We start from the raw sequence: 252,926 nt of genomic DNA, 5'->3' as shown, positions 1-252,926 counted from the left end.
GTTGTTTGAAGCAGAATATTTTGAACACCACGTGGTAATACAACATTAGAATTAGAATAGTATACTACTTCCAATGTCAACACAATACGTAATAGAACATTTTAATTGATAGTGTAGGGTATAAGCAAAGATGGAACATATAGATAGGTAAGAGAGTAAGAAGAGTTAGAAAGTAAAGTGACTAATTTAAAGAGAGGTGCACATGAGGTCAGATCGATGGTTAAATATTATCTCAGCTAGGCTAGGAGTGGATGAACATGTCCTGATGCAGTATGTACAGCCTGTGTCATTCCTTGTGTGTGTGAGTGAGACTACAAGTTAGTTACTTCTTCCATTAAAGGCCTAGTTGAAGAGTCAAGCATCCACCTGTTTCCTGAAGTAAGGATAGTCTTGTGTTAAGCGGATCCTTTATCTTCACTGGTCGGTTTTTTACCATCATATTTGCGTATGTAGTTAAAGGAGTTTTCAAATTTTATACTTATCTGATTTCAGAATGAAAGTTGGCTAGGGGATCTTATTTCGACATGACACGTATTTCGCTATTGCTGTATCAAGGAAACCCCTTTATCAGCCAGACCCAGCCATCTCCACTCAATTCTGCAATCAAAGCAGCAGAGTTGAGTGGTGATGGCTTGGTCTAGCTGATATAGGGGTTTCCTTGATACAGCAATAGCGAAACATGTGCCATGTTGGAATAAGATCCCCTAGCCAACTTTCGTTCTGAAAGAGTATAAAATTTGAAAACTTCTTTAACTATATATGCAAATATGGTGGTAAAAAATGACCAGTGAAGATATAATGCGCAATGCTCAATGTTGAAAGATATGATCATTGAGTTGCATTGCTGAGGTAAAAAAAAAAACAAAAACGTTTTAAGAACTAATATAACGTTTGTTGTTTGAACATATATTTATTTGTGGGTGATTATATATATATATATATATATATATATATATATATATATATATATATATATATATATATACAGACTAGTAAAAAGGGCCCCTTTCTGACACAAATGAAATGGACGCTAGCAAGGTTTTCCTTGGCTCCCCTGCAGCCACCCATGTCCAGCGACCCTCCTCTCTCTCCTGCCCCCCCTGCAGCCACCCATGTCCAGCAACCCTCCTCTCTTCCCTGCCCCCCCTCCAGCCACCCATGTCCAGCGACCCTCCTCTGGACATGGATCCAGCTGTGAGGCATGTTTTTCTCCTCCCCCTCCCCCCCCCCCCCCCCGGGTTCTGAAGTTGACATCATAATGGCTACGGTGATGTCAGCCTGATCTACGGAGCCTAGCAGACCAACTCAGAATGAGCCACGGTCCCAGGCAAGTCAGAACGTTGGAGGTGAGAATTATCCTATATAATAAAAAGCAACCTCAACGTTCTGAAGCTGACTCCGTGGCTTCAGTGAAGGGTATGTAACATCCGAAGCTCAGGCTCCATCTCTATGCTCCACTCTCACGTCACAACGTGATGACGTTGAGGGCGGGAAAAACGGAAAAAATGAATCACAAAGCGCGCGTGCACACAAATGTACGACTTAAAAAAAAAACCCAACACTCCTGTGCACACACCAAGCGCACCTATGAGGCGCATACCCTGACTCACGCTGCCACTGTCATGCAAGCCAAAACACTCGCGTGCCCACATCAAGCGTGCCTCCGTAGCGCATACCCTGTCTTTCAAAGACACTGACTCTCGTGCAAAATGACTCGCGTGCAACAACAAGCGAGCCTGCGCATCACCTACGCTCACTGTGTCTCCCCGCTTGCGCACAGCACCAGCTGTGATTTCACACTGACAGGCGGTGTGGTGCTGAAAAATGGACCAAATCCTTTCAACAGACGAAAAAAATAACCAGGTGAGTGGCCAGACTCTGCCACACACATGCCGAAAAACTCTCCAGCACCCCCCCCCCAAATATCATACACAAACTCTGACAACCTCCACACCCCACCCCCCCTACCACCACCACCCACATCATAAAAAAACTCACAAAAGGAAAAACAGCATGTTTCTGACTGACACACAATCAGACAAAAAATTCCTTCAACACCCCCCTTCCCAAAACCATCAAACACACAGTGTTATCGAGAAACAGCATCTCTCTCTCACACTCACACACACACACTCTCCTACCACCACACTTAATACACAAACTCTAAAACGAAAAAAACAACTCCTCTCTCTCTCTCACTCAGACACACACACTACCCCCAACCACACCCATAACAACATACAAAAACTCTGCCACGGTGAAACAACATCTCTGTCTCTCACACCCACACACTCCCCCCCCCCCCCCCCCCCACACACACACAAAATACATACACAAGCTCTACCCTGGAAAATCAACATCTCTCACCAGGGGCGTATCTGGACTCTGGCAGTATGGGGGGCCAGAGGGAGGGGGCACATTTTAGCCCCCCCTGCCACCAACGACTCTATCCAGCTCCTCTCCCGCCGCCAACCCTCCCCCGCTGATGTTGTTTGCCTTTGCTGGCGGGGGACCCCAACCCCCACCAGCCGAGGTCTGCTTCTGCCTGCTTTTAAAAATAATTCTTCAGCTGGCGGGGGGACCCCAACCCCCGCCAGCCGCCGAGGTCTTCAATGTTCTTGTTCGTCGTCCTCCGTCCGTGGCCATGCTGTACGCTGTTGATTCAGAGTCTGACATCGCACCACGTACGCGCGTACAACGTGGTGTGACGTCAGACTCCGAATCAACAGCATACAGCATGGCCAAGGTCGGAGGAGGACGACGAACAAGAACTTTGAAGACCTCGGCGTGGGGTCCCCGCCAGCTGAAGAGTTATTTTTAAAAGCAGGCGGAAGCGGACCTCGGCTGGCGGGGGTTGGGGTCCCCTGCCAGCAAAGGTAAACAACGTCAGCGGGGGAGGGGTCCAGGGTGAAATCTGCAGGGGCCCAGGCCCCTGTGGCCCCATGCAGATACGCCCCTGTCTCACACATAAGCAAAATTCCTCTTCCCCCCCCCCACAACACAGAACAACAAAAACACACTCTGCCATGGAGAGACAGCAACTAGCTCTCACAATCACAACCCCCCCCCCTTAATACACAAACTCTAACAAGGACATTCATCTATCTGTCTAAAACACACACAGCCCCCCCCCCCCACCCCACAGATGCCACTACACTCTCCCCACCCACCCCACATCATACACAAACTCTGACAACCTCCACACACACACCCCCAAACAACACTACCCACTCACATCATACAAAAACTCACAAAAAGAAAAACAGCATGTTTCAGACTGACACATAGACATAAATTCCTTCAACCACCCCCCTTCCCCAAAGCATAAAAAAAAACACTGTGCTATGGAAAAATAACATCTCTCTCTCTCACCCACACACACACACACACACACACTCCCCTACCACCCCACTTAATACACAAACTCAAAAACGGAAAAACATCTCTCACTCACTCACTCAGACACACACACACTACCCCCAAACACCCCCACAACAACATACAAAAACTCTGCCATGGTGAATCTACATCTCTGTTTCTCACTCACACCCACACACTCCCCCCTCCCAAACACAAAATACATACACAAGCTCTACCCTGGAAAAACAACATATCTCACTCACATACACAAGAAAACCCCCACCCCACACAACAACAAAAACACACTCTGCCACTACAAAAAAAAAAAAAATTACAAAATGAAATTGCACATAAAACATAAATCACAATTATTCCTTACCAACAAAACACAATTATAATAAACATCAATTACAAAACATTCATGGCAGAAAACAAATACCATGCTAGCGCCCGTTTCATTTGTTTCAGAAACGGGCCTTTTTTACTAGTTATATAGGATATATATATATATATACAGTGGGGGAAATAAGTATTTGATCCCTTGCTGATTTTGTAAGTTTGCCCACTGACAAAGACATGAGCAGCCCATAATTGAAGGGTAGGTTATTGGTAACAGTGAGAGATAGCACATCACAAATTAAATCCGGAAAATCACATTGTGGAAAGTATATGAATTTATTTGCATTCTGCAGAGGGAAATAAGTATTTAATCCCTCTGGCAAACAAGACCTAATACTTGGTGGCAAAACCCTTGTTGGCAAGCACAGCGGTCAGACGTCTTCTGTAGTTGATGATGAGGTTTGCACACACGTCAGGAGGAATTTTGGTCCACTCCTCTTTGCAGATCATCTCTAAATCATTAAGAGTTCTGGGCTGTCGCTTGGCAACTCGCAGCTTCAGCTCCCTCCATAAGTTTTCAATGGGATTAAGGTCTGGTGACTGGCTAGGCCACTCCATGACCCTAATGTGCTTCTTCCTGAGCCACTCCTTTGTTGCCTTGGCTGTATGTTTTGGGTCATTGTCGTGCTGGAAGACCCAGCCACGACCCACTTTTAAGGCTCTGGCGGAGGGAAGGAGGTTGTCACTCAGAATTGTACGGTACATGGCCCCATCCATTCTCCCATTGATGCGGTGAAGTAGTCCTGTGCCCTTAGCAGAGAAACACCCCCAAAACATAACATTTCCACCTCCATGCTTGACAGTGGGGACGGTGTTCTTTGGGTCATAGGCAGCATTTCTCTTCCTCCAAACACGGCGAGTTGAGTTCATGCCAAAGAGCTCAATTTTTGTCTCATCTGACCACAGCACCTTCTCCCAATCACTCTCGGCATCATCCAGGTGTTCACTGGCAAACTTCAGACGGGCCGTCACATGTGCCTTCCGGAGCAGGGGGACCTTGCGGGCACTGCAGGATTGCAATCCGTTATGTCGTAATGTGTTACCAATGGTTTTCGTGGTGACAGTGGTCCCAGCTGCCTTGAGATCATTGACAAGTTCCCCCCTTGTAGTTGTAGGCTGATTTCTAACCTTCCTCATGATCAAGGATACCCCACGAGGTGAGATTTTGCGTGGAGCCCCAGATCTTTGTCGATTGACAGTCATTTTGTACTTCTTCCATTTTCTTACTATGGCACCAACAGTTGTCTCCTTCTCGCCCAGCGTCTTACTGATGGTTTTGTAGCCCATTCCAGCCTTGTGCAGGTGTATGATCTTGTCCCTGACATCCTTAGACAGCTCCTTGCTCTTGGCCATTTTGTAGAGGTTAGAGTCTGACTGATTCACTGAGTCTGTGGACAGGTGTCTTTCATACAGGTGACCATTGCCGACAGCTGTCTGTCATGCAGGTAACGAGTTGATTTGGAGCATCTACCTGGTCTGTAGGGGCCAGATCTCTTACTGGTTGGTGGGGGATCAAATACTTATTTCCCTCTGCAGAATGCAAATAAATTCATATACTTTCCACAATGTGATTTTCCAGATTTAATTTGTGATGTGCTATCTCTCACTGTTACCAATAACCTACCCTTCAATTATGGGCTGCTCATGTCTTTGTCAGTGGGCAAACTTACAAAATCAGCAAGGGATCAAATACTTATTTCCCCCACTGTATATATATAGGTTATCACCTGCCAACAGCTTTTGCTTCAGCATGGAAAATTCCTGGTCTTGCATTACATTCCAAAGCTCTGTCAAATTTAACAGGTATTTAGAGTCAGACCAAGTTTAGTAGACTTTAGTCCTTTGTACTGCTTCTATAGTAATAGCTGCAGCCGCCTCAAATGCAGGGTTTAACTATATGGAAAAACCTGCTGGCCATTACTGCTTCTGGGGTTGTTGGGGGGGGGGGGGTTAAAATATTTGCATAATTCAGTCAGCCTTTTGTATTAATTTTTTTCCTGCATTTAAATTTATGCCAATTTGTTCTGTTTTCCCTTTTATAATAAAACATTCATTTGAAAGATTTGTCTTGACAATTATTTGTGCTTAATAAGTTTTGAGACATTGAAATATATAAAATTCATTATATAGAGGTGAGTAAGCTATTTTACCGTTAAGCTGAATTGGATATGACCCCTGAGAAAACCAGCAGCACACAAGCCAAAGAAAATTAAAATACTTTTTAAACCTGTTTTTGTTTCTTTCACTGCTTTTTTTCATGCTTTGCTCTTCTCAAGCCTAGTTGTCTCTTTCCTGTTTTTGTATACTTTCTAATTGTAATCCTTTAGTACTTTCTGACCACTGTAAAACTTTTTCATTGGTGTACAGCATGTCCTCCAACTTGTAGGGGGTATCAGCAAGTAGTGCTAACCCTGTCAGCTTTTCTCTGCAGTTAAAACTGTATGGGACTTGCAAATCTTGTGAGACTATTTGGGGGGGGGGGGGGGCGCATGGTTCTGACTGACAAGGAGACAAATATGATTGTATATGCTATTTTCCACACCTGCTGGTTGGAGGAGATTGATTTGGGGGGGGGGGGGGCAGAGATTGTACCGGGGATTTAAGGTAAATGATGCCAGTAGAGTGAGGTAAAAAATTGGTTAATTTTTACTAAGTTCATAAGGGGATGATACCATGAAGAAGGAAAATAAGGTGATGCTCTTATTTGGTGGGGTGTAGGTGAGAGAGAATGAGGATACTTCAGTGCGCCCCCCCCCCCCCCCAACCAAGTTCTATGTTGAATTAGTCCATTTAGGTTAAAAAAAAAAAAGCAGCAGCAGCACTTGGGCTTTTACTGACCAGAATATTACAAAGAAGTAATAATGCACCAAGACCTCATGTGTGAGGTATGTCGGTATGGGTGGCAAAAAAACTGCTTGCGGCAGTAGAGATATCTGTGCACAGTGCTACTGGTTCTGATTGGAATTTGGAAAGGCAAGAGGGTGGACAGTAGTGGAGGAGTAACTTAGTGGTTAGAGCACCAGTCTTGACATCCAGAGGTGGCCAGTTCACAAGTAGCAGCAGTGGGATTTGATCTTGGACAAGTAACTTAACCGTCCATTGCCTCAGGTACAAAATTAGATTGAGAGCCCTCTAGGGACAGAGTAATACCCAGTGTACCTGAATGTAACTCACCTTGAGCTACTACTGACAAAGGTGTGAGCAAAATCCCAAATAAATAAAAATAGATGAGAAATTAAGGTGGAGGGGGAGATGTTAGAAAGGTTGAGCAGGGATTTTGCTATGTCTAAAATTGAGGTTTGTGACGGAGGGGGGGAGGAGGTATGGATCTTTGGTGCAGGTGTTGGGGAAGGATGACCTTTAGTATATGTAATATGAAAGTTGGTTATATAAGTGCTAGGTTGATTAGAACTGAAACTGATGATGATTTATGATATGTTGAATGTGAATGGTTATGGTATCTTGTGTGTGTAGCTGAATCGTGGCTGCATAAGTCAGATCAGGTGGTGGTTAGGCAGTGTTGCCCAGCTGTTTATAAATGATAGTGGGCGTGCCATTATAGGAAGAAGAGTGGTGGTTTTCTTTAGGGAGAATTTGCAGTTTGAAGTAGATCTGAATATTTGGTAATTCAGAATCAGTGTGTAGTATTGTGTTGTACATGTGTCTCTGGGTGTGTATGTGGTGGATTCTTTCCCTTATTTTGGAATGTTTGATGGCTTTACCAATTGAGTTATATCTTTTAGATGATTTTAATTTACCATTTCATACAGATTGTGATTTTTCTTGATAAGGAGCATTATTTGTATCTGTCTGTTTTTGTCTGTCTTTTCAAGTAGAGCATATAGTTTGGGTACCAACACATCAAGCTGGTCATGTGTGGGATTTGATCTTTTTGGCACATGTAGTGCTTAGTAGTTTTAGTGGTAGTGTTGAAGTGAAATCAATGACGTGGTTAGATCATTTTTTGTTATTTTGTGTGCGTTTTATGGAGGTGATTGATCAAAGACAGAGACAGGAATAAGGTTCGGATGTGGTTTGAGATTGGAGAGTTGTCAGGAGTGGGTACCAAATTTGGTTATAGATGATGATTGCTCGTTGGATGAAGCTATGGTAATTTTGAAATGATTCTTTAACTCTGCCTTTTGATACAGTTGCACCAATGAAAGAGATTAATTTGAGAAGTGGACGTAAGGCTTGCCTTTGGAGATCTGAGGGTGTGATGCAGGTGATACATGAGCGTAGACAAGCTGAGAGGGTTTGGAGGAAATCTGAGGATGTTGATTTAGAGAATTATAAGATTAGGCTATCTGAATATCTTAGTCTTTATAGCGTGGAGAGGAATAAATATTTTCAGCAGAGAACTGAAGGTACATTGAATAGACCAAATGTATCATACAGTTCGGTTTTGTTGAATGGTTATACGGATTTAAAAGTTGATTCTGATCCTCTTGCCAATTAGTAAGCTGAGTTTTTAGAGAAGTTGCAATCCATAGGGACAATGCTATCTAGGGGTTTTTCTGTTTAAGTGGCCAATGATATTGTTGGCAGTGTTACGTGGACATTGCTGTTGTGGAAGATGTTACGAGTATTATTGCTAGAGTGACTCCTGAGGTCACTTTTGGACCCTTTTTCTTTGGGTGTGATTTGGCAGTTGGCATGTGAAGTTGTGCCAGTTGTGGCAACTATAAAAAATCTTTGAGTGAAGGAGTATGTGCTGATATTTGTAAAGGAGTGACGGTTAAAACATCTGTCGAAGAAGCTGGGCCTTGATGCTCTGGTTTTGAGTAATTATCAACAGATTTCCCTAGTTCCGTTTTTGGGTAAGGTGATGGAGAAATTTGTGTTGAGATAATTGGAACGGTTTGTTGATGTCTTAATCCTTACCAATTCTGGTTTAGGCATGCGCTTGGGGTTGAATCACTCTTGTTGTCGACTGTGTTTTTAAAAAGGGTTTGGATCAGAATGTTATATGCCTCGTTTCATTAGATGTTTCCGGGCTTTTGATTCTGTAAACATTCAATTGTTAATGAAGGTGGCTCATTTGGGAATGGGTGGTTGAGTCCAGGAAGAAAGCCAGAAAACAAGAGGGGGGGGGGGGGGAAGAGAAGGAAAAGCTGCACTTGCCTCTCCCAAACTAAACATGCTGACTATGCTAAAGAGTCTGACCTCGACGCCTGCATCGGCTTCCATGTCTTTCTCCACAGCCGCTCTGCACGAGAGTCTCCTTGCCCGGGGTGAGGTCTCAGACATGTACCGACTGCGGCCGCCTCCCAGGAAGGCTCCCCGACGACGTTGGCGGCGGGAGCTTCGCCGGTGCTGGCGAGGGAGTTTACCTCTCGACGCTCCCACCGTGGCCATGTTTCCACGGAGTCGAGTCGGGCACGGCTTCAGACACAGGTTCATGAACTTGTGTCTGATACCGATGGTGAGGCCTCGTGGGAGAAGGAGGAGGACATCAGATATTTCTCTGAGGAGGAGTCTGATGGCCTTCCTTCTGATCCCACTCCCTCCCCTGAGAAGCAGCTTTCTCCTCCCGAGAGTCTGTATTTTGCGGCCTTTGTCCGGGAGATGTCTACGGCCATCCCCTTCCCGGTGGTCGTGGAGGATGAGCCCAGAGCTGAAATGTTTGAGCTCTTGGACTATCCTTCTCCACCTAAGGAAGCGTACTCAGTACCCATGCATCATGTCCTAAAAAAGACATTGCTGGCGAACTGGACCAAGCCTTTAACTAATCCCCACATTCCCAAGAAGATCGAGTCCCAGTACCGGATCCATGGGGACCCAGAGCTGATGCGCACTCAGTTGCCTCACGACTCTGGTGTGGTGGATCTGGCCCTAAAGAAGGCTAAGAGTTCTAGGGAGCATGCTTCGGCGCCCCCGGGCAAGGACTCTAGAACCTTAGACTCCTTTGGGAGGAAGGCCTACCATTCTTCTATGCTCGTGGCCAAGATTCAGTCTTACCAGCTCTACACGAGCATCCATATGCAGAACAATGTGCGGCAGTTGGCGGGCTTGGTGGACAAGCTCCCTCCTGAGCAAGCCAAGCCATTTCAGGAGGTGGTCAGGCAGCTGAAGGCGTGCAGAAAATTCCTGGCCAGAGGGGTATATGATACCTTTGATGTTGCGTCCAGGGCCGCTGCTCAAGGTGTGGTGATGCGCAGACACTCATGGCTGCGTGCCTCCGACCTGGAGAATAGGATCCAGCAGTGGATTGCGGACTCCCCTTGCCGAGCGGACAACATTTTTGGAGAGAAAGTCGAACAGGTGGTAGAGCAGCTCCACCAGCGGGATAACGCTTTTGACAAGTTCTCCCGCCGTCAGCCTTCAGCATCTACCTCCTCAGGTAGACGTTTTTATGGGGGAAGGAAGACTGTTCCCTACTCTTCTGGTAAGCGTAGGTACTATCCTCCTTCTCGACAGCCTGCGGCCCAGGCTAAGCCCCAGCGCGCTCGCTCTCATCAGCAGCGTGCGCCTCAGCAAGGCCCCATGGCTCCCCAGCAAAAGCAGGGGTCGAGCTTTTGACTGGCTCCAGCAGAGCATAGCCGACATCAACGTATCAGTGCCGGGCGATCTGCCAGTCGGGGGGAGGTTGAAAGTTTTTCACCAAAGGTGACCTCTTGTACCCTCCGACCGTTGGGTTCTTCAAATAGTCCGGCAAGGATACACCCTCAATTTGGCCTCGAAACCTCCAAATTGCCCACCAGGAGCTCAATCCTACAGCTTCCAGCACAAGCAGGTACTTGCAGAGGAACTCTCCGCCCTTCTCAGCAACAATGCGGTCGAGCCCGGGCAAGAAGGGCTGGGATTCTATTCCAGGTACTTCCTTGTGGAAAAGAAAACAGGGGGGATGCGTCCCATCCTAGACCTAAGGGCCCTGAACAAATATCTGGTCAAGGAAAAGTTCAGGATGCTTTCCCTGGGCACCCTTCTTCCCATGATTCAGGAAAACGATTGGCTATGCTCTCTGGACTTGAAGGACGCCTACACGCACATCCCGATACTGCCAGCTCACAGGCAGTATCTGCGATTTCAGCTGGGCACATGTCACTTCCAGTACTGTGTGCTACCCTTTGGGCTCGCCTCTGCGCTCAGAGTGTTCACAAAGTGCCTGGCTGTAGTAGCAGCGGCGCTTCGCAAGCTGGGAGTGCACGTGTTCCCCTATCTCGACGATTGGCTGGTGAAGAACACATCCAAGGCAGGAGCTCTACAGTCCATGCAGATGACTATTCGCCTCCTGGAGCTACTGGGGTTTGTGATAAATTATCCAAAGTCCCACCTTCTCCCAGTGCAAAGACTCGAATTCATAGGAGCTCTGCTGGATTCTCGGACGGCTCGTGCCTATCTCCCAGAGACGAGAGCCAACAACTTGTTGTCCCTCGTCTCTCGGGTGCGAGCGTCCCAGCAGATCACAGCTCGGCAGATGTTGAGATTGCTGGGCCACATGACCTCCACAGTTCATGTGACTCCCATGGCCCGCCTTCACATGCGATCTGCTCAATGGACCCTAGCTTCCCAGTGGTTTCAAGCTGCTGGGGATCTAGAAGACGTGATCCACCTGTCCACGAGTTTTCTCAAATCCCTGTATTGGTGGACGATTTGGTCCAATTTGACTCTGGGACGCCCTTTCCAAATTCCTCAGCCACAAAAGTGCTGACTACGGATGCGTCTCTCCTGGGGTGGGGAGCTCATATCGATGGGCTTCACACCCAGGGAAGCTGGTCCCTCCAGGAACGCGATCTGCAGATCAATCTCCTGGAGTTACGAGCGGTCTGGAATGCTCTGAAGGCTTTCAGAGATCAGCTGTCCCATCAAATTATCCAAATTCAGACAGACAACCAGGTTGCCATGTATTACATCAACAAGCAGGGGGGGCACCGGATCTCGCCCCCTGTGTCAGGAAGCCGTCAGCATGTGGCTCTGGGCTCGCCGTTATGGCATGTGGCTCCAAGCCACATATCTGGCAGGCGTAAACAACAGTCTGGCCGACAGGTTGAGCAGGATTATGCAACCTCACGAGTGGTCGCTCAACTCCAGAGTAGTGCGCCAGATCTTCCAGGTGTGGGGCACCCCCTTGGTAGATCTCTCTGCATCTCTAGCCAACCACAAGGTCCCTCAGTTCTGTTCCAGACTTCAGGCCCATGGCAGACTGGCATCAGATGCCTTCCTCCTGGATTGGGGGGAAGGCCTGCTGTATGCTTATCCTCCCATACCTCTGGTGGGGAAGACTTTGTTGAAACTCAAGCAAGACCGAGGCACCATGATTCTGATTGCTCCGTTTTGGCCGCGTCAGATCTGGTTCCCTCTTCTTCTGGAGTTGTCCTCTGAAGAACTGTGGAGATTGGAGTGTTTTCCGACCCTCATCACACAGGACGAAGGGGCGCTTCTGCATCCCAACCTCCAGTCTCTGGCTCTCACGGCCTGGATGTTGAGAGCGTAGACTTTGCCTCTTGCTTGCTTCCAGGAAAGATTCCACTAAGAGGAGTTACTTCTTTTTATGGAGAAGGTTTGCCGTCTGGTGTGACAGCAAGGCCCTAGATCCTCGCACTTGTCCTACACAGACCCTGCTTGACTACCTTCTGCACTTGTCTGAGTCTGGTCTCAAGACCAACTCTGTAAGGGTTCACCTTAGCACAATCAGTGCATACCATTACCGTGTGGAAGGTAAGCCGATCTCAGGACAGTCTTTAGTTGTTCACTTCATGAGAGGTTTGCTTTTGTCAAAGCCCCCCGTCAAACCTCCTACAGTGTCATGGGATCTCAATGTCGTTCTCACCCAGCTGATGAAACCTCCTTTTGAGCCACTGAATTCCTGCCATCTGAAGTACTTGACCTGGAAGGTCATTTTCTTGGTGGCAGTTACTTCAGCTCGTAGAGTCAGTGAGCTTCAAGCTCTAGTAGCTCATGCTCCTTATACCAAATTTCATCATAATAGAGTAGTCCTCCGCACTCACCCTAAGTTCTTGCCAAAGGTGGTGTCTGAGTTCCATCTGAACCAGTCAATTGTCTTGCCAACATTCTTTCCCCGTCCTCATTCCTGCCCTGCTGAACGTCAGCTGCACACATTAGACTGCAAAAGAGCATTGGCCTTCTATCTGGAGCAGACACAGCCCAACAGACAGTCTGCCCAAATGTTTGTTTCTTTTGATCCCAACAGGAGGGGAGTGGCTGTGGGGAAACGCACCATATCCAATTGGCTAGCAGATTGCATTTCCTTCACTTACGCCCAGACTGGGCTGGCTCTTGAGGGTCATGTCACGGCTCACAATGTCAGAGCCATGGCTGCGTCAGTGGCCCACTTGAAGTCAGCCACTATTGAAGAGATCTGCAAAGCTGCGACGTGGTCATCTGTCTACACATTCACATCTCATTACTGCCTGCAGCAGGATACCTGACGCGACAGTCGGTTCGGGCAGTCAGTGCTTCAGAATCTGTTCGGGGTTTAGAATCCAACTCCACCCTCCTAGGCCCGTGTTTTATTCTGTTCCAGGCTACACTCTCAGTTAGTTGGATAAATTGTTAGGTCAATCTCAGTTATGTCCTCGCCGTTGCGAGGCCCAATTGACCATGTTTGTTGTTTTGAGTGAGCCTGGGGGCTAGGGTTACCCCATCAGTGAGAACAAGCAGCCTGCTTGTCCTCGGAGAAAGCGAATGCTACATACCTGTAGAAGGTATTCTCCGAGGACAGCAGGCTGATTGTTCTCACAAACCCGCCCGCCTCCCCTTTGGAGTTGTGTCTTCCCTTGTCTTTGTCTTGCTATATACGGGACTGACGAACACGAGCCGGTTCGGGGGGGAAGACGGCCGCGCATGCGTGGTGCTCATGGGCGCGTGAGGACTAGCAAAGGCCTTTGCTAGTGAAGTTTCTGATTGGAGGGGCTGCCATGGACGTCACCCATCAGTGAGAACAATCAGCCAGCTGTCCTCGGAGAATACCTTCTACAGGTATGTAGCATTCGCTTTCATGCATATTCATCCTGAAAACCTGATTGGCAAGAAGGTACTCAAGGACTGTCTTGGGAAACACTGCACTAGGTCACAAGCCTGCAACAATGTCAATGGAAGATTATTACCACCTGTGTCCACGTGAAGAAATTACATAACAATGGACTGAGGTTGTCTAACTTACTTTACTTTTTTATTATTCAATTTTTTAAATTAACAATACACCTTAAAGAAAAATGTACAGGTACTATCCAAAACAAATTACAATCAGATCAAAACAGTCCAATCTACATGGAGAGAACCAGGTACCAGGAAAAAAAAATAAGAAATAGTCTAACTTAGAACATAAGAATAGCCATACTGGGTCAGACCAATGGTCCATCTGTTGCAGGAATTGATGCAGGAATTACCCCTATTGTTAGCAGAATCTGTGGTACTTCAGGAGTCAAACAGCACACACCAGAATGAGGGAGAAATCTTCTTTATTTGCCAGCAAACAAAGTAGGACATCAGCATTAAGTCTCTTCTTCAGCTCTCTCTGGATCCTGCATCTCTTGTCTGTCCTCTCTCTCCTTCTTCTGTCTGTACCTTCTGACGTAAGCTGCTTCTGCTCCCACTTATATACAGTTCTATCCCCCTCCTAGCCCCCCTTACTCTCCAGATGGTAAAGAATAGATTGATTACCCTGTCTGAACCAATCATCTCTATACATATGTTCAAAATATCAGTTACATAGCTCCTAGACATATCCTAAACTGACCTATGACCTGGGGCCTCTCACACCAGACAATTGGGCACCAGAACTCTTGCATTTTATTATTATTCACATAATCCCAGTCATAGCTTAAACTGGGTTCATTTAGGGGCTAAGAGGCCAGTCTGACATTTATTATTCTCATATTCCTAGTCAACTTCATACTAACTGCTAACTGAACTCTGGCACTCATTAAGGGGTCAAGGGCCAATCTTACTTAATGGCATACATATTAGTTATTACTTTCAGAAAACCAGTCCTATACTTAGCTAATCAATCAAGGAGAAAAGAGTTGGCTAGTCCTGACCTTTTTCACCTATTAGCTTCCTTCACAGAACTCGCTAGGACTGCAGGTAATTCAAGCCAGATGCTGACCTTTTCAACTGCAGTCTTGCTTGAAAGTCAGACAAAGATATAACACTGAATTGAACAGATATTCTACATATTAATTACACAGAATGAAACATATTCTACAATAAACAGAAATCAAAATTCCCTATAAGACATAATCTACATATCAAGAATATCTAGAATTATTTAAACAACATTCAGCCTACTTTTAAACTACAGTATGTCTGGCTCATGCCTTGTTTATAATGGTATACAGATGTGGTAACTAATACCTGTGAACTAGCCTTAACCCTCCATCATTCACAAGGGGTCAAAGAAAGTTTCTCTCTCTGACCTTTTTAACCTTTAGCTTAGCCAAAGCTAGACTTTCTAAGTAATCTAAACCATCTGGCATTCCTTCACTTTACTTGCAGGGTGAAAAGTTGAAATACCGAATTATTTCTCTGCCCATGCTGTCTCATTCCCCCCTTTGAGACTAAAATCAGCTTATGCAGAGATAAGTCTCACAACTCAAACTCTGGAGATTATAATGATCCTAACTAGGAATAGGCTTGTGAATCACCATTACCCTACTTGTTAAGGTCCGACGGCATACTGCCGAAGCACATGAGGCCAGGAAACAAAACAACAACCCTGCTAAAACTAAGACTATTAGGGAAATGAACAAGGGACGTATCCATGAGGTCAATGACCACCACCAGGAGGTAAGGTCTAATCCTCCTCATTAAGGCTAGCCAACTGTAGGACTTTATCCATGGCATTCCTAACTACATGCGTCCTATTTATGACAATGGTACAGCACTCTGAAGAATTTAGCACTGTGCAGAGGCCACCCTGGGCTGCAAAGAGGTAGTCAAGGCCCATACGGTTATACCGAGAAACTATACTTAATTCATTAATTTGATCCTGCAATGCATTGACTACCACGTTCAGCTCATGAACTAAAACATGGAGTAGGGACTGAAGTCGCCGGGTAGCCATGCCTAGTTCAGTAATACCCGCTACTGGGCCTCCAATTGGAATCCAGGCCGTGGCAGAAAGGGCTACAAGTCTCTTTTTAGTTAGAGGATAAGTAGAGTTGATGTACTGGAGGGCTAATTCAATCGCCTCATCCTCTGTGGCAACGGAGGAAGGTAAGGACAAAGCCTCTCGCTTAGAGCGGTGCGGGGATGGTGGCTTAAGGAGAGGAATAACTTTAGGAAAATAATTCAAGGTTACCAATACACAAAAATCATATGTGGGGGGAAGAATCATGTGGAGGACATTATCACAGAGCCAGTAATGGCCAAGGAGAGGGTGAGGAAAGTTCCCAATAAATGTTGGCTCAGGCTGGACAAGGTACTTAGGATGCCCATAGTGCGAGCCCCTATCCCAGGGGGAACGAAGACGAAATGGAGACTTTGCACACCATAGGTGCCAATCCCCAATTATGATAGGCTGCTCATTTGTTATAAATTCTTCATACCCCGGGGACTTATGAAAGTAGAAAATAAGCTTGGACACTATAGTCTTCTCAGTGGTACGCTTAGGAGCCAGATAATCACCTAGGTCATAATCTACAGGTACGGTAGTAGGGCACATAGGAGTACCTGGAGAGACTACCCATACAGATTCCCCCTTCTCTGGGAGAACATTAGTATAGTTACAGGGAATGGGAAGAACAGTTGAGATGTTTCTTGTTAAACAAAACACTCTAGAAGCTGGATAGGGAGACGTAAAGACTGGCCTAAGAGAAGATTCAGAGGGGGAGGTAGCATTATAAAAGGACCACCAAATATAATCCTGGCTCCAAGGGCCTGAACTCGAAAAGTAGGGAGGTATAAGAGCTGTAAGCGGCACAGGGACAGGAACAGCTGGGACATCTGTAGTATAAGGAGAAAATCGGGAACACACAATACAAGGGGAAGTAATCTTTGCCTGGCTAATTAGTTCCTGGACAGAATGCAACCAAAGGTTGGAGCGAGTTGGGGTATTAGGAACAAGGAGGCAAGGAGTAGAAAACAACAAAAGCACCCAAACTACTAACATTTTCTTTCTCCCTAATCTAAAACAAATACAGCAAACTAATTAAGCAATAATATTCCAACAGTCTGTGCTAGTCACAGATTACTTTAATATAATGTTCTCAGTCTTTGAGTTCTTATACCAGTTGGGATAGAACCTCAACTGACAAAGATCAAGCTCTCAAATTCCAAGAAAGCCAGAATCAGGCAAGAAAGAGTCTCAGTGTGAAGCCGAAGTTCAGCAGCTCCTGCAGTATGCAGTTGACCCTTCTTTTCAGCTAGTAGATTCTTTGGTTCGGGTCAAGCGCAACTTCAATGGCTCCGCTGGATCACTTTCTGCTCTCCAGTCTTTCACCCAAACTCTATCCCCTGGCAGGAAGGAATGTACCTGAGCCTGGAAGGGGACAGGGTTTATTTCTCTCACATAAGACTGAAGCTCAGAAATTATCCTGCCCAAGAGGGCTACCTGCTCCTGCACCTGGGCAGACCCTAAAGTCCCTATGTCTCCCTTAATTCCCTGCAAAATGGCTGGGGGCTTCCCATACACAATTTCAAAGGGAGAGAGGGCTGTCCCTTTAGTTGGGGTACATCGGAGGCGGAAGAGGGCTAGTGGCAGTGCCTGTGGCCATTTCAGGTGGGTTTCCTGACAAATCTTTGCTAGGCTATTTTTCAAGGTTCTGTTTGCCCGCTCAACCTGCCCTGAACTCTGGGGACGGTAGGCACAATGCAATTTCCAGGTAATGCGCAATGCGCGGGACAGGGCCTGAAGTGTGGCTTCAACAAAGGCGGGACCATTATCTGAGCCTATGGCAAGGGGCAGTCCATACCTGGGGATGACATCCCTAAGGAGGGCTCGAGCTACTTCTGTGGCTTTCTCAGTGACTGTAGGATATGCTTCCACCCACCCAGAAAAGGTACAGACCATGACCAAGAGGTATCGGAGCCTACCGCTCCTGGGCATTTCTGTGAAGTCTATGACTAGGGACTCAAAGGGTGTTAGTCCTCTAGACTGAACTCCTGGTGGAATACGGGGTCCCTGACGAGCATTATTCTGGGCACAGAGAGTACATCGGGCAGAGGCAGTGGCAACCAGACTATCCAATCCTTCCAGCACCACTACTCGACTGAGTAGGCGGGCTAGTGCTGTTTTCCCTAAGTGTGACAGGTCATGAGCTTGAGACACTACAGGCCAAGCTAGGTGGCGTGGCACCAGAACTCTGGTATCAGGGAAATGTAACCAGCCATCAGGTCTCCTTACTGCACCTTCTTCTTGAGCCCATTTCTCTTTCGTTTGGGTGTACATAGGCGTCCATTCTTGCAGTCGAATTTGGAACAGGGGGGTCACAGTACTTGCTGGGGGTCCTCGAGCAGCTTCCTTGGCCACCCGATCAGCATGGCGATTCCCTCGGGCCACTGGAGTATCTATCCTTTGGTGTCCCCTGCAGTGAATGACAGCTACCTTCTTAGGGGCCCAAACGGCCTCTAGCAACTGAAGTATTTCGGGTCCATACTTAACAGGTTGGCCTGCGGCATTTATGAGTCCCTTTTCCTTATACAAAGCTCCATGAGCATGTAGGGTTGTGAAGGCATACTTGGAATCAGTATAAATGTTGGTCACCAGTCCTGCTGCTAGCTCCAGAGCTCGTATGAGGGCCACAAGTTCTGCTTTCTGGGCTGAAGTTCCTTGGGGCAGGGCTCTTGCTTCTATCACCTTGTCCTCTGTCACCACAGCATAGCCTGCCAATCGCTTGGAGTTCTCCACGTAACTGCTTCCATCTGTGAAATAAATTACATCTGGATCCCTCCACGGAACATCTTTAAGATCTGGTCGACTGGAGTACACTTCATCCATGGTTTGGGTACAATCATGATCCGGTGGTCCCTCAGATGCTGGCAAAAGAGTGGCAGGATTGAATGTAGCCACTGTTTCCAGGTGTATCCGTGGATTCTCACACAAGCTGGCTTGGTACTTAACCATGCGGCTATTTGTAAACCAGTGGTTGCCCTTATACTCCATGAGGGTGAGAACTGCGTGGGGGACTTTAACAACCAGTTCTTGCCCCAAGGTCAACTTATCAGCTTCCTGGACCAGTAAGGCTGTTGCTGCAATAGCCCTCATGCAGGCTGGCCATCCTTTAGCCACTCCATCCAGCTGTTTAGACAGGTATGCAACAGGCCTCTGCCAGGATCCCATCATCTGGGTCAGCACACCCAGAGCAACCCCCTGTCGCTCGTGGACATACAGTGAGAAAGGTTTCTCCACATCAGGAAGGCCTAACGCAGGGGCTTGGAGTAGGGCTTTCTTTATGGCAATGAAGGATTGTTGAGCAGTAGGTCCCCATTCAAATGGTTCCTTTTCACCCCCCTTTGTGGCCTGGTAAAGGGGTTTCGCCATCAATGCAAAATTTGGAATCCAAATTCTGCAGAATCCGGCTGCTCCCAGAAATTCCCTAACTTCCCTTCTGGACTTGGGTTGGGGAATTGCAGCAACTGCTTGCTTCCTACTGACATCCAGTCTCCGACTTCCCTGGGAGATGCAGAAGCCCAGATACTTCACTTCTGACTGACAAAGTTGGGCCTTTGAGCGTGAGACCTTATAGCCTGCATCCAAGAGTAGCTCCAGCAATTCTCTGGTAGCCTCAAAACACTCTTCCTGGGTCACTGCTGCAATCAGGAGGTCATCTACATACTGGAGTAAAACTCGCTTGGAAGGCTCAGATTTAAAAGTCTTAAGGTCTTGTCCTAGGGCAGTCCCAAAAATGGTGGGGGAGTTCTTGAACCCCTGTGGCAGGCGGGTCCATGTATACTGAAGCTTCCGTCCTGTTACTGGGTTTTCCCATTGAAAGGCGAAAAGCAGTTGACTGGCGGGGGCCACCCGAATACAAAAGAAGGCATCTTTTAGGTCTAGTGTCGTGAAATGGGTAGCTCCAGAAGGTATCAATCCTAGCAGGACATATGGATTAGGCACTACAGGGTGTAATGAAATAGTGGATTTGTTGACCACTCGTAAGTCTTGGACTGGCCGGTAGTCCTCAGTCCCTGGCTTCTGAACTGGCAACAGTGGCGTATTCCATGGAGACTGGCAAGGACGAATAATTCCATGGGATAACAGACGATTCAAATGTGCTTGAATCCCTTCCAGAGCCTTTCGGGGAATTGGGTATTGGCGAAGATGGATTGGCCGGGCACTTGGAAGTAAATCTACATGGACAGGAGGAATATTTCGGGCCAACCCTGGGGGATTATCTTCTGCCCATACCCCATTGACCTGAAAGCTGTCTGCCAGGGGTAGGTCAACTTGGCCATGCGACTGATGCAGCCGCCATTCTTCTTCAAGGGGGTAGCAGAAACTCAATATACCCTTAGGGCTGGATGTCGGGGGCCGAAAGGAGACTGAAGTCTGGCCATCAGAGTCAAAAGAAATTTGGGCCCTAAGCTTGGACAGCAGGTCCCGGCCTAACAAAGGGATTGGACAGTCTGGCATATACAAGAATTCATGAGTGACTGTGTGTGAGCCTAACTGGCATCTACGGGTCGTCAGAAAGGGCCTCCGGTTCTGCACCCCCGTGGCTCCCACCACTCGGACAGTTTTTCCAGACACAGGCGCTAATCGCTCCGTCACAACAGAATGTTCAGCTCCTGTATCAATCATGAATGGAATTGAGCGGCTCCCTATAGTTAACTTGACCATAGGTTCCTGGGAGCCCAGTTTGTAGGAACCCGGTCTGTCCTATTCATCCCATTCTGCCATCTCGGCTATCCCAATAATGTCAGATTCAGGAGGCTCATACCTTCCCTCTCGAACTCGGCCTCGGCTTCCTCGATCTCCTGGTCCCCTTCTCAGTCCCTGGCGCCTCTGGGGGCATTCATCTTTCCAGTGCCCTCTTTCCTTGCAGTAGGCACACTGATCCCTCTCCAATCTTGGTCTGGGATTCTCCCCCCGTGGCCGGGATTGATTGAAGGAATCTCGGGGCCTGGCTGGTGGTCCGGGGTCCCACTTTGGCTTCCCATTAGCTAGAGGTCGACCTCGGTTAAGGGTGGAGTTAGTAATGGCTGCTGCCAAGAGGTCGGCCTTCTTCTGCATCTTCCGGTCAGCCTCTCGGCGCACCTCCTGATCCCTATTAACGAAAACCTTTGTTGCGATCTCAATTAACTGGGTGGTATTCATCCCTGCGAATCCCTCCTGACGCTGCAGCTTCTTCCGGATATCTGGCATACTCTGGGCCACCAATGCACTATTCACCATTCTCTGGTTTTCTAGAGCCTCAGGGTCAAATGGGGTGTATGTTCTGTAGGCTTCAATTAGTCGCTCTAAAAAGGCCCCAGGGGATTCAGTTGCCCCTTGGAGAATTTCAGAGACCTTTGCCAGATTAATGGGCCTCTTTATGCCTTTCCTCATACCTTCCAGCAAGTCCCGGCAATAGCCAGACAACAGTTCATAGTGCTGCTCATTATTTGGATCCCAAGCTGGAGCTGCACGAGGGAACCGAGTTCTAACCCATCCCTCTGGGTCCTGTGTCCCCCCGGGGACACGCTCTCGCGTGATGGCCTCAGCTTTTTGCAAAATCTTCCGCCTCTCCTCAGTTGTGAAGAGGGTCAGGAGAAGTTGTTGACAATCAGTCCAGGTTGGGTTATGGGTGGCCATAATGCTAGCCACTAGGTCCACCACTGCCTGAGGCTTTTCAGTATAAGAGGGGTAATGCGTCTTCCAATTCAGGAGATCGGTGGTTGTGAAGGGTACATACTGGTAGGCCTGTGCCTGTATAACCTGACCCTCATTATTAGGATCCGGTCGAGTGGTGGTTACCTGACGCAGGGGCAGAACTCTCGAGGAGGTGGGAATGGAACCTGAGGTAGAGCTAGGAGCTACCCTCCTATCATGCTCAAAAATGATTGCAGCAGGTCTAACCCATTCAGAGGAGGTGTGTTGAACCCCTGAGGGATGAGGAGGGGTACTCATAGACTGAGAGGTGATCACAGGTGATTCAGTCCATTGAAAGGGATGCTGGGCCCCTGATGAGTGGGGAGGGGTACTAAAGGGAGAGGCTGGGCTATCGGGAGTTGAGGAGTCAGGGAGTGGAGCCCAAAGCGGGTCTTTGGAGGTTAGCAGGGAAGGATGTGGCACAGAAGGGTAGAGGCTGGCTGAAAAGTCCAACCTAGGGTGTGGCGGGGTTTGTACAGAAGGGGAGGAACTATCCGGAGAAGCCTGTGCTGGAGAGGCTTGGGCTGGACGGCGTGGATCTCTGAGGGTAGCACGGAACCCCAACAATGGACCATAAGATGGTGGCTCAAGATCTGAGGGGTCATCAGAGAGTATGGGTTTCTCAGACAGGGTAGGGGCGGAAGCCACCGATTGGGTGGTAGGCTTCCTGGGGCTCTTTCCCTCTTCCAATTTAGATTTTCTAATCTTTCTTTGAACGTGGCCCAACATGAATTTTACTGGGGATCCCATATAAGTTTTCAACCAAGAGGGAGGGTCAGTCACAAGGCTGTCCCAGGAATCTATATAGGGGAGTTGTTCAGAATATTCTGGTTCTCCTACAATTATGCTGTAGACCTTCCGGATTACTTCAATATCTAAGCTGCCACTAGGGGGCCACCCCACTCCCATAGATGGCCACTCAACTTCACACAAGGTTCTTAAAGTACTTGAGCTTAAAGTCTGTCCATAATCATTGATTAAAAATCCTTTCTTAAAATTCTTAAGCATACAATCTAGGGGAGTAGTAATTTGTCTAGATGATGTCCCTCCCATAATGCTTACAGTTACAACACACAAAAGGGAGGAAATTTTTGAAAGTGTGGTAAGGGGTCCACACTCTCGAGACACAATGGTAGACAAACAACAATCGCTTCCTTCCGTCGCTGGCCAATTGAACTCGCGTTAACTGGAAACGCAGCTATAAGAAGTCCGCACTCATTTAACATTCATTCATGCATCACACATTCTGCACAAAAAATCCCACCCAACAATTTCAGATTTCTAAGATACAGATTAGCTCAGGCGGTTTTGCTACTAATCTCCACTAGACTAGAAGCTACTAAGGCCTTCGCTGAGAGTTGATCAGACTCCCCTTCCCTCAATTTTTGAGGGGCTGGTTTACAGTTTCCTAGCTAGGATTACAATACAGAATACAAAATACAGAATACATACCCGGCTAATGTTCCTCAGGCAGTTGGGTGCCAGAAATTGATGCAGGGTTCAGGATCCCACCGCTGCCACCAAGAATTGTTGCAGGAATTACCCCTATTGTTAGCAGAATCAAACAGCACACACCAGAATGAGGGAGAAATCTTCTTTATTTGCCAGCAAACAAAGTAGGACATCAGCATTAAGTCTCTTCTTCAGCTCTCTCTGGATCCTGCATCTCTTGTCTGTCCTCTCTCTCCTTCTTCTGTCTGTACCTTCTGACGTAAGCTGCTTCTGCTCCCACTTATATACAGTTCTATCCCCCTCCTAGCCCCCCTTACTCTCCAGATGGTAAAGAATAGATTGATTACCCTGTCTGAACCAATCATCTCTATACATATGTTCAAAATATCAGTTACATAGCTCCCAGACATATCCTAAACTGACCTATGACCTGGGGCCTCTCACACCAGACAATTGGGCACCAGAACTCTTGCATTTTATTATTATTCACATAATCCCAATCATAGCTTAAACTGGGTTCATTTAGGGGCTAAGAGGCCAGTCTGACATTTATTATTCTCATATTCCTAGTCAACTTCATACTAACTGCTAACTGAACTCTGGCACTCATTAAGGGGTCAAGGGCCAATCTTACTTAATGGCATACATATCAGTTATTACTTTCAGAAAACCAGTCCTATACTTAGCTAATCAATCAAGGAGAAAAGAGTTGGCTAGTCCTGACCTTTTTCACCTATTAGCTTCCTTCACAGAACTCGCTAGGACTATAGGTAATTCAAGCCAGATGCTGACCTTTTCAACTGCAGTCTTGCTTGAAAGTCAGACAAAGATATAACACTGAATTGAACAGATATTCTACATATTAATTACACAGAATGAAACATATTCTACAATAAACAGAAATCAAAATTCCCTATAAGACATAATCTACATATCAAGAATATCTAGAATTATTTAAACAACATTCAGCCTACTTTTAAACTACAGTATGTCTGGCTCATGCCTTGTTTATAATGGTATACAGATGTGGTAACTAATACCTGTGAACTAGCCTTAACCCTCCATCATTCACAAGGGGTCAAAGAAAGTTTCTCTCTCTGACCTTTTTAACCTTTAGCTTAGCCAAAGCTAGACTTTCTAAGTAATCTAAACCATCTGGCATTCCTTCACTTTACTTGCAGGGTGAAAAGTTGAAATACCAAATTATTTCTCTGCCCATGCTGTCTCACATCCAGCCCAGTATCCCATTTCCAACAGTGGCCAATCCAGGTTACAAGTACCTGACAGAAACAAAAATAGCAACATTCCATGCTACCAAAACCAGGACAAGCAGTGGCTTCCTCATATCTATCTCAATAGCAGACTATGGATTTTTCCTCCAAGAACTTATCCAAACTTTTTTTTTTAACCCAGATACATTGATTGCTGATACCACATCCTCTGGCAACGAGTTCCAGAGCTTAAGCATTCTTTGAGTGAAAAAATGTCTTCTTGTTTTAAAAGTATTTCTGTGTAACTTCACTGAGTGTCCCCTAGTCTTTGTACTTTTTGAAAAAGTAAATTCACTTTTAGCCATTCTACACCACTTAGGATTTTGCAGACCTCAATCATATCCCTTATCAGCCATCTCTTTTCCAAACTTACCCTAACCTCTTCAGCTTTCCTCATATGAGAGGAGTTCTATATCATTTTGATTTGCTCTTCTTTTAACTTTTCCACTATAACTTTTTTTTTTTTTAGATACTGCAGCCAGATTTGAACACAATACTCAAGGTGAGGTCACACCATAGAACAATACAGAGGTAGTGTGGTATTCTTTGTCTTATTTATCATCTCTTTCTTAATAATTCCTAGCATCCTGTTTGCTTTTTTGACTGCTGCTGCACACCAGGCAGAAGATTTCAGCGTATTGACAAATGTGCTCTTTTCATGGCTTTTGCCCTTAGGGCTGCTTTGTTTTGAACTTCCCTTGTACATAAATATTGTTCTGTTTGTGCAGTGTGGCCTATGTGACTTACCCGAGGGAATTCTGGGACCTTTTCTGTAGACATGCTTTTCATTAGACATAGTGCCATTGTTTACATATCTGTATTTTTCAGTTACTTTAAATATAGGTTCAGAATAGCTGAGAGCTGGTATACAACTGGGACTTGGATCTCAGGTCCAAAGTCATCTTTCTGGATTAGTGCTACAGTCATGGGTGTCCACTTATTCAGTAATAATAAGAAACAGCATAAGGAATGTCAAGTCAAATGCAAAGCGTTGATAAGGAAGGCTAAGAGGGACTGAAAAAAATATTGCATTGGAGGCAAAAACACATAGTAAAATTTTTTTTACATATATTAAAAGCAGGAAGCCAGCAAAAGAATCGGTTAGACTGCTAGATGACCGAGGGGTAAAAGGGGCGATGAGGGAAGGCAAAGCCATAGCGGAGAGGTTAAATTAATTCTTTGCTTTGGTCTTCTCCGAGGAAAATTTGGGAGAGAGATCTGTGCCAGTAGTAGTATTCGAAGCTGACAAGTCAGAAAAACTGAATGAATTCTCTATAAACCTGGAGGATGTAATGGGGCAGTTCTACAAACTGAAGAGTAGCAAATCTCCTGGACTGGATGGTGTTCATCCCAGAGTACAGATAGAACTGAAAAGTGAACTTGCGGAGCTATTGTTAGTAATATGGAATTTATTCTTAAAATTGAATGTGGTACCGGAAGATTGGAGGGTGGCCAATGTAATGCCGATTTTTTTTTTTTTAAGGTTCCAGAGGAGATCTGGTAAATTATAGACCGGTGACTCTGATGTCGGTGGCGGGCAAAATGGTAGAGACTATTATAAAGAACAAAATTACAGAGCATATTCAAAAGCATGGATTCATGATACAAAGCCAACATGGATTTAGTGAAGGGAAATCTTGCCTCACGAATCTATTACATTTCTTTGAAGGAGTGAACAAACGTGGATAAAGGTGAGCTGGTTGATATTGTGTATCTGGATTTTCAGAAGGCGTTTGACAAAGTACCTCATGAAAGACTCAAGAGGAAACTGGAGAGTCATGGGATAGGAGGTACTGTCCTATTGTGGATTAAAAACTGGTTAAAAGATAAAAATCAAAGAGTAGGGTTAAATGGTCAGTATTCTCGATAAAGGGTAGTTAGTGGGATTCCCCAGGGGTCTGTGCTAGGACCGCTGCTTTTTAACATATTTATAAATGATTTAGAGATGGGAGTAACTAGTGAGGTAATTAAATTTGCTGCCAGCACAAAGTTATTCAAAGTCATTAAATCGCAGGAGGAATGTGAAAAATTACAAGAGGACCTTACGAGACTGGGTGTCTAAATAGCAAATGATGTTTAATGTGAGCAAGTGCAAAGTGATGCATGTAGGAAAGAGGAACTCGTATTATAGCTACGTCATGCAAGGTTCCACATTAGGAGTCACTGACCAAGAAAGGGATCTTGGTGTTGTCGTCGATGATACGTTGAAACCTTCTGCTCAGTGTGCTGCTGCGGCTAAGAAAGCAAATAGAATGTTAGGCATTATTAGGAAAGGAATGGAAAACAAAAATGAGGATGTTGTAATGCCTTTGTATTGCTGCATGGTGCGACCGCACCTTGAATATTGTGTTCAATTCTGGTCACCGCATCTCTGGATTGATCTGTGGGACGCTATGGAAAGCAGAATTCCAGACTGCCCCAATTTGTCTGCCCCTATCGGTCTGACTGTTCACGTGTCCTTTAGATTGTAAGCTCTTTGAGCAGGGATTGTCCTTCTATGTTAAATTGTACAGCGCTGCGTAACCCTAGTAGCGCTTTAGAAATGCTAAGTAGTAGTAGTAGTAGAATTACAAAAGGTGCAGAGAAGGGCGATGAAAATTATAAAGGGGATGGGTTGACTTCCGTATGAGAAATGGCTAAAGTGGTTAGGGCTCTTCAGCTTGGAGAAAAAGCGGCTGAGGGGAGATATAATAGAAGTCTATAAAATAATAAGTGGAGTTGAACGAGTAGACTTTATGCATCTGTTGTCCTGTTTCTAGTGGTGAGCCCTTAGGTTCCCTAAGGCCCCGCAAGGCCTCAGAGGACAGCCGAGCACCCCGAATCTTCACCCGCGGCGGCCGCCGTTCACCAAGGGTTGAGCCCTCAGCTGCAGGCGGCCAGCAGGACTGCTGGAACCGCGGGGTGACGGCTGACCTGGCTGGTAGTCAGTAACGCAGTCTCTAAAGGGCAGCTAGCGAGGGCGGCTAGCACTCCGAAAGGGTAAGAAGCACTGTCTCTGGATGATGCTGGCAATGGCGGCCAGCAAATAGCACAGTCTCTGAATGATGGCTAGCTGGACGGCTAGCAAGTAGCACAATCTCTGAACGGTGGCTGGCAAGGGTGGCCAGCAAACAGCACAGTCTCTGCACGGTGGCTGGCAAGGGCGGCCAGCAAGTAGCACAATCTCTGCACGGTGGCTGGCAAGGGCGGCCAGCAAGTAGCACAGTCTCTGCACGGGGGCTGGCAAGGGCAGCCAGCAAGTAGCACAGTCTCTGAATAATGGCTGGCAAGGACGGCCAGCAAGTAGTACAGTCTCTGAATGATGGCTGGCAAGGACGGCCAGCAAGCAGCACCCGGAAAACCACTGTACCGGCTTCAGCATACAAAGAAACGGAAGCAGTGAGTTCCCCTTGTCCTCGGGTTTAAATATCGCGCCGTCCCGCCCCCTTCCTGGGAGAGGAACCAACCAACCCGGCCCCAGGAGGCGATGGAGCCTCGGGATTGGCCGGCCCGCCCTCCAGGCAGGGTTTTAGGCCCGGCGCGCCAATCCGGCGTGAGGTGGGTGGAGCCTCTGCGCTGGTCCGCCCCGGGAGTCGTCGATGCCGGCGCCGCCATCTTGGCCGGCGCAACGCCCCGCTCTCCGAGGCCGGCGCTCACTCCAGCGGGTCGCCGGTCTCTGCCCGACCCGCGGCAGCGTCGGCCTCCCCGGAGGTCCACCCTCGCAGCCCCGGGCGTCGCGAGGGCCGCCGATCATCGCCCCCTACCACCGGAGCGCAGGTAGGACCGGGGAACGGGACAGTATCCTCCCCGAATGCCCCCTCTCCCCCTGGGCCGGGTTTAGACGGAAACCGGGCGTGGAAGGCTCTGATCAGGTCCGTCGCATGTACGTTCGCCGCGGGCTCCCAGGAGTTGTCTTCGGGACCAAAATGCTTCCATGATAATAAATAATATAGCCTTCCCCGCCGCTTCTTTGAATCCAGCACATCCTCCACTTCATACGCCGGATCGGGAGTGACCTCGAGAGCTTCATCCTCGTGTTGTTGAGGGTGCCATCGGGACCCACGAAACTTCTTCAACAAAGAGATGTGTAAGGCGTTGTGCACCCGTAGGGTTCTCGGTAACCGCAACCGGTACGTCACTGTTCCAATTCGCGCTTGGATTGCAAATGGTCCAATGTACCGGGGTCCCAACCTCCGGGAGGGCACCCGGAGTCTTAGGTATCTTGTGCTTAACCATACCTTCTGCCCCGGCTGTAATACTGGAGCGGGTCGCCGGCGGCGATCTGCAAAGACCTTATATTTGGCAGCAGTTTTCTGCAATTGTTCCCGGGCCATCTCCCAGACCTTCTGCAGATCTGCCCAAGTTTGATCACCCACGGGGGTTGGAGCTGTAGAAGGGAACGGTGCTGGAAGCCGAGGATGTCGTTCATATACCAAGAAGAACGGAGAGTTTCCTGAGGATGAGTGGTCACTCTGGTTATATGCAAACTCGGCCCATGGAAGCAAAGAGGCCCAGTTATCTTGACGTTTGTTGACAAATGCCCGCAAGAATCCTTTCAAGGTTTGGTTAATCCTTTCGACCATGCCATTGGTTTGGGGGTGGTAGGCGGATGAAAAGTGGGTTTCTACCCCCAAAGCCGTGCACAAGGCTCTCCAGAAGTGTGAGGTGAATTGGGGTCCTCGGTCACTGATGATCCGAATGGGCAGTCCATGTAACCGAAAAATGTGTTGAATGAAGTACTGGGCTAAAGAGGCCGCTGATGGAAGGCTCGGTAATGGAACAAAATGAGCCATCTTGGAGAAACGGTCCTCCACCATCCAAATCACCGTGTGACCCCGGGAGCTGGGGAGGTCAGTGATGAAATCCATGGATAACTCCGTCCAGGGGGCTGTTGGTACGGACAGCGGTTGCAGGTCCCCTACGGGAGGCCCAACTACTGGCTTAGTCCGGGCGCACACAGGGCAAGTAGTGACGAATTGGAGAATGTCCCGCCTCATCTGAGGCCACTGATACTGTCTTGCAATGAACCGGAGGGTCTTTTGATACCCGAAATGCCCGGCCCATCTAGACGAATGTCCCCATTGCATTACTCTTTCTCGATCGGCGGCCGGCACTAACTCCTTTGTCGGAGCGACTCCCCCTGCGGCCGCACTGACACATGCCGGATTCAACATAGGGTGGACCTCCTTGGTCTCCTCTGGAACCTCAAATGCTCGGGAGAGAGAGTCCGCCGGGGTATTCTGAGTAGCCGCCCGAAACACTAACTGAAAGTGAAATCTGGCAAAAAACAATGACCATCGGGCCTGTCGGGGATTTAACCGTTGGGCCTCTTGAAGATACAGAAGATTCTTGTGATCAGTGATCACCGTAAATCGGTGTTCGGCTCCCTCCAGCAGATGCCTCCATTCCTGCAGGGCTAGTTTTAATGCCAAGAGTTCTCTATCCCCTACCGTATAGTTACGTTCTGCCGGGGAGAACTTACGAGAGAAGAAGGAGCAAGGTTGACGCCGGCCTTCGGGGTTGACTTGAGAGAGGACCGCCCCGGCCCCCAAAGCGGACGCGTCCACCTCCACAATAAAGGGTTTCTCTGGATCTGGAGCCAACAAGATAGACGCTGAATTGAACGCCTCTTTTACCTGACGAAAGGCCGCTTGTGCCTCTAGCGGCCAATCCCGGACTTTCGCGTTTTTCTTGGTGAGCGCCGTCAACGGTACTGTCAGTTGGGAATACTGAGGAATAAACTGGCGATAATAGTTCGCGAATCCCAGAAAACGTTGTAGCGCTTTCAATCCCAACGGTTGTGGCCATTCCCGAATCGCACGGAGTTTGTCCGGCTCCATCTGCAGCCCCCCAGGTAACAGAATGTGTCCCAAAAAAGGTAGCGACCACTGATGAAAAGCGCACTTACTGAGCTTAGCGAATAGGCGGGATTGCCGTAACCGTTGCAGCACTGCGTGAACGTGACTCACATGCTCAGCGGGGTCTTTGGAAAAAAACTAAATGTCGTCCAGGTATACAATCACCGTGGAGTTCAACAAATCCTCAAGCACAAAGTTGATAAGTCGCTGAAACACCGCAGGGGCATTACATAGGCCAAACGGCATCAACTGATACTCGAAATGTCCCTCATGAGTGTTAAAGGCCGTCTTCCATTCGTCCCCTTGCCGGATTCGAACTAAATTGTAGGCCCCCCGCAAGTCCAACTTAGTAAACATCTGGGCTCCTTGCAGCCTGTCAAAGAGTTCGGGAATGAGCGGTAGAGGAAAGCGATCCTTTACCGTGATGGCGTTTAACCCCCGATAATCAATACAGGGCCTCAAGGAGCCATCCTTCTTGGTAACAAAAAAGAATCCGGCCCCGGCAGGGGAAGTAGAGGGCCGGATGAACCCTTTCCGCAGATTCTCCCGGATGTATTCCTGCATTACCTTGGACTCTCCTCGGGACAGGGCATACAGTCGGCCCCGAGGTGGCATGGTATCTGCCATCAAATTAATGGCACAGTCGAAAGACCGATGAGGCGGTAGAACCTCCGCCTCCACTGGACTAAACACATCTGCGAAGTCTCTATAGTCCATAGGCAGGGAGCCCAGCTCTACCCGTGCCCCCCCAGGCACAATAGCTAATGCAGGGCAGCTGCCGGTCCGGCCCTTACAACAGTTCTCCCGACAGGCACTACCCCAAGCCTGGATACTTCCCCCGGTCCAGTCAATAACAGGACTATGACACCGTAGCCATGGCAACCCTAGGACCACCGGATGAATGGTCCGGGATAGTACCAGGAATTGAACTTCTTCCCGGTGATCCTCCCCCACCTGCAATCCCAAAAAGGGGGTGATCTCCGTGACCGGCTGCGGTAATGTAGTTCCCTGGATGGAGGTTATTTGCAGCGCCGGCCGCCGCGGGAGCGTAGGCCAGCCCATTTGTTGCAGCAATTCGTGCCCGATGAAGTTGCCCCCCAACCCAGAGTCCACCAGGGCCCGGGTCTGGATCGTGGTCTCGTGCCATCGTAGTATTACCGGCAGTGTTATCAGGGAATCCGGTAGGGGAGCGGAGTGCCCCAAGACCCCTCCCCTCAAGGTGCCTTGGGGGAGACGTTTCCCGCCCGGGCGGGACAGGCCCAGATGAAATGTCCAGCCTCACCACAATAGAGGCACAGTCCGTCCCACAAGCGTTTCTTCCTGTTGGAGGGAGCCAGCCGTTGGCGACCCATCACCATCGGCTCCTTCCAATTCTCCTTGGAGTCCCGGTTCCCACGGCGAGGGGACGGCCCCTTACCAGTCCGGGACGTTCCCCGCGCCCACTTTTGCCGTTCCGCCCAGGCTCTAGCTTGCTCCTGGAACCGGGTATCTACTCGTATACAGAGCGAAATCAGGGCATCCAATTGGCCTGGGACCTCTCGTCCTGCCAATTCGTCCTTGATCCGTTCTTGTAACCCTTCCATGAAAATTGCCATTAAGGACTCCGGGTTCCAACGCAACTCCGTGGCTAAGGTCCGAAAACGAATGGCATAATCGGCCACTGTCCCCTCACCCTGATGAATCCGCAGCAGTTCCGATGCCACGGAAGATGGTCTGCCAGGAAGGTCGAACACCATACGGAAACGGCGCTGAAATTCACTATAGTCATCCAAGATGGGGTCCTGTTGTTCGTTTAGTGGGGCCACCCAGGCCAGGGCTTTCCCTTCGCATAGGCCCATGATATATCCCACTTTACTTTGGTCTGAAGCGAATGCCTCCGGTTGCATCCGGAAGGCCAGGTTGCACTGATTGAGGAACCCCCGGCAACCTCCGGGGGCCCCATCATATCGTGCCGGTTCAGGGAACCGAGGTCCCGTGCGGAACCCTCCCGAACGGGGAGCTGCTGTGGCCCCCTGGACCGCAGCGGCCTGGTTCTGTACCTGAAGCGTTGAAAGTTGAGAGCATACGTTCTGGAGCGCCCCTGACAGGGCGTTCAGCTGCTCCTGCTGCTGCTGAAGTACCTTGGCCAGGTCCCATAGATCAGGCTGCGTAGGCGAGCTCATGGCTTCCGTTTCCTGTCCTGTTTCTAGTGGTGAGCCCTTAGGTTCCCTAAGGCCCCGCAAGGCCTCAGAGGACAGCCGAGCACCCCGAATCTTCACCCGCGGCGGCCGCCGTTCACCAAGGGTTGAGCCCTCAGCTGCAGGCGGCCAGCAGGACTGCTGGAACCGCGGGGTGACGGCTGACCTGGCTGGTAGTCAGTAACGCAGTCTCTAAAGGGCAGCTAGCGAGGGCGGCTAGCACTCCGAAAGGGTAAGAAGCACTGTCTCTGGATGATGCTGGCAATGGCGGCCAGCAAATAGCACAGTCTCTGAATGATGGCTAGCCGGACGGCTAGCAAGTAGCACAATCTCTGAACGGTGGCTGGCAAGGGCGGCCAGCAAACAGCACAGTCTCTGAATGATGGCTGGCAAGGGCGGCCAGCAAGCAGCACAGTCTCTGAATGATGGCTGGCAAGGACGGCCAGCAAATAGCACAATCTCTGCACGGTGGCTGGCAAGGGCGGCCAGCAAGTAGCACAATCTCTGCACGGTGGCTGGCAAGGGCGGCCAGCAAGTAGCACAATCTCTGCACGGTGGCTGGCAAGGGCGGCCAGCAAACAGCACAGTCTCTGAATGATGGCTGGCAAGGGCGGCCAGCAAGCAGCACAGTCTCTGAATGATGGCTGGCAAGGACGGCCAGCAAATAGCACAATCTCTGCACGGTGGCTGGCAAGGGCGGCCAGCAAGTAGCACAGTCTCTGAATGATGGCTGGCAAGGACGGCCAGCAAATAGCACAATCTCTGCACGGTGGCTGGCAAGGGCGGCCAGCAAGTAGCACAATCTCTGCACGGTGGCTGGCAAGGGCGGCCAGCAAGTAGCACAATCTCTGCACGGTGGCTGGCAAGGGCGGCCAGCAAGTAGCACAATCTCTGCACGGTGGCTGGCAAGGGTGGCCAGCAAGTAGCACAGTCTCTGCACGGTGGCTGGCAAGGGCGGCCAGCAAGTAGCACAGTCTCTGAATGATGGCTGGCAAGGACGGCCAGCAAGTAGTACAGTCTCTGAATGATGGCTGGCAAGGACGGCCAGCAAGCAGCACCCGGAAAACCACTGTACCGGCTTCAGCATACAAAGAAACAGAAGCAGTGAGTTCCCCTTGTCCTCGGGTTTAAATATCGCGCCGTCCCGCCCCCTTCCCGGGAGAGGAACCAACCAACCCGGCCCCAGGAGGTGATGGAGCCTCGGGATTGGCCGGCCCGCCCTCCAGGTGGGGTTTTAGGCCCGGTGCGCCAATCCGGCGTGAGGTGGGCGGAGCCTCTGCGCTGGTCCGCCCCGGAAGTCGTCAATGCCGGCGCAACGCCCCGCTCTCCGAGGCCGGCGCTCACTCCAGCAGGTCGCCGGTCTCTGCCCGACCCGCGGCAGCGTCGGCCTCCCCGGAGGTCCACCCTCGCAGCCCCGGGCGTCGCGAGGGCCGCCGATAATCGCCCCCTACCACCGGAGCGCAGGTAGGACCGGGGAACGGGACATCTGTTTACGCTTTCCAAAAATGCTAGGACTAGGGGGGCATGCGATGAGGCTACAAAGTAGTAAATTTAAAATGAATGGGAAAATAATTTTCTTCACTCAACATGTAATTAAACTCTGGAATTCTTTGCCAGAGAACGTGGTAAAGGTGGTTAGCTTTAGCAGAGTTTATAAAAGGTTTGGACGGCTTTCTAAAGGAAAAGTCCATAGACCATTAATAAATTGGACTTGGGGAAAATCCACTATTTCTGGGATAAGCAGTATAAAATGTTTTGTACTTTTTTGGGATCTTGCCAGGTATTTGTGGCCTGGATTGGCCACTGTTGGAAACAGGATGCTGGGCTTGATGGACCTTTGGTCTATCCCAGTATGGCAATACTAATGAAAGATTTTTGCTTTCTTCTGCTTTTCTGGTTGAGCCACCTTGTAGTTTACAGGCTACATTTTCTCAGCCACTTTATAGGGATCTTGCCATCGTACAGCATTTTGCTCTTGGATGAAGGGTGGAGTACCAGAACCCTGTCTCCAAGCTGACCATTCCTTTGGACTTGTGTATGATTATATGCTTCGGTTTGTTCCATTTGAACTTTCTCTAGGCAGAGTTTTGCAGCTTCTCCTACTTTCTTAACCGTTCCAGCATTTGCAGTATGTAGGTGCTTATTTTTAAAGCACATAGCCTTACAAAGTTGCATAGTAACTTTGTAAATCGATGTGCTTTGAAAATGAGCCTTTTAATCTACCAGATTTTGATCTGGGCCAGGTTCTTCTTCCCAAGTTTCTCTTCCATCCACAATCCATAGAGTGGAAAACCCTGCTGAACTGTGGGACACTTCCCACATGGCAATGTATTAGGGTATCCCAATTCTTCCCAGCCTCAGCTACAAACTTCAACATATGCTTAAGGTTTTTGTTGAAGTCCTCAAGCAGGCCATCAGTCTGCAGAGGTACAAAGAGCTCTGCAGCATTTATACTTTTAGCAAGGCACATACTTGTTTCATGATGTGACGATGGACATGGGTATTCCCATTGGTGCCAGCTCTATGGGTGCCTAAGCACCCATAATCTTTTTCCCTGTAAGTCTGTAGATCTGGCAGGAAAACACAGGAATTAAGTGCTTCCTCATCCCCCTGCAGCCTGTCCAATAGACTGCAGCAGAGGAGGAAGCTGCCAATGGGGAAGGCAAGTGCAGCCAAGAAGGTTTAATGATAGGAGACAGCATGAGTCTCTGGCCCATTCTGTAGAGCTTGTTGCCCTATCAATTACATTGTTTTGGGTGTACCAAGATGGCTGCAGCAACAGCATTGGGGAGAATTAAACCTCAGGTGGCGTGGGTGGAGACCGGCTTCAGCCTTAAGACATCACTTCATCTCCTGTCATTAAACCACCTTGAGTGTGACAGACTGACTTGGATAACTTTATTGGCATGACACTTGTACCTATGTTACTAAAGTAATGCCAATAGCAGTTAAAGTAAAAAAAAAAAAAAAAGACAACGAGGTATTGGGAGAGGAAAAAAGGGGGCTAAGAAGGAGGGGTGAAAGGAATGAAAATGGGTCACTGGTTAGGAGAGAGAATGCTGGAAGAGGCAAAAAGGAGCTGTAAAGGGAAGAGAGGCTGGATGATAGGGACTGATAGTGGAGCTATGAGAGATGAATAGACAAAGGCTGTGAAGGTGAGAGGAACTCAGGGAGAGCATAGGCTGTATGGGGGAAGATTACTGGCAGAAGGAAACATGATCTGGGAGAAAGAAGAAGAGCAGGCAGAGGGGACACAAGCTGCAGACAGAAGAGGAGCTGAATGAGATGGAGTGTAGCTGTGTGGGACTAGGAAAAGAGCAGCAGAGGGAAAGGGGATCATGGTGGAGAGAACAGACATGATGGTGTGAAAAGGGTGAGAAGCAGAGGAGGTAGTAAGACAAAGAAAGTGAGATAAGAAAAGCTGTAGAGAGAAACCATGGAGAGACAAATATACATGGAGGAAAGGGAAGTGATGATGACATGGGAGGAAGACTGGAAGAGAATCGTTAAAAGGAGGAATGAGAGGACAGAAAGAAAACCAAAATGATTTGTAGTAGTAAGAAAAAGTAGAGACAGTAGACTGAAGTTAAACTACAGCCACAACGCTTGGAAATGGTTTGTTTTCAGTAAAGATTTCTGTAGCAGCTGGGCTGGATCAAGGGTATGTAATAGCTATATTTTGCCGTTCTCCAGCCCTGTTGTCACCAGAATTAATGTTATTTTATTGAGAGACCTTTAACCACTTTTTCCCTTAAATACTGTTCACACTTGCTTCTGTCTCTCTCCAAGTCTTTTTCCAACAGTCTAACAGATATTTTCTGATGATATCATATGTTCAAAACCAGGCTCATGCATGTGGGTTCAAAACATTACAAAAGTAATTTCTTTCTTTCTTTGTTACATTTGTACCCCACATTTTCCACCTATTTGCAGGCTCAATGTGGCTTACATAATACCATAAAGGCGTACACCAGTTGGTTGATAACAAATACAAGGTTGTATTGTGGTCAGATGAGGTAGGTGTGTGTCAGGCACCGTGAAGGTAGAAGGGAATGAGGATTGTATATTAGAACAATCATTGGTTGTGCTGTGTTGCTGGATGTGGGGATTTACATTGGATCAGTGGGGTATGCCTTTTTGAAGAGGTTGGTTTTTAGTGATTTTCTGAAGTTTAGATGGTTATGGATTGCTCTTACAGCTTTTGGGAGTCCATTCTAAAGTTGTGCACTTACGTAGGAGAAGCTGGATGTGTAAGTTGTTTTGTATTTAAGTCCTTTGCAATTTGGGTAGTGTAAGTTTAGGTATGTTCGTGAAGATCCGATTCTGTTTCTGGTTGGTAGGTATATGAAGTCTGTCATGTATTATGGGACTACACCATAGATGATTTTGTGGACAAAGGTGCAGATTTTGAAGATGATCCATTCTTTGATTGGGAGCCAGTGCAACTTTTCTCGGAGGGGTTTAGCACTATCGAAGCATGATTTACCAAATATCAGCCTGGCAGCTGTGTTTTGGGCGGTCTGGAGTTTTTTTGCAAGTTGTTCTTTACATCCCGCATAGATTGCGTTGCAGTAATCTGCATGGTTTAGGACCATTGATTGTATTAGGTTTCGAAAGATTTCCCTCAGGAAGAAAGTTTCCACATTGAATAGAACATTTTCTTTATTACAGAGTTTACTTGGCTCTCAAGGATAAGGTTGCGGTCAATTGTGACTCAGGATTTTTAGGCTGTCTGAGGTAGGGAGGGAGTGTTCCTCCGGGGTGTTTATGGTTGTGGGTTTGTACTTGTTATGTGGAGATGAGAGGATGAGGCAGTGTGTTTTTTCAGTATTCAGTTGGAAAGAGTTTGCCCAGGAGTCCATGATGTTCAGGCCGTCATTAATTTTATTGGTTATTTCTGTCAAATCATGACTGAAGGGAATGTAGATTGTGATGTCATCTGCATAGATGAACGGGTTGAGGCATCGGTTGGATAAGGACTTTGCCAGTGGGATCATCATCATGTTGAAGAGTATTGGTGATAATGGTGATCCTTGAGGTACTCCGCAGGTACCTTTCCAAGGTGGTAATATGTTTGAGTTTGATTTTACTCGGTAAGTTCTGGTGGTTAGAAAACTCTTTATCCAGTTAAATACATTTCCATCAATCCCAAAGTGGCCGAGGAGTCTTAGAGGGGCATAATGGAAAGATCGTCCAAGTACGAATTAGGACGTTCTTACGAAAACGCCCCAAAATAGACCTGTATAATGGAAAAATAGTGTGGGCGTTTTTCGATAATCGATTATCCCTGTAAGAAAACAATCAAATGACGAGCGCATAAGCGTGACTAAATTGGGCGCCCTAAGATGGTCGATTATTGCAGGTGCAAACGACCAAATCACGTGGTGTGTAAAATAATGTACAAAGGTGTATCGCAAATACAGTACATGTTGTTCATGCCATCCGGGTACGGAAATATATGAGGAACGCATATATGTGTCAACTACAGACATATCATGCTGCTCCACCCATACTTTCATCATATGTGCCCATCTGAATGTTCCGATCTGCATGCACTGTACACCTACTGAACATGCAGTAAATGCATATTGTGTATATGTGAAAAGGGTCGGGTGGGGTGCGTCATACTCATCTATATAAGGCACGTTTCACACTCCTGCAGGCATGTGCACGTCAAAGACGTCTATGCTTACGAGGGCGTCCACGTGCTGATAGGGGCCATATATGGAATGGTCATCCATATATGGAGCTGTGCATGAAACGACGTCCCTCACGCAAGGTCGTCTATATAAGGCACTTCTTTTCCAACACGTGGAAAAATGGCACAACGGCGAGAGCCGAATTTTGGAGAGCAGGAGAGTTTGCTGCTCGTCAGGCTGTGCCTAAGGCACCGCCACACCCTCTTCATACAGCACCACCACCTGCCCCCCAGGCTGCAGGCCATGCGAGCCTGGTCCCGCATCCGGGAAAGGTTACAAAGGTAAGGTTATGGCCCAACCCCCCTCCCCTCCTGTACCTACACATATAACAGCTCCGTCATCAATGTTACCAGCAGTAACTGGAGTGTCCATGCAAGGATCATGAGTAATATAGGAACATGCACAATCTCTCTATATAAAACGCACCTCCAACGTTCTAATGAAGCCTCTGTTAGCCAACATTCTAAGTGAAGGGGGTGAGATCCCATTGTGTCTGCCCCGCCCACGCGTCAAACGTGATGACGTCGAGGGCGGAGCAATGACACTCAACCAATCGCATCGCTCGGCAGCGAAGCGTCAGGGAAGGAGGCGGCGCTCTCGACGTCTAGCCTTCCCTTCGCTGTGTTCCGCCTTCTTCTGACGTCAAGGATGACGTCAAAAGAAGGCGGAACACAGCGAAGGGACAGCTACACGTCAGGAGCGCCGCCTACTTCCCTGACGCTTTGCTGCCGGAACCGCCACGGAGGTACATTTTAAAAGAAGAAAAACAAAAAAAACGGATGCGAAAGGGGGGGGGCATGGATGCGAAGGGGGGGGGGAACATGGATGCGAAGGGGGGGGCCATGGATGCGAAGAGGGGGGGAACATGGATGCGAAGGGGGGGGGCCATGGATGCGAAGGGGGGGGCCATGGATGCGAGGGGGGGGCATGGAAGGGAGAGAGGGGACTTGCTGGAAAAGGATGAATGGAGGCGGCAGGGGACACAGGAGCATGGATGGCCATGGATTGGGAGGGCAGGGCTCAGGGAGAGAGGGAAATTGCTGGAAAAGGATGAATGGAGGGGGCAGGGGACAGAGGAGCATGGATGGCCATGGATTGGAAGGGCAGGGCTCAGGGAGAGAGGGGAATTGCTGCAAAGGGATGAATGGAGGGGGCAGGGGACAGAGGAGCATGGATGGCCATGGATTGGGAGGGCAGGACTCAGGGACACAGGGAAATTGCTGGATAGGGATGAATACAGGGCACAGATGGGCATGGATGGATATGGATTGCAGGACAGGCCTCAGGCAGAGAGGGGAAATGCTGGATAGGGAAAAAAGGAGGAGCCAGGTGACAGAGGACCATGGATGGGCATGGATTGGAAGGGCAGGACTCAGGGAGAGGGGAATTGCTGGATAGGGATGAATGGAGGGGACAGATGGGCATGGATGGATATGGATTGCAGGGCAGGCCTCAGGCAGAGAGGGGAAATGCTGGATAGGGAAAAATGGAGGGGCCAGGTGACAGAGGAGCATGGATGGGCATGGATTGGAAGGGCAGGACTCAGGGACAGGGGAATTGCTGGATAGGGATGAATGGAGGGGACAGATGGGCATGGATGGATATGGATTGCAGGACAGGCCTCAGGCACAGAGGGGAAAAGCTGGATAGGGAAAAATGGAGGGGCCAGGTGACAGAGGAGCATGGATGGGCATGGATTGAAGGGCAGGACTCAGGGACAGGGGAATTGCTGGATAGGGATGAATGGAGGGGACAGATGGGCATGGATGGATATGGATTGCAGGGCAGGCCTCAGGCACAGAGGGGAAATGCTGGATAGGGATGAATGGAGGGGGCAGGTTACAGAGTAACATGGATGGCCATGGATTGGGAGGGCACGGGTCACACTCTCTCTCTCATATACAATGTCTTTCTGACTCTCTCTCGCCCACACACACACACTCTCACTCACACTGTCTCTCACATACACACTTGCACACACTCTCATTCTCACACACACACTCTCTCACAAACACACTGACACCCAGACTCACTCTCTCACACAATCACACTTTCACTCTGACTCTCAAACAGTCACTCTCACATACACTCTCCCAAACATACACACTCCGAGGAAAACCTTGCTAGCGCCCGTTTCATTTGTGTCAGAAACGGGCCTTTTTAACTAGTCACTAATAATTTGTATGTTATTTAAACGACCACCATTCCCACATCCCTACAAGAATGTATTTCGTTAGGTTAGTATCGTGACTATGCTATTAGTGTTATGTGAAAATTTCGTTAGTTATGTGAAGGCCACATTTTCCAACCCCTCTTTGCAGCCAGTGGGTTACAACGCCTCCGAATAGTGGAAGCATGAGACCAATGAAACCTATACCATACTTTATAACATGGTCATGATAACACATATAAAGTAGTTTAACAAGCATACATTATAATGTATACAAACGGTACTGTCTGGCCTCATGCCCACCTCTCTGGCATCATCTGCATAGGAACCAACTCGGTGGCTGCTGAGGGTGCTTCACCACCCCACCCCCAATATCAAATATGTATGGAGGGAGGGGTCATCTCCACTGGGGGTTCCACCCCCCAAAATGGTAAAAAGGTGGCTCCTATGATTCACTACCAATGGAGGTGCCCCCCCCCCCCAACACTGTAGACCCTCTCTCTCTGGTATGTGAATACCAAATGAATGTGTGCAGAGGACAAAAAGGACCAACACCCCTGACCCCTGCTCTACAAACTTATATCTTACAGACGCTTTGGAGTCCACCGGGACCTCGAGTCCCTAAGGAGGCAGTTCCGCCGGGTGAGGCGGGAGAGGCCCGACCTCATCCGGGCGGTGCGAAGGCACCTCAGGGCTCGCCGTAAGTATTCAAAAACAGGACACCTGTACACATTACTACATACATTTCATGAATAAAGCAAATGTGTTGTACAATATCACTTCCCATGTGCCTAATAGCCACCTAGTAATACCATATCTGTCCCAGATCAAGGATGCAGGTTGCAGGGGTTCTCCCATGAGCGTGCTTGCAACGTCCGACCATCCCCCCGAGATGAATGAGATGATATGCCACACTTTACTATTCCCCTTATTGTGGTGGCTGATTACTGTGTCCTGGTACAGCTGCCTGAGGCCCTACTTTTACTGCATGTTATGGCCTAAATCACATAAAAGAATTGTGCTCAACACACTTCCCACTGCCCCCCCCCCCCAATAACTCCTACAACAACTGCCCATCAACCCCTCGTTGCATCTCACAATGCAAACATGCTGGTCAGCAATGAATTTGGTATGGCCACATGTCCTGTGTGGTGTGTGTCAGAGGAGGGTCCAGGGTTCTGTTTCATGTCATCTGATGCAGCTCATTCCCCATGGGCATAGGCTACGCCTTACCACACCCTGCCCCATCCCCTGCCTCACGCCACCCAGCTACTGCACTATGCAAGCCATGGTGTATGCACTGATCTCAATCACACTCCTTTTACATACACAGGGCTCCACCAGCAGGAAGCTGAGCGGCAGGATGAGGAGGGCCACCACCTCCAGGAGGAGGAGGAGGAGCAGGAGGAGGAGGAGGAGCAGGAGGAGGAGGAGCAGGAGAAGGGGCTCATGGAGGAGGAGGAGGAGCAGCAGCCAGGCCAGGAGGCGGGCCACCAGGAAGAAGAGGAGGAGGAGGACTCGGAGGAGGGAGTCCTCATCATAGATGAGGATCTGGACATTCATGAGGACCCCTCCCCACCTGCAGCTCCGTATCAGGCCTCTCCCTCCCCACATGCAGCGCCATCGCCTGGCCCACCTCCATCCCCTGGGCCAGCTTCTGTGTCCCCTGGCCCACCTCCATCCCCTGGGCCAGCTTCTGTGTCCCCTGGCCCATCTTCCGTGTCCCCTGGCCCACCTCCAACCTTTGGCCCAGCTACTGTAGTGCGCCTCCTGCAGTAGCTGGTAGATGGCCAGCACCAGCTTATAGTTGGCCAGCAACAGCTGCTGCAGGAGGTGACAGCCCTACGGCAGGGCAATGAGCAGCTCCAGGGCCCACTAAGGGTACTGCTGGGGCTGCTCATTGCCCTGCTACAGAGGGCCTTACTAAGAGGGCGTGGCCGCCCTTAATTTAAATAGGGGGGGCCTGTTGGGGGTGTGGGGAGTGGGTGGGGGAGGGAATTGTTGGGGTTGTGTGTGTGGGGGGAGGGAAATGTTGGGGGTTCTGTGGGGGGTGGGGGAGGGAATTGTTGGGGTTGTGTGGGGAGTTGTGGGGGGGAGGAGGGCATTGTTGGGGTTTATTTTGTAGGGGTGGGGGTGGGGGGAAATAAATGTTTTGTTACAATATAACTATCAGTGTGTGTGTGTGTGTTTGTCTCCCTTGTGCATTACATATCACCAAATGGTGCTGTTGAGTTGAGAGGAAGGAGGCAGCAATATGCATAGCATTAAATGTGCTGTGTGAATGAGAAGGTGATGTATGTCTGAGAATGTTGGCCATACAGAACGCCACCTGTTCATTCCAACCTGCATGGCCATATGTGCAGGGGGGTTGGGCCGGGGAGGCTGGATGGATATTTGTGTTCATGAATAAAAATGGCCAGCCAGCATCTCTCTCTCCCTTCCTCCCTCCCCTCCACCATACTGACCCACAATACAGAGTGCCATCAATAAGAGATTAATAGTGTACCACGTGTGATCTGCCAGGTACACACTTCCACATAACTCCAGGTACCACATACAAAGTGTTTGCTGTCTGATGGACACATATCCTTACCCACAAGCCACATTGGTGGGGGGGGGGGGGGGGCCAAGAAGGACCTACAAACAGCTGGCTCATATTTTCACATTGAATACATCAGCTATGGTATATAATGCTGAGGAGCAAAAGGGAAACAATGGGAAACCCAATAGATGGATGGTTACTTCATCACAGTTGCAATGTAATACTTGTGTTAGGGAAGGGCACAAATAAAAATGGTGCTCATTATTTGCAGCTGTGATGACACTTTCTCCAGTAGTCGATCAAGGTGTGTTACATTCAAGTATTCTGGGTTTGTGTCAAACTTTGTCTCTGAAGTGACTTGCCTTAGGTGGGATTTGAACCAGCAACCTTATGATTATAAGGCTGGTGCTCTAACCACTAGGCCACAACAGCCACCAGGTTTTAGCCACCACCAGTTACTTTGGGTTGGTACCTGTACACACACCCCTCTCCCTCACCACCACGTCATAGGCCTCAGTGGCACTACCTGTAGCCACCTCGATCATTTTGTCCAGGCTACCGATTAAAAACAATGTAATGTGCATGTTCCCTACCCTACTACCTATGGAGCAATTTAGGAAGGTGTTCCATAATGTGCTATACACATCCATTGCATTAATCATTCTCCCCTCCCCCGCCTATGGACCTTGAGAATGGGTGGCCACTTCATAAATGGGGACTGGGGTACACCACATAAACAAGGAAGATGGAAGCTACCGGGAACCAATACAGCACCTCCAACAGCTGGCCCACACCACTGAGGACCTGCCAACCCCACAGTACAGTGCACAGGAACCTGGTGAAAAGAGAGCTACCTAACATCTGACTCCAGACTACATACATACAGTGAATGCACACTCCTTGACTATGAGCACAAAGAGAAGAGGTGGCAGACAAACGAGAGCTTACCATGAACGTCTGTTTCATGACTGTGTAGTGCGCCTTTTATCTTCGGGAACATTAGCTGCACATCTCCCTGATTGAAATGACCCTTACCGAGGGGTGCTTGATTTGGGGTGAGTGTAGCAAATTCGTGGCCCCCACACACTGCCTGCTACAACCAGGCAGAGAGAATGGGAGAAAGGAAGGGAGCATCAGGGGATGTGGAAGAGAGGAAACGGAAGGCGTGGTGGCTGAGGGCCAACAATAATCCCCCCCCCCCTAAATACACAGGTGTACCCAAGCATACATTGCTAAACACATACCTTCATATAAGTGAGGGTAAAACCCTGTAAATGATTATAACGAACAACCGGCAAGGTCTAAGTGCAGGGAATGGCAGGTAAAATGGCAATGAAGAAAGGGAAGGCAGGTGGAGACGCCCATACTTATCTACTCATAATCGAAACCATGTGTTCCTAATCGCTATCTGAGCTGGGCACGCTTAGGAATTATGTGTATAATTGAAAAACAAACGCCCATATCAGAATCGCCTATTCCCCCGTCTCAATGGGCGTTCTTGGCGCCTATATAAACGCCCACTCCGTATTTTCGAAAACCCCATTGGTACAATGCCACCACGCATGCCGCCGACCCGGAAGGGTAATTTTGTCGATGCAGAGGTGGAGCTCCTGGTGCATGAAATTGTACAGCGGCACCGGAGTCTGTTTGCTCCCACAGGGCAGAGGCTGGCAGCAACAGTAAAGCAGCGCGAATGGGAGGCAGTACGGGACAGCCTGAATGCTGTCTTCCATGCTGGGAGAGACGTGGAGGACTGCAAGAGGAAGTGGCGGAAGCTGAGGAGGGATGTTCGGAGGAAGGCGGGGGCCAATCCCCCAGGCAATGACACTGCCAACCTTACACCCATGGAGCTGATGGTGTACTCCCTCCTACCCCAGGAGGGCATCCACGGGATTGGCTCCCTGGACACCTCGGGCCAGGCTGAGGACTCAGGTAGGTGTTTCATTATGCAGTTGGGGTATCTGTTGTGCTGCAGTACACTTGTGTTATAGAAGTTGGGGTCAGGGGGAGGGAGGTGAGGAGTGGGGGGCAGGAGGAGGGAGGTAGGTGGGGGGGGGGGAGTATCTCTGGCTGTCTTTATGTATATTAACAGGCCACCTTTATGATGCTGTTGTGACCTGGTAACCCCTACTCACTAGCTCTCTACCCTTACTCCCTATCCCTACCGTTGTCATTGGGTTTCCTCTTACTTGTCCTGTGTGCCCATATTTATAGAATTAATTGTAAGCTCTATTTGAGTAGTGGTAGTGGTCATGTGTGTTATAGGAGCAAGCAGACAGGGTGGGTGCTGTGTGTGTGTGTGAGCACCCCCAATATTGAGGAAAGATCATGTAGCTGTGCAGGGAGGAGTGTTGGTCACTGGGCTTAGCACCCCCAATACTACTTTCCAGTTGGCTCCTATGGGTGTGTGTAGGTTACTACTGTGGCAGAACTCTGGGGGCCGTCCTTCCCTACTACTCCCTCCTATTTTCCCATTACCAAACTGTGCCTAGTTCCTCCTGTGACCTCTGTGCTCTACTGAGTGTGGGCCACATGCATTCAACTGAAGGAGCCTGTAATGGGGGTCATAAAGCAGTTCTATGCAGTTTAGCAAGTCAGTAGTAACACAACACATGCTGCAATGTTGTTCATTTTAACAATTATACAACTAACAGCTTGAGCACAACGTTGTGAGTGGTGTCCTTCTCTTGGCTGCTCATCCACCACCTCTACCCAGCTGCCTGCGGGCCTCTCTCTTTCGTACCCGTGTCAATTCCATTCCTCCTCACCATCTCTTTGCTGGGTCATCAGGTTGGGGGACATACCAATGTATATGAATGCTGAAAGACAAAAGTGGGTTATTTGCACCAACACTATTCCTCACTCTTGTGCTATACAGGTGAAGACTCAGAGGAGGCTGGCCCTAGTGGCCTGCAAGGCCAACGCCCTACACCATCCGTCCAGCCTCAACCTCCACAGCCTGCAGCACCAGCAGTCCAGCCTCCACCACCTGCACCAGCTGTGCATCCTCCGCGTCCACCACCACCTGCACCAGCTGTCCAGCCTCTACCACCACCAGCTGTCCAGCCTCTGCCACCACCACCACCACCACCACCTGCTGTCCAGCCTCTACCACCACCACCACCACCACCTGCACCAGCTGTCCAGCCTCTGCCACCACCTGCAGCAGCTGTCCAGCCTCTGCCACCACCACCACCAGCTGCACAGCCTCTGCCACCACCACCACCACCACCACCACCTGCACCAGCAGAGGCTGCACCTCCAGCACCGGAGGACTTTGGTGAGGAGGAGGAGGGCCCAGCTCCCCGCCAGAGGCCATCCGGCCAAAGGAGGCAACTCCTGCGGCTGGCCACGGAACTACTCCGCCACAACGTGCGCTTGGAGGAGTACCGCCAGCAGAAACTGGAGCTGCAGCGCCAAGCACTGGAGGCACAGCAGCGAGCACACCAGGAACTCCTCCAGGCGCAACGTGAAGGCCACCAGGAGGTGCTCCAGCAACTGAGACGGCTGGAGCAGAGCATCCAACACCTGCGCCCTCAGGGCACCGTGCCTACTCCAGCCCCCGTGCTGCTGGAGCAGCCCCTGCCATCAACATCCTCCTCCTCCACTGACCACCAGCAACCACCAGCTAAGAGGTGGGCATTGCGATCCTCAGCCTCTGCACCCACTCCTGCAGCACCCGCCAAATCTGCTGCTCCCATTCTGGGTCCTGTGGCCAGACCACTAGAACCAAGAAGGTGGCCCGATTTCCACGGTGCAGCCGAAGCCGCAGGCTGCCGTGGGAATAGGGAAGAGGACACTGGGAGCAGCAGCTCAGAAGAGACTTCCCATGCAGCACCAGCTGCAAAGGAAGGGCGTGGGAGGGGTAGGAGGGGACGGGGGAAGGGAAGGGGAAAATGATGGGACATGCTGTAGGGTGAGGGTTGGTGGGAGGGGGGTGGTGGGGGTGGTGGTGGTGGGCTTGAACAAACACATATGCACTGTATGTAAAAAATAAATGTTCACTTACATTCACCTAAAACTTGTTTCAATGAGTCTTTGTCTTGCTCTTACGCCAAGCTGGTAGGCATTGAGCTCTGCTCTGTGGGCTGGGGGTGGAGGGGGCTCCTCTTCCAGCTCATCTGGGGCCTCTTCTGGTGGTGGCTGTGGCTCCTCTGGGAGAGGCTGTCCTCTGCGCTGGGCCAAATTGTGTAACATACAGCACGCCACAAAGATCTTGGCCACCTTTTCTGGACTGTAGAGCAGCTCTCCTCCAGACCGGTCCAGACAGCGGAAGCGGTTTTTCAATAAACCAAAGGTGCGCTCAATGATCCCCCGGGTGCTGCGATGTTTCATGTTGTAGGTTTCTTCTGGCCCTGGTTGTGGGTGGATCAGGGGGGTCATAAGCCATGTCCTCTGCGGGTAGCCTCGATCACCTTTGCAGAAAAGCAGAATGAGATAGATGAGTGTGTATCGCTTGGAGCAGGTACAGGGCGGGCGGGGGGATTTGGATAGTGGGTTGTGGTGGAGGAAGCCAGGGCGGAGGGTTGCCCAGTGGAGGAGGTCTAGTATGGGTGGTACATGCATGTTGCACTTACCTAGTAGCCATCCACCAATGAACTCCCCTCGCTGGAACCTGCGGAAGATGCCCGAGTGCTGTAGGATGTAGGCATCATGGCTGGAGCCGGGGTACCTGGCACACACGTCTAATATCTCCCCCTGGGCATCACATACAACTTGCATGTTCATAGAATGAAATGCCTTCCTATTTCTGTAGGTGGCTTCGTGTGCCCGGGGGGGTCTGAGGGCTACGTGTGTGCAGTCTATCACACCGATGACCGAGGGGAATCTAGCAACAGCATAGAAGGCGGCCATGTTGTTGTGCAGGGCCTGGGGGGTGGTGGGGAAAGTGATGTAGTGTGAGGTGTGAGTTATGAAGGCATCCAGGAACTGGGTGAGACAGTGTGAAATAGAAGCCTGGGTGAGGCCTGTGTTAGCAGCTAATACGGATTGAAAACTGCCAGTGGCCAGGACAGAGAGAGCGGAAGTGATTTTGAGGTGGGCAGGGATGGGGTTATTCCTACGTGTCTGGGGCTGAAGGAGGGGTGTCAGCTGCTCACACAGCTGACGAATAGTGGCCCTATCAAACCTGAACCTTGTTAGACACTGCTGGTCAGTGAGTTGTAGGAAGGTGGTGCGGGGCCTAAACACTCGGGGCCGTGAATACCTCCTGCGGTGGGTGCATAAGTACATAAGTACATAAGTAGTGCCATACTGGGAAAGACCAAAGGTCCATCTAGCCCAGCATCCTGTCACCGACAGTGGCCAATCCAGGTCAAGGGCACCTGGCACGCTCCCCAAACGTAAAAACATTCCAGACAAGTTATACCTAAAAATGCGGAATTTTTCCAAGTCCATTTAATAGCGGTCTATGGACTTGTCCTTTAGGAATCTATCTAACCCCTTTTTAAACTCCGTCAAGCTAACCGCCCGTACCACGTTCTCCGGCAACGAATTCCAGAGTCTAATTACACGTTGGGTGAAGAAAAATTTTCTCCGATTCGTTTTAAATTTACCACACTGTAGCTTCAACTCATGCCCTCTAGTCCTAGTATTTTTGGATAGCGTGAACAGTCGCTTCACATCCACCCGATCCATTCCACTCATTATTTTATACACTTCTATCATATCTCCCCTCAGCCGTCTCTTCTCCAAGCTGAAAAGCCCTAGCCTTCTCAGCCTCTCTTCATAGGAAAGTCGTCCCATCCCCACTATCATTTTCGTCGCCCTTCGCTGTACCTTTTCCAATTCTACTATATCTTTTTTGAGATACGGAGACCAGTACTGAACACAATACTCCAGGTGCGGTCGCACCATGGAGCGATACAACGGCATTATAACATCCGCACACCTGGACTCCATACCCTTCCTAATAACACCCAACATTCTATTCGCTTTCCTAGCCGCAGCAGCACACTGAGCAGAAGGTTTCAGCGTATCATCGACGACGACACCCAGATCCCTTTCTTGATCCGTAACTCCTAACGCGGAACCTTGCAAGACGTAGCTATAATTCGGGTTCCTCTTACCCACATGCATCACTTTGCACTTGTCAACATTGAACTTCATCTGCCACTTGCACGCCCATTCTCCCAGTCTCGCAAGGTCCTCCTGTAATCGTTCACATTCCTCCTGCGACTTGACGACCCTGAATAATTTTGTGTCATCGGCGAATTTAATTACCTCACTAGTTATTCCCATCTCTAGGTCATTTATAAATACATTAAAAAGCAACGGACCCAGCACAGACCCCTGCGGGACCCCACTAACTACCCTCCTCCACTGAGAATACTGGCCACGCAATCCTACTCTCTACTTCCTATCTTTCAACCAGTTCTTAATCCATAATAATACCCTACCTCCGATTCCATGACTCTGCAATTTCTTCAGGAGTCTTTCGTGCGGCACTTTGTCAAACGCCTTCTGAAAATCCAGATATACAATATCAACCGGCTCCCCATTGTCCACATGTTTGCTTACCCCCTCAAAAAAATGCATTAGATTGGTGAGGCAAGACTTCCCTTCACTAAATCCGTGCTGACTTTGTCTCATCAGTCCTCTTCGTGTAGCATGCATGCCACAAGTGCATTAAGTGCATCCATATCCCCACCACCAGTGCAAGTATTAGGACTAGTAGTCAAACAAACAGCAACACACAAAGATCTTTCACTTCCAGCCACCACGCCCTCTGGCCACTCACTCGCCAAACAGTACAGGCACACAGAGACAAACGGAGGTCAGGGAATAGAGTATACACGTGGGAAGAGTGAATGGGGAGGGATAGGGGGAGGGGAAGGGGGCGATGGAGCAAAGGAGTAGGAGTAAGGAACGGTGAAAGGGTATGACACAAAAAGAGGCAGGGCACACAGACGACCGTCACAGGTACTCAACACGCTCGGCTTTCTCTCTGCAACCACCACTTCAGCTCTTCCACCAACAATATCGCCACTCTCCAACTACACACAATCGCTAATGGGTCTAAAGACGCTTTCCCCCTTGCTCTGGTCGCTTTTATTTCGGGTCCATCATATTACGCCCATCTTCCCGCTCAACCAGAGCCATTTCGCTATTCGTTATACGTTGTACCCATCCACGTCGTATCACCGCCCCTAACACGCCCCCGACACGCCTCTTATTTGGGCGTTTTTACGTCCACATACGAGCGACACGGACGCACTGAAACATTGCTTTCGATTATATGGATTTACTCGTTTTTGTGAGATTAACGTCCATCTCCCGATTTAGGTCGGAACTTGGGCGTTTTTCTCGTTCGATTATAAGCAGGTTAGTAATATATTGTGGTTTACTATGTCGAATTGGAGGAGAAGTATACTTTTTTTTTTATTTGTATCCAAATATTAACAATTTGTCAAGAAACTCTTGATATGCAAAAATGGTAAGAAATAAGCAATACAATTATATTGCAGGAAAAAAAACCCCCAAAAAACAAATATACATTTATCTATATTATTTCCTTTCTCCATTTCCAGTCCACAAAAAAAGAGGAAAAGCAAAGTAAAATTCCATGAAATGTAGTTGCTATTAAATCATAGTAAGGAATTGAAGAGAAACATAAGACACCAAATCAGTAATTATCACGGAGTAGATGTAGATAGTGTTGCAGATTGTTGCTTAGGGGTGGTAGCAACCTTAGAATCTAAAAAGGAGGTTAAATGAATTGGATCGTAGAAAATATAGCTAACTGAGTTAACTTTCAATACACATTTACACGGGAAATTTAACCAAAATAAACCACCCAGTTGTAATTTATTTATTTATAGCATTTATACCCCGCTCTTTCCTGCTCGATAGCAGGTTCAGTGCGGCTTACAATGTAGAGGTACAAAGTATCACAGAGATGACACAATGTTTGGGTACAAAGTATCACAGGGATAACACAATGTATGGGTACAAAGTGTCATAGAGGTAATACAATGTGTGGGTAAAAAAGTCACAGAGATAATGCAATTGTATAGAGAAGGACAAGATGAAGAGCAGTTTTAAGAATAATTGACATCTCTTTTGGTTATTCTAGCAATGTCCGGAAACATTCTTATCTTATTATTCATAAAGAGTTCATCTCTATGATGAAAAAATTGCTTCAGAACCCAATCTCAGTCGGGTTCCAATACAAATGTCACTATTAATGTTGCTGGTATCACCTTCTCATCGTCTTGAATTATCTGAGTCAAGTTAAGTATATCACATGAATGTTCTGCGCCTCCATTTTGATCATCTTTTTTCCCCTTCTTGAATGGCGGTAAATAATATATTTTCAAAACAGGTGGAAAAGCTTGTTCTGGAATCTTTAAAATTTCAGATATTTATTTCTTAAATGTTATTAAAGGAGCAACTGATGAGACCTTTGGAAAGTTAATCAGCCTAAGAGTTTTAGCCCTTAGCTGATTTTCCATATTTTCAGTTTTAAGATGTAATTGTGTATTTTCCTTAGTTAAATTGGACTGTACTTGTTGAAGGGATTTCACATTGTCACTATTCAGCTGTATAGATTTTTCAATATTAAGTATTCTTGTTTCCAGGTTCGTTATCTTCTCTAGAGGAAATTTTGAAACTTGAGTCACCATTATCAGTTTCTGGGAAAATGATTTCTCCAGGCCCATAAGAGCCTCCCATATTGATTCTAGGGTTATTACTTCTGGTTTTGTAGGCAAAAAATACTTACTTGGTAAAGTTAAATCCTCAATAATTTCAGCTGGTTGCCTTCTACCTTCTGCTCTCGAGCCGGCCCAAACGTTGGCTCCCTCCACTATCTTCTCGCCGACTGATGTTTCCAGCGAATCCAAGCTAATAACCGACCCCGCAGCAGGAAACACTCCACGGTCTATGCCACTAGGGGTTTCCTGCCCCTGCTGCAGCTGCAACGCTGGCATTATCGGAGGTCTCCGCTTGTCGGGGCTGAATGTAATCTCAGCTTCAAGCTGGGGGAGCGGGACACCTCCCACCGCTCCCTCCAGCAGCGAGGTAACCAGACCCAAAGAAGTTCCTGGTGCCATGAAGCAGTCCATCGGACCTGATGGTCTGGCAGGTGTAGCGGGGCTCACACGCTGCCTACCCCTTTGTTTCAGCATATGCGCAGGGGCGTATCTGCATGGGGCCACAGGGGCCTGGGCCCCCGCAGATTTTGGCCTGAACCCCCCTACCGACGACCCTCTTCACCCCCCTCCCCTCCCGTTGCCAACCCGTAGCTGATCTTTGCTGGCGGGGGACACCAACCCCTGCCAGCTAAGCTCCTCTCTTCCGTTGCAGGCTGCAAGTTGCAAAGCTTCCTGTTCTTCTGAGTCTGACGTCCTGTGTGTTGTACATGCAGGATGTCAGACTCAGAAGAACAGGAAGCTTTGCAACTTGCAGCCTGCAATGGAAGAGAGGACCTCGGCTGGCGGGGGGTTGGGGTCCCCCACCAGCAAAGACCTGGCTCCAATGATACTTACTTGAAACGTGGAATTGCCAGTAGTTTGATTTATTTAGTTCAGTGCATTTTGTGAATAGGACATTCAGTCTCACTCTGACAATGATGAGAGAGGTAATCCACCCCCTTCGCTGTAGCTCACGGGAATTGCTTTCACTTTTACCATGCGGCTGAACTCTGGGAGTGGGAACATTCCATTCACTAGTGTAACCAACGGAAATATTCTTTCCGCAAAATACGGCCTGCCGCTTGAGCTCATCCTTGGAGGTACTTGGACTGGGGCTAAGCCACTTCATTACAGACCCTGCTGCATCCGACACGGGGCTCATCACGTTACTAGGGTTTTGGAGCTCGGCGATATTCATTTGCATTTATTTTAGAAAGAGCGCCGTTAAAAGATAAAAATAACAAGAAAATAAAACGTCTGAATGTAGTATTTGCTTCTAACTCTGGTTCAAGGGATGAGTCAGTGTGCGGCAGCTTTCGCTGCTTCCACGTGTGGGCTTTGTCATGTTAGCGATTCTGATTCTCAGCGCAGGTAAGATCTCTGCTTTTTGTCGGCCATTATAGTACTGCATGATAGCGATTATACTACTGGACACTTGGACAGGGATCCTAGAAGGTGCCTTCAGGATCCTTCGTACTGTGTAGTTTAGCTGTAATGCTTTAGGTTGTTCAGAATCTTTAATTAAAACTTTACAGCTTAATCTTTAAGAAGCATACAGGCACTTTTAGAGCGTCATATAAGAATAAAACTTTCAAGGGATTACTATTGGGGTCAATAATGTGATTTAAGGAAGCAGTAGAGGTTCCTGTCAGTCTAAGCCATGCTGAATGGTCTAGCTGCTGATATTTAGTGGCAGTGCACTGGATATTGGCTCTAATTGCCCATGTCAAAACTAGGCAGTGGAGTAGGGAGTAGCTGGTCTGTGGGTACAGGCCATAACATACTGTATGCGCAGGTAAAAGTTTAAAAGTTAAGGAAGTCAGGAGAGGAACTGCTTTCCGTGTTCTCTTCGAGAAGTATACTTTTACCTGTTGCTATTTCTTTCCTGAATTTGGCCAGGAGCGTGACTAGGACAATTTCAGTACAGTGGTGGGGGCGGAATCCTGACTGTGAGTCGTGTAGTATTGAGTGCTTATCCATGTATTCCATAAGCTGTTTGGTCACCAAACTCTCCATCAGTTTGACTACTAGTGGGATAGATGCAACTGGGCGGTAATTGGTAAGGTCGCTTGTGTTTTTCTTGGTGTCTTTTGGTATTGGGGTGAGTAGGATGTTGCCATATTCTTCGGGGAAGAGACCTTGTTGTAGCATGAATTTTAGATGGGATGTGAGGTCTGCTATGAAGCGGTCAGGGGCGGATTTGAGTAGATGACTGGGACATATGTCCAGTTTGCAGTGGGTGTTGGCAAACCTAAGAGTCGTTTTTGTTACTGATTCAGTGGTGAGTAGAGTAAATGTTGACCAGATACGGTCAGCTAGGCATCCACCCTGGATTAGGTCCAGGTCATTGAAGAAGTTTTCGATGTCATTGTTGTGCTGAGGAAGTGTGCTGCGTAATTTTATTATTTTTTCGTTAAAGTAGTTAGCAAGTTTGTCTGCGGGTGGGATGTCTGTGTTGGCTGTGGTGATAGGGGTGGTGTCTAATAACTTGTTTACGAGTTGAAATAGTTTCTTCATATCTTTGTAATCTGATCCTATTTTAGTTTTGTAATAGGTCCTTTTAGTTTGTCTTATTGCATATTTGTATTTTCTGTGTGTTTGTTTCCATGCATTGAGTGTGTGTTCATCTTTTGTTTTTTTTTCCATGCTCGTTCAAGTTTCCTGGATTGTGTTTTGAGTTTTTTTTTAGTTCTTCATTGAACCATGGTGTCAAGTTTTGTCTTTTTGATATTCTTGTCTTTAAGGGCGCTATTTCGTTTATTACGCTTCTGCATCTATCCTCCCAACGGTTGAGGTAGTGTCTGGAGTCCATAGGTGTTTTCCATTCGTTGTTATAAATCAGTTGCCAGAAAACTTGTGAGTCTATTTGCTCTCTTGTGGTGTAGGTTGTGTGTGTTGGTGTATGGTTTAATCCCTTCTTCCACCAGTCAAGGGATAGGTTCAGTTTGTAGTGGTCGGACCAAGGTGTTTCCATCCATTTGATGTCTACTATTAGTAGGTTTTGGTCTGTGGACAGTTTGTGTGATAGTAGGTCTAGTGTGTGTCCCTTGATGTGGGTAGCTTGCATGTGAGGCCGTTTGAGGTCCCAGGACTGTAGGAAGTCTTTGCATTCACGTGTGTTGGTGTAGGTGAAGGATTATGTCGCCTAGTATTAATGTATTGTAGCTGTTTACACAAGTGTTTGAAATGAAGTCTGTGAAAGTAGACTGGCTTTCATTCCAGTTGCTGGGTGGTCTATAAAACAGGACGCAGTTCAGGTGGTCGATCAGGGATTTGTTATGGATTCTGAATGATGCAATTTCTAGTTGGGGTGTTATGGATTCTGCAATGGTTTTGGTGGTGAATTGGGTTCTGTAGATTATTGCTATGCCTCCTCCTCTCTTTTCCGTTCTGGTCCAGTGAGTGATTTTGTAACCTGGAGGGCATAGTTCAAGGATTATAGGGTGCTTTTGGTCGTGGATCCATGTTTCGTTGATGAAGGTAAGATCGAGGTTTTCTGAGCTGATCCAGTCTGATACTGTTGTTATTTTGTTAACTACAGACCTAGCATTAATGTAGCCCACTTGGATATTTTGGTATGGGGCTGCTAGGTTTGATGATGTGTGGATTTTTATTAGTTCTCGTTCATTGGGTGGTGTGTGTTTGTTGTGATCTTTCCTTCCATTTTGTTGGTGTTGTCCATATTTAGATAGTTTTCCTTTGATTTGATGGGTGTCAGTTTGGTGGAGTGTGGAGTGTTTGATCAGCCTTTGGTGAGTTTGTAGGATGGGTATATTATTTTCTGTAAGTGGGATGGATAATGTTAGGTGGATCAGTGAGAGGGAGTTGGAGTATTTTGATTGTATTCATTTTGGTGTCAGTTTGGGATGGTAGGTTACTCACAGTTAGATGCTTGTGGGTGATGACCTAGGCGCAGAGATCTGTTGCTCCGGCCACCGTTCAGTGGTTGGAGGCAGCAGTGGCATTCCTAGGGGGGGCGGTGGGTGCGGTCTGACCTGGGTGCATGCCGCTGGGGGGGTGCCGCAAGCGCCTGTCCTTCGTTCATTCCATGCTCCCTCTGCCCCGGAACATCCTGTTCCGGGGCAGAGGGAGCATGGAACGAATGAAGAACAGGCACGTGCAGCACCCCCCCCCCACCGGCATGCACCCGGGGGGGGGGGGGGGGCGCCGCGCTGCATCCGGGGGGGGGGCACATCGGCGATTCGCCCCTGGTGTCAGCCCTCCTAGGAACGCCACTGGCAGGCAGAGAGGTTCTGTTAACAAGGGCATTGTGCTGTTGATTGATTAATCACACTCATACTACAACCACCCTTCAGAGCTCTGACTCAAACACTCAACTACTACTACTTATCATTAAATACACATACACACAATTCTTTCCGAACAACTAAACCTTTATAGTCCTCCCCAGCTCTGGCCATCATGCACACAGCAATCCTCAACATGCTTCCCAGCCAACTCTCACCTCTCAAACTCTGCCTTGCAGCATTTTCTGCCAGCCATTGACTGCTCAACTGCCCCTGAGCCTGGAAAAGCCCGAGAGACTTGAAAAATTCAGTCATGCTGAGCACAACTGTGTTAAATTGGCAACCCTCTTTCCTGCAACTGGGACTCCAGCTCTGTGCATGCACACACCATGCGGTACTCATTCCAGCCCTTCCTGTTGCTGCCGTTTCTCCTGGCACTTTTGTGCCACTGAAATCTGGGGCTCTTTCCTTGCTCCCATCTTTGTTGTTGGGCTCAGCTGGCTAATCAAGGCACTCCTTATCCCGCGCCACACACATCTGGGCCTTTGTGCCCGTTCCCTCCCCTCTAGGAGACCTCTCCCATTTCCATGCATGCATGCTGATTGTACATGCCCCGGAAACATGCCTTCTGCACTCAGGCGTAGCTAGGTGGGGGCCACGGGGGCATGGACCCCCCACAGATTAAGCCCTGGCCCCCTCTACTTTGGACCCTCCCCCTCCTGCTGTCCCTCCCCCATCGCCACCACGGCCAGGTACCTTTGCTGGCGGGGGTCCCCAACCCCCGCCCGCCAAAGTCTTCTTCAGCGTCAACTTCTGGCGCCTTCCCTGATTGTTTATGACTCCTGACGGCCTGCATGGGGCTACATACAGGCAGGGTCGGTTTTAGGGCGAGGCGGCCGCATAGTGCCTCGCACTCAGGGGTGCCCCGCGCGGCGCGCCTGAGGTCGCCCTGCCCTGACCGCCCGAGCTCCAGTCCCCCCTCCCTCCGGTGTGCGATGGCGGCGTGGTGGGGGCGGTCCGCCCTGGATGTCAGCGGGTGGGGGATGCTCCGCTCCCGCTGCTCCCACCCTGTCCTGCCTTAAAAAAAAATGTTTGCAAAGCGCCGGCGTGGCAGGCAGCGCCTTGCATTTGCCCTGCTGCTACTAAAAATCTCTTGGAGCTCAGAGTGAGCGGCCCAGGAGCTCGGAGGGAGGGGTGGCCAGCCCTGGAGCTAGGGTGGGGTGGAATTAGGATGGGGGCAGGGCTAGGGTGGGGCCCCATCAAATTGCTCTGCATAGGGCCCCGCATTTGCTAAGCCCTGCATACTGGACTTGCACGCAGGACGTCGGGAGTTAGAAACAGATCATCAGCGAAGGCGCCACAGTCGACCGGTGCTGAAGAAAAGGTGACCGGGGGAGGGTCCAAAGTGGCGGGCTTCACTGTAATCCGTCTGCAAACAATACGGAGGATGGTAGGAATAGGCTAAAATTTGGCAATCACTGGTTAAGGGTCCATAGGCCGTCTACCAGTCATGCCTCTCCGCCTTTACTCCAGGCCTTCAACTCTCGGTTTTGCGCGGCAGTATGCAAGTGATCGCTCATATGTAACTACTTCTCAGTTCCCACCACCACAACTTTAGCGGTACCAAAATCCAAATTCCAACCAGACCTAGTGTTACCGTCACCATAGCAACAACGTAGTCTCGTCACTCGGGCTCTCCTAGTGCCATTCTCACGAGATTCTGTTTCCTCCGGCCGTCCAATGAGAACAGAAGGGGCGGGCCGTAGTGTGCCGGCTCTTCGTGTAGCATGTCTGAAGCAGGACTGTGCTTGTTGTGCGGTTCCTAGTTCCGGAGCTATTACGGGTGGGCTCTCGTGGAGCTTCATGCCGGGTATCTTGGTTCTGCTCCGGAGCTATGTCATTGAACAGCCTAGCCATTGGTACTGTTATTGGTGGTTCGGAGGCTGAGACGCCGTCGCCGAAGGAGCCGGTGGCTGTGGTGGCTGGTGCAGGTACGTCGTACCCTTATTCCGAGACGGCTGCTCTTGCTCCCTCTTTCCCTTTTGGTCCAGTATTAACAGTGATTAAAGAGAGACTGGGTAAAATTATAGTTCTCCCCTCCCCGTTGGAAAGAATGTACCGGTATAGACAGCAACCCAAACGAGGTGTCCACTGGAGGGTAAAAGTTTACTGAGTTACTTTACTACTGATCTGAGGACGAGACCGGGGATGTTTCTTCGCAGGGTGGTCTGTAAATGGCAAGCATCATCATCTTTACGGTTACCATTTATCAGAGGATGGATTTTTACGTTCTAGAAATAAATCACTAGGAATTTTTTTTAATGAGATGTTTTGTTTCAAATCGATCTGGTTTGAGGACAAGATCTATAATTTATTTGAGTATTGTAAAGACGACATAGGTATATAGTGACTGCCTAAAGGGAATGGGACTTGATATACTGCCTTTCTGTGGTCACAATCGAAGTAGTTTACATATTATAGGCGGGTACTTATTTTGTACCTGGGGCAACAGAGGGTTAAGTGACTTGCCCAGAATCACAAGGAGATGCAGTGGGAATTGAACTTAGTTCACCAGGATCAAAGCCCTCTGCACTAACTACTAGGCTACTCCTCTTGTCAATCACCTTAATGTGTAATGCCCAAATAGCGATGCTTGGTTGTCTGTTTTTACTTATTACAAAAACAAGATGAAAAAATGAATATTTTCTGAATCTTATGTCTCAGAAATTGATTCTAGTTTAATTTGTACGTGCAGTACTGTGTTTAGTTGTAGAAACTTAGGGACCCTTTTACAAAGGCGCGTGAGGGCTATGTGCGTCCTACGCATGCCAAATCAACATTATCACTTCGCTACCACGTGCCCCGGGCGGTTATTCTGAATTTGGCACATCTGAAAACACATGGTGGAAAATATTTTCTACCCCATGGTGCTTACCTGGCGGTAAATGGCAGTGGATGCGCACTGCATACCTACTGCCCAGGTAGCGTCTGAGACCTTACCACTAAGTCAGTAGGTGGCGGTATTGTCTCAGGCCGAACATGGACGCGTGCTGGTTTTTATTTTGCCACACGTCCTTTTTCCAGCCCCTTAAAAAAAGGTCCTTTTTCCAGGGTGTGGTAAAAACTGGTCCGACGTGCATCCAAAAGACGTGCTTGCCTTCCACAGGCCACCTTTTGCTTGAGGCTTAGTAAAAGGGCCCCTTAGTATTAAATAGCATTGCTTATCATAGTTCTTGTGAATAGGGTTGGTTGCTTTTAGCAAGGAATCTCAAAACCTTGTTGTTGTCCCATTTTATGTTGTTTTCTTTTACCAAGGTAGTTTGAATTTTCTATAAATTTGGTTTAAATGGTTTTCCAGTATTCTTGAGCACATTCATCTGAATATTTCTTGTTCCATATCATCATGCTGATCAATCCATAGACTGGTGGGTTGTGTCCATCTACCAGCAGGTGGAGATAGAGAGCAAACTTTTGCCTCCCTATATGTGGTCATGTGCTGCCGGAAACTCCTCAGTATGTTCTCTATCTCAGCAGGTGGTGGTCACACACAGCAGCAGCTCTGGCTAGGCTTCCAAGCCTAATTTTTAGGTTTTGTTGAGTGCCTGGGGTTGAGGGCTCTTCTTGAGCAAGTGCAAACCTGGTGGCGCCAGGTCCCTCCTTTTCGCCCCCCTCCCGCTGGCTCCGTTAAAAAAAAAAAAAAAAATTTTTGAACGTCCTTAAAGGCGTTTATTTCGACGTTTATTTAAACGTTTATTGCAGCTACTCACTGGGACACCAGGTCGTTACAGCTCGGAGCGGAAAGCAGGTAATTTTTACCTTTTTATAGCGGGCAGGGGGTTCCCCGATTGATCTCCACGTGGCCTATGGCGTCGGAGGGCGAGGGCGCAAAGAGTCGCTCCCCGGATCGCTTGTGCGCTTCTAGAGGGGATGCGGGGGTCTTAAAGTCTGATTCGCCCTTGTTGGGTGACAGTTTCGTGACCGATGAGTGTCCCGGTCCTTCCTCCGGTGTGGCGGTTTTTCCCGCCATAAACGCCCATCCCCCGCTGCTCGCCTCCGCCATCTTGGCCGGCCACGCTGCTCGGACGGCTTCTTCTTGGGCCGCCCTTGAGGTGGGAGACATTAATGCCATGAACGCCCTTAATTTGGGCGACGGCACAAAAGCGGCTAAACTTAAGCGCCGTCCTTCGCGGAGTGTCGCGCCGGACGCCATTTTGGATGCGCAGCATGTCTCTCCCCCGCTCTTGCGAGCGCCGGTTGAGAGTGCGTCTAGGGCTGTAGCCCAGGCTGCGGAAGTGCACAGTCTGGGGGGTTTCTCCCCCGAGTTTGTTTTGCTGCTGCATCAGGCCTTCCTTATGCAAAACGCTGCCCCTGCTCCCTCGGCTGGTAAAGAGGTTGAGGCCCCCGGAGGTAAACGCCCTCGGGTTGATTCCCAGGCCTTGGAGGACTTTGTCTCCTCCGATGTAGATGAGGGCAGCGTTTCTGAGTTCTCCCAACGGTCCTTTGCGGATTCCTTGGAGGAGACGGATCCCCGCTCGGATGGAGCGGATGACCCCTCTGCAGCGCGGCTCTTTAGCTCAGAGGATTTGCCCAACCTGTTAGTGCAGGCCATGGGCATTTTGAAGATTGCCTCTCCGGAGGACGTCTCTCCCTCAGCCCCTGTTGGTTCTGCCATTATGCTGGGGACGAAGCGCCCGCCTAGAACCTTCCACGTGCATGATGCTATGCACACCTTAATTTCGGCTCAGTGGGATGTCCCGGAAGCGAGCCTTAAAGTGGCTAGGGCTATGTCCCGCCTCTATCCTTTGCCTGAAAGGGAACGTGAGGCCTATCTGTGGCCTACCGTGGAATCTTTAATCACTGCGGTGACTAAGAAAACGGCGTTGCCGGTGGAAGGTGGCACGGCCCTAAAGGACGCCCAAGACAGAAGATTGGAGGCGGCCTTAAGGTCGTCCTTTGAGGCGGCTGCTTTAAGTTTGCAGGCCTCAGTTTGCGGCTCCTATGTGGCCAGGGCATGCCTGACTATGGTGCAGCGGGCTTCCCCCTCGGATCATTCCTTGAGGGCTGATTGGCCGGCCCTGGAATCGGGCTTGGCCTATTTGGCAGACTTGCTGTATGATGTCTTGAGGGCCTCAGCTAAAGGCATGGCTCAGACAATCTCTGCGCGGCGGTGGCTTTGGCTGAAGCATTGGTCTGTTGATCACGCCTCTAAATCCCGCCTGGCTAAATTGCCTTTTAAAGGCAAGCTGCTCTTTGGGGTCGAGCTGGACAAAATCGTGACCGATCTCGGCACGTCTAAGGGCAAGAAGTTACCAGAGGTCAGGGCTCGGGCTAGTACTCGCCCTGGTACCTCCAGAGGACGGTTTCAGGAAGCCCGTCGGTACCGCCCGGGCAGGTCGGGCTCTTCTGCCTCTTCTTCCTTCAAGAGGAACTTCTCCCCCAAGCAGCATTCCTTTCGCAGAGACCGCCGTCCCGGAGGTGCTCCCTCCGGTCCTCCCCCAGGGTCTCGTACCCAATGACGGGGCCTTGGTCCACCCCCCAGTGCAGATTGGAGGACGGCTGTCCTCGTTTCTGGGCGAGTGAACCACAATAACTTCAGACGCTTGGGTGCTGGAAGTCATCAGAGACGGCTACAAGCTAGAGTTCTGCCGACCCTTAAGAGACGGGTTTGTACTCTCTCCCTGCAAGTCTCCGGTCAAAGCTGTGGCAGTGCAGCAGACCTTGGACAATCTGATCCGCCTGGGTGCGGTCGTTCCGGTGCCAGAAAATCAGCTTGGCAAGGGACGTTACTCCATTTACTTTGTGGTTCCAAAGAAAGGAGGTTCTGTACGGCCTATCCTCGACCTCAAAGGGGTCAATCGGGCCTTGAAAGTTCGGCACTTTCGCATGGAGACTCTCCGCTCTGTTATAGCGGCAGTGAAGGCAGGGGAGTACCTGGCATCCTTGGACATCAAGGAAGCGTACTTGCATATTCCCATCTGGCCTCCTCATCAACGCTTTCTGCGTTTTGCAGTACTGGGCCGACACTTCCAGTTCAGAGCCCTCCCGTTCGGGTTGGCTACTGCTCCGCGGACCTTCTCCAAAGTAATGGTGGTCATCGCAGCCTTCCTGAGGAAGGAAGGAGTACAAGTCCATCCTTATCTGGACGACTGGTTGATCCGAGCCCCCTCTTATGCAGAGTGCGGCAAGGCTGTGAACCGGGTGGTTGCTCTTTTGAGCTCCCTGGGGTGGATCATCAACTGGGAGAAAAGCCAGCTGCGCCCAACTCAGTCCCTGGAGTATCTGGTAGTTCGATTCGACACCCAAGTGGGCAGAGTGTTCCTGCCAGACAATCGGATTGTCAAGCTTCAGGCTCAGGTGGACCAGTTCCTAGTAGCCTCTCCTCTTCGGGCTTGGGACTATGTGCAGCTGTTGGGCTCTATGACGGCCACGATGGAAGTAGTGCCCTGGGCCAGGGCTCATATGAGACCACTACAACACTCTCTGCTGCAGCGCTGGACTCCGATGTCGGAGGATTATGCTGTGCGCCTTCCCTTGGACCCAGCAGTGCGCAAGGCGCTGAGCTGGTGGACGCAGACAGACAAGTTGTCTGCAGGAATGCCTCTGGTGACCCCGGAGTGGATTGTCGTCACGACGGACGCCTCTTTGTCGGGCTGGGGAGCCCACTGCTTGGGAAGGACAGCGCAGGGGCTCTGGTCTCCTGCAGAGGCAAAGTGGTCTATCAACCTCCTGGAACTCAGAGCCATTCGGTTGGCGCTTTTGGAGTTCATCCAGGTACTGGCGTTGAAGCCAGTACGGGTCCTGTCGGACAATGCCACGGCTGTGGCCTATGTCAACCGCCAGGGAGGTACCAAGAGCCCCCCTCTAGCCAAGGAGGCCATGAATCTATGCCAGTGGGCGGAAGCGAACCTGGAACAGCTGTCAGCGGCCCACATTGCCAGAGTCATGAATGTCAAGGCGGACTTTCTCAGTCGCCATACCTTGGAGCCTGGAGAGTGGCAGCTATCTGCTCAGGCGTTCTTGGGCATCACGAAGCGCTGGGGCCAGCCGAGCCTAGATCTGATGGCGTCATCGGCCAATTGCCAAGTGCCGCGCTTTTTCAGCAGAGGATGGGACCCTCGATCCCTGGGAGTAGATGCTCTTCTCCAACAGTGGCCGACACAAGAGCTCCTCTATGTGTTCCCGCCCTGGCCCATGTTGGGCAGGGTGCTAGACCGGGTGGCAAAGCATCCGGGCCGGGTGATCTTGGTGGGTCCGGATTGGCCCAGACGTCCCTGGTATGCGGACTTGATCAGGCTCTCAGTCGACGATCCTCTGCGGCTGCCAGTGGAGCAGGGTCTGTTACATCAGGGTCCCGTGGTGATGGAGGATCCCTCCCCCTTTGGTCTTACGGCCTGGCTATTTAGCGGCAGCGTCTGAGGAAGAAGGGCTTCTCAGACAAGGTCATCGCCACTATGCTGAGAGTGAGGAAGCGCTCTACTTCTACTGCTTACGCCAGGATTTGGCGTACCTTTGCAGCGTGGTGTGAAGCAGGCTCATGTTCTCCATTCACTGCTCCAGTTTCTTCAGTGTTGGCATTCCTGCAAGAAGGTCTGGAGAAAGGCCTGTCGCTCAGTTCCCTTAAAGTCCAGGTAGCGGCCCTGGCTTGCTTCAGGGGCCGCCTGAAGGGTGCTTCCCTGGCTTCGCAGCCAGATGTGGTGCGTTTTCTCAAGGGAGTTAATCACCTGCGCCCTCCTCTGCACTCGGTGGTGCCTGCGTGGAATCTCAACCTGGTGCTAAGAGCATTACAGAAGCCGCCTTTTGAACCCTTGTCGAGGGCATCTCTGAAAGACCTGACGTTGAAAGCAGTCTTTTTGGTGGCTATCACTTCAGCCAGAAGAGTTTCCGAGCTCCAGGCACTCTCATGTCGAGAGCCTTTTCTGCAGTTCACTGAGGCAGGAGTGACTATTCGCACAGTGCCTTCCTTCCTGCCCAAGATTGTTTCTCGCTTCCATGTGAATCAGCAGCTCTGTCTCCCTTCCTTTCGTAGGGAGGACTACCCAGAGGAATACTCTGCTCTTAAATATCTGGATGTGAGACGAGTCATCATCAGATATTTGGAAGTGACCAATGATTTCCGGAAGTCGGATCATCTGTTTGTCCTGTTTGCAGGTCCTCGTAAGGGTCTGCAGGCTGCTAAGCCTACAGTGGCAAGATGGGTCAAGGAAGCCATTGCAGCGGCTTATGTGGCCGCGGGGAAGGTGCCGCCTATCCAGCTGAAGGCTCACTCCACTAGAGCTCAGGCGGCCTCGATGGCAGAGGCCGGCTCCGTCTCCTTGGAAGAGATATGCAAGGCGGCAACTTGGGCATCGGCCCATATATTCTCCAAGCATTACCGCTTGACTGTGGGTGGAGGCCCGGTTTGGAGCTTCAGTGTTGAGGTCAGGGATTTCAATGTCCCGCCCTGGGTGAGTACTGCTTCGGTACATCCCACCAGTCTATGGATTGACCAGCATGATGATATGGAAGGTAAAATTATGTATCATACCTGATAATTTTCTTTCCATTAATCGTAGCTGATCAATCCATAGTCCCTCCCAGATATCTGTACTGTTTATATTCTGGTTGCATTTCAGGTTCAAGTTTAGTCTTCAGTTCCTGTTCAGGAGGACTTCGTGTTCAAGTTTTTCAATGGATTCTTCAAGAGTTGAGACGAATTTGTGTTACAGTGAGCTGCTGCATTCCTCTCCCCTCCGTTTTACGGGGCTGGATTGAGACTTAAATTCTGCCGGCACTCCCTCCCGCTTCGTGCGACCGTAGGGCAGCTTTGTACCCTTCCCGCTTCGGCGGTGTTAGGGTCAGTCAGCTCCTCCCGCGGTTGCGGTTGCAGGATAAGCCAGATCCCCCCGCATCGGCGGGTGTGGTGTCCCTCCCCCGCTCCGCGGGGATGAGCTGGACGGATTCCCCTCCCCCACTTGTGTGGGGATGAGCTGGGTTAATTCCCCTCCCCCATTTCGGCGGTGGTGAGCTGGGCAGAGTGTCCCTTTGTGGGTGTAATTCTCTAAGTGCTGAGTCCTGCGGATGGAGCTTTGATATCGACATACTGAGGAGTTTCCGGCAGCACATGACCACATATAGGGAGGCAAAAGTTTGCTCTCTATCTCCACCTGCTGGTAGATGGACACAACCCACCAGTCTATGGATTGATCAGCTATGATTAATGGAAAGAAAATTATCAGGTATGATACATAATTTTACCTTCTTAATATCATTGCCCTAATACTTTAATAACAAATAATGTTATTTTCATAGAAGTTAAGGGTTTTTAAACATGTAAAAAAATTGTATAAACCATTCATAAGATCATTTCCAAAAAATTGAGTCACTAGTATAAACCCCAGAGTGTTTTAGTGGAGCAAAAGGACCTCGATGTCAAACCAAGTAGGCTCTAATTGATCTAGGGGTCCCCCACCCCTAAACAAACTACATCACCGGTCCTAAAACCCCCCCACCATAAATCCACTGTGCAATAGTATTAAGTGACCATACAGTAGGAGTTTGGGATTTCATTTAATTTTCACACTGACAGCATCCTTTTCCATCACACCAGCCCTATCAGTTTGGACATTTAAGCCATTGTAGCTTTGCTTAGATGATGGTTGCTGAGCCAATGTGATATCTCATAGTTTAACAACAAGATGGTATAACAGTAGCCTGTTGGCTGTCTGGCCATTATAGTTGTTTAAATGCCGATCTGCAACTCTTTGGCACTATCATCTCTCCTGTTAAGAACTGCCTTTACCTTGGCATTGTTTTTGATTCCCAGCTCTCATTTACTTCCTAAGTCTCCTCAGTATATAAATCTGTTTTTTTTTTTGTTTTACGACAACTGTGACCAATCTGTTCTTTGATCATTATGCATTGTACTCATTTGTCTTGTCTCTCCTTAAGACAAGGCTTGATTACTGCAATATTAGTTACCCAGGTGCTCACAAATCAGCTTAAAAAAACTTAAAACATTACAAAATGCCTTTCACCTCGGTCTTAAAACACCATTGACTCTTGGTTGAATGCTGTGTAAAGTTTTAAAGTCCTGTTAACCTTTAGAGCATTTTGTTTTGGTACTCCCCTACCCATGTCCTTGGATCATTAAATGACCATTGTATGGTCCTACCCGGACTCCTATTAGCTCAGTTGGAAAGTACTAAACATAGCGCTTTCTATTATGTGGCTTCACGCTTACGGAATTCCCTGCTTCTAATGATTCTAGGGGAATTATCCTTAAAATGCTTTAAAATGGCAGTTAAACCTTGGCTTGGCTTTTTCAGTAGGCATTTGGCACCTGACACGACTGGCTCTTGCTGATTCGAGCATCGCTCCTGAACTGTTTGCCTACCTCTTGTTGGATTGGTCATGTGCTCTTACTATCTTTTATTGTAGTTCTTTTCCTCTTTGTTTTTAGACTGTGAATTGCTTCGCCCAGCAAAATCAGTTAGCGGTATAGCAAGTCCTCAATAAATAAATGTGTAATGCAGTCACCATGCTGCTGTTCTACAATTAGTAATTAAGGAGGGGAAGAAGGGCAGAGTTAAGAGTAAGCAAGTAGCAGGCCACATCTAAGCATATAAGTTATTGGAATAGTGACTGAATATAACTGCTATCAGTATTAACTCCTGCTCTCGCTCTGCCCTCCGTCTGACACTTAATTACATGGGCAGTATTGCCATTCACAGATTTTTCACCTGATACTATTTGTATAATGTTTGAAAATATACGAATAGGCTTGTTTTACTTTCACCAGTGGCTAGTGAACATACTTGCTTTGAATAGCAGCTCGTGTTTTCCTATCTGTGTTTGTACATTAGTCGATTGTTTGTTTTTCCTTATTCTCTGATGTCATTTTTTTAAAGCTTTCTCTATTTTGAAAATTCTGTTGCCGCTTTACCCATGTATGTTGGTAAAGTCTCCCTCAATGCTCTTATTCATTGGAACGCTTAGGTTAAGGATAGCGTCTGTGGCAATTTACTTTCAAACTTGAGCATCTTCTTTGAGTTAGGATCTATCGATGTTGCTAAATATTCCTGGAAGTGTTTGGTGGTAGATCTCAGTACATATAATTCCTTCTTTGCATGTACAGTCAGGCATATACTGATTTTTTTTTTATAGATAAGACTTCCATGCTTACAAGGTATTCTTGTTCATACATCCAGTTTTTCAAGATCTTTACGCTGCCAGTCTACAGTTACAAAGTTGCATGAGTATGGAAAATGCAAAATGATTGATGTCTTGTATTCATTTCATACTACTAAAGCACATTTGATATTAATTTCTGTCTCCTGAAGTAGTCTTTGCTGTTAGTACATCTAGGAAGTTGTTTTTGTCATGCTAAGTGATGATCACAGGAACATAAAGTTTTTAAATCTACAAACTAGGAGCAGTGATATCTATAGATCTTTACTATATCTAGTCTTTGTTTGCTCATTTAAACTGCTTTCCACTAGTAATGCAAAAGCGGTGTACGTAAAATACAGGAAAAGAATAAAATTAGGCTACAGATTAATCTGAAAATATATTTTTTAAGTGGTTCTTTTTTCTTCCTCCCTATTCTCAAAACATGTCAGGGACAGCAGATAGCAAAGCTCTTCAAAGACAAGAAACAGCAAGACACAAAATACAGAAACCAAGAAATAATTCAAACCAGTGTACTGATGTACACACAGGCCAGGAACACTGAGGGATAAGGAAAGTATCATAGGCCAGTGGTTCGCAAACCTGGTCCTGGAGGCACCCCAGCCAGTCAAGACTTCAGGAAATCTACAATGAATATTCACTAGAGTGATTTGCATGCAGTGGAAGCACTGCATGCAAATATCTCTCACAGATATTCATTGTGGATATCCTGAAAATCTAACTGTCTGGGCCTCCAGGACCAGGTTTGGGAATCACTGTCATAGGCCCTGAAACCCTGGATACCACCACACCACTGCTGCGTGTTGAGATTAGATTCATAGCCTAGTTAGTTAATAAGAGTATTCGAAAGATTTAGTGCCAGACAAAGCAAGAGTGACTAAAGGAATCTCCTTATCTCTGTGATATATTCCTCTCTGGATATTGGTGAATGGCAAATTGTCTATCTTCATAATTTAAGTAAGAGTATATAATTGCCACATTTTCATGGAAAACTTGATTGTAATTAAAAGTTGTATATATTTCAAGGCAATTTATTATCTGAGTGTGGGATGCTGTACTGCGATTTTGGTTTGTCTTGGCTAGCCTTGAAGGCTTTATTCAGCATTCCCTGCTCTTTGGTTCTGTATATACTTCCCCTGTATTGCATTTCTATTCTACTGTCATGATGTTGGGTAGAAGGCGGTATCGCTCTGTCCATGACTGCTGATTAGAAGCTTCTTTACAGCTCCAGCATGTTCCAGTCCGCCTGACTTACCTGCTCCCCAGCTTCTCCCTGCTCATTCCTGTCCATCTGCACCAGCTTGTTCCAGCCCGCCTGCTAGCTTGGCAGCCATTGCCTTACTTGCCCGCTTGCTAACTTGTCAGCCATTGACTTACCTGCTCTCCAGTCCATCAATTCCACCAATTCCAAGCCTCCAATCCAGCTTTTCCGCTCTATCTGCTTCTCACCTCAGTCACTACACATACACCTGTTACACCACAATCACTACTTATGGCCCCTGTCCACATTCTCTTCCTTGCCCTGTCCCTTCCTAATCTTTTTCCCCTCCCCCTACCGCTGGAACTCATTGCCCACCCATGTCCCCTCCCGTCCTACTCGCTACGGCAATACCCTATGCTCCCCCATCCCTCACCACCTCACCATCTCTCTTGTCCCCCTCCTTCTTCCTAGCTCTTAACCTTCAACACTTCCTTCCTGCCATTAACCCATCACCATTCCTCCTAAGTGCACCCCGTCTTCGTCGCCTTCGTCGCCCGACCTCCCCCACCCTCCTCCGCACTCTCTTGCTCCTCCTCCTGCTATCTGCGGGAGACATTAATCCTAATCCAGGCCCCCCTCACCTGTCCTCCTCCTATCCATGCAAACGATTCCGTGATGTCTCCAATCTCGTTTCTATTCCCCTCCTCCCCCCCTCTTCCCTCCCCTTCTCGTGTGCCTTGTGGAATGCCCACTCGGTCTGTAACAAACTGCCCTTCACCCACGATCTCTTCATCTCTCGTTCCCTTCAACTGCTCGCCCTAACTGAAACCTGGCTCTCCCCTGACGACTCTGCCTCAGTCGTGGCCCTTTGTCATGCAGGTTATCTCTTCTCCCACACTCCCTGCCCAGCTGGCCGTGGTGGAGGCGTCTGGCTACTACTCTCCCCCTCCTGTAGTTTCCAACCCCTTCTCCTACCGCAGTCTCACTGCTTCTCATCCTTTGAAGCACACTCCATCCGGCTATTCTACTCATTGCCACTCAGAGTGGCAGTCATTTACCGCCCCCCTAATAAATCCCTCTCTTCCTTCCTCACCGACTTTGATGCCTGGCTTTCCGTTTTTCTTGAACCCTCATCTTCGTCCCTCATTCTCAGAGACTTTAACATACACGTTGATGACCAATCCGACCCTCACGCTTCTCAGTTCCTCACTCTAACATCCTCCTTCAACCTCCAGCTATGCTCCACCACCCCTACTCACCGAGACGGCCATTGTCTTGACCTCGTCCTCTCCTCTCCTCTTCCGGCTCTCCCTCCAATTTCCATGCCTCAGCTCTTCCTCTCTCCGATCATCACCTAATCACCTTCACTCTTCTTCACCCCCCCCCCCCCCCAGCCCCGTCCAACTTTAACCACTACCTCCAGAATCTCTAGGCTATTGACCCTCCCACCCTATCCTCTAGTATTTCTAATCATGTCCTCCGAGTCTGTCGACAAGGCTGTCTCCGCTTACAATGCCACTCTCTCCTTTGCTCTGGACACCCTCGCACCATCCACCTCCCACAAAGCGTACTAATCCCCAGCCTTGGCTGACCCCTTGCATCCGTTATCTTCGCTCCTGCGCCTGATCTGCTGAACGCCTCTGGAGGAAATCTCGCACCCATTCAGACTTCCTTCACTACAAATTCATGCTATCCTCCTTCCACTCCTCTCTATTCCTTGCCAAACAGGACTATTACACCCAATTGACCAATTCTCTCAGCTCCAACCCCCATCATCTCTTCACCACCCTTAACTCCCTCCTCAAAGTGCCCTCCGCTCCCACCCCCCCTCGCTCTCTCCTCAATCACTGGCTGATTACTTCCGCGACAAGGTGCAAAAGATCAACCTTGAGTTCACAACCAAGCCATCTCCTCCTCTTCACCCGTCAACCCTCTCCCTCAACCAACCAACCCAGGCCTCTTTCTCCTCCTTTCCTAACATCACTGAGGAGGAAACCGCTCGCCTTCTTCCTCCTCGAAATGCACCACCTGCTCTTCTGATCCCATCCCCACCAACTTACTTAACATCATCTCTCATACTGTCACCCCCTCCATCTGTCATATCCTCAACCTCTCTCCACTGCAACTGTCCCTGACACCTTCAAGCACACCGTAGTTGCACCTCTCCTCAAAAAACCATCACTTGACCCTACCTGTCCCTCCAACTACCGCCCCATCTCCCTCCTACCCTTCCTCTCCAAAATACTTGAGCGTGCTGTTCACAGCCGCTGCCTTGATTTTCTCTCCTCTTATGCCATCCTCAATCCACTTCAATCCGGTTTTCGCCCTCTACACTCGACAGAAACAGCACTCTCTAAAGTCTGTAATGACCTGTTCCTTGCCAAATCCAGAGGCCACTACTCCATCCTCATCCTCCTCGATTTATCCGCTGCTTTTGACATGGTCAATCATGACTTACTCCTTGCCACACTGTCCTCATTTGGGTTCCAGGGCTCTGTCCTCTCCTGGTTCTCCTCCTATCTTTCCCACCGCACCTTCAGGGTTCACTCTCATGGATCGTTCTTCACCCCCATCCCGCTATCTGTTGGTGTTCCCCAGGGATCTGTCCTTGGACCCCTTCTCTTCTCAATCTACACCTCTTCCCTGGGCTCCCTGATCTCATCTCATGGTTTCCAGTATCATCTCTATGCTGATGACACCCAGTTGTATCTCTCCACACCAGACATCACCGCGGAGACCCAGGCAAAGTTATCAGCCTGCTTATCCGACATTGCTGCTTGGATGTCCAACCGCCACCTGAAACTGAACATGTCCAAGACCGAGCTCATTGTCTTTCCACCAAAACCCACTTCTCCTCTTCCTCCACTTTCTATCTCAGTTGATAACACCCTCATCCTCCCCGTCTCATCTGCCCGCAACCTCGGAGTCATCTTTGACTCCTCCCTCTCCTTCTCTGCGCATATCCAGCAGATAGCCAAGACCTGTCGCTTCTTCCTCTTTAACATCAGCAAAATTCACCCTTTCCTCTCTGAACACACCACCCGAACTCTCGTCCACGCTCTCATTACCTCTCACCTTGACTACTGCAACTTACTCCTCACCGGCCTCTCACTTAGCCATCTATCCCCCCTTCAATCTGTTCAGAACTCTGCTGCACGTCTTATATTCCGCCAGAACCGATATACTCATATCACCCCTCTCCTCAGGTCACTTCACTGGCTTCCTATCAGATACCGCATTCAATTCAAGCTTCTCCTTCTTACCTACAAATGCACTCAGTCTGCCGCCCCTCACTACCTTTCTACCCTCATCTCCCCTTACGTTCCCACCCGAAACCTCCGTTCACAGGACAAATCCCTCCTCTCAGTACCCTTCTCCACCACCGCCAACTCCAGGCTCCACTCATTCTGCCTCGCCTCACCCTATGCTTGGAACAACCTTCCTGAGCCCTTACGCCAAGCTCCCTCCCTGCCCATCTTCAAGTCTTTGCTTAATGCCCACCTCTTCAATGCTGCGTTCGGCACTTAACTCTTACCGTTCAGTAAATCCAGACTGCCCCAATTTGACTGCCCCTATCGGACTGACTGTTCACTTGTCTTTTAGATTGTAAGCTCCTTGAGCAGGGACTGTCCCTCTATGTTAAATTGTACAGTGCTGCGTAACCCTAGTAGCGCTTTAGAAATGTTAAGTAGTAGTAGTACTCCATTGTTATGGGACGTTGGGTCAGGAGGCATTGATGTAACAGGAGGCAATTTGGAGAAGCTATTTGTAGCCACATGAGGTCCGTGTATTCTGAGCCAATCTGGTGCTATGGTTACTATGAGTCCCAGGTGATGAGCTATGTATTGAAAGATTTTGCCTACCATCAGTCAAAGAATGAACACAAAGAAGGACATTGGTTGGTTACTTCTGGAGAAGAGCATCTAGGCCCTCTGAACCTTTCTCCTTGCAACAGCTGAAGATCTGTGAATTATTACATTTAGTCACCATAAGGTCCAGAATTGGAAATCCCCAATAAGAAGTTATAAGATGGAATGCTTCTGTTGATGGACTCCACTCTCCTAGATTTATAGAGTACCTGCTGAGGAAGTCACCCTAGATGTTCAACAGTCCTGCAGTATGGGCTGCTGAAATGAGGGGAACATTGGTCTCCACCCACTGGAAAAGCATGCTGGCTTCCCTGACTAGGGGAGTGGGCACTCTTCAATCACCCTTGCTGGTTGACATAGGCTACTGCTGTCATATTGTGAGAGACAATTCTCACTGGTTTCCCTTGTAGGATGTGTTGAAATGGTATCAGTGCCTTCTGAATCACTCTGAGCTTTAGAAGATTGATTAACCAAGAGGCCTCAAGCTGACCAATGACCCTGAGCCATGTGATGACAAAAATGAGCACCCCAGCCTGAAAGGCAGGCATCCGTGGTACTACCATCTAACCCTGTGGAGCCAGAGGATGGCCTTTATGAAGGTTGGTTGGAGAGAGTCACCATTGTAGGCTCAAGGGAAGATGAGTTCCCAGCACTGCAGGTAATAAAATTTTAAATATGTGTTTTTTTTTTAACATCATGTACTTTTTTTTGTACTGAAAATGCTGGCTGGTGGTGGTGGGATTATAGTAGACATATCTGATCATTTGATAATGGCATAATGTAACTATAGTTTAAAATATTTTTTTTCACATTAAGTATGTGGTTTATGTTGATACAGGACAGCTGTTGGGCAGAATACTTAGAAATCCATCATCAAGTGCATTCTAAGGCATTATTTTGTAGTATCCCAAGAAACACTACTCATACCTATATATACAGTGCAATCCACGTAAGTGCAAGGGTCTGGGACCAAAGAAATACATGCTGTTAACCGGAGCGTGCACTTAACCGTTGTGACCCAAAGAAGCTTGACATCTGATAAACTTATGTACAGTACTGTTTATTATACGTACAGTATACAGTCTCCGTTAACTGACGTTATACAGTCTCCGTTAACTGTCGTTAGGCTTACTTGAAGTAATCAGTCATAGTCCTCTATACATTCTCTTGTGTCTGTGAGTTCCATAGACTACGTATGGCAGATGGTAAAAACTGTCATAGCACTGACATCCAGTGGCCTCCAGATAGGCCCACATGGTGTTGAGACTCTCCAGCGCTCTTGCAAAAGTGACAGGAGGTTGTTGAATTTCGTCAGCATGTGCCTCGCCGCTCATTTCATCATCAGCCATTGCCTGCGTGTAGGTGCGTATCTCAACATCAGTGCTGTCTTCAGCTGTTTGTAGATCATAATCAACAGCTACGTAGTGATGAAACTCCTCTTCAGTAACACTGGCTGGGATGTCAATAGCCTGTTCATCTGACACGTTTGCAACAGCTGCATCTGTTTCGTCCCTCTCCACATCCCTAACAAAGCTTGCCTGCTTGTAGCAGTTCACAATGGTTGCCTGCGTAACATGATTCCAGGCTTCTTTCTGCCTATGTAGAGAATCCAACAGTGATAGATTACGAGCCAGTTCAACAGCACGTTTATCCTTGCCAGCCTGGTCATCCTTAACGCTCATCAGACGACGTAGCATAAGAGCCTGATAATGTTGTTTGAAATTGGCTATTATGCCGTGATCCATAGGTTGGATCAGAGAGGTAGTGTTTGGTGGCAGGAAGACCACCTTGACGTTAGACAGCCTGACAGCATCACTGTGTGCAGCACAATTATCGCCAACAAAATCTGACACTTTTGTGCCTGTGTTCTAGTGTCTAACTTCTTTAGCCACTGCTTCCAAATTTCCCCAGTCGTCCATGAATTTGCATTAGCCTTGTATGACACAGGAAGTCGCTTAACATTCGTGAAGCAACGGGGCTGTTTGCTCTTTCCAATGACAAGGGGTTCCAACTTCTCACTCCCATCCGTATTGCAGCAAAGGAGGATCGTCAGTTGGTCCTTCGATGTTTTACTTCCTGTAGTTTCGGCATGTTTGAATGCAAGTGTTCCATCAGGAATTGCTCGCCAGTAGAGACCGTTTTCATCAGCATTGAAAATGTCACGAGGTGCAAACTCGTTCAAGATGGTAGGAAGAACTGAAACAACCCAATTTTCAGCACCAAAGTCCAGCGTCTTGTTTTTCACCATGCTGTTTCTTGAATTTTATGTTGTTCCTCTCCTTCCATCTTTCCAACCATCCAACAGTGGTTTTGAATTCAGTTAGTCCAAGACTTTCAGCTAGCTGATTAGCTTTCTCCATAAGCAGTGGACCACTGACAGGAAACTGTCTGCTCCTGAGTTGAGAAAGCCACCGAAGAAGAGCATCTTCTACATCCTCAGCATTTCCCGCCTGTTTACGTTTCCTGTGTGGATTTGTATTGTTTTGCCAGTCTTCCAGAAGCTGAGCTTTCTACTTCAAGATACTTGAAATTTGACTGGGTTTGGCACCATATTCTTTAGCAATAGATGCTTGACTTTGTTTGTTTTCTAATTTTTTAAGAACTTCTATTCGTTCAGTCACTGTTAGCCTTACAGTTGCGCAGCAATGATGACGACTCCAGTGTACACTCTTAACAATATTCTTTTGCGTATTCTGCCTGTGGCAGTTAACCACCAAGATTTCAAATTTACCGCCCTTTTGTCAAGTGCCAATCGGCTTCCATATTCCATGCGTGCGCTTATGTGGAGTCTTTCCTGCAGAGGAGCGGTCTTAAACCATGCATAAAGCGAATCTTGCACTTATCAGTGGTGCACTAAACCGAAATTTGTCCCTATAGAAATTGATGGCACCAAAAACGGGACCGAAGTACGGCATGCAGTTAAACAGAGCATGCGCTTATCCGACGTGCACTTAAATAGAGTGCACTGCATATATATATATATATATATATATATATATATATATATATATATATATATATACACACACACACACACACACACAAAAAGTGGCACATATGAGTTATCTTGTTGGGCAGACTGGATGGACTGTGCAGGTCTTTTTCTGCCGTCATCTACTATGTTACTATATATATGTGTGTATATATATATATATATATATGTATGTGTGTGTGTATATATATATATATATATATGTATGTGTGTGTATATATATATATATATATATATATGTATGTGTGTGTATATATATAGTGCCCACCCAAAAATATCAGGTCTGGTTACACCACTGCTTCGATCCCTTGCATTTTCTGGATGTTCTCCATACTGTTCTACGTTGTTTGGAAGTTACCAATGATTTCTGGCATTCAGATCATCTCTTTATCCTCCTTTCAAGGGGTTAAGAAGGGTATGAAAGAATCTAAGGTCACCATTGCCCATTGGCTTAAAGAGGCTATTTCTTCTATCTGTATCGTGGCAGGGAAGAGGGTACCTGTAAGCATTAAGGCTTACTCTACCAGAACGTTTGACCTGTTTCACAGAAGTTCATTCTGTTTCTATTGAAGAAATTTGTAGGTTGGCTACGTGGTCGTCTCAGCATACCTTTTTGAATCATTATTGGGTGGAGTTTTGCCTTATATCTGTCTGCTAAAATCTAGAAAGACTGTGTGTTTCAATAGAAATTTGGCTTTAGAAGTGAAATGATTTTTGTATGATTCTGAATATAGAGATAAATAATTTAGACAGGAGTAACTGAGCAGAGTGGATAGTCATGTTTTACTGTCATCTACTCTGTATCATATAGGGCCTTGTTTACTAAGGTGCATTATAAGCACGTTAGCGTTTTTAACGTGCGTTAACCATATAGGCGCCTACACAATTATCACGCGCGCTAATTGTAGGTGCATTAAAAATGCTAATGCGCCTTAGTAAACAGGGCTCATAATTTTCAAGAAACAAAATTGACTTAGTTTTTGCTTTCATCAGTTTTATTTAAAACATCCAGTTTGGATGTTTTGAGGTTTTCAAATTTTTGAAAGACATTAAATTCATTCCATTTAGTTTCATTCTATTAGAAGTGATTTATATAGGGGTCCTTTTACAATGGCGTGCTGAAAAATGGGCTGCGGTAGTTTAGGCGCGTGTTATGGACACATGCAGATCCATTTTTCAGCGCATTTATAAAAAAGGCCTTTTTAATTTTTGCTGAAAATGGACGTATGGCAAAATAAAAATTGGTGTGTGTCCAATTTGGGTCTGAGACCTTACCGCCAGCCGTTAACTTGGCGGTAAGGTCTCTCACATTAACCATGCGGTAATCGCCTATGCGCGTCATCGGAATTACTGCCCGATTTTCGGCGTGCGTCAGAAAGTAAAATATATTTTCTGGCATGTGTAGCAGATGAGCATAAAAAATGAAATTACCGCTAGGGCCATGCGGTAACTCTGAATGACCTATCTTAGGTGTGTGTAGGTGCCTATGCGACTTAGTAAAAGGGCCCCATAGTTTGGCACTATGTTTACTAAGGTGCGCTATAGGCGCATTAGCGTTTTTAATCAGCGTTGATGGTGGACACACGTTAAACGCTAAGGCACGTATAGGAATGTATAGGCACATTTTGGGTTTAATGTGCCTTAACTTTAAAGGCGTATTAAAAAATGCTAACGCTTTAGTAAACATACCCCTTAGTCGAGATGGCAGTTTGTTTTGCTGTTTTGAGAGCTTTTTAATCTGTACAGATAACTGCTTCCAAAGTAAACAAAGCACCCAAATACATTTTTAAAGATTTCTTTACAGTTTTTTAAAATAAATTTCTTTTTGATGTACTAAGTTGTTTTTATATAAGGCCAAAATATGGCAAAATATAAAACAGCTATTTATCTGAGACTTAACTTTATCAACATTTACTTCACTGTGTTTTGTTGTTGTTGTATTTTGCTGTGTTGTGTTTAACTAGACCATTTCATGGTCAAATGTCCCCTTATAAAGTTTTTGCCCAGAAGTTTCCACATCCTACTCCTTCAGTTAGAACAAGCTTTTATTGATTACTAGTAAAAAAGGCCCGTTTCTGACACAAATGAAACGGGCGCTGGTAAGGTTTTCCTCGGAGTGTGTATGTTTGAGAGAGTGTGTATGAGTGTGTGTGTGTGACAGAGAGAGAGTGAGACTGGGTGCGAGTGTGTGTGTGAGCATGAGAGTGTGTGCCAGGGCCACCCCCTTCTTCCCAGTTCCAGGGTCGTCCCCCCCATCCCTTCCTCCCTCCAAGTTCCAGATTTTTTTGGTTCCCTCCCTCCCTGCCTCCCTCCGAGTTTCAGGGTCCCCTCTCTCCCCTGCATTCATCCATATGCAGGCAACATCCTCTGTGCCCAGCCCTCTCCATCCATCCATCCATGTGCAGCATCTCTCCCCTGTCTCTCCACCTCCCTCCGAGTTCCAGGCCCCCCCCTCCCCACTCCGAGTTCCAGTGTCCCTCTCCCTCCCTCCCATTTCCAGGGTCCCCCCTCCCAGTTCCAGGGTCCCATGGAACTTGGAGGGAGGGGGGACGGAGAACATTGGAGGAGTGATGTCAGCAGGTGGTTACAATCCCAGTGACACACATTGGAATGTTGGAGGAGCAAATTATTATATTAGATGGCACCATGAGCTTTCATTTGTAACTCCCACTTTATAACCTGAATTCTAGGCTAAAGATCACAGACCATGCTGCCTCCTGGAACCTGGTACCCTAATACCCAGAATGTGACTTCCAAGTGTTACCACTGTGTGATCTTGGAAACTCCCTCCCTCCAAATGCAGAGGCTGTGAATACTCTCACAGCATGCCTTGCCCCAGTCAATCCCAGGTTCAAAGGCCAGGCTCAGGAATTGAATTAGTCTCATACATGACAATATATAGCACTGCTACTGACTCACTGGGATGTCCAAACAAATACCAATGTTTGGTAGCTTTTTTGTAAGTTAATAAATTAATATAGAAGCTAAATTAACAAAATCTGAACAAACAGAAATGAAGCTATTAGAAAAGTGGGATTGAAAAAACCTCCTGATTTTTACATTTTTTGTGAATGACATCTTATAGGCTCTGCTCATGAAAATCATTTATAGTAAATATATTAGGTGAAATAAGTTTCTTTGGATTGTATGCCCTTGATTTTAGAAACTGAGTAAAGTAGGTCAGGGAGTGGTTCCCTACTGAAGGTTTATAAGGAAGTAAAACAGTTGATGCCAAAACAGAAGTTAGTTTGGCTATTGCTATAGTTATTCTAGTTAGACTTCTTAAAAAAAAATTATTAGACCGTTTATAAAGATCACTTTGTATCTTTGAAATAGTTTCAGATACAATTTAGAACTTATCATGTATGACTTTCCTTGTGGATCTGCTTACAAAATCCTGTAAATCTTGTATTACAAGGAAGTTAAAATCTTTTTGTCTTGCACAAGATTAGATGGTATGTTGGGTTATATGGGTGTAGCACAAAACCAAGCAGTTAAATTAATCATCATATCTTTTCAGAACTTGCATTCTGCTTTTGGAAGACTGAAGCTGCATTTCCGATAACTGTATAATGTACACTGTGGATATTATAATTGGAATAGAAATTAATTTTTATTATTTTTAAAAATTTTAAGCAGATCATATAGTACATACAAAACAAAAAACATTAAAATATAAACATCATGTAAACCATTGCATACTGGACTAAACATTACACACTCATTACTCAAGCTATCCATATTCCTGGGATAATTCAGGGGGTCTTTTACTAAAGCATGTTGCAAAACTGGGGAGGCCCCCGGACTGTGGCGGCTTTAAAGGATAACCACGGAAACAAACTACAGATAGGAAGGAAATAGGGAAGATGTTTACTGACTACAACATTATACTCTGTAAAGCAGGGGCCGATGGGCAAATAACTTCCCGCGTACCTGGAACGCGCAGGACTAGCACAGATACCTCAAGCAGGGTTAGACCTGCTAAACAGCCCACTCACTTTAACAGAGATACAAGCCGCAGTGAAATCTTTAAAATGACACTCGGCGGGATCACGTGACGCCATGCTGGAGAGTGGTAGCACCTGAACGCTGCTCCGGCGCCTGACCTCTCCCCCACGCGCATTGAAACACGATTCTGACTTGCTGTAAGCTATTCCTGGAAGGGGAAAAAGAGCTGATTTCGGATACGGAATTAATAGAACAAAAGCGAAGGGAGATGGCGGCTAAAACGGCCCAGAAAGATAAGCTGCGCCAAAAGGCAACGGATTCTAAGATGGCCGCCGTACCCAGCAGCGCGGACCCGACAGTAGCGTCGATCTGGGTCTCAGAAATAACGACAGAGATGACCGCGGTCCTAGAAGATCTACTTGAAAGACGCCTCACACCAATTGACACGAAATTGGAGAAATTACAAACGAGAATGGAGGATCTCACACGCGAATGTGTTGCCTTCCAGACTAGGACCGGAGAGGTAGAAGACCGGGTTACTGTAGTAGAAGAGACACAAAATACACTTTTACGAACAGTAGAGACATTGGAACAAAAGATAGAGGACTTGGAAAATAGGTCCCGCAGAAACAACCTCCGATTGGTGGGCCTACCGGAAAAGCTGGGAGGTAGAGATCTAACATCGGCTCTGGAGCGCTGGTTAATGGAGCAAGTGAGATTTCCCCCTGATCTAGGCCCACTAAGGATAGAAAGGGCACACCGCTTGGGGACACGCAGAGATACAGATTCCCGACCTCGGGTGGTCATATTGAAGGTGTTAAACTTTGCCCATAAGCAGTGGATTTTACAAGCCTCACGAGGAGAGAAGAATCTAACATTTGAAAACAAACGGATTATATGTTTTCAAGACTACTCAGTGGGAGTGGCGGGAAAGAGGAAAGCTTTTTCACCCATTTGTTCCAAATTATTTGCAATGAAGAAACGCTTTACCTTGATGTATCCAGCGGTCTTAAGGATAATGCACGAAGGAACGACTCGCACTTTTGAAAAGCCAGAAGAAGCCAGGGAGTTTGTGGATCAGATGGAACAGGAGGAGAGGAGTAATCGGAGCGGAGGCTTACCGGATTGAGTACTGGCAAAAAAGGACGCCAAGAGTCAATATGGAATATATGGAATATATGGACATTTATGTCTGGTAACTATTGATACAGAGGATAGTCTTGGACTACTAGAGGAAATAACCGGAGTTGATATAAAGTTAACAGGTTTGAGAGACTATGTTAGCAGGAGGTCAAGTATATGGCTTGGGAGGGGGAGGAAGGACGGAAAAAGGAGTGAGTAAAGTATGTTTGAGAATATGGGCGAGTTATAAGAATATATATGTATGTTCAAATGTTTAAAGGTTAATCTGTTGGATTTATTGTTTCCTCACTCCCAAGGTTATAAAGAGACAAAAACAGACATAATGGGAGGAAGGAGGGACCCGGGGGTTTTTCTTAAAAACGGCAAGCAGTGTATAGGGGGGAAAAATGAGGGAGAGAGGTTGGGGGGCGACTATACGTGATGAGTCCCTATCAGGGAACGGTCAAAGGAGGGGAGGAGGGGATGAGGGGATGGGAGGGAGTTAAGGGGAGGAGGGATAGGGATAGGAATGGGGGGAGGGAGGGAGGGAATGGGAAGAGTGACGGATACATTAAAAGAAGAAAGAGGAATCAAGTGAGGGGAGGAGGTTCAGGCAAAAGGGAGGGAAGGAGTAATGTTCGACGAGTCTATGGGTACAACACAAATTTTGTCCCGGGAGGGCAGTGGCTGGGATGCCCACCGGGTAGGGTTAGGAGCAAGAAAGCATGCAATATTAGTCGCAGACCAACCAAGATTCCATGGTTAAACTGATCACCTGGAACGTAGGCGGGATCAATTCACCCATTAAGAGATCCAAAATCCTACAGCAATTGCAAAGATATAAAATAGATGTGGCACTGTTACAAGAGACACACTTAAGTCAGGAAGAACACGCTAAGCTGCGCACCTGGTGGGTACAAGAGTGCATAGCGGCAAATGCTCTGGGAAAAAGAGGAGGAGTGGCGATTTTAGTCCGCAAAGGAGTGGCGGCCACAGTGAAAACCCTCATGATAGACCCCGGGGGGAGATATGTCATAGTAGAGCTAGACATAGCTGGGCATAAATGTGTGATCTGCAATGTATACGCACCAAATCAGTATGACAAAAAATTTTATAACTCGGTGATAGGACATCTGATGAAATATGCTGGGTCACCTATAATAGTGGGGGGAGATTTTAACACAGTATGGGAACAAACGATAGACAGCTCCCAAGGACAGAGGAGGGATGTGGTAGCATCTAACCAGGGATTAAAAAGACTGGGGAAAATGATAGACTTGATTGATATATGGAGGATGCTACACCCCCTGGAGAGGGATTTTACACATCATTCTCGAGCTCATGCATCACAAGCTAGAATAGACTATTTCCTGGTCACTAGAGATCTGTTTGGACAGGTAGCCACAACCAATATAGGACCCTACACGATTTCAGATCATGCCTGGGTATATATGGAGTGGGAGGTGCCTACTAGAAAGCCTAAACAAAAATTCTGGCAGTTCCCACTGGAATTATCTACAGATAGACAGTTGGGTGAAAGGCTTCAGAAGAGTTGGGAGGAATATAAGACCATTAACAAGGAACACGAGACTGACCCTTTACTGTTCTGGGATGCCGCCAAGGCGGTGCTTAGAGGAGAAATTATTAGTCACACACATCATGTCCGAAAGGCCCGAAATAGAGAAATACTAAGATTGAGTTCTATGATTTGTAGGGCAAGACAGTCATATGGGAAGACAAATCAGCCTGAGCAACGCACTAAGTTACTGGAGTTGCAGGTGGCCCTGAATGAACTACTGCATAAGAGAGCGGCTAAATCACAAACTTATTATAGATTCCAATTACATAGATATGGTAATAAATCAGGTCGCATGATGGCTCGCTTGGCTAAGCCTAAGTCACAAAACAGGAAGATACTACAAATGAGAAATAACCAGGGACAGATGGTACGGCAAGATGAGCAGATAGGAGAAATCTTTGCCAGATTCTATGAACAATTATATGAAACGCCAGTTGACCAAGGCCTCCAGGGCTCTCTTTATTTAGATACATTACAACTCCCAGAAATAACGCAAAGTGAGAGAGAAGTGTTGAATAGTCCAATTCAAGAAGAGGAAGTAGAGCTGGAAATAACGAGAGGGAAATTGTCGAAGGCTCCAGGACCGGACGGGATGCGTATGGAGTTTTATAAACTTATGAGAGAGAGCATTACTCCCACGCTTGCTAAGTACTTTAATAAGATAATAGATACAGAGCGTTTGCCATTCAATCTTTCTAGGGCACAAATTACAGTTATACCAAAACCTGGTAGGGACCCACTGGTTCCGGAATCATATAGACCAATATCATTGTTAAATGTTGAGGTGAAATTGTTAGCAAAAATAATGGCAAACCGGTTAGCGAAAGTGCTGCCAAAGTTAATTCATGAGACACAAGTAGGGTTTGTAAAAGGGAGGACGTCTGCAAAGAATCTAAGACGAATATTAGGGGCACTGGAGATGAGAAAAAGAAATAACACACCAGCACTACTTATCAGCTTTGACGCAGAAAAAGCGTTCGATAGAGTGCATTGGGAGTTTCTCTTTGCCACGTTAGAAAGATACGGAATTACGGGACGGTTCACTTCAGCCATTAAAGCGTTATATCATGAACCGAGGGCTACAATTCGAGTCAATGGATTGGAGACAGAGTCGTTCCCGATAAGAAGAGGTACCAGACAGGGGTGCCCATTATCTCCTTTACTCTTTGTACTGACGTTGGACCCCTTGATCCGTACCATCATAGAAAACCCTTTGATAAAAGGGATGCCCATTGGTAAACATCAATTTAAAGTAGCAGCTTTTGCTGACGACCTACTAGTGATGATTACGGAGCCCCAGGATTCCCTTCTTAATTTAATGGAAACGTTTGAAGAATATGGAGACTATGCGGGTTTTAGATTGAACCTCCTAAAATCGGAGGCATTAGCCTCCTCAGACGAAGTAAAGAAGGGATGGAGACGAGAATTTCCCCTGAGTTGGGCGAAAGACTCATTCAAATATCTAGGGATTAGATTGACTATGGACACCACACAGTTATACTCGCTTAATATAAATAGCCTATTAACGGACACGAAGAAACATCTAGGTAATTGGGCAGGATTACCCATATCTTTGAGAGGAAGAATAAATTTAATTCGCATGATGATTTTTCCTAAATGGCTCTACGCCATGCAAACACTACCCCTCCGTCTATTGCAGAAGGACTTGAAGAAGGTTAACAGGGCTTTTAGCCAATTCTGCTGGGCAAAGAAAAAGCCCAGATTGAAAATGCATTTCTTGATGGGGGGCTGGCAAAATGGAGGACTGGGTTTACCGGACCTTCGTAGTTACAACTGTGCCTGTTTACTGAGGCATATAGGAGACTGGGTGAATCAGACAAGTGAATACACCCCATTAGAGATTGAACAAGAATACTTCTCGCCCTACGACCCTTTAACACTTTTGCATCAAGAACGGCGAAACCTGCCGATAAACCTTAAACACTGTGTGATATTACAGCCATTGAGAGAGACTTGGAGAGGGTTCATGAAACTTATGGGGGGAAAGGCCACAATCACTGGATTATTATCTATAAGGGGTAATTTGAACTTCGATCCGGGACGGGAAAACGTGGCATTTCTAAGATGGGAAGCCCAGGGGATTTCAAGGATAGAACACATGTTGGACGGGGAAGGGAAGATGATAGAATTTGAAATGATACAAACCAGACTAGGTACACATTGGGGAGATAGGTTTGCATATGCTCAGATTAAGCACTACATTCTTAGCTTGGACCAACCAGCTTTGCAGTTGAAAACGGAGGAGAAAGTGAGAGATTTCTTCCAAAAATTGGAGATTACTGGGGTAACAGTGTCGGCTATACATAGGGCATTAACATTAATTTCCACACCCAAGGACTTTCAGTCCATTAAGCACATGTGGGAAAAGGATTCTGGAGGGAATTTAGGGAATTGGGATGTAAGAGCCACTCTGAGAAGTATTCCTGCCCTTACGGTAGATGAGAGGTTGAGAGAAAGTGGATACCGAGGAGTAATGAGAGCTTATTTCTCCAGACAGCAACTTGCACATATAAACCCCAGAAGTAGTGATGGATGTGTTAAGTGTAATGCTACAGTACATACATTGTATCATGCATTTTGGGGTTGTGTGAAGATCAGAGCTTTCTGGAGTCGGATCCAGACGTATATGTCTACTATAGCGGGAAGGGTAATAAAGGGATCCTGGGACCACTATATTTTAGATACACATTCAGGTTTTCGGATGCTGGATAAGGGGATAAGGACTTGGTGTCGAAAAGTATGTTTAGTGGCCAAGAAAACTATACTACAACACTGGGTTTCTCCTGATCCCCCGTCCTACTGGCAATGGAGGAATCAAATTCATTTGCTAGCCACCTGGGAGGCCAGAGAGACGCGGGGATCCCCCAAAAAGAAACAGGCCTTTATGCAAGTTTGGAATGGATATATAGATACGTTAAGCCCGCGAGGACGCAGTCTGCTTTTGAATTTTACCTGTTAAATATAAGATTATATATTTGTACCTATGGCTCTCATTGTTGAAGTAGAGGGGAGATTATGCTCCTTTGGAGGGAAGTAGGGGGGGGGAGGGGAGGGGGGGAGGGGAAGGGGAGAGAAGCCAATGGGGCCCAGAAGAGTACAGGGCTCATTTGGGAGATTCATGGGGACTGGGAGGAAGGAGGGGAGAAAATGTTTAAAAGATTGATGAATGATGTTATCACTGTTTGTAAGGTTGGAAGCATCTGGGGCGAATTGTTGTAGACCCCTGATTCTGGTTGTGATACGATGTGTACATCAATAAAAATTGTTGAAACATAAAATGACACTCGGCGGACTTCCGGTTATGCAGTGAGCGAAGCGGCAGCAGCTGTCTGAAGCTCCGGGAACCCCCGCTCCAAATCGGGTAAATAAAAAGTCACATCGCGTACAAAGTGCCCTCCATCAAGAACCTAAGTGACCGGCTGCATGGACAAGTTCGTCCATAAATCCCCCACTGAAATGGCGCAGAAAACCGGCATAAAAACTAGGGGAAAAGTTGGAGGTGGAGAAAACAAAATGGCGGACGGCTCTGCGCTAGCGGCGCTGGCATTCACAGAGATGCAGCTGGAACAGCTAACAGCAGCGGTGGTTCGTGCCATGGATCCGCGCTGGGACGCACTGTCTAAACGCCTGGAGGCCATTCAAACTGGGCTCGATGAACTGGAAACTAGAACGGGAGACCTTGAGGTGAGAGTGGCGGCGCTCGAAGATGACACCCGTGCACAAGGCCCCGATATTGCCCAATTACAACAGCAGCTGGTGGAACATGCCGCTAAGCTGGAGGATCTAGAAAACAGGTCCAGGCGAAACAACATAAGGATAGTGGGGATCCCAGAGCGGATACAGGATAGAAACTTATCAGACTGGCTAGAGAACTGGCTTTCAAAAGAGCTAGCCCTGACTGATTCCACAGGCCACTTGGTTATCGAGAGGGCCCACAGAGTAGGGCGCCGATTGGAAAATTCCCAGCGCCCCAGAGTGGTTGTGGCAAAACTCATGAACTTCCGACATAAAGTGGAAATACTACAAGGATTCCGCCAGAAAAGAGAGTCTTTACGCTTTGAAGGACAGAAGATAATGATTTTTCAAGACTTCTCTCAGAAAGTACAAGAGCAGAGACGGGCGTTCCACCCGCTTTGTGCGGAATTGGCACAAAAGAATGTAAAATTTGCGTTAATGTATCCCGCACAATTGAAGATATGACATCAGGACACGTAGAAGCACTTTCAAACTGTGGCAGAGGCGCAGGCCTTTACAACTGACCAAAAACTTGGTAAAAAGTCATAAGCGATATATCTGGAGGGCTGAAGAAACGGCAACATAAGATTGGACTAAAAGGTGACTGGAAATAATTTTGATTGTTTGGAGGCGAGTGGGGGCATCCCTCTGCAAAATCCGGAATACCAGATCCGTAAGTAGCTTACGGAACAGGAAGGGGTAGAAGAGAGAAGGGAGACCGAAGGAAGGGGTAGGTGATGGGGGAAGGGGGGGAGAACTCGTCCGTGTATTGGTATAGTAGAGAGGGAACCTGGTTACGGGTAAGGCGAAGTCGATGTAAAAGGGGGGAAATACAAAGCGAAAGACTGAGGTGGCATGGTTGGCTTAGGAAACCAGCAAACACTATGATAATATATAGAATAACCCAAGTGACAAAAACCCTGGGTAGGGATGAGAGCAAATTAAAAAGAAAACCCAGAGAGGGTGCCAACCCATTTTATATTAATCAAACAGCATCATGCCGGTCAGATTAGTGTCCTGGAACGTGGGAGGCATTAGTTCCCCCATAAAAAGATCTAAAATACTGACGGAATTAAAGCGACACAAAGCAGACATAGTGTGCCTACAAGAAACCCGACTCACGGAGATAGAACATGCTAAATTAAAGAGGTCCTGGGTTGGGGAGAGCTTCGCGGCGACTCCACAAGGTAGGAGAGGAGGGGTAGTGGTATTGTTCCGGAAGGGGCTAAATTATAAAGCTCAATTGTTGGCTAAAGGGGTACAAGGGAACTATATAATTTTGCAAGTGTGGTTACAAGGCCTTGAATTCATCTTGGTAGGAATATATGGACCAACGACACATGACCCACAGTTTTATAAAACAATTATAGGTCACTGTTTGGGGAATCACAATAAACAACTGGTTATAATGGGAGACCTTAACATGGTAGCAGATCCCGAGATTGACTGCACGAACCCCACATCCCAGCACTATGCGGGATATAGAGTACAGGAATTTCAAGCCCTCTCTCAGGCTCTTGACCTCATAGATGTTTGGAGAACATTACATCCCGGGGAAAAGGATTTTACACACAGGTCCAGAGCTCATGGCACATTAGCCCGATTAGACTACATTTTAGTAGAACGCACAATGTTCCCTCAAGTAAGAACTGCAACTATTGGTCCCGAGGTGATTTCCGACCATGCGTTAGTACGGATAGACTTGGAAGTGTCGGCCAACGGGAGGGGAGGGAGGGGATGGCGATTCCCAGCTCACCTGGCCAAGGATCCCCAATTTCAAAAGCAATTAAAAGAAAAATGGGAGGACTATGCAGAGAATAATAAAGTACATGCACATAACCAACCCATACTGTTTTGGTCCGCCTCAAAGGCAGTACTAAGGGGGGAAATTATCGCCTTTTGTAGCCTAAAACGGAAGATAAGAGCACAAGCTATACTAAATTTGGAGGAGCAAATGAAGAGAGCCAAACAAAAACACATACAACACCCAACCCGAGTTACACTAGAAAATCTGAAGGCTGCGCAAGTGGCACTTAATTCACTTTTACATGAGAGAGAGAACAAATCTGCACTGTATTACAAATATAAGTTGCAGAGATTCGGGAACCGACCAGGGAGACTCTTGGCAAGGCTTGTTAAAAACTGGGGGGGACCCAGGTCAGTAGCGGCACTAAAGGACATACGTGGGAATATAATTACAGATAGGAAAGAAATTGGGAAGATGTTCACTGAGTATTTTTCAGCGCTATACTCGGTAGAGCAGGGGCCGGCGAGTAAACACCTCTCTGAGTATCTTAAAAACGCAGGACTAGCTCAGATACCCCAAGAAGGTTTAGATGGGTTAAACAGCCCAATAACATTGTTGGAGATACAAAGGGCTGTAAAATCCCTAAAACGACATTCGGCCCCGGGTCCGGATGGGTATTCTGGGGAATACTACAAAATGTTACCCCCAGACGCGCTGGCATCACTTTTGGAATATCATGAAGAGATAGTGAATACCGGGGAATTTCCCCTACATACAAATACGGCGCTTATCACAATGATCCCCAAACCCGGCAAACCGGCTGATGAAGTAGGCTCTTACAGGCCAATTTCACTGCTAAACTTAGACGTGAAGTTGCTAGCTAAGGTACTGGCTGAGAGATTGGCCCAGTGGCTACCCATGCTTATAGGCCCAGAACAGGTGGGGTTTGTGCGGAGGCGACAGGCAACACATAATGTTAGGAAGTTGCTACTTGCAATAGCATCCTGCCACAACATGGGAGAATCTGCTATGGTGATTAGTTTGGACGCGGAAAAGGCATTTGACCTGGTGAGGTGGGACTTCCTATTCTCAACTTTAGAAAGTATGGGCATACAGGGCTGGTTTGTACAAGCTGTTAAGGCTTTATATTGTAACCCAGGGGCGAGGGTGATAGTGAATGGAATCAGTGAAGAGGAGTTTACAATCGAGAAAGGAACACGGCAAGGTTGCCCGTTGTCGCCCTTGCTCTTTATATTGGCGCTGGAACCGCTGATTAGAGTGGTGAAAGCTGTAAAGAAAATCGAGGGTGTAAGAGTAGCAAATCAAGAGGTGAAGATATTAGCCTATGCGGATGATCTGATGATAACTCTAATCCAGATCAATCATTGGAAGTGCTGTTGGAAAACATAGACCAGTATGGCCAGCTATCGGGGTTCAAATTAAACAAAGCTAAATCCTATGTTCTCTCGCTAGGTCCAGAAACACCAAAAGTTAAGGACAAGACCATGCCACTGCAAAGAGCAGCAGAAACAATTAAATACTTAGGAGTGCATATTCCCTCAGATCTTACAAAGCTATATGACCAAAACATGCGTCGACTGATCAAAGATACAGAGTTAAGTCTCACAACTTGGGCCTTATTGCCACTCTCTCTGAGGGGAAGAATCGCGTTATATAATATGATGATTATTCCTAGATGGCTGTATGTACTTCAGACAATACCAGTATATTTAAGAAGGTCAGATGAGAAAAAATTAAATACACTGATACAGCGATTCTTGTGGCAGGGAAAGAGGGCGTGCCTTTCAATAGAGACATTGCAGATCCCGGTGGAATATGGGGGGCTGGGACTGCTTAGTATTAGATATTTCAATATGGCATGCGGCATGTGAGACATAAATGATTGGTTCAGATCTACCCAAGAATATTCCAACACAGACTTAGAATTGCAATTAACTCCGGGGGTACACTTTAGCAGTTACTTACATGGGACGGGAGCCCTTATTCCAGACATACTGAGAGAAACTGGTATTATGCAGACGGCCCGGGCAGCATGGAGATGGGTCTGTCGTATGCACAAATTTGCCCCAAATGTAACCCCATTCCTCCCTATATGTGATAACACAGCATTTATCCCAGGGCAGCTGTACTCAGTCTTTCGCAGATGGGAGAGAAGGGGAATAAAGTATGTATTGCAAGTGGTTACAGAGGAGGGACGCATGAAACCTTTCTCGGTCCTGAAGGAGGAATTTGCATTGCCAGATACAGAGATTTTTTATTATACTCAGTTAAAGCATTATGTGACATCATTAAATTGGGAACATTTGGCAGAGGACGTTCAAGAAGAACTTTCGGCAGCCCTTTCACTTGAGTCACAACAGAAAGTGCCTCTATCCTTTTATCATAAGCACATCAGAGATACAATGCCAGAACCAAACTATAAAAAATTGGAGGCTGACTGGCAACAAGACTTGAAAGTTAACATAACGACAGAAACAATTAAGACATTTGTCTTGACCATTCCCAAACGCTCGGTCTGGGTGGGACACTGGGAACAACAGTATAAATTTGCTTTTCGTCTTTATATACCACCCCGGAGAGCTTTTTATATGGGACTCTCGCCATGGGGAGAGTGCCCCAAATGTGGATCAGATGGTGCAACACTGGGCCACATGTTTTGGTCCTGTAAAGGAATCCACAAATTTTGGAAAGATTTGGTACAGAAAATATCTACACTATGGCAGAATAAGTGGGACTGTGAACCAATGTTATTATTCGGTCACTTAAGAATTAGACACCCGATCCCAAAAGGATACAAAAACTTCATCAATAAAGCTATTGTGGTCGCCAGACAAGTTATTTTGAAAGAATGGCTGACGCACAAATATCCCACAGTGACACAATGGAGAACACAGATGATACACTTGATGCGTATGGAACGAATTGGAATCAAGGACATGAACTCGAGTGCAGGGGAAGAATTACAACAGATCTGGTCCCCTTTCTGGAACACTTTGTCAGCTCCGGCCAGGAGTTACCTATTGAACTTATAGAGACTTAAAATAGAGGACGAGAGGGAGGGAGGGTTAAGGAGGGGGGAAGGGGATGGGGAGGGATGATATTTGGGGGGGGGAGGGGTTACAGGGGTAGGTAAGAAGAAGGGAGGAGTGGGGGTTGGTGAAAGGGGGGAAGGGGTTTTGACAAAGTTGAATAGGTAAATACAAGTTATGTTGTGAAGTTACATTATATTTATTGGAATAACAAACACTGGTATGTGACATAGGGAGGGAGGAAGGGAGAAAATGAAAATGATAAGAATATCTACAACTGTGCTTTATCTGTTGGTATAGTCGTTCGACTGTCTTTGGGTTTTATGCAATATGTTGACTAATGTTAAATTTAAGTCGATGTACATCAATAAAAAAGATTTAAACATAAAATGACACTCGGCACCGGGACCGGATGGGTATACCGGGGAATATTATAAAATGCTACCCCCAGACGCGCTGGCATCCCTTTTAGAATTTTACGAGGCAGTAGTCGAGACCGGTATGTTCCCCTAGTATATGAACACTGCGCACATTACGCTAATTCCCAAACCAGGCAAACCAGTCGAGGAAGTGGGTTCTTATAGACCAATTTCTCTACTAAATGTAGATGTGAAACTACTGGCAAAAATATTGGCTGAAAGGCTGGCCCAGTGGCTTCCCTGCGCTAATAGGACCAGAACAAGTAGGTTTTGTCAGGCGCCGACAGGCAACGCATAATGTTAGGAATCTACTACTGGCAATGGCATCCTGTCAAAACAGGGGAGAGGCGACAATAGTGACCAGCTTAGATGCTGAAAAGGCATTTGACCGGGTCCGCTTGGATTTTCTATTTCACACTTTAGGTAATATGGGCATACAAGGATGGTTTGTGAGAGCAGTGGAAACCCTATACTGCAACCCAGGGGCAAGGGTGATCATAAATGGCATGAGTGAGGACGAGTTCACAATTGAGAGAGGTACAAGACAGGGCTGCCTGCTTTCCCCCCTTCTTTTTGTGATTGCACTGGAGCTGCTACTTAGAACATTGAGGAACGCACAGGAGATAGAAGGCGTTAAAGTGGTAGGTCAAGAAGTAAAAGTCCTGGCATATGCTGATGATTTGCTGTTGACCTTGACTACCCCAGACCGTTCACTAGCAACCTTAATAGAAGGCATAGACCAGTATGGCCAGCTATCAGGGTTCAAGTTAAATACAAGTAAATCCTACTTCCTTATGTTAGGTTCGGAAACCCAAGCAGTTAAAGAAAATAAAATGCCACTGCAAAGAGCAAAAGATGAAATTAAATACCTAAGAGTGAATATCCCTTCAGACCTTACAAAATTATACGAGCAAAATATACACCGGTTACTTAAGGGAACTGAGTGGAGGCTACAGGCCTGGACCCCCTTACCACTCTCATTAGGGGGCAGAATAGCATTATATAATATGATTATTCCCAGGTGGTTGTATATGCTTCAGACAATCCCAGTGCACCTAAGTAGGGTAGACGAGAGGAAATTGAACTCAATGTTACAACGTTTCCTATGGCAAGGAAAGAGGGCACGCCTCCCAATAGGTACATTACAGATCCCGGTAGAATACGGAGGACTGGGGCTTCTCAGTATCAGATACCTAAACGTGGCAAGTGGTATGCGGCATATCAATGACTGGTTTAGATCGACACAGGAATACACAAATACAGAACTAGAACTGCAATTGACTCCAGATGTACACTTTAGTAACTACTTATATGGAATGGGGGCCCTTGTACCTGAAATATTAAAAACAACTCACATCATGCAACACGCTAGGGTGTCTTGGAGGTGGATTTGTAGAATGCATAGATTCACTCCTAGGACAACTCCATTCCTGCCAATTTGTGGCAATGTAGCTTTTGTCCCGGGGCAGCTGTACTTAGTCTTTCGCAGATGGGAGAAAAAAGGAATAAAATACTTATTGCAAGTAGTTACAGAAGAGGAGCATATAAAAACTTTTGAGGACTTGCAGGAAGAATTCACCCTGTCGGAAACAGAAACTTTTTACTATGCTCAGTTACGACATTATATATCATCCTTGCCTTGGGAGTCCTTGGCTGAAGATGTTCAGGAAGAGTTGTCCTCAGCCTTTTCATTAGGGTCACAACAAAAAGTGCCCCTCTCCTTCTATCATAGACACATTAGAGACACAATGCCAGAATTAAACTATGCAAAATTGGAAGCAGCCTGGCAACAAGACTTGGACATAACCATGCCAAAGGAAACAATTAAGACATATATTCTGTCTATCAGGAAGAGAACTAGCTAGGCAGAACATCGAGAACAACAATATAAATTTGCACACCGCCTTTACATACCGCTGAGGAGAGCCTTCTATATGGGGCTCTCACCTTGGGGAGCTTGTTTGAAATGCGGGTCCAGTGGGGCAACACTGGGCCACATGTTTTGGTCCTGTGTAGGAATACACAAGTTCTGGACAGACTTAACATGATACATATCTAAACTGTGGAACAGCACGTGGAAATGTGATCTGACCCAGCTCTTTGGCCACCTACAGTTGGGGCACCTGATCCCGAAAGGATATAAATTCTTTATTAACAAAGCAATAATAGTGGCCCAGCGGGTCATTTTGAAGGAATGGTTGACATATAAATACCTTACAGTGGCACAGTGGAGAATACAAATGATAAGCTTGTTATGTTTGGAACGTGTAGGAATTGCAGACATGGACTCCAGCGCTGGAGAAGAATTACAAAAGGTGTGGTCGCCTTTTTGGAATACCCTGACACCAAGGGCCAGGAGTTGTTTGTTAAATATGTAGAGACACAGGAGTGAACATGCAAAAATGGGGGGGGAGGGGGAGGGAAAAGGAGAAAAGTTAAGAAATGATGTTATAGTTTCAAGGTACAGTTGTATAGAAACGTGCTGCTAAGTTTCCAATGGCAAATACGAAATGCATATGTCTTGTACCTATGGAGAATATTAATAAAAATTATTGAAAATAAAGCTTAGCGCGAGTTATCTTCAGCAGGGTCCATTTTATTCCTATGGATCCTGCTGCAGATAACTCGAGCTAAGCTTTAGTAAAAGACCCCCATAATGCATTAAAATGTAACATTGCAGCTGGTTTATAAATTTATCAAAAGGCAGAATCAATGCCTGATGAAAAAAATAGATTTTCAATTCTTTCTTAAATTGATTTATGGTTTGAATCACATGAAGTTCAACAGGCAGCACATTCCAAAGTTTTGGACCTATGGTTAAAAAAATTGAAGAACTATATTCCTCTAACCTGACTGAACGATAGGATGGTACTTCTATGAGCAGTTTTTGTGAGGATCTCGGTCGCCGCCTGAAAGAGTTTAAAGTGCACTCTATGAGGGCAATGTCCTCTTCGTGGGCTGAAACGGGTGTCTTTTCTCTTCAAGAGATCTGTTGTGCGGCTACCTGGGCTTCTCCGCTCTCTTTTGTGCGGCATTACAGGCTGGATGTAGCAGCGTGGCAGGATGCGTATTTTGGAGTGCAAGTGCTTGCTCGCGGAGTTGCCTGTTCCCACCCTACTTAGGGAGTGCTTTGGTACATCCCATCAGTTAATGGATTCATCTGCTGTTGATGACAAGGAAGGGAAAATTAAGTTCTTACCTTGATAATTTTCTTTCCTTTAGTCACAGCAGATGAATCCATGATCCCTCCCTGTCTGACTTTACTTTTTGTACAGATGTTGCATACAGACGTGCCTCATCAGGAGTACTTGAAGACAAGCTACATGCAACATTACTACATGCTGTTTTTATTGCAGGAGGTTGATAACGTCCCTCCTTTGTTTGGTTATTGCTCCGGTTCTGGGGCGTTTGTTCTCTGTGAGGAAAGTTTGTTATTTTGCCTTTCTTATTCACTCTGTTTTGGAAATTTCATATACTGAAGGCAGAGGGGGCTGGGCGTCCAGGAACACTATGTGCTTTCAGTGTTCTCTATCTCCACCTGCTGGTAGGCAGAATACAACCCATCAGTTAATGGATTCATCTGCTGTGACTAAAGGAAAGAAAATTATCAAGGTAAGAACCTATTCCTTGTCATCAAGCAGATGAAGCCATTACGTATGGGTGGTGCCCATCAACCAGCAGGGGGAGATAGAGAGCACTCAAATTTCACAGTGCCACATGGTCAGCTAGTTCCACTGCCTCTACAGTATTCTCTATCTCCTCAAGCAGGGTGGTTGCAGCTTGATCAAGCTCCTTAAAAAATCTGCCTGGGGGTGGCTCCTGGCTTGCCAGTTGTTAGCTGGGGTGTTAGAGGCGATAGCAGCTTCACTTTAAAGGCACATAGGTTAGCCCTTTCCCTGCCTTACCCATCCCCCCAGTGGATGTGAGCACATTAGTTTCACTTTTCCCTGCTCTTTCCCACTCTATACTTGGTGGATGCAGGCACATTGGTTCGCCTTTCCCTGCCTTTCCCACTGTTCTGTACCTCTGGAGTTGATTTGATTGCCTCTTTTGCTGTTTTCTCTACTTTCTTCACAGCGTAAAAAAAAAAAAAAAAAAGAGGTTTTCTTCAGTTTCTACAGCGTGACCGGAGCTTGTATACTCGTTCCAGTGAGGTAAGAGTGTTTTCTGACTCCTCCGGGGAGGGCCCGCGATCGGGACGTTTTTGGTGCGAAGCCGCCATTTTGAATTTTCCGCCGTTTTTCGGCGATGGCTGCAGAGAGTGTTAAGCGCTGTTCCAAGTGTGGCAAGCGCAGATCAGCAGCGGGGCTCTGTAAAACGTGCTGTTCAGGCGCAAGAGCCGGCCCAAGCATGGCGAGCGATGATTCTTCCCGCTCGGTGGAGCTGGCAGCGGGCGCCATTTTGAAAGCACCACATGGCGCGACCCCCGCTGAGGCGGAGGGTCTGGAGACCAGAGAGGGCCCTCGAATTGAGGCTGGCCAAAGAGCTACTAGCCCTGGACTGGAACCGGGTGCCCAGGGCGAGTTTTTCTCCCCTGACTTTGTATTATTGCTTCATAATGCATATATGCTTAAAAGAGCTCAGTCACAGGGGTTTTCTACGGCCCCCCGTACTGCCCCTCCGGTGGATGCAGGCCTGGGATTGCCCTCTGAGGTGTTTTTCCCTGATAGCTGGCCTTAAGAGAAGCGCAGAAGGGTAAATTCCCCTTCAGAGAGTGGCGCACCCCCCTTTCCCCCCCCCTTGGTCGGGATGTGGTGACTCTGAGGGGTCTGGCAGGCCCTCGTGGCCAGAGAAAACAGAGGGAGGTGCAGAAGGGCCACTGGATCCCGATGATCCGTCCGCGGTGAGGATTTTCCATCGCGAGGAGCTGCCAGCGCTTATTTCAGATTGTCTTACAGGTCCTCTCTATTGAAGATCCTGGGAGTGGCGTGGCCTCCTCTGGAAATCCAAGGATGGCGAGTACCAAAAAGCCTGCTCGAGCCTTTCATTTGCATGACTCCATCCAAGAGCTCAATGGGCTGACCCCGAAGGACCTTTGAAAGTTTCCAGGGCTATGGGGCAATTATTCCCTCTGAGTGAGGAGCATTTGGCTCGCTTTGCAATGCCTAAGGTGGATGCCCTAGTCACAGCTGTGACAAAGAGAACTACCCTCCCAGTTGAAGGAGGTATTGCCCTGAAGGATGCAAGACCGTAGACTGGAATCAGCACTTAAAAGGTCCTTTGAAATTGCTGGTCTTACTATTCGGGCGTCTGCATACAGTTGTTATGCTGCTGGAGCCTGCCTGGCATGGTTGCAACAGGCAGTGGAACAGCCCGGTGATGGAGCGGAGCCCTTGTCTGAAGTGGCTCCGCAAATGGAGTCAGCCTTGTTCTTTTTGGCTGACGCCCTTTATGATATTGTCAGAGCTTCGGCTAAACAGATGGCTGTAGCAGTGGCGGCTCGCCGTCTTCTGTTGCTACGGCATTGGACGGCAGACATGGCCTCTAAGCAAAGGTTGGTGAAGTTGCCCTTTCAAGGCCTTCTCCTGTTGGGTGAGGAGTTGGAGAAAATTGTGAAAGTCCTGGGAGATGCTAAACCCCAGCGCTTACCTGAGGATAGGCCACGGCCTCCCTCCAAGGGTCAGGCGGTTCACTCCTCTTATAGACCTCGCTTCCGTGAAGCTAGAAGGTACCGTCCGGGGCATTCTGCTGGGTCCACTTCTCGTGGCCGGTTTTCAGCAGAGGAACTCCTTTCGCTCGGACAAACGTTCCGCAGCAGCAGGCTCAAGACCTGGAGTTCAAGGGCGATCCTCTCAATGAGGGTGTGCCGGCCCCCTCCTCGATTCCTGTTATAGAAGGATGTCTTTCCCTCTTTCTCGAGGAGTGGGCCAAGATTACCTCAGATCAGTGGGTCTTGGACCTGATCAGAGAAGGATACCGAATAGAATTCGATGCCCCGATAAGAGACGTGTTTGTGGAGTCGCGATGCGGTTCTGCCGCCAAACGGGCGGCGGTAGAGGAGACCTTACAAGGCTTGATTCACATTGGGGCGGTTTCCCCCGGTGCCTCCCGCCGATTTCGGCTGCAGCCGCTACTCCATTTACTTTGTAGTGCCGCGAAAAGGTGGGTCTTTTCGCCCTATTCTGGACTTAAAAGAATTAAACAAGTCCCTAAGAGTGCGGCATTTTCACATGGAAACCCTGCGCTCCGTCAGTGCAGCGGTACAGCCAGGAGAGTTTCTCATGTCTCTGGACCTGAAAGAAGCTTACTTGCACATTCCAATTTGGCCCCCCGCACCAGAAGTTTCTGCGGTTTGCGGTGATGGGAAAACATTTCCAGTTTCGGGCCTTGCCTTTTGGCCTCGCCACAGCTCCACGAACCTTTTCCAAGGTAATGGTGGTAGTAGCTGCTTTTCTCAGGCGAGAAGGTATCCGGGTTCACCCGTACCTAGACGACTGGCTCATCAGAGCGGACTCTGCAACAGAGAGCCATCAAGCTACAGCCAGAGTGGTCTCAGTACTGCAATCTCTGGGCTGGGTCGTCAATGTAGCCAAAAGTCACCTGACTCCCTCACAATCTCTAGAATATTTGGGGGCACGGTTCGACACAGACTCGGGATATGTATTCCTACCCGAGCAAAGGCGGTGCAAGCTTCAGAATCAGGCCCGTCTGCTCCTGAGGATGCCCCGCCCGCGAGCTTGGGACATTGTCCAGCTGTTGGGATCGATGACGGCCACCTTGGATTTGGTGCCCTGTGCGAGAGCGCACCTGAGACCTCTGCAGTATTCCCTACTTCAACGATGGTCTCCAGTATCTCAGGATTATCAATGCAGACTATCCTGGCTCCCTGCGGCCCGACTCAACATGGAGTGGTGGCTCTCAGACAGCATGCTGCGGCGAGGAATGCCGCTGGCGCTCCCCGATTGGTGCCTAGTGGTGACAGATGCCAGCCTGAAGGGCTGAGGCGCACATTGCAAGGGAAAGCATGCCCAGGGTCTTTGGACACCCGACGAGTCGGAGCGGTCCATCAGTCGCCTAGAGTTGAAAGCGGTGTTTCAGGCGCTTCTGGCCTTTCAAGTGACCCTGGAAGGATGGGCTGTCAGAGTGATGTCTGACAACACGACAACAGTGGCCTACATAAACCGACAAGGCGGCACTCAGTGCAGAGTGCTGGCCGCGCAGGCCGAACAGATTTGCCACTGGGCCGAGCTGCATCTACAGTTTCTGTCGGCAGCTCACATTGCAGGTCAGAGCAACGTGCAAGCCGATTATCTAATCAGGCATCAAATCGATCCAGCGGAATGGGAACTGGCAGACGAAGTATTCCTGCAGATATGTGCCAAATGGGGCAAGCCCGTAATGGATCTTATGGCGACAAGCTCAACTGCCAAAGTCCCATGCTTCTTCAGCAGACGGAGAGATCCTCGCTCAGCCGGGTTGGATGCCTTGGCTCAACCCTGGCCTCTGGGCCTCTGGTATGTGTTCCTTCCGTGGCCCTTGATAGGGCGCCTGCTCCTGCGGATTCGGCTTCACCCAGGAGAAGTGGTTCTCATCGCCCCGGATTGGCCCAGGGGGCCTTGGTATGCGGACCTCCGACAGATGCTAGTGGAGGCTCCCCTTCCTTTACCTCTGGTACCGAACCTGTTGTCGCAGGGACCGGTGGCCATGGAGGACGCCTGCCATTTTGGTCTTACGGCATGGCTATTGAGAGGGCGCAATTGAGAGGCAAAGGCTAGTCCAATAATGTTATTTCCATTCTCCTGCAGGCCCGCAAGCAGTCCACTTCTGTGGCTTATGCCAGGATCTGGCCCCAGTGTGAGGCTTGGTGTGTTTAAAAAGCGATCACACCCATGCGGGCTCCTGTCTCGCCGATTCTGGACTTTTTGCAGGATGGTGTACAAAAAGGCTTGGCCTATAATTCCCTGCGGGTGCAAGTGGCAGCATTGGCCTCCCTTCATGGTAAGGTTGCAGGCGTGTCTTTAGCTGCTCATCCAGATGTGGCACGGTTTCTTAGAGGGGTGCTTCGGCTCCGTCCTCCCGTGCGGGCACCTTGTCCAGCTTGGAACCTGGGGCTTGTTTTGAAGGCTCTGCAGGGTTCTCCTTTTGAGCCGCTACGGCGAGCTTCAGAGAAAGATTTGACACTAAAGGCCGTTTTTCTTGTGGCCATTACTTCGGCGAGACGGGTGTCAGAACTCCAGGCGCTGTCCTGTCGAGACCCATTTCTGCAATTTTCAGAGTCCGGGGTCACGGTTCGGGCCGTGCCTTCCTTCATGCCTAAGGTGGTTTCAGCGTTTCACCTAAATCAGCCTATTTTTCTACCCTCTTTTGTTAAGGAGGAGTTTCCAGAATCCTTTGGGCAGTTGCACCTGCTGGATGTGCGCAGGACTCTTGCAGTATCTGCGAGTTACTAATTCTTTCAGGACCTCTGATCATTTGTTTGTTTTACTATCAGGTTCTCGCAGAGGGTCTCCAGCGTCTAAAGCCACTATTGCCCGCTGGCTCAAAGAAGCTATCTTTTCAGCTTATCTGCTTGCCGGCCGGCCTCCGCCTGTAGCCTTTAAGGCACATTCTACAAGAGCGATTTCTTCCTCTTGGGCTGAAACTGGAGCACTCTCTCTTCATGAGATTTGCAGTGCAGCAACATGGGCTTCGAAGCTCTCATTTGCCCGACATTATAGGCTGGATGTGGCTGCTAGGAGGGATGTGCGTTTTGGAGCACAAGTGCTAGCGCGTGGTGTGACTTGTTCCCACCCTATATAGGGATTGCTTTGATACATCCCATACGTAATGGCTTTATCTGCTTGATGACAAGGAAGGGAAAATTAGGTTCTTACCTTGGTAATTTTCTTTCCTTTAGTCATAGCAGATGAAGCCATGAGCCCTCCCTGTATGATTGTCTGTATGATGTGAATCTGTTTCAGGTTCTGTTCTTGTTTCCTGAAGTTCTAATCCTTCCTTGGGAGAAAATTGGAAAACAGTCTTCAGGATTCTGGTTTACTTATAGGAGGATGAGTTCATTCCCTCCAGTTCATGTGTAGGAGGTTGAGTTCATTCCCTCCCTAAATACAAAGAGGAGGACGAGTTCATTCCCTCCTTTTGAGTTCATGCCCTTGTTATGGGGCCATTGTTTGCTGTGAGGAAAGTTCATGTTATACTGCTTTGGAAGCTTCAAATACTGAAGAGGCAGTGGAGCTAGTTGACTATGTGGCACTGTGAAATTTGAGTGCTCTCTATCTCCCCCTGCTGGTTGATGGACACAACCCATACGTAATGGCTTCATCTGCTATGAGTAAAGGAAAGAAAATTACCAAGGTAAGAACCTAATTTTCCCATAGACCAGATGTGACTAAATCGAGAAATACCAGAGATGATGTGCTCTCGAAGGTTGCCCTTCTTCGTCAGATCGGAAATAAAAACGAAGAAGGGCAACCTTCGAAAGCTAATCAAGAAATGTATTAAGTTATGTCCAATAAAAAAGGTATCATCTTATTTTCTTTTCCATGTTTTATTTTGTTTTACTTCTGTTGATTACCTTTAAAATTGGACTAACACGGCTACCACACCCAGCAACTTCTTAAATTGTAATTGCACAAAATCTTAAGTAGCCTGGCAAGCAGTTCCACAAATTCCCTCTAGCTATTGAAAAAGCACACCGTTCCTTGTTTCTGCAAAGCGACATATTGGAACAGCTGACTGTTTCATCGACATGGACCGCAAATCACACCAATTCAAGAAATATTGTGAAATCTCACTGTGTACATGTTTAATTCTATGTACTACTCTTAATTTGAGAAAAATCTTCTGAATGATATTAAGAACTTGTTTTTCATAAGTTACATAAGTACACAAGTATTGCCATACTGGGAAAGACCAAAGGTCCATCAGGCCCAGCATCCTGTTTCCAACAGTGGCGAATCCAGGTCACAAATACCTGGCAAGATCCCTGCCATAAAGAATCACTGTTCTGTTTAAACAGCTACGGAAGGCCACTGCCGCGCTCTGGAGTTTGAATATTAGACAAGCATCACCGGAATGCAGAAATCAGGTACAAATAAGTACCTATCTAATTATATTTTAGGCTTAATACTATCCATTTTATGATTTAATACATTTCATGTACCATCTTTCACAGACGTGTCAAATTTTAGTTAAAAATACATTTTTCTGACATTTCATGGTCAGGTGACCAGTGGTCAACAACTAGCAATGAATTTGTGAGACTTGATTTGGTATGCCACAAAAGGATCAAGAAAATTTGCAACGATAAAGGGGTAAGGAACATTGGGCAAGGAGAAAGATCTGACCAGAATTTTTTAAAACAGAAAATAAAGCAATATGTTTCTGTGCACAGCTCAAATTGTATTTTGTTCTACATCATGGGTAAAAAAGCAGTTAAAAACGCAAAGTATGTTAGTTGCACTGATATGAGTGGAAGAGTGGCCTAGTGGTTAGGGTGGTGGACTTTGGTCCTGGGGAACTGAGGAACTGAGTTCGATTCCCACTTCAGGCACAGGCAGCTCCTTGTGACTCTGGGCAAGTCACTTAACCCTCCATTGCCCCAGGTACAAATAAGTACCTGTATACAATATGTAAGCCGCATTGAGCCTGCCATGAGTGGGAAAGCGTGGGGTACAAATGTAACAAAAATAAAAATAATAAATAAATATATAGGTAAGACTATCAGGTTAAAAACAGAATCATAGAACACAAGAGTAACATCAGGAGGTGCAAATAGGAAGCCTGTTGGTACAACACTGGAACACCTTAGGGCATAGTCTCAATGAAATTAAGTTCTTGTTAGATGATTTGAGAAGACATGGCATGGAGGTGACATTGAATGGTTGTTGCTACAGGAAGAGCAGTGCCTTATTTTTGAGTTGAACACAGTAGCAGCAGCAGGTTTAAATAAACACTTAGACTTACAAAGTTACATAGAGGGGCATTTTCGAAAGGGACGTCCATGTTTTGATATGGACGTCTTCGCAAAACGTCCCGATCTAGGGGCGCCGTATTTTCCAAACAAGATGGACGTCCATCTTTCGTTTTGAAAATACCATCAGGGACTTCCAAATCCTTAAATTTGGTTGTCCCTAGATTTGGTTGTCCTTAGACTTGGTCGTTTCTGATTTTCGGCGATAATCGAAACCAAGGACGTCCATCTCAGAAATGACCAAATGCAAGCCATTTGGTTGTGGGAGGAGCCAGTATTTGTAGTGCACTGGTCCCCCTGACATGCCAGGACACCAACCGGGCACCCTAGGGGGTACTGCAGTGGAATTCATAAATTGCTCCCAGGTACATAGCTCCCTTACCGTATGTGCTGAGCCCCCCAAAACTCACTACCCATAGCCCTTATGGATGAAGGGGGGCACCTAGATATGGGTACAGTGGGTTTGTGGTGGGTTTTGGAGGGCTCGCTGTTTCCTCCACAAATGTAACAGGTAGGGGGGGATGGGCCTGGGTCCGCCTGCCTGAAGTGCACTGCACGCACTAAAACTGTTCCAGGGACCTGCATACTGCTGTCAAGGACCTGAGTATGACATCTGAGGCTAGCACAAAATATTTTTAAAGATATATTTTGAGGGTGGAAGGGGGTTAGTGACCACTGGGGGAGTAAGGGAAGGTAATCCCCGATTCTCTCTGGTGGTCATCTGGTCATTTTGGGCACCTTTTTGTGCCTTGGGCGTAAGAAAAACACGACCAGGTAAAGTCGTCCAAGTGTTTGTCAGGGACGTCCTTTTTTCTTTCGATTATGGGTCAAGGATGTCCAAGTGTTAGGCACGCCCAGGTCCTGCCTTCGCTAGGCATTTGACACGCCCCCTTGAACTTTGGCCGTCCCTGCAACGGAAAGCAGTTGGAGACGCCCAAAATCGGCTTTTGATTATACCGATTTGGACGACCCTGTGAGAAGGATGCCCATCTTCCGATTTATGTCGAAAGATGGGCGTCCTCTTTCGAAAATGAGCCCAACAGTAACCTATGGAAAGTCTAAGTGCTTTGCAAATGAGCCCCCATGTCTATTATGTTGTGATTCCATTACCCTGTATGTTTTGCTCCTTTCCTGTATTGATATTTTGAACTATTTACATTTATGAGATATTGCTTATAGAAGTGAGCATTGTACCTTTGTGTATGTTCTGCCTTTTACATTATTGATATTTCTATATTTGTATATTTTTCATTTATAATTTCATTCCATTTTATCTTTTATCACACATATTTTTAATTATTCATTTATTTTGATTGTTTTATACTTATTTCTCCGAAGACAAGCAGGCTGATATTCTCACAAGTGGGGTGACGACACGTCGGCCCCGGAGGATTTTAAAGCAAAATCTAAAAATCTCTTTAACGGTGTTCCGTCGCGCGAGCGATCGCACTGCGCATGTTCGCACACATCTTCCCGCTCGCCGTGCGGACACGCCCCTCAGTTCTTCTTTTTTCCGCGTCTGAGGAGACACGGAGTTCGTTAGTGCTTCGTGTTTTCTTCAGGTCCTCGGAGTTAAATCTCTTTTTTATTTTAACCTTTTATAGAAATGCTAAGTAGTAGTAGTAGCAGTAGTACCCTTTTGGGTGTTCTTTATTTTTTCGTTTGTACTTTACTCATGGCAGGCTCATTGTGGCTTACATATACAGGTACTTTTTGTACCTGGGGCAAGGAAAGTTTAAGTAATTGCCAGAGTCACAAGGGGCTGTGCCTAAAATGAGAATCAAAACTTATAGGTATTTCTTTATAAGTTTCTTTCTTCTTTTTTCTTATTAAAAAACAGTGTGCTGGTAAATTGTTATCTGTGGGCTCTCTCTCGCCAGCAAAGTAAAAGAATCCATTTGTTAAAGTCCCCAAATTTTTTAAAACTTAACAAATGGCTCTCGAGAGCTGTGAGAGCCTGCTCCAGCACACCACTGACTTTAAGCCTTGTACCCGCTGCAACCGGACATCGGCGGAGGTGTCTTGGGCCGGATTATCTCCCTGAGAAATGCAAGTAGTGTCTCAAAATGACGAGACGTATGCTACTTGCCAGGGATGCCTAAAGGAGATCAATTTTTGAGTCCGATAGAGACCGATGCACGCTGGGTACAGTGATGCATCGAGTGGGTCTCCACCTGCCTCGGCGCCTCCTGCTTTGCAGGTCATTCGGGCGCATCGGCGGACGTCGGTACCATCGGTGCCCAGAGCTTTGCTCCCTCTGTTATGGAGGTATCCTAGCATCAGACGTTGGTCGGTGCTGAGAGCGTTGCTCTCTCTGTTATGGAGGTATCCTGGCATCGGACGTGGGTACCATCGGTACCAGGTATCATGGGTACCATCGGTACCAGATGTCATGGGTACCATCGGTACCAGATGTCACCATGGGTACCATCGGTACCAGGTATCATGGGTATCATCGGTACCAGGTATAATCGGTACCATGTGTACCATCGATACCAGATATCATGACTATCATCGGTACCAGGTACCATCGGTACCGGGTATCATGGGTACCATCGGTACCAGATGTCATGGGTACCATGGGTACCATTGGTACCAGGTATCATGGGTACCATCAGTACCGGGTATCATGGGTACCATCAGTACCATGTGTACCATCAGTACCGTCGGTGCCATGGGTACTATCGGTACCATCGGTCCCATCTCTGTTATGGACTCGGTACCATGGGTACCATCGAGTGCCATTGGTGCTAGCGCCTCCTGCGGCATCTAGCTTTTCACCTGGGATTAGATCTCCTTCACCGATGCTGCCTCCGGTATTGGTGTTCGCAGCCTACTGGGTCGATTCTCCTTCACTGGAGTCGTCTGGAGAGTCAACTTCTCGATCCCGTCGTAGAGATTACCGGGCCTCCATGTCGGACGGGTTTGGATCTGAGCTGCTCTGTCTGAGTTTTTAGCTCAATTCAATGATGGCTCATCTGATGAACATGAAAGTCATGGGGTTTTCTCTGCTGAGAATTCTCTAGATCTTCTATCTGTCTCGACACATTACAGTGGAGATTGTGAATCAGCCCAAGGCCCCAGATGCTCGAGGTCCTGGACTACCCATCTTCACCTAAGTCTTCTACCACATGATATAAGAAGACTGAATCCCAGTATCGGATCCACGGGGAACCCAGTTTCATTAGGCCTCGGTTACCTCATGATTCTGGGGTGGTGGATTCTGATCTCAGAACAGATAGGAGTTCTAAAAACTTGCTTCGGCGCCCCCGGGGCCAGAGCATACATCCTTAGCCTCTTTTGGGAGAACGGTTCCCACCGGAGCAGGCTAAACCTTTTCAACGGTGTGTTGCAGGTTCCTGTCCAGGGGCATTTTCGACACTTCTAATGTAACATCTAGATTTCTGCTCTGGGTATAGTGATGCGCAGACTCTCATGACTGCGTGCCTCTCACCTGGAGGAGGGGACTCAGCAGAAAATTATAGATATTCTGTGCATACACTTCCTCATCTCGGAAGTTCTTTAAAGAGAAGAGAAGATTTCCTTGTGCCTTAAGGGATCGCACGTATACTCCTGCTTCTCGACAGCCGGTTCAGGCTATGCCACGCTCGTTCTAGTCAACGGCGTGCACCTAATCAGGCCCCTGCAGCTACTCCGCAAAAACCAGGGACGGGTTTTTGACTGGCTCCAGTTCAGCATAGCCACCATAAAAAAAAAAAATGTCCGTACCGGCTAATCTGCCTGTCGGGGGGAGGTCTAGCTTTTCTCCACCAAAGGTGGCTTCTGGTAACCTCCAACCGGTGGGTTCTTCAAATAGTCCGGTTAGGATACTTTCTCAATCTGGAATCAAACCCCCCACATTGCTCATTGGGAGCTTAATCCTTTAGCTTCCATCACAAGTGGGTACTGGCAGAGGAACTCTCCGCCTTTCTCAGCGCCAATGCAGTCGAGCCCATTCCACCAGGGCAAGAAGGGTTGAGATTCTATTCCAGGTGCTTCCTTGTGGGTTGCGTCCCATCATAGACATAAGGGGCCTACACAGATATTTGGTTCAGGATGCTTTCCCTGGGCATCCTTCTTCCCATACTTCAGGAACACGATTGGCTATGCTCTCTGGACTTACAGGATACTTATACCCAGTTTGCGTCCAGCACAGTAAATATTAAGACTTCTAGGCATATGGCTTCCACAGTTCACGTAACTCCCATGGCACATTTACACATGACATCCGCTCAGTGCATCCTAGCTTCCCAGTGGTATCAAGTTCAGGGTATCTGGAGGATGTGACCCAACTGTTCACCAGTTTTCGGAATTCCCTTCAGAGGTGGTCAATTCTCTCCAATTTGATTCTGGGGCGTCCCTTCCAACTTCCTCAGCCACAAAAGCTGCTGACGAAGGTTGCATCCCCCCTGGGGTCGGCTATCCAACCAAATTATTATAATTCAACCAAACAATCGGGTTGCGATGTACTCGATAACAAAGGGGTTCTGGATCTTGCCCTCTGAGTCAGGATGCCATGCAGATGTAGCGGTGGGCCCGCCAACGCGGCATGTTTTCTCCAACCCACTTATCTAATTGGCGTAAACAGCAGTCTGGCCGACAGGCTGAGCAGGATAATGCTACAGTCACGGTTGTTGAGCATGGCTGTAGCTCGAAAGATCTTCCAGGAGTGAGACACCCCCTCAGTGGATCTTTTTGCCACTTAGTCCAATCACAAAGTCCCTCAGTTCTGTTCCAGGCTGCAGGTTCACGGTAGGCTAGCATCGGATGCCTTTCTCCTTCATTGGGGGACAGGCTTTCTGTATGCGTATCCTCCCATACCTCTGGTGGACAAGACTTTGCTGATTCTCAAGCAAGATTGTGGAGCCATGATTCTGTTCGCTCCCTTCTAGCCGCGTCAGATATGGTTCCCTCTTCTTCTGGAGTTGGAATGTTTTCCAGCTCTCATTACGCACAATGAGGGGGCATTTCTACATCCCATCCTCCAATCTCTGGCTCACACGGTCTGGATGTTGAGAGTATGGATTTCGTTGAGTCTTCCAGAGAGTGTCTCCCGAGTCTTGCTTGCTTCCAGAAAAGATTCCACGAAGAGGTGTTATTCTTTTTCATGGAAGGGGTTTGCCGTCTGGTGTGACAGCAAGGCCCTAGATCCTGCCTCTTGTCTTATACAGACCTTGCTTGAGTTCTTTCTACACCTGTCTGAGTCTGGTCTCAAGACCAACTCTGTCAGTGTTCATCTTCGTGCAATAAGTGCTTATCATCAACGTGTAAAAGGTCAGCCTTTAGCTGTCCACTTCATGAGAGGTTTACTTCTCCCCCAATATTGAGAGAATTCCTTGTATGTGTCTAGGAGGGGGGGTTATTTCTGGTGGGCTTAGCACCCCCAATAATTTTGAAAATTGGCTCTTATGCTTCGGTCAAAGCCCTTATCAGTCCTTCTCCAATATCTTGGGGTCTCAATGTCGTTTTCATCCAGCTGCTGAAAGCTCAATTCGAGCCACTGGATTCCTGCCATCTGAAGAATTGGACCTGGAAGGTCATTTTCCTTGATAGCTGTTCCTTCAACTCGTAAGGTCGGTGAGCTTCAGACTCTAGTAGCTCAAGCGTCTTACCTTACTTTCCATCTTAACAGAGTGGTTCTCCGCATGCAGCCAAAATTCTTACTGGCGGTGGTATCGGAGTACCATCTGATCCAGTCAATTGTCTTGCCAACATTCTTTCTCCCTCATCTTACAAGCCCTGGCAAAAGCAAGCTGCGCACTTTTTACGTGGAACGGACGAGCCCCCTCATACAGTCCGCCCAGTTGTTTATTTCTTTTAATGCCAATAGAGAGGAGTTGCTGTCGGAAACCGCACCATTTCTTCTTGGCTAGCAGATTTCCTTCGTTTTTGTCCAAGCTGGACTGACTCTAGAGGGCCATGTCATGGCTCACAAAATTAGAGCCATGGCTGAGTCGGTGGGTCATCTAAGATCAGTCACTATTGAAGAGATCTGCAAAGCTGCGGCGTGGTCATCAGTCCACACATTCACATCTCACTACTGCCTTCAGCAGAATAGCTGACGCGACAGTCGGTTTGGGCAGTCGGGGCTGCAGAACTTATTTGGGGTTTAGAATCCAACCCCAACCCTCCTAGGCCCATTTTTGTTCTGTTCCAGGCTACACTCATTTAGATGTTTCTTCTTTTCAGGTCAATTTTTATTCTGGCCTCGCTGTTGCGAGACTCAATTGACCACTGTTTGTTGTGTTGTGTAAGCCTGGAAGCTAGGGATACCCCACTTGTGAGAATATCAGCCTGCTTGTCTTCGGAGAAAGAGTAGTTACTTACCTGTAACAGGTATTCTCCGAAGACAGCAGGCCGCATATTCTCACAAACCCACCTCCCCTTTTGGAGTTGTCTCCTTCATCTTTTGGATTTAACTGAGGGGCGTGTCCCCGTCGCGCGAGCGGGAAGATGTGTGCGCACATGCGCAGTGCGATCGCTCGCGCGACGGAACGCCGTTAAAGAGATTTTTAGATTTTGCTTTAAAATCCTCCGGGGCCGACGTAACGTCACCCCACTTGTGAGAATATGCAGCCTGCTGTCTTCGGAGAACACCTGTTACAGGTAAGTAACTACTCTTTATTTATGTTTGTTTGTTTAGACCCCTGGCATGGACGTTTTGTAGCCGAAACATGGACGCCCCATATCTTGAAAGCTCCTTGTGCTCCTTTTGGTTGTTTGTACCCACAGATTGATAAGTCAAGTAATAGAATGTACACCATTCTAGCTAAAAGAAAGATGAAAAAGATGCTGCTTTGTTCGATTTTTTTTCTTCTATATGCTGTGCTTGCTAGTTAATAAAACAAAATCACATGTGCTGTTATTCCAGTTGCTAGTCACTGCAAGGCCCCTCGCCTTCAAAAGATAGCTTCCCCTCCCTCTTTTTTGTCATATGCACTTTTTACAGCTTGAGTAGATTAGCATACAGGATGCCTTATAGCTCCCTCAAGTGGTTCACAAAATAAACCCAACAAAAAAACAATCAAAGACCAGACAGAGGAGAAATGGGAACAAGGTAACCGAAAGGGAGAGGTAACGTCACCAGTTTAAATTTGCTCCAGGTTATCCTGGAACACTACAATAGTCCATTTACTACTACTACTATTTAGCATTTCTATAGCGCTACAAGGCGTACACAGCGCTGCACAAACATAGAAGAAAGACAGTCCCTGCTCAAAGAGCTTACAATCTAATAGACAAAAAAAAAATAAAGTAATCAAATCAATTAATGTGAACGGGAAGGAAGAGAGGAGGGTAGGTGGAGGCGAGTGGTTACAAGTGGTTACGAGTCAAAAGCAATGTTAAAGAGGTGGGCTTTCAGTCTAGATTTAAAGGTGGCCAAGGATGGGGCAAGACATAGGGGCTCAGGAAGTTTATTCCAGGCGTAGGGTGCAGCGAGACAGAAGGCGCGAAGTCTGGAGTTGGCAGTAGTGGAGAAGGGAACAGATAAGAAGGATTTATCCATGGAGCGGAGTGCACGGGAAGGGGTGTAGGGAAGGACGAGTGTGGCGAGATACTGGGGAGCAGCAGAGTGAGTACATTTATAGGTTAGTAGAAGAAGTTTGAATAGGATGTGAAAACAGATAGGGAGCCAGTGAAGGGTCTTGAGGAGAGGGGTAGTATGAGTAAAGCAACCCTGGCGGAAGACGCGACGGGCAGCAGAGTTTTGAACCGACTAGAGGGGGGAGAGGTGACTAGTATAATAGGTTTATCTTGCAATTCAGTTCACCTTGCAGTTTCAGAGGGAGAGAATTCTGTTAATGAAAATCCTAGATTAGAAAAATCCTACATTAGAAAATCAGGTCTATCTAGTGCACTCTTGTAACCTGCCAGTTAGCTTAATTGCTAGTATGATTCTATTTTCACATTCTGACTTAACTATTACTGTACTTCTGATGAACCTCCCAACTACCCTATATAGCCTGGCAGAACAGCCTAGCAATTTGAATGCCTGTATTTCATTCAGGATTTCTAATTATAGTACAGCTAGTCACCTTTTACTACCCACAAGACAATTTTGGACTTCATCTTTGAGCCCTTTTTCTGAGTTCACTTTATTGAAGGTTTTATAAAACACAAACTAATAAAGAACAAATAGGTTGAGAGACAAGACCCAAAATTCTTATTGCAGGAGCTGTATGACCCATCATAATAAAATTTAAAATAACTTTTATTGCTTACTATGTCATGCTGTCTCCAAATTGGCATTATAATCTTCAGTCAGGTATCATATCTCAATGAAACAACTTATTCTATTACTTTTTCCTGCAGTTGTTGCTTCATACATTAAATTAGTTCGCCACCAATAAGTGGATCCTAATACTGTTTTTGTATTGTACCAAAACTTGTAAAGCAATAGAGCAGTAGATCTAAAAGCTTACATTATCCTTTCATTAAGGATATCTTAAACATTGTGGGACCCTTTTACTAAGCCCATAAGCGCCTATGCATGCCCAATGTGTGCCATTTCTGAGTTACCACCCGGCTACCGTGTGGCCCAGGCGATACTTTCATTTTTGATGCACGACCACTATTTGCACCAGAAAATAATTTTTATTTTCTGGTGCACGGTGCTAACGGGCAGTAAAAGGCATTTGACATGCGTAGACCATTACCGCCTGGTTAACGTGTGAGACCTTACCACAAAGTCAATGGGTGACGGTAAGGTCTCAGACCCAAAATGGATGCACGCCAATTTTCATTTTGCCACACGTCCATTTTCGGTCAAAGTCTAAAAAAACAAAAAAAAAGGCATTTTTACAGGTGCTCTGAAAAACGGATCTTTGCATGTCCAAAACATGCGCTTACACTAGCGCAGGCCATTTTTCAGCGTACCTTAGTAAAAGGACCCCTGTGTTCTGTATTTTAACCCAAATATTATAACATTAGGACTGAAAACCCACATATGGGAAAAAGTGCTTTCTGTTTTGGTGACCTAAGCTTAGGTGGCCTGCATCTAGACTGCCTATCTGTAATTCTGGATAATTTATAAGCTTAATAGACAGACTTGGGACAAAGAGCTCTGGTGTGTTTGAGTGCATAGAGATTTAACATTTGTACCTCAAAGCCATTCACTTTTGAGTATTGCATGTATCCATCTCCCTTCTTTATCATTAAACCCAGAGAGAACTTGAATAGCAGCAGTTTTATTCAGAAGTTTGGCCACCCCATTTTTCTTAAGTGCTGGAGGAAACATGCTGTGTCCTCTCCATCCTCCGTTAAATTGTAGACACTCTGCGTGAGATGTGTTTCCTGTGATGTGGCTGCAATTGGGAACTTTTTATAAAAGGGGAATAGCACATTTTTCCTTTTATTTGAATGATTAAGGCAGTTTACATTGAGAGATATTATTTTAAGATCTGCCACATATGCAGTCTTAACTCAAAAGACACAGAATGATCTTAGAGTTGGAAGAGCATGACATCACAATTCAAAAATCTGCTAAGAAGATAAACCATACCAAAATACAGTGTAGCCATTTTAACATTTAAAAACTGGTGGCACCTCTGTTAGCACTTACAGTGTGCTACACAAACTAAAAATAACTGAGTAATAATAATTTAATACTCTGAGTAAGACTACCTTGCAACTTGATCTACAACAATAGGATTATTGTCCTCCTTAACCATCCCTCTCATTCAAATTTCAAGTTTGAGTACTTGCTATCCCGCCTACAAGCAATGCCAACTAGGTGGCTTACAGACTAAAAAAAGAAAAAGAGAGAGGTAAAAGACAACACATCAGGTAGGGGGAAGAAGGGAGAACTACAATGTCATGATAGAAAAGAGCGAGAAGGAAAATACACATGGAAAGATGGGGGGGGGGGGGGGTACTCTCAGAGCCTTGTGATGCCAGGGCCTATGCATGGGTTAATAATGAACAGTTGAAGGCCTCTTGGGTCTTTAGGTCGGTCTTCAGGGAGGATTGAGATCTGAGATATTCTGGAAGCTGGTTCCACAGCTCGGCCTTGTACAGAAAAAACAACATGTCTAATTCTAGCATGCGCAATATCTCAAATAATGACAAGCATGTGGTGTGGAGAGTACAACAGTAGTAAAATGTACTTCTTAGATTGTGACCCTACTAGGGACAGCCCCAGTACCTGTAAAATGAAACTGTAAACCTCTTAGGTCTAAGCAGTATTTACATACTTAAATGAATGAATAAATGAATCTAAACACCCTGCAGGCTTGTCCCTACTGTTCGAGATATTCTTAACTCCCACTCACATGCACACTTATGCATGCATGAAAACATTGGCGGTATAGAAAGATAAAATGACATAGTGTGGAGAATAGTCAACAAGTCTTTCCCCTGCTCCACCTCTGAGTTCAAATAATTTCCAGCATTTCTCAATCACACTTAATCCCTCCTCACATATCCATGCTGGTTACTGGAATTACAACTTCCTGTAGCACAGTTTGTTCACACAATGATGATTCTTCTATCTATTGTTTCTCTTCCTCTTCCAAAAGCTTTTGTAGTTCTGGTTCAACAAGCATGAATCCAGTTCTTGTTAACTTTTAGCTGCACTGGATACATGAAAACTGTATTATACCTCAAGACTTTAGTCATGATCTTTTTGCTAAGACATTTTCTATTTTGTGCTGTTTTGACTAAGTCTAGAATGAGGAAGATTATCACCTTGTTTAGTAGGAATGGTGCTTTGCTTTGCTCTTCATTTCTTTGAGTTCTAGAGCCTGAGGGTGGGGAGGTGGGTTATCATCATAAAAATTTTGCAGCGGTGGAGTAAAAGTACTACATATTGTGTGCCAGTTTGGAAGGCCAATAGAGTGCACTCTTCATCTCAAAGGGAACTTAAAGTTCTATCTGTGGCAAGATTCACTCCCAATAAGAAATCATATTGGAACTTTTAGCACCTTGAAGTATTCCTAGAATATGTGCATTCTTGCATCTGTTCCTGTTTGCCAAATCTTCTAGGTTTTCCTTTAATGCACCTAGGTCTTTACTGAGTTTCACATTTGCACCTCCAATTCCATATCGGTTAGCTGTACCTACATCATTTCTAGCTTATCTTGAAAGACATTTATTTTAGCAGTAGTGGCTTTTAACTTTTTTAATTTGCTGGCAGTCATAAGCTTACCAGTGTCAGTCTCAAAAGTGGGCTCTCATCTCTTGCTATTTTAATGTCCTTTTAACCAAATATTCAACAGTGAACCAGTGCCAATTTGATATCTTCAGCAGGCTCATCCATCCTTTGTCTCTCTCAGGAAAGCCCCCGTATCTTTCAGCCCTGATTGCTCCCTTCTCTTGCCACCCAGGCAAACTAGCATGCCACAGGGAATGCCAGATTCTACAGGTATTATGGAGGCTGTTAATCTATTACAGTGGAGGGGGGAGGTGCAACACTGTTGGTGGGTGCCAGTGTCCTGAGTGTCATGGAGTTGGAAAGGCAAATGTGACCACAAACTGGTGTCTGATTCTGCGCTGTTGAATTTATCATTTATAGAAGCAAATTCCCTAGAAGGGAAGGGTGTAAAGCTGAGTCTGTGATTTCAGAACAGGTTCAGAAGGTTTATTTGATGCTTTATGAAATGTTTGGGCTGCCCAGAGGGTACTTTAAGTAATTAAATGATATATCAAGAAGAATTAATAGTATTTTGGTTATAGGTGCAGGAGAAGAGGTTTATTGGAGAAGTGTTCGTTAGAATTGGCTGAAATTAAATCTATATCAGCCACTTGTATTATATTGAGATGGTAAACCGCTTTGACTTTTTTTTTCCTGAAAGGCGATATATCAAGTACAAAATAATAAACTATCCTGGGGTGATTAAGGGGATGCCTGAGAGTCGTCTTTTTGCTCCTTGTAGGATTGATTTTCTAAATGTTATCTAAACATCTGAACTTGAAATTCAAAAATTTTCCTAAAAGTCTGATTTCTCTTGTTCCTATGCTTAAGAAATATTTTCAGTATAGTTTTAAGATTCCTCCTCAGGCAATCCTCTTCTATGGCTTAAGCTTATCTTTTTCCAACTTCTGCCCCATATAGTGTAAAGGCTTAGATCCCAGTGGGAGGGGAGGTGAACGGGAGTAGCTAGAAAACATGTTTTGGCTGTTTCTCAGGTGGTGGAGAGATCTGAGGTTCCTTTCCTTTTCATCTGTGCCACACTGTCTGGATGTAAGGATTCAGCTCTTTCTTCCAGAAGGCAGAGACAGAATGAAATTAATTGGAATGATTTCCCTGTGTAGACTGGTAAAACTAGGAAGCCTGTCGGTTTTCTCAGTCTCCAGCAGAGGTGACACAAAGAGGAAATATTTTTTGCAAAGTCCAGTGGAGCCGGGATTGAGGCCCAGGAAAACTTCAAATGCATTTGTAAAAAGCAGATGATCCTCCCTTTCCCTTACCAGGAACTGGACTGTAGGTCTGCATGCTTCCTACTCAGCCCCTGTTACAGCCATAAAGAAGAATTGAAGGGCTTATTTCCTACTCAGCCCATGGTACAGCCATAAAAAAGAACTGAAGGGCTTATTTCCAAAACCCTCTAAGTCCAATGTGGACTTAGGTTTTGGAAATAAGCCCTTCAATTTAAGGGCTAAGGAATGTAACTTATTAGGGAAGTGAATCTGTATAGGGACAACCGAGTAATAGGTCATTCAGAACAGGAGAGTTGGCAGGCTATAGCCAGAAAATTCAGATTCTGGAGTCCCTAGGCTGGGTGGTCAACAAGGTCAAAAGCAAGTTGGTACCATCTCAAAAATTGGAGTACCGGGGACACTGACTCCTCATAAGGCAGGATGTCTTTGACCAAGGACACAGTACACAGACTGCAAGGTCAGATTCAAATATTGTAGGATTTGGGAACACCGGGAACTACCTAAAGGTTGTGGGCTCCATGGCAACATCATTAGACTTAGTTCTTTTGGCAAGGGCACATATGCGACTGTTCCAGTGGGCATTGCTCACAAAGATGGTCACTGGAATCCATAACTTTGAGATAAGGTTGTCCCTCAATGAAGAGGCAAGAAAGAACTGCTTATGGTGGCTCAGCATGGAGAATCTCATCACATAAGTACATAAGTAATGCCACACTGGGAAAAGACCATCGAGCCCAGCATCCTGTCCACAACAGTGGCCAATCCAGGCCAAGGGCACCTGGCGAGCTTCCCAAACATACAAACATTCTATACATGTTATTCCTGGAATTGTGGATTTTTCCCAAGTCCATTTAGTAGTGGTTTATGGACTTGTCCTTTAGGAAACTGTCTAACCCCTTTTTAAACTCTGCTAAGCTAACCGCCTTCACCACGTTCTCCGGCAACGAATTCCAGAGTTTAATTATGCGTTGGGTGAAGAAAACTTTTCTCTGATTTGTTTTAAATTTACTACACTGTAGTTTCATCGCATGCCCCCTAGTCCTAGTATTTTTGGAAAGCGTGAACAGATGCTTCACATCCACCTGTTCCACTCCATTCATTATTTTATATACCTCTATCATGTATCCCCTCAGCCATCTCTTCTCCAAGCTGAAAAGCCCAAGCCTCCTTAGTCTTTCTTCATAGGGAAGTCATCCCATCCCCGCTATCATTTTAGTCGCCCTTTGCTGCACCTTTTCCAATTCTACTATATCTTTCTTGAGATGCGGCAACCAGAATTGAACACAATACTCAGACAGCTGGGTTGACAGGACTGGATGATACTCACTACACCATGACTATGACCATGAAGGAATAGAGCATGTGTTACTAGGAGCAAGTGACTCAGGGGCAGTAGTGGTAGTTCGGTTCAGGCACCCCTGGTATGTGACTCTATTAAGACTCAGTATAAAGGAGTTGCTCATCTTCACCAGAGTATGGGCCTATCATGATGGAGTATCCCTTCAAATCCTTGCTTGTAGCATCTTGGAAGGGCTAATATAAGGAAGAAAGGAAAAAAACTTAGAGGAGCGACTTCGAGGGTCAAAAATTTACATCAGGCATGGATGCTATTCAAAAACACCATCCTGGAAGCCCAGGCCAAATATATTCTGTGTATTAAAAAAGGAGGACGGAAGACCAAACGACAGCCTGCATGGTTAAAAAGTGAGGTGAAGGAACCTATTAGAGCTAAAAGAAAATCCTTCAGAAAATGGAAGAAGGAACCATGCTTTTGAATGTGCTCTGTAATTTTGTTCTTGATAATAGTCTCTACCATTTTGCCTGGCACCGACGTCAGATTCACCGGTCTATAATTTCCCGGGTCTCCTCTGGAACCTTTTTAAAATATCGGCGTTACATTGGCCACCCTCCAATCTTCCGGTACCATGCTCGATTTTAAGGATAAATTACAAATCAATAACGGTAGCTCTGCCAGGATAAATATGCAACATTGCCAGATGTTTTTTAATAATCTTCACCATTCTATTTGTATGTGTATTGTATTTTGTTACAAAAGTCACCACCTCTTGTTGCTCCGCTGTATTTGTGTCAGGATTGAGCAGCCATTCTCTGTGATTAAAATAAGCCCGTTTTCTTGCTCGAGATACCAAGGACTTAGGATAACCTCTATCTTGTAATTTTTGTTGTAAATGAGATGTCTGTTGAAAATATCTCTCAGTGGTTGAACAGATTTTACGATATCGCAAAAATTGTGCAAAAGGAATATTTGTTTTGCAATGACTAGGGTGCATACTTTGAAAATGTAATGTGGTATTCCGATCAGTAGGTTTAACAAACACGGACGTTTCCAGTTTTCTCTGAACGATATTAACCTGTACATCCAAAAAAGAAATAGAAACATCACTATGGGCATATTCAAATTTAATCGTCTCATGGCACCCATTTAAGTATGTCACAAATTCATGTAGTTCAGTGGAAGTGCAATCCCATAGGACAAAAATGTCGTCTATGTACCTCCACCAACTTTTCAAAAACTGATTCTATCTTGATTTATACACCCATAGACGTTCAAAATGTTCCATAAATAAATTTGCGATAGTAGGCGAACAGGCTGCTCCCATGGATACTCCCGTTTTTTGCATATAATATTTTTTATTACAAGTGAAATAGTTTTCAGCTAATGTGATCCTAATCAAATTCAATACAAAATCTGTGGGAACCAAATGAGGCCGCTCTCTTCTGTCCAATACCTGCTCCAAAATCTCAATCGCTTCATTTTGAGGAATCGAGGTATAAAGCGAGCAGACATCCAACGTCACCAACAACGTGGTGCCATACATTTCAGCTCTCTTCGTCTCCAAAAGTCGTAAAAAATGAGAACTATCCTTCACATAAGAGTCTATCTCAGACAAAAAAAGGTTGCAAAATCTTGTCTATATATTGTGCTGGACGTTCTAATAACGACCCCTTAGCTGCCACTATAGGGCGCCCAGGTGGTTTGGATGTGCTTTTATGAATCTTTGGTAAAGTATAAAATATGGGGATTTTAAAGCCACGAAAATCCAAAAAAGCAAATTCTTTCTTAGTAACATGATTTTTGCGATTTGCAATGTGTAGTTCTGGAGCAAATTCAGGTTTCAGAACGTAGAGGAGATATAAGGAAGAAGTTAAGACAGAGAGAACAGAGATGGATATACATGCTGCAGACCGTAATCCCTAAGGGATTGAACATTTCAATTGAGTGGAAAGCTTTTTTGTGAGTTGTTCATTTGTCAATAAAGTTGCTGCTGTGGATTCATTGCGTCAGGGATGAAGGAAATGACGTATATATAGGAAGGAAGCGGGGTTCGCGTTTAGGACGCCGATGAGAGGCAGTTTAATGCGGTGAATTATGTAAGATGGAAGATAGCTGTCTGTACTAAAGTTCTGGCCCTTGAAACAGCCTAATTGTGGTGAAACAGGGTCTCCTGTTGGGCTTTGTGAACGCTGTATGCTGTTGGAGACCGTTTGGATTGACAGCTTTAAGAACATTTAAGCTAAGTAATATTTGATTCACCGAATGTATATAATTGGTACAAGCCTTTACCATTGAGTATTGTGGAAGGTGTATGTGCATGTATTGCATGAATAAGAAGAGTGGAGTTTTTTTTGTGAAGACTAGTGATTGAAGAACAGGAGTACTCGAAAATTGAAAGGTGGTTCCTACATAAGGAGTATTCTCCATGGTTTCTGAAGTCTTTTTTTCTCCACATTTCATGTACACTAGCGATTATACACCTCCAATACTCGGTTGTATCTTAGTAGAATTTCATTGTCATAAGTGTTGGTAATTAAAATCACCCATTATTATTGTGTTGCCTAATTTATTTGCCTCACTAATTTCCTTTAACATGACTTTGTCCGTCTGCTCATCCTGGTCGGGCGGACGGTAGTACACCCCTATCACCGTCCTTTTTCCCTTTACACATGGAATTTCGATCCACAATGATTCCAAGAGGTCTTTTGTTTCCTACAGAATTTTCAATTTATTTGATTCAAGCCTCTCGTTAATGTACAATGCTACTCCTCCCCCAATCCGGTCCACCCTATCACTACGATATAATTTGTACCCCGATATGACAGTGTCCCACTGGTTATTCTCCTTCCATCAGGTCTCAGAGGTGCCTATTATGTCTATTTCTTCATTCAGTGCAATATATTCCAATACTCCCATCTTATGTCTTAGGCTCCTAGCATTTGCATATAGACACTTCAAGCTAGACTTGTTTTTCCTTATCACATCATGTTGTTTACTTGACAGTACTATTTTACTATCTTTTGTCTGGTTTTTATCATTTTTATTTAAGGACATTGAATCTACTACAGTATCTTTTGCAACCTCATTATCAAGACACCCTGTCTTCCCTGTTTGGGCGATATCTTTGCCAACCCTGCCGCTCGGTCATATCTCCACCTCCATTTTCCGAACTGTAAGGGAGTCAAGTACAAGAAAATCTTCGCCTCGTCCTTCCGTTACTGGAGTCCCAAACACTGGAATACGTTACCTCATCACCTTAAAACTCAAGAGGATCACGCCCTTTTTAAGAAGTTGTTAAAGACATTCCTCTTTGCTAAGACTTACCCCTCATCTTACTATGTTGATTAATGTATCCCTTGTCCCCTACCCTACCTAGTTCATTCTGTTAGATGCTTGCCTAATCTTTAAGTTTGTACTCTTATTTAACTTACTGTAAGCCACATTGAGCCTGCACAAGTGGGAAAATGTGGGATATAAGCAACAAATAAATAAATAAATAAATAAATAAGATACCTTATTCCCAACCATACGCTTTTGTGCGACTGTCGGCCTCCCCCGTTCCTAGTTTAAAAGCTGCTCTATCTCTTTTTTTAAATGATGATGCCAGCAGCTCGGTCCAATCCCGGTTGAGCCCATCCTTTCGGAATAGGTTCCCCCTTCCCCAGAATGTTGCCCAGTTCCTGACAAAACTAAAACCCTCCTCCTTGCACCATTGTCTCAACCACGCATTAAGACTCCAGAGCTCTGCCTGTCTCTTGGGCCCTGCGCGCGGAATGGGTAGTATTTCAGAAAATGCCACCCTAGAGGATCTGGATTTGAGCTTTCTTCCTACAACAGCTGTCCTACCTTTCCCTTCTGGGCAGTAACTGGAGACATATCCTTGGTGCGACAGGATAGTAAATCCCCTGGTGTGCAGGTCTTGGCTACAGGAGTAATTCCTACTTCACCTTCTGGGAGACCTCCCTCCTCCAAGACAGCACAGAGGCTACCTAAGTGGAGGTGGGACTTCTCTACAACATCCCTGTAGGTCTCGTCTATGTATTTCTCTATCTCCCTAATTTCTACCAAGTCTGCTACTCTAGCCTCGAGAGAACGAACACACTCTCTGAGGTCTAGGAGCTCTTTGCATTGAGCACACACATATGACATCACACCAACTGGGAGATACTCATACATGTGGCACTCAGTTATGTCCAATAAAAAGGTATCATCTTATTTTCTTTTCCATGTTTTCTTTTGTTTTGTTTCTATTGATTACTTTTAAAAGTGGACTAACACAGCTACCACACCTCTGTACTTTTTTGGGGATCTTGCCGGGTATTTGTGACCTGGATTGGCCACTGTTGGAAACAGGATGCTGGGCTTGATGGACCTTTGGTCTGTCCCAATATGGCAGTACTTATGTACTAACTAGTAAAAAAGGCCCGTTTCTGACAAATGAAACGGGCGCTAGCAAGGTTTTCTTTGGCTCCCCTGCAGCCACCCATGTCCAGCAACCCTCCCCCCCCTGTGCCCACTGCAGCCACCCAAGTCCAGCGAACCTCCTCTCTCCCCTGCCCCCCCTCCTGCCACCCATGTCCAGCGACCCTCCTCTCTCCCCTGCCCCCCTGCAGCTACCCATGTCCTTCGACCCCCTGCCCCCCTGCAGCCACCCATGTCCAACGACCCTCCTCTCTCCCCTGCCCCCCCTCCAGCCACCCATGTCCAGCGACCCTCCTCTCTCCCCTGCTCCCCCTCCAGCCACCCATGTCCAGCGACCCTTCTCTCTCCCCTGCCCCCCCTCCAGCCACCCATTTCCAGCAACCCTCCTCTGGACATGGATCGGCTGTGAGGCATGTTTTTTTTTTCCCCGGGTTCTGAAGTTGACATCATAATGGCTACGGTGATGTCAGCCTGATCTACGGAGCCTAGCAGACCAACTCGGAAGGAGCCACGGTCCCAGGCAGCAAGACAGAACGTTGGAGGTGAGAATTATTATATAGAATGTGCCAGGGGTAATATCCACCTCATTGATGTTTAAAAAAATAAAATAAAATCTGTCGTCCTTGGCCTATATTAGGATCTTAAAGCATGGTGCCAAGAATGAGAGCTCCATTTAGGATCTTAATATTGAACATTCAAAAGAGATTAGGAAAAGACCTACCACTTAATTCCCTGAAGGTGACGATGACAGCAGTAACATGTTACAAAGGAAGAATCCAGGGCAAGCATGTGCTGGCACATACTGATGTGATTTAGATTCTTTAGAGATGAAAAGCACTTTTGACTTCCAGTGAGAGCCAGACTTCCACTACAGGAACTTAGCCTGGTATTGAAGGCACTGGTGAGAGACCCCTTTGAGCTTGACAGCAAGGAACTCTAAAAAGTATTAAACTGAGAACAGCCTTTTTTGTAGCTGTATATTCAGCCAGGCGAGTTCAGAAATGCAGACCTTAGAAACCTGACCTAAAGATTTCAGAAGGAATTTTTCTGAAGCCTGTTCCCTCATTTCTACTAAAGGTTGTGTCTCAGTTTCACATAAATAGTAAACTTTGTAACCCACTTTCTCTGATTCAGAAGGATCCAGGGAAGAAAGGGAGTTTCAGATTACAAAAGGTGCTTCCTGCAGCAAGTGCCAAGGAGAGTATGTACTGAGAACTTGGAAAATACATTTAGATTTTTCGTTTTTTGGATTTTCCTGAAACCCATTTGTCTGACATGGAACTTTTGAAAGTATTTATCAGAAGTTTTTTTTTTAATTGATTCTATTACCATTTCCTGTTTGTATTTGCCAAATTGTACTGAAGTGGGATTGTTCCGAGGACATGCATGCCGTCGTATTGTCAAATGGGTGACGATATCCAACGGAGCTTGGTGCGGATGCTGACTAGAGAGATTAATGGAGAACTTTTTAGCAGTGTACCGCCAAATGAGCAAGGGTCTCTCATTCTCATTTTTTCCATGGAGCAGGGAGGATGCGTTTTGTATTCTCATTCTCTTTCATAGTGCCTTCCCGTGCAAATGTTTTTCCTCTTATTGGCTATTTGTTTTTCTTTTTGTTTTCTAATTCCCTTTTATTTTAACTAGTTTTTTTTGCTCTTCAAGTTTCCTTTATTTTTCATGAGCTGCTAGGCTCGTTTAGGCCTGAACACCAACCTCAATGTGAAGGCTACATCTTTTTTGCTTCACAATTGAAGAGTTTAATTTGGCCGCAATTCTTTTGTTGGTGTCCCAAAGACTCCCAGTGGTTTCAAGAGGTGCACCTAATGTAATTGGGTGATTTCTGTGATGGACCCATGCTCTTGTAGGCAGATGATCAAAAGCGCCGCACTGTTACAAACAGCACTCTAAAAATAGCGCTGGAACAGCGCGGGGCTTTACCGGATAATCAGAGATAATTGCATGCAAATGTAAGCACGCAATTCTCTCTGATCATGGGGTAGAAGTGTTGGAGGATTGTGCCTGAGCATCTGATCAGGCACATTCTCCGAGGTCAAGCAGGCTGCTTGTTCTCATGACTCGGTCGGCGTCCACGGCGGCCCGAGGAACGGAAATCTTTCTAGCAGCAAAACTTTGCTAGAGCCTTCGAGCGCTCAGGACGTAAGACCATCTTCCTGCCTGTCGCGGGAGAGCCCCAATCAGTTCTTTTCGTTCCGCTGTAAGAGAGTGACTGCTTGCGGTCTCTCTCTGTTCGGCCCGAAAAGAGCCTTCGTTTTTTTGACGAGTTTTCGTCCTCCTTTGCCTTTTCCTTCTTTCATAGGTTGTTTCCCTTCAAAATCAACAAAAAAAACCAAACAAAAAAAACCTTTATTCCCTAGTTTTTTACCCTTAAGTTTCCTTTTGCTTCCGTCACGGCCCGCTTAGGGCGCGCATCCGCGTTTCTCATTTTTGTGCCCTTATTTTTGGCACCATCGAGAATTTTGATTTCGCCGTCGCTATTTTTCCGTCCATGACATCAAGGACTCCCAGCGGGTTCAAGAAGTTTACTCGGTGCAACCGGGCGATCTCAGGTACTGACCCCCACGCATGGTGTCTTCAGTGCCTTGGGCCTGACCATCGCCCAGGCGCATGTAAGTCATGTCTTAGCCTTAGAAAGTGGACACAGGCATTGAGAAAAACTCTTCGGGATCGTCTGTTTGGAGCTTCACCCGGTTCCTCGATGTCGATATCGGTACCGAAGATGGCATCGACTTCGGGAGCGCAGGTAATGGCTGTCCAGAGACCACCACATGCTGGGAGCAGTGAGCCATCGAGTGGGACTCCACGCCTTGAAGACCCCTGCTGTGCAGGCTCACTTTCGGACCCGACCCCGAGGATGCGTGTGGATTCCATGTCCTCCTCGTCGGTACCGAGGAGTATCGATGACGTGCATCGAGCGAAGGCTAAGAAGCATCGTCATCGGTCTCCTTCTAAGCATGGTACTGGGAGCTCCGGGGTGTCGAAGGATTCGGCACCCGTGAAGTGTCGACCCTGGGAGGACCGCTCACCCTCCATTCAAGAGGTGTTGGTGCGTCAGTCTCTTGACAGCCCAGGACCGCCTCCTCACCCTCCACGGGTTCTGACACCAACTCCTGTATCGACCCCGCAGCCTTTCCCGATAGCGTCTGTGGATGAGCGCATCTGAGCCATTCTTCCAGGTCTTCTGGAAGGGCTGCTGCGTTAGTCTGCTCCAGTACCGGGGGTGCTTGCGTCCTCTGTACCGTTGATGGAAGTGGCAGCTGGCTCTTCGCCTGTGGTGAGGTCTCCTATGCCGGTGCCGCTTGCGGCATCGGCCTCAGCTGCCACCCAGGTTGACTCCCCGTTGACATCGCTGGAGGGAGCTTTATCGCCACCGGCACGGGACTCGACTTCTCAACATTGCCATCGAGGACGTGGCTTCTCGGCGTTGAGACAGGCCCGGTTTCGGACTGCAGTCAGGGAACTCTTGTCCGACACCGATGAGGATGCCTTGTGGAATGAAGAGGAGGATCCCAGATATTTCTCTTCTGAGGAGTATTGTGGTCTTCCCTCTGATCCTATGCCTTCACCAGAAAGAAAGCTTTCTCCCTGGAGAGTCTTTCTTTCTCTTCATTTGTCCAGGAAATGTCTGTGGCTATTCCCTTCCCTGTGGTATCTGAGGATGAGCCCAGGACTGAGATGCTCAAGGTCCTTGACTATTCTTCGCCACCTAAGGAGTCATCCATGGTCCCTTTGCATAATGTCCTTAAGGAGACATTGCTGAGGAAATGGATGACACCGTTAAGTAATCCCACCATCCCCAAAAAAGCTGAGTCCCAATATTGGATTCACGGAGAACCTGAGTTGATGAAGTCGCAGTTACGTCACGACTTTATGGTTGTGGATTCTGCTCTCAAGAGAACCAAGAGTTCTAGAGATTATGCCTCGGCGCCCCCGGGGAGGGAATCTAGAACCCTGGACTCTTTTGGGAGAAAGGCCTATCAGTCCTCTATGCTCGTGGCCAAAATTCACTCCTACCAGCTCTACACGAGCATTCACTTGAGGAACACGGTGAAGCAACTGGCGGACTTGGTCGATAAGCTCCCTCCGGAGCAGGCCAGACCATTCAGGAGGTGGTGAGGCATGTTGTAAATTCCTGTCCAGGGGTGCTTACGATTCTTTTGATGTTGCATCCAGAACCGCTGCACAGGGTGTAGTGATGCGCAGACTCTCATGGCTGCGTGCCTCTGACCTGGACAATCAAGTCCAGCAGCGGATTGCGGATGTCTCTTGCCGGGGGGATAACATTTTTGGTGAGAAAGTCGAGCAGGTGGTCGATCAGATCACGCAGCGGGAAACCTCTATGGACAATCTCTCCCACCGGGCGCCTTCTGGTTCTACCTCAACTGGTAGACGTGTTTTCCGGGGAAGGAGGAATGCTTCCTAGGCATAAAATAGGTGTACATATAATCCTCCTTCTCGACAGCCTTCTCAGGCTCAGCCCCAGAGTGCTCGTTCACGTCAACAGTGTGCGCCAAAGCAGGACCCTGTGGCTTCCCAGCAAAAGCAAGGGACGGGCTTTTGACTGGCTCCAGTTGAGCATAGCCGCCATAAAAGTGTCCGTGCCGGACGATCTGCTGGTCAGAGGGAGGCTAAAATTTTTTCACTAAAGATGGGCTCTCATAACCTTCGATTGGTGGGTTCTTCAAATAGTCCGGTTAGGATACTCAATTTGATCTCCACACCTCTAAATTGCCCACCGGGAGCTCAGTCCTTCAGCTTTCAGCACAGGCAGGTACTTGCAGAGGAACTCTCCGCCCTTCTCAACGCCAATGCGGTCGAGCCTGTTCCACCAGGGCAAGAAGGGCTGGGATTCTATTCCAGGTACTTCCTTGTACAAAAGAAAACAGGGGGGATGCATCCCATCCTAGACCCAAGGGCTCGGAACAAATTTCTGGTCCGAGAGAAGTTCAGGATGCTTTCCCTGGGCACCCTTCTTCCCATGATTCAGGAGAACGATTGGCTATGCTCTCTGGACTTAAAGGATGCTTATACTCACATCCTGATACTTCCAGCTCACAGGAAGTATCTTTGATTCTGTCTGGGAACGCAGCACTTCCAGTATTGTGTGCTGTCCTTTGGTCTGGCATCTGTTCCCAGGGTCTTTACAAAATGCCTGGTGTTAGTTGTATTATCGCTATGCAGACTAGGAGTGCATGTTTTCCCTTATCTCTACGATTGGCTGGTGAAGAACACCGAGGCAGGGGCTCTACAGTCCATGCAGATGACTATACAACTGCTGGAGCTACTCGGGTTTGTTATAAATTACCCAAAGTCCCATCTTCTTCCAGTTCAAAAACTAGAATTTATAGGAGCTCTGCTGGACTCTCAGCTCATGCCTATCTTCCCGAGGCGACAGCAGACAATCTTCTGTCTCTGGTTTCTCTGGCCAGAGCGTCTCAGCAGATCACAGCTCGGCAGATGTTGAGACTTCTGGGCCATATGGCCTCCACAGTTCATGTGACACCCATGGCCCGTCTGCACATGAGATCTGCTCAATGGACCCTAGCTTCCCCGTGGTATCAAGCTGCAGGGGGTTTAGAGGATGTAATCCAGCTCTCCACCGATTTTCACAATTCCCTGCAATGGTGGACAATTCGATCCAGTTTGACCTTGGGACGTCCTTTTCAAATTCCTCAGCCAGAAAAAGTGCTGACAACGGATGGGTGGGGAGCCCATGTCGATGGGCTTCAAACTCAAGGACTTTGGTCCCTCCAGGAATTGGGTCTTCAGATCAATCTTCCAGAGTTGCGAGCGGTCTGGAGCACTCTAAAGGCTTTCAGAGATCGGTGTCCTATCAAATCATCCAAATTCAGACAGATAATCAGGTTGCGATGTATTACATCAACAAGCAGGGGGGCACCGGATCTCGCCCCCTGTGTCGGGAAGCCGTCCAGATGTGGCTTTGGGCTTGCCGTCACGGCATGCTACTTCAAGCCACGTATCTGGCAGGCGTAAACAACAGTCTGGCCGACAGATTGAGCAGGATAAAGCAACCTCACTAGTGGTTGCTCAACATGGGCATTGTGCGCAAGATCTTCCGAGCGTGGGGCACCCCCTCAGTGGATCTTTTTGCCACTCAAATCAATCACAAGGTCCCTCAGTTCTGTTCCAGGCTTCAGGCCCACGACAGAACAGCGTCAGATGCCTTTCTCCTACATTGGGGAACAGACCTTCTGTATTTGTATCCTCCCATACCTCTAGTAGGGAAGACTGCTGAAACTCAAGCAAGAGACTGCAGAACCTTGATTCTGATTGCTTCTTTCTGGCCGCGTCAGATTTGGTTCCCTCTTCTTCTGGAGTTGTCCTCCGAAGAACTGTGGAGATTGGAGTGTTTTCCAACCCTCATCACCCAGAACGAGGGGTCGCTTCTACATCCCAATCTCCAGTCTCTGGCTCTCATAGCCTGGATGTTGAGAGCTTAGAAGTTGCCTCCTTGGGTCTTTCTGGGGGTGTCTCCTGGGTCTTGCTTGCTTTCAGAAAAGATTCCACGAAAAATTGTTATTCTTTCAAATGGAGGAGGTTTGCCATCTGGTGTGACAGCAAGTCCCTAGATCCTTTTTCTTGTCCTACACAGACCCTGCTTGAATACCTTCTACACTTATCAGAGTCTGGTCTCACGACCAACTCCGTAAGAGTTCACCTTAGTGTAATTAGTGCTTATCTTCAACGTGTAGAGGGTAAGCCTATCTCTGGACAGCCTTTAGTTGTTTGCTTCATGAGAGGTTTGCTTTTGTCAAAGCCCCCCGTCGAACCTCCACTAGTGTCATGGGATCTCAACTTCGTTCTCACCCAGCTGATGAAGCATCCATTTGAGCCACTGAATTCCTGCCATCTAGAGTACTTGACCTGGCTGTTACTTCAGCTCGTAGGGTCAGTGAGCTTCAAGCCCTGGTAGTGCATGCTCCTTATCTCAAGTTTCATCATAACAGAGTAGTCCACACTCACCCTAAGTTCTTGCCGAAGGTGATGTCGGAGTTCCATCTGAACCAGTTAGTTGTCTTGCCAACATTCTTTCCCCATCTTCATACCCGCCCTGCTGAATGGCAGGTGCACACCTTGGACTGCAAGAGAGCATTGGCCTTTTACGTGGAGTGGACAAGCCCCTTCAGACAGTCCACCCAAATGTTTGTTTCTTTTGATCCCAACAGAAGGGGGGCTAGCAGATTGCATTTCCTTCACTTATGCCCAAGCCGGGCTGACTCTTGAGGGCCATGTCACAGTTCATAATGTTGTAGCCATGGCAGCGTCAGTGGCCTACTTGAAGTCAGCCACTATAGAAGAGATTTGCAAGGCTGCGACGTGGTCATCAGTCCACACATTCACATCTCACTACTGCCTTCAGCAGGATACCTGACAGTCGGTTTGGGCAGTCAGTGCTGCAGAATCTGTTTGGGATTTAGAATCCAACTCCACCCCCTAGGCCCATTTTTATTCTGTTCCAGGCTGCACTCTCAGTTAGATGTTCTAGTTTGTAGGTCAATCCTTGTTCTGTCCTCGCCGTTGCGAGGCCCAGTTGACCTTTCTTTGTTGTTTTGAGTGAGCCTGGGGGCTAGGGATATCCCAGTCGTGAGAACAAGTAGCTTGCTTGTCCTCGGAGAAAATGAAGATACATACCTGTAGCAGGTATTCTCCAAGGACAGCATGCTGATTGTTCTCACATACCCGCCCACCTCCCCTTTGGAGTTGTCTTTCTCCTCTTATTGCTTTGTTATCAAACTGATCGGGGCTCTCGCGTGACGGGTGGGGGAAGATGGCCGCACATGACCGCTCAGCCTCCATTCAAGAGGTGTTGGTGCGTCAGTCTCTTGACAGCCCGGGACCGCCTCCTCACCCTCCACGGGATCTGACACCAACTCCTGTATCGACCCCGCAGCCTTTCCCGATAGCGTCTGTGGATGAGCGCATCTGAGCCATTCTTCCAGGTCTTCTGGAAGGGCTGCTGCGTCAGTCTGCTCCAGTACCGGGGGTGCTTGCGTCCTCTGTACCGTCGATGGAAGTGGCAGCTGGCTCTTTGCCTGTGGTGAGGTCTCCTATGCCGGTGCCGCTTGCGGCATCGGCCTCAGCTGCCACCCAGGTTGACTCCCCATCGACATCGCTGGAGGGAGCTTTATCACCACCGGCACGGGAGTCGACTTCTCAACATTGCCATCGAGGACGTGGATTCTTGGCGTCGAGACAGGCCCGGTTTCGGACTGCAGTCGGGGAACTCTTGTCCGACACCGACCCAGTTGTGAGAACAATCAGCCTGCTATCCTCAGAGAATACCTGCTACAGGTATGTATCTTCATTATACTCCCACACTTGTTGGACAGGTCTGGGCTGTCAAAAGCCCAGACCTGTGAAACAGGGGCTGGAGGTCCATTGGACCACCAGGTCCCAACTACCCCTGCCTGAGCCAAGTGAAACGGAGGCTGGAGGTCTGGTGGACCTCTGTTCCCCCCCACCCCCCTGGCACAGGTTCAGGGGGGCGGAAGATCCGGTGGGTCTCCAGCACCCCCACCCCCCCAGCATCCATCTAATGTCCCTGGTGGCCCAGTGGGCCGCGGGTAAATAAGGAACCCCGACCCTTCCCCCAGCTACAGGGGGCTGGAGGTCCGGTGGACCTCCGGTCCCCCCGACATAGGTTCAGAGGGGCTGGAGATCCAGTGGGTCTGCAGCCCCCCCTAACCCCCCCCAGCATCCCATCGATGTCCCTGGTGGCCCAGTGGGCTGCGGGTAAATCCCCCCCCCCACCTGGTGGTCTAGCGGTCTTCCCCCCCCCCCCCCACCTGTAAAGAGAGGTGATGACCTTTTTCAGATATATTGGAGAAAGGGGATAAGATAGGAATGGAATTGCAACACTGAAAGATAATGAGAATGGCTATGTGGAGAGTGAGGAGGATAAAGTGAACATGCTAAACAGTTACTACTTCGGTGTTCACGGAGGAAAATTCTGGTGAAGGACCATGGTTGGCTACCGAATTACGATATACAGTATTGCTACAGGTGGCTGTGAATAGAGGTGGATCTTTGGGTGACATATTGATCCTTAAAGAGCAGCTCTTTATTTTCACCTGGGACACTATCCAGCCTCACGGCTTGAACAGAAACATTGAACGGTTGTGACAGCAAGTAAGAGGAGGGGATCTGACCAATAACAGCAAGAGATTTGATGCTCATCAGGGATTAAAAGGCGAGCGTTGATGGTGGTTCAACACTTATTGTGCTGTGTGGGCGGAGATATGTCAGTGCCCTTCAGGGTATGTGACCGTAAGGGGGATTGGAAGTTTGTTTTGTAAGTAGTTCGGATTAGTGTTGATATATGCGTTAAGGTGCTCTAAGTATACAATACATTTGTTTGGAGAGAGTGTTTGGTTTGAGTGTGTTGTATATAGGTATGTAGGTTCCCCTTCTGAAGAAGGAACTGCGAAACTCAGCCAGAGTTAAGGGGATCATCTGTTATGGAGTAGAATGAGGTGTGGAATTGCAAGTAGAGTTTTCACTAAATCATGGGAGACATCTTTAAGGTAAGTAAGATTTAATATCATATACAACTGTGGCTGTGTATACAGCTTTTGCTTACTTTAACATCTGATGTATATTTGTATATGTGAGCAAGGCACAACAGTTTATAAGAGTTTGTAATGAGCCGTCATTGGGTAACAGCTGTAGTAGCATTTAGGCATTGAACATTGTATTGTTTGAGATTGGGAGAACTTTGCACTACTATAACGTTTTGTATGTACATAGTGGTTTTGAAAATATCGAAAAAAAAGTAAAAATAAATATTACAATGTAATAGTGGGATATGAGTGTTAACGGAGACAGTGCATTATCCTGCCTTAGTAGGCAATAGTGTATGTACATACCTGGTTATGGGATTGGAACACCTAATGTGCAGTGATGGTTCCATCTATGACTCTGCCACATGTTTTAGGGCTGTAAAGGTAGGAGTGGGTTTGACCTGAGCACATTAATATCACTATTATTTAGGATTATTTTTTTATGTTGACATTAGATTTAAGTAGAGAAATCCCATGGATAATCTCAATAGTACAGGGCAGTGGGTAAGAAACCAGGAGTCCCAGAGTGAAGATGAACCAAATTTTATTAATCAATATATTGACTCGACACAACGTTGTGTTTCGGCCAAAAGGCCTACATCAGGAGTCTAAAAGTAAAGACCATATATAAAAATAATGTAAACAAAATATATAAAAGACAGATAATGTTTAAAAATAGTGATAAAACAAAATACATATATAATCTGGAATGTAAAATAAAGACCAAAACAGCAAAAACATACATATTGTAATGGTCATGTGTATGAAAAATAAAACACATACATTTTAACAATCACTAAACTTTAAAACATATATATGAGAAATTAATTAAAAAAATATATATATATTGTTGATAATAGCAATCACAACGGTTAATGAATTATGAAACATGTATATCAAAAATTACTGAGTCCAAAAAATGATGTTAGATATATAAAAAGGAACATTATTATGAATAAACGCTAACTGCTTTTTGGAATAATGCGCAGAAACAGAAAATAATAAATAACAAAGAAAAAAGAAAAAAACAAACCTAGATGCAGGAATGGAAATTGATCACAATGATCCTGATTCAGGCAATATTGGAAGTTGAAATCTGTTTTGCAGAGGTCTGCAAGAAAGGCATACTGTAGTCACTGAACAGAACAAAAAAATGTAGCTGAACAAAGTAAATTGACACTATAGTGTAAAGTGCTGCCTATAGTAACTGAACAGAACGAAATAATGTAACTTAAGCAAAATAAAACTATAGTGTGAAGTTCTGCCCTGAAACTAAATAGATTGAAATAAGAACTGGAAAACATATAAAGAAAAAACCTCTATATGTGTGAATTAAGTTGTAAAGCTAACTTACAGCACTGACAAAAAGGAACTATGTATCGATTAACAAGGGGGGAAGTGAAACGAAACGTCAACAGTGCTGTATCAGTGCACTGTGATCTAAAGAACATATAAGAAACTGAAAACATCGTCTGATACAATGTATTTAGCACATCCTGAGCTGTGATAAAACTAAATGAGCTAGATGCCATAAAAAAGGTTTACCTTGAAAAAGACCTTTGTTCTAAAAAGATAGCTGGATCATTGCGTGAGCGTCTTGGCATTGAAACTGAAGAATCAGCTGATATGGGAAACAGACCTTTTGTGCTGGAGCAAAAAGGGGGAAAAACGCGGGAAAGGCAGTTGAATTACCTAATTGGTGACGTGTGTGGCGATGATTGGAGGACTGACAGATGGTGAATGACAGTTCCACTCTAAAAAGTATACAGTACTACTACTACTACTACTTAACATTTCTAGAGCGCTACTAGGGTTACGCAGCGCTGTACAATTTAACAAAGAGAGACAGTCCCTGCTCAAAGAGCTTACAATCTAATAGACAAGTGAACGGTCGGTCCGATCGGACAGTACAGACGGAAGAAACCGCCTGATGGGTAACGTGTGCTGTAGAAGAAAGCGAAACTAAAAAATAGATTCAATCCAAAAAGATCAATGGGATAAAGAGATGAATGTTGAAAAACACATATTAAAATGGGCATGTATAATAAATGTAAAGCATATTTACAAATATGACATCACCGGATACTAAAAACAGCAGATGAAACAAAGCCCCCAGAGCTAGTTCTATATGTGACACGTAATAATTGTAATGAAAAGATAAATGAAATAAAAATTAAAATCCAAAAAAAGGAGATTAGAGAAGCGTATTTTCTTATGTGACGTCACTGAGTCCTAACAGCGGCAGACGTAACTTGTGCAGGATACAAAAAATGATGAAAACTCAAACTTCTAGCGAAAAATGCACACTGCAGGTGAAAATATAATTTAACAAGAGACAAAGCATACGTAGTGCAGTTAATCGCTACGTGTAGCTGAATAATTGACGACGTGCCAAAAAATGATGTATAAATGAAATGAATGATTGGGACTGAAATAAAATGAATGAATGGGACTGAAAAAAAATGATAATGTACCAAAAAACGATGTATAAATGGAATGAATGGATGGGACTAAAATAAAATATTTAGGATGCATAATGTGTCTCAGTAAAATGACAAAATGATGTAAAAAAAAGTAATAAGAACAGATATGAAAACACATATTCACATATACATAAATGTGTAAATATATAATGGTAAACAGAAAAGACATATATTTTTTAATGGACCCATTTTTCCATATGTTTATGAGAAAAATTAAATATTAAAAAAACAATTTGCAGCCCATGATTAACAAATAAACACATCATTCTAAATGATTAAAAACCATGGTGTGTAATGATAATGTTCCTATAGAACAGATTTAAAAGTATGTATTAATGCATTATATGCGGAATCTGTATAAAAGAAATGATATACCTTTAAAAAATGTTACTAAAAATATCAATGGAGTCATGGAATGATTCAACTATACGGCACATGACATGTAGTATGCAGATTCCAATCATTAAAAGTAAAAATTTTTATCAAATGTATTTGAAGGTATATAGTGATAATAATATGTTAAAACCTGTCACATAGAAAATAATATAACCAAACTTATTTAATGCAATGGGTGAACAAAAAAGGCAGAAATAAAAAAAGGGGGGACAGAAATAAAAAGGCAGAAATAAGTATAATGAACCCAAAATAATGACGACAAATTACATATATGATGTTTACATGAACTCAACAAAAACATTTTAAATATATAAATAAATCCATTATAACAGAAGACATATGAATATGCATGTGGCAAAAATGCTAAAACAAATTCGCTTCTAAAGAAAAGGACGGAAATCAAATTCATTATTAAGGCCATGGGGACTGAGTGTGTTTAATTGAAAAATCTGTCTTTGTTCTTCCTGGAGTAGGAGTTTGTCAAGATTGCCTCCTCGCCTCTTTTTAGTAAATATCTTGAGAACTATGAGTCGTAAGTCTGAAACAGTATGATTAGCTGAATTCCAGTGCTGGACAAGAGGTGCAGACTCAATTATTCTGTTGATGGGAAGAGAGGAGGTGGGGAGAGAGACACACATACTCACACTGCACCAAGAAGGGAGGGAGAGATAGAGACACACACACACTGGACCAAGGGGGGTGGGGGGAAGAAAAGATTCTGCACCATGGAGGATGAAGGGGAGTCAGGAGTTGGGGGGGGCAGGATGAAGAGGAGAGAAAGTGGACATGGGGAGGGGCAGGAGACAGAAGAGATACAGGGCATGGAGGGAGCATATAGAGACAGAGGGGCAATGCTGGATACAAGAGAGAAGTAACAACACAGAGGGGGATGCTGGATAGGGTAAGATGGGGACACAGAGAAGAGATACTGAAAATTAGGGGAGAATAGGGACAGGGACACAGAGGGAAGACACTGGACAGGATGGATGAAGAGGAAAAATGTCTAATAGACATAGAGAAAAAATGTCAAAAGGACAGGAGATCCTGGAGAAGGTTAAGAATAAGCAGAGAAAAGCAGGAGACACTGGAACCAAAACAGGAAAGGTAGAAAAAAAAGTATATTTTGTTTCTGAATTAATTGTAATAGCTCAGCTTTGGGAAATGTTTCTCTGATATCTGCGTAAGTACACAAGTATTGCCGTACAGGGACAGACTGAAGCTCTATCACTGTTTCCAACAGTGTCCAATCCAAGTCACAAGTACCTGGCAAGATCCCCAAACAGTACATTCCATTTCATCATGCTGATCAATCCATAGACTGGTGGGTTGTGTCCATCTACCAGCAGGTGGAGATAGAGAGCAAACTTTTGCCTCCCTATATGTGGTCATGTGCTGCCGGAAACTCCTCAGTATGTTCTCTATCTCAGCAGGTGGTGGTCACACACAGCAGCAGCTCTGGCTAGGCCTCCAAGCCTAATTTTTAGGTTTTGTTGAGTGCCTGGGGTTGAGGGCTCTTTTGAGCAAGTGCAAACCTGGTGGTGCCAGGTCCCTCCTTTTCTCCCCCCTCCCGCTGGCTCCGTTAAAAAAAAAAAAAAAAAATTTTGAACGTCCTTAAAGGCGTTTATTTCGACGTTTATTTAAACGTTCATTGCAGCTACTCACTGGGACACCAGGTCGTTACAGCTCGGAGCAGAAAGCAGGTAATTTTTTACCTTTTGTATAGCGGGCAGGGGATCCCCGATTTATCTCCACGTGGCATATGGCGTCGGAGGGCGAGGGTGTAAAGAGTCGCTCCCCGGATCGCTTGAGCGCTTCTAGAGGGGATGCGGGGGTCTTAAAGCCTGATTCGCCCTTGTTGGGTGACAGTTTTATGACCAAAGAATGTCCCGGTCCTTCGTCCGGCGTGGCGGTTTTTCCCGCCATAGACGCCCATCCCCTGCTCCTCGCCTCCGCCATCTTGGCCGGCCACGCGGCTCGGACGGCTTCTTCTTGGGCCGCCCTTGAGGTTGGAGACATTAATGCCATGAACGCCCTTAATTTGGGCGACGGCACCAAAGCGGCTAAAGTTAAGCGCCGCTCTTCCCGCGCGGCTCCTTTGCGGAGTGTCGCGCCGGACGCCATTTTGGATGCGCAGCATGTCTCTCCCCCGCTCTTGCGAGCGCCGGTTGAGGGTGCGTCTAGGGCTGTTGCCCAGGCTGCGGAAGTGCACAGTCTGGGGGGTTTCTCCCCCGAGTTTGTTTTGCTGCTGCATCAGGCCTTCATAAGTACATAAGTACATAAGTAGTGCCATACTGGGAAAGACCAAAGGTCCATCTAGCCCAGCATCCTGTCACCGACAGTGGCCAATCCAGGTCAAGGGCACCTGGCACGCTCCCCAAACGTAAAAACATTCCAGACAAGTTATACCTAAAAATGCGGAATTTTTCCAAGTCCATTTAATAGCGGTCTATGGACTTGTCCTTTAGGAATCTATCTAACCCCTTTTTAAACTCCGTCAAGCTAACCGCCCTTACCACGTTCTCCGGCAACGAATTCCAGAGTCTAATTACACGTTGGGTGAAGAAAAATTTTCTCCGATTCGTTTTAAATTTACCACACTGTAGCTTCAACTCATGCCCTCTAGTCCTAGTATTTTTGGATAGCGTGAACAGTCGCTTCACATCCACCCGATCCATTCCACTCATTATTTTATACACTTCTATCATATCTCCCCTCAGCCGTCTCTTCTCCAAGCTAAAAAGCCCTAGCCTTCTCAGCCTCTCTTCATAGGAAAGTCGTCCCATCCCCACTATCATTTTCGTCGCCCTTCGCTGTACCTTTTCCAATTCTACTATATCTTTTTTGAGATACGGAGACCAGTACTGAACACAATACTCCAGGTGCGGTCGCACCATGGAGCGATACAACGGCATTATAACATCCGCACACCTGGACTCCATACCCTTCCTAATAACACCCAACATTCTATTCGCTTTCCTAGCCGCAGCAGCACACTGAGCAGAAGGTTTCAGCGTATCATCGACGACGACACCCAGATCCCTTTCTTGATCCGTAACTCCTAACGCGGAACCTTGCAAGACGTAACTATAATTCCTTATGCAAAACGCTGCCCCTGCTCCCTCGTCTGGTAAAGAGGTTGAGGTTCCCAGAGGTAAACGCCCTCGGATTGATTCCCAGGCCTTGGAGGACTTTGTCTCCTCCGATGTAGATGAGGGCAGCGTATCTGAGTTCTCCCAACGGTCCTTTGCGGATTCCTTGGAGGAGACGGATCCCCGCTCGGATGGAGCGGATGAACCCTCTGCAGCGCGGCTCTTTAGCTCAGAGGAGTTGCCCAACCTGTTAGTGCAGGCCATGGGCATTTTGAAGATTTCCTCTCCGGAGGACGTCTCTCCCTCAGCCCCTGTTGGCTCTGCCATTATGCTGGGGACGAAACGCCCGCCTAGAACCTTCCACGTGCATGATGCCATGCACACCTTAATTTCGGCTCAATGGGATGTCCCGGAAGCGAGCCTTGAAGTGGCTAGGGCTATGTCCCGCCTCTATCCTTGGTCTGAAAGTGAACGTGAGGCCTTTCTGTGGCCTACCGTGGATTCTTTAATCACTGCGGTGACTAAGAAAACGGCGTGACCAGTGGAAGGTGGCACGGCCCTAGAGGACGCCCAAGACAGAAGATTGGAGGCGGCCTTAAGGTCGTCCTTTGAGGCGGCTGCTTTAAGTTGCAGGCCTCAGTTTGCGGCTCCTATGTGGCCAGGGCGTGCCTGACTATGGTGCAGCGGGCTTCCCCCTCGGATTTTTCCTTGAGGGCTGATTGGCCGGCCCTGGAATCGGGCTTGGCCTATTTGGCAGACTTGCTGTATGATGTCTTGAGGGCCTCAGCTAAAGGCATGGCTCAGACAATCTCTGCGCGGCGGTGGCTTTGGCTGAAGCATAGGTCTGCGGACCACGCCTCTAAATCCCGCCTGGCTAGATTGCTTTTTAAAGGCAAGCTGCTCTTTGGGGTCGAGCTGGACAAGATCGTGACCGATCTCGGCACGTCTAAGGGCAAGAAGTTACCAGAGGTCAGGGCTCGGGCTAGTACTCGCCCTGGTACCTCCAGAGGACAGTTGCAGGAAGCCCGTCGGTACCGCCCGGGCAGGTCGGGCTCCTCTGCCCCCTCTTCCTTCAAGAGGAACTTCTCCCCCAAGCAGCATTCCTTTCGCAGAGACCGCCGTCCCGGAGGTGCTCCCTCTGGTCCTCCCCCAGGGTCTCGTACCCAATGACGGGGCCTTGGTCCACGCCCCGGTGCAGATTGGAGGACGGCTGTCCTCGTTTATGGGCGAGGGGACCACAATAACTTCAGACGCTTGGGTGCTGGAAGTCATCAGAGACGGCTACAAGCTAGAGTTCTGCCGACCCTTAAAAGACGGGTTTCTACTCTCTCCCTGCAAGTCTCCGGTCAAAGCTGTGGCAGTGCAGCAGACCTTGGACAATCTGATCCGCCTGGGGGCGGTCGTTCCGGTGCCAGAAAATCAGCTTGGCAAGGGACGTTACTCCATTTTCTTTGTGATTCCAAAGAAAGGAGGTTCTGTACGGCCTGTCCTCGACCTCAAGGGGTCCATTGAGCCTTGAAAGTTCGGCACTTTCGCATGGAGACCCTCCGCTGTTATAGCGGCAGTGAAGGCAGGAGAGTTCCTGGCATCCTTGGACAGCAAGAACGCGTACTTGCATATTCCCATCTGGCCTCCTCATCAACGCTTTCTGCGTTTTGCAGTACTGGGCCGACACTTCCAGTTCAGAGCCCTCCCGTTCGGGTTGGCTACTGCTCCGCGGACCTTCTCCAAAGTAATGGTGGTCATCGCGGCCTTCCTGAGGAAGGAAGGAGTTCAAGTCCATCCTTATCTGGACGACTGGTTGATCCAAGCCCCCTCTTATGCAGAGTGCGGCAAAGCTGTGAACCGGGTGGTTGCTCTTTTGAGCTCCCTGAGGTGGATCATCAACTGGGAGAAAAGCCAGCTGCGCCCGACTCAGTCCCTGGAGTATCTGGGAGTTTGATTCGACACCCAAGTGGGCAGAGTGTTCCTGCCAGACAATCGGATTGTCAAGTTTCAGGCTCAGGTGGACTAGTCCTAGTAGCCTCTCCTATTCAGGCTTGGGACTATGTGCAGCTGTTGGGCTCTATGACGGCCACGATGGATGTAGTGCCCTGGGCCAGGGCTCATATGAGACCACTACAACAATCTCTGCTGCTGCGCTGGACTCCGATGTCGGAGGATTATGCTGTGCGCCTTCCCTTGGACCCAGCAGTGCGCAAGGCGCTGAGCTGGTGGACGCAGACAGACAAGTTGTCTGCAGGAATGCCTCTGGTGACCCCGGAGTGGATTGTCGTCACGACGGACGCCTCTTTGTCGGGCTGGGGAGCCCACTGTTTGGGAAGGACAGCGCCGGGGCTCTGGTCTCCTGCAGAGGCAAAGTGGTCTATCAACCTCCTGGAACTCAGAGCCATTCGGTTGGCGCTTTTGGAGTTCATCCCGGTACTGGCGTTGAAGCCGGTACGGGTCCTGTTGGACAATGCCATGGCTGTGGTCTATGTCAACCGCCAGGGAGGTACCAAGAGCGCCCCTCTAGCCAAGGAAGCCATGAATCTAAGCCAGTGGGCGGTAGCGAGCCTGGAGCAGCTGTCAGCAGCCCACATTGCCGGAGTCATGAATGTCAAGGCGGACTTTCTCATAAGTACATAAGTACATAAGTAGTGCCATACTGGGAAAGACCAAAGGTCCATCTAGCCCAGCATCCTGTCACCGACAGTGGCCAATCCAGGTCAAGGGCACCTGGCACGCTCCCTAAACGTAAAAACATTCCAGACAAGTTATACCTAAAAATGCGGAATTTTTCCAAGTCCATTTAATAGCGGTCTATGGACTTGTCCTTTAGGAATCTATCTAACCCCTTTTTAAACTCCGTCAAGCTAACCGCCCGTATCACGTTCTCCGGCAACGAATTCCAGAGTCTAATTACACGTTGGGTGAAGAAAAATTTTCTCCGATTCGTTTTAAATTTACCACACTGTAGCTTCAACTCATGCCCTCTAGTCCTAGTATTTTTGGATAGCGTGAACAGTCGCTTCACATCCACCCGATCCATTCCACTCATTATTTTATACACTTCTATCATATCTCCCCTCAGCCGTCTCTTCTCCAAGCTGAAAAGCCCTAGCCTTCTCAGCCTCTCTTCATAGGAAAGTCGTCCCATCCCCACTATCATTTTCGTCGCCCTTCGCTGTACCTTTTCCAATTCTACTATATCTTTTTTGAGATACGGAGACCAGTACTGAACACAATACTCCAGGTGTGGTCGCACCATGGAGCGATACAACGGCATTATAACATCCGCACACCTGGACTCCATACCCTTCCTAATAACACCCAACATTCTATTCGCTTTCCTAGCCGCAGCAGCACACTGAGCAGAAGGTTTCAGTGTATCATCGACGACGACACCCAGATCCCTTTCTTGATCCGTAACTCCTAACGCGGAACCTTGCAAGACGTAGCTATAATTCGGGTTCCTCTTACCCACATGCATCACTTTGCACTTGTCAACATTGAACTTCATCTGCCACTTGCACGCCCATTCTCCCAGTCTCGCAAGGTCCTCCTGTAATCGTTCACATTCCTCCTGCGACTTGACGACCCTGAATAATTTTGTGTCATCGGCGAATTTAATTACCTCACTAGTTATTCCCATCTCTAGGTCATTTATAAATACATTAAAAAGCAACGGACCCAGCACAGACCCCTGCGGGACCCCACTAACTACCCTCCTCCACTGAGAATACTGGCCACGCAATCCTACTCTCTGCTTCCTATCTTTCAACCAGTTCTTAATCCATAATAATACCCTACCTCCGATTCCATGACTCTGCAATTTCTTCAGGAGTCTTTCGTGCGGCACTTTGTCAAACGCCTTCTGAAAATCCAGATATACAATATCAACCGGCTCCCCATTGTCCACATGTTTGCTTACCCCCTCAAAAAAATGCATTAGATTGGTGAGGCAAGACTTCCCTTCACTAAATCCGTGCTGACTTTGTCTCATCAGTCCATGTTTTTGTATATGCTCTGCAATTTTATTCTTAATAATAGCCTCCACCATCTTGCCCGGCACCGACGTCAGACTCACCGGTCTATAATTTCCCGGATCTCCTCTGGAACCCTTCTTAAAAATCGGAGTAACATTGGCTACCCTCCAGTCTTCCGGTACTACACTCGATTTTAGGGACAGATTGCATATTTCTAACAGTAGCTCCGCAAGTTCATTTTTTAGTTCTATTAATACTCTGGGATGAATACCATCAGGTCCCGGTGATTTACTACTCTTCAGCTTGCTGAACTGACCCATTACATCCTCCAAGGTTACAGAGAATTTGTTTAGTTTCTCCGACTCCCCCGCTTCAAATATTCTTTCCGGCACCGGTGTCCCCCCCAAATCCTCCTCGGTGAAGACCGAAGCAAAGAATTCATTTAATTTCTCCGCTACGGCTTTGTCCTCCTTGATCGCCCCTTTAACACCATTTTCGTCCAGCGGCCCAACCGACTCTTTGGCCGGTTTCCTGCTTTTAATGTATCTAAAAAAATTTTTACTATGTATTTTTGCTTCCAACGCTAATTTCTTCTCAAAGTCCTTTTTTGCCCTCCTTATCTCCGCTTTGCATTTGGCTTGGCATTCCTTATGATCTATCCTGTTACTTTCAGTTGGTTCTCTTCTCCACTTTCTGAAGGATTGTTTTTTGGCTCTAATGATTTCCTTTATCTTACTGTTTAGCCACGCCGGCTGACGTTTAGTCTTTTTTCCCTTTTTTCTAATACGTGGAATATATTTGTCCTGAACCTCCAGGATGGTGTTTTTAAACAGCATCCACGCCTGATGCAAGTTTTTTACTCTGCGAGCTGCTCCTTTCAGTCTTTTTTTCACCATTTTTCTCATTTTGTCGTAATCACCTTTTCTATAGTTAAACGCTAGCGTACTTGATTTCCTAGTTTCACTTCCTTCAATGCCAATATCAAAACCGATCATATTATGATCACTGTTATCAAGCGGCCCTCGTATCGTTACCCCCTGCACTAGATCATGAGCACCACTAAGGACTAAGTCTAGTATTTTTCCTTCTCTTGTCGGCTCCTGAACTAGCTGTTCCATGAAGCTGTCCTTGATTTCATCAAGAAATCCTATGTCCCTTGCGTGTACAGATGTTACATTAACCCAGTCTATATGCGGGTAATTGAAATCCCCCATTATTATTGTGTTGCCCAGTTTGTTTGCGTCCCTGATTTCCTTTAACATTTCCGCATCCGTCTGTCCGTCCTGGCCAGGCGGACGGTAGTACACTCCTATCACTATCCTTTTCCCCTTTGCACATGGAATTTCAATCCACAGTGATTCCAAGGAGTGTTTTGTTTCCTGCAGAATTTTCAATCTATTTGATTCAAGGCTCTCGTTAATATACAATGCTACCCCTCCACCAATCCGATTCACCCTATCACTACGATATAATTTGTACCCCGGTATGACAGTGTCCCACTGGTTATCCTCCTTCCACCAGGTCTCAGAGATGCCTATTATATCTAATTTTTCATTTAGTGCAATATATTCCAACTCCCCCATCTTATTTCTCAGTCGCCATACCTTGGATCCCGGAGAGTGGCAGTTATCGGCTTAGGCGTTCTTGGATATCACGAAGCGCTGGGGCCAGCCGAGCCTAGATCTGATGGCGTCATCGGCCAATTGCCAAGTGCCGCGCTTTTGCAGCAGAGGACGGGACCCTCGATCTCTGGGAGTAGATGCTCTCCTCTAACAGTGGCCAACACAAGAGCTTCTCTATGTGTTCCCGCCCTGGCCCATGTTGGGCAGGGTGCTAGACCGATTGGCAAAGCATACGGGCCGGATAATCCTGGTGGGGCTGCCAGTGGAGCAAGGTCTGTTACATCAGGGTCCCGTGGTGATGGAGGATCCCTCCCCCTTTGGTCTTACGGCCTGGCTATTGAGCGGCAGCGTCTGAGGAAGAAGGAATTCTCAGACAAGGTCATCGCCACTATGCTGAGAGCGAGGAAGCGCTCTACTTTTACTGCTTACGCCAGGGTTTGGCGTACCTTTGCAGCGTGGTGAAGCAGGCTCATTTTCTCCATTCCCTGCTCCAATTTCTTCAGTGTTGGCATTCCTGCAAGAAGGTCTGGAGAAAGGCCTGTCGCTCAGTTCCCTTAAAGTCCAGGTAGCGGCCCTGGCTTGCTTCAGGGGCCGCCTGAAGGATGCTTCCCTGGCTTCGCAGCCAGATGTGGTGCGTTTTCTCAAGGGAGTTAAGCACCTGCGCCCTCCTCTGCACTCAGTGGTGCCTGCGTGGAATTTCAACCTGGTGCTAAGAGCATTACAGAAGCCGCCTTTTGAACCCTTGTTGAGGGCATCTCTGAAAGACCTGACGTTGAAATGGGGGCTATCACTTCAGCCAGTAGAGTTTCCGAGCTCCAGGCACTCTCATGTCGAGAGCCCTTTCTGCAGTTCACTGAGGCAGGAGTGTCTATTCACACAGTGCCTTCCTTCCTGCCCAAGATTGTTTCTCGCTTCCATGTGAATCAGCAGCTCTGTCTCCCTTCCTTTCGTAGGGAGGACTACCCAGAGGAGTACTCTGCTCTTAAATATCTGGATGCGAGACGAGTCATCATCAGATACTTGGAAGTGACCAATGATTTCCGGAAATCGGATCATCTGTTTGTCCTGGTTGCAGGTCCTCGTAAGGGTCTGCAGGCTGCTAAGCCTACAGTGGCAAGATGGGTCAAGGAAGCCATTGCAGCGGCTTTTGTGGCCGCGGGGAAGGTGCCGCCTATACAGCTGAAGGCTCACTCCTCTAGAGCTCAGGCGGCCTCGATGGCAGAGGCCGGGTCCGTCTTCTTGGAAGACATATGTAAGGCGGCAACTTGGGCATCGGCCCATACATTCTCCAAGCATTACCGCTTGACTGTGGCTGCTCGGGCGGAGGCCCGGTTTGGAGCTTCAGTGTTGCGATCAGGGATTTCTATGTCCCGTCCTGGGTGAGTACTGCTTCGGTACATCCCACCAGTCTATGGATTGATCAGCATGATGAAATGGAAGGTAAAATTAGGTTTCATACCTGATAATTTTCTTTCCATTAATCATAGCTGATCAATCCATAGCCCCTCCCAGATATCTGTACTGTTTTTATTCTGGTTGCATTTCAGGTTCAAGTTTAGTCTTCAGTTACTTCAGAAAGACTTCGTGTTCAAGTTTTTTCACTTGGATTCTTCAAGAGTTGAGACGAGTTTGTGTTACAGTGAGCTGCTGCATTCCTCTCCCCTCCGTTTTACGGGGCTGGATTGAGACTTAAAATTCTGCCGGCACTCCCTCCCGCTTCGTGCGGTTGTAGGGCAGCTTTGTACCCCTCCCGCTTCGGCGGTGTTAGAGTCAGTCAGCTCCTCCCGCGGTTGCGGTTGCAGGATAAGCCAGATCCCCCCGCATCGGCGGGTGTGGTGTCCCTCCCCTGCTCCGCGGGGATGAGCTGGACGGATTCCCCTCCCCCACTTGTGTGGGGATGAGCTGGGTTAATTCCCCTCCCCCGTTTCGGCGGTGGTGAGCTGGGCAGAGTGTCCCTTCGTGGGTGTAATTCTCTAAGTGCTGAGTCCTGCGGATGGAGCTTTGATATCGACATACTGAGGAGTTTCCGGCAGCACATGACCACATATGGGGAGGCAAAAGTTTGCTCTCTATCTCCACCTGCTGGTAGATGGACACAACCCACCAGTCTATGGATTGATCAGCTATGATTAATGGAAAGAAAATTATCAGGTATGAAACCTAATTTTACCATACATTTTATGCTGCTTATCCTAGAAATAAGCAGTGGATTTCCCCAAGACCATTTTAATAATGGCTTATGGTCTTTCCTTTTAGGAAGCTATCCAAACCTTTTTTAAACACGCTAAGCTAACTGCTTTTACTACATTTGTTGGCAACGAATTCCAGAGTTTAATTACACGTTCAGTGAAGAAATATTTTCTCTGATTCATTTTAAATTTACTACTTTGTAGTTTCATTGCGTGCCTCCTAGTCCTAGTATTTTTGGAAAGAGTAAACAATCGATTCATGTCTACCCGTTCCATTCCACTCATTATTTTATAGACCTCTATCATATCTCTCCTCAGCCGTCTCTTCTTCAAGCTGAAGAGCCCTAGCCGCTTTAGCCTTTCCTCATAGAGAAGTTGTCTCATCCCCTTTATCATTTTCATCGCCCTTCTCTGTACCTTTTCTATTTCCACTATATCTTTTTTGAGATACGGTGACCAGAACTGCACACAGTATTCGAGGTGTGGTCACACCATGGAGCGATACAAAGGCATTATAACACCCTCATTTTTGTTTTCTATTCCTTTCCTAATAATGCCTGACATTCTGTTTGCTTTTTTAGCTGCCACCGTATACTGAGCAGAGGGTTTCAACGTATCATTAATGATGACACCTAGATCCCTTTCCTGGTCAGTGACTCCTAAACCTTGCATTATGTAGCTATAGTTCGGGTTCCTCTTTCCCACATGCATCACTTTGCACTTGCTCACATTAAACGTCATCTGCCATTTGGAAGCCCAGTCTCCCAGTCTCGTAAGGTCCTCTTGTAATTTTTCACAATCTTGGGTTTCAATTTGTATTACTGTGATAGGTTTTCTATAAAGGTATGGAGTGTGTTTGCTTTTTGCTAGTTATTTTAAGCTGTCTATGCATTTTTGTTTCTATAAAATTTACATGATTTATTTTCTTTTTTGTAGATAATCAGCTAATAGAAGGGAGCCAATGCGTTGCTTCTGCAATCTCCAGCCTCGGGAGTTCACAAGGGAAACCTACTGCTAGCACGTTTGCGGTAGAATTTTCCAGGAAGCGCAAAGAAACTGATTCTGATAACCAGTAAGTGCTTTGTATGGCAAGTGCTGAGATTTGTAATATGTTAATATTGCAATTATTGCTTATTGATGGTGAGGCAGCTTGGACAGAGAAATCATATTAATTTGTTAATTCTGTTTAAGTTTGGTTCAGTCCTGTAAGTGATAGAATGCCATCTGGGTTTAATTACTCAAATGTCTAGAGCTTTTGCTAGACTAGAGGTTAGAAAGGTCAGAGAGAAATGAAACTTTCTTTGTCCCTTTTTGAGTGATGGATTGTTAAGGCTGGTTCATATGTATTATTTACCACATCTGGATGCCATTCTAAGTAAGGCATACTGGACAATCTCGAGGGGATCAGCAAGCAAGCTGTTTTAAAAGATTAGGCTGAATGCTGTTTAGAAGGAGATAGAGTAGATTTAAATAATTCTAGATAATTTAGATTTTGTCTTATAAGGAATTCTGATTTTTGCTTATTTTAAAATGTTTTATTCTGTTTAATTAATAAGTTTTATTTCTCCCTGTAAAATATCTTTTCAATTCAGTGTCTGACTTTCAAGTGAGATTTGTCTGCAGTTTAAGAGGTCATCATCTGGTTTGAATTATCCACAGTCCTAGCTAGGTGAAAGAGGTCAGGAAAAGTCAACTCTTCTCCTTGATGGATTATAGCTAAGTGTAGGACTGGTCTCCTGAAAGTAATAACAAACCATGTCTGTGTGCCATTAAGCAAGACTGGCCCCTTGGCCCCTTAATGAACCCAGTTTAAGTTATGAAGTTAGCTGGGAATCTGAGAATTTAATAATAATAAAATGCAGGAGATAGGTGCCACATTGTCTAGTTTGAGAGGCCCCAGGTCATAGGTCAGTTTAGGAAATATCTCAAACCTATGTAACTGATATTTTTGAGTAAATGTGTAGAGATAATTAGTTCAAGACAGGGTAATCAATCTATTCCTTACCATCTGGTGAGAAAGGGGGGGCTAGAGGGGTTAGGACCCTATATAAATGAGAACAGAAGCAGCTTACGTTAGAAGAGAAGGAGACGAGAAGGAGCTAAGACAGGAGACACAAGACACAGAGAGCTGAAGAGAAGGAGAGAGCTAGCGCTGATGTCCTACTTTGTTTGCTGGCAAATAAAGAAGATTTCTCTCTCATTCTGGTGTGTGGTGTTTGACTCCTGAAGTACCACAGGTTCTGCTAACAATAGTGGTAATTCCTTGAACAATGGTAGAATTATGTATTTTACTTAGACTATTTTTTCTTCTGGGACACCATTGTCATTTATGCAGATGATCTACAGAACAGGTGAGGTTTGTGTTCAATAGAAAAGGATCATAGATTTGCCCCTGCCCCCAAAAAAAGAATAGTGTCCCTATGGTATCATAGCTTTATGATGCATGCACTGTTAAACTGAAATGCAGAAGGAAACCTTGTTTGTCATATTTTCATTGGCTTTGAGGTCTTCATCTCTCTACTGTCTTTTGTGGCAAAAATGTAAAAATCAGGTATTTGTATTAGTACTTCATTTCAAAATCTATATCAATAGATATTGAAACTAGATCAATGCTAGCTCTAGCAGCTATGTTGTATAATGCAGTTTGTGATTGTTTGTTCAATACATCACGCTGAAAAAAACATTGATTTAAATTAAGACACTAATTGTATGTTTTTTGTCTCCAAGACATAACTTATACTGTATATATATAGATTTATTTTTGGGACATTAATTTTCTTCATGTAATTTTTTTTCTAGCCCAAACTCTAACCTTTTTCCAAATCTAAATTTCTGTGTTAGAACATATCTTAAAAGCTGCTAAACAGTTAGTGAGATTCAGTCAGAATATCCAGCAGTTTGACTCCTAGCCATTCCTGTACAGTAAGTTATTGCTCTTCTTTCACCTGCGATGACATCCTTTATTGTTCAAAGGATTGTCTTTATTTAAAAATGTACATGTTCCCTGTTTTCTTGCAGGATTGAAGATGGAGAGCAGTATGTTAAAAAAATTATTTACAGTTATGTATGGAATCTATCATATGTGGCTTATTAATAATAATATAAAAATCCCTATGAAAACTTGAGAATTTAGTGCCAGTTGGTGATAAGAAATATGTACTGTTTCAGGATTACAACCTGCTCCCCCTCCTCCAGCCACTACAGTTGTAGTGAAAGCAGTAAAATACTTGCCAAAAATGGTAGTCATTAATGCAGGTACGGGAATACTGCTCAAAACTATAAGGAAATGAGTAGAAAATGAAGTTTAATGTGAAGCTTGAATAATTCAATCCATCTTCTGTAATACAGTGTCAAATACCAATAGATATAGTGAACTCTACATACAGTATCCATGCAACCCCCCTTTTTTTTTATACACAAAGCTGCGCTAGTGGCTGCTGGTGTGATAATACTGACACAGCCCATTCAAAGTAAATGGGCTGTGTTGGCATTGCTGCGCGGCAGCGTAAAAGGGGAGGGGGAATAAACACCCTAGTTTTATATTATATAGTTGTTTGGTGGTGCATTCAATTATTTTTTAAAATCTGTTTTAGCATTTTGCTGCCCTAGTATGAAAGTGTCAGACACATTCTAAAAGAATTCAGTAAACCATTCTTTAGTTACTGACCAGTATCTTCCTTTGGTTTCATGTCTCCAAATGAGTTAACTTTGTACATACCATGACAGAAACAAACCTTATATCTATGCCAAAGAACGTTGGAGATTGTGTGTGTGTGTTAGTTTTTATGTTGTGCCATTTCACTCCTGCTACTGTATATTCCTGTTGTGAATTCATGAACTTTATTGCTTAATGTTCTGCTGATGTTTAAAACAAATAAAAAAAGCTGCAAACTACCACATTTAGTTAATTTTGAATGGCAGTATTTTAAATACTGGATAAATAAATCTCAGTCTCTGATTTTCTGCTGGTGCTAATCTCAACGCTTGCATTGTTCCCAAGAGAGCCGCCTTCTGAAGTTCATAAGGTATATTCCTTAGTGTCAGCAACAGATGAATCCAGAAAAAGGTGACCATCTACCAGCAGGTGGAGATAGAGAGCACTGATTTGAACTCTGACTTATTGGAGGGCATGCTCCTGGCATCCTCGGTATTCTCTATCTCCAGCAGACGGGTGGACGGTATTCTCCTTGCTCCTGGCTATAGCTTCTGTTCTGGGGAACTGGTTCAGTAAGCTTGGGGGTGTTAGGCTGAGCGGTGCCTACTTTATGGGGTACATCTGGTGGTGCCAGTTCCCTCCCCCACCCTGGTACCCTCTCTAGCCCTTCACCATAGTCTCCTTCACAGCTCCCTTAAAAAGAAAGAAAGAAAAAAAAAACCAGCACTCTGGTGATTTTGCACCGACGGTGCTTCTGGGCGTAATAGGAGAGTGGGAAGATTCCTTCTCTTGCAGCACAGCCTTCCTGAGGCGCCCGAACACTAGCACGTCAATGGCAGCAGAGGCAGTGAAAGGCTGCTCCCACTGTGGGCAGCAGAGAGCGGTTTCAGGGGGCTGTCCGGGGCTGGGGTGCTCTTCATTGGGGCCTGTTAGCACAGTGGTAGATTTGGGCGCGGGTTCTTCCTGCGCTCCTTATGTGAGTTTCTCTTCTTCCTCTGCTCCCGTGGTGTCGATGGGGAGTGCCTTACAAAGTCCCAAGCTGGTTTTGAGGACCATTCCACTTAGGAATTCCGAGGGTGGGACCCCTCTGGGTGGCACAGGAAGCATGGAAACAGAGGTACCATTTTCCCCAAAATTTGTATTGCTCAGAGCTTTTCTATTAAAAAGAGCACAGCCTCGTACTGAAGCTGGCTTACAGCTGCCTGGTCTGCCTTTGGATTTACCCGCATTGTTGGTCTGGGTGCGTCAAAGTACCCCCTCTAGGAGGCAGCTTCAGAGGGAGAGTCTCTAGCCCCTTTGTCCCCGGTGCCAATGGGAATATTTCCATGCCTTCCTTCTCACACAAGATGGAGGAGGGGGAGCTGGTCTGAGAGGAAAATGATGATCCCACGGTGGTCAGGGTGTTCCATAGGGAGGGACTCTCGAAGTTTATTACAAAAGCCTTGCAGGCTTTGAATATTGCAATCCTGGAGACACAGTTGTCATCATCGGCTAACCCCAAAATGACAAGTACCTGTAAGCTACAGAGGACTTTTCCAGTCCATGAGGTGATGCAGGAGCTTATTTCTGCTCAGTGGGACACCCCGGAGGCTAGTCTCAGAGTGGCCAGGGTGATGGCTCATCTCTACCTGGTCGTGGTGGAGAAGCTGAAGCACTTCACGTTGCCGAGATGGATGCCTTGGTGGCGGCAGTTACTAAAAAGACTACGTTGCCGGTAGAGGGAGGCATAGCTCTCAAAGATATCCAGGACCGCAAGCTGGAAACTGGCTTGAAGGTTTCCTTTGAGGCTTTGGCATTGGCTCTGTGGGCGGCGGTCCGCTGCTGTTATGTGGCCCAAGCATGTCTCTCTTGGGTTCAGCAAGCAGATACCATGTTGGAGGCCGGGGCTCTGACTCCCTCAGAGTTCCCGGATGTGTAGACTGGATTGGCCTGTTTAGCAGACACATTGTATGGCCTGGCCTGTGCATTGGCCAAGCAGATGCCCCTTGTTGGGATGTCCCATCACTTACTATGTCTGTGACATTGTGTGGCAGATGCAGCTTTGAAGCAGCATTTGATTCGCCTTCCATTTAAAGGGAAGCTTCTGTTTGGGGAAGATGAAGAAACTGGTTAAGGATCTAGGGGATTCCAAGACGAAGTGCCTGCCGGAGGACAAACCTCTTCCTGCGGGGAAGGCTGGGCGGACCAATCTTCATTTCAAGGATACTAGGAAATACTGAACGGGACGACCCGTTTTTTCCCAGTGCTTGCTTTATCAGCAGAAGCAGTCCTTTCGTCCAGCCAGGCAGGCCAGAGGTGCCGCCTCCAGAGCCCCCTCAGCCTCTAGGGCTTCCCAATGATGATGCACCGGCCCACTCCATCCCACCCATAGAGGGGATGGGTGTCTATTACAATGAGTGGGCCAGGATCACATCAGACCAGTGGGTCGTGGTGCTTATTCGAGACTGGTACTAATTGTTTTCCTCTCCCGTTGCAGATTCATTCTTGCAGGGCTGTGCCTAGGGTCTCTGGCGCCCCCCTGCAGACTATCAGTTGGCGCCCCCCCTGCAGACTATCAGTTGGCGGCGGCGCCCCCCCCCCCCTTGTGAAAATGATCGCTCACCACTTGCCACACTGACAGGAATTGTCAGCAATATTCTTAGAAACAAATTGCTATACATTGCAAAATAAGATAGCAGATGTAAATTCTCAAAGTGGACATATTCCAAACACTAAAATGAAAATAAAATGATTTTTTTCTACCTTTGTTGTCTGGTGACTTTCTTTTTCTGATCATGCTGGTCCAGTATCTGATTCTGCTGCTATCTGTCCTCTTAACTCCATTTCCAGGGCTTCCTTTCCATTTATTTCTTTTCTTTCCTCCTTTCTTCTTCGTTTCTGGTCCTCAGCTTCTGCCTATTTTCTTCATCCATGTGCAGTTTTTCTCCTCTCTTCCTTCCTTTCCCCTCATTTCATCTCCTTCATCTCTCTTCCCTCCCCTCTATGTCCAGCAATTTCTTCTCTCTCCCTGAGCCCTGCCCTCCCATCCATGCTCCTCTGTCCCCTGCCCCCTCCATTCATTCCTATCCAGCAATTTCTCTCTCTCCCTGAGCCCTGCTCCTCTGTCCCCTCCATTCATCCCTATTCAGCAATTCCCCTCTCTCCCTGAGCCCTGCCCTCCCATCCATGCTCCTCTGTCCCCTCCATTCATCCCTAATTCCCTATCCAGCAATTCCCCTCTCTCCCTGAGCCCTGCCCTCCCATCCATGCTCCTCTGTCACCCTCCATTAATCCCTATCCAGCAATTCCCCTCTCTCCCTTCCATGACCCCCCCTCGCATCCATGCTCCTCTCTCCCCTGTCCTCCCGCTCCCATCATGTCCCAGTTGGCCTGGCCCGCCCTCTTCTCCCCTCCCCCTTCGCATCCATGCTCGTCTCTCCCCTGCCCTCCCACTCCCATTGTTCAACTGCCTGCCCTCTTCTCCCCCCCCCCCAACATCCCTTTTCTTTTTTTTCTTTTTAAATTTACCTCCGTGGCAGTCCAGCAACGCAGCGTCAGTGAAGGAGGTGGCGCTCCCGACGTCTCTAGCCGTCCCTTCGCTGTGTTCCGTCTTCTTCTGACGTCATTCCTACTTTGGGCACAATGGCATATGTTGCAGATATCGGCGGCCCACATGCGGGGACACAGAATGTTATAGCTGACTTTCTTAGTCGCTACAATGTGGACCCGGGGAAGTGGCAGCTCTTGGAGGCGGGCTTCTGATTAATTGTGCAGAAATTGGGAGGTCCAGTGATGGACCTGATGGCAATATACTGCAATGCAAAGGCCCCCAGATTCTTCAACAGCTGAAGGGAATTCGGATCAGAAGGCATCAACGCCTTGCTTCAGCTGTGGCCGCAGTCCGGCCTTCTCTACCTTTCTCCCATGGTCACTGATTGGGCGAGTTCTCCGTCACATGCGGTTTCATCTGAGCTGGGCACTGTTAGTTGTGCCAGATTGGCAACTCAGGCCATGGTACGCAGATCTTTAGTGTATTAGCCCCTCTGGCTGCTGGGGGGCTCCTGTATCAGGAGCCTCTGGTGATGAAAGATCCCTCCCCTTTTGGTCATATGGCTTGGCCCTTGAGTGGTCGTGGTTGAGGAAGGAGTACTCAGACGAGGTGATTGCCGTATTGCTTCAAATGAAGAACAGATCTACTTTGGCAGCTTACACACGAGTTTGGTGTCTCTTTGAGACCTTTTGTTCCGCTAGAGCATGGGCTCCTTTCAAGGCTACCCTGTTGCAGATCCTATCTTTTTTTTATAGGAGGGTTTGTCGAAGGGATTGGTGATGAGCTCTTTGTGCGTACAGGTAGCGGCTCTTGCTTGTTATTGCGGCTGGATAGTGGGGTCTTCCCTGGCATCCCATCTAGATGTGGTCCCGTTCATTAAAGGGTGAAAGTAGCTGCGTCCTCCTCTTATGCGTCCAGCTCCTGCATGGAACATTAATTTGGTGCTTCGTGCATTGCAGTGGGCACCTTTTGAGCCTTTGTGGAAGGCCACACTGAGGGATCTCTCGCTGGAATTGGTGTTTTTGATCACACTTGCGTCTGCTCGGTGGGTGTTGGAGCTCCAGGCTCTCTCCTGCAGGGAGCCTTTTTGTGTTTTTCTGAGGCGGGAGTCACGGTGCATACCGTGCCTTCCTTTCCCAAAAGTGGTATCAGCTTTTCATCTTAACTAACCGTTGTTTCTGCCGTTGTTTTGCAGGGACCAATATCCAGAAGATTTTCCCAGGCTGCATTTGCTGGATGTGTGTCTCGTCCTGTTGCAGTATTTGGAGGTAATGAGTTCATTTCATCATTCAGATCATCTTTGTGCTATACTCCGGGCCTCGCAAGAGTCAGGCAGCCTCTAAGGCAGTGATTTCTCGTTGGGTTAAAGAGGCTATCTCATCAGCTTATGTTCTTTCGGGTTGCGCACCGCCAGTGAGGCTTCAGGCACATTTGACTCGTGCGCTGGTGATGTCGTGGGTGGAGTTGCGTCTGGTGGTGCTTGAAGAGATCTGTAGGGCAGCAACGTGAGCGTTGTTGCATACTTTTGTCAAACATTATTGGGTGGACGTGGCCACTCGTGCGAGGTGTTATTTGGGGTGGGAGTTTTGGCTCCCCACGTGGTTTAGGTATTGCTTTTATACATCCCACCTGTCTCTAGATTAATCTGTTGCTGACTCTGAGGAATGAAAAATTTTATCTTTCCTGATAATTTTTTTTCCTTTAGTCACAGCAGATGAATCCAGAGTCCCACCCTGAGCTGAACAGACAGTTGCTGGGGAGTAGGTGTCTTCGGAGAGGCATGCTGTAAGGGGTTTGGTTTAGCATCGTTGTTGTGGTTTAGTTTCTGGTTCATTTCTGTTAACTATTGGGGGGTTCTCTAAGGAAGGAGATGTATTGTTCTAGAGTTGTCTCTTTTGCTTTGTTACGAGATATACTGAGAATGCCAGGAGCATGCCATCTAATAAGACAGAGTTCAAATCAATGCTTTCTATCTCCACATGCTGGTAGATGGTCACAACCCACCTGTCTCTGGATTCATCTGTTGTGACTAAATTAAAGAAAATTATCAGGTAAGATAACATTTTTTGATATGCATAGGCCATACATAAAGATGCTCTTGGAAAGTCTTCTGTGACCTTTGTGGGGCTTAGCTTTATACATTGTAGCAAGGTTGTATGTTTGGTCTTATGATCGTCAATGTTTTCATTAATAAAAATATAATCCTTTCCACACAGAGAAGCACACAGTCGGACAGAAAAAAGAAGAAGAGATAAAATGAATACACTAATTGAAGAACTGTCTGCAATGATACCTCATTATAATCCTGTGGCCCATAAATTAGATAAACTTACAGTATTACGAATGGCTGTGCAGCATTTAAAATCATTACAAGGTAGATGGCTATTTTTCATCTGCTTAAAGTATTTTTCTTCAGTTATATGTTCTAGAAGGCCAGCTGTTGTAAGAGCTACTAAGGATATAAGTTTACTTTGCTGTGTTTAATCCCTTTGAGGTCCATTAAACACTCCTTTCTTTTTATACAGCTTGATAATTCTTAGTCAGTTTTCAAGAGCAGCCATATGAAAATGATGCACTGTACTTGTAATATTTTATTCATGGTTAAATGAAAAGGATTTAGGTGCCATTGATAGGTTGAAGCCCTCTGCTCAGTGTGTAGCGGCGGTTAAGAAAGTAAATAGAAGGTTAGGAACAAATTGAAAATATTTTAAATGCCTTTGTATTGCTCACTGGTTTGATCGAACTTCAAATATTATATTCATTTTTGGTCACTGCATCTCAAAAATGATACAGCGGACTTAGAAAAGTTACAGTGATGGGTGATGAAAATGATAAAGGGGTTGAGGAAAGGCTAAAGAGTCTTGTGTTCTTTATCTTGGAGAAAATACGGCTGAAGGGAAGGTATAGTGGTCTCGAAAATCCTGAATGAATGACTTGTATATTCTTTCAAAAAAAAAAAAAAAAAAAAGAGGACTAGGTGGCATGCAATGAAGCTACTAAGTAAAAAAAAAAAAAAAAAATTGAAGAAAATATTTCTTCACACCATTTTATCCAAAATGGAAGATACTGCTTACAGCTGTATGAGAAAACAAATTAGCAAACATATGGAAAAAGAAACAAAACTGAACAGTCAACTTCTTTATATATTCTGATGATATTTGTCAGCATTTGTTTATTTCTGATCTGAAGAAGGTATTGCTTTTGAAAGCTAATCAAAAATGTATTAAGTTACTCCAATACAAATAATACAGCTACTTCACCATTTCACTCAACGTATAAAACATTAAACTCTAGAATTAGTCACCAGAGATGTAGTAAAGCAGTTAGCTTAGAAGGGTTGAAAAAAAGGTTTGGACAAGTTCCTGAAAGGAAAGTCCATAAATCATTATTAAGATGAACTTGGGAAGTTCCACTTCTTGTTCCTGGGATAAGCAGCATAAAATCTGTTTTACTTTTTTGGATCTTTGCCAGGTACTTGTGACTTGGATTGGCCACTGTTGAAAACAGGATGCTGGGCTTGTTGGACTTTCAGTCTGTCCCAGTATGGCAATGCTTGTACTAATGTAAGTTCTTAGGAAAGACTTTTTCTCTGAAGACAAGCAGTTCATAGGTGTATAAAACATTCACTGCCCATGTGTTAGCTTCCTTCAGCTTGCCTTTGTCCTCTTTTGTGGGTTCTGCAGAGTTAAAGTGATTTTTTTTTCTCCTCTCCATCTCAACAGAATATGGAAAGAATTGTTCAAAAGGAGTCAAGTATATGTGTGACAGGCAAAATAACTCTCTGAAAATGTAACAAAATGGGATGGTATTTGTCATGGGAGAAAAATAAATGAAAAGACATATTGAGCTTGATCATGGGCCAGATCGAACTGGGAGTTCAGAGAAATAAGCCCACCAAAAATTGGCCCAATATGTTTTTATGGGAGAAACAGTTACAGGTTGTACAGCATAGAAACTTACAGATAATGAAACATAGCAATTAGGAAATTCCTCTGTTCAAGTTGCCCCAATGACTGTTGCCTCCTAAAACTACCTCCCTGCTAAATTTCTCCATATCCCAAAACTACCCCACAGCTACACCCACAACTACCAATCTATCCGTAGCTGCTGCACTCCTCAACTACCCTAGACCCCCTCCCCCATGGACAAATCTACCCCATTTCTTTATATAAGAGACACATTCATGGGCCGAATAGACAGGAAGCAGAGATTTTTTGCTCCCTAGAATTATTCTCTAACTTCAGCGTTACCATTTTCTTTTTTACTCACAATTCTGAGAGAGCATGCCTAAGCGAAAGGGGAAACCGAGGGGACTTCCTCTCCCTCGGACAGAGACCCCAGGACCGAGGCAAACATCTATCTCAGCTTTCTTGGCGTCTACACCTGCGGGCGTATCCGCTGCCAGTACGAGGGACAATACTGGCTTGGAGAGCGATTTTTCGCTCAGTCCGCTGGGTCCTGCTACCCCACCAATCCCACAAGCTACCGGAGCATTGTTTCCAGAGGCGGGAAGTATAGCGCCCCTGAAGGGGAGGCAGGCTCCGATGGAAACAGCAGCTATGGGAGAGAATTGGGAGGAGAGCCAGCTAATTCGAGCCCCAGAGACTGACGCCGGCCAGCAAGCGGAATTTCTGCTTTGCGCGGAAGCGCTTCAGCCTCTGAAACAACCGGCCGAAATATCGCTGGAGGCGATATGGACTGCTCTAGAAAACCTTCATAAGGTTTGTACATCCTTTATCACAGTATCATTGAATAATTCTTCTCAGATTAAAGACATGAAAGGCAAAATGGAACTTATTTCCGCTAAACAACTGAATAACGAACAGAACATTTCTAAAATACAAGCTACTCAATCGCAATTGGTTGCTGAAAAATTGTTGATCTCTAGAAAAATTGAGAACTTAGAGAATAATATGAGAAATTTGAACTTACGGATACTCAATTTCCCGGTGTGCGCCATAATTTCGCCGAAAGAGATGTTCTTCAGATTTTTGAAGGAACAATTAAAATATCCTGAAAAGATGTTACCCCCTTTGCAAAAAGTATTCTATTTACCGGTGAAAAATGCTACAGAAACCATACAAGAGCCTCAATTGAAAGGAGAAACGCCCACGTTAGATCTAACGGCTCTCCTGGAGCAATCCAGGGAAGAGATAAAATTGAGATCAACATTACTTGTGACATTTGTCTTCTTGCAAGACAAAGAAATGCTGTTAAAGAATTACTTTCAGAAAGCAAATGTAGATTTTCTTGGTGGTAAAATTTCTATATTTCCTGATATATCGAAATGGACTCAACAACGCAGAAAGAAATTTCTGGAAATGAAAACGGAAGTGCTTTCTTTACAGGCACGTTTTCAGCTTCGTTTTCCATGTAAATGCTTGGTAATGTTTAAAGATCGGAAATATATTTTCTATGATGATAAACAACTGAATGATTTTCTTAAAGCCCAGAGGGTAGCTAGTTAAGTCCATATGTCTTAGCAGAAAATAGAAAATGTAGAGCCTGAGATGTTATCAGAAATTGTTTCCTATTATGCCAAGTCCCTTTGGTTTAACTTTAATTTTGGATCCTCTTAATGTGGGCTAAAATCACCAATTGTAATTTAGAGTTTCATTGTTATAATTTCTTCTTTACCATATCATATTCATTGGTGTGTTTTGAAAAGATTGTATGTCTTGAATATAATTGCAAAATATAAATAAAAAAAAAAAAAAAAAAAAAAAAAAAAAAAAAAGAGACACATTCATAAATGCATATGTAGAAGGGGTGGATGGAATTCTGTGAGGAATGCTTTCTTCGTTTATTCTTTTCAACCTAAGGGAAGTTGGAAAGAACTATATGTAAGGGATCAAGAATGTCTATCTGGGGCAGAATAACACTGAAACTTTAACAGAATGGGACCAAATTTGGCATTTAGGGGAAACTGATGAAAAGACACATCAGGTTCAAAAATGTGTCAGACTGAACTGTTGGACTGGCTCAGAAAGGCCCACTGCAGCTAGCAGTTAGGGAATATCGCCTTTCAAATTAGTACTACTCCCCACAACTACCTCCCATCTTACCCCTCCCCCAAATAAACTAGCCCATCATTCTCCAAGTTACCCCTTGGGGTTTTCCTGCCAGTGTTGTTGCTGCTTTACTGATGCATTCTAATTTGGTGCCATTCTACCCTTTTAGGTGATTTAGTATGTTCCTGCCAATGTTGGTACTACTTTGTTCATTCTTGGTTCCTTTATTCTTCTGTTTATGTGATTTTGCCATTTTTGATAGTGGTTTGGAATCTTCATGCACCTGTTAGTGTCATTTACCCTTCTTTTTTATCCCTCTTTATGTGCCATGGGGGTCTTTGTCCCACTTGATGTCTTGTAGTGATGTTGCCTCTCATAAAGAGGCTTGCCAGCGAGAGTTAAGCAAGTTCAATTGAAAATGAATGGAGAACTCCACTGTTGTATTATGACATCTCCAACTATTCCATCACCTACTAATCCCCCCCCCCCCCCAAAAGAAAATTACTTCCTACAGCTGCCACCCTCTTTTCTCTCTTTGAAGCTACACATGTGCATGTGGAATGGTTGGAAAGAATTCCGTGAGTCTTGCTCTGCATGCTTTCCTCACTTGTTTATTTAGGCTCTTTAGCAAAAAAAAAAAACCCCAAAACACCCCCGCCCCCCCCCCCCCCAAAAAAAAAAACACCTAAATTGCCCTTGTTTGTTTTTTTTTTTTGTCAGGTTTGGGTGTTTTTTTTCTTTTTTGATCCATTGAAACAGCCTGTGTTTTTCTGAAGCACAGCTGCAGCTTTACCAAAAGACCATCTGGCTGTTATTTTCATCACTTTAGGTTTTTTTTTTTTTTCTAAGGAGAGAAACTTTTGTTTTATTTTGCCTATCCATTTTGATTGGTATATTTAAGAAGCATGCCATTGACTTAAGTTCTATGCTGAATGCAAACAGAAGCTATCCATATTTGAAGAGATATAGTTGCTACAAGTGTCTAGCATAAGGCCACAAATAGTTTTCACGGATGGTGGGGATTTGAAGGAAGGCCCTTATACATGTCAATCAGATGTGCTGTAGTCATTTTGTAGTTTGCTTCATGCGACAACATTGGTAATTCTTGCAGACTTACAAGACTCCGGTGATTCCAGCAGTCAGGTATCAGCCATCCTCTATATAGGTTATTGAAAACATTGGCCACAAAACCTATGACTAATGCTCCAATGTTTGAAGATGGCATCTTCTTCAAAGGGTCTGTTTGAAGCAGTCTCCTTAGAATCAAAACTATATAGAGAGGAAAGTTCCCAGCAAAAATCAAAAAAGTCTCTGAAGAACGCTCGTCACGCGGGCAGAGCGCACTGCGCATGCGCGAACGACTTCCTGCCCGCGGGATGAGCGTGACTCCCTCAGTTTTGTTTTTTCTGCGACTGAGGTGACACTCAGTTTTTTCATCACTGTTACCTTCGGCCCAGGAGATTTTTGACGAGACCGCTTTCTCTTTTTCAGTTTGTTTTCAAAAATTATTATTTTCATTGAGTATTTTTGTATTACCTTTATTTGCTTTAGTTTTTACTCATTGAGTTTAAGTTTTCTTTCTTTTCGTCGCGGAACCTCTTTTAGGCTGCACGGTCGGGCTTTGTATTCCCTTTTTTCGCCTTTTTTCTTTTGCAAAATCGAGTCATTTAATTTCGCAGACGCCGTTTTTCCGTCCATGTCATCAAAGACACCCAGCAGCTTCAAGCATTGTACTCGGTGCAACCGGACCATCTCGGGTACCAGCCCCCACGTGTGGTGTCTCCAGTGCCTTGAGCCCGATCATCTACCAGCTGCTTGTAAGCTGTCTCCTTTAATGAAAAAATAGACCCAAGTGTCTCGGGAGGCTCAACGGGAAAAACGTTTTGCGGATTGGTCCGGTCCTTCAACATCGGCATCAATATCAGTACCGAGGTCGTCGATGTCGAGGGAAGCATCGACTTCGAGAGCGCAGGTAATGGCTGCCGATAGGCCACATCGTGCTGGGAGCAGCGAGGAATCGAGTGGGTCTCCACCTATCTTGAGGCCTACTGTTATGCGGGCCCTCCCCCCCAGGGCCGACCTTTGTCGGACCCGGCCCCGAGGAGGCGTGAGGATTCCACGTTCTCCTCTTCAGTACCAAGGAGTCTCGATGACGGGCTTCGAGCGAAGGCTAAGAAGCACCGTCATCGTTCTCCTTCCATGCGCAGTACCGAGAGCTCCAGGGAGCCAAGGGATTTGGCAAACGAGAAGCGTTGGCGCCGGGAGGATCGCTCACCCTCAATACAGGAGGTACCGATGCGTCGGTCTTCTGGCAGCCTGGTATTGGCTCTCAAGCCCCCTCAGATTCTGCCACCGGCTCCTGCACCGGCCCCCCAACCTTTTCTGATGGAAACTCTTGATGAGCGTATCAGGGCCCTTCTTCCAGAGCTTCTGGAGGGACTGCTCCGCCAGTCTATGTCGGTGCCAGGGCTGATTGCGCCTTCTGTATCGACTGTGGAAGCAACATCTGGTCCTTCACCTGTGGTGAGGTCCCTGTCCTCGGCATCGGCGTCGGCTGCCACCCGGGTCGATTCTCCATCGGCAGAGGAAGCTTTGCTGCAGTCCAGAAGGGGTCGACTTCTCGACATCCCGCTCGAGGTTGTTGTTCCTCGATGTCGAGACAGGCTCGGGTTCGGGCTGCTCTTAGCTTTTGTCTGATACTGATGATGAGCACTCGTGGGAGGAAGAGGAAGAATCCATGATACTTTTCTGAAGAAGAGTCTTATGGGGTCCCCTCTGATCCTACTCCGCCAATTGAAAGAAGGTTGTCTCCACCTGAGAGTCTTTCTTTTTCCTCCTTTGTTTGGGAAATGTCTAAGGACATTCCTTTCCCTATGGAGGTTGTAGATGAGCCCAGGGCTGAGATGCTCAAGGTCTTGGATTATCCTTTTCCACCTACAGAGGTTGCAACGGCTCCCTTGCATAACACACTCAGTGAAGTTCTTATGCGAAACTGGTCGTTTCCTCTTTCTAATCCAGTGGTCCCCAAGAAAGCTGAGTCCCAGTACAGAGTCCATGAAGAGCCGGTAATGGTGAAGTCTCAACTACCTCACGATTCCACGGTGGTGGATTCTGCTCTCAGAAGAGCCAAGAATACTAGGGACTGTGCCTCGGCGCCCCCAGGGAGAGAGTCTAGGACCTTGGATTCTTTGGGGAGAAACACGTATCAGGCTGCTATGCTCGCAGCCAAGATTCAAACATACCAGCTCTACACGAGCATCCACTTGCAGAACTCGGTGAGGCAATTCTCCAGTTTGGTCGAAGCACTTCCTCCGGAGATCGCCGAACCTTTTCACCAGGTGGTCAGGCAGCAGAAGGCGTGTCGTAAATTCCTGGCCAGGGGTACTTACGATACTTTTGATGTGGCATCCCTAGTAGCTGCTCAAAGGTATAGTGATGCACAGACTCTCATGGCTGCGTGTCTCTGACCTGGATCATAGGACCCAGCAGCGAATGGCGGATGTTCCTTGCCGGGGGGATAACCTTTTTGACGAAAAAATGGAGGACATGGTCGATCAGATCAAGAAGCACCATGATGCTATGGATTCTCTCTCCCGCCGGGCGTCTTCTGCTGCCACCTCCTATCTAGGAGGTTTTTTGGAGGGAAGAGGAGTGCTCCCTATTCCTACAATAGGCGTAGGAACACTCCTGCTTCTCGACAGCCTGTCCAGGCTCAGTCCTAGCGTGCTTGTTCCCGTTAACGTTGTGCGCCTAAGGCCCCTGCGGCTCCCCAGCAAAAGCAAGGGCCGGGCTTTTGACTGGCTCTGGTGCAGCATAGCCTCAGAAAAAGTGTCCGTGCCAGATGACTTGCCTGTCGGAGGGAGGTTGATATTTATTCACCAAAGGTGGCCTCTCTTAACCTCCGATCGGTGGGTACTTCAAATAGTCCGTTCAGGATACACCCTCAATCTGGAACCAAACCTCCGAATTGCCCAACAGGAGCTCATCTTACAGCTCCCAGCACAAGCAGGCACTTGCAGAGGAACTCTCCGCCCTTCTAAAGGCCAATGCGGTCGAACCCGTTCCACCAGGGGAAGAAGGGCTGGGATTCTATTCCAGGTACTTCCTTGTACAAAAGAAAACAGGGGGGATGCGTCCCATCCTAGACCTAAGGGCCCTGAACAAATTCCTAGTCGGAGAAAAGTTCAGGATGGTTTGTCTCGGCACCCTTCCCATGATTCAGGAAAACGACTGCTATGCTCTCTGGACTTAAAGGATGCTTATACCCACGTCTTGATACTCTCAGCTCACAGGAAGTATCTTCGATTTCGGTTGGGAACTCAGCACTTTCAGTACTGTGTACTGCCCTTTGGCCTTGCGTCTGCGCCCAGGATTTTCACAAAGTGCCTGGCAGTTGTCGCAACATCTCTACGCAGACTGGGAGTGCATGTGTTCCCTTATCACGACGATTGGCTGGTGAAGAGCACCTCTGAGGCAGGCGCTCTACAGTCCATGCAGTTGACTATTCTGGTGCTAGAACTACTGGGGTTCATGATCAATTATCCCAAGTCCCATCTTGTCCCGGTTAAAAAATTGAAGTTTATTGGACACATGGACGTCTCGAGCTTATCTTCCCCAGGCAAATGCAGACAATCTCCTGGCTCTAATATCCATGGCTCGAGCGTCTCAACAGATCACAGCTCGGCAGATGTTGAGACTCTTAGGACACATGGCTTCCACAGTTCATGTAACTCCCATGGCATGCTTACAGATGAGATCAGCTCAATGGACTCTAGCTTCCCAGTGGTGCCAGGCCACAGGGGATCTAGAGGATGTCATCCATCTCTCCACCGACTTTTGCAGTTCCCTTCAGTGGTGGACCGTTCGATCCAATTTGACCTTGGGACGTCCATTCCAAATTCCTCAGCCACAAAAAGTGTTGACAACGGATGCATCCCTCCTGGGGTGGGGAGCTCATGTAGATGGACTTTACACTCAAGGAGTCTGATCCTTTCAGGAAAAGGGTCTTCAGATCAACCTCCTGGAATTACGAGCGATCTGGAACGCTCTAAAGGCTTTCAGAGACTGGCTGTCCAACCAAATCATTCTGATTCAGACAGACAATCAGGTTGCTATGTATTACACCAACAAGCAGGGGGGCACCGGATCTCACCCTCTGTGTCAGAAAGCCGTCAGGATGTGGCTTTGGGCGCGCCATCACGGCATGTTTCTCCAAGCCATGTATCTGGCAGGCGTAAACAGCAGTCTGGCCAACAGGTTGAGCAGAATCATGCAACTTCACGAGTGGTCTCTCAACATGGGTGTTGTCCACAAGATCTTCCGAGCGTGGGGCACCCCCTCGGTGGATCTTTTTGCCACTCAGATCAATCACAAAGTCCCTCAGTTCTGTTCCAGACTTCAGGCCCACGACAGACTGGCGTCAGATGCCTTTCTCCTGCATTGGGGGCAGGCCTTCTGTATGCATATACTCCCATACCTCTAGTAGGGAAGACTTTGCTGAAACTCAAGCAAGACCATGGAACTATGATCCTGATTGTTCCTTTTTGGCCTCGTCAGATCTGGTTCCCTCTTCTTCTGGAGTTGTCCTCCGAAGAATCGTGGAGATTGGAGTGTTTTCCAACCCTCATCACCCAGAACGAGGGGTCGCTTCTACATCCCAATCTCCAGTCTCTGGCTCTCACAGCCTGGATGTTGAGAGCTTAGAAGTTGCCTCCTTGGGTCTTTCTGAGGGTGTCTCCCGGGTCTTGCTTGCTTCCAGAAAAGATTCCACGAAAAAGTGTTATTCTTTCAAATGGAGGAGGTTTGCCATCTGGTGTGACAGCAAGTCCCTAGATCCTTTTTCTTGTCATACATGGACCCTGCTTGAATACCTTCTACACTTATCAGAGTCTGGTCTCACGACCAACTCCGTAAGTTCACCTTAGTGTAATTAGTACTTATCCTCAACGTGTAGAGGGTAAGCCTATCTCTGGACAGCCTTTAGTTGTTTCCTTCATGAGAGGTTTGCTTTTGTCAAAGCCCCCTGTCAAACCTCCACCAGTGTCATGGGATCTCAACTTCGTTCTCACCCAGCTGATGAAAGCTCCTTTTGAGCCACTGAATTCCTGCCATCTGAAGTACTTGACCTGGAAGGTCATTTTCTCGGTGGCTATTACTTCAGCTCGTAGAGTCAGTGAGCTCCAAGCCCTGGTAGTGCATGCACCTTATCTCAAATTTCATCATAACAGAATAGTCCTCCGCACTCACCCTAAGTTCTTGCTGAAGGTGGTGTCAATTATCTTGCCAACATTTTCCCCCGTCCACATACCTGCCCTGGTGAAGACAAGTTGCACACCTTGGACTGTAAGAGAGCATTGGCCTTTTACGTGGACGGACAAAGCCCTATAGACAGTCTGCCCAGTTGTTTGTTTCTTTTGATCCCAACAGGAGGGGAGTTGCCATCGGAAAACGCACAATCTCTAATTGGCTAGCGGATTGCATTTCCTTTACTTATGCCCAAGCTGGGCTGACTCTGGACCAGTGGTGTTCCTGGGGGGGGGGGGGGGGGCGGAGGTGCGGTCCGCCCCGGGTGCACGCCTGTCCTCCGTTTTTCCATGCTGCTTCTCTGCCCCGGAACAGGTTACTTCCTGTTCCGGGGCAGAGAAGAAGCATGGAACAACGGAGGACCGGCGTGCACCCGGGAGGGGGGGTCCTTTCGCCGGGGGGGGGGGGGTGTCTGCACTGCATCCAGGGGGGGGCACAACGGCGATCCGCCCCGGGTGTCAGCCCCCCTAGGAACGCCACTGCTCTGGACGGCCATGTCACGGCTCATAATGTCAGGGCCATGCTGCGTCAGTGGCTCATTTGAAGTCAGCTTCTGTTGAAGAGATTTGCAAGGCTGCAACGTGCTCATCGGTCCACACATTCACATCTCACTACTGCCTCCAGCAGGATACCCAACGCGACAGTCGGTTCGGGCAGTCGGTGCTGCAGAATCTGTTTGGGATGTAAATCCAACTCCACCCTCCAGGACCCGAATTTCTTCTGGTCAGGCTGCACTCTCAGTTAGTTGTTCTTTGTAGGTCAATTTTCTGTTGTACCCTCGCCGTTGCGAGGTTCAATTGACCTGGGTTCTTGTTTTGAGTGAGCCTGAGAGCTAGGGATACCCCAGTCGTGAGAACAAGCAGCCTGCTTGTCCTTGGAGAAAGCGAATGATACATACCTGTAGCAGGTGTTCTCCGAGGACAGCAGGCTGATTGTTCTCACCTACCCTCCCTCCTCCCCTTTGGAGTTGCGTTTCATAATTTTTGCTTGTCATTCAACTGAGCGGGAACGGTCGCGCACAGGCGGGAAGACGGCCGCGCATGCGCGGTGGGCGTGCCCTGCTTGCGGGACCGCCCGCAAAGTTTTCTTCCAGTTGGTGGGGGCTGCCGTGGACGTCAACCCAGTCGTGAGAACAATCAGCCTGCTGTCCTCGGAGAACACCTGCTACAGGTATGTATCATTCGCTATCCTGCCATCCACAGAGAACACATGCAAACAGGTAAGTAACTTGGTTTCACTTCCACACCGAACAGAGCTTGCACACTGAGTTGTACCTGAGGCAAAGAAGGATCAAGTGACTTGTCAACATTACACAGGAGTACCTGTGGGAGAAGCAGGATTTGAACCTTGGCTTTCCTAAACCTCAGCCTGCTGCTTTAACTAAGTTGTTTCTTTGTTACCCTATTGGTTCACGTGCTCCTCTGGGCTTAAGTGTTAAGAGTTATCTCTTCCATTCCTGTATTGTCAAGGGAATGTATAATATTTGCTCAATTTTTGATGACATTTTGTAGTAGGCTTACTTTCTTGTATGTATGTGTTTGGAAGATAAGATTTCATTACAGAAGTCCATATTTTATTTTCTGCATTGTAAAATCAGTTTTAGAGTTAAGTTTTAAGTCCCTTTCATTTAGCCTGCTCAATTTCAAACATCCATTTTCATACGTTTTTCTTTTTAATCTTTTAGTTGCCATATAATCTTAGATTTCAGAGGTAGGTTTTGTTAAAGCTTTGCTGACAGACCTTTGTGCTTTAGGTTAGAGAATTTTCACTGTTTTTTTCCTTCCTTCTTTGTTTTTTTGCATTTTCTTTTAAACTAGCAGAGACATCTCTTTGGTTGACAAGTGCCTCCCCCCACCCATATAATAGCTTGCCTCCTCAACTTTAACATGGTCTGGCTGTGGCTACTGCTAAGTCCTGACATCTTCTCCCTCCTGCATTTGTGATTGAAGCATGTATTTGTAGTCTGAACATTGGGGCTCTTTATCTACGCAGCCCAGTACAATTAAATTTGCTTTTAGGCATCTAAACAGCTGGCCATTTTTACTGTACCTCCATCCTCCACTTGTAACGAGAAGGCTGCACAGAAGCTGCTACAGAAGCTTACTTCAATATGCCCACCTTTGCCAGATAATTTATCTCAATACATAAATAAAAAAAATAGGACTGTATTTAAATTATGAATATATATGCAAAATATATGAATATTAGTTGCAGCTGAAGCCTTAGTGATTAGTTCAGCCTCCCTTTTTGGTACCATGAGCCCAGGATATGTACATGTATTTTTCTAGGGTATATATTTGAATTTTATGTATGTAAACTGGAACTTATTTTATATTTAACAGGTGTTTTTATTGTTTTAATCTTTTGTAATGTGAAGGTCTTTTCTCATGTTAACTTCTAATTTTGCTTGCAGGTAGCCGCTATTCTTATGAAGAAGATGGTTATAAGCCTTCATTTATACAGGATGATGAGCTCAGACACTTAATCCTTAGGGTCAGTAAAGAGAGAGAATGGATTAAGAACTATATATTAAAAAATGGTTTAACTTTGTTTTGGTGTGAATGGAAAAGGTCTTGGGGTTTTCTAAAAATCATTTTTGCTTTATTGCTGCGCTATCAGGCTGCTTCTGAAAAAGATCTGTTAAGACATTGGTTATCTGGTGGTCCATAATCCAAGAAAAGCGTGTTACAATTGGGCATTCTTATGGATTAGAGAGCCAGTGGACTGTAAGCCTGTATCATAGACCTTTTATAATGACAATGCTTTATGTCTGTATACACTATATAGTAATTATTGTAAGTATTTTAGTATGTGGTATACATACTGTATATAGATTCCATTTTCTTTGCTTATACTTTCAAGATCAAAGGATTTGATTGCTAAATACAGCTCTACTCTGTACAAGCAGAAACAAAGCTGCTGTGAAGGCATACTTTTAAAATGTCCTGGTTGCCCTCGTTTATCCTCTGTTTTCTTTGGTTTATTTATTTAAATACAACTTGCCATTTTGGGGGGGGGGGGGGGTTGAATATTATAGGTTAAGTTCCAGATTGATGAGTGTAATTTTTTTTTCTTACTGTATTTCTTTCTCTGTGATGAGGGCTACTTAAATAGGGTGAATTGCCTTAGGGCCCTTTAACACGCTTACAATTAGTGTGTGCGTTAACCACATAGGCACCTATAGGGATATTGTAGGCGCCTACATGGTTAATGCGTGTACATGTTTAACGTGCGTTAAAGACACTAACGTGCCTATACGTCTTAGTAAACAGGGCCCTTAATATTTTGTTTTGCTTCTAATGTTTCTTGATTACTGTTCTAGTCTTTATTTTTGAAAAACAATAAAAATGTAAGTGTAATCACACTTGACTGTGAACCCAATGCTAATTCTTCCCTGATGTTTCTTTTCTTACCCCCCCCCCCCCCCCCCCCGTTTACTAAGCTGCGCTGTAATGCTGACACAGCCCATTCATTTGCTGCACGGCTTAGTAAATGGGGGTTAGTTTTCCATGACACACTTCAAGCCCCTAAGGGCTATTAACAAATAGTTTTCTGCTGCAAATATTTCTGACTTAAAATGGTTTTCCTGCTTGATGGGGCTGTTGGGGTTTGAACAAATTGGGACGCTTCAGGAGAGGGTTTGAGTGAAGTTTACTTTAACTACCTAGAGACCTTGGATGACTGGATTTAGATTTCAGATTTAACTGCTCACCTTTTCCAAGTCAGAGGTCAAGGCAAAATATAATCAGACAGTTCTTATGTATGATTGTCATGGTTTGTAAAGGGAGAGGAAGTTGGAGTTTCTTCAAATCATATGTGTATTAAAGAAAATATTTTGAAAGCAGACATTTCTAGGGAGTTATGAAACTAAAATTAAATTGAACATTCCCTATAGCTTAGAATTCTTAAAAAAAATTATTTATCTAGAAACCAAATAGTTTGGTTGGAATCTTGATATTTGCTGTTCAGCCAAATTAATTTATAAGAACTGTATTTTTATTTACAGGCTGCGGATGGGTTCCTGTTTGTGGTTGGATGTGATGCAGGAAAAATTCTGTTTGTCTCTGAATCGGTCTCTAAAATACTAAATTACAGCCAGGTGGGGTGAAATATCTGTGTATATATTTTGACAATGAACTGGAATTCTATGTGCTCAGTAGCTCCTCTGGATTTCTGACCTGAATTTGTTTGTGGTTGGTGGGTGGATTTTTCTTTTCTTTTTTTAAAACTTTGTGTCTGAATTTAGGTTTAAGCGGCCACCGCACTAACGCAGAAAAAAATTCTTTGGGAAGGTGGCCTAGTTTTTATCCTTTCAGAGATCTGTTTTGTTTACTAATATGCAAAATGATTTTGTAAGTATGGCCAATATTTAAAAAATGCTAAATCAAAAAAGAACGGCTGTAAGTTTAATGAAAACATATCACTACACTTTGCTAAAAAGAATCCTTTTTTAAAGAAAATGTTTTCAGTCTGAGATATGAAATTGAAATGCTTTTCAGCAATTTATTTAGGCTGCCTTGATCATCTTTAAAAAAAAATGTGCAGTGCAGTTTTTTTCCCAAAGCACATAATAGTGATAATTTCAGAAATAGCATTGAAAGAGCCTATGCCTAGCTAAATAACTTAGGGGCCCTTTTACTAAGCTGCACTAAAAGGTGGCCTGCGCTATGACTAGCGTGTGGGTTTCCTTGCGCAGTGAGGCCACTGTACAATGGCAGCATTTCCATTTTTCTTATAAATGACCAGGTGTTAATTTCCCAATTAGAATATGAACACTTACTGATACCTACTTAGGAGATGGAACGGGCTTACACGCTAACGATGCGCTAATTGGTTGGCATGCAGCAATGTAGCTGCACTAACCAATTAACACTGGGCATGTCTACTCTCTGCCCCCCCAACACATTCCTAGCGTGCGCAGATGCCAGAACTACCACAGGATGTCTGAATGTACCCCACGGTAGTGCATTTTGGCGCGCAGAAAGCACGCATTAGTGCTTTCCACCACTTAATAAATGGACCCTTTAGTAAATAGGACCCTATCAAAATACAAATGCCATTAATGATGATACATTCAGCATTTTATTAATTTGGTGTCAATTTTTAGTAAATTGTTTGCATTCGGAATGCTTAATAATATAAATACATGTTTAAGGCTTATGGCAGAATGTGTGATTCTTCAGATTTCATTGCACTGCATTAAACTGATGTATTTTATTTTTCTTCAGCATGATCTGATAGGTCAGAATTTATTTGATTACTTGCATCCAAAAGACATGGCAAAAGTAAAGGAGCAACTTTCCTCCTCAGATGTTTCTTCTCGAGAAAAGTTAATTGATGCTAAAAGTAAGTACTTTCAGAACTTTTAAATGATGAATGTTTTATCAATGTATTGTCTTGTAAAATTATTCCTATTTTCTATATTTGTGTGGGGAGAAAGAATTTGGCATTTATCAAGACCTACAACTTCCAGTGTGCATATCTAGTCCTTATTTATCATGTTGCAAACTTGGTGTTTGCTGTATGTTATGAATGGTTGTGTGACTGAATAGAGAGTAAAAACTGAGCTTTTACTCTGTTCAAGCAGACCATGAAGGAGTGAGTTTGTGAAGATTTTCTGCCTCCATGCCATTCTTAATAGTGTAGCAGTATTTGTTGGATCAACTGATTATAGGAGAGGCTATGGACCCCTGACGGAGGCATTTGCTGAAACACGGCAGTGTCGAGTCAGCATAAAATTATAACCAAAGTGTGGCTGTAGTGACATTATCCCCCCTAGCGGTCTCTGCTTTTTGCAGAATATTTTTCTTCTCCTGGTTCTTTTCTGTGTATACCTTAATACTTCATATACAGTAAACATTGTCCCACAACCTTTTTTCTTGATTTGTTTTAACTGGAAGTACAAAAGCAGGAATTTAAATATTTCCTGAAAGATTTTGTAAATTTTTGTGCAAACACCTCTTTACCCTATGTAAGATAAGGGAAATCAGTTGTGATGCATGATTTTCAAACTTTATACTCTCACTTTTAAAGCGCACAGACATAGTTTTCCCCCCTATGCCTCTTCCGCTTTATTAATGATCATTGACTGGTGCGTCCTAATCCCAAATTTGCTCATCTTGAATTCACTTGTCACCACGCTTTTTTTTTTCACAGCCCCATCTATGGAAATTCTCTCCCACTTCTTGTATGTTCAGAACTATCTTTCAAAAACTTTATGATAGCTGTGAAAATCTGGCTATTTCAACAAGTGTTCACGCCCAGTTAGTTTAGGAGCTGAAGGTCTTCCTGTTCAGTCTCACTGCCCCACTTTTTGCCTTATCCCCTGCCCCTCCTTCCTCTATACTACTTATCCTACTTCTTGCCCCTCCTTTTGTCCTATCCCTCGGTGAAATATCACTCATGGATATGTATTTTATGAGCCTGTCCAGTTGTCCACTTTTCTGATGCGAAGCGACACTCAGAACAAACACTCACACTCACTCTCACTCACACACTCTTCTAAATAAGGCAGGGGTTCTCAACCCACTCCTTGGGGCACACCCAGCCTGTCAGGTTTTCAAGATACCCACAATGAATATGCATGAGGATAGACTTGCATACAATGGAAGCACTGCATGCAAACTTATCTCATTTACTGACCCAACTTAAATGCCTCAACTCTGCAATGCATCAAAACCTTACATCGTATTGGACATTATATATTCCTTATTTCCTTGACCCTTATTGTACTTGTTTACCCTTCCCTTACCTGACCCTTATTTTATCCTGTATTTAACATCTACCGGACCTGGCGCCCGCCTTTACGGTATTATGTAAGCCACATTGAGCCTGCTAATGGGTGGGAAAATGTGGGATACAAATAAATAAATAAATTTATGTTCATTAACGCCCTACAAAAGTAACTACACAATTTCTTTTCTACACAATTTTATTTACTGTCCAAAATTTTTTTCCAGCTCCTTTATATATTAAATCCAGTTTCCCCTTGTGAAGAAACTACAAGCATTCATATACATTCTCACAACCATACATATCTCCTAATTAAAATACTCTCACTCTTTCCCTAGGTGACAATATAAGCATACTTATATAATACATTCATTAGATTACAACATAATTTAAGTTGATTGTTGTAGCTTCATGCCATAATTTTCAATTCTTATAAATCTCTTACAGTAATCCCCCTTTCAACAATGGCTTGAACATATCCTGCTGGTGATAACTGCAAATCCAGTGAACTCCAAAACTTGTTTGGTTATCAGATGGCTTATACCATGTTTGTCTGTCTCACAATCCAAAGTGCATTCGGTAATCGAGTAGTATAATAAATTTTCCACATGATATCGACACTCCTTCACCCTGTTGAATCTTTTCAGCAAGTAGAGCTGGCCTCAGACCTGGCACAGTCGATGCGTTTCACAAAGGCGTCATCGGGTTTAACTAAAGAAAGCATAGAACAGCATGGAAGAAACTCAATATTTTCAAAAACCTATCCCTCATAAAATCTCTAATTATTTTTTTACCTTTTTATGAATTCAAAATGCTTTACTGGTTGTATAATGCAAAAAACAGAGGGAACTAGTCTTCGCAAAACCGTATACAGAAAACAAAAAACAGCGAAGATGACCAAAAATTGTATAAAATAGACGACGCTTCAATTAAAAATCCAACAAAACAATTTAATAAAAAATGAAGTTAAAATGAAATACAATAAAATGGTCGGTGAGCAAGACTCGACACAGCTGTGTTTCAGCCTATTTGGCCTGCATCAGGAGTCTTTTTGCCATCCAAAGGGTCACTTTTGTGATCTTTCACCGTATAATGTGATACATTTTTTCGTCTTCTTATGGTTCAGCTTGTAGTTGTGCTGTAGCGTCACTAAGAGCAACTTCTTGGATTTCTCTTATCTGGCGTCTAACCACGAGTGTTAGCTTGGATTTGAGAAGGTAAACAGAGCAGGCCTCCCACAGGTGTCTGGAGCTATGGCATTCCACCATCGAACGCCAGATCATGCGCTGTGCATACACCCAGCGTGATTTTAAAGCATCATCAGCATATGTGTGCCAGGTGTATTTGGTATTCGTATTCAGCCGAATAATATTTTTCATTATTCGTATTTGGCCAAATAGTAATATGTGCTATTCGGTACAGCTCTAATTACCACTAGTGGTCACATTTCCAAATAACAGCCCTTATTCCAGGGGTTCTCAACCCAGTCCTCAGGACACACCAAGCCGGTCTGTTTTTCAAGATATTCATAATGAATATAAATTTTCCCTATACAATGAGTTTATTATCAATCTTGTTACTAATATCAGTAACTCCCTACAAAAGTATCTACACAATTTCTTTTCTACACAGTTTTATTTACTGTCCAAATGTTTTCAAATCCTTTATATATTAAATACAGTTTCCCCTTGAGCTTAAACATAACAAAATAATAAAAGAAGCAATGTGAATCGGAGATCGTGTTTATTTCAGTAGGATTTAGCACAGTTGAGCCCTGGATTATTTGTATTTGAGTTTGTCACTGTTTGGCCAAATGCTAATATGTGATACAGCCCTAGTGGTAATGCTGTGAGATTGGGGTCAACTGTTGCCATTTTAGTATAGGCAGCTGGCCTTGCTGAGTTTAAAGGGGGTCTGGACAGATTTCTGAAGGAAAAGTCCATTGATCGTTATTAAATTTTGGGTTTTTTGCCAGGTTCTTGGGGCCTGGATTGGCCGCTGTCAGAGGCAGAGTGCTGGGCTTGATGGACCTTTGGTCTTTTCCCAGCGTGTCAGTGCTTATGTGCTTATGTGCTGTAGCAACTAAGGATTGCTGCTGCCCCCATCTCTCTCCGGACTCCTGGTCAGGCTCTTGAAGGAGGGTGCAAAGGGTGGGCAAGCCAGGCAAAGCTGACCTCAATTTCAACTCTCCAAAGGGCTGGGGCTTTGGGTAGGAGGTCTTTTCTCTGTTTTAACCCCACAGGGTTAGGAAAGGAGGGGAGGGAAGTTCACTGCATCCACTAGTTGCTCCTCTTAAGTGTGGTTTGTCACCATATAGAACAGAGCTCTCTGATTTTATATTGTCAGATTTTTTTTTTCTTCTCATGGCAGCAGGTTTTAAATTTAAAACACCTTTTGGGAGATAGGGTCAATCTTGTAATACCGTGTTTCCCCGAAAATAGGACATCCTCCGAAAATAAGACCTAGTAGAGGTCTTGCTGCAATTTGAAAATATAAGGCCTCCCCCCGAAAATAAGACCTAGCAGGGGAGGCCTTATTTTTCGGGGAAACATCGGGTCGCCCCCCCCCCCCCACCTGAGGTCGCCCCCCCCACCCGAGATCGCCGGCTCCCCCCCCCTTGATCGCTCCCGGAACTAACCTCTTAAACGCTTCCTTTCACCATTCATCTTCGCACTTGCAGCAAGCAGCAGGGCAGGCCACTCCTTCCTTCCGTGTCCCACCCTCGCCTGACGTTACGTTACGTCAGGCGAGGGCGGGACACGGAAGGAAGGAGTGGCCTACCCTGCTGCTTGCTGCAAGTGCGAAGATGAATGGTGAAAGGAAGCGTTTAAGAGGTTAGTTCCGGGAGCAACTGAGGGCGGGGGGAGCCGGCGATCGAGGGGGGGGAGCCTGCGATCTCGGGTGGGGGGGGCGACCCGATGTTTCCCCGAAAAATAAGGCCTCCCCTGAAAATAAGACCTAGCGGGTCTTGGGGAGCAAAAATTAATATAAGACAGTGTCTTATTTTCGGGGAAACACGGTAGTATTCAAAATAGATAAAGGAAGAGAAGCTGGGTAGTATTTTACTTTGACTCCTCTCTCTGTTCCTTGTCTCTTAAAATATTAAACAGTTGACAGGTGTTTCAGCACTCTGCATTGCTAATGCAGAGGTTGTGGTTTGATTGCCAAACCTGGTTTCTGTTCTTCAAAGTCTGATGCTTTGCAGAAACTTGAGCCAATTTCTAATAACAGTATCTATGGTTATAATAAGAATGTATGTGTGCTGGGTTTACAGGAAGCCACAATTTGTTCTCTACTAAAGAAATTTGCTGTGATGGATGGGTTATAGGAAGAGAAAGGTGGGTCTTAACTGTTGCATAAAATCCCTGTTTGCTCTAAATGAGGCCCCATGGCACCTCATTTTTAAGCCTTCACTTTTGTAAATTGTAATTTGCGGTATTGAAGCATGTTCTAGTTCAAATAGAAACTGAAGTATGTACAAGATGAGTTGGTCCAAAAACAACAAATAAGATATGACGGGAGTTCCCAACTCTTGTCCTCCTCATATTTTTTCCCCAAAGACGTTTGCAGTTTAATAGTATTTGCTTACGTTTAGTCTTAGAATATGTTCTCATGAAAGGTCTTGGAGAAAAGACGGCTGAGGGGAGATATGATAGAGGTCTATAAAATAATGAGTGGAGTGGAAAGGGTAGACGTGAAGCGTCTGTTTACTCTTTCCAAAAATACTAGGACTAGGGGGCATTCAATGAAGCTACAAAGTAGTAAATTTAAAACAAATCGGAGAAAATGTTTCTTCACTCAACGTGTAATTGAACTCTAGAATTTGTTGCCAGAGAATGTGGTAAAGGTGGTTCTTAGCGGGGTTTAAAAAAAAGGTTTGGACAGCTTCCTAAAGGAAAAGTCCATAGATTATTATTAAAATGGACTTGGGAAACTCTACTGCTTATTTCTGGGATAACAGCATAAAATGATTTGTACTTTTTTGGGATCTTGCAGTTATTTGTGACCTGGATTGGCCACTGTTGGAAACAGGATGCTGGTCTTGATGGACCTTTGGTCTGTCCCAGTATGGCAGTGCTTATGTACTTATGTAATAGGGCACTAAGTACCATTTATACTGTACTCTACCTGAAATCTTCCACACAGTTAACACCTGCTCTGCTATCCATGTAAAAAATTGATGCATGTGCATATTCTTTGTAAAATAATATGCATGAGTTCCCATTTTGCCCCTGCTTCACTATAAACCCAATTATTTATTGGTTCTTATCTGGGTAGGAGCAGCTCTTACCCAGATAAGTACTGTTCACTAGTACCATACCTACATTTTCAGTGCCATTATCCAGATAATGCTGCTGAATTGTTGACTGCCCTAGCACAGACTGAGTAGTTCTGGGGTGGAGTTGGGGTGGAATTTCTAGTGACCTAGTTGAGTGGTTCTCAATCCAGTCCTGAGAGCACACCCAGCCAGTTGGATTTTCAGGATATCCACTATGAATATGCGAAAGAGATCTTCATGCACTGCCTCCTTGGTTTGCAGGTCTATCTCATGCATGTGTGTTGTGGATATTTTGAAAACCTGACTGACTGGGTATATCCTGAGGACTGGGTTGAGAAGCACTGACTTAGTTAACAGTGATATTCAGCCTGCTAACCAAGTAAGTGGCTAAAAGCTGTCCTAACTTTATCTTGGTACCAGTTTGAGTATCACTGATAACCAGATGATGGCCAGCAGCCATATACCTAGATATTCAGCACTAGTTGGTATCCAGGTATTTAAAAAAAAAAAAAAATCCATGGCACTGGTGTTTAAATCCAATGTTGAGTGCTGTGACTGAATATCAGGGTGTGGGGAGGGGGGGGGGGGGGCTGCAGAATTCCTACTCTTTAGTTAAGTAAGATGGTATGGTAGCTGTGTTAGTTCACTTTTAAAGGTAATAAGTAGAAATAGAACAATAAAAAAAGAAAATAAGATGATATAGTATTTGGGATTGGATGTATTTGAGCATATTGCTACCTTCCAGGACACTGCTTAAGAACAATCCCTGATGCAGGCAAGTTTGCTGAAACACAACCCGTATCTGGTCTTCTAAGTTGCTTCACTAAAACTGATTTCTTCATCCCGCTTTTGGCTGACATCATTGTCTTTGTAGGTCCTGAATACAAGTTTAAACAAAAGGCGATGAACAAACAATAAATTAGACAAATACGTAGAGTTTGAGACATAAGGTTAAATTGCAACCCTCCAGCAAACAAAATAAAATTCTGTACATCTTTCTCCAATAGAACAAGCTGCCATAAAAAGCATGCACAATAACCACAATATTGTCATCAAACCTGCAGACAAATGAGGCTTTTTAATGATTATGGACACACAAAAATACATAGAAGAAGGGTACAGACAGCTGTGTCAATGCATACTAAAGGAAACTGACTGGGAAACCCACACAGGATTATACAATGCAGTTGAAAAATCTCAAAAAGACTCTTCCAAAGCAAGCACAGTTGCATCTAAAGAAACTCATAGCAAACCATTCTTTTGCGGACACATTGTAAATGCTACCTTAAATTCATAAACCTAGAAATCCTGACAGACTAACTATATCTGGTATCGGCACGTTTAAAGAGAAAATATCTGGACTTACAGATGGATTGTTAAACCCTTAGTGCACAAGACAAACTGCTTCATACAAGACACCACAGATTTTCTGAACAAATAAAAAAACAGCAACCAGTTACTACCTGGTGCTCTTCTGGTCACAGTGGATATAGAATCACTATATGTTTATGCTTATTTATCATTTTTTTATGAGTCGCCACATTTTGGACTAACCAAGCCTAAGTGATGTACAATCATAAGCTAAAACCAATTCCAAAGGAGAGGAAAAGGATTATGCAACCTTTTTTGACATTCAGTCTCACAAAAGTGTAGCCCAATCTTACAAGGTAAAAACACACTCAAAATCATTGTGTTGATTCATCAGCATTAAGGAGAGTTAAATGCTACTGCAAACATATGTGTTTTTACACTGGTTTTAAATTATTTATGAGTTGCTGAGCACAATCCCAGAGAAAAATTGTTCCAGAGAAACGGTGCTAGGGAAAAAATGTGCTTTATCTTATTGACTCCCTGTGCGCCCGTAATGGAGATGGAAGGATTAGTCAATCATTTAAAGAGCATAGGATTTGAGAAAGGACATAAATTATAATTAAATTGGATAAATAGTCTGGAGTGCCTTAAAAGTTAGGTCAGGATTTGGAACTGTATTCTAAACAGAATAGGGAGCCAATGTAGGTGAAGAAAAAGGGAGGTAATGTAATCACACCACCTAGCCCTACATAGGAAATGAGCTGCTGTATTTTGTAGTGATTTTAATCTTTTAATGGTAGTCTGAGGCAAGCTGGCGTAGATCACATTACAGTAGTCTAGGCAAGAGGTCACATGGGCATGATAAAGAATATGCAGAGCATCACTTCTGTATTTAGGAATAGATTTATAATTTGACATAATTGGAACCATGGATTATCCAAACTGGACAATCATGCCGTAGGCAAGTGGAATTAAACAAGCTGTCAATACCATTTGACTGCTCTGGAGCTCACTTTCAAAGCAGATAGACATCTCAAAATGCCCCAAAAAAGTCCATTGCCAAAAATGCTTAAATCGTGATTTTCAAAAAAGCAGAATTGGGACTTTCACAGATTTTGTCCAAATCGTGTTTGGGGGGGGGGGGGGGGGGAGAGTGTTGGAGGTGTGTCTTGGGCAGTACTAGGGCAAGCCCGTAATTAGGACATCTTTCAACAATAATGGAACAGGAAGAAATGCCCAGGGCACAAAAGAAGTACATTTTTAATTAGACCAGTTTCAATCAGGTCTAAGTTTGTTTTACTATGACAGCATCAGGTATTATAGGCATTCCCAACAGAGCAACAAGCAGCTCCAAGGAGTAGCCTAGTGGTCAGTGCAGTAGACTGTGAATTAGAGGATTCAGGTTCAAATCCCACGCTACCTAGTACATTTGTACCTAAATATAGGAGACACCTGCAGGGCGGAAGTCTATTTTAATGGTGTACGGTAGATTTTACTGTGTTCCTGGAAGGCTCACAAAACAAAATAAAGGAATTATGGTGGAAATTGAACCTGGATGCCATTATTTAAAGTCCACTGCACCACTGACCGCTAGGCTGCCTCTCTGATCTACAGGGACATCTGAGTGGCCATTTCTCTCAAAATGATGCCAGACAGATGGTCTTGTGCCTTGCTTTTTGGGGTTTATAATTTGGACGTGTCACTTTGGAAAATGGCTCTTCTTTATAGATGTCTTCTGGGTAAAAACATCCATCTTAGAGCCATTTTCAAAAGGGAAACCCAGACATTTTTTCTGTTCAAAAATGGCTCCAAGATGGATCTTTTTTTTTTCCTTTTGATGTAGTGAGCTAATCGTCTCAATTCTGATTTTGATGTTTTTCTGGAAATCCCCATCAGTCTCTCCAACAGGAGCAAAGAGGTCCTATTTATTGATACTGTATTTCAGAGCCAGATAAAGTACCAATAGATTGAGTTTTTAAAAAGCTTTAAAAGGAAACAGCTGAGAAGACATGAACTATCTGTCTTGATTTAACAAATCCGTCAGTTCTTGAGCACTGATTTCAAGAAGCATAAACATAGAAACAGATAGGCCTTTATCTGCCATCATTATCTGGTTTGCTCATCCATACCATTAATCTCTACTAGCCTTTCTGCTCATTTACCTGCTTATTTTCGAAGGAGAAGGCGCCCATCTTCCGACACAAATCGGGAGATGGGCGTCCTTCTCCTAAGGGCGCCCAAATCGGCATAATCGAAAGCCAGTTTTGGGTGTCCTTAACTGCTTTCCATCGCAGGGACGACCAAAGTTCAAGGGGGTGTGTTGGCAGTGTACCAAAGGCGGGACGGGGCGTGGTTAAGAGATGGACATCCTTGGCCGATAATGGAAAAAAGAAGGGCGTCGCTGACGAGCATTTGGCCGACTTTACTTGGTCCCTTTGTTTTCACGACCAAGCCTCGAAAAGGTGCCTGAACTGACCAGATGACCACCGGAGGGAATCGGGGATGACCTCCCTTTACTCCCCCAGTGGTCACCAACCCCCTCCCAGGTCTTATTCTTCCAACCTCCTTTCTTCACACATTACAGTTTTGATAGGAATTGTTCCTTTGATAAATGGGTCAAGCTGGCGCTAGATCGGCGTAAGGGGGAGGTCCTTGATACAGCCGGGAGGCGAAACATGCATTTCTCCGAGTACAAGCAGGCTGCTTGTTCTCACGACTGGGGTTGACGTCCACGGCAGCCCCCACCAACCGGAAGAAAACTTCGCGGGCGGTCCCGCACGCAGGGCACGCCCCACCGCACATGCGCGGCCGTCTTCCCGCCCGTGCGCGACCGTTCCCGCTCAGTCTTTTCTTTTCCGCGCTTGAGAGAGCAGTGTTCGTCTCTCTCTCTGTCAGCCCCGGAAACCGGATCGCGCTTTCGCCGCAAATTTTCTCTTTTTTTCTTTTCGTTGTTCTCCGTTTTTTTCTATTTAGTTAAAAAAAAAAAAACGCTGAACTTTGTTTTCCCTCGTCTCTTAGCGGGGGCGTCGCGTTGCGGCCTTGTGGCTGCGCGGTCGATTTATTTTTGAGGTGTGAATTTTACCGCCACCATCGACGACTTTGACTTCACCGACGCGATTTTTCCGTCGATGTCCTCGAAGGTCCCGAGTGGATTTAAAAAGTGTGGTTGGTGCGGCCGGCATATCTCGCAGACCGACACTCACGCTTGGTGCCTCCAGTGCCTCGGGCCGGAGCACGATACCAAGACGTGTACTTTGTGTCTCGGTCTCCGGAAACGGACACAGGTAGCGAGGCAAGTTCTTCGGGACCGTCTTTTTGGAACTTGCGCCGGCCCCTCGACGTCGACTTCGACGGCATCGGTATCGACGGCCGGTTCTTTGGTACCGGTATCGATGTCCACGAAATCGGCACCGATGGCATCGACCCCAGGAGCACAGGTCCCGTCGGCCCGCTGGTCCCCCGGTCCCCCGGTGAAGGCAGGGGTGAGAGGCCGCGTGGGCAATCGGCCCCGGTCACTCCCTCTACCCAGGGCCGTCGGACCCGATCCCTCGAGGCCGAGGGGGATCGACCTCCTCCTCCTCAGTTCCACCAAGCGCCGATGACGGGCACCGCAAAAAGGTGAAGAAGCACCGTCATCGGTCGCCCACGACGCATCTGGCTCCCGGCGCCGGGGATGAGTCGACGCCGAGGAAGCAGCAACGTTGAGAGGAGAGGTCCCCCTCTGTAGTAGAGCTACCGCCATGTCAGGGTTCCAGCACTTCGGTGCAGTCTCCTGGACCCGAACAGCTTCCGGCACCGACGCCTCTACCGGCCCCCTCGCCTTTCCCGACAGCGGGCCTGGACGAGTGCCTCCGAGCCATCCTTCCGGGGATTCTGGAAGGGCTGATGCGCCAGACTGTGCCGGCGCCAGGGGTGCTTGCGCCCTCGGCGCCGTTGACTGTGGCGCTGGCGTGCTCTAGCCCGGTGCCGTGGCGTTCAAAGCCGACGCCGCTTGCAGCGCCGGTCTCGACCGCCACGCAGGTGGAGTCCACGTCGATGGAGGGAGCTTCATCCCCGCCAGCGCGGGAGTCCACCGCTCGACGACGCCACCGAGGCCTCGGTGCCTCGACGTCGAGCCGGGCCCGGTTGAGGACTGAGCTGCACGAGCTCATGTCTGACACCGAGGAAGAGGCCTCGTGGGGGGAGGAGGAGGACCCCAGATATTTCTCCTCAGAGGAGTCTGTGGGCCTTCCCTCCGACCCCACTCCTTCACCAGAGAGAAAGCTCTCGCCACCTGAGAGCCTCTCCTTTGCCTCCTTCGTCAGGGATATGTCTATTTGCATTCCCTTTCCCGTGGTCTCTGTGGATGAGCCGAGGGCTGAGATGCTCGAGGTCCTCGACTATCCATCACCACCTAGAGAGTCCTCCACGGTGCCGTTGCACAATGTCCTCTAAGAGACACTGCTTTGGAACTGGTTGAGACCACTATCTAATCCCACCATCCCCAAGAAAGCAGAGTCCCAATACAGAATCCACTCGGACCCAGAGTTAATGCGGCCCCAATTGCCTCATGACTCGGCGGTGGTGGACTCTGCTCTCAAGAGGGCACGGAGTTCGAGGGATACCGCCTCGGCGCCCCCGGGGCGGGAGTCTCGCATTCTGGACTCGTTTGGGAGGAAGCCCTACCAATCTTCCATGCTCGTGACCCGCATCCAGTCTTACCAGCTCTACACGAGCATACACATGCGGAATAATGTGAAGCAACTGGCGGACCTGGTTGACAAGCTCCCGCCGGAGCAGTCCAGGCCTTTTCAGGAGGTGGTCAGGCAGCTGAAGGCGTGCAGAAAGTTCCTGTCCAGGGGTATATATGACACCTGTGACGTGGCTTCTCGTGCTGCGGCCCAAGGGATAGTGATGCGCAGGCTCTCATGGCTGCATGCCTCTGACCTGGACAACCGCACCCAGCAGAGACTGGCCGACGTCCCTTGCCGGGGGGATAATATTTTTGGCGAGAAGGTCGAGCAGCTGGTGGACCAACTGCATCAGCGGGAAACCGCCCTCGACAAGCTCTCCCACCGGGTGCCTTCAGCATCCACCTCAGCAGGTGGACGTTTTTCCCGGGCCCGGCAGGCTGCACCCTACGCCTATACCAAGCGTAGGTACACCCAGCCGGCCCGAAGGCCTCCACAGCAAAAACCGGGGACGGGTTTTTGACTGGATCCATGGGAACATAGCCGCCCTCAAAGTGTCCGTACCGGATGATCTGCCGATCGGAGGGAGGTTAAAATTTTTTCACCAAAGGTGGCCTCTTATAACCTCCGACCAGTGGGTTCTCCAAATAGTGCGGTGTGGATACGCCCTGAATTTGGCCTCCCTTCCACCAAATTGTCCTCCGGGAGCTCAGTCCTTCAGCTCCCATCACAAGCAGGTACTTGCAGAGGAACTCTCCGCCCTTCTCAGCGCCAATGCGGTCGAGCCCGTACCACCCGGGCAGGAAGGGCAGGGATTCTATTCCAGGTACTTCCTTGTGGAAAAGAAGACAGGGGGGATGCGTCCCATCCTAGACCTGAGAGGCCTGAACAAATTCCTGGTCAAAGAAAAGTTCAGGATGCTTTCCTTGGGCACCCTTCTGCCAATGATTCAGAAAAACGATTGGCTATGTTCCCTGGATTTAAAGGATGCATACACTCACATCCCGATACTGCCAGCTCACAGACAGTATCTCAGATTCCGCCTGGGCACACGGCACTTTCAGTATTGTGTGCTGCCCTTTGGGCTCGCCTCTGCCCCACGGGTGTTTACGACGTGCCTCGTGGTGGTGGCGGCGTATCTACGCAAGCTGGGAGTGCACGTGTTCCCATATCTCGACGATTGGCTGGTCAAGAACACCTCGGAGGCGGGAGCTCTCCGGTCCATGCAGTGCACTATTCGCTTATCCTGGAGCTGCTGGGGTTTGTGATAAATTACCCAAAGTCCCATCTCCAGCCTGTCCAATCTCTGGAATTCATAGGAGCTCTGCTCAGGCCTTCCTTCCAGAAGCGAGGGCCAACAACCTCCTGTCCCTGGCTTCCCAGACCAGAGCGTCTCAGCAGATCACAGCTCGGCAGATGTTGAGACTTCTGGGTCATATGGCCTCTACAGTTCATGTGACTCCCATGGCTCGTCTTCACATGAGATCTGCTCAATGGACCCTAGCTTCCCAGTGGTATCAAGCCACCGGGAATCTAGAAGATGTCATCCGCCTCTCCACCAGCTGCCGCAATTCACTGCGCTGGTGGACCATTCGGACCAATTTGACCTTGGGGCGCCCATTCCAAATTCCACAGCCCACGAAAGTGCTAACGACGGATGCGTCTCTCCTGGGCTGGGGGGCTCATGTCGATGGGCTCCACACCCAGGGACTGTGGTCCCTCCAGGAAAAGGATCTTCAGATCAACCTCCTGGAGCTCCAAGCGGTCTGGAACGCACTGAAGGCTTCCAGAGATCGGCTGTCCTGTCAAATTATCCAAATTCGGACAGACAATCAGGTTGCAATGTATTACATCAACAAGCAGGGGGGCACCGGATCTCGCCCCCTGTGTCAGGAAGCCGTCGGGATGTGGCGCTGGGCCTGCCAGTTCGGCATGCTTCTCCAAGCCACATACCTGGCAGGCGTAAACAACAGTCTGGCCGACAGACTGAGCAGAGTCATGCAACCGCACGAGTGGTCGCTCCATTCCAGAGTGGTACGCAAGATCTTCCGAGAGTGGGGCACTCCCTCGGTGGACCTTTTCGCCTCTCAGACCAACCACAAGCTGCCTCTGTTCTGTTCCAGACTACAGGCCCACAGCAGACTAGCGTCGGATGCCTTTCTCCTCCATTGGGGGACAGGCCTCCTGTATGCTTATCCTCCCATACCTTTGGTGGGGAAGACCTTACTGAAGCTCAAGCAAGACCACGGCACCATGATTCTGATAGCGCCTTTTTGGCCCCATCAGATTTGGTTCCCTCTACTTCTGGAGTTGTCCTCCGAAGAACCGTGGAGATTGGAGTGTTTTCCGACCCTCATTTCGCAGAACGACGGAGCGCTTCTGCACCCCAACCTCCAGTCTCTGGCTCTCACGGCCTGGATGTTGAGGGCGTAGATTTCGCTTCGTTGGGTTTGTCTGAGGGTGTCTCCCGTGTCTTGCTTGCCTCTAGGAAGGATTCCACTAAAAAGAGTTACTTTTTCAAGTGGAGGAGGTTTGTCGTTTGGTGTGAGAGCAAGGCCCTAGAACCTCGTTCTTGTCCTGCAGAGAACCTGCTTGAATACCTTCTGCACTTATCAGAGTCTGGCCTCAAGACCAACTCAGTAAGGAATCACCTTAGTGCGATTAGTGCTTACCATTATCGTGTAGAGGGTAAAGCCATCTCTGGAGAGCCTTTAGTCGTTCGATTCATGAGAGGCTTGCTTTTGTCAAAGCCCCCTGTCAAGCCTCCTTCAGTGTCATGGGATCTCAACGTTGTCCTCACCCAGCTGATGAAACCTCCTTTTGAGCCACTGAATTCCTGCCATCTGAAGTACTTGACCTGGAAGGTCATTTTCTTGGTGGCAGTTACTTCAGCTCGTAGGGTCAGTGAGCTTCAAGCCCTGGTAGCTCATGCTCCGTATACTAAATTTCATCACAACAGAGTAGTGCTCCGCACTCACCCAAAGTTCCTGCCGAAGGTGGTGTCGGAGTTCCATCTTAACCAGTCAATTGTCTTGCCAACATTCTTTCCCAGACCGCATACCCGCCCTGCTGAACGTCAGTTGCACACATTGGACTGCAAGAGAGCATTGGCCTTCTACTTGGAGCGGACACAGCCCCACAGACAGTCCGCCCAATTGTTTGTTTCTTTCGACCCCAATAGGAAGGGGGTCGCTGTCGGGAAACGCACCATCTCCAATTGGCTAGCAGATTGCATTTCCTTCACTTATGCCCAGGCTGGGCTGACTCTAGAGGGTCATGTCACGGCTCATAGTGTCAGAGCCATGGCAGCGTCGGTGGCTCACTTGAAGTCAGCCACTATTGAAGAGATTTGCAAGGCTGCAACGTGGTCATCTGTCCACACATTCACATCACATTACTGCCTCCAGCAGGATACCCGATGCGACAGTCGGTTCGGGCAGTCGGTGCTGCAGAATCTGTTTGTGGTGTAAATCCAACTCCACCCTCCAGGACCCGAATTTATTCTGGTCAGGCTGCACTCTCAGTTAGTTGTTCTTCGTAGGTCAATTTTCTGTTGTACCCTCGCCGTTGCGAGGTTAAATTGACCTGGGTTCTTGTTTTGAGTGAGCCTGAGAGCTAGGGATACCCCAGTCGTGAGAACAAGCAGCCTGCTTGTCCTCGGAGAAAGCGAATGATACGTACCTGTAGCAGGTGTTCTCCGAGGACAGCAGCCTGATTGTTCTCACCTACCCTCCCTCCTCCCCTTTGGAGTTGTGTTTCATAATTTTTTGCTTGTCATTCAACTGAGCGGGAACGGCCGCGCATGCGCGGTGGGCGTGCCCTGTGTGCGGGACCGCCCCCGAGAAGTTTTCTTCCGGTTGGTGGGGGCTGCCATGGACGTCAACCCCAGTCGTGAGAACAATCAGCCTGCTGTCCTCGGAGAACACCTGCTACAGGTATGTATCATTCGCTGTCTGACACATCTGAGCCCCCAGTCCTAATGTATTTAAGATAAGTGTCTTATGATGATATATAAACAATAGAAGCTGATGAAGATCTTAGTGCAGTTTAGAATTGCCATAAAATTAAGTTTGGGCAATTTTGCACTACTGAGGCAAGAATTTAAAAGTTTTGAAGATTCATTGAAAAACTGTAATGTGTGAAGAAAGGAGGTTGGAAGAATAAGACCTGGGATTGTTGAAATTGAAGGGTGATATATTAATTTTCCCAGTAAGTGACTGATTTAGAACACTGCCGTTATATGGTCTGTTTATATGCGTCATGGCTGATATAAGGGATGTGGCTAATGTGGGTGTGGCTATCATAGGGGTGGAGCCATATGTGATGACCCCGCCCATAATGAGTACCGGCACCTTTTTTTCTACAAAAAAAGTACTGCTTTTCTTACATCTTTTGGTGCAAAGCCAATACCGTTTTTGTTGCTTTTCTCTGAATTGCTTCAAATCTTATGTCCTTAGTTAGATATGGCTTCCAAAACTGAACATGTTGATCCAAGTAGGGGCTTACCAACAACTATACAGAAGTATTAACCCAACCTTTCTTTTGCTGGTTATACCTCTTTGCAGACTAGCATCCGTGTTTTGCCCTAAGGTCTCGCTACTGAAGTGTGTCTCTTGCCCCCTATTATGTACATTTCCTTTGGATTTCACTTTGCACTTCTTTGCATTAAAGTTTAACTGCCGGTCCTTAGACCATTCTTCAAATTTTTGTAGATCTCTTTTCGTATTTTCTTCTTCCTTTGTGGTGTCCACTGTGTTGGAAATCTCTATTTAATCTGGAAAAATACAAACCTTTTTTTCTAACACTTAGCATACAAATATATTAATTAGAATTGGTCCCAGTACTGATCCCAGAGGCACTCCACTACTTACCTTCCTCTCTTCTGAACTTCTTCCATTTCCAAGGATCTGTTAATCCTTAAGAGGTCCCACCAGGATTTTTCTGAGTTCCCTCAATATTCTGGGAGGTATCCCATACAGAAAACCAAAAATTGAAATGTGGCTTCACAATATGCTCCAACACAACTCAAAAACCACTGTGAAAAAAAATCAATCATGCAACTTCAAAATGCCTCTAAACCAATGCTATTACAGTCTTCGTATAAATGATGGAAGGTAAAGCCTCAAATCCTAGCCTGGAGCCTTAAAGATGTGAGAACGTTTAAGGTTCCGGGCTAGGGTCTGGGGCTTTTCTTTCCATCATTTATATGACGCTTTTACCAGCATTGGTTTAGAGGCATTTTGAAGTTGCACAATTTTTTCACGGTGGTTTTTGAATTTTGTTGATGTATTCTATCCAGCCCTATAACTTTGTCTGCTTTCAGTTTCTCAAATTGTTATTAAGCACTCATTCTTCCATGAGTGCTGCAATTACTACTCTGTTCCCATATATACCCTTGACCACAGTCCTTCTCCAGGATTTTCCTCCGTGAACACAGAACAGAAGTATTTGTTTAGCATGTCTGCTTGGAGGCATATTTTCAAAGCACTTAGCCTTCCAAAGTTCCATAGGTTTCTATGGAACTTTGGAAGGCTAAGTGCTTTGAAAATATGCCTCTTGGACTTGCAGTTTTATTGTGGCAGAGGAAAATCGAAAAGGCTGCCTACCCTCGAAGAACAACTAGTAAGAAGAGAAATAAAGCTTCATTGTCGTTTTCTATTTTGTTATGTTTTTTTTTCTTTTATATTTTTAAATTGTTACATTTCACTTGTCACATGATTTCAACATTTACTAAATTTTGTTGAAAAAGAGTTAAATTATAAACGATACATTTAAATTGGACTAACTTGGTGTATCTGTGAAGAGCTTTTGACTTCTTCATCAGGTCAGTGAAGAAACAATACAGTTACATTGGCTTTAAATAAGTACAGACTCATCTAGGTCTTAGGTTGTCTGCATATATCAGTATAGGTCAGTAAGCAGAGATGAGATAGTAAATTTGTAGTTGAAAGGGCCTGTGTCTGATAACTATTGTAAAGAGCTAGTGTAAAATTTTACTTTTTTGATATAAACTATACTTGTAGCAGTTTTAAAAACAACCTACTGTGTTTGATTTTTTTTTTAATAAATCTTAGTAGCTCTTTGAAGCTAAATAAAATATTTTCTCAGTAAAAAATTGCTGGTATTTCTAATGTACTTCCAATGTTTTATCAAATTGTAAACCACCATGTTAATTTCAAATAGTGGTAGAGCAAGCATTAGATAAATAAATAATGGTGGCTTTTATAATGAATGAGCAATTACATTTAGGACTGATTTGACTTAGATTTGGGGCCAGAAAACAAAACCTAATTTTTTTTTTTTTTTGGGGGGGGGGGTCGGGTGAGTTATCAATGTGGGTTACCATTAAGGTGGATTATTTTGCCATGTTTTAGCTATTTTAGCATAGGTTTCCATTTTATGCAATGAGACCCTGTGCTAAAATAGCATGGTAAAATGGCCCGACTTAATAGCCCATGTTGATAGCGTCCCTCCTTAGTGCTTCAACACTTGTGCCTCCAGTTCAATAAATTTAACTTTTTTTTTTTTTAACTTATGTTCAGTAATCATTTTTGTGCTGTTCAGCAGTTCTTGGATGGTTGAAAATGTGAATGTATACACTGGCAATGACATAAATACAAGTGTTAGTTCAGATGTTAAGAACTGACCTTATCTTTGAAAAATCTCTTCAAAGCTGGTTTGCAAGTACTCCCCGAATTTCAGACTGGATCAATTCGATTGCATGCTGGTGCTAGAAGATCCTTTTTCTGCCGTATGAAGTATAATAGAATCTCTGTAAAAGAAGAAAATCCAAGCTCAAAGAAGAAAGGTATCTATAATTGAGTATAAAATCTATTTTTTATGGTAATCCTACCCAAAATTTTCGTGGCCTCTTACAAAGGAATTCATGACTGTCCTAAAAACTAATATATTAGGAAAAATGATTTAGAATAAAATGATGTGTTGATTTAAATACGTAAAGCTGTGTTTAATGTAAAATGAAACATAAATGATCATGCATGTATATGTTAACTCTAGACTTCAATTTAAAAATAACCTTTTGCTTCTGATGTAAAGGCAGAAACATAAGAGTTCAGTTAATGCCTCATCATCTGTAACTCAGTATTTTTACCCTCAACACAAGTGGTTCTCTGACATGCTGTATTTATAGAAGTTGCAGTTAAATTTTGTTTCAGTAACAATAGATCAAGTACTGTTAGAAACAATAAAAATTTTATAGAAGGAGGAGCCAATTTTAACTCTGGGACACCCCAAAAATGTCAAGTTTGGCTATGCCCCTGACCGTGACCTGCCCAGAGCCAGACCCAACCCAGGAACCTGCAGTGATCACATTCCTCAAGTGCTTCTTTTTTCACTGACTGCAGCAAAAATCTCTACAGCAATGTAAATCAGAGCCAAAGCAGCCCTCCCTCTGTTGCTTTACTGGTGCCCAGGTTAAAAAACCGAAACAAACTATTTTACTTATATGTGAGGGAGGAGGGGTTGGGAAGGGCAAGGGAGATGCTGGGCTATGGAAGGAGGTGGTTAGGTAGGGCAGGGGAGATGCTGGGCTCTGTGGTGGGGGGTTGGAAGGGCCAACCAAAAATGGCAGGTCTGGCTATGCCACTGCCACAAACAGTTCAGGTTTTCAGGGTATTCCTAGTGAATATGTGTGAGATAGATGGATGGATGGATACAACCTTTATCAAATGTAAATCTATCTCGTGCATATTTTAGGGATGTCCTGAAAACCTAATCAGTTTTTACAGCACTTGAGGCCTAAACTCCTGTGTACCTGATCTAGTATTGTAGTATTTATAGTGAATATGATTTGTATCTGTGTTAACCTGTTGACAAATGAAAATATTGATGCACAAGCTGGGGAAATAAAGCTGTGAATTATCCTGTCTCTAATCTGTTCATGTGTGTTATTTATTAATTTTGATTAGGTCATAGGAAGTATTGTACTATTCATTGCACTGGCTATCTGAGAATCTGGCCTGTTAGCAACATGGGAATGGAAGAAGGAAGTGATGCAGAAAAAGACAGCAATAACTTTAGCTGTCTTGCTGCAGTTGGGAGACTTCATCCCTGCATTGGTCCACAAAATAGCATCGAAATTAAGGTCAAACCAACAGAGTTTATTACACGTTATACAATGGATGGAAAATTTATCTATGTAGATCAGCGGTAAGTATAGGTTTCTTATGTAACTTGATCTGTGCTGGGATTACTGTTTTTTTAAAAACATATTTATAAATGATCTGGAAACAGGTGAAAAATGTGCTGACAACAGTTATTCAGAGTTGTTAAATCACAAGAGGATTGTGAAAAATTGCAAGAGACTGGGAGACTGGGCATGTGATGCATGTAGGAAAGGGGAATCCAAACTACAGCTATGTGATGCAAAGCTCTACATTAGGAATCACCACCCAGGAAAAGAATCTAAGTGTCATTATTGATATGTTGAAACCCTCTGTTCAATGGCAGTAAAGAAAGCAAATAGAATGTTAGGAATTATTAGGAAAGGATTGGAGAACAAACCTGAGAATATGAAAATGCCTTTGTATCACTCTATGTTGCGACCACACCTTGAATATTATGTGCAATTCACCGCATCTCAAAAAAGATATAGAAGAATTAGAACAGGTACAGAGAAGGGCGACGAAAATGATAAATGGGATGAGGCGACTTCCCTATGAGGAAAGGCTAAAGTGGCTAGGGTTCTTCAGGTTGGAGAAGAGAAGACGAGGGGAGATATGCTAGAGGTCTTTACAGTACTGAGTGGAGTGGAATAGGTAGATGTGAATTATTTGTTTACTCTTTCCAAAAATAGAAAGGCTAGGAGGTACGCAATGAAGTTACCAAGTAGTACATTTAAAACAAATCAGCGAAATATTTCTTTACTCAATGTATAATTAAACTCTGGAATTCATTGCCAGAGAGTATGGTACAAGCAGTTTGCTTAGGGTTTAAAAATAAATTGAACAAGTTCTAAACAAAACGTCCATAATCCATTATTAAGGTGGACTTGGGGAAATCCGCTGCTTATTCCGGGGAGAAGCAGCATAAAACCTATTTTATTCTTTTGGGATCTTACCAGATACTTGTGACTTGGATTAGCCACTTTGTAAACAGGGTATTGAACTTATGCTCCTTCAGATTGTCCCAGTTTGTTGAACTAATTTGCACCTTCAGCGTTCCATGGCTGGCTGTCTGGGTTCGTAACATCGTCTGACATCAGCCAGCCTCAAGCGTTCCATTCCTCCTCACTGTCCCACCCTCGCGTCAAGACGTAATGACATCAGAGGGCGGAACAGTGAGAGGGAAGGGAACGCTGGAGGCGAGCTGACGTCAGGAGGGATGTTACGAACGGAATGGAAGCCAGCGCCATCCAGCCAGAGAACGTTCAGGTACAAATCGATGGGAGGAGAGAATTGCGGGACATCGAGGGGAGGGAGGGAAGGGGAGGGGAGGAGAATTGATGGACATGGATGGGATGGGAGGACAGTAGAGGAGAGAATCACAGGACACGGATGGGAGGGCAGGGAAGAAGAGAATCGCTGGACATGGGAGGGGAGGGAAGAATCACTGGAATGGAGGGGAGAGCAGGGGAGAGAGAAAAAAAAAAAAGCTTACATGACAGCCTTCCTAGGGCCTGTTTCATTGTTGAGGAAACGGGCATGGTTCCACTAGTAAGTATATAAGCATCACCAAAGTCCCTCACAGGCTTCTTGATTCAAATGCACTAGATAACATTTTTATTATGAATTTTTGCTTGTGTCGAGCTTCTTTTCAAATTTTCTTTGTGCGTTCCTTTATATCTGACTTGCCTATGCTTATGCCTTTTCCTATTTTCTTCAGTTGTTTGTCTTCTGTTTTTTGAATGATGTCCTCTTGGCTTTAAATGCTTTATGCTCCTTATCTTTTAACTATGCTGGCAGTTGCTTGGTCTTTTCTTCAATATTTTTTAATGTGTGGAATATGTTTGTACTGAGCTGCTGTAATATTTTTAAACGATGTCCATACCTCATGCAAGCTATGGACATTTGCAACTGTTCCTTTTAGCTGTTTTCTAAGTAATTTCTTCATGTTATCAAGTTAAATGCTTCTGTGGTAGTTTCTTTAATATTCTCCCTCTGGCAAATATCAAATTTGATTGCATTGATGATCACTATTGCTCAGCATCCCCGCCACAATTTTCCTTTGCCACAGGTCCTGCATTGCAGTTAGGAATAGATCTGATCAGGAATTGAAGGTCTCCCGTTCATGAAAAAAGGTGAAAGTCTTTCCTAGAAGATACCATTTTTACAGACTTCATATGCTGGATAATCTTCAGTTCCTCATTTAACCAGGAAGTTGTTACTGCCCATCCATGATGTCCTCAAAGACAGACGAGAATATGGGAGAACGACCTCCCCTGTACCACCTGTGAATACAAAGACTGATGCTAAATATTGTGTCCATGAGACTCTCAGATTTGGGGGGGGGGGGGGGGGGGGAAGTCAGGTGTGGTCCCAAAAAGCCAAGCAGACCAGGGCTCATTTTTGTGAAGCTTAGCCAGTCAGAGTTTCCAGGTAACTTACTATGTATTTATTCAATGTTGTTATTGAAATATGATAAAACCCAAATTTTATTGGAAAAAAAGGCAAACTCACCCATTTTTAGATCTCAGATATTCAACTAAAAACCGTCATAAATAAACTAAAACAAAACCCAGTAAAATGATTTTAGTCAAAATCTGTAGGAAAAAGCTATATTTCGCAACTTTTGGTGGAAGTTGAGGGGATAGTTTTAAAGAGGGTACTCTTTAAAAAAATTTTTAAAGAGTACCCTCAGCAACAACCACTATTTTTTAGGCAATATTGTTTTATTGCCGAGTGGCATAGCACCTCTTTCATCGGGCTACTCATATTTTTTCAAAAGTGCTATATTTAATGTGCTTAGTGCTACTACACAAACAACTGAAGTTAAAAAATACAAAACTTATCTGAAAAATATTGTTGACGACTGTCACTTTACTTTAATTTGTTCATAACTAAGACCAGTTGGCCAGCTTCCCCTGGAGATGCCCGACACCGCGGGTTTCAAAAAATCTTTCATCAGGGACTTGGGTTAAAGCCAAACGAAAAGTGAACACAGAGCCGTCTTCTCCTCACATCGCTTCTTAAGTAGTCACGGGCCTGAAAAAAAACCCCATTGATTGGTACGGAGTAGGTCCCAGTGCCTCTGAAGTTGGTCAAACAAAGGGAAGCTCCTCCCCCCCCCTCTCAAAATCTGATAAAAAGAGGAACATCCCCAGGCCTTCCAGAGCTAGAAACTCAAAGCACCCAGCCCTGCAGGAAAAGCTGTATTGCCCATCAGTGTAAGAAAACATGATGCCTGCAGGGGGGGGGGGGTATCTTGTGACCTCTTCCTCCACCACCTCCATGCTTGTCGAAATGGTTTCAGAAAAAAGGGTCTTTCCCTGAAAGTCTTGCACAGAAGTAGGGTCACCGTGCAAGAGATTTACCAGAGAATAAGGCGGGCACCATGACTGCAGCAAATCCAAGGGGAAAGATTCTGAACTCCCGTGACCATCTCATGAATCCAGCATCAGTGTTGCCACGTTATATATTCGGACGTCCAGAAAGTTCAACCCTCCCTGGGCCTTATGTAGAATTAATTTAGAATACCCAATTCTGCCTGTCTCCGCCAAATAAACTTAACGAAAAATGGTCTTTAAGGCCAACTCTTCCTTACACTGAACCCAAATGGGTAAAGCTTGTAATGGGTATAGAAGTTTATTTATTTACTTGCTACATTTGTATCCCTCATTTTCCAACCTATTTGCATGCTCAGTGTGGCTTACATAGTCCCGTAAAGGCGTTTGCCAAGTCCGGTAGAGAAACAATTACAGGTTTTGTTGTTGTTGAATAGGTAGGTATGTTTCAGGCACCATGGGGGTCGAAGAGAGGGAAGGTAGTGAATTGTCCAGGACGATCATTGGTTTTGCTGTGATGCCGGGTGTAGGGATTTATGGTGGGTCGGTAGGGTAAGCCTTTTTGAACAGGTTGGTTTTTAGTGATTTCCTGAAGTTTAGATGGTCGTAGATTGTTTTCACAGCTTTTGGCAATGCATTACATCGATAGTCATTCAGATAGTCTTCTGAATGACTATCGATGCGTAGAATACACACGGACCACTGAACCCTGAGGCAGGTCCATGAAACGGTGGCCTTCGTTGGTCAAGGTGTAGGAAGAACCTGCACGATAAAACACCTGACTAAGTTAAGTGAAACTCGGTGTGAACCTTGCTGTATCAAGTGAAGTAATTGAACTGATAACACCATTTAGATTCGCTACAGAGGTTTTCTGGCCAATGATGATGAAGTCCAGCCCCTTAAGCTTTGCTTGTATGCTAGGGGCTTCTCGAGGCCTTTCCTCTGTATAAATACAGACATTTATATGTGCTATTTTTGAGATCTCCCTACTGTCTAGATTTTTAATAGAGGTATATTGGCAACTGGTCTATAACTAGAAAGTTCAGCCAGATCCAAGCTAGATGATTTGGGGGATGGGAGTAAGGACTATTATACCTGTTGAAAAAGAAAAGTAACCCAATCTCAAGAAGATCATTAAAAAAAGGTAACCCATTGTATCATCATTTGGGGAGCATTCCACGGAAGAATGACTAAATAATTGTCAAAGGAACGTTGGGATTTCAGCAGTCTAAAAAGAAAAATTATAACTTCATCTTCATCAACAACATTAAATGTAGACCAAGTCCCATCAACTGGACAAACCTGACTCGTAGGCAGGTAACAGTGTGTGTCTGTTATTCTAGAAGCAGTGAATGATGTATCTTGTTGATCTTTTCTGAGAAATACATAGCTAAAGTATCCACGTTAGGTTGATATATCTAAAAGAATTTGAAGAGATGATTAAACTATTCACAATTTTTAATAATTTTTTCTGATTAAGATGAGAATTACCAATTTAAGTTTGAATAGTAAGCTTTTCTAGCATTTCATAGGTCTTTCTGCTGGGAGGCCAAACCAAAGGAAGCTGGACCAGAGTTTGAAAGCTGCAGTGTATGTTATAAGCTACCAAATTTCCTTCCCCTCCCCCCATTGTGGTTTTTATACAATGCATTCATTTTGAGATGGTTAAGACATTTCTTGCCTGTGGGTGAATGTAGCTGCAATCAAAGCAACGCAGGTGGGCAGGTGTTTTGAGTATCTTATTACAAACAAGTTTGAATTAAAGGAAAACTTCCTGGACATTTTTGTTGATGCATATGGAACTTTTGTTTAACACGAGTTCCAGAAATGTTTAAACTCCATGGAGGGAAAAAAGGGCTAGGTCTGGCCCCAGCCAGGTGACCTTAGAGTCTGACCAAAGGGGTTAAATGAAGGTCACAGAAAGTGGAGGAAAAGTGGCATCATTGTAAAAGATAGACACCTAATATAGGCGTTCTGACTCAAGCCTGAGCAGATTCCCTCTGAGAAAAAGTTTGAAGGTGATCCTTACCTACCTTAGCTGTACAATTAGTTTGGGATGTTGCCTGGTACGGCATGATATCTAAGAGGAAACCGGATGAAGGTAAACCAGCTCCTTGTTCAGAAGAATAGTTGGTAAACAGGAGCCAAAGTGGCACAGCTTCAATGGAGGAGGAAGGCTGCAGTTCATTGCACGTGGAGAGAAGCCTGGTATCTAAGTGCTCTGAGAGTTTTGGTGGTGATGTGCATAGAAGGCCAATTTGCAAGCATGGATGGAGGAATTGGAAGCGGAGGTATCTTCAGTAATCTTGATCAAGGCTTTATAGCCCTTGCAGTAACTATAGACCTGTCAGCAGCTTTTGAAGCTGCTATTCACACGCTTCTTCTCCAATAGCTGCTTTCTATAGCGGTGACTGGTTTACTTCATTTCTCCAAAACCGCACCTTCTGGGTTGCATTATCAGATACAGTCAGAGACTTATGCCTTATCAAGTGAAGTCCTGCAAGGGTCTATACTTTCCTCTATCCTTTTCATTCTCTTCTTGAGTCCTCTTGCTACACTAATCCAATCATCTGGCATAAGTGTGTATTTCTGTGCAGATGATATTTCTTGATTCATTATACATTGTGAAGAAACAGTGTATTTTAAGCCTGTAAAATGTATTGGATATTTTCCTGCATTATGTTCTGAAATGTATTTCTCCTATTTGGCCAGCAGGTGGTGTTTCTTTGCTCTAAAGCTGTTACAGAGAACTGAGTGTTTTTTCTTTAGTTTGACACAAACAGAAAGCAAGAAGCAATATATATTTGAAATCTTATTGACTTGGCTCTGATTGGTCCAGGAGCTCATCTCATTTGGACTTTACTGGTTTTGAGTTCAGTCTTAGCCTGGGAGAAAAGAGAGACAGATCTCTTTGCTGAGGTTCAGTAAACAAACAGTTATATATCCTGATCATCCCAGGTACTTTTCAGAAAAGTAAGCAAATATTTAGTTAGTGTTATAATTGATCCATATTGCAGTTACCTCTTATTGTTTGCTAATTGCACTATTTTGTTCCACTGTTCAATTTTGAAAAGGCAATAAACAATATTTAGTTCAGGGTTTCCCAAACTTTTTCGGTTCACGGCACCCCTCCCTGGCCACATCGGTCTCCATGGAAACCCCCCTCCCCCAGCCACATGGGTCTCTGCACCCTCCCGGCCATATAGGTCTCCCTTTCCCTGCATCCCCACACCTCTACCTCCCTGCAGCCCCCTCCTCTCACACTAACACACTTCTGCCTCCCTGTAGCCCCCTCTTCTCACACCGGTACACCTCTGCCTTCCCGAAATCCAGCATCACTTGCTACCTTCTTTCCTGCAGGTCCAGGATTGCTGCCGCTTCCTTCTCCTTCGCCCGCCGCCACTGCAGTGCTTGCAGCTTATATTTTCAGGATGTTTGCAATTCACACAGGCACTCCAGGGCCTTCTCAGTCTGCCGCGTCCGGCCCTCTCTGGTGCAACTTCCTGTTGCGAGGGCCAGACATGGCAGAGGGAAGTCTTCACAATGCCTGTGTGAATCACGGATGGCCTGAAAATGTAAGCTGCAAGCACTGCAGTGGTGGCAGGGGAAGAAGCAGGAAGCAACAGATGCCAGACTTGCAGGAGGGGAAAGTAGGGAGTGATGCGCCGTGGCACCCCTGAGAATTCACTGCAGCGCATAGTTTGGGAACCACTGATTTAGTTTGCTTCTCTGTCTGGACTGATATAGAATCCTGGTGGTTTGTGTGTTGGGTCTGTGAGTGCTTTGTGGGAACTGTGGGACCACTTGGAGTGTGGCTCCAGTAACCTAGAAATCACTGGGGATAATTTGAGAGTGGGAGACTCGCCCAGAGGCAATTGTGACCCAGTTGGTGGGAGGAAGTTGCTAGTGTAGAGCACAAGCAGCAGGTGCAGGTGGACCCAAGCTGTGCTGGGGATAGAACCTCTAAGTGACCGCGGGCTAACCCCAAGCGGGTGGCTAGGTGTTTCGTGACATACATTAACTAATAACCTTGTTATTTTGCCACTTCAATCTTGTCTAGATAAGGCTGTGATCTGGCTGAAAGAACATCACTTGGTTCTCAACCCTAAAAAAAAACCCAGCCTGTTGGATAACTGGTTATTTTAGTACTCCTTCCCTGACCCCCATTTTATTAAGGCAACCTGTGCAACCAGTTGACCAATTAAGTATATGGGTGTTATTTTGGATATAATGTTTTGGCACAAATATCAGTTCTGAAATATGGCTTCTATGCACTCCATAAAATCAGATCAGTCTGCAGCTATATTGACTCTTCTTCTTTACAATCTCTTTTTCATGTGTTTATTGATTCTATGCTCAATTACTACAATGCAGTATATGCAGGCATCCCTAAATTTTGAGCTCAAAATACTCCAAACACTTCAGAATACAGCTACACCCATGTTATTTGGTGTGAAGAGAAGATGAATTAAACATCCTTAAATGTTTAGGTCTTTTTACCACCTCTACAAATCTTCATATATCAGTTACCCACAATTTGCAGAGATAAAAGACCAAGGCTGCACGTCTATGAGAGAGTATTTTTATTCACTTACCAAGTATATTGATACAATTAATATTTTCTCATGGGAGGATAAAACTACTGCATAAATTTGCTGGCTGTATCTTATCACTCCAACATACTGGACTAAAACAGCTATTTTTATACACTTGTGTTTAACAATGATTTACAATGCTTCAACAAGTTATCTTACCCAGGATCATCCTGCCTTCTTTCAAAGTCATATGGTTTTTCTCATCTGCTAAACCACATTCCCATATTTGTTTAGGCTTCCTCCTTTCCCAGGCCTGTTTTGCCCGTAAGGATATCAGTTCACATCATAAGTTCCTGGGCCTCACGATTTATGGCGTTTGCCCTTTGACTCTACTCCAGGGTGCATAACTGTGTTTATTATCTACAAAGAGACCACATTTCCCCTCTACTTCGGAAATTACATTGGCTTCCTGTAGAACAAAGGATTAAATATAAAAGTCTCACATTGGCACATAAAGCTCTTCATGCCAGTATTCCTGAGTATCTTGCTTGCTAGACTAACAATTTCTTACTCTCCAGTTCGACTCCATAATTCAATAAACGATCACAGGTTTGTTCTCCCAAAACCATCCCAGGCTTACTATGAGTCTACAAGGAAGAGCTTTTAGCCCCATTTCTATGGAACAACTTCCGCTTACCCTTAGATCTGAGACCTCTTTTAATAATTTTAAAATAGGCTTGAAAAGTCACCTTTTCTGTGACATTAAATTAATTTAATAGACTAAACATTTCTTTTCTAGCTGCTCAGGGGAACTATCTGTAGTCAATGACATGATTCCCATTGATATGATTTTTGATGTTTCTCCTTTGCTGACCCCTCCCCACCCTACTCCTCTCCCTACTCTTCACTGTATCTAGTATGTTTGGTTTATGATTGATTCTTTACCATATCTTTATGTAGTTCCTTACTACTGTAACTTTCATTTGTAAGTCTCTTTGATTTACTTTGTAAAAAAAGGTGGTCTAAGCAAATTCAAATAAACATAAATAAACATAAAGAGCCAGATTGAAGATGCATTGCAGGAACTCAGGCAAACTTAGCTGCCTATAACACTGCTTAGTAAACAGGACCCTAAATGAGCTTTCAGTTGTTGGACTGGAAATTAACCTTAATGAAGATGACGAAGAATCCTAAAGCATGGGGCCAGCCATGCTAAAAATGGTAACACAATATTCTTGAACTCTAACTTAATGGAATGAGGTACATCTAAGGGACTTTTATCAGCAGAGTGAAGGGATCTAGATGGATGATAGATTCTCAAAGAGGTTGTGATGGCCAAAATAGCCTCATGATACAATGCTTTATGAATCAAAAATAAAATTTTGAAACAAATACAGCATAGTAAAAGCAGCCAGTGTAATTTGAACAAAACAGGAGTGTTCATAATGAGTTATTCCAAATATTAATTGGGTTGCAGCATTCTGTACTAACTGTAAAGTACAAAGATGAGCAAAGGTAAATACAAATAAAGTGCATTTGCAATAATCCAGATGCGGTATGATCAAATCAAATTACTATCCTAAGGGGCCCTTTTACTAAAGGGTTGCCGTGTGGCAGAGGTGTAGCCACTCAGCATTTTGGATGGGCCCTTCCACAACCCCCCCCCCCCCCCCCCAAAAAAAAAAATGTTCCTGGAGATATTTATAAAATACAGATATTTTTCACCTACCCTACACCCCCCCCCACCGCGGCATCATCCCAGCATCTGCACTCCCGTCTCTGAACCCTGTCCTTCCCTGGTGTATCGTACAGGTGTCTTCTGCACCAACAGTAATTCATTCTCGCTGCTTGTGCTGGCCCTGCAGGCTTCTATCTGCTGTGCCCCGCCGGACAGGAAACAGGCAATGATATCAGTGAGGGCGGGATGCGGCAGATGGAAGCCTGCCAGGCTAGCGCAAGCATCGAGAATGAATCGCAGGTGCCGAGGATGCCTGTACAGTACACCGGGGAAGGACAGCTTTCAGAGACAGGTGCGCAAATGCCGGGACTCCATAGAGGAAAGAGGGGAGAGAGCAATGTGATGCCACCACTGGGTGGGCCCGAGCCACAAATCCACCCAAGCCCACCTGTAGCTACATCATTGCCACGTGGCAACCTGCCGGCACATTGCAGGTGCCGGCAGTAGTGCCGTTCCCAAAATGCACCATTTCCGGCGCTAGCAGAAATACTGAAAAAATATTTCCACAGGGGTTACCCAGCGGTAATCAGGAAGTGTCAAGAGCTGCCCGGTTACCTCCAAGGTTAGAGTGGGAGTCCAATGGGTGGCGGCAAGTGCAAACTTACCGCACGGCCATTTCATTTTTGATTATTTTCACCTGCTGCGGTAAAAGGGGCCAAGGCACGCAGGAAAAACAGCTGCCACCGCTAGCACAGGACCCCTTTTACTGCAGCTTAGTAAAAGGGCCCCAAAAGTTTTAAGGGAACAGAAAATCATATAAGTGACAGACGAGTTTAAGGTTATAAAATCTAATGTGTATTGTAGTTTTTAAGTGAGGATGAAAAGACAAGTCTAGCCAAATCCCTAAATGCTGCATGTCTTTCATATTGGGAATATTAATTCCATCAATCAAACAAACCACTCAGACCAAGGCTGTGCGGCATATCTAGATAGAAACAAAACTCAAGTCTTACTCATATTTAAGCAAAAGCAATTAGCAGATATCCATGCCTTAATGGCTCTTAAACACAGGCATAGATAATCAACAAATGCAGTTATAGATGAATTAGGAGAAAAACTTGCATTACCATCCACATATAACCAATACTAGACACCTACACAAGAAAGTAAATTAAAAACAGGTACAATGTAGATGTTAAATAGCATTGTAGACAAGGCAGAACCCTGTGGAACCCCAGAGGAAATGTTCATCCATGTTGAATAATTAGTGGTGGTCTACTCGAAATTGATGATGGCTCAAGTAAGACTTAAACTGTTCAAAAACATGTCTGTGTTGGCTTTGTTTCTCTGTGTTTAGGAGAGCATAGAGAGGGAGGAGCAATTCACTGATATGTTTGTGTATCAAAGTTTATAAATGCTGCAGAAGCTGGAACTGCTTCTCTTATAGAAATACATTGGTCTATTTGGGAGCATTGTTTTTCTCTAACCTTTAGTGCATTGTAGCCCATTTTGAAACTTGGTCTTCACAGTTTTTCCCCTCATGCCAAAGTTGTTCCCACTTTGTCATGACTCTTGGAGCTTGGTAATTAGAAGCCCCAATATCATGGAGTATAACCCTGGCACAGCAATCACCTGAAGTCTCTATTATTTTATGAAGTCTCTTTTATTGGATAAATCACAGATAATTTACTCACAGATAGATGTTCAGGATACAGAGACTTCTTAATCTGTGGGAGGCGGAGATCTGAAGAGAGGTAGTTGTATTGCAGGGGGAGGGGAAGGTAGTTGAACAGGTAGAAATAGTCCAAAGCTGGGTGACTGGAATGTGCGATATCTCATTTCGAAGGATTTGCCCCCAGATGGACATTCTCATCAAACTCTTATGAATAATTTCTTTTCAACATCCTATGGGAGATATTAAGAGATTTTTTTAAACTTGTGTATTTTTGTTTTGTTCCAACTGCAGTCTGTAAACATATAGCTTTAATTACATTGTACAAATATATCATAGAACCCTATAGGGAACTGTTAACTAATCTTTTTGCTAAAGCAACAAAACTACTGCAATTACTACTACTGATCACTTGTATAGCGCTACTAGATGTATGCAGCTCTGTACTTTAAACATAAGAGACAGTGCCTGCTCAATAGAGCTTACAATCTAGGCAAAACAATCTGTAATCCTCTAAGAGTAAAGGGTAATTTAAACTTTAAATCATTTTCAAAGAATGGATTTGTTTCAATGATAAAATAGAGAAAATACATCATAAATTCTGGAAGTGGTTCTCAAGGCTGAAATGACCACTTTCATTTAACATATGTATGCCTTATTGCTGTGTAGAAGCCATTGAGGAAATCCCTAATTTATTGTATATAAGTATATATTCTCATTGTAAAATGTGTAATACTTGTATATATTTTTGGCCCAACCTAAATCCCCCCCCCCCCCCCCCCCGCGGTAATACCAACACAGCCCATTCATTGGCACTGGCAGCCGCTAGCACACCTTTATAAAGGGGGGGGGGAGGGTAAGTCCACTCTGTGCCATCTCCACATGTAAATAGCGGCTTTCTAAAATTGCCATTTACCTGTGTAGCTAATCTACATGTGTAAATAATGTTATTTACATGTGGAGAAGCTTGACTTCCTGTTTCTAACAGCACATAAATAAATTTCAGGACTTATTCATGAATTGTGGGAACAACTGTGTAATAATTCTGAAATATATGCAATGGTAAACATGTCTGTTTTCTATTAAACAGTGCAACAGTTATTTTAGGATACCTGCCTCAAGAACTTCTAGGAACTTCCTGTTATGAATACTTCCATCATGATGATTACACTCATTTAACTGATCAGCATAAAGCTGGTATGGAATTTCTGCTCTGAAATTATTTCTGTATACAAATGTTTTCCCCTACTTATTAGGTATGTATGTGGATGCTTCTAGCCCATTGCCATTCCACGTTCAAACTGATGGCGCTAATCCCTGGCAGTTTTCATGGTACTACTTCTAGAGTTCAAGCTGCATCTTATTTGGCTTCTTCACTCCTAGCTGAAGTACTGCAAATCTCTTGCTAAGGATAAGAATCACCTATTTTGTCAGGCCTAATTTATTAAACAAACCTATGCTTAAATAAAAGTTTCCTTCTTAGCATAGTTTTCAATTTAATTTTTCTATTAAGTAGGAGAGTCGACAGTTTGAAAATTGTGTGCCATGTTAACATTCTTACCCCCTTGTTTACTAAGCTGAGCTAGCAGCTGGTGGTGCGCTAATGCCGACACAGCCCATTCGCTTTGAATGAGTTGTGTCGGTGTTGCCGAGTGGCGGGGAGGTTGGTGAACACATTCTTGCTACTCTATTACAAAAAGTACTAAATATATCAAAAATTCTGGTAATTTTAAATCTATTGTATTTTTTCTATTCACTTGTAATATTGTATCACGAGATAACAATCTTTTTTATTTCTCTAGTTCTACAGAGTAAAGACAAAATTATGACAAATTCCTACAAATTTAAAGCAAAAGATGGATCTTTCATAACTTTAAAAAGTCAGTGGTTTAGTTTCATAAACCCATGGACCAAAGAATTAGAGTACATTGTATCAGTCAACACTGTAGTTGCGTAAGTTATCTATTGTTTCAATCTGCCTTCTAATTTTATTTGATGATAATAGAGTAGTAATTCAATAAGAACAAATTTGATCAATAATATAAAAAAAATCTTTAATTTTTTTTCAAAGTAAATGTTGTAATGGTATCTAATGTCAGCTCAGACTTCTAATGCACAGTTAAATGGCATCACACAGCTGGTGTTTAATAATATAAAGAAAGACCTGGGTAAATAACTTTATATGTACTGGAAAGAAAACATGACTTTCCACATTTGACAAGTTGATATTGCAAGCAAAAAGTGATCCCTGTTAATATCCTATGATATCTCTTTCTCTTCCTTTTGGTACTAGGCATAGGTCTTTTGCAGGTTGAACAGTAGTTTGCTTTTCATTTGTTTTTCAGAGTAGGCCTAGGCCACATAGCATCTCTGAATCTTCAAATTCTCCTTCTTTTCAGGGAAGAAAAAGCCAAAACTAACATATACTTAATAATATTATTTTTTTAATTGTTTTTACTTTCAGAGGACATAGTGAATGCAAGGAAGATGCATTACTTGCTTGTGGGTCCCAGTCATCAGAAGGTAAATATAGATAATATATTTATATTTATAATGGGGGCTTCCCAAAAATTAAACGCTTAGAATGCTTTTGAGTCATATTCCTTCTAAATGTGTTTTTCCATACATGAGTATTCTTTTCTTGTTATGGGTAAAACCAGAGAGAGGTAGCCTGTCCACTAGATGGACTAATTATCCACCTAGGATAGCACAATTTATGGGTCAACTTGGATGTGGCAGTCAAGGTGTCTATAAAACATTTGTCATGGCTGGCTCAGGTCCTTGACCATCTGTGAATGCTCAAGTCCTGCTCTTTCCTAAACAGAGGGTGTGAGACCCAGCAGGCCTTGAGCATGATGAATCTTATGAAGACAGAAGACATAATGACTGCTGCATCAGCACTGGTGCCACCCTGAGATGATAGGGAAGGGAGGTAAACCTTTGAACACCTCAGGAAGGGAGAGGAGTGCTGAACACCTCAGGGGGTAGGAGGGAGAGGCAAGGAAGGGGAGATATGCTGGACATCTCAGGTGGAAAGGTGGGGGTGATGCTGAACATGTGTGTGTGTGGGGGGTGGGGAGGGGTTATGGCTGAAGGATCACTGATGGTATCCAGTACTGTTGGGCTGGCCTTGGATTGGGGTCATCAAAGTGAGAGCAACCAGCTGAGATGTTAGTGTTCCTAATCAAGGGGCTCTTATGTTAAGCTGCGATAAAAAGAGCCCTCTGTTAGTGGCAGGGGCCATGTGCTAAGACCCTTTTTACTGCAGTGGGTAAAAAGGTCGAAAAAATACATGGCCTTGTGGGGACGTCACCCATTCAGGTGGCAGTAAGGGCTCCCGCGCTAACCCGGTGGTAACCGGGTAGCATGCGGCGCTGCCTGATTACCACTGGGTAACCCCCTGTGGAAATATTTTTTGAATATCTCTCTTAGTGTGGGAAATGCCGCATGCTGGGCCAACAGTAGCTCCAGATTTGAGCACGGTAAGCCCATGGTGGGCTTACTGCTGCTTAGTAAAAGGGTCCCCAAGAGATAGGGCACTAGTACCCCTTTAAATGGCAGGATCCTTCTGGAGTTCCTCTGTAGCCATTGGAGTGCAGCTATGTTACTGGAGGGGTTGGGGGAGGGAATGACTCAGGAAGGCCACATCATTCAAGCAGGCTCAGTCCCTTCTTCTTACAGTGCCTGCTGGACTGCTTGACCAGGCAACGAGCCAGAGTAGAACTTATCTATCTTTAATTAAGATGGAAATACATGTTCACTTTTTAATTCAGAATCAATATACTTTACAGTAGATTCTGATAATTGGTATAAATCAACTTTAGTGATCAGACCTCTCTTTCATTACTTTAACCCCCACTTTCCCAGTCTATAGAGCTTATAAAAAGCTTTTATTTAATAACAAATGTTAATTTTCAGGCTGATGAAAGTTGGGTTGTCATTCTTTTCTCTTCATGTTCCACTTCTGAAGTGTCATGAAAATATTCTAACGATATACAAGCCTGCGTAACTTAAGTTTCTAATATCATTGTTTTAGATACTTCTCAAAGATCTTTTCTTAGTGCTCCTGGAATGTCTAGTGGAACAGTTCTTGGTGCTGGAAGCATTGGAACAAAGATTGCAAATGAAATTCAAGATTTACCAAGGTAACAATTTGACTGCTCTTGATTTTAACACCTAGTCCAAAAATAATGTATTCTGAATTGGTTAAATTTTTTTTAATGTGGTATGTGATGAAAATCATAATCCTTTATTTGATGAAAAATAAAATTGTTCTTGTTTCTTATTTAAAATGGAAATAACTTTTATTTGGGTTCAACAAATAATGAACAGCAGTGCAGTAGCAAGGCTGGCTGACACCCGGGGCGGGTAGCCGCTGCGCACCCCCCCCCCCCGGGTGCAGTGCAGCACGGCACGCACCCCCCCTCCGCGGCGCATTCTTACTTGCAGGGGACGGGTGGGAGGGCTGATCTGCCCCGAGTGCACGTCGCTCAGAACTGGGTCGGCTCCGCTGGTTCCCTGCTCTCTCTGCCCCGGAACAGGAAGTAACCTGTTCCGGGGTATAGAGAGCAGGAAACCAGCGGGGCTGGACCCCCCCCCCCCCCCCCCCCCCCCAGCGTGTGCACCCGGGACGGACCGCCCCTCCCCCCCTTCCTATGCCACTGATGAACAGGCTGTTCACAATTCGGTATCCTTGCTCATTTTTTGTCTATGATACTTTTTTTTTACTATTATATTTTTTAACACAAATTTCTATTTTTATGTGTTTTACAACATAATGATTGTGTCGCATTGTGAATCATTAACAATATTTTTTATGTTTAATACCAGCTCATTGATCTTATGAAATAGTGCAGTTTGCCTTAATCTTCTTTAATGAAGTGGAATTGTGTAATCTGTTAACTCTAAAATTGAAGTACATCAAGGTTGCTCACTTTAATAAATGGACAGGATATTCAGCCACATAGGTGAGTGACCTCATCTGGTGGTGCTGCTGCAGACCAGACTTCCAGATTTGCTGCCATCACACAGGGCCCCCCCTCCACAGTCCCTATATCAGTCTAAAGCTAATTCCAGAGAAGAGGTGGAAGGTTATACATGGCTGACAACCCCTTCCACAGATAAGAGTTGTTACAAGTAAGCAGCTTTGGGGTTGATATTCAAACATTTATCCAGCTAACTTTGGTAGTTAACAGGATAAATTGTGTTTTTCAAAAGCTGTAGCCCTCAGATGAGTATAATGGAACTAGGGTGTGGCTTAACCATCTAGTTCTGATATGTAAGTTAACCAGATAAGTATTCAGTTAAATTTGGTCAAGTGGTTTCAAAAGCCCTCACTTAACTGATAACCAAATATAATATGGCTATCTTTAACTGGATATACTGCCACTACATTTTTACTTCTGTTTTCTCCGTAGACAAGCAGGATGAATTAGCCAAGCAACTGGTAATCCCTAAATAAAAGTTGCATTCCAATAAAAGAGGATGTTGCAACAACAACAGATTGCTATGGGCAAAGAACATGTGGTTTGCTCTTGTTTTTGTTTTTTGCTTATTTATACAGAAACAATTGAAATAATATAATGGAGGAATGAGTAGAATTCTATTGTTCAGAGACACCCTGTCGGATAGTGTCCAAAACAGTATGTCACAAATGTCTTCCTAAAGTATACCTAGCTGACTGGGTTTTTAGGATTGCCACAATGAATATACGTAAAATGCATTTGCATGCAGTGGATCTCCAGTATATGCAAATGTATCTCATGCATATTCTCTATGGTAATCAATAAAACCTGACTGGCTAGGCGTGCGCCTGAAACAGGGTTGAGAATAACTGGTCTAAACAATAGTGGGACATAAGTATGTGAAAAGAATTGCTTATTGCAGCCTTGGAGAGCACATCAATAGATCTCAGTTTTAGAGGAGTTACTGATGCAGCAATGGCTCTGACTCAGTGGACCTTGATGTCTTATCAAACCTCTTTGGGCAGAACAAAATTAGATGCAACCTGCTATCTAGTTAGAAATATGGGCTTTTGTCTGTTCCAGTAGCTCTCTTAAAATCTAGATTGTGCATGGAAAGAATATTGGTAGGACAGTTTACTGGTTAAGGTAGAAATCTGATGCTGTTCCTTGGGTAGGAACTTGGGATGTGTTTGCATCACCAGCCTAATATGATGAAATAGGATGGATAAAACCATAAGATGTGTAGTACATGGTCTGATCCAGGCTGCTAGCACAGATATTTGAAAAGTAGATGGAACAGTTTTTAAAACTAAAAACCCAGAGGAAAGACAAGTTTCTCAGGAGTGTGGGAGTCAGAATAAGATATCTTTTAAAAATCCTATCAAAGTGGGAAGTAAGGCATCCTGATAGAGAGGTTCCAATAAAGGCAAAAGTTAACCAGGTGTCTTTAAGGAAAGAACAGATAGCTGACAGGGATAATTTGTAATCTTTAATTTGCTAAACAGACTACAGATACAAACAAAAAAACACATTTAAAATGTCTGTATACAAATGCTACAAGCTTAAAACATATAAGATGGGAGCGTTATAGTAGTAAGAGGGGACTTCATCAAGGTGCAATAAAAGCTCACCCTGTATCATACCTTGATGCCCCGCAGGATTCAGCAACCTGCATGATCCCAGGGCAAGGGATTAATGCTGCTTGTGAGCAGTTATTCCCGCAGCCTGGGAGCATTGGGCTGCAAAGCCACGGCCTGATGCTCCTGGGCCTGCATATCTGGTTCCCCCTAGGCTTCCAGGTCCCCACTGACTTAAGCCCCTGCCCTGGCACAAGTCCTGCTCCCCCCCCCATCAGGGTTGCTGAGAGACTGAACTGGGCCCGGGGCAGGGCCACCGCCCCTTTCAAGATCATTGCTCCCGCCCACCGCTACTGTAAATACCTTGGCTGGTGGGGATGCTAAGGCCCCGCCAACAAAATAAAGTTTCCTCCAGAGCTGCTCTTCTTCACTCTGCCGCATAGCCTGCCCCTGCGGCTGCTTTTTCTCTCATGTTGCACATGCTCGGTTTTAAAACTGAGCATGTGCGGCTTGAGGGAAAAAGCATTCGCTTGGCAGGAAGTGCTGCAGTGTGAAGAAGAGCAGCGCTGGAGGACGATCTCTTCTGCTGGTGGGACCTTTGCCAGCCTGCTGTGTTTGCTCCTCCGGGTCCTCCCCAGCCTCCAAGGGGGGGCCCAGCACTGGAGTTTTCTCTCTCCTGCTCCTGTCAGAACGCGATCGCCCGGGTCTTGTCAGGAGCAGGAGAGAGAGACCCTGGGCCCGGGGAATTTTGCCCTCCTGCCTCCCCCCCCAGTGGCCCTGCCTCCCATAGAGGCTACCTTTAAAATCACTGGTGGTCTGTGGGAAGGATCTTGGGGATCCAGAGGGGGTCTTCAGGCAGGAGCAGTGCCCAGTTGCTCCTGGTCAGTCCATATACTGGTGTTGCAGGAATTGATGCATGAATTTATGATACTTCAGGAGTCAGACAGCACACCAGAATGAGAGAGAAATCTTCTTTATTTGCCAGCAAACAAAGTAGAACATCAGCATTAAGTCTCTTCTTCTCTTTCTCAGCTCTCTTTGTCTCTCTCCCAGCTCTCTGTGTCTCTCTCTCAGCTCTCTGTGTCTTTGTGGCTTCTGTCTCAGCTGCTTCTCTTCTTATGCTGTCTTCTCCTTCTTCTGTCTGTTCCTTCTGTCCTTCTTTTTCTTCTGAGCTCCTTCTGACGTAAACTGCTTCTTCTCCCACTTAAATACAGTTCTATCTAGCCTAGCCTAGCCCCCTTACTCTCCAATTGGTTAAGGAATAGATTGATTACCTTGCCTCAACCAATCAGCTCTATACAAATATCAGTTACATAGGTTCCAGACATCCTAAACTGACCTATGACCTGGGGCCCCTTACACCAGACATTTGGGCTCCAGAACTCCTACATGTTATTATGATTGATTTCTCATCTATAGCTTAACCTGGGTTCACTTAGAGGATAATGGATATTCTTACATTTATTATTCTCATATTCCTAGTACTAACTGCTAACTAAACTCTGGCATTCATTAAAGAGGTCAAGGGCCAGTCTTACTTAATGGCATACATATCAGTTATTACTTTCAAGACCATTCCTACATTTTACCTATAATTAATCAAGGAGAAGAGAGCTGACTAGTCCTGACCTCTTTTCACCCTTCAGCTCCATACATCAAATCAGCCAGAACTATGGCTAAGTCAAACCATATGTTGATCTCTTCAACTACAGTTTTGCTTAGAAAGTCAGACAAAGAGTAATACAGAATTTAAAAAGGTTTCCTACATATTAACTACACAGAATACATATTCTAAAATAAGCATAATCAAATTCCCTATAAAACAAATCTAAACATCAGGAATATCTACATATTAAGCACTTCTAAATAGTATTTCAGCCTATTCCTTAAACTACAATATGTCATATGTCTGGCTCATGCCTGCTTGCAAAACTATTCAATATGCCTAATAGTATACAAATGTTGAGCTAGCCTTCATCATTCACAAGGGACAGAGTTTCATTTCTCACTGACCTTTCTAACCTTTGGCTTAGCCAAGCTAGACTCTAATAATCTGAACCATCTGGCATTCCTTCACTTTACTTGCAAGGTAAAAAATTGAACTTTTTAAACACCAGACTTTTAATATCATTTCTTTGTCCACTGCCTCATTCCCCCCTTTGAGACTAAAATCAGCTTATGCAGAGATAAGTCTCACTACTCAAACTCTGGAGATTATAGTGGTCCTAACTAGGAATAGACTTATGAACCACCATTACCCTACTTGTTAAGGTCCGACGGCATACTGCCGAAGCACATGAGGCCAGGAAACAAAACAACAACCCTGCTAAAACTAAGACTATTAGGGAAATGAACAAGGGACGTATCCAGGAGGTCAATGACCACCACCAGGAGGTAAGGTCTAATCCTCCTCGGTAATCCTCCACATTAAGGCTGGCCAACTGTAGGACTTTATCCATGGCATGCCTAACTACATGCGTCCTATTTATGACAATGGTACAGCACTCTGAAGAATTTAGCACTGTGCAGAGGCCACCCTGGGCTGCAAAGAGATAATCAAGACCCATACGGTTATACCGAGAAACTATACTTAATTCATTAATTTGATCCTGCAATGCATTGACTACCACATTCAGCTCATGAACTAAAACATGGAGTAGAGACTGAAGTCTCCGGGTAGCCATACCTAGTTCAGTAATACCCGCTACCGGGCCCCCAATTGGAATCCAGGCCGTAGCAGAAAGGGCTACAAGTCTCTTTTTAGTCAGAGGATAAGTAGAGTTAATATACTGGAGGGCTAATTCAATCGCCTCATCCTCTGTGGCAACGGAGGAGGGTAAGGACAAGGCCTCTCGCTTAGAGCGGTGCGGGGATGGTGGTTTGAGAAGAGGAATAACTTTAGGAAAATAATTCAAGGTTACCATTACACAAAAATCATATGTGGGGGGAAGAATCATGTGGAGGACATTATCACAGAGCCAGTAATGACCAAGGAGAGGGCGACGAAAGTTCCCAATAAATGTAGGCACAGGATGGAGATTAGGATGCCCATAATGCGAGCCCCTATCCCAGGGGGAACGAAGAAGAAATGGAGACTTTGTACACCATAGGTGCCAATCCCCAATTGTAACAGACCGCTCATATGATGCAACCCCTTCATACCCCGGGGACTTATGAAAGTAGAAAATAGGATGGGACACTATAGTCTTCTCAGTAGTATAGTTAGGAGCCAGATAATCACCTTGGTCATAATCTGCAGGTATGGTAGTAGGGCACATAGGAGTACCTGGAGAAACTACCCACACAGGTTCCTCCTTCTCTGGGAGAACATTAGTATAGTTACAGGGAATGGGAAGAACAGTTGAGATGTCTCTTGTTAAACAAAACACTCCAGAAGCTGGATAGGGAGACGTAAAAACTGGCCTTAGAGAAGAATCAGGAGGGGAAGTAGCATTATAAAAGGACCATCAAGTATAATCCTGGCTCCAAGGACCTGAACTCGAAAAGTAGGGAGGTATAAGAGCTGGGAGCTGCACAGGGACAGGAACAGCTGGGACATCTGTAGTATAAGGAGAAAATCGGGAACACACAATACAAGGGGAAGTAATCTTTGCCTGGCTAATTAGTTCCTGGACAGAGTGTAACCAAAGGTTGGAGCGAGTTGGGGTTTTAGGAACAAGGAGGCAAGGAGTAGAAAACAACAAAAGCATCCAAACTACTAACATTTTCTTTCTTCCTAATCTAAAACAAATACAGCAAACTAATTAAGCAATAATATTTCAACAGTCTGTGCTAATCACAGATTACTCTCATATAATGTTCTCAGTCTTTGAGTTCTTATACCAGTTGGGATAGACCCTCAACTGACAAGGATCAAGCTCTCAAATTCCAAGAAATCCAGAATCTGGGCAAGAAAGAGTCTCAGTGTGAAGCCGAAGTTCAGCAGCTCCTGCAGTATGCAGTTGACCCTTCTTTTCAGCTAGTAGATTCTTTGGTTCGGGTCAAGCGCAACTTCAATGGCTCCGCTGGATCACTTTCTGCTCTCCACGGTTTAGGCTCCGTCTGATCCGTGCTGGGCTCAGTCTGATCAGCAGACTTAATTCGAGACCAATGGACCCATGGAGTTATCCCTGCGACCTTCACAGCTGTAGGGGTAGAAAGCAAAACAGTAAAAGGTCCTTTCCATCGGGGCCCCAAAGGCTGGAGCCTCCAGTCTTTCACCCAAACTCTATCCCCTGGCAGGAAGGAATGTACCTGAGCCTGGAAGGGGACAGGGTTTATTTCTCTCACATAAGACTGAAGCTCAGAAATTATCTTGCCCAAGAGGGCTACCTGCTCCTGCACCTGGGCAGACCCTAAAATCCCTATGTCTCCCTTAATTCCCTGCAAAATGGCTGGGGGCTTCCCATACACAATTTCAAAGGGAGAGAGGGCTGTTCCTTTAGTTGGGGTGCATCGGAGGCGGAAGAGGGCTAGTGGCAGTGCCTGTGGCCATTTCAGTTGGGTTTCCTGACAAATCTTTGCTAGGCTATTTTTCAAGGTTCTGTTTGCCCGCTCAACCTGCCCTGAACTCTGGGGACGATAAGCACAATGCAATTTCCAGGTAATGCGCAATGCGCGGGACAGGGCCTGAAGTGTGGCTTCAACAAAGGCGGGACCATTATCTGAACCTATGGCAAGGGGCAATCCATACCTGGGGATGACATCCCTAAGGAGGGCTCGAGCTACTTCTGTGGCTTTCTCAGTAACTGTAGGATATGCTTCCACCCACCCAGAAAAGGTACAGACCATGACCAAGAGGTATCGGAGCCTACCGCTCCTGGGCATTTCTGTGAAGTCTATAACTAGAGACTCAAAGGGTGTTAGTCCTCTAGACTGAACTCCTGGTGGAATACGGGGTCCCTGACGAGCATTATTCTGGGCACAGAGAGTACATCGGGCAGAGGCAGTGGCAACCAGACTATCCAATCCTTCCAGCACCACTACTCGACTGAGTAGGCGGGCTAATGCTGTTTTCCCTAAGTGTGATAGGTCATGAGCTTGAGACACTACAGGCCAAGCTAGGTGGCGTGGCACCAGAACTCTAGTATCAGGGAGATGTAACCAGCCATCAGGTCTCCTTACTGCACCTTCCTCTTGAGCCCATTTCTCTTCCATTTGGGTATACATAGGCGTCCATTCTTGCAGTCGAATTTGGAACAGGGGAGTCACAGTACTTGCTGGGGGTCCTCGAGCAGCTTCCTTGGCCACCCGATCAGCATGGCGGTTCCCTCGGGCCACTGGAGTATCTACCCTTTGGTGTCCCCTGCAATGAATAACAGCTACCTTCTTAGGGGCCCACACAGCCTCTAGCAGCTGAAGTATTTCAGGTCCATACTTAACAGGTTGGCCTGCAGCATTTATGAGTCCCTTTTCCTTATACAAAGCTCCATGAGCGTGTAAAGTTGTGAAGGCATACTTGGAATCAGTATAAATGTTGGTTACCAGTCCTGCTGCTAGCTCCAGAGCTCGTATGAGGGCCACAAGTTCTGCTTTCTGGGCTGAAGTTCCTTGGGGCAGGGCTCTTGCTTCTATCACCTTGTCCTCTGTCACCACAGCATAGCCTGCCAATCGCTTGGAGTTCTCCACGTAACTGCTTCCATCTGTGAAATAAATTACATCTGGGTCCCTCCACATAACATCTTTAAGATCTGGTCGACTGGAGTACACTTCATCCATGGTTTGGATACAATCATGATCCGGTGGTCCCTCAGATGCTGGCAAAAGAGTGGCGGGATTGAATGTAGCCACTGTTTCCAGATGTATCCGTGGATTCTCACATAAGCTAGCTTGGTACTTAACCATGCGGTTATTTGTAAACCAGTGGTTGCCCTTATACTCCATGAGGGTAAGAACTGCGTGGGGGACTTTAACAACCAGTTCTTGCCCCAAGGTCAGCTTATCAGCTTCCTGGACCAGTAAGGCTGTTGCTGCAATGGCCCTCATGCAGGCTGGCCATCCTTTAGCCACTCCATCCAGCTGTTTAGACAGGTATGCAACAGGCCTCTGCCAGGATCCCATCATCTGGGTCAGCACACCCAGAGCAACCCCCTGTCGCTCATGGACATACAGTGAGAAAGGTTTCTCCACATCAGGAAGGCCTAACGCAGGGGCTTGGAGTAGGGCTTTCTTTATGGCAATGAAGGATTGTTGAGCTGTAGGTCCCCATTCAAACGGTTCCTTTTCACCCCCCTTTGTGGCTTGGTAAAGGGGTTTCGCCATCAGTGCAAAATTTGGAATCCAAATTTTGCAGAATCCGGCTGCTCCCAGAAATTCCCTAACTTCTCTTCTGGACTTGGGTTGAGGAATTGCAGCAACTGCTTGCTTCCTACTGACATCCAGTCTCCGACTTCCCTGGGAAATACAGAAGCCCAGATACTTCACTTCTGACTGACAAAGTTGGGCCTTTGAGCTTGAGACCTTATAGCCTGCATCCAAGAGTAGCTCCAGCAATTCTCTGGTAGCCTCAAAACACTCTTCCTGAGTCACTGCTGCAATCAGAAGGTCATCTACATACTGGAGTAAAACTCGCCTGGAAGGCTCAGATTTAAAAGTCTTAAGGTCTTGTCCTAGGGCAGTCCCAAAAATAGTGGGGGAATTCTTGAACCCCTGTGGCAGGCGGGTCCATGTATACTGAAGCTTCCTTCCTGTTACTGGGTTTTCCCATTGAAAGGCAAAAAGCAGTTGACTGGCGGGGGCCACCCGAATACAAAAGAAGGCATCTTTTAGGTCTAGTGTCGTGAAATGGGTAGCTCCAGAAGGTATCAATCCTAACAGGACATATGGATTAGGCACTACAGGGTGTAATGAGATAGTAGATTTGTTGACCACTCGTAAGTCTTGGACTGGCCGGTAGTCCTCAGTCCCTGGCTTCTGAACTGGCAATAGTGGCGTATTCCATGGAGACTGGCAAGGTCGAATAATTCCATGGGATAACAGACGATTCAGGTGTGCTTGGATCCCTTCCAGAGCCTTTCTGGGAATTGGGTATTGGCGAAGATGGATTGGCCGGGCATTTGGAAGTAAGTCTACATGGACAGGAGGAATATTTCGGGCCAACCCTGGGGGATTATCTTCTGCCCATACCCCTCTGACCTGAAAGCTATCTGCCAGGGGTAGGTCAACTTGGCCATGTGACTGATGCAGCCGCCATTCTTCTTCAAGAGGGCAGCAGAAACTCAATATACCCTTAGGGCTAGATATCGGGGGCCGAAAGGAGACCGAAGTCTGGCCATCAGAGTCAAAGGAAATTTGGGCCCTAAGCTTGGACAGCAGGTCTCGACCTAACAAAGGGATTGGACAGTCTGGCATATACAGGAATTCATGAGTGACTGTGTGTGAGCCTAATTGGCATCTACGGGTTGTCAGGAAGGGCCTCCGGTTCTGCACCCCCGTGGCTCCCACCACTCGGACAGTTTTTCCAGACACAGGCGCTACTCGCTCCGTCACAACAGAATGTTCAGCTCCTGTATCAATCATGAATGGAATTGAGTGGCTCCCTATAGTTAACTTGACCATAGGTTCCTGGGAGCCCAGTTTGTAGGAACCCGGTCTGTCCTATTCGTCCCATTCTGCCATCTCGGCTATCCCGATGATGTCAGATTCAGGAGGCTCATATCTTCCCTCTCGAACTCGGCCTCGGCTTCCTCGATCTCCTGGTCCCCTTCTCAGTCCCTGGCGCCTCTGGGGGCATTCATCTTTCCAGTGCCCTCTTTCCTTACAGTAGGCACACTGATCCCTCTCCAATCTTGGTCTGGGATTCTCCCCCCTTGGCCGGGATTGATTGAAGGAATCTCGGGGCCTGGCTGGTGGTCCGGGGTCCCACTTTGGCTTCCCATTAGCTAGAGGTCGACCTCGATTAAGGGTGGAATTAGTAATGGCTGCCGCTAAAAGGTCGGCCTTCTTCTGCATCTTCCGGTCAGCCTCTCGGCGCACCTCCTGATCTCTATTAATGAAAACCTTGGTTGCGATCTCAATTAGCTGGGTGGTATTCATCCCTGCGAATCCCTCTTGACGCTGCAACTTCTTCCGGATATCTGGCATACTCTGGGCCACCAATGCACTATTCACCATTCTCTGGTTTTCTAGTGCTTCAGGATCAAATGGGGTGTATGTTCTGTAGGCTTCAATTAGTCGCTCTAAAAAGGCCCCAGGGGATTCAGTTGCCCCTTGGAGAATTTCAGAGACCTTTGCCAGATTAATGGGCCTCTTTATGCCTTTCCTCATACCTTCCAGCAAGTCCCGGCAATAGCCAGACAACAGTTCATAGTGCTGCTCATTATTTGGATCCCAAACTGGAGCTGCGCGAGGAAACCGAGCTCTAACCCATCCCTCTGGGTCCTGTGTCCCCCCGGGGACACGCTCTCGCGTGATGGCCTCAGCTTTTTGCAAAATCTTCCGCCTCTCCTCAGTTGTGAAGAGGGTCAGGAGAAGTTGTTGACAATCAGTCCAGGTTGGGTTATGGGTGGCCATAATGCTAGCCACTAGGTCCACCACTGCCTGAGGCTTTTCAGTATAAGAGGGGTAATGCGTCTTCCAATTCAGGAGATCGGTGGTTGTGAAGGGTACATACTGGTAGGCCTGTGCCTGTATAACCTGACCCTGATTATTAGGATCCGGTCGAGTGGTAGTTACCTGACGGAGTGGCAGAACTCTCGAGGAGGTGGGAATGGAATCTGAGGTAGAGCTAGGAGCTACCCTCCTATCATGCTCAAAGGTGATTGCAGCAGGTCTAACCCATTCAGGGGAGGTAGGTTGAAACCCTGAGGGATGGGGAGGGGTACTCATAGACTGAGAGGTGGTCACAGGTGATTCAGTCCATTGAAAGGGATGCCGGGCCCCTGATGAGTGGGTAGGGGTATTAGAGGGAGAGGCTGGGCTGTCAGGAGTTGAGGAATCAGGGAGTGGAGCCCAAAGCGGGTCTTCGGAGGTTAACAGGGAAGGATGTGGCAGAGGAGGGTAGAGACTGGCTGAAAAGTCCAACCTAGGATGTGGTGGGGTTCGCACAGTGGGGGAGGAACTATCCGGAGAAGCCTGTACTGGAGAAGCTTGGGCTGGGCGGCGTGGATCTCTAGGGGCGGCACGGAACCCCAACAATGGGCCATAAGGTGGTGGCTCAAGGTCTGAGGGGTCATCAGAGAGTATGGGTTTCTCAGGCAGGGTAGGGGCGGAAGCCACCGATTGGGTGGTAGGCTTCCTAGGGCTCTTTCCCTCTTCTAGTTTAGATTTTCTAATCTTTCTTTGAGCACGGCCTAACATGAATTTTACTGGGGATCCCATATAAGTTTTCAACCAAGAGGGAGGGTCAGTCACAAGACTGTCCCAGGAATCTATATAAGGGAGTTGTTCAGAATATTCTGGTTCTCCTACAACTATGCTGTAGACCTTCCGGATTACTTCAATATCTAAGCTGCCACTAGGGGGCCACCCCACTCCCATAGATGGCCACTCAACTTCACACAAGGTTCTTAAAGTACTTGAGCTTAAAGTCTGTCCATAGTCATTAATTAAAAATCCTTTTTTGAAGTTCTTAAGCATACAATCTAGGGGAGTATCAATTTGTCTAGACGATTTCCCTCCCATAATGCTTACAGTTACAACACACAAAGAGGGGGGGGGGATTTTTTTGGATTTGCGGTAAGGGGTCCACAGATCCAGAAACAAAATGGTAGACAGACAACAATCGCTTCCTTCCGTTGCTGGCCAATTGAACTCGCGTTAATTGGAAACGCAGCTATAAGAAGTCCGCACTCATTTAGCATTTACGCATCACACATTCATTCAGTACAGAAAATCCCACCCAACAATTTCAGATTTCTCAGATACAGATAAGCTTAAGCGTTTTCGCTTCTAATCTCCACTAGACTAGAAGGTACTAGGGCCTTCGCTGAGAGTTGATCAGACTCTCCTTCCCCCAATTTTTGAGGGGCTGGTTTACAATTTCCTAGCTAGGATTACAATACAGAATACAGAATACATACCCGGCGAATGTTCTCCAGTCAGTTGGGTGCTGGGATTAATGCAGGATTCAGGATCCCACCGCTGCCACCAAGAATTGTTGCAGGAATTGATGCATGAATTTATGATACTTCAGGAGTCAGACAGCACACCAGAATGAGAGAGAAATCTTCTTTATTTGCCAGCAAACAAAGTAGAACATCAGCATTAAGTCTCTTCTTCTCTTTCTCAGCTCTCTTTGTCTCTCTCCCAGCTCTCTGTGTCTCTCTCTCAGCTCTCTGTGTCTTTGTGGCTTCTGTCTCAGCTGCTTCTCTTCTTATGCTGTCTTCTCCTTCTTCTGTCTGTTCCTTCTGTCCTTCTTTTTCTTCTGAGCTCCTTCTGACGTAAACTGCTTCTTCTCCCACTTAAATACAGTTCTATCTAGCCTAGCCTAGCCCCCTTACTCTCCAATTGGTTAAGGAATAGATTGATTACCTTGCCTCAACCAATCAGCTCTATACAAATATCAGTTACATAGGTTCCAGACATCCTAAACTGACCTATGACCTGGGGCCCCTTACACCAGACATTTGGGCTCCAGAACTCCTACATGTTATTATGATTGATTTCTCATCTATAGCTTAACCTGGGTTCACTTAGAGGATAATGGATATTCTTACATTTATTATTCTCATATTCCTAGTACTAACTGCTAACTAAACTCTGGCATTCATTAAAGGGGTCAAGGGCCAGTCTTACTTAATGGCATACATATCAGTTATTACTTTCAAGACCATTCCTACATTTTACCTATAATTAATCAAGGAGAAGAGAGCTGACTAGTCCTGACCTCTTTTCACCTATCAGCTCCATACATCAAATCAGCCAGAACTATGGCTAAGTCAAACCATATGTTGATCTCTTCAACTACAGTTTTGCTTAGAAAGTCAGACAAAGAGTAATACAGAATTTAAAAAGGTTTCCTACATATTAACTACACAGAATACATATTCTAAAATAAGCATAATCAAATTCCCTATAAAACAAATCTAAACATCAGGAATATCTACATATTAAGCACTTCTAAATAATATTTCAGCCTATTCCTTAAACTACAATATGTCATATGTCTGGCTCATGCCTGCTTGCAAAACTATTCAATATGCCTAATAGTATACAAATGTTGAGCTAGCCTTCATCATTCACAAGGGACAGAGTTTCATTTCTCACTGACCTTTCTAACCTTTGGCTTAGCCAAGCTAGACTCTAATAATCTGAACCATCTGGCATTCCTTCACTTTACTTGCAAGGTAAAAAATTGAACCTTTTAAACACCAGACTTTTAATATCATTTCTTTGTCCACTGCCTCACTGGCTTCAAAATGGCTCCCCTAGCAGTAGTCTTGTGCTCTAAGACTACAGAATGTTGGATCTCTGAACATTCCCTGCCCTAAATCTGGCTTTGGGAGGAAGTGTGGCTTTTTGATATTGATGAAAGACAGCTTTAGTCATAGTGGTAGGAAAAGAAATGGTTACTACTGAAGGAAAGAATAGTCAACAGTCTATAATCTGTTGGGTTGCAAAATCTGAGGGAATTTGGTTTATCAGACCTGCCAGTATCAGTCAAATCTGTCTGATTTTTTTTTTTTGATTGGGTGTCTAGACAGAGTACATTCACTAGATCTGGTTTACTTAGAATTTAGCAAAGTGTTTGATATTGTTCCACATGGAAAGCATGAATAAACTGAGGAACCTGGGAATAGGTTACAATGTTGCGAACTTCAGTAGAATTCAGTTGAGTGACAGATAACGGAGAGTAGTGGTAGACTGAATTTGCTTGGTGTGAATAGTGCAATGCTTAAAGCACGGGTCCTGGGATTGGTTTTGTTCAATATCTTTCAACAATTTTGTGAAAGGTTAGAAGGAAAAGTAGAGCTGTACCAAATAGCTATTTTTTGCCAAATACAAATATCGCATATAAATAATTGGCAATATCACATTAACATGAAACAATATAATTTATCATTTTAAAAATAATAATAGAAATCTTACAGGGTTCATATGTGTTTAAAGGCAGGCTTCTAGTTCAGCCAGCTACTAGTTCAGCCATTGAGGAGAGAAACAATAATTGTTTCAGTGGAATGACTACTACGGAACACAGATTGGAAAGAGTGAAGGAAGAAATAAGATTCAGTGTCTGAGAAAATTGGTCAAGAACTATTTTCTCGGTAGGCTTAGAAAGGAAAAGGAGACTGGAAATGGACCTGTAATTAGAGGGGATGGAAGGGTCAAGGAGGGCTTTAAGACCAGTTTAACAACAGCGGTCTTCCAAAGGGGGGAACAAACCTTGACGACATACTATTGGTGATCATAAGGAAGAAGACCATGACAATTAAGACCAATCCAGGAGGAAAGAAGAAGATCAAGAGAACAGGTTGTATTGTAGCATTAAAAAATATATATCTTTATTGAGTCAAAGGCATAGAAATTACAATAGCATCAATGCTTAGGGAAGGGAGATTGAATTGATACCAGGAGTGGGAATGTAAGGCAGGAACAGGAGAGTTAGACATAGGAGTAGAATACAAGAGGGTGGGACTGGGAGGAGGGGGGAGGAAGGGAAAAAAGAGCAGAGAGAGGTAGTCTTTTCTAGGAAATGGGTAGCAAAGTCATCAGCAGAGAAGTTAGCAGGGTAAGAAAAGGAAGGACTAGAGTTAGAACATTGGGAGACCATCCTAAACAGTTTTTTGTGTGTGATTAGAGGCCTGAAATTGGTGTCTGGTATGACATTGTTGACCCTGGTGGAGGCGTAGAAGGGACAAATAGCAAGAGCGGTCAAATGAGGACTTAGTTCGGCACCAGAGGCGTTCTGAGCGACCTAAATTGATGGTAAATGCCAAGTTCTCTGATCTGGGAAACAAATTCTGTAGAAGCTACCCTGACTCCTGGTTTTAGAGTAGGATACATTTGAAAACATTTTGTTTTGTCTTCAGATATCTGAATCAATCATGTCCCGAGTATCTATCCCATCTTAATCAATTAGGCAAATTTGATTGATTTCTTTGACTGGGTGACCAAACAGTTGGACATGGGAAGGACGCTAGATGTAATGTACTAGGAATTTAGCAAAGCCTTTGATGCGGTTCCGCTCAGGTGACTGATAAGTAAATTGAGTGCTTTTGGTATGGTCCTAAAGTGACTGACTGGATTAAAAACTGGTTAAATGGGAGACAGAGGGTAGTGGTAAACGGTGTTTACTTCAAGAAAAAGGATGTTATTAGTGGTGGTCTGCAGGGATCTGTCCTTGGGCCGGCTCTTTTTAATATTTTTGTGAGTGATATTGTGGAAGGATTGCCCAGTGAGGTTTGTCTTTCTGCAGGTGATACCAAACTCTGGTATAGAGTGGACTCCCCGGAGGGTGTAGATAGGATGAGGATAGATCTAGCAAAACTTGAAGAATGGTTCATAAATTGGCAACTAAGATTTAATGCTAAAAAAATGCAGGGTAATGTACTTGAGCTTCAAAGATCCAAGGGAATGCTATAGGGCAGTGTTTCCCAAGTTCGGTCCTGGAGTATTCCTTGCCAATCAGTTTTCAGGATATCCATAATGAATACGCATGAAAGAGATCAAACATATAAACGGCAAGTGACCGACTCACCTGCAAATGCGCAGTAGAGTTGGAACGCTGAGAGGTAGAAGTCCAAGCCCCGCCTCCACCAGCAGTACAGCCCAATAGGGAGGAGGGCTTGGACATGGGTGTGGAAATCGGAGGAGGAGGGAGCAGGGAGGGAAGGAGGGGGCAGAACTGAGGGAAACAGACGCTGGTGGGAGGGCAGGGGAGAGAGGGTTGGTGGGGGGGGGGGAGGCCATAGGAAAACAAAAAACTAGCCCGTTGTTACGGGCTTAACGGCTAGTTTTCATATATAAAGGAGGCAGTGTATGCAAATCAAGTTCATGCATATTCATTGTGGATATCCTGAAAACCTGACTGGCAAGGGGGTACTGGACTTGGGAAACATTGGTATAGGGGGTGAAGAAGTACTGTGTACAAGAGAAAAGTGGGATTTGGGGGTGATCATATTTGATGATCTTAAGTTGGACAAACAGGTAGAAAAGGTGACAGTCCAAGCCAGAAGGATGCTCAGGTGCATAGGGAGAGGAATAGCTGGCAAGAAAAAAGAGGTGATAGTGCCCTTGTATAAGTCTCTGGTGAGGCCCCATTTAGAATACTGTGTGCAATTCTGGAGACTGCGCCTACAAAAAAATATAAACAGGATGGAGTCTGTCCAGAGGGCAGCTACAAAATTGGTCAGTGGTCTCTGTCATAGAGGGTATGGGGACAGACTTATAGACCTCAATATGTATACTCTGGAAGAAAGGCAGGAGAGAGGGGATATGTTAGAGACATATAAATACCTCTGTGGCATTAATATACAGGATTTAAGCCTTTTTCAAAAGGAAAACTTTGGAATGGGAGGGCATGGGATGAAGTTAAGAGGTTGTAGGCTCAGGAGTAATATAAGAAAATACTTTTTCCAGTGCCGTAGCGAGGGCAGCTGACACCCGGGGCGGATTGCCGCTGCACACCCCCCCCCCCCCCGGGTGCAGCACGGCGTACCCTTTCCCCCCCCCCTCCCCCCCGGAGCGCATACTTACATCGGAAAGCGGCGATGTTCCGGGGCAGAGGGAGCAGAGAACCAGCAGAGCCGACACTCCCCCAGCGGCGTGCACCCGGGGCGGACCGCCCCCCCTTCCTACGCCACTGACTTTTTCACGGAGAGTGTGGTGGAAACGTGGAATAGCCTCCCGGTGGAGATGGTGGAGACAAGGACAGTGTCTGAATTTAAGAAAGCGTGGGACAGGCACATGGGATCTCTTAGGGAAAGAGGGAGATAGTGGTTGCTGAGGATGGGCACACTGGATGGGCCATTTGATCCTTATCTGCCATCATTTTTCTGTGTTTCTACCCTACTGCATATCTACACCTCGAGGGAACTTTGGGCCTTCCAACAAGCCCCTTTGCCATTCCCTAAGACTCATTTTATTTTTTATTTTTGTTAAATTTGTACCCCGCGCTTTCCCGCTCATGGCAGGCTCAATGCGGCTTACATATTGTATACAGGTACTTATTTGTACCTGGGGCAATGGAGGGTTAAGTGACTTTCCCAGAGTCACAAGGAGCTGCCTGTGCCTGAAGTGGGAATCAAACTCAGTTCCTCAGTTCCCCAGGACCAAAGTCCACCACCCTAACCACTAGGCCACTCCTCCACTCATATCAGTGCAACTAACATACTTTGCGTTTTTAACTGCTTTTTTACCCATGATGTAGAACAAAATACAATTTGAGCTGTGCACAGAAACATATTGCCTTATTTTCTATTTTAAAAAATTCTGGCCAGATCTTTCTCCTTGCCCAATGTTCCTTACCCCTTTATCGTTGCAAATTTTCTTGATCCTTTTGTGGCACACCAAATCAAGTCTCACAAATTCATTGCTAGTTGTTGACCACTGGTCACCTGACCATGAAAGGTCAGAAAAATGTATTTTTAACTAAAATTTGACACTTCTGTGAAAGATGGTACATGAAATGTATTAAATCATAAAATGGATAGTATTAAGCCTAAAATATAATTAGATAGGTGTAGAGATTTATCAGAAGAGTATAACACAAAATAACTGAGATTTTAAAATTCAGCCAGCAGATTTTTTTTCTGCCCTGCTACCACTACTTATTTGTATAGTGCTACTAGACAAACATCACACTATACACAAATATGTAAGAGGTAATCCCTGCTTGGCAGAGCTTTCAGTCTGTTCAAGATAGATAAATTGGGCAAATAAGAGATTAGAATAATTAAAGGAACATGGGTATTAGGCAATTAAAGGGTTAAGATTTAAAAGCACCTTCAGCAAGGTGGAAGAAATGTAGTTAGCAGATTCTGTAGGTTAGACAAGGGAAGGGTTTGGTTTGCCTAACAGGTCGGGGAATGGGAGGAATGACAGTGTCCAAAATAGTATAGTGTTATAGGAGAAGACTACATGGTGACTGACTTGGTTAACATAGTGCATGAGATGAGAGAGATGACAGTGGTGGAGAGTGTGCAATGGTCAATAAACCGAAGACTTCTAAATACTGCATATTGGTGGTGATTGGATGAGTCTGTGGGGGAGGAGGGATGTGTGAAAGGTATCAGATGTGGAAGAACTGAGGTGAAAAAGTTTGAGAGTGAGCAGTTAGAGAAAAAAATTAAAGTTTGAGGCAGTGGCGGGATAGTAGAGCATATCTGGAGGTTGACTAAGGTTAAAGCAAGAAATCTTTTAAGGCATAAGAGTCAGAGGGATCATTATCATGAATGTTAACATCCCTAGTAATGAGGGAAGGGGAAAATGGTTCAAGGAAGAAGGAAAGCCAGGAATCGGTGAGAAAGAAAGAGAGGGGCTTATTAGGAGGCTGATAAATGATGACTACCTGGAGAGGTAGTGTAGTGACTAGAGAAAGAAAGACGGATGGAAGAAAGTGTTGAAACCTACAAGAAGGGGGAGAGTAGCAGCCTGATACCACCACCGTGGTTAACCAGGCACAGTGTGCAGGAGAAAAGGTGACCTCCATAAAAGAGGGTAGTAACTGAAGCAGATTATTCAGGGAAAAGCCAAGTATCAAAGCAAGAAGATGCAAAATGTTAGAGAGAAATAGGTCATGTGTGTGGGAGACAGCAGTAGAGGAGAGGGTAGAAGACAAATAGGATGGTGAAATGACAAAAGTAGAGTTATGTAGTGGTTTTGAGATTGGGAGTAAATTCAAGGGGAGTAACATCAAGAAGAGTGTATGTGGTAGAGCCATGGGAAATAGAGAAGAGAAAATGCAAATCTGTGGAATAGAGATAATGGTGGGATATTTTCAAAGCAGCCTTCCAAAGTTCCATATGTTTCTATGGAACTTTGGAAGGCTAAGTGCTTTGAAAATATGCCTCATGGTGTGTCTTCTATGTTAATGATACTAAATATGTTTTGAAGACACAACTTAAAATACTAGGCATTATATTTGATAATTTTCTCACTTTTAAACAGGCATGATGAGTGGTCACTTCGAAGGTGTTTAAATTGTTATGGAAACTTAGAAGAATTAGATCTAATTTTGAACTGTAATTATTTCAACTGACTGATCAAGCAATGATCTTGGCACACACTGATTATTGTAACAGTATTCATGTGGGCTGTAAACACAGTATTAAGGACATTACAAACATTACAACATAGTAACGTAGTAGATGACGGCAGATAAAGACCTGTACAGTTCGTCCAGTCTTCCCAACAAGAAAAATTCATTCCATATGTATTCTTGATCTTGATTTGTCCCTGCAGTTTTCAGAGCACAGACTGTAGAAGTCTGCCTGGCACTGTCCTTGTTCTAAATTTCTGAAATTGTTGAAGCCCCTGAAAAGCTCCACTGCAGCCCATCAAAATCTATTCAGCCATGATCAGAGCCCAGACTGTAGCAGTCTTGCCCAGCACCGGCTTTGCTTCCTAATTAGCAGTGTTGCTAAGCTTCTTTGGATCCATTTTTGAATTCCTTTACCGTTTGCATCTCCACCACCTCTCATGGAAAGATATTCCAGGTACCCACCACCCTCTCAGTGAAGAAATACTTCCTGACATTATTGCTGAGTTGGCCTCCTTTCAACCTCAATTCATGTCCTCTAGTTCTACCACCTTCCCATCTCTGGAAAATGTCTGCAGATTTATATCTTTCAAATATTTGAACATCTGTATCATATTGCCCCAGTTTCTCCTTTCTTCCGGGGTATACATGTTCAGGTCAGCAAGTCTTTCTACACAAACCCCATACCATTTTTTATTTTTGTTTTTCTCTGAACCGTTTCAAGTCTTTTTACATCTTTAGCAAGATATGGCCTCCAAAACTGAACACAATACTCCAAGTGGGCCTCACCATTGACTTATACAGGGGATTCAATACCTCCTTTCTTCTGCTGGTTATACCCCTCTCTATGCAGCCTAGCATCCTTCTGGATGCCGTCAGCGCCTTGTTGCATTGTTTTGACACCTTGAGATCTTTGGACACCATCACCCCCAGGTCTCTCTCCTGAGCTGAGCTTACCAATCTCATCCCTCCTATCTGGTATATCTCTTTTGGATTTCTGCACCCTAAGCGCATACCTCTGCACTTCTTCGCATTAAATTTTAACTGCTAGAGCCTTGACTATTTTTCCAACATTTGGAGTTCCCTTCTTATGGTTTCTACTCCCTCCAAGGTATCCGCATCTTCTTGTCATCCGCAAAAAGGCAAACTTGTCCTTCTAACCCTTCAGCAATGCACAAAATATGGCAGCCCATTTAATATCAATGAATATAAATCTGGAAGTACATCAATTAAATACTGCTAAGTCAATTACTTGCGTATTATGTATCACCTTAGCTTGCAATCATTACAAATATATTTTTTTACAATTTTTAATGTGCTCAGTTCTATCCCTTCTTACCAGGATCTCCCATGAGGGATAAGTGGTAGAATCAATGGAACCTTCATCGTACATTAGGCATTCCTTAAATGTCCACAAAGCATGTACATACTTATCCAGTGTGGGGTGTTCAGTATGTCAGCAGCAGTAGTAGTGGAGGGGGCCCCCATAAGTCAGCCATGGCAGTGGTGAGAGAGATGATTTTCCTGAGTTGGCATCCACAGCAGCAGCTGTTAGGAGACTTGGTCAGCATAGTCAACTTTAGCAGTAATAGATGACCTCTCAATTGGCAGCAGCTCTGCAATGGTCGGTGTATGTGAATCAGGCTGTTAATGCATCTGCATCGGAGAAGACAGTGGAGGAAGGGCAGAGGCTTGTGCGGCAGACCAGGAAGTTCCTATTGCACACTGGTTGAGAAGCACTGCCCTCGCCTCGTAGAGACACTGTTCTCATTAAGGCTCTATAGGTATCAGTCTCTTTGCTCCCCTGTTCTCGTACCTCGCATATTTCTCACCCTTAATATTCTTTTGTATTTTTTGCATGCAGCTCTCATGAACTAAACATATTTTGCTTTGTATGCAATCTTTGTGCCTTAGCCTTGAAAAAGATGGCATATCAAATGACTATAAATATTTAGACAGACTCCCAGCATGACAGTGAATTGGCTAGTCTGTTTTCCATGGCCTCTGAGGGATAGCATTCAGCACTCTTCTCTCTTTGATGTAATATTTTCTTCTTTTTGGCTAATAGGTTAAAAGGAAAAGGTCAAAATACAAAGTTTAGTCAACAAAATTATTATTTCATCTCATGGGATGTCTTATTTTTAATCCCTTCTTGTTGGAAGGCAACCTTTGGTCAGGAATTCTGTGTGACTGGTTCATCCTGCCTGTCTTTGGACAAGTTTATTACTTGTAACATGTATTCTTTGAGAACTGCAGGGTAATTGGCCACACATTTCCTCCTTTCCCTTTTAGAGCTTTTCATATTATCAATTATATATAAGATTTCGGAAGCTCCATGAAGCAGATCATCTCACATATGTCCTTGAAAGTCATTTTAGTCTTCTACAGAATTTTCTCTGAGACTATCTCACATCAATTCTGTCTAAAGATGTCACCTACTTATTGTGGCCAATTACCCTGCTGTCCTCAGATGATATTTGTTACAGATAAGTAACTTTGCTTTCTAATTCTTGTGATTGCTGTACAAGTACTGCTAGGCCTCATCAGAGAGCTGCTGAAAAAACACTTCCCCCTTTTGGGTCCCATCAGAAACTGAGGAGGGGGCTGAGTAATCCTGACATCTTTTAACCAAGGAATAGAAAAAATATTTTCCTTCTGAAGGTATGATTTTTAAAAGTATACATCACACTGTAGCACATGTAAACACTTTTTTTCATTACAGCTAAATTTGAGTTTCTTAAAACCAAACTATAGATAAAAGGTTAATGAAATAATGCACTCCTGAGTTTTCATCTAAGGATCTTGCTATGCTTACCAGATTCTGTGATCACCCTGATTTTAGTATTTTGGTGGTCAACATTCAGCATGAATTAGCCAGGTAAGAGCGGCTCCTACCTGGTTAACTTGCACTGGCTCTGTCCTGCACAGATATTCAGCAACATTTAGTGACACTATCTGCACAGACCATGTTGGTACTATCTTACTAGGGTAGAGCCTCCCTGCCTCCATCTTGCCCCCATCTCCTTCCATACCTCTTACACAGTGCAGCATGTTCTTGTCTCAATTTTCTCCCTCCCCCAAATAACTGTTCCATCAGACCTTCCTGCCACATCCGTGTCATGCCCCAAAATCAAGGCAATGCACTGTGGAGCCTCCCACTCGAGCACGTTGCAAGATACACTCCCCCTTTGACACATACTTTCTTTTGCTGTGTGCGAAGGATGTGGCAGTGCCTTGCAACGCTCTTGAGTGGGAGACTCTGCGGCCTGTTGCTTTCTAAGCATAACACAGACGTAGCAGGAAGGTTTAAGGTGTATGAGAGGTGTGGGGTGGGAGGGAGATAAGTGCTTTGCTGTGGTATTTCTGGAGAAAAGGGAGGGGAGAAAAGATGCTGGGCCATTAAAGAGAGAAGAAAGATATTGGACAGGGGAAAGGATGCAATAGGGAGACAGAGGAAGAGATGTTGGACAGGGAGGGGAGAGAGGTGGAGATGCTAGACCATTTGGGAGGGGGGAATGAGAATGTTGGACCATTTGGAGGAGAGGACAGAAGAACAATTGAGAGTTGCTGTTAGACACAGAAGAAAGAGGGAATAGAGAGAGACAGAGAAGAGATACTGGATTGGGGGGGGGGGGGAGGAGTGAAAGTGACGAGGAGGCTGGTACTAGCAGATATAGAAAGGGCCCTATATTGGGATTTGGGTGTTCGGATGTTGAATTTGTTGAAGCAAATTCATTTTGAGTGGTGGAGTAGCCTAATGGTTAGTTCAGTGGCCTTAGAGCCAGGGGAACTAGATTTGATTCTCTGGGAAAGTCACTTAACCCTCCATTGCCCCAGGTACAAATTAAGTACCTATATATATTATTTAAGTGCTTTGATTGTGACCACAGAAAGGTGGTATATCAAATCTCATTCCCTTTTCCTTTCCCTTTTGGGAAAGTCCAATTCTAGGGTTAGGAGAATAGGAATAGGAGGAGGACTGATTCTGGCAATGCTGGGAGTTGAGTTGGGGAATGGCCTGATGCTAGGACTGGATGCAGGGGATGGGAGAAGGGGGCTGACTGGCAGATACTGGTGATTGAGGTTGAGTTGAGAGATGGGGCCTGGTTTTGGAAGAAGGGTCTGATACAGGGGCTGAGAGTAGGGGGCTGACGAGCAGATATTTGAGATGGGATATGGGGGCTAGGGCTGGGGGTTGAGTTGAGAGAGGGGCTAATTTGGGGAGTCCTGGGGCCAGAATAAGGGGGCAGATGGTGGGTGGTAGTTTGAGAAGGACATTGATGCTGGAGCAGTGAGAAAGTACATAAGTATTGCCATACTGGGAAAGACCAAAGGTCCATCAAGCCCAGCATCCTGTTTCCAACAGTGGCCAATCCAGGCCACAAATACCTGGCAAGATCCCAAAAAAGTACAAAACATTTTATACTGCTTATCCAGAAACAGTGGATTTTTCCCAAGTCCATTTAATAATGGTCTATGGACTTTTCCTTTAGGAAGCCGTCCAAACCTTTTTAAAACTCTGCTAAGCTAACCACCTTTACCACATTCTCTGGCAACAAATTTGAGTTTAATTACACGTTGAGTGAAGAAAACTTTTCTCTGATTTGTTTTAAATTTACTACATTGTAGCTTCATCGCATGCCCCCTAGTCCTAGTATTTTTGGAACGCATAAACAGACGCTTCACATCTACCCGTTCAACTCCACTCATTTTATAGACCTCTATCATATCTCCCCTCAGCCGCCTTTTCTCCAAGCTGAAGAGCCCTAGCCGCATTATCCTTTCCTCATAGGGAAGTTGTCCCATCCCCTTTATCATTTTCGTCGCCCTTCTCTGCACCTTTTCTAATTCCACTATATCTTTTTTTAGATGCGGCGACTAGAATTGAACACAATATTTGAGGTGCGTTCGCACCATGGAGCGATACAAAGGCATTATAACATCCTCATTTTTGTTTTCCATTCCTTTCGTAATAATACCTAACATTCTATTTGCTTTCTTAGTCGCAGCAGTACACTGAGCAGAAGGTTTCAACGTATCATCAACGACGACTCCTAGATCCCTTTCTTGGTCCGTGACTCCTAACATGGAACCTTGCATCACGTAGCTATAATTCGGGTTCCTCTTTCCCACATGCATCACTTTGCACTTGCTTACATTAAACGTCATCTGCCATTTAGACGTCCAGTCTCGTAAGGTCTCTCATTCTCCCTGTCTCCTCAGCCCGAAACCTTGGGGTCATCTTTGACTCTTCTCTCTCCTTCTCTGCTCATATCCAGCAGATTGCCAAGACCTGTCGTTTCTTTCTTTACAACATCCGTAAAATCCGCCCCTTTCTTTCCGAGCATTCTACCAAAACCCTCATCCACACCCTTGTCACCTCTCGTTTAGACTACTGCAATCTGCTTCTTGCTGGCCTCCCACTTAGTCACCTCTCCCCTCTCCAGTCGGTTCAAAACTCTGCTGCACGTCTCATCTTCCGCCAGGGTCGCTTTACTCATACTACCCCTCTTCTCAAGACCCTTCACTGGCTCCCTATCCGTTTTCGCATCCTGTTCAAACTTCTTCTACTAACCTATAAATGTACTCACTCTGCTGCTCCCCAGTATCTCTCCACACTCGTCCATCCCTACACCCCTTCCCATGCACTCCGCTCCATGGATAAATCCTTCTTATCTGTTCCCTTCTCCACTACTGCCAACTCCAGACTTCGCGCTTTTTGTCTCGCTGCACCCTACGCCTGGAATAAACTTCCTGAGCCCCTACGTCTTGCCCCATCCTTGGCCACCTTTAAATCTAGACTGAAAGCCCACCTCTTTAACATTGCTTTTGACTCGTAACCACTTGTAACCACTCGCCTCCACCTACCCTCCTCTCTTCCTTCCCGTTCACATTAATTGATTTGATTTGCTTACTTTATTTATTTTTTTGTCTATTAGATTGTAAGCTCTTTGAGCAGGGACTGTCTTTCTTCTATGTTTGTGCAGCGCTGCGTATGCTTTGTAGCGCTATAGAAATGCTAAATAGTAGTAGTAGTAGTAGTAGTCCTCTTGTAATTTTTCACAATCCTCCCGCAATTTAACGACTTTGAATAGCTTTGTGTCATCAGCAAATTTAATTACCTCACTAGTTACTCCCATCTCTAGGTCATTTATAAATATGTTAAAAAGCAGCGGTCCCAGCACAGACCCCTGGGGAACCCCAGTATGTACCCTTCTCCATTGAGAATACTGACCATTTAACCATACTCTCTGTTTTCTATCTTTTAACCAGTTTTTAATCCACCGTAGAACACTGCCTCCTATCCCATGACTCTCCAATTTCCTCTGGAGTATTTCATGACGTACTTTGTCAAACGCCTTCTGAAAATCCAGATACACAATATCAACCGGCTCCCCTTTATCCACATGTTTGTTCACCCCTTCAAAGAAATGTAGTAGATTGGTGAGGCAAGATTTCCCTTCACTAAATCCATGTTGACTTTCTCATTAATCCATGCTTTTGAATATGTTCTTTAATTTTGTTCTTAATAATAGTCTCTACTATTTTGCCCGGCACCAACGTCAGACTCACGTCTATAATTTCCTGGATCTCCTCTGGAACCTTTTTTAAAAATCGGTGCCACATTGGCCACCCTCCAATCTTCCGGTACCACGCTTGATTTTAAGGATAAGTTACATATTACTAACAATAGCTCCGCAAGCTCATTTTTCAGTACTCTGTCAGTACTCTGTCAGTTCTGTCAGTACTCTGGGATGAATACCATCTGGTCTAGGAGATTAGCTACTCTTCAGTTTGTAGAACTGTCCCATCACATCCTCCAGGTTTACAGAGAATTCATTAAGTTTCTCCGACTCGTCAGCTTCAAATACCATTTCTGGCACCGGTATCCCACCCAAATCTTCCTCGGTGAAGACCGAAGCAAAGAATTCATTTAATCTCTCCGCTACGGACAGATGGGGGGGATGTTGAGTCAAGGACATATGTAGTGGAAAGTGGAGATGAATGAACAGAGGGATGGATGTTGGAGGCAAGAAGGAAGAAGTGGAAGGAAAATGAAAATAGGAGAAGGGGTAGATGGGCAGTTGTTAGGGAGAGGTAGGAGCCATGGATTCTGGTGAAAAGGGAGAAAGGCAGAGGGATATGGAGAGAGAAAAAAAGAAAGGGATAGGCCTTTGAAGGAGGTGAGAGAAGGAGGAGATAGGGAAGTAAGATGGGGTATAAAGGGGTAAAACAAAAGAAAGGGACTGTAGGTAGAGAGGAGATGAGTAACAGGGAAGGAAAGGAGGTTAGTGAGGAATTGAGAGAGAGAAATGAGGCTGGGTAGGGTATGAGTTCAGAGGGTCAAAATGAGGGACTGGAGTGACTGAAAATCATAGGAATGAGAGACATGAGTGGAAATGGGAGAACTAGGGAGGTAAGTGTAGGAAGTAAAGGGAGATGGGGCTGGAAGGGAAAGACAGAGGAATAAAATCTAGCTAAAAGCATGTTTTTAAAAAGGCAGAGATGAAAAATGGAGCGAAAAAAATGTCAGCGTGATGGAGAAGAACAAGGGAAGGTGGGGTGAAGAAACAGAAAATGGAAATAAAATCCTGGAAAGGATTTAAGTAAAATCGAGAGGAAGTGGCAAAGAGAGACCAGGACCAATCCAATTAGAAAAATAAAATTATCAAAGGTACAAAATATATATTTTCAGTTTTTAAAGAATGAAAAATGTCAGTTTTGAAAATGTTTGTTTAAAAGATGAATTGCTTTTTTTAATGCGTAAGTCAAAGCAATGTACAATAAAAAAATAATATAGTCAATAAGAAAAGAACGCCAGTATCTGACATGGAAGGCCACACTCATAAGAAGAACACACTCATCATACTACAGCACATCTGATTGTATTGCTTATATTTTGTTCAAGATGAGAGGAAATGCATTACTGTTTCTCTTTATTCAGTGTTTAATCATTCACAGTCTTGATTCTTGGGTCTTCTGTTTTATTTTTGTCTGCATGTTTGTTTGTAATTTGCAATTTGTTTTTTACTAGGTGATGGTCTGTGTTCCCTGTTGTAACCAAGGAAAGGGATTCTGTTAACATGTAGATTGTGTGTAGGAATCTGTAGTAGTTCATCTTGCTCTCTTTTTTCCCCAATTGGATGTTAACTGGCGTTCTAGAATATTTGCAGTGTTTTCAATTTGAGTTCCTGGATTTTGTGCTGCTATGATATGGCAAGCTTCTGAGAGTCAATTTGCAGGATTTTGTGCTATTTCACGCAGTGTCTGGTAGTGGGGGGAAAGAGTCAATGTACAGAGGAAAGGAGAGTCGCAGGAGGAGGAGGAAAAGATGTATGGAAAAGGGTCCCTGGAAGAATTGGGAGGGGAAAGGGTCTGCTGGAGTTGGTTGGAGGGGGAGACAGAGTGAGTACCAGGAAGGATGGAGGGGGAGTATGGGAGGAGGAGCAGGAAGAAGGGAAAGGAGAGAATATGTGTGGGGGGGTAGGTGAAAGATGGGAGAGAGAGAGAGGAGGGTGTGGGGAGGTGGAAAGAAGAGAGAGAAAAAAAAGCAAGAGGAAGAAGAAGAGCTGGGAGAAGGGTAGGAAGGGGCTGAAGTGGAGAGAAGGAAGAGGGAGAGGCTGGCATTGAGGAAAGAAGCAAAGATGAAGACGTAGAGGAAGCAGAGGGAGAGGTAAAAGATTTATGGAGAGATGGAGCGGCAAAGAGTAAGGGGATTGTGAGAGGAGGAGAGGAAAGAAGAATGAAAGAGTATAGGTAGGATAAAGGGAAACAAAGAAAAATTGAAAACATAGAGATTACAACAGGATAGAAAATCTAAAGGAAATGCCAAGAGAATAAAATGAGTAATTGGAGGTGGAGATCAGAGGGGAGAGGAAATGTGGAAATAAAAAAATTTAAAAATTTGAAATAAGTTTAATTTGAACTTGATATACCACCTTTACTTTGCAGGCCAAAGTAGTGTACATTTATACAAATTTAAAAGGAAAACAAAAAAGGAACTCCATAACAGGCAGGAAAGAACTAAGTCAAGAAGAATATATTCATTCAAAATTAAAAGCATACAAAATCAACTAAAAATAGTAGTTAAAATTAACACCTATGTGCTGCAAAAACAGGACAATACAGCTGAGTCGACGTATCCAGAAAAGACCCGGGTACACTGTTTGTGAAATTTTATTGTCAAAAGAAAGATCACTGTCAATTATAATATCCAGGTACTTAAAGGAATCAACTGTTGGAATAGGGAGATCAAATAAGAATGGAACCAATAATAGTTTAGAGAGCTCTCCAATAATCCAACGGGTGGTAGTCTTGGCAGGGTTAAGGACTAATGTATGGGAAAGTAACCACTGAGAGACTGAGGAAGGTGCTGTCTGAAAAGGGGCTAAATTTGGGAATATGCCTGTTGTGGGGAAAAATGATAAGGATGATATCTGCATAAATATAAAAACAGAGATTGAAATCTTGAAATAAAGATAGGCTGGGTATCTCCACCAAATATAAGAATAAAAAATAGAACTTAAAATATTTTCAAACCTTTGTATTTTTTTTGTGTCAACCTGCTTCAGCTAAAACGGAACAGATGGTAAGGTTGAGGCTCATGGCAGCTGTAGGCCTGGAAGGAGGGGGGGGGGGGCAAGAGTGGTTATATATAGAGAGAGAGTGTGCATGTGTGTGCATGTTGTGGGGGGGGGGAGGGAGAGGAGAACTCATTAATGCCTATGTAATCGGAGGGGGTGAAAGTTCTTTTCTTTTCCCTCCCACAGTCACTAATCTAGGCTCCCTACCCCTTGCCTCCCCCCCCCCCCCAACAAAGCAGGCAAGTTACACCTGTGCAGACATCCTAGTGTTTCTGCTCTTAAGGGTAGTCATTTTGTATTAACCATACTACACTACTTTATATTGATGCAAATATGTTTTTTTTTAGTGTGTGTTAGTCAAATAAAAGGTATCACAAACCTCAATATAGCTTCTTTGCGTGCACAGTTTAAAAAAAATCTATAAACTTAACACTGGTAGATCAGTTTGTTTAATCATTTTTAGTTCATGATTGAGGATGGCTCTGGTTAGAAACAGATCTTGATAGTTCATAATGGAATGTGATTACATTTTGTTAATTTGTGACTGTTCATATAATATGAAATTTATTTGGATCCTGTTAATTCATACAGTGTGTGATGCCACTTAAGCAGACACAGACTGAGAGAATTCTACTATTATTATGAGTAGTCCCAAAGGGTTATAGGATTATGAGTAGCTTTTTTCCCATGTAGTGTTTATTGAATTTTTAAGAAAACATACAAGCAGAAACAATATAAAAAATGAAACAATATATAGATAAGAAAGTCCACTATTATCATAAAGGACTCAAAACCACTAGTGCCCCCCTCCACCTGAGGAGAACTGTGAACATATAGCTAAAAACTACGCTCCTCAGCACAAATTAAGAGCAAGCAGTGAGGAAATTATTAGTGGGAAGTGAAATAAGACTGCACCAGAGGCCATAGGTGCTCAAAGTGTCTTATGTTGAATAGCTGTGAGTTTTTCCATGGTCATGAGGTGTCTCAATCGATTCCTCCAATCTGCCAGGAGTGGAGCTTGAGAGGATTTCAAAACACGAGCAATTGCGCATCTGGCTGCGGTAAGTCAGAAGGATAAAACCCCGCTGCATGGCATCCTCTCCTGAAGATGTGGCAGATAGGTTAAGAAGGCACACAGCCGAGGTAAAAGGCCAGCAGTCAGTACCGAGTATTTGGGTGATCTCTTCTTGGACTGCCCTCCAAAACGGACACAATATAGACACAATTTAACACAGTTCCACCACATATGAAGAGAGGTGCCTGGAGATACACACTGACACCAGCACAAAGGAGAGATATTAGGGCACATTCAATGAAGGTGTGTGTTCTTTGATTTGCAGAGAAACAGAAATAGTTACAGCTCAAAATTATTCTCCCATTCAGATTGAGGCCAAGTTTGATTAATATCACTTTCCCAAGCACTCATATACTGTCTGAAAGAGAGTTAGCTGCAGGGTTGCATAAAGAACAGAGATAAGTCCTCTAGAAGATGGATGATGTTGCCAAATGTGCTCTAGGGGATGCCATTCTCTAGAGATTGTGCCTTTCCAGGGAGCTGAAGAGAGGCCATGCTTAACATGTAGGTAATGGTACAAGTCAGAATTCTCCAAACCATATTCTTCTCTCAATTGTTCAAAAATTTCAAGCCCCTGGCATCAAAAGGTTTAAACACAATATGTAGATCTTTTTGATCCCAACCTTTGAAACCAGCATTTCGCTGTGCTTCCATGCCTCCAAATATGAAACTAATAGATGCTACCCAAGAATACCAGTCCCGACCCCACGGATTGTGGGAAGCTTTAAGGAATTCCAAAACGAAATTGCATTAATTTCTTTTTACTATTTATGATGGTTACTTTTGAAGTACTGTGTATTACATAACAATAAAAAGATTTGGATTTTATTCACATTTTAGGTTACATTCTTCTCCATCTAATAGTGATTTAAGTTCTACCAGTCCTTTAAGGAAGTCTGTGCCTTTATCTGGAGTCTCTATTGCTGTAAGTATGTTTTATACTGTCTTCAAGAATTAAATTTCCATTTGGTAAATCCATTTTTGTGTTCTAAACAAAGATGCATTTTCTTCAAAGCATGTTGACTTCTTACACAATATTTGCTACCTTGTACACCTGTTTGGGTATGTTTTCTGTATAAATATATTGCATACAATTTGATATTCATGGTTTTCAACCCAGTCCTCAAGGACCACCTGGGCAAGAAGGCAGTGCATGCAAATCTTTCTCATGCATATTCATTATGGATATCTTTAATCTGCATCTGGCTTTTGTTGATTTATTGACTCTTGGGTCAATCACTATACCCTTTAAGGCAGTGGTTCCCAAACCTGGTCCTGGAGGTATCCCAGCCAGTCAGGATATCCACAATGAATATTCATGAGATAGATTTGCATGCAGTGGAGGCAGTGCATGCAAGTCTCTCTCATGAATATTCATTGTGGATATCCTGAAAGCCCAACTGGCTGGAGTCCCTCCAGGACCAGGTTTGAGAACCAGTGCTTTAAGGTAATGTACTTTTTGGCATTTTAGCTTGTAGTTGGAGACTGTTTCAATTTTGTAATTCATCGTCTTCCTTGTTCTCCTTTTCTGTTTTTTGTGTATGTGTTTTGATATGATTTTTCCTCTTCAGTTTGTTAAACATCTGATGAGTTACTTATGATTTTAATATGATTTTGGTTATGCTTTGTGATGTGTTTCGCATGGTCATTTTATTGCATTGTCCAGATTGTGTAAGTGGTATATAATTGCCCCAAGGTAGGTAATCCACCAAAGTGGATGAACACGAAGTGGGAAGTGGACCAATGACTCCAGGAAACTGTGGTAAGATGGTATATGAAGAAAAACCTTTTTAAAGTTTTTCCTTCATATACCATCTTACCACAGTTTCCTGGAGTCATTGGTCAACTTCCCACTATTGCCCCAATGCAGGTGGTTTACCACCAAAACATGTAGGACTCCTGAACCAAGTGTTACTGGACTATATATACCACCTTGTTATTTTTAGAATAAGGATTTATTTTTTTACACCCAACCTGTACTGCAGTCTGCTGCTCTTAAGGTTACTACAATGGGTATATATCGTATGCCTAAGAGATTAACGATAAAGAATGGGGGATTGCAGGAATTTGTTTTGCTGAAATGGTTTTTCTAACCGCCGACATTCATCACGAAAGCGTGGATACTTATGTTTGCTTCTCTTTGGGAGACATTATTACAGCAAAGAACTTGTTTTATTCTGTGCCTTTAAGAACATTGTGACTTTGGACCCCCAAGGCAGGCGTCTACTCCGAAACACAGCCCGTGTCGGGTCTAAGAATAAAAAGCCCAGCTGTGCTTTTTTCTTTGGTTGCTTGTGTTAGTGTACTTCTCTAAAATGTCTACATTATCTCCACAATTATTGTTCAGTATTAAAATTAAGTTCAAAACATACTCCACCACCACCAAACTAAAAGGCCTTGCGTGAATAAGTAGGACATGATATCAAATTCAAATATATGTTTCATAAAACAGTGATCATAAAGTTAACATATTGCTAGAGGAGACCAAAAACATCATGCAATCTAGCTCAGTTCCTTGAGCCTATAGGACAAAGGGCCAGAAAGTCACCAATTTTAGGGCAGAGAGGAAATTTTAAAATATTCCTGCCATGAAGCAAACAAGAAGAGCTGCAACAACAACAAAAAGCATGTAAGGACTGGATAAGGAACAGAAATTCTGCATAAAGGAAGCCCTTCCCTCATTATTCAATATCTCTCTGCGAAATAGTTGAAATAAAAAATGCAAGTGCATTTTTATTAAAAGCACTGCATTTCACAAAACAAAAGGAGCAAGTTCCCACATGCCATCTTTTCTTTTAATGCAGTCCATTGGTTTGATGATTTATACTGTGCCAAAACTGGAAATACATTGATACAGAATAATAGAATTCAGTAACATCCAAAACTTATTACCCAAATGTGAACACAATTATAATGTTAATTAATAAACTGAGAAAATGCTGTTATCATTGACTTGGTTAACTTCATCTATATATAAAAACATAGCAGCTTTGGTGACAGTGGGAAGATGGAGGGAGGGAAGCAGCTTGGATGACAGTGAGCAGGAGGGAGGGATTAGGAGGCAGCAGTGGCTTGGTGACAGCGAGAGGGAGGTGGGGAAGTCCCGAATCGGGACTCCTGATTTTTTTCTGAATCAAATCGATTCGCCCAAAATGAATCAAATCAATTCGAATCATGCATTGGACAGCACTAATGCCCAGTGGAGCTGAGGAATCTACCAAAGTTCTGGAAGAGGTGTCATGGAGTCAGGAGTAGTGAGCCTTTGGGCCACTGCCGGTGACTGGCAGCAGGCAAACCATCCAAACAGGGATTGAGGCTGAAAACAGACAGGCCTTATACAAGCAGGACCAGAGCTGAAGCTGTAGACAGACAGGGCTGGAACAACAGGACCGGAGCTGAAGTTGTAGGCAGGCAGGGCTGGAACAACAGGACTGGAGCTGAAGCTGTAGGCAGGCGGGACTGGAACAACAGGACCAGAGCCAAAGCTGTAGACAGGCAGGACTGGAACAACAGGACCAGAGCTGAAGCTGTAGGCAGGCAGGCAGGGTTGGAGCAAACAGGACTAGAACAACACTGAAGGCAGATAGGGCTGAAACAAGCAGTGGAGGAACTGAAGCAGAAGACTTACAGGACTGGAACAAACAGGATTGGGAGTGAAGTTGAAGACTGTCAGGGCTGGAACTGCAACAAACACACCCACGGATGAAAACTCATATGAAGACCTCTGTTGTAAAGACAAAACTGGAAGGTTCCTAGGTGCTTTATGAAGGCATTTCCTGATGATGTCACGAGTAAGAGAGAGGCTTGGCAGCAGAACGCCAGGGTGAGGCGGTAAGCCCCCCCCCCCCCCCAAAAAAAAAAGAAAGACCTACCTTTTACCCACTACGGTAAAGGGGGGCCTCGGTGCACTGATGCCAGCACAGGACCCTTTTTGTTGCAGCTTGGTAAAAGAGGCCTAGTGTTTGAAAGAGGTCAGGCTACTTTGTTATCTAATTTACCCAGCTTAGTGTGCAACTTGACCTTCTGGTGCTTTGCACCACGGATATATGTAGCCATATGCATCTGATCCTGTGTAAGCAATATCACATAGCTTACAGTGAAGTTGGTTTAGTATCCCACAAGGGCCACTGGTCAGCTGATTCTTTGACTGTAGGGCAGTTTATAATTTACAATTCATAATTTGTGGATTAGTCCTTTGACTCTCCTTCTGATAAGGAACTAGAATCTCATTTAGAACCAGGCCGTCGCAATTATCTGGTCATCCCTGCTCAGTATCCCACAAGGGCCACTGGTCAGCTGATTCTTTGACTTTAGGGCAGCTTATAATTTACAATTCATGATTTGTGGATTAGTCCTTTGACTCTCCTTTTGATAAGGAACTAGAATCTCATTTAGAACCAGGCCGTCGCAATTATATGGTCATCCCTACTGTGTTCTCACAGAATGAGTAGTGTAGGAATTGTTCTTCTTTTGCGTCTGTGAGTTTGAGTCACTGGTGCCCAAATACATAAATAAATGCATCTGAAGTCTTGTGAGACTGTAAGGCTAGTGCAGAAGTTTGGGTATAATGCAGCTAAAACATATTGAGAGCTGCACAGTGCTTGACCTGAAGGAACATATGTTTCAACAGAGCAGCAAGGCAAAATCAATTTCAGGCACCTTTGCTTATTTCCGATCTGACGAAGAAGGGCAACCTTCGAAAGCTAATCAAGAAATGTATTAAGTTATGTCCAATAAAAAAGGTATCTTATTTTCTTTTCCATGTTTTATTTTGTTTGATTTCTATTGATAACCTTAAGAGTGGACTAACACGGCTACCACACTCCTCTACTTAAGGCACCAGGATGAAATTTCAGCAATCTGGCACCCAGAACTTTCTGAGGTCTTGTATGAAAATATGTGGAATTTGAATCTTATTGTATGGTTGAGTTACTGATGTCTTCCATAATATTCTATAGGCTGGCTCTACTGCTGTAGAAATGCAAAACTGAAATAGATTTACTAGGGAGAGGGATTTGTTTATTTCTATGGCCTAATTATATAAAACTAGTAAAAAAGGCCTGTTTCTGACACAAATGAAACGGGCGCTAGCAAGGTTTTCCTCGGCTCCCCTGCAGCCACCCATGTCCAACAACCCTCCTCTCCTCCACTGCAGCCACCCATGTCCAGCGAACCTCCTCTGTCCCCTGCCCCCCTCCTGCCACCCATGTCCAGCGACCCTCCTCTCTCCCCTGCCCCCCTGCAGCCACTCATGTCCACCGACCCCCTGCAGCCACCAATGTCCAGCAACCCTCCTCTCTCCCCTGCCCCCCCTCCAGCCACCCATGTCCAGCGACCCTCCTCTCTGCCCTGCCCCCCGTCCAGCCACCCATGTCCAGCGACCCTCCTCTGGACATGGATCAGCTGTGAGGCATGCTTTTTTTCCCACGGTTGTGAAGTTGACATCATAATGGCTACTGTGATGTCAGCCTGATCTACAGAGCCTAGCAGACCAACTCGGAATGAGCCACGGTCCCAGGCAAGTCAGAACGTTGAAGGTGAGAATTATTGTATAGGATAATGAGCAGAGCACTTATTTGATTTTGGAGTAGAGAAAGTTTTAAAATGTTGATATGCAGCAGCAATAGGTCATGTAACGTGTGTTTAATATGTAAACATATTCAGGTGCCAAAGAGGGAACTGGTTCAGTTAAGCTCTTCAGAAATTGAGGAATTAGACACTGCGGGTCAAAGTCTTACATCATTCCAAAACCATGAACATCTGCTCAGTAAGAACTACATTTTTCTGATTGTTCTATACTTAATGAGCCTTTTGTACATACTTCCAGATTCTATATAGCACGCCTAGAGATCTGTGCCAAAATCCAGGTATATTCTATAACAATGTGTGTGACTTAATTGGCTTAACAGCCAATCACCATATTTAACAGCACTTAGCAAGCAGTAATGAGCACTAATTGGCAATAATTAGAATTTATGTGTATAACTAGGTAAAAGAATTTTGTAAAAAAAAAAAAAAAAAACTGCGCCTAAATTCTAAAGTGCGGAGTTCAAAATCTACGTGCAGGGATTTACGCCACTTTTTGTTGGTGTAAATGGAGGCGCGTAGTTTTAAGCGCTGGAATATGAATGACGCGTATTCTATATACTGCGCCTAAATCTAGGCGTCGCTTATAGAAAACAGGTGGAAATGTTTACTGCACAGACTTTTTAGGCACCATGTGTAGAATCTAGACCTAAGTGTGGCTAGTGCTGTAATAGTCTTGTCCCTTGGAAGGGTTGTATGCACTTTGCTGAAAACTTTCATACTGTTTCTTTTAAAGTGACAGGGCTGCATGATCTCATAGAAATGTAAGCTAGCCATCAGTAAGAGAACCTTTTTTGGAAAGAAAATATTGATTATTTTTGAAAGTCATCTGATTTCATTAGTTCATAATCTGGAGCACTAGATGGCTTAGTAAACCTAGGGCAGGATTAGGCCTTTGGTAAACACTAAGGGCCCTGTTTACTAAGCTGTGCGGTAGGCGAGCTAACGTTGTAGCGCATGCTAAAAATTAGCGCATGCTAACAATAGAGACACCCATTATATTGCTATGGGTGTCTCTAGTGTTAGCGTGCACTAATTTTTAGCTCATGCTAAAAAGTTTGTGATCCTACAGCGTGGATTAGTAAACAGGGCCCTGATCAAAGTAAGCATATTGAACCTGCCCAATATAATGGAAATGTGACCTGCTGAGAGAAAAGGTACCAACTTTGAAGGAGAAATTTTCATTTTTGAAAGTTTTGTGTACTGTAGGATCAGTAGAATGGGACTATGCAGTTTTTTTTTAATTACAACTTTGATGCAGGTACCTGAAGTGGGGTATGTGATTTCTGGAGTTAATCACTTTATTGATAAATGTTTCTCATTCTTTAAAGATGTAATTGGTCCATACCTGAGGCTGAAATTGTATCCCTTTATCTTGTGGTGTAAATAAGTCACATTCTACACTTTTTTTAAATAACTTTTCACTCAGCAGGTCACAAATAGATTTTAACCCCCTCAACACACAACACCAGGACCTCTATTCCATCCCCTGACATAATTGTATCCCCGCCCCATACACTCTTATATTATCGCTGGACCTCCTCCCTCCCCCCCCCCAACTCCCCTGATAGTCACCTTCATAATCTCTCCTCTCCCTGCCTGATCCTGTCTAGCTGGTAGGAACCAGTGAGAAACACTTAGCTGCTGATCCTGGCTTTCCTCTAAAGTAGGGCCAGTGGATCTCATGAGAGTAGGGCCAGGGGATCCTGCATGATCTGACTGCAGAGGAAATTGGTAGAGGAGATTAGCACCAACTAAGAACCATTGCTATCAAACTACTGCCAACTGGAGGACAAGGCACAGGGGCAGGGAGGAGAGATGTGGCTCTGGCCTGCTCCTGCCCTTCCTTCTGCTAGCAGTGATTTACCAACACAAATATCTGCCTTGAACGTCTTAATTTTTGACAGCGCCCCCCTCAACATTTAAACTCTAGGTATTCCTTACTTTGCTTAGCTTTAATCTGCCTGTGTTTAGACACTTGAGGAGCAAAACGATTTTCAGGTAAAAAAAAAAAAACACACACACACACACACAAAAAGCACACGCTAAACACAAGACACCCATATATTCCTATGGGTATCTCTAGCATTTAGCGTGCACTAATTTTAGCTTGCACTAAAAATGCTAGTGCAGCTTAGTAAACAGGGCCCTTAGCAATGGACAGCAGAAGAGGAGGCTGCAACCTGACATGCAGTTGGTCTTCTTTCCTTCCATTATTGATCAGTGCTGGGAGGGGGGGTGTGTGAGCGGGAAGCTGAGAAACACAAGGGTGGTCAGGGTGAGGACAAGTGTGAGGAGGCAGCGCTCCGGAGCGGCAGAGTGCGAGACCTGGAGGACAATGAGGAGAAGCTGTGCGACCTGTAGAGAGAGGACGGTTTGTGCTTGGCCTACCACTCCTCTGTCAGAGGAGGAGGAGACTAGCCACAACATGTGGAGTAGGAGCTCTGTAGGGTTGCGCCTGGCTGGTCGCACCTCCCCCTCATTCTGCTCTCTGTGCCGGGCCTGGTATCCCCACACGTGATCTCAGGTAGGGCAGTGAGAGCAAGGGCTCCACTTCTTACCAAGCACGATCTGTGATTTCCATAAGTTCAGCATTGCTAAACCTAGGCACCAGGTCCATTATTTAGATTTGATATACCACCCATCAATTACTTTCCTGGGCAGTTTACAATAATTAATCAAAAAATATTTTAATAAATAGGAAAGTCGAGATTTATGATTAAACTATTGGGGAAAGATATTAATGGGTCACTGGAACAATTTGTTTTGGATAAACCTAGAGCCTTTTGCCCCCTACCTAGGTATGCTAGCCTCCTATGTAGCAAACTGTGTCTAGTGGCGTATACTACAATATTGGACTTCCCTGGAGCCTCCCACTATTTGGCATTGGAGGAACCAGGCACATTGTTTGGTAGCTTGGGAGGCAAGGAATGTGAGGGGCTCCCCCAAGTGTAAGACACAATTTACACAAATCTGGAATCCCTACCTACACAACCTGAGTGCTCGAGGTCACAGTTTGATTCTCAATACCTTATAATACTGGTACACCCTAGCCAATAGCATATCTAATCACCTGTTAGTTCCCACTAGGGGGAGGGACGGGGAGGAGGGTTCCCACGAGCTATCAAAGTCCAAGCCAAGAGGACCCAGGTGGGGTGGTATAATGGGGATCAATGGGGGAGGGGATTTGGGGGGGATAGTAGGTTGGTTGTCTAGGTATAGTTTCATCTTATCAGTTCTCTCCTGTCTAGGTGCAGGGGAGCCAGTTAGAACATAGTTGGGGGACAATGGAGGGAGGAGGGGAGAAAATGTAAATATCATGGAGAAAGTTGGTGATTCTTTGTAGAATGGCTTATGTATACATGTCTACTATAACTATGTTGGATTTGTAATTTCGTACCAGTATTGTATGACTTGTCATCAATAAAAATTGTTGGAAACCTAAATAGGAAAGTCGAGACAGAGAATATAAATATATCAGCGCTCTCTGAACTTTCCGCTAAAGGGCACATATGTGGGATATCATGGGTTATATGCATTCTGAAAAAGAGAGGTTTTGACGCCAGATTTAAATTTTTTGAAGGATTCTTCTATGCGTAAGACATGAGGGAGAGCGTTCCAAAGCATGAGTGCCACTATACTAAAGATTCTGGCACAAGTAAATTCATTCCCCCCCCAAAAATAGAACAAACTGCTCCAACAAAGGCACAGCACAGTGGAGATGACAATGGAAGCCAATGCCGTGCTAGAATTTTTTAATAAATATCTTCACAAGATAACAGCAACTGTACATATCGCTCAACTGGTCCAATACAACCATAGTCAATTACTTCTCACAGAGACGCGTGATACAGTTCTGACAGCGCTGTACATTTAAACTTAAATTGCAATGCATGTCCTTTTGGAAATTTATGTTCAAAGTGAACTAATATTGTATATCCTCATTGGACAGAAATTACAAGAATCCTGAAGAAAGCCTTTTGAGCCGAATCACTGCCTTTATCGAGTCATTGAGTTATCTTGTGAAGATATTTTTTAAAGGACTTTAGCACATCACAACTAAATGCATAACAAATGGTGCAAAAAAGTGGGGATAGTAAAGTTATTACCTTGTGAGGAACGAAGCACCCTGAAGGGGGGAAGTAGGGCATAACCAAACGATGGAGTAATAGGGAGATACCAGAATTGTGTATTTTATGCACTAATGGACAGTTTTTAAGTCTAATTCTGTGCGGAACTGGTAGCCAGTATTTAAGGAGGTAATCTTAAAAGGTCTCAGATTTTGGATGAAAGTGTGTATTAACATCTCCTAAAAGACATAACATAACATCTTATGAACTCCAGAAAGAAGCTTTCTTTGGAACGATGCAAGTATTACGATAAGCTTTAGAAGTAAACTTGTGAGTTTGAGATCATACCCACATACCCTAACTTAGGAGGTAAAAGGAGGAGAGATACCCTACACAGTGGCATACCTAACATATTTGACACCCTGGGCCAATCATTTTTTAACACCTCCTCCTCTATATGAAAATATTATTTTTAGTAATAATCCACGAGTCACACAACAAGGGTGTACCTAGGAAAGGCAGCATCTTAAACATTGCAGTGCGCACTAGAACATCAATACACCCATTGTAAACTAAACAAGACATTAGTAAAAATGATCCTGCCAACACAAAACCATGTCTTTTTCACATAGAACACAGATACATCCTCACCAAGTATAGAATAAGTAACCACAAACTAAAATAGAAATATGTAGATAAAAATTAAACTGAATCCTCAAGAGGCCAGATTCCGCATACAATGCAACACCACAGAAACAGTGATGCAGGTCCCCTAGTACTGTGCAAAATATAAAGATAGCAGACGTAAATTTGAAAAAACTGAGAAATACCAATTGCCACTTTACAAATTAACAAATAGAAATAAAACAAAAAATAGAAAATAAGATACCATTTTATTGGACTAATATATTTTTCAATTTGCTTTCAGAGGCCAAAACCTCCTTCCTCAGGTCAGTACAGTATACTGCTGTTACAGTCCTGTCCTGACCTAAGGATGGAGGTTTTCGTCTCTGAAAGTTAGTCAAAATGTATTAAAATTAGTCCAACAAAAAGATCACCTTATTTTCATTTTCTATTTATCACCACAGCTACAATACTACTTTATTCTAAAGCAAATAAATAAATCTTTTTTTCTACCTTTCTTGTCTCTGATTTCTGCTTTCCTCGTCTTCTCTTCACTCTTTCCCTTCCATCCAGCATCTATTCTTTCTCTCTCCCTTTCATCCAGCTTCTGTCTGTTTTCTCTGTCCTTTGCATCCACTGTCTGCCGTCTTTCTTCCATCCTGCGTGTGCTCTCTCCCCCTTTTCATATGATGTCTTCCAGCTTTCTCTGCCCCTTCCATCCATTGCCTGCCTTTTCTTTCCCTTCTATCCAGCCTGTGCCTCCCTCTCTCCTTTTTACATGATGCATTCCAACATTTCCCCCTCTCTCCATCTTTATCTCTCCTCTCTCTGTTCCCCATCCATATCCGTCTTCTGCTTATCTCCTGTCTATTTTACTTTTTTCTCTCCATATCCACTGTCATTCCCTCTGACTCACTACCTCCCCTCTGTGTCCCTGTCCCTATTCCTCCCATGTTCATCATTTGCTCTCTGTTTTCCCGTCCCTATTCCCCCCATGTTCAGCATCTGCCCTCTGTGTCCCTGTTCCTTCCCATGTTCCTCACCCTTCTTTCGCCTTCTTCCCTGCACTCCCACCCCAGGACCAGTATCTCTCTCCCTCTTCTTTCCCCTGCTTCATAGTACTGCATCTCGTTCTCCCCCTCCCCAGATCCAGCTTTTTCCCAGTCTCTTCTCCCTCATGCATCCCACCTTTCTTTTCCCTCTCAATTCCCTTTGATCTGGCATCACTCTCACTCCTTTCTCCACCCCCCCTTTCCCATTCCCCTGTCATCGCTTTCCTTCCTCTCTCCACCATCCTTTCCCCTTAGGTCTGGCATTGCTCTCTCAACCCCCCCTTTCCCCTTAGATCTGGCATCACATGACATCCTCCTCTCTCCACCCCCCTTTCCTTATGGTCTGGCTGGCATCACTCTCCCTCCTTCCTTCTCCGTACCCGTCTTCTCCCCCCCCCCCCCCGACTAGTGCGGTATCACTGTCCCCCCTCCTCACGCCACACCTGCTCTGCTTCTGCAGGCCTCCAAGCTTCCAGACCCACCAGCAGCATCTCAGCGATGAAAGTGCTGCCTTCGGCCTGCCCCAGAAGCCTCCTCTATACAGCTTCCCACATAGGACACTGTACAGAGAAGGATTCCGGGGCTGACTGAAAGCAGCGGTTACATTGCTGATGTTGCCGGAGACCTCAAAGTTTAAAGACCAGCAGAGTGGGGCAGGCTTGGAACGAGGAGAGGGTGAGCGATACTGTACTAGTCCGGGGAGAGAGACGGGACACCCATGCAGCACTGTACCAGTTGGGTGGGTGAAGACATACATGGCAGCACTGCACAAGTTGGGGGGGGGGAGATGTCCATGGCAGCACCCCCTAATGACTTGCACCCAGGGCGGGCTGCCCCCACCACCCCGTCCTCGGTACGCCACTGACCCTACATCAAAACCAGCATCAGAGTCAGTGGAAGTAGGGGATAACCACAGGCTTTCAACACAGGAGAAAAGAAGTACTAGCGGTGAGAGGCCAATAATAATTTAATCAAATCCAATGGGCATTATAAAATCCATCTAAACACAGTGAAGCAAAAAGGAGTTGGTCCAACTGCCATAGAGAGTCCACCAGTGGGTGATGCAATCCTATGCAAGAACCCGTCATGGATCCTTGTTTCAGCACAAATGTCTACTTCAGGGGTCAATGTGTCTGATCAATGTAATCTGAAATGTAGTATTTGTTAGACACCAAAAATCATTAAAACAATGAACATTAAAAGCACTGAAGGCGTGGTGAGGATCTAGCGTCTAGGCAGCTAAAGCACGAATAAGGCCCTGAAGCAGGCTTTTGTGCCGAAACATGGATCTGTGTGTAGTTCATGCACAGGATTGCATCACCCTCTGGTGGACTTTCTATGGCAGTCAGACCAACTCCTTTTTGTTTCATTGTGTTTTTATGTGTTTAGATGATTTTTATAATACCCATTGGATTTGATTAAATTATTATTGTGCAGACAACTAACCCATTTGGAAACATTGACACCTTCCCTCTCCCCTCCCCCCCGGACAAACAATTTACATGTGGTAAGTGTAATAAAAGCTTCATGTGATTTTGAAATCTAAAAATTCACCAGAAGACCCATACAAGTACTACCGCAAGTGTTAGCAGTAAATTTAAGAGACTGAGATCTTCACATACCCTATCTTAGGAGTGAAGTTCATTGTCATGTTATGCACAAAAATAACCCTTTTGGAGATTTGTCCCTGAGACAAACCATTTTGATGTAATGAATGCATCATGGTCGATAACATCATATCTAAATTAATTGGTACTATATTGACAGATTCCAAAAACAGAACAATTAGATCCCATGCGCCCAGGTACACAATACATCCAACAAACCAATAGCATTGTAGGTCAAAAGGACATCATAATACTTACCGAGATCTACAGCCTTCTTTCTAAAATAAATATTTATTCCAATAGATAATCATAACACCACCTTCTCACATTTACTTCCCATAAAAAAATTCACTGGGCAACAGTCGAGTAACCAGGATTTGGTATCTTGATTAAATTCCTCAGTTTCATTTTTATGAAAATATATTTTGAGAATGCACTTCTTTAATTTTGTACTTCAAAATATATGGAATAAGGTGTAAACTAAAATACCTATCCTATTTCTGTCCGACTTGAGAATGAAGATTTTTGTCTTATACGTATGGGACCATAAATGATTAACCTAAGGACATTTTCCTTCTATGTTTTTCAGATGACGATTCTGAGCTGTATTTCGACCCTGTGTCTGAAAATGATGAAACAACAATGGCTGCTCTCATGAATTATTTAGAGGCCGAAGGAGGTCTTGCTGATCCAGAAGATCTTAGTAATATGCAGTGGACACTTTAGGGAATTTTATTATTTTAAAATTAGCAGGGTAACAGCCTTTTAGGGCTGATTTACTAAGGCCTTTCTTCCTTTCTGTGTCAGGGGGAAGGATAAGATTAGTGAATCAGGCTGTTAGGGCTCCTTTTACAAAGCCGCAGTAGTGATTCCTGGCACGGCAAATGCGATGAAGCCTATTCAGTTCCTATGGGCTTCGTTGCATTTGTCGCATGGGAATCACTGTCCTGGCTTTGTAACAGGAGCCCTTAATGTGTTGTTTATCCAAGTACTGTATTTTTAAGGCTTTATCTTAATTCGTAGCTGTCAATATGATGTTATATGTCCAAGATTTTTTCACAACAAAAAGATTTGTGATGCTTGAGAGAAAAATGGAACTTTTCTTACAAAGGAAAGACTTCATATTTGTACTGCACACCCTCTTACTGTGATCATAGTCTGTTTGCTGGGCATAAGCTATTGTTTTGATTAAGTTTTTACAAGAAACCTGCCATTTTTCTGCTGTGGTAAAAATGGCCTCAATGTGCAAGAAAAACTCCACATAAGGGCACAATAAGGCAACTTTTTACTGCAACATATTAAAAGGACCCCTTAAATGGGTCTGTTCAAGTGCCCAGGATTGTTTTCTTTTAGATAGAAGCCTCTGGTTTTCAGCCAGTATATTCAAGAGTTTCTAGAAGCAACGTGCAGCAAATATTTACTTCATAGCATTTTTTGTGTTTGCTATGTTTTTTTCTGAACTACTGTGGGAGTTTTATTTCAGATCGCTCAGAGGCAGGTCTTAAATTTGTTGCCAACATTCAGGGACACGCATCTGTTGATTGAGTTTTTGTTATATACGATGTGACTTTATATTTGTCTGTGTTTTTTTATATGTATGTGGGAAAATAAAACATTTGTACAAAGTTGTTGTTTCTTCAACATATGTTCTATATCTGAAAATGAAAATGCTGTTTCTCTTCATAGTGTCTGACTTTCTATTTATTTAAATATCGCTTATATACTGCTAAACACAATAAGTTCTAGGTAAAATACAATATTACATAAACGTCCACAAAAGTAATAAACTATTAACCATTTATAGAATATAAGAACAACAATAGTGAGTCAAGCCAATGATCCTTGAGCCCTGCATCATATCTGAGGGTGGCCAATCTGGGTTTCTTATAACTACTACTACTATTTAGCACTTATATAGCGCTGCACAAACATAGAAGAAAGACAGTCCCTGCTCAAAGAGCTTACAATCTAATAAGAACAAGCATTTGTGATACTGGGACAAACTGAAGGTCCATCAAACCCAGCATCCTATTTCCAACAGTGGCCAACCCAGGTCACAAGTACCTGGCAAGATCCCAATATAGTAGAATACATTTTATGGTGCTTAGCCTGGAAATAAGCAATGGATTTTCCCCAAGACCATTTTATTAATGGCTTATGGACTATTCTTTTAGGAAGTTATTCAACGCTTTTTAAAACCCACTAAGCTAACCGTAAGAACATAATTACCCAGAAGATCCAAATGGGGCTTTTTATTCCCTGTTCTGATCCCTGCATGTGTCTGTCTATGGATTATTAATGGACCTGTTTTCTAGAAACTTGTCCAGACCTTTTCCATAATTTGAGTATTACTGATTGAAAAAAAATTCTAATATTAGTTTTAAATCTCCCAATTATATTTATTTATTTATTGCATTTGTATCCCAAATTTTCCCACCTATTTGCAGGCTCAGTGTGGCTTACAGAGTTTTGTTATGACATTGTCATTCCAGGATATTAGATACAATTAGTAGTGTACAGAGATTAAGTAAGGGAAGAGAGAAGGGAAGTGTTAGGCGGGTAAGTATAGAAGGTGGCCTTTCATAACTGGGGTGGGTTGGCGAGGTAGTTTAGTAAGACTATGGGTTCTCTTTGTAGGCCTTATTGAAGAGATATGTCTTCAGAGATTTGCTAAAGTTAGTTATTTCGTCAGTAGTTTTCAGGGCTGTAGGTAATGCATTCCACAACTGCATGCTCATGTAAGAGAAGGTAGTAGCATGTATCAGCTTGTATTTTAGTCCTTTACAGCTGGGGAAGTGCAGATTGAGAAATTTGCAAGATGATCTTACGGCGTTTCTGGGAGGCAGGTCCACGAGGCTTAGCATGTAGGTTGGGGCGTCTGTGTGAATGATTTTGTGAACAATCGTGCAGATCTTGAACGCGATGCGTTCCTTAAGTGGGAGCCAGTGAAGTTTCTCTCTTTAGGGGTTTTGCACTTTCATATTTAGTTTTTCCAAATATGAGTCTGGCGGCGGTATTTTAGGCTGTTGGGAGTTTTTTGATAGTCTGTTCTTTGCAGCCAGCGTACAGTGCGTTGCAGTAATCCAGATGAATTATTACCATTGACTGTACCAGGATATGGAAGCTGTATCTCGGGAAGAAAGGTTTTACTCTTTTGAGTTTCCATATGGAGTGGAACATCTTTTTTGTCATATTCTTCACGTGGGCATCGAGTGTGAGGTTTCTATCAATGGGAACTCCAAGAATTTTAGGACTTTGTGAGACGGGAAGAGAACAGTATGGTGTGGTTATGGTGGAAAAGTTTTGTGTTATGTTGTGAGGTGAGTACAAGGCATTGTGTTTTTTCTGCGTTAAGTTTCAGCTGGAATGCATCCGCCCAGGAGTGCATGATTTGGAGGCTTTGGTTGATCTCATTGGTGATTTCATTTAGATCATGTTTGAACGGGATGTAAATCGTGACATCGTCTGCATATATGTAGGGGTTGAGGTTTTGATTGGCTAGAAATTTGGCTAAAGGTATCATCATTAGGTTAAAAAGGGTTGGTGAGAGAGGGGATCCTTGGGGGACTCCACATTCAGGTATCCATGGGGGTGATATGTCCGCGCTCGTTGTTACTTGGTATGATCTTGTGGTCAGGAATCCTTTGAACCATTTGAGAACTGTACCTCCTACTCTGAAGTATTCTAGTATATGTAGTAGTATTCAATGATTAACCATGTCGAAGGCACTGGACATGTCGAATTGTAGGAGGAGTATGTTGTTACCAGTTGCTATTGCTTGTTTGAATGAGTTCATTGCAAACACTAGAACAGTTTCGGTGCTGTGATTTGACCGAAATCCTGATTGAGACTCGTGTAGAATTGAGTGTTTATTTAGGTAATCAGTGAGTTGTTTCGTCACTATGCCCTCCATGAGTTTGGTTGTGAGCGGAATAGATGCTACTGGGCGATAATTGGTTAGGTCCATTGTGCTTTTCTTAGCATCTTTAAGCAGCGGAGTAAGATGTTTCCTTTATCCGTAGGAAAGAGACCATTTTGAAGCCTGTGGTTTTCGTGATTCATGAGGTCTGTTTTGAATTGTTTGGGGACAGATCTTATTAGGCTAGTAGGGCAAATGTCTAATTTGCATTGCGACTTGGCGTATTTTCCAAGCCATTGTGAGATTTCATCTGACGAAAGCGTGTCAAAGTTGGTCCATGATCGATCTGCTGGGTATTCCCCCGGTTTTGGGTCTAGACATTCAAGGATGTTTGTGTACTCAGTTATGTTGGTAGGTATCATGAGTCGGAGCTTTATAATTTTTTCATTGAAGTAGTTCGCAAGATTGGTTGGGGTGTCTATATTATTAGAGGTAACCGGTGTCGTATTTAGTAGTTTGTTTACGAGTGAGAAGAGTTTGTGTGTATCCTTGCAGTTTGGTCCTATTTTGGTTTTATAATACGTTCTTTTAGTTTGTCTGATAGTGTATTTGTATTTTCTTTGTAGTTGTTTCCATTCTTTGAGTGTGTGTTCATCTTTTTTCTTGCTCCATGCTCTTTCTAATCTTCTGACCTGTGTTTTTAGTTCTTTCAATTCTTCGTTAAACCATGGTATTGAGTTTTTTCTATGTGAGGTTCTGGTTTGAAGTGGTGCTATATTGTCTAGTACTGTTCTGCATCTGTTGTCCCATTCTTGGAGAAATTGGGGCGAGTCTGTAGGTGTTGTCCATTCGTCAGTGTAGAATTGTTGCCAGAATATTAGTGGGTCTATTTTGCCTCTCATAGTATAGGTTTGTTGCTCTTGCTTTTGTATTGCCTTTTTTGTTCTCCAGTGGAGGGAAAGGTTTGCTCTGTAGTGATCAGACCATGGCGTAGCTGTCCATTTTGTATCTATTAGTGTGAGATTTGGTTCTGATGAGAATTTGTATATACTCTTCCCTATTCATAAGGACCAAAATATTTACTTATTTGTGAACCATTAATAAAATTTGTAAAGGAAATTGAGTTGCATCAGACAGCATAGCTCTTTAATCATTCAAGAGTTCTTGTGGACTATTTTTTTCCACAAAGAATAGTTGAGCTCTGGAGCTTGTTGCCAGAGGATGTGGTAACGGCAGTTAGCGTATCTGGGTTTAAAAAAAGGTTTAGACAAGTTCCTGGAGGAAAAGTCCATAGTCTGTTATTGAGATGGACCTGTGGGAAGCCACTGCGTGCCCTGGGATTGGTAGCATGGAATGTTGCTACTAATTGGGTTTCTGCCAGGTACTTGTGACCTGGATTCGCCACTGGTGGAAGCAGGATACTGGGCTAGATGCACCATTGGTCTGACCCAGTATGGCTATTTTTATGTTCTTATTTTGGAAATATTGTTATTTTCTCAACTGTTTTTTCTGTAAGCCTAAAACTAGGGCATTGCAGTAATTTAAGCTCCCCTTTACTGTCACCTGGATAATAGTGACAAGATGTTTTTTTTTCCAAGAACAAGCAGGATAGCAAGTCGCCAATGTTAGAGAGCATTGGGAGGAAAATGAGCCAGGCTTCTCATGTTATAATGGCATCTCATTTGCACCTTTGTATCATGCTTTGGTTACCCCACATTTCAATTATAACTCATTATTCTTGGGCTTGGCAAATAACATAAAATCACTGCAAGTGGCCCAAAATGCTGTGGCTCAATTAAGAGATGAGCATATTTCACCAATCTTAAGTAGATTATGCTGGTTGCCAATGAAATGGCATATTCAATTTGGGGTCCTTTTACTAAGGTGTGATAATAGATTAGCACCTCATACATGATAAGATGACCTTTTTCACACAAAATCCACAGAGAATGTGTAATTTATGTCTATAATTTAAAATCCTTACTATGATGACTCTGGGTCTATGCCAATCTTCAGTTGGGAAGCCTACACAGTGTGTATCAGGGGGCCCATGTGATCTGAGAGAGCTAATTCTTTAGTAAGCCATTCTTGCAACCAAAGTTACTAAATTCCATTCCAGGATCAATTCTGTTAAACCTGTAATGCAGAGGGTTAACAGAAATCTATAATCTTCCAACTTAGCTGTCTGTTCCCACAGTAGCTGTTCCAATTGCTCCTCCATTGCAGGCCTGTGTGTGGTCATGTCATCCTCCATGGTTGATATTCGGGTCTCCAGCTCCCCCGTCTGAGATGCAAGCCCATCCAACGCAGCTTGAAATAAATCTATTTTCTGAGAAAGAGCCCCGTTTCAGCTCCACAGCTTTGTCTACTGCCAGGGTAAGTTAGGAGAACTGGATGTCCGTGAGTGCTGCCAGTCTATGAAGCTGAGAACCTACCATATTTGCTTCTCCACATGTCTTTCCTCTTTCCGAGCCAGTTTTTGCGCCTTCACAGAGGGTGATTTCTCCAAATATTTTTCCATGTAGGTTAGCAAAACACCACCAGCAGATAAATTTTTTTAGTCCTTCAATATAGCGGAAATTATCACATAATGAGAAGTGACACAAACCAAATTAGTATACAGACCAGGAATTAGGAGAACAGACAGTCTTGCCAACTCTGAAAAACAATGTGTTATCAAAATCTCAGAACCTAACAAACAGATTCCTATTCAGACACTTGGCCTTGCAGTCACACTTGCAGAACAGAGATAGCCTCTCTTCAAATTCTTCAAAAATTAACCTGAAATCCTAAGAAGTTAGGCTCTGCATGCAGCACAATACCAGAAAAACAGAAAGAAACACATTGCTATACATTGCAAAATAAGACAGCAGATGTAAATTCTCAAAGTGGACATATTCCAAACACTAAAATGAAATAAAATTATTTTTTCTATTTTTGTTGTCTGGTGACTTTGTTTTTCTGATCATGCTGGCCCAGTATCTGATTCTGCTGCTCTCTATCTGTTCTCTTAACTCCGTTTCCAGGGCTTCCTTTCCATGTATTTCTTTACTTTCCTCCTTTCTTCTTCATTTCTTGCCCTCCATAAGTAAAAGCTGGGTCCTCCACAGACTCGACTGTCCAGTGGATCCAGCTTCTGCCTATTTGCTCCATCCATATGCAGTTTTTCTCCTCTCTTCCTTTTCCCTCATTTCATCTCCTTCCTCTCTCTTCCC

General features: G+C 45.5%; 1 protein-coding gene across 2 annotated transcripts; it reads left to right on the top strand.

Annotated features, from left to right (window-relative positions):
- Window positions 1–57,341: 57,341 nt before the first annotated feature.
- On the top strand, window positions 57,342–247,460 carry ARNTL2 (aryl hydrocarbon receptor nuclear translocator like 2). Of its 2 annotated transcripts, XM_030214205.1 has the most exons (15): window positions 57,342–57,530; window positions 143,677–143,812; window positions 152,141–152,298; window positions 164,652–164,731; window positions 166,245–166,337; window positions 167,467–167,584; window positions 185,904–186,038; window positions 187,159–187,399; window positions 199,667–199,773; window positions 200,379–200,529; window positions 201,041–201,099; window positions 202,613–202,721; window positions 233,754–233,838; window positions 238,578–238,680; window positions 246,442–247,460. In XM_030214205.1, exons 1-15 carry the CDS (start codon window positions 57,434–57,436, stop codon window positions 246,576–246,578), a joined length of 1,809 nt encoding a protein of 602 aa, XP_030070065.1. In that variant the 5' UTR covers window positions 57,342–57,433; the 3' UTR covers window positions 246,579–247,460. The 2 variants fall into 2 exon arrangements, with proteins under 2 accessions (XP_030070065.1, XP_030070067.1); XM_030214207.1 differs by lacking the exons at window positions 238,578–238,680; window positions 246,442–247,460 and adding an exon at window positions 224,783–224,915 and having other exon boundaries at window positions 233,754–233,839.
- Window positions 247,461–252,926: the final 5,466 nt, after the last annotated feature.

The sequence above is a fragment of the Microcaecilia unicolor genome, chromosome 9 (assembly GCF_901765095.1).
Source record: "Microcaecilia unicolor chromosome 9, aMicUni1.1, whole genome shotgun sequence".
Classification (NCBI taxonomy): domain Eukaryota; kingdom Metazoa; phylum Chordata; class Amphibia; order Gymnophiona; family Siphonopidae; genus Microcaecilia; species Microcaecilia unicolor.
Note: the sequence above shows the minus strand (reverse complement) of the source record. Positions and strands in the feature narration are given on the sequence as shown.

What these genes read in the sequence shown, in the direction of transcription:
- ARNTL2 (XM_030214205.1), top strand. Translation starts at nt 57,434, where the DNA reads ATGTCATTGAACAGCCTAGCCATTGGTACTGTTATTGGTGGTTCGGAG. An exon ending in AAATACTAAATTACAGCCAG is followed by an intron (nt 166,338 to 167,466) that starts GTGGGGTGAAAT and finishes ATTTTTCTTCAG; the next exon opens with CATGATCTGATAGGTCAGAA. An exon ending in TGGGTCCCAGTCATCAGAAG is followed by an intron (nt 201,100 to 202,612) that starts GTAAATATAGAT and finishes TCATTGTTTTAG; the next exon opens with ATACTTCTCAAAGATCTTTT.